The sequence below is a fragment of the Misgurnus anguillicaudatus genome, chromosome 1, assembly GCF_027580225.2.
Source record: "Misgurnus anguillicaudatus chromosome 1, ASM2758022v2, whole genome shotgun sequence".
Taxonomy (NCBI): Eukaryota; Metazoa; Chordata; class Actinopteri; order Cypriniformes; family Cobitidae; genus Misgurnus; species Misgurnus anguillicaudatus.
In genome coordinates, this window is record NC_073337.2 from 13,615,459 (window position 1) to 13,859,251 (window position 243,793).

The 243,793-nt window shown below is 37.0% G+C and overlaps 12 protein-coding genes across 21 annotated transcripts in view; 7 read left to right on the plus strand and 5 right to left on the minus strand.

The window, feature by feature from the left end:
- Window positions 1-7,597, plus strand: part of usp44 (ubiquitin specific peptidase 44) — a 12,770-nt gene extending 5,173 nt beyond the window's left edge. The window contains exons 4-7 of the mRNA XM_055189966.2: window positions 1-186; window positions 2,989-3,097; window positions 4,277-4,482; window positions 6,560-7,597. The exon at window positions 1-186 is cut by the window's left edge and continues 10 nt beyond it. Coding sequence (XP_055045941.2) covers window positions 1-186; window positions 2,989-3,097; window positions 4,277-4,482; window positions 6,560-6,690 — 632 coding nt within the window. The 3' untranslated portion in view covers window positions 6,691-7,597. The remainder of the gene's footprint in view (window positions 187-2,988; window positions 3,098-4,276; window positions 4,483-6,559) is intronic.
- Window positions 7,598-9,939: 2,342 nt separating this feature from the next.
- On the minus strand, window positions 9,940-27,418 carry metap2a (methionyl aminopeptidase 2a). Its single transcript, XM_055189967.2, has 11 exons — window positions 27,203-27,418; window positions 26,284-26,385; window positions 23,788-23,853; window positions 20,785-20,887; window positions 18,914-19,075; window positions 17,585-17,766; window positions 15,453-15,547; window positions 15,272-15,368; window positions 15,081-15,184; window positions 12,791-12,906; window positions 9,940-12,271 (listed from the first exon to the last, which is right to left on the minus strand). Exons 1-11 carry the CDS (start codon window positions 27,342-27,344, stop codon window positions 12,019-12,021), a joined length of 1,422 nt encoding a protein of 473 aa, XP_055045942.2. The 5' UTR covers window positions 27,345-27,418; the 3' UTR covers window positions 9,940-12,018.
- A 4,633-nt stretch (window positions 27,419-32,051) lies between these two features.
- Window positions 32,052-54,894, minus strand: vezt (vezatin, adherens junctions transmembrane protein). 2 transcript variants are annotated; one of them, XM_055189867.2, is made up of 12 exons: window positions 54,734-54,894; window positions 50,609-50,746; window positions 44,212-44,283; window positions 43,343-43,527; window positions 42,800-43,081; window positions 39,682-39,833; window positions 39,274-39,419; window positions 38,853-39,181; window positions 38,543-38,736; window positions 37,595-37,692; window positions 34,822-35,026; window positions 32,052-34,684 (listed from the first exon to the last, which is right to left on the minus strand). In XM_055189867.2, exons 1-12 carry the CDS (start codon window positions 54,767-54,769, stop codon window positions 34,173-34,175), a joined length of 2,349 nt encoding a protein of 782 aa, XP_055045842.2. In that variant the 5' UTR covers window positions 54,770-54,894; the 3' UTR covers window positions 32,052-34,172. The 2 variants fall into 2 exon arrangements, with proteins under 2 accessions (XP_055045842.2, XP_055045843.2); XM_055189868.2 differs by having other exon boundaries at window positions 33,152-34,684; window positions 39,682-39,821.
- Window positions 54,895-55,716: 822 nt separating this feature from the next.
- Window positions 55,717-88,744, plus strand: fgd6 (FYVE, RhoGEF and PH domain containing 6). Of its 2 annotated transcripts, none has more exons than XM_055189863.2 (21): window positions 55,717-56,037; window positions 57,887-59,897; window positions 70,828-70,936; window positions 72,488-72,555; window positions 72,669-72,699; window positions 74,948-75,099; window positions 75,214-75,370; window positions 75,515-75,602; window positions 76,121-76,171; window positions 76,415-76,473; window positions 78,012-78,083; window positions 78,159-78,227; window positions 78,669-78,752; window positions 78,838-78,917; window positions 82,281-82,380; window positions 82,668-82,811; window positions 82,889-82,991; window positions 83,876-83,970; window positions 85,756-85,884; window positions 86,239-86,387; window positions 87,394-88,744. In XM_055189863.2, the coding sequence occupies exons 1-21, from the start codon at window positions 56,028-56,030 to the stop codon at window positions 87,428-87,430; spliced, it is 3,798 nt and encodes a 1,265-aa protein (XP_055045838.2). In that variant the 5' UTR covers window positions 55,717-56,027; the 3' UTR covers window positions 87,431-88,744. The 2 variants fall into 2 exon arrangements, with proteins under 2 accessions (XP_055045838.2, XP_055045839.2); XM_055189864.2 differs by lacking the exon at window positions 55,717-56,037 and adding an exon at window positions 56,080-56,278.
- A 3,287-nt stretch (window positions 88,745-92,031) lies between these two features.
- Window positions 92,032-101,365, plus strand: nr2c1 (nuclear receptor subfamily 2, group C, member 1). 3 transcript variants are annotated; one of them, XM_055191141.2, is made up of 14 exons: window positions 92,032-92,203; window positions 93,161-93,226; window positions 93,369-93,478; window positions 94,674-94,904; window positions 95,211-95,289; window positions 96,627-96,806; window positions 97,052-97,199; window positions 97,286-97,382; window positions 97,982-98,160; window positions 99,322-99,472; window positions 99,562-99,922; window positions 100,083-100,220; window positions 100,307-100,412; window positions 100,545-101,365. In XM_055191141.2, the coding sequence occupies exons 3-14, from the start codon at window positions 93,425-93,427 to the stop codon at window positions 100,717-100,719; spliced, it is 1,899 nt and encodes a 632-aa protein (XP_055047116.2). In that variant the 5' UTR covers window positions 92,032-92,203; window positions 93,161-93,226; window positions 93,369-93,424; the 3' UTR covers window positions 100,720-101,365. The 3 variants fall into 3 exon arrangements, with proteins under 3 accessions (XP_055047116.2, XP_055047115.2, XP_055047118.2); XM_055191143.2 differs by lacking the exon at window positions 93,161-93,226 and having other exon boundaries at window positions 92,046-92,203; window positions 99,562-99,683; window positions 99,783-99,922; XM_055191140.2 differs by lacking the exon at window positions 93,161-93,226 and having other exon boundaries at window positions 92,033-92,203.
- A 365-nt stretch (window positions 101,366-101,730) lies between these two features.
- ndufa12 (NADH:ubiquinone oxidoreductase subunit A12) lies at window positions 101,731-104,090 on the plus strand. 2 transcript variants are annotated; one of them, XM_055190535.2, is made up of 4 exons: window positions 101,731-101,891; window positions 102,499-102,581; window positions 102,670-102,757; window positions 103,808-104,090. In XM_055190535.2, the coding sequence occupies exons 1-4, from the start codon at window positions 101,803-101,805 to the stop codon at window positions 103,986-103,988; spliced, it is 441 nt and encodes a 146-aa protein (XP_055046510.1). In that variant the 5' UTR covers window positions 101,731-101,802; the 3' UTR covers window positions 103,989-104,090. The 2 variants fall into 2 exon arrangements, with proteins under 2 accessions (XP_055046510.1, XP_073722929.1); XM_073866828.1 differs by lacking the exon at window positions 101,731-101,891 and adding an exon at window positions 101,922-101,953.
- A 17,790-nt stretch (window positions 104,091-121,880) lies between these two features.
- On the plus strand, window positions 121,881-143,813 carry tmcc3 (transmembrane and coiled-coil domain family 3). The gene is made up of 4 exons (XM_055190572.2): window positions 121,881-122,129; window positions 138,633-139,591; window positions 141,165-141,300; window positions 141,563-143,813. Exons 1-4 carry the CDS (start codon window positions 122,067-122,069, stop codon window positions 141,863-141,865), a joined length of 1,461 nt encoding a protein of 486 aa, XP_055046547.2. The 5' UTR covers window positions 121,881-122,066; the 3' UTR covers window positions 141,866-143,813.
- A 9,467-nt stretch (window positions 143,814-153,280) lies between these two features.
- LOC129432002 (caspase-3-like) lies at window positions 153,281-164,030 on the plus strand. Its single transcript, XM_055190132.2, has 7 exons — window positions 153,281-153,684; window positions 158,260-158,583; window positions 158,831-158,862; window positions 158,969-159,074; window positions 159,682-160,198; window positions 160,286-160,439; window positions 161,918-164,030. Exons 1-7 carry the CDS (start codon window positions 153,678-153,680, stop codon window positions 161,936-161,938), a joined length of 1,161 nt encoding a protein of 386 aa, XP_055046107.2. The 5' UTR covers window positions 153,281-153,677; the 3' UTR covers window positions 161,939-164,030.
- Window positions 164,031-164,306: 276 nt separating this feature from the next.
- On the minus strand, window positions 164,307-198,922 carry lamb1b (laminin, beta 1b). Its single transcript, XM_073866839.1, has 32 exons — window positions 198,668-198,922; window positions 197,226-197,358; window positions 194,040-194,113; window positions 193,704-193,892; window positions 193,522-193,585; window positions 193,025-193,226; window positions 192,825-192,943; window positions 192,076-192,264; window positions 191,752-191,928; window positions 191,495-191,607; window positions 191,305-191,384; window positions 191,067-191,202; window positions 187,553-187,711; window positions 187,313-187,434; window positions 186,113-186,233; window positions 182,219-182,408; window positions 181,948-182,091; window positions 181,636-181,867; window positions 179,316-179,479; window positions 179,012-179,236; window positions 178,395-178,609; window positions 177,806-177,902; window positions 173,586-173,955; window positions 173,235-173,419; window positions 172,608-172,849; window positions 170,634-170,834; window positions 169,848-169,992; window positions 169,524-169,728; window positions 167,642-167,783; window positions 166,821-166,997; window positions 164,937-165,096; window positions 164,307-164,849 (listed from the first exon to the last, which is right to left on the minus strand). Exons 1-32 carry the CDS (start codon window positions 198,905-198,907, stop codon window positions 164,713-164,715), a joined length of 5,349 nt encoding a protein of 1,782 aa, XP_073722940.1. The 5' UTR covers window positions 198,908-198,922; the 3' UTR covers window positions 164,307-164,712.
- Window positions 198,923-200,324: 1,402 nt separating this feature from the next.
- On the minus strand, window positions 200,325-216,683 carry LOC129432344 (peroxisomal succinyl-coenzyme A thioesterase). The gene is made up of 14 exons (XM_073866910.1): window positions 216,530-216,683; window positions 215,336-215,366; window positions 215,114-215,143; window positions 213,589-213,783; window positions 212,351-212,553; window positions 209,251-209,350; window positions 208,877-209,067; window positions 206,544-206,707; window positions 204,221-204,340; window positions 204,057-204,139; window positions 203,761-203,848; window positions 203,379-203,469; window positions 202,984-203,118; window positions 200,325-201,119 (listed from the first exon to the last, which is right to left on the minus strand). The coding sequence occupies exons 3-14, from the start codon at window positions 215,128-215,130 to the stop codon at window positions 200,989-200,991; spliced, it is 1,518 nt and encodes a 505-aa protein (XP_073723011.1). The 5' UTR covers window positions 215,131-215,143; window positions 215,336-215,366; window positions 216,530-216,683; the 3' UTR covers window positions 200,325-200,988.
- On the plus strand, window positions 206,586-229,221 carry LOC141363708 (uncharacterized). 2 transcript variants are annotated; one of them, XM_073866890.1, is made up of 3 exons: window positions 206,586-206,693; window positions 223,610-223,664; window positions 224,082-229,221. In XM_073866890.1, the coding sequence occupies exon 3, from the start codon at window positions 224,150-224,152 to the stop codon at window positions 225,158-225,160; it is 1,011 nt and encodes a 336-aa protein (XP_073722991.1). In that variant the 5' UTR covers window positions 206,586-206,693; window positions 223,610-223,664; window positions 224,082-224,149; the 3' UTR covers window positions 225,161-229,221. The 2 variants fall into 2 exon arrangements, with proteins under 2 accessions (XP_073722991.1, XP_073722993.1); XM_073866892.1 differs by lacking the exon at window positions 206,586-206,693 and adding an exon at window positions 215,776-216,009.
- LOC129431759 (peroxisomal succinyl-coenzyme A thioesterase-like) lies at window positions 217,549-241,110 on the minus strand. Of its 4 annotated transcripts, XM_073866872.1 has the most exons (14): window positions 240,980-241,108; window positions 240,834-240,897; window positions 238,509-238,703; window positions 237,448-237,650; window positions 234,204-234,303; window positions 233,798-233,988; window positions 230,283-230,446; window positions 222,996-223,071; window positions 221,018-221,061; window positions 220,855-220,937; window positions 220,555-220,648; window positions 220,354-220,434; window positions 219,800-219,938; window positions 217,549-219,404 (listed from the first exon to the last, which is right to left on the minus strand). In XM_073866872.1, the coding sequence occupies exons 2-14, from the start codon at window positions 240,848-240,850 to the stop codon at window positions 219,274-219,276; spliced, it is 1,518 nt and encodes a 505-aa protein (XP_073722973.1). In that variant the 5' UTR covers window positions 240,851-240,897; window positions 240,980-241,108; the 3' UTR covers window positions 217,549-219,273. The 4 variants fall into 4 exon arrangements, with proteins under 4 accessions (XP_073722973.1, XP_073722970.1, XP_073722980.1 ...); XM_073866869.1 differs by lacking the exon at window positions 240,980-241,108 and having other exon boundaries at window positions 240,834-240,973; XM_073866879.1 differs by lacking the exon at window positions 238,509-238,703 and having other exon boundaries at window positions 217,550-219,404; window positions 240,980-241,110.
- Window positions 241,111-243,793: the final 2,683 nt, after the last annotated feature.

The window sequence follows — 243,793 nt, forward strand, 5'->3', positions numbered from 1 at the left end:
TAGCGTGTGATTATCGCTCAAACACAATAGAGCCATTCTGGGATCTTTCTTTGGAGTTTCCAGAGCGTTACCACAGCAACAGTAAGGATGCCGCACAGGTTCCATGTGGGTTGACGGAGATGCTTGCTAAGTTTACAGAGACAGAGGCTTTGGAGGGAGAAATATATGCCTGTGACCACTGCAACAGTGAGTTGAATACCCCACAAACACACAATAAGCCTATAATCATGGTAGGGATGCACCGATATGGACATTTTGGCCGATACCGATAACTGATAACTCTTTATATTTGGGGGCCGATAACCGGTGTATATATATAGGCCGATAAATATTCATATTAATTTCATAATGAAAAAATCCCAGACCGTGGACATCTTGTCTTTGGGCTAGACTAGCATACTCTTCTTAAGCCCACAACATGTGTCATCTTCGTGCCATGTCACAGAAAGCACCAATCAAAACTCCACATGGCCAGCAATGAGCAAGTGAAGTGGTTTAACAAACCAAAATAATCCATCATTTATCGGCCTAATTTTGCTATCAGACCGATAACCGATAATATTAAAAATAAGCAGTTATCGGCTGATATTGATAAGTCGGCCGATATGTCGTGCATCCCTAAATCATGGCCATGTTTTTTGCATAACCAGCAGGATATGTCCTCATGCTGATGTAAGAAAACACTTCCTTTGTCTCTTCTTTCTGAGCTTAATTACTTTAAAGGATTACTCCACTTTCATAAAAAAATCTTGATAAATTACTCACCCACATCATGTCATTCAAGATCTTTGTGTCTTTCTTTGTTCAGTCGAGAAGAAATTAAATTTTTTTTGAGGAATTTTTTTGTATATACTTTAGTGGACCTCAACGCAGCTTTAAAGGCAGGGTATCTCATTTAATCCAGAAACATTTTTAGTTATGCTGGTTAAAAGTCTCCTCACTTCCTGATAGCAATCACTATGTTTAGTTGTTTAAATGTATGTGTAGAAATTTATGTCAACTGTGAAAGGCGTAGGACCAAAACATTTTCAACCAATCATAGATCTCGGGCCAAACGGACGTTGCCTTTTTTGTCCCTCATCCGTAAGCGTAATTTGAATGCCACCGCGCAGCTTGTTCACGCAGACACATACGTCATCGGCGCGTTCACGTGCCCTCAACTACCGTCTGTAAACAAATTGACAACCTGCACTGGAGCCACACAACGAAAGACATCTTTTATAACAACAAGAGCAAAAACTGTCTGGATCAGCAAAGAGCAAAATCCCAAATGAACATCTGTAACTTTACTGCTTTACCACGAGATGCAAACAGCTGCAGGAGGCAAATGGTCTGAAAGGGTCGTTGCACTGTTTATTTTGGTAAGGTAGGTACGCGATATGTTTGTATTGAGATGGATTCAGATATTCTACTTTGATGAAACATTGTGTTGCTTATAATTTGTGTTTGTTTACGGATTAGCGTAACGATATAGTTTTTACGTCTACACAACTGAAAGTGTGCTTTTACTAATTCTGATGTAAACCAGTTGTTTATGTTGGCTATTTTGGTAATGTTATTCACTTTGTACTGCAAAAATCTGTCACTGGTGAATGAGACATGAGATGTGACCGTCTGATCTGTGCTTGTTCATGTTTTGAAAGAGGCGTGACTTTGGATGGCGGCTAGTCGGCTACCGTTAGCATTTTTCAAAATGTGATAACCTACCAAAAAATAAGTACTTTTAGACCACAACTTTTCATCTTGCACCAGCCATTTGATGTGCAGCGCGACCTTACGTATTATGTAATAACGTTACATATGTGAAACGCACACTAGCGACACAAAGACATTAATTAGTATCATTTCACATATAAAAACATCAGAACGTCACTCTTTCTCCACACTTTGTAAACACTGCATACGTCATGCGTGACCTTTCAACGTGGTTACATAATACATAAGGTCACGCTGGTGCATCACAAGGGTCTTATCTAGCAAATCGATCATCATTTTCGGAAAAAAGTGCTTTTTAACAACTTGACAACTTCTCGTCTTGTAGCTGTGTGATGCGCCAACGTGACCTTATGTATTATGTAATTACGCCGAAAGCTGCCGCATCACACAGCTAGTGCAAGACGAAAAGTTGTTAAAAAGCACTTTTTTTTATTGATGATGGTTTTGCTAGATAAGACCCTTATGCCTCGGTTGGGATCGTTTACAGCCATTTGAAGCTGCACTGAAACTGCAATTTTATACTGCATTGAAACTGCAAATCGTTGAGGTGCACTACGTGGAGAAAAATTCTGGAATGTTTTCCTCAAAAAACTTAATTTCTTCTTGATTGAAGAAAGTAAGACATAAAAATCTTGGATGAGTCGGAGCCGATGGTGTAGTGGACGGTGCTCCGACACATGGTGCAGATGCACTTCTGGCGACCCGAGTTCGAATCCCGGCTCGAGGTCCTTTGCCAATCCCATACCCCTCTCTCCACCCTATACTTTCCTGTAATCTCCTTAATCACTGTCTATCTAATAAAGGCAAAATGGCCCAAAAATATAACTTAAAAAAAAAAAAAACTTGGATGATATGGGAATTAATAATTAGGATTTTTTATGAAAGTGAAGTAATCCTTTAAAAGACAAAACAACTCAAATTAAACAAACCCTTAAAGGGATACTTCACCGATTTAGCATTCAGCTTTGTATCTGTAGAAACCCGGCAGTATTACTGAATGACCATGTTTCCCTCCATCATTTCCCCCTGAGAGGAGAGATATCTGCATTTTGGTTCTGCAAAAAAGTCCTCCGATGATGCAAAAATCGTCATATTACATCATCGGAGGACTTTTTTGCAGAACCAAAATGCAGATATCTCTCCTCTCAGGGGGAAATGAGGGAGGGAAACATGGTCATTCAGTAATACTGCCGGGTTTCTACAGATACAAAGCTGAATGCTAAATCGGTGAAGTATCCCTTTAAATGAAATCTTTCTCTCTGTCTCTTTAAGGCAAGCGGCGACGATTTTGTTCAAAGCAGGTGGTCTTAACTGAAGCACAGAAACAGCTCATGGTCCACAAACTGCCTCAGGTTCTCCGACTGCACCTCAAACGCTTCAGGTACTTATCATAGATTTACATTTCATATTTACATACACGTACATTTAAAAACATGAGCAGGAATTGTTGAGTTTGTCATTGATATCTTAAAGGGATAGTTCAGCAAACAATAAAAATTACCCCATGATTTACGTCCTCAATGTATATGATTATCTTTTTTCAGACGAACACAATCAGATTTATATTAGAAAATGTCCTGGCTGTTTTAAGCTTTATAATGGTAGTAAATGGTGCTTCTGATTTGAAGCCCAAAAAATGTCCAACAGAAGTAATCCACACGGCCTTTATTAACCCACTGGAGCCGTGTGGATGAACTTTTTTGGGCTTCAAATCAGAAGCACCATTTACTACCATTAAAATTTTTCTAATGGTGCTTTTCCATTGCATAATACCCCAAGGTTTGGTTTGGTTTGGGTCAGCTCACCTCACTTTAGCTTGGTTAGCATTCCCATCTTTTAAGTTGCACTTTAGCATATGTGAACGTGCGCATCGTGAAAATGCCGCCACAAAGTGCAAGTCGGGAAAAATCTGTGCATGTTTTTCATTGCTAAAAGAGAGTTTGGGAACTTGCAGCAAAGCACAGAAAACAGGTTTACTCGAGACAGCGCACGCACAAGGTAAAGCTAATCTTGCGTTTAGCATGAAGCTCGTCACGATTCTCTCGGACCAATCGGTGATCTACAGTGTTTTCACGTCACATTTTAGTATCAGCTCAGATCATTTGGAGCCCCAACCGAGGTGGTACTAAAAAAAGTATCAGGTACTACTACATACAATGAAAAAGTGTTCTTTAAAGGTATACAATGAAAATTACCCCTTGATTTATGTCCCCAATGTACATGATTATCATTTTTCAGACAAAAACAATCAGAGTTATATTAGAAAATTTCCTGGCTGTTTTAAGCTTTATAGTGGCAGTAAATGGTGCTTCTGATTTGAAGCCCAAAAATGTCCATCCATACTTCACAGAAATAATCCACAAGGCCCACTGGAGCCAATGTGGATGGACTCTTTTGGGCTTCAAATCAGAAGCACCAATTATTACCATCAAAAATGTTTTAGTATAAATCTGTGTTCGTCTAAATAAAGATAACCAGATGGCTTGAGGGAATAAATAATGGGGTAATTTTCATTGTTGACTAAACTATTATTTTAATAAAACAATTTGCGTATGTTCAGGTGGTCTGGGCGAAACCACAGGGAGAAGATCGGCGTTCACGTTCAGTTCGAGCAGGAGCTAAACATGGAACCGTACTGTTGCAAGGACTCCAGCAATTCGCCCCACCCTCAACACTTTCTCTACCAGCTCTCTGCTGTGGTGATGCATCATGGGAAGGGATTTGGCTCTGGCCATTACACTGCCTTTTGTTATAATACAGAAGGAGGTAAAACACTGTTCATCTATAATTCAAATTACTGTATGGGTGATTCTCACGAAAACTTGGTTTTAAAAATGTCAAGAATGAAAATGTAAAAATAGCTTAAAAAATTTTTTCCCACCAGACATTGAAAAACAAAGTCTGGAGTAAATGGGAACATTCATTTAAAAACTTTTACTTATCATTTAACACTTTTTGTAACATAATTAAAAAAATTAGTCCTAAAAAATCTCATTACCGCAACAGTCAGAAAACATCAACACTGACATATTTTCAAAATGACATGACGAACCTGAAAGAACATAATTTGGAGATTCTGCACATGCATTTAAAATCAAAGTATTATGCTTCTATTAATTAAATTAACATTTAATAAGCATCTGTTGCGGTAATGATAATCAAAATGTCGTGTAAGCATTCTGACAAGACAATATTTCAAATTAACTGTAAAAAAAATTATCTTACCTGGTAGCCATCTTGAAGTAACTGGTCCATGTGCTTGGTCACTCAAAATCAAACTTTATTAAAATTCTGTATGTGTGCTTAAACTGTTCTCAAGAAGTGTTGCGGAGGATGAGAACATCAGGCATGGACACATCATTTTCCTTTTTTTTTTTTCATTATTATTATACATGAATATTCAGTAAATATATGAAGAGTTTGGTTCCAAAACGCAATAAACGCCATTTTTAAAAAAAATGAGTTACTGCCAGAATCAGTATTATATCAGGTCAGTATTATAAAGTAAATTCTTAATTTTATGCAAAATCCAATTTCCGCAGTGTTATTCTGTCATCTTTTCTCCCTTTTTTCCCAAAATGCAATAAACGCCACTCCCCCTTTTCTACAGAATGCCATAAATCCACTCCTCCACAGATTACAGCGCACCTCGCGCAATGTAAACAAAGAATGGCGGCGCGTTGAGTACACGGAATCCTAGTTTTCCTCATCTACTATGTACTTCGTGATCACCAAACAAACAAAAACAAAATAATACTTTGATAGCATTGATAAACCTGTGATGGTTTTCTGTGACGTGAAAGAAACGTAAGCCATCAACATCTAATAATTTACGCAGAGGAACTCGGGAGACCGGTGCTTGTTTGGCCGGGCCGACAGCATCAAGTTACTGTCATGATAACACATTGACCCCAGGGGATCTTATGAAAAACTTTCATAATTTTACTCAAAGTCAACGAAAATCGAGCAGGACCAAAACATTTTACAGCTGATCGCTTTGAAAAACGTTAAGCGACGACGTCAAGTTTAACCGATGACTTCTTAATATCACAAAGTAAGTGTTTTGATTAATGACATTAATGTTTTAGTTAGTGTGTACAACTAGTCAACTAAATGAATATAACATGGCAAAGATGAATGCACATTTATATAGGCGATTGATTCAATAGATTTATAGCATTTTTAATAAAAACTTGTCATGGATTCATTGCATTTTGTGGAAAAAATAATCCGTTTTTATAATAAATCTTTGAAAATCAAGTTATGGATTTGAATTTTTTATGTTTTTATAACCTAGAGATGCTATGTGAAAGTTTGTAACAGAAAATAGTGGTTTTCATCTTGTCACTTTCTCGGTATAGAAAACACGTTTTTACCGAAATTTGTCAAAATGGATTTATTGCGTTTTGGAACCAAACTCTTCATTTTTTCTGTCATCTAAAGTAGTCTAGCAAAACATCCATTTATTTTTTTTCTGAATATTTTTGTGTTAATTTGATTAAATTACAACATAACGCATGTTCAAACACAGCCGGACACATTGCGGTAATGAGAATTTCAGCAGAAAATGAGATAAAATTTACAATTATAAATTCTTATGTTGAAATCACACATTGTGCAAGGTAGAACACAGTATTGTGTTAATTCTGATGCTTTTTAATGTTACTATATTACACATTTTAAAGCTAAAATCATTAGTGCCGTGGTGTTTCAATGGTTTCGTGAGAATCACCCGTATATGCTATCAATAAGTTATTTATAGGTTTTAAATTGAATCTGTGCCTGCAAAACTACTATACCAACATCACACTCATTAAATGCATCTTACCCTCTTTCTCTTCAGGGTTTTGGGTCCACTGTAATGACTCTAAACTGAGCGTGTGTGCCGTGGAGGAAGTTTGTAAGGCCCAGGCCTACATTCTTTTCTATACACAACGAAACTCTCAGGACAAAAACAAAGCCAGTGACCTCTGACCCCTGCTGAGCAGCCCGTCAGCCCCAGAAACTGTATTTGTTTTGTACATTCTGTTGATATAGATTTTGAGATGGTTAGCACAGGTCTCCTTTTCATTCTAGTGTACAGCGGTTGTAAAGTGTGCTTTTGTCATACAAACACTCATGCCTTAAAATTATACAACTGACAGAGTTTGGTAGGCAGCGTTTTTTTGTCTGTGTATGTATGAAGAAAGTGATATCGGTCCAAGCCACAAGCATTATTGCATCTCTCCTCTGTCTCTCTCTCTCTCTCTCTCTCTCTCTCTCTCTCTCTCTCTCTCTGTGTGTGTGTTTGTGTGTGTGTAAATGCTGAATGTTGTCCATGAATCAAACTTGAGAGTTTTATACGTGTACAGAGCCTTAAAATATCAGTATGAACGATGAGTCAGAAACAGATAAGTAGGGAATCTATCTTCATATCACAGTAACTATGTTTCGATTGTCAGATCTGTATTTGTCTTTGTTTTTTTAAAGCGCCCTGCCATGTCAACCCAATTTTAAATAAGATTTTTAACAATGCAGGATTTTTTCTGTCAACTTATCCAAATGTAGTTTTTTACCTGGTATTAAGGTACATGCTTTTTCTATTTTACAGGAAAATGTCAAATGTGTTTTCACCAGCAGAAGACATAAAGTGTACACTGTATACTTTCCCCATTTTGGTGCGTGTGCTGTTAGTTGTTTATTTTTGTTGAAGGCATGTGTTTCTGTGACACACACACACACACACCTGCTCGCATCTTACAAAGTTTAAACTTATGTTCGTTTATCTTGTTGTTCCAATCCATTTTCGAGGACGTATACACGTACAACTATGCAAACTGATACCTCAATTCATAGAGAAATTTACCTCAATAAAAGAATATTTTTGCATTTTTTTAAACAACTTGTTGGCTGTTTCCTTTAAAGGTGCATTGTGTAACTTCTAGAATGATATCTTGACAGAAATGCAATATCATATTCATAACTATATTATTGGTGTCGTATAAAGACCTTACCAAATGAACTGTATTGTTTTTATTACCTTAAAATGAACCGATTTTTGTCGTTAAAAATCTACACACTGGATCTACACACTGGACTTAATATTTCAAAGATTGTATTCATACTCTGTCTGGACGGGTAAATTATATATATTAACATAAATCTGATATAAAGCCAAACAGGGTTATTTTTAATAGTTAATTTACAAGAAATTAAAAAATCAGGCCTAATTTTTTTATTCAATCAGCACAAATTTATTGTTTTAAAGGTGCAATGTGTAACTTTTGAAGGATCTCTTGACAGTAATGCAATATAATATGTATTGTGAGCTGTATTGTTTTTATTACCTTAGAATAAGCCGTTTTTATCTACATATATTGCGGGTCTCGTTACATGAAAGTCGTGGTCATGTTTCTACAGTAGCCCTTAACGGACAAACCATTTTATGGAGCACTTTTTGTCATTACATTGTCTCAGACGATGACTTGTTTGTACTGTGGCAGCTACCGTAGCTTCAATATGCATTTCAAAATGTAGGGGTGAGCTATGGACTTAGCCGTTGGTTGCAATTCACATTCTCACAGCTAGACGTCGCTAAAAATCTACACACTGGACCTTTAATGTTTCAAAGATTGTATTCATACTCCATCTGGACAGGTGAAATGTATACATTAATACAAATCTGACAAACACAGGATTATTTTTAATAGTTAATTTACGAGAAATTTAAAAAATCAAACCTAATTTTTTATTCAATCAGCACAAATTCATTGTATTAAAGGCAATGTGTAACTTTAGAGGAATCTGTAAACAGTAATGCATGATGATATACATAACTATATTGTCGGTGTTGTATAAAGACCTTACAAATAGAACTGTATTGTTTTTATTACCTTAGAATGAGCCATTTTTATCTACATGGATAATTCTCACGAAAACTTGGTTTTAAACATGTCAAGCATGAAAATGTAAAAATTGCTTAAATTTACTTTTTTCACACCAGACATTGAAAAACAAAGTCTGGAGTAAATGGGAACATTAATTTAAAAACTTTTACTTATCATTTAACACTTTTTGTAACATAATTTAAAAAATTAGTCCTAAAAAATCTCATTACCGCAACAGTCAGAAAACATCAACACTGACATATTTTCAAAATGACATGACAAACTTGAAAAAACATAATTTGGAGATTCTGCACATGCATTTAAAATCAAAGTATTATGCTTCTATTAATTAAATTAACATTTAATGAGCATCTGTTGCGGTAATGATAATCAAAATGTCGTGTAAGCATTCTGACAAGACAATATTTCAATTTAACTGTAAAAAAATGATCTTACCTGGTAGCCATCTTGAAGTAACTGGTCCATGTGCTTGGTCACTCAAAATCAAACTTTATTAAAATTCTGTATGTGTGCTTAAACTGTTCTCAAAAAGTGTTGCGGAGGATGAGAACATCAGGCATGGACACATCATTTTCCTAATTTTTCTTCATTATTATTATACATGAATATTCAGTAAATATTTTTTCTGCCATCTAAAGTAGTCTAGCAAAACATCCATTTTTTTTTTTGCTTAATATTTTTGTGTTAATTTGATTAAATTACAACATAACGCATGTTCAAACACAGCCGGACACATTGCGGTAATGAGAATTTCAGCAGAAAATGAAAATTCTTATGTTAAAATCACACATTGTGCAAGGTAGAACACAGTATTGTGTTAATTCTGATGCTTTTTAATGTTACTATATTACACATTTTAAAGCTAAAATCATTAGTGCCGTGGTGTTTCAATGGTTTCGTGAGAATCACCCTCATACACGGCGGGTCTCGTTACATGGAAGTCACTGTCATGTTTCTAATGTAGCCCTAAATGGACTACAATGTTGCATTTTGTTTCTTCGTTGTCTCAGATGAAAAAAAATTTTGTCCTGTGGCAGCTACCATAAAAAGATAGCTTTTCATTGTGTTTCGTAACCAAGTATTGGTATTATATTGGTTGCAATATAGCAATCTTGCCACTGGATGCCACTAAAAAAAACAAACTGTACTTTTAAAACTACCAGAACAATTTTTTTAATTTTATAAAGGCACTTTTAAATTGTTTAAACACATTCCACCATACACTCCCAGTTCCATGGAATATGAACTTGTTATTCCAAGCAGGAATTTCCTTATTGATGTCACAACAATGATGATAGATTTAGCCTGTACGTAAATATGAATCACACAAAAACAATATGGTGCATTTTAAATACGTTTTATTAAAAAACCTCAAAGTTCAAAATGTAATACAGGTACTAGATGAAATAGCTCATTTGATATGATACAAATATCAAAGCTGTGCGTATTATCAGTTATTTCCTGACGGGTTTCTTTTCTTGCAAAAGCCCTTTAGCAATGTGTAAAGCCAAGCACCCATACTCTCATTCACTGCACAGAGTACAAATGAGTATAAAGTCTTAATCTCTTTACTTTGAAAATAGATGTTTCATTTGGGCACTGGCTTGTACCTACAGTATGCATAGTATTTCATGCTGAATATATGCTGTGCGGTTACATTCCCTTAAAATAACGGTTCACCCAAAAATGCTGCTCCAAAACCACATGTTCCTCTGTCATTGAAGAAATAATGTTGAGCTAATTTTTTAAGGTGCTCTTTTGCATAAAATGAAAGCGAATGGTGACTATGGACAGTGGTCCATATGATATTTGAACAGTATCTCAATTTATGTGAAATTTGAGGGGACAGGGGGGCATTGCCCCCCCAAGACCAGAGCCAAATATGATTTTGTCTAAGCTATTAATAGAAACATGAGATTTCATATTTTATTTTTCTAATTTTAATATTTTAATAGGTAGACTGAGTGACAAAAGGCTAAAATACGTTTAATTTATTCAAACCATATAAAAAACCATGAAGCAGCACTCTCTCGCTAATCTCTAAGTATAATGCTGCATTCAGACCAGCCCCGGTAGAGGCGTCAAGCGCGAGTGATTTCAATGTTAAGTCAATGTAAAGACGCGTTGATGCGCGTCTGAAGGGTCTCGCGGTGCGAATGACCGTGGGTTCACACCAAATGCGAGTTCAACGATTTGCGCGAGCAGATTACATACAAAGTCAATGCAAAGACGTGACCAGACGCGTCCCCGCGTGGGGCACGCGAATGAAGCGACACGGGCTGCGCGTTTGCCGCGAAAACGCGCCATTCGCCTCAAACGCGTCCTCGCCCAATTTGAAAATATTCAACTCAAGCGAAAAATTTGCATGATACGAAGTTAAATCCCGTGAGTAATCTAGAGCGAGCAATGCTATGTACACACCAAACGCAGGGCATCGCGTTACTCGCTCTAGATTACTCGCGGGAATATTTTCAACTTGGGCGAAGATGCGTTTGAGGCAAATAGCGCGTGTTTTCGCACTACCACTGATCTAGAGTGAGTAATGCTACGTACACACCAAACGCAGGGCATCACGTTACTCGCTCTAGATTACTCGCGGGAATATTTTCAACTTGGGCGAAGACGCGTTTGAGGCAAATAGAGCGTGTTTTCACGGCAAACGCACTGCCCATATCGCGGCAAACGCATCGCCCCACGCGAGGGCGCGTCCGATCACGTCTTTGCATTGACTTTGTATTTAATCTACTTGCGCAAATCGTTGAACTCGCGTCTGGTGTAAATGCGATGCCCCGTGTTGTGTGTGTACATAGCATGAGACGTTTAGCGCTACAAACATGATTCCGCCTCTTTCATGCGAATGGTGCGAATTAAACTTTGCCACAGCAAATGCGCGAGTTGAAAAATTTTAACTTTGGCGGAATCAGGAGCTTGTTTGCCGGTAAGTACCCCCAGTCGCCGGGATTTCACAAAGAAAGGTGATCCTGTATCAAACATTTTTTTGTTGGTCCTGTATCAACTTTTTAATCAAAGAAACCCCAAATTACCCTTAACTCAAACCCTAAAAAATTTTTACCCCTCTAATTACTCTGAAATAATAGTTTGAGTAGGATGTTTTAGAGCCCCTTAATCTGACATACACCCGAATCCTGCAATCTGATTGGTTAATAAAAATGATGATCCAAAATCACAACCTACTTGGTGAAATCACTTTCACAAATGCAAAACTGCCTATGATGCAGACTGCAATGATATCCAAAACATCCATCTCTACACATTGACAGGGAAAACTTAATTTTTGGGCAAACTATTATTTTAACAACGGTTCAGTTCTACATTATACACTTTATTATATTCAAATGTCTGTGTATGTTTTTTGCGCAAAACTGGAGTGTGACTGTGTATGCACGTGTGCATTTCAGTAATCGTCTCCGCGGCTCACAACTTCCTTGCACGTGGGCCTGAGCAGTATGGTATGTTCGAACTGCGCTGTGTATGAGCCCTTGGTGTCACACAGAGGGGGATAGGGGTCGATGATGCCCAGGTCACACAGGTTTTTCAGGGCCATCAGGTACTTGCTTTCTCCCAATCGGTCGAGCCAGCGTCGACAGAACGCCAAAGTCCCGAAGTTCTCATTCACCACGTTGAGCAAGTGCTTTGCTCTGGGCAGCCTACAGAGAGGTTACAAAATGTTTTTTTTTCATATTTTATCAATCATCTTCTGCCTTAAACTATTTTTAATAAAGTATTCTGAACTTGGGTTCTGATAACACATTTAGATAAAGCGTATAGCTTGAATGCATAGTTTGGATATAAACATCGGTCAAATGTGTAAATGAAATGTTTAGCAAAACGTCACTCATATTTGCTATAAAGTAATTGGGTCTGTGGCTGTTCAGCAGTCTCAAAGCCATATGATATCATGCTGAGCCTGAAACTGAAATCGAAGTTGTTACAAACTGAAATATTGGAATTTTAATATATTTTGGGATACGGTTTGACGCCTTGGTATTTGACACAAAGGCATCCCTTATTTTCAGACTATAAAATATAGTGGTACTTTCAGGTTTTTTTGCCCTTAATTTTAGAAGCAAAACATTTTTTGTCATTCTTTAGAAATGAGTAACTGGAGCTAAATTGAATAAAGGGTTCGATAAAGCTTTTATTGACTGAGTAAAAAACTCCCTCACCTGATTGGCACATGTCCAACATCAAAGTTCTTCATGTAATGCGAGCAGTCCATGTCATCGTGCACCGCACCCTTACCAGTGCTGCCAAATGTTTCAATGGCGTACACCTCCCCCTCCTGGACATTCATTAAATAAGTTAAAATATGGTACTGTCCACAAATAGGCTAGTGCTGTTTTTACATAATGTTTTGTTATGAGAAGCATAAGATAATATTTTAGATAAAGTATTTATCTTATTTAAACCAAACCCAATTCCTACAACCTCCAATTTTGTTAAGTTTTACATGAATCGAACAATTAAAATTATATCTAATTGTAATATTATATGTGACCCTGAACCATAGATATGTATAAAGGCTAGATGTCTTGGCCGCGCTGCTTGCCAATTGAGTGGAACGTCCGCATTTGGCGGCCATATTACCACAGGCAGCCCGCTCACTAACAGCACCGAGCTCAATGGTGCAGGCACCCTTAAATGACCACAACTTGCTTAATTTTCTACCGATTTTCAAACGGTTTGGTTTGTTATAAACGTCAATGATGTACCTATAACACTGCATACTTATACTAAAAAAAAAAATAATCATGAAACATGTTAAAGCATCCAGAATTATAGCCACATTAACAATGTTCTTAAGAAACCAAACCGTTTGAAAATTGGTAGAAAATTGAGCAAGTTATGGTCATTTAAAAGTACCTGCACCATTAAACTCAATGCTATGAGTGAGCGAGCTGCCTGTGGTAAGATGGCCGCCAAGTGATGACGTTAGAGACTCTGCCGTAACACATCTAGCCTTTATACATATCTATGACCCTGAACCACGAAAGTCATAAGGGTGTGAATAAATAAGCTTTCTCATTGTATGGTGAGGATAAAATATCTAAATATTGAGAGACTCGCCTTTAAAGTTGTTCAAATGAAGTCTTTAGCAACACATATTACTAATGATAAATATATTTTTTAATAAACATACAGTTGTTTAAATAAATACATTATATTTACGGTAAGAACATGATCTTTACTTAATATCCTAATGTTTTTTGGCATAAAAAATTTATAATTTTGCCCTATACAATGTATTGTTGGCTATTGTTACAAATATACAGTACTGTGCAAAAGTCTTAGGCCACCATGCCAGAATTAGATTTGTTGTTTTTGCAATTGTATAGTGATCATCATATATAATTATTTATCAGTCTATTTATTAGAATTCATCCAGAAAATACAGGAAATGTGTATTAAGTATTACAAACTGTAAAAAATGTAAACTGATGTGTCCAGTTTTTAGGGTAAACTCCCCTTCTAGTTCAGCAAAAGCAGGAAACTGCAGGATCTCTTAAACCTAAATAAAATTAAATCCTCATTTCTAATTTTAAAGAAATTAGTCTTTTTACTTTTGCTTAAAAACGCTTAAGATGTGTTTAGTGCCAAGAGAGGTCACACTAAACACAGACGATGCCTAAAGAAGACATTTAGTCCTGAAAATTTAATTTATTTTGTTTGTACATATTTCCTGTATTTTCTGTTTGTATCTTAATAAAAAAGATTGAAAATAAATATGGATGGACATTAAAACTTCTAAAACAACAAGTCTGGTGGTACATTTGCACAGTACTGTACCTGTGCGGCTTTTAATTGGTTTTGTGGTGCAGGGTCACATGTAATATTAATAATTCTCATTTTATTTAGTACTGTATTGGTCTAACTTTAGTCCTGACTGTATTGGTCCCGCTTAGCCCTATTATCACATTTACTGCATGAAACACAAAATAAACAAAAAAAAGAAATGAATTACTTGATGGTAACTATAAGTTAATTACTAACTAGCTTATATATCATTATAATGAATAACTCCAATAGCTTATCTTCCCTCAAACTTACATAAATGATTAAATGAAAATTAGATAACATTAACAACATTTAAATAAATACTAGGGCTGGGCATAGATTAATCTAGATTAATCTTATTCAAAATAAAAGTCATTTTTTGCATAATATATAAGTTTGTGTTGTGTGTAAATATTATGTATATTTAAACACACACACGCACACACACGCACACACGTTTTATATTGTTTTTTTATTTATATATAATATAGAATATATAAAAATATAAATAAATATATATACATATATAAATGTTTCTTAAATACATACATGAATGTGTGTGCATTTATATATACATAATAATTATACACATCACAAACTCATATGTTATGCATAAAAATACTTTTATTTTGTATGAGATTAATCTGGCTTAATCTATGCCCAGCACTAATAAATACACACCTCCATCCTGGTGGCTTCTCCTCCCTTCACTATGGGCACCGTCTTACCCGCATGTATCCGATACTGACCAATAGAGTGTCCGTTCAGATTCCTAATAGGTTTGACTGTGAGGAAACACACAAAATATACAATAAAAATGCAACTAAGTTGGAAAATTGTCTCAAACACCAACAAGGTTTTTTGTTTGTTACCTTGGTATGTTTTCCCATCTATTTCAACCTCGTACGACTCCATAACTTCCTGTATCGATTCTCCGACATCACAAAGACGGACATCTATACCTGCACACTGTGGAAAGAGACTTTTTACTTCTGCACATGACAACATCACAACTTTGGCATGCAAGTCTTGGAAGTTCATACGATGGCTCACCTTGATGCCCGTGTTGGTAGCATCTCTCACAGCCTCAAGCAAGCGATCAAACTTTGGGTTGAAGGTTACGGTAAAGGCACAGTCAATAATCCTGCCTGAACATACACATACAGTAGTTATTATGGTTTTGAATTTAGTTTTACAACTTATTTCATACAATTGTTCAATTAGCCTTCAGTTTTTATTGAGGTCCTTACATTTTAGGGCTGCCAGAGTTAATGCTTGCCCAGAAAGAGACTATAAACTACTGCAAAATGTTTATCAGCTTTTAAGTAATAAAATGAAAAAGCAGACAGGATGTGTTGAGACCAATCTTCACATTATGCATATTCTTAAGCCGTTTGTTGCAGTATGAAATTAAATGCGTGTACTCGAAATGTCCACATGTAAGGTTTCAGACACCACTACATAATTGCTAATAGTTGATATATATATAGTGCACACTATATATATATATAAGTTGAAAGAAAAAGTATGTGAACCCTTTGGGCTTACTTGGATTTCTTCATAAATTGGTCATAAAATGTGTTCTGATCTTCATCTAAGTCACAACAATAGAGAAACACAGTCTGCTTAAACTAATACCGCACAAACATTATACGTTTTCATGTTTTTATTGAACACAACATGTAAACATTCATAGTGCAGGGTGGAAAAAGTATGTGAAACCTAGGCTAATGACTTCTCCAAGAGCTAATTGGAGCCAGCTGTCAGCCAACCTGGATGTGTTGATTAAAGCTGCCCTGTCCAATAAAAAACACACACCAGTTTTGAGTTTGCTGTTCTGAAAAAGCATTGTCTGATGTGAACCACAAAAGAGCTCTCAGAAGACCTACGATCAAGAATTGTTGACTTACATAAGCTGGAAAGGGCTACAAAAGTATATCTAAAAGCCTTGATGTCCATGTGTCCACGGTAAGACAGATTGTCTACAAATGGAGAAGGTTCAGCACTGTTGCTACACTCCCTAGGCGTGGTCGTCCTGTAAAGATGACTGCAAGAGCACAGCGCAGAATGCTCAATGAGGTGAAGAAGAATCCTAGAGTGTCAGCTAAAGACTTACAGAAATCTCTGGCACATGCTAACATTTTTGTTGACAAATCTACAATAAGGAAAACATTAAACAAGAATGGACTTCATGAGATGACACCACGGAGGAAGCCACTGCTGTCCAAAAAAAACATTGCTGCACGTTTGAAGTTTGCAAAAGAGCACCTGGATGTTCCACAGCACTACTGGCAAAACATTCTGTGGACAGATGAAACCAAAATTGAATTGTTTGGAAAGAACACACAACGCTATGTGTGGATAACAAAAGGCACACCAACATCAAAACCTCATCCCAACTGTGAAATATGGTGGAGGGGGCATCATGGTTTGGGGCTGCTTTGCTGCCTCAGGCCCTGGACGGATTACTGTCATCGATGGAAAAATTAATTCCAAAGTTTATCAAAACATATTGCAGGAAAACTTAAGACCATCTGTCTGCCAACTGAAGCTTAACAGAGGATGGACGATGCAACAGGACAATGACCCAAAGCATATAAGTAAATCAACAACAGAATGGCTTCAACAGAAGAAAATACGCCTTCTGGAGTGGCCCAGTCAGAGTCCTGACCTCAACCAGATTGAGATGCTGTGGCATGACCTCAAGAAAGCGATTCACACCAGACATCCCAAGAATATTGCTGAACTGAAACACTTTTGTAAAGAGGAATGGTCCAAAATTTCTCCTGACCGTTGTGCAGGTCTGATCTGCAACTATAGGAAACATTTGGTTGAGGTTATTGCTGCCAAAGGAGGGTCAACCAGTTATTAAACCCAAAGGTTCACATACTTTTTCCTCCCTGCACTATGAATGTTTACATATTGTGTTCAATAAAAACATGAAAACGTATAATGCTTCTGCAGTATTAGTTTAAGCAGACTGTGTTTCTCTATTGTTGTGACTTAGATGAAGATCAGAACACATTTTATGACCAATTTATCAAAAAAATCCAAGTAAGCCCAAAGGGTTCACATACTTTTTCTTTCATATATATATATACATCAACTAATATTGGGCAATTTTGGATACAGCCTTTAAGGGTGAGAGTGGGCACAAACTAAATTTTATTGTTTATGTGTCATACCGTTAATGTGTGTGCCAAAATCGATCTTGCATACGTCGTCATACTGAAGGACAGTAGGGTCTCCTGCGTTTGGTGTGTAGTGAGCAGCACAGTTATTCAGCGAGCAGCCGGTAGGGAATGCCAGCCCTGCGTTCAAACCGTTCTCTTGGATCAACTTTCTACTGCAGTCCTCCAAACGCTCACTGATAATAAGAACGAGATGAGCTGTCTTTTAATGACAATAGTATTATTTTCACATTTTATATCAACAAAAATCATAAAAAGTAATACCACAATACTCTTAAAGGTGTTAACGGTATTTCATGCATTTTGACTTTTTAGCACAGTTTAAGAGTTGGATTTTTCATGTTAAATATAGGCAAAGTGTCAAAAAAGCACTTGGACGTGTTACGGAGTATTTCTGTGCCGAATGCACTTCGCCAGGGTTTCATGCAAAAAAAGCATTTTGGTATGAATCAACATTCGCATACAGAAGATATAGGCTAAGCATTTAAAGCGAACAGTTTAGCACGTGTGCTTAAAAGGCTAGAATTTTTATCCTACACTACACAGGAAAATATATAGATTTTTTTTAGAAAATGTCTCGCATAAAATAGATTCAAGCTCTTTCAATGACCTGTATCTATGTATGTATATTTTCAAAAACTTCCCAGGGCCTTGAATTTTCCCCCCAAGATTCACAAACTTTCAATGATTTCAAGGACCCGTGGGAACCCTAGATAATATGATGTCATATTCTAAACGATTTGCGCAGAGCTGAATGAAGTCAAACACGTGCGGAAACCAAGGATAACCCAGACATGACACCATTGACAAACGACCCTATGAACAGGGGCAATTTCTCTCGAACATGGTTGAAAACATCCGGGAAGGGATAATGAAAGGACATATGTGAACAAATATATAACACTGGGCTAGTTAATTGGATATTGTAAAAATCTTACATATTGTGCCAACCACAAATCGCAAATAGTACATTCCCAAAATGTGATATTAGGTTTATTAATGAATTAAAATATAATTATAGCAATATAATAATAATAGTGAGATCAAATGTTAAGCAAGAGTTACATAGTCAATTAATGGCTTCCTTACACTGTTGCTGTATAAATTACATTTACACATTTGGCAGATGCAACTTATGGTGCATCAAAGTTCATTTTCATCACATGCATTATTGTCAGTGTATGTGTGTAAGTTCCTTGGGAATCAAACCCTTGACCTTTGTGTGGTAACACAATGCTCTACCAATTGAGCCTCATGAAAACTGGAAATGTTTGAACATAAAACGCTTCACTTTTAAAGATGATTTAAAAATCATTCACTCACCATATGTCAATCATGGCCATTCCAGGTTTGATCCAACTTTTCACATATTTGCGCACCTGCCGATGAGCCTCCGCTGCTTGCCGGAAATCATTCCACAGCTCCTCGTTCGCTTTATCCAACGCTTGCTTCTCTTTGTTGGTCGTTCTCCAAGCAGCACTACTCCTAAAAGTGAATACAGATATGCTACATAAATTGTTACCTAAGGGGCCAGTCACACCAAAAGCGCTTTAAACGCTTGCAAACGCAAGGCGCGACGCACTGCCTTTTTAAAAAAAGAGCAGTGCGACGCAGCTTAACATATTGCTAAGCAACCACCGAGTCAGCTGTCTTGTCAATCAAATATTGAAGCGTGAGCGCTCTTTTGCTGTTAACTTGTCACATTAGCAGAAACTTTAAAAAGAGGGCGCTTGCACTTAACTTGTTTGAGGGTGAGAGGTGCACAAACACGCAGGAGAGAGTGAGCGAGTGGAGTCCGGTTCTTCAAAGCAACTGTAAACTTCCCTCACCACAACGTAAGGCCCGCCTCTCCCCTCATAAGATTGGACAATGGAAAGAGGCGAATGACGTCGGGTGCTTCTACGCTCTCAGCGCTCCTTCAAAAACGCGTGCGGGGCAGGCGGCAAAAATCCCCAAGGCTCGGCGCGGGCTGGTTATACTCGCGCTTTGGTCCGCAACGCAAGCCTCCGCGGATCGCGCGCGGCGTCTCACCAAACGGACGAGGCGTTTATAGTTAACGCGCTCGCCGTTGCACTATTTTTTTTAACCACCAGGCGGCGACGCGAGCAATAAAGTCAAAAACACAAAGAAGAGGATAGAAGAAGTCGTCCGCTGGAACAACCCTACTGCTTTTAACATTAGAGTTTGATATATATAAATATGAGAACATGAATAAAACAACAATCTTTTAAATATGTCTTTATTAAACATTATCATTTCATTAACGTTTTTTACTAAACAAACAGTACAGACATCTTAAGGTTTATATTTTATTCCTCATCCAGTGGTTCATTCAATACAAATATAAGCCAAACATTCTGAATCATGTAAAATAATTCGTGTTTTAAACTGCAAAGTTTCCATACTTTACTTCCAGAGTGTTCAGATAAATATATACATTTGATTTATCAAAGAGATACGTCACAGGCTTGCCTGCTCGGACAGAATCGCCTCGAGTTCGGTCATTTTCGGATGCGGAGCCGCCCGGAAAGTTTCAAAAAATGCCGTGCACAGCGCCACGCGAAATGGGGTCTCGCGCACCCAACGCGTGCGACCGCCCACTCCGCGTTGACGTCATTTTTGCCGCGCGCACCAACGCGCTCTTGCGGACGCGGCGACCATAAACTAGGCTTAAACAGCGCGCAAACGCGCCCTGCCCATAGAATATCATTCAAAAAAGGCGCCTGCAACTGCCATAAACGCTTTTGGTGTGGACTGGCCCCTAAATGTGCCATAAAGATATGGAGCACTCTGGACATCTGAATAATGTTTTACGTTTATGCATTTTAGGTTAGCCTACAAACTGTTTACTAATACTTTCTCCGTGCATATTAAATTGGGGAATAAGGTGCTTTAGCATCCATTCGGAGAAATGACAACTATGACTCTACTAGGACTTGTTGCAGCTTTACAGCTAATGTGCCGAAATATAGGTTTATGAACTGGCCCTCGCACACACACCATGTTCTCAACTATTTATGGAGAGAGTACTTAAGGCGCGAGGGAACGCGAGTGACCTCTATGTCAGTAGTCTCGGCGATATAATATTACACACAGCACAGGGTAATACGAGGTAGAGCGGCCCGTAGAAAGTACAAGGTGACCTGAGGGACTTGAAGAGCGCATTCACATTGAGAAGAGGACAGCTGTCTTACCCATCTTGCGATAAAGGGTATTCACACTCCTCACCCACAGGAAACACGCCATTGGGGTACAAATCACAAATGGGGAGGGATGGAGGGTCGGTTTGGGTTTTGGCTAGAAAAGAGAAAGATTATTAACAAAATCTGGAACTTAAAATCCAGACTAGAGTCTCTCTTATAATATAACTATGAGATTGATTTTATTGTAATTGTAATCTTTGACATGGCTTTATTCAGTCAATATGAAATATATCAAGGTTACATTATGTACATTATGTAGGATTATTTAATGTAGAAAACTGGAAATCACAGAAAATTGCTAGGCTTTTGCAAGTTTATAAAAGGAAAATTAACTACAAAATTGACATTGCTCCAAACAGTGTGTAACTGCTTAAAATGGCACCCCTATTCATTTTGAGCAGTGTTTTTCAAACTTTTTGGCGTCCCCCTCCCCTTAAAGGGACACCACTTTTAGCATAGCTTAGCATAATCCATTGTATTTGATTAGACCATTAGCATCACGCAAAAAAATTACCGAAAAGCTTCAATATTATTCCTATTTAAAACTTGACTCTTCTGTTGTTACATCGTGTACTTAGACAGACGGAAAAATAAAAGTTGCGATTATCTAGACACATATGGCTAGGAACTATACTCTCATTCTGGCGTAATGATCAAGGACTTTGCTGCGGTAACATGGCTGCAGGAGGCGCAATAATATTAGATTGCCGAAAATAGTCCCCTGCTATTGACAGTTACTAAAGGGACTATTTTTGGCTGCTGCGTAATATCATTGCAGAATAGAGATAGTTCAAACAAAAACTTTGTCTTTGGGTGCATCCCAATTCAGGGTCTGCGTCCTTCAAAGGCCGTATTTAAAGGCCAATGACATCACCGGGTAGCGACGAAGGCTCTCCCAATTCGAAGGCATCTTAACATGCAGCCTCCAAATGCGGCCTTTGTTTCCTCGGAAACCAAGTATTCATATGGATCCTTCATAGCCTTGGCTATCCCAAGATTCAATGGGACGTCAAGGTATTTTGAAATAAACAGTCAGAATTGTAGTTAAATAAAAGTGTATATTTGGCAACTTAAAGGTCCTTGTCATGGTTTTATTGTTATAAATTATGTTTAAATGATGTGAATTAATATTATTGCAGCAATATGTTGCGTTGTACTTTTGTGTATTTCTAAGGTTGGTAAATTTTTCATACTGTTGGGTAATTTAACCTGCATCAATGTGTCCAATAAAAGAAAAAAACGTCTGATAGGACTTTGGGAATTGGGATGCAGCCATTATTCATTCATCTTCATTTCGTTTGAACCACCAATGTCTTTGTTCTTCAGAACCCAAAGTGTTAAAGTGTTGTTTTGGGTTTTCTGGTTACTGTGGGAGTGGATGGTGACCTAGGTAGTGACCCTTTAGGCTTCAAAAGGACCTAATAGTGTTAAATAAGTGTCTTGAAGACATTTACTCCTCTACTTTCTTGATATCGCCATTGATTCAATGCGCACTGAAAAAAAAAACAGGTCAAGACTTTCATCAAATAATGGTTTTTATTTTAGTTTCTTTTCACTAGACCCTTTTCTGTGATTCAGGAAACTTAAAAAAAGACACGAGGTGAGTATAGTTATGTGTTAGATGGAGTAGGTCACCATCCACTCCCATAGAAACTAGAAAAACCAAAACAAAATCTGCGTCTGGGTTTTGAAAAACAAAGAAAGACATGGGAGGATCAAACGACTTTAGGGGTAAGTAAATAATGACAAAGTTTTTGTTTTTGGGTGAACTATCCCTTTAATGCTGCCTTTGAGTGAACAAGTATTTATTTTAAATTCTGCTTTGCATGCACGTCATTTACTAATTTCACTGAAAAAAAAATTATTCATTCAACTTACACATTTTTTTTAAGGTAGGAATCGCAATCAATTTATTTAAGATACATTTAAACAAAAGTTTTTTGTTTTGTTTTTCCTAATTTTTTTTTGTTGTTGTTTAAATGTAGCTTAAATAAATTGATTGCGACCACTTACCTTAAAAAAATTGAGTAAATCGTATGAATCATTTTTTTCAGTGTTGGCAGACACTTTAATCCAAAGCGACTCACGGTGCATTTAAGCTAAACATTTCTTATCAATAATTGAACCCACAACCTTGCAGTGCTAACACAATGTACTACCAATTGAGCAACAGGAACACCATGCATGTTAAGTCTTTTAATATCTATTGTACGTATATAGCTATAATTTTGGTTATACTTTATTTCAATAGTCCACTTTAGACATTATGTAACTTTGCAATTACCTGTCATTACATGAACTCTCATTCATTTCCAGCTACATGTCATAGAAATCTAATTGGAGTATAAATAGACTGTTGGTGTAGGGTTAGTACAATAAGTTGATATGTAGTTACTTGGTAGATTGTCTGGTGAGGATTTATCAAAATAAAAAAGTAGCAAATATTAACCAGATAGTGTACTAATACTGTAATAACAGGCAGTTGACAAGAAGTTGCAAAGTTGTGTGGAAAAATGAAACAGATAACATCGTAAACATAAACAGTCTTTTATGTTGATGACTTAAACGTTTTTGGTTACAACTGATAAATATCTGCTAAATAATGACAAAGTGTTCGTTGGCACCTAGGACCCGCTTTAAATCCTGTGCTGAAATTTACTCTGCACTGCAGGATTTTCCCAAAGGGACAGCGATCTGGCTGTTCGCCAGTCCGCTGCATCGGCAGCCAAACCCGCTCCCTACCCCCATCAACACCAGCACACATACACATATTTTCAGCTGTGCTAATCGTACCGCTGTCCTCGTATTGTCAGTTTGAGAGAGTGCAGCTTAAAGGTGCTGCACTGACGTGGTCCCGTTCTCACAGATAATTGATTACTACACTATCTAACATCTCATCCACTCAGCAAAGAGCAAAGGCACTTTGGGAACCAATGAGAAGAACTGAACTGACTCTGCAGAGAACAAAATGTACCAGATGGAAGAGATACATACGTCCTTTCTTTTTCTTGGTCTTCTTTTTCTTCTTTTTCCCAGAGACGTTATCACATTCCTCTCCATCTGTGATGTAACAAAATTGACACAATAAGGGGACTTGCAGTTAAATTAGCACTAACAGTGTTGGAATACTAGAGCATAGTATGCCTACTTTTTAACAAAAAGTTTAAGACCACATAAAAACTCATTCAAAATCTTATTCAGATAAAAATATTCTGTTTTATGACATTAAAGGAAGACACCACAGTTTTTCAATATTTTACTATGTTCTTACCTCAAATTAGACAAATTAATACATACCTATATTTTTTCAATGCGTGCACTTAATCTTTGTATAGGGTGTCATAAATGTGTTAGCATTTAGCCTAGCCCCATTCATTCCTTAGGATCCAAACACTTAGTTTGCAGTACCTCGACCTTGGGCACAGTAATATTGACGGAGGTTTAAGCGAGAGGGGGAGCAGTCAGGAGTGATGATGTTACTGCGCTGAGGTCAAAATGCTGCAAACTTAGTGCTTTTCCACCATACAATAAAGTTCTCATTATCAGCTTAAAAAAAGCCACGTTTTATTTTGTGCCACCATACTTACTTGTGTAACTACTCTCTTTAAGTCTTTAAATAGGGAAAACATGGAAGTGTTCAGTGGCTTCTAAATTCATCCCTGTTTGGATCCTAAGGAATGAATGGGGCGAGGCTAAATGCTAACACATTCACAATGCGCTGTACAAAGATTAAGTGCACGCATTGTAAAAAGATAGGTATGTATTAATTCATCAAGTTGAGGTAAGAACATAGTAAAATGTTGAAAAACTGTTGGGTGTTTTCCTTTAAAAGAGAAAAAATATATAATAACCTTCTTTTTTCTAGGTTATTTACTAAAAATGCTAATTTGCAACGTTTGACATGTTAAAGGTGCAGTGTGTAAATTTTATCAGCATCTAGTGGTGAGGTTGCGAATTGCAACCAACGGCTCAGTCTACTGCTCACACCTTACTTTTGAAACCCATAGAGAAGCTACGGTAGCCGCTACTGGAAAAACATGTCATCATGGAGACAACTCAGTGAAAAAGTTTGTCCGTTAAGGGCTTCTAAAGAAACATGGCGTCACAAAATGGCGACTTCCATGTAAGGGGACCCTCTGTGTATGTAGATAAAACGTAATAAAAACATAATGGTTCATTATAAAAAGGTCATTATGCACGCATGATAATATAGTTTTGTATATTATTATGCATTTCTGTCAAGAGATCCTTCTAAAAATTACACACTGCACCTTTAACTGCTTTGCATGAGCTTACGTTTTTCTTGTTTTTAGGCACACAAAAGCTTTTCTGGGATTACATGGATCATCAGGTTTTGCAAAAATGCATAAAGGTCCATGCCAAAAAATAAATAAATAAAAAAATAGTGACAAATCAAATATTAAGAGCTCATCTATATAATTTCTATATGATTTTAAACTTTTAAAAGTCTGTATAAAATGAAAAACATGCTAAATCAAATATTTTTAATAATGGTCACAAGCTACATTTTTGCATAGAAATATTTTACACTGTCTACGTGTTAATGTTTAATTTAAGGAGTGATGTTTAGTTATTTTGAAAATGTATGAAACTATATTTTGCATGTAAAATATACATTTTAAATTCATGCAGTATCTTTTAAGTTATTGCCTCCAGCTAATTCATCACAATGGAAATGAGAGGTCAAGTCGGGTACATTGCATCGTGGGATATACTGTAACCAGTGTTCTTTGCTGTACACTGCATATCTCAGCAAATGTAGCAGGTCATGCTATGCATACTGAGAAGCATACAGCATGCATAGGGGATAGCAGGGCTTAAAGTAATGCTTTTTTTGCTTTAGCTCTATCATTCAAAAAATATTAAAGTTAGAATAGATTCATCATTTTTTTACACAATCAACACACACATCTCTGCTACAAATGAACACTTAAAGTTTGTTTGCAGGACCGTTATTTGTATAATTACACTGAAAGTGACAGGAGTGCAAACATTTCAACTTACACCATAGGTGGGGTTAATTGTAACAAACAAAGGGTTTGTTGTAATGCCTGCTAGAAAATTGTGTTTAAACACAAATAATTCAATCAAATTCTGTCTATATACTAAAGGTGGAAATTGTTCATATATCTGCCTATAATAGATAGATTTCCACACATTCATCCATCCATGAGCTGTCATCGAACCATCTTTGTATTATGCATAAATGCTGCACTATTAAGACAAAAAAATCATAATTGTCATTTATTTCCTTTGATGAATAGTATTTACATTCTTTTTTATCAGTTACTGACATGTTTCAAAATGCTGTTATGTTTTAGGTAACAAGGACCGTGATTAAAATAATATAAGGTTGGATTTGGTGACTTACACACCGTACTCAAAAATCAATGAAGAAATTTACTTCCATGCCTCCAACTCTTTTTTTATGTGGAAAATACACAGTTATGGGGTTTGACGGCGAAATACCTTCTTCTCCATCTTCTTCTCTGTGATTCTCCTCCATGTTCTGCTGTTCTGTCGGTTTTCTCCCATCCATCTCACCGTCCTCCCCCTGTTCACCGTGTCCTACTGCAAAGTCACACACACAGGTGATTCAGCCCATAAGCAAAGTAAGTCCTAAGTGTGCCAGATGCATCAGAAACGGCAATCTCAACACAATGTGCCTGTATGACAGGTGGTAAGTAACGGCTGTCAGTTTGGAAGCTGTCCACACAACTTTATCTCATATGCTGGATCCATATGAAAGCAAACTTGGCACCGCGCAAGCCACAAAAGAAATCCGCATTATCATATAACCTTGGTACAGTAGGTCAACACATTAGACCTGATGCAAGTGCACAGAAGTGGAGGCATGCATGCAGAAAGTAGTTTGCAGAGACTTCAGTCACGAATCAGATTGAATTTATTCATTTAGGAGCTATTTAAAAAAAACTAACTTTTGTGTGCCCACAAACTCATTGAGTGCTGATTGTATAACTGCAAATACCTAGACTGCATTTAAATGGGCATATCAGCCTCAAACTCTGGTAAACAGCATCTTTTAAGAAAGCGGAAGTAGAACAGCAACGAAGTTTTTGAGACAGTCTCAAATGTAATCTATTTTTAATATACTATATTAACTTTTTAAAAATCTATACTTTGATATCTTTTAATGAAAATATAAGACATAAATATAACATATAGCCTATTTTATGTTATAACATCTAAAAATAGTTTATATAACACTGTAAGTATAAACGAATAATAAATTAAAAGAATAAGAGGATTTGACACAAAGTGACACATGGCACAGATCAAGTTTTAATCCGAGACTTCAAACAGAGTTCACAGCTGAGTATTTAAAGCAGGTGTGTGAGTTCCAAACGTGCCTTACTATCACACTCACCGGGAACCGCTATCTTGCTTCTCTTCTTTTTCTTCTTCTTCTTCTTAGCCGGATCTGATTCTTGTTCCGCCGGGCCCCCGTTAACGATCAACGCGTCCATACCTGGCTTTACCGGCAGCAGCTCGGTCCCGTTCGCCTCCATGATCGCGAGTGGAGAAAGACCGGTACACGCGACCAGCGGAGAAATGCTGCCAGAATCAGCTGAGTGCCAGTACGCGCGTCATTACAAGCGTTCTACTACGGTGAAGGCGTAGATTTATGAATATTCATGAATGCTTAATGAATATTAATTAGATTATGCTAACACTGCGCTTTAGATCGGCCTGTACTGTGAGCTGATTCATAGAGACAGAGCGCAGCGCGTCACAACCTGAAAACCACGCCCACCGGGGGGGAAAGCAATCCAACAGTCTCCATTGACTTTGTATTGCAAAAGGCCGCCTCCTTGTCATTTCTGGCTTATAACAAAAAACAGAATAACGCCTAAAAGCTGCTTTGGGACAATATGTACAGCTAACAAGCCAAAGAACACAGAAATAAGTTTTTATAAGCTGTCGAGCCGTACAACCCAGTGTTTAAGGAGAATAAAGTGGATCGCCGACTAACGTTTACCCCTATTGGACGCAGTTTTACTAATAGGAGTACTATGAAAAGTTGCCTGTATCCATTTCTGTGTCTAAACGCTCGTTTTTTGAAGTCGACAGCTTATAAAAACGTATTTATTTATTTTTTTGGCGTGTTAGATGTACACCTTGTCACACAGCAGCTTTTAGGGATTATTATGTTTTTAAGTTTAATCTGTAAATAAGTTTTTATAAGCTGTCGACCCCAAAAAACGAGCGTTTAAAGACACAGAAATGGATACAGGCAACTTTTCATAGTACTTCTATTAGTAGAACTGCGTCCAATAGGGGGAAACGTAGTCGGCAATCCACTTTATTCTCCTTAAAATCTGGGTTTTACGGCTCGACAGCTTATAAAAACTTATTTCTGGGTTCTTTGGCTTGTTAGCTGTACATATTGTCACACAGCAGCTCTCTAAACTCTCAGGCAGAGCACGGTTTGAAATAAATAAACTCATTGCAACTCATTTAAATTAAACAATGTAAGTTAACCTATAAGGCATACATCTATACACAACACACTACTTAGTTAAATCACTTCAGGAGCAAAAATAAGGAAACGAGTTAAACAACAGCCTACCTTTGTTGTTTTCATTCTACAAAACAAGATGCAAGCGCCTGGGTTTAATGTTGAAAACAGAAATGATCTCATTATATTCCAAAGAGTCACAGAGTTTTTTCTCAAAAAAACAAAAGGCGCGGGTTTTTGAGGCGGAGTAATCGAGTCATGGATTCAAATTGGGTTGTGAGGGTGGTTTATCAATTGCCATTAGATCGGCGGGTAAACCTGTGTCAGGCTGACGGGAGAGAGCACTGGAACTGCCGCCAGGGAGCAAGCGGCAACCGGCGCCACCAGCGCCTGACTAGCCTTCTTGTGGGTTAATGAGTCTGAAGAACTGCGCTGGTAGTACTCGGCAGATCAGGGCCGGCCCGAGGCATAAGCGAACCAAGCGGCTGCTTAGGGCCCCGCTGGCCACCAGGGGGCCCCCGCCCCAATCGTTTTTAATTTTTATTTTTTATACAATTAAATAACTTAAACAGGTAGTATAAATGGATGAATGAATGAATACGAATTTATAAATTGAATAATTAAAGACAAGAAATTTTTGATTTGCAGACAACTATGTGTCTGCAGTGCTAGCGTTTTAGTCAGGCGCAAACATAGACACCTGCGCCACCTGCGCGTCAGCGCGCAAGTGCACGACGTCTGTCACTCACTGTAAAAACATGATGAGCCATTTGACATGTCACAAAAAAGGATATATCCCTCTGGGGCCGAAAAGAGAACAAAGAAAAAGGACCGAGGGATGAGGAAAAAAAGAGCAAGATAAAGGTATGTTTGCATGATTATATACAGTAACGTTATGTTTAATTTGTGTTAGTGGTGTGACAGATCGACGACGTTAATCCGTGACCGTGATCGACCCACGGTTCGGCTCGCATGCGCTCAAATAGCGAAAGTTTATCATTTGCACGTGTTTCAAAGGCTTGCAAAAGTTAACATTTCAAGTGATTTTAAACAATTTATCCCGCAAAAAGGCGCTAAAGTGAGCAGTATTCTGCATGCCCATGCGGTTTAAATTGTCCAGCCCAGCTCCCTTCAGAGATCAGAACACTAACAGAGAGAGTTACGCTATTTTGTGTCATACTGTAGTCCATTAGCATACATTTGAGGAATAGAGCACTGAAAATAACATAACGTTTTTATGCTCCGCCGTCTGTATTTCCGTCTGTGTGAGCGCGCCGCGTATAAGTGCACTTAGTAGGGCACACATGGAGAGACGAACATAAAATCTTTCTGTTCTTGACAGGGCACATACAAACAAAGTGATCTCCACAGTACTCATTTCAAATAAAAACATTTGTTTATGTCTTTGGGCGGTTTTATGTATAGATTAGGCAGAAACCAGGTCCGTGCTTCTCTTAAAGAGACAGTAACCATAATTAACCTACTTAAATCTGTCATTAATGTTAATCAAACCTTCCAAGACAAAGAGAAAATCACTTCTGTAGCTCTAAAAAATAATAATTATATTTTAATTCATACAATAAAGTGTTATGATTCATTTGATTTGATTTCTGTACCTAATGCTAATTTTTGCCCTTATTTAATGTGCAACTTTGTTTCTTTTTATAAATGTTTGTAAGTAATTTCCTCATTTTTTATTAGTTTTTCCAACCCCTTATTCTGCTGATCCGAAAAATGATCAGATCTGTGCCTCAAAAACCCATAATGTGATCCGAACCGTGAGTTTTGTGATCCATCACACCCCTAGCTAGCATTGCTGTATGTGTTGAAGTGAACGTTCCAACATCGGTAACGTTCCAGCTTCATAGTCAAAAGCACATGCGCTCTCTGTCTAAGATCTTTGGTAAGAGATGGTATTGGACTTTATGAGAATATATACCAATACCATGTTGGGTAGGAAGATTTCTGTGATGAAAATAGACTTCAATCTTATTTATATGGTGGGTAGTGATGTAACAGTGCTATCCTCATATTTATTTATTTATTGCTTGTTGTGTAAGTAATGAAAAATTAGCAAATAAACTCATTCTGCTCGATCAACTATGCACTTATCCAACGCTATTTTTTTTCAGGAACACTGTTGAAGTACTTTGGAGCACAACCAACTCTACCCGCCCCTGATGTTTCATCAAGTGTCAGTGCCTCACAGCTGATGATGCAGCAGATGAGGTTTTTCTTGCTGGCCAATGTTAACATTCCATAGCCTGTTAATATGACATGACACATTGAAGAATAAAGTATTTTATTTAAGTATAGATTTTTTTCATTATTTAACCCTCACTGTATTCATTTATAATGTAACATTAGAGCGTGACATTTGTGTCCGCGGGGGTGGGAGGGGGGCCCCCAAACACATTCTGCTTAGGGCCCCCAAGAGGCTCAGGCCGGCACTGCGGCAGATGGAGGCAGTGGCGTATTGTCTTCCTCAACACTTGCGTTTTTAAATAACACATTAAAGAAACTTTAGCCATTATTGTGGCAATGTTAATAATATTAGCTAAAAAACGCAGTTAGCCAAGTTTGCTGGCTGGCTGCCTAAGCCCGCCGCTTCCCACAGAGTCTACATGTCAGAAGAACCCCTAGCAACCAAGCAAACCAATTACGTTCCGGCGGCTTCCTACAACTTGCTTCAACAATTCCATTTTATTTAGAAAGCAAATTAAACACACACCAGTCAAAGATAAATCAGGTTTATATTAATATATTTTCTTAAATACATTTGAATAATAAAAATAAACTAAAAGTGTATTTGATGAAACTTGCCTGGGCGGGCCAGGGAGTTAAGTGGGCGGGCCAGTTGCCGCCCTGGCCCATTACTGGCTACGCCCCTGCTCTCTATGAAATCCACCCTAAAGTCTTATAATCGGTTTATGAGATTAGAAGCACAAAGTTTGACTTCAGTTTGATTTAACATTGATTTCAATCTTTGATATGACCTTACTCAGTCAATATTAAAGGGGACATACCATGAAAATTGAAATTTGAACCTTGGGTGTGCATTATTTTCTAATAATTCAACGGTGATAATTCAATATTATATATATATATATATTTTATATATCTCCCAAGGGTTTTTTCCCTCCTAGTACTTTTTTTAATTCCCTGGCTAAAAAGTCTGGGTTTTTTTCTCCTAGGGGGGTTTTCAACCCGGAGAGGCAGCCTTCTTGGGCTTAACTTAGCACCCTCTTCTTTACGTTACATTAGTAATACGCACGCTTATAATGTTGATTCATAGCCGCAGCAAATTTAGCTGCTTCTGCTATCGTGTTATTATGTTGTGCTATCTGTCGATTTTTTTGTGCTTTCCACTGCTTCTATTAATGTAAAGCTGCTTTGAAACAATCACCAATTGTGAAAAGCGCTATATAAATAAAATTGAATTGAATTACAAAAAACTGTGTGGTGCGTAAATATAGTCTTGAAAAAAAAGTACTGGTCAATATTTATAGATGATCAACAGATTTCTCCAATAGATGGCAGCATTTCTCTGACTGTAGGAAATCCTATGTGGGTCACACTACAGACTACTTTAAACTTCTTTAATGGCATGTGTTTGATATGTATTGGTTCAATTTTATGATGTTTTAGGCATGGGTTTTTATTGTAACCTCACAAAAGACGCATATGTACCTATACTTTATTTCACAAATAAAAAGAAATAATGAAATAATTAAAATGGTGTTGAGTGAAGACAAACGCAAAAGTCATCCATATTTATGGAGGGAAAGAGTGGTAAACAATACACATACAATATGCACACAAATGTTGACTCATATGATCAAACGTTATATATAAACATTCTCTACTCCAATTACTGTAATTCTAGTGCAATGATACCTTAAGGGAGAAGTGTTTAAGGCAAATTAATGTGCAAGTTGGATTTCCACAGTGCTTAAAGTTTAAAATAAAGTCTAAACTGGTAAAGATAAAGTCTAAACTGGGACAATATGAAAAGCAGCCTTGATACATTTATGACAGTCTTTAAACTAGGGATGCACGATATATCGGCCGACATATCGTTATCGGCCGATAACTGCTTATTTTTAATATTATCGGTTATCGGTCTGATAGCAAAATTAGGCCGATAAATGAAAGCCGATAAATTATGGATAATTTTGGTTTGTTGAACCACTTCACTTGCTCATTGCTGGCCATGTGGAGTTTTGATTGGTGCTTTCTGTGACATAGCACGAAGATGACACGTGTTGCGGGCTTAAGAAGAGTATGCTAGTCTAGCGCAAAGACAAGATGTCCGCCGTCTGCGAGTTTTTCATTGTGAAAATAATATGAATATTTATCGGCCTATAGATATCGGTTATCCCCACCCAAATTTAAAGAGTTATCGGCCAAAATTTCCATATCGGTGCATCCCTACTTTAAACCAGCACTGGATACTTTATTTAATAAGGGCCTGGTAAAAGACTGATTTTATCTGAAAATAAGATGCAACAGATGGATATAAAAAACAATATACATCTAAATAAGTAATATACATCTTTGGGGACGAGACGAAATAAAATGTAAGATAAAATAAAGATTTGAAAGGGTTTTAAAACTGCTTTAACAAATATATCTAAAAAGTTAAACATCCTTATGAACAAAAGCAATAACCTTGTGATGGTCACAGTGGAAACCCAGATGCATCTGAACAGTTTGATGCAGAATAAAATCAGGGCACCTATATTTATTTCTATAAAGAATGACACATACAAAGATACAAATAGAAGGCTTTCGCCCAAAGTCACCCAAAAAACACTGAAGTACAGTATAGGACATGATACACTACACTACATGATACGGTAGCACTACAATAAGGTTGTATTAGCAAACATTAGTAAATGCATTAACTAGCATAAACAAACAATGAACAATATAGTTTTTGTCTTGTTCATGTTAGTTAAAGTCAATAGTTATTCATGTTAGTTCATGTTGCATTACCTAATGTTAACAGCTGCACCACTTGATAAAAAAAATGCTTTAGTAAATGCTGAAATTAACATGAACTAAGATTAATAAATGCTGTAGATGTTTTGGTCATTTAAAGTCTTTAATAGCTATTGCATGAACTAATTGTTAACAAATCCAACCTTATTGTAAAGTGTTACCATCTTCTATTTGTTAGATTGTGGATTTAAATAAGGGGGAATCTCACAAAGAGGAATGTCGGGGCCATAATTTCATCCCAAAGCCAAAAGAATAAAAGTTTTGGATAATATAAAAAAAATACATAATGTGGTACTATGATATAAAACAATATCAATCTTGTTTGGATTCACCTATTTTATTTAATAAACATCAGCATAAATTAGGGGCCATGAGGCACAAGTACTTCACAAACTGTATTATGGTAATAAAATGATTATTCTTTAATTTATTAATAAAACAAACAAAGTAAATATATAACGGGAGTGAAAATGTGCTACAAAATTCCTGAAAAATATTGTAATGCAAAAATAATGATATAATTTAGTTTCTAATTTTCTTTTGAAAATGGTGAAATATGACCTGGACATGTTCATGTGATACACCCAATTAATTATTTGGGAATTGAAGGAATTTTATTTGTACCATTAACCTTCATGAAAGTATGTAAAAGTGGGAAATGTCCAAGGGCAAGTATGTGGAGTAAATTTAGTGTACCAGTTTGCACCTGAGGCCTGTCATAATGATAATGGACATAGAAATTCACACGACACATAAAGCCCTCAAACACAAACTTATTCACACACACCAGCTACATACAATGCTGTCAGCGACCTGAAATCAAGCTTAATAAATTAAACTAAGAGATGTAATAAATATCCTGCAGTATTATGTTTCAGTCTTCTTCAGCTTCCTCATCCTCCTCAGAGTCCCCATAGGTACATTCCTGCATGTGTGTGAACGTATGCGAACGCGCCGCTACCTGGGCAGCCAGAGCGGAGCTAAAACTTAGCGTTTCTGAGCCATGCATTTCCGTCAGTCTGTCAATCACAGAGAGGGTGGGAACTCTGGGTGTAAGTGGGTGTGTCCCATCCTCAATAAGCCCATCGGATTGAAAGAGTTGCGTTTCCTCCGCAGTCTCCGCCCCACAGTTATCTTCAGTTGCCCCAGTTACCTCCGAATCACCGCAGCAAAATTCAGTCACTAAATATTTCTCAGCGTCCACCTCACTTATAATTTCATTCTGGTTCTCAGTATCATTCTCCTCTTCTTCTGTTTTCAGCTGCCCTTGTGATTGTTGGGAAATGTGATTGTCTGCGATAGATGTAGGTTCTGCCGAAACACACGGCTGTATAGAGTTTGTATCCGTTTCTTCGGCTGTATCCTTGGAGAGCGGAGCAAGAGCAGCTAGGAAAAAAATACTGTAAGTTCATTAACTACAGCTTGGATACATAACTCAATAATGATCTCTCAATATTATTACAAAATGGCCCCGATGTAAACAGGGGGGTTATACAGTATGTACAGTATAGTAGTAGTAGTACCCTGTTCATTGAAGAGCAGACGTTTGCGTTTGTCTCTCTCTCCATCCGAGGTTCGGATTCCCAGGACAGATTTCAGCTCAAGTAAAACGCGTTTCGACTCTTCTCGTTCCTGTCGTTGACGCTCCAGTTCCCATGGCGACAGCATGTCGGTCGTTCCTCTCCATTCTGTCTCCGAGTCAGAATCCGAGACATAAGCCTCAAGTTCCTGGCCAAGAAAAACAGCTATTTATCCTAACAAAGCTTATTAAAACAAACATAATTGTTCATTTTTTGCATATCCGCTAATAAAAATTGAATCCTGTTAGCTGGTTTTGCCTCATTCTAGTCTGTAAAAGTCTTGTGTCCAGTAATGGAGAAATATTCATAATAAATGACTATAATTCCAATCTAAAGAAGAATATTGAGTTTTGCGGTACAAACACTTTTATTAGTAGTTTTAAAATGCTGGATTATTTGAATCAAAAAGGGACAAACCCAGCCTTTTGGGTTGTACTTAAACCTATGCTGGATTGTTTCAACCCAAAATGCTGGATTTTTAACCCATTGTTGGGTCAAATATAATCATTTTCTGGAATAATTTAATCCAACTGATGGGTTTGTCCCTTTCTAACCCAACGCTGGTTTGAAAACAACACAGCATTTTTAGTGTGTATAATTAATACATTTTAATAACCAATAAATTTAAGCACAATTTTTTTTAGCTAAAATTGCTTAAAATTCCATGTGATACCAACCAATAAATGTAAGCATTGCAAACAAAAATTTTTAGCTGAAATAGCTTAAAATTCCATGTGAAACTTGCTTAAAAAGAGACGCACTTTATTTTTTAGTAAATTCAGCATATTTTTTTTACAGTGTAGCATTACTATTCATACTATGTTAAATTATATATTAGAAGTATACTTTTATTAGTAGTCATTTTTATTTTATTAGAAGTAAATTATTATGCAATTAACTTACATCTGTATTGCATAATCGGCAAGGTAATGCTATGCAACTGTTAATGAGATCTAAGTGGTTTTTTAAAGGAACACAACACAGTTTTTTTATATTTGACTATGTTCTTACCTCAACTTAGAGGAATTAATACATACCTATCTTTTTTCAATGCGTGGCACTTAAAGGGAATAGTCTACATCATTTTCAATATTAAAATATGTTATTACCTTAACTAAGAATTGTTGATACATCCCTCTATCATCTGTGTGCGTGCACGTAAGCGCTGGAGCGCGCTGCGACGCTTCGATAGCATTTAGCTTAGCCCCATTCATGCAATGGTACCATTTAGAGATAAAGTTAGAAGTGACCAAACACATCAATGTTTTTCCTATTTAAGACGAGTAGTTATACGAGCAAGTTTGGTGGTACAAAATAAAACGTAGCGCTTTTCTAAGCGGATTTAAAAGAGGAACTATATTTTATGGCGTAATAGCACTTTTGGGAGTCACTTCTAACTTTATCTCTGATTGGTACCATTGAATGAATGTGGGCTAAGCTAAATGCTATCGAAGTGTCGCAGCGCGCTCCAGCGCTTACGTGCACGCACACAGATGATAGAAGAGGGATGTATCAACAATTCTTAGTTAAGGTAATAACATATTTTAATATTGAAAATGAGTAGACTATTCCTTTAATCTTTGTACAGCACGTCTTGAATGTGTTAGCATTTAGCCTAGCCCCATTCATTCCTTAGGATCCAAACCGGGATGAATTTAGAAGCCACCAAACACTTCCATGTTTTCCCTAATTAAAGACTGTTACATGAGTAGTTACACAAGTACACAAAATAAAACGTGGTGATTTTTTAAACAATTTTTAAAAAATGAGAACTATATTGTATGGCGAAATAGCACTTAGTTTGCAGCAACTTCAACCTCTGCGTGCAGTAACCATAGGCTGTAAAAAAAAAGATGGACGACGCAACGTCACCTCCCTCCATTGTAATGAATTGAAGCCAAAAATGTCCCACAAGGTTGACGCCATGTTACGTAAAAACGTCGGTTTGGAGCCAAGACATGCGTAGAAGGAATCGTCCGTGAAGCCAGAGGCGGAGCCGCGGTATCAAACTTCCGCCCAAACGCTCGCGCAACCAATTCAACCACGCCAATCTTAACGACACGCCCCGTTTCTATAGCATCAAATTACTAGCTAATATTAAACTTAATCACAAAAATGAACACTTGAAGATATATCAGCATGATAACAACTACTTTAAAGGACCAAAACCATCTTTCGAAAACTTTTATTGGAAGTGTAAATAATGTTTTTTATTTAAAGCAGAGTCCCATTCGTTTGAATGGAGAGGGCGGGGTTATGACTTGTACTGCAGCCAGCCACCAGGGGGCGATCAAAGAGCCAGAGGCTTCACTTTTCAAGACTTAAGCGGCACACCCGGCAGTAACATCTTCACTCCTGACTCCTCCCCCTCTCGCTCAAACTTCCGTCATACAATATAGTTCTCATTTTATCCGCTAAAAAAATCGCCACGTTTTATTTTGTGCCACCATACTTACTTATGGTGCTAGGCTAAATGCTAACACATTCACAACGCGCTGTACAAAATATTAAGTGCACGCATTGAAAAAAGATCAATATGTATTAATTCATTAATACATTAATGTATTAAAGTTGAGGTAAAATATTGAAAAAACGGTGGTGTTTTCCTTTAACATGTTATGTGATATATGGGTGTACTGATGAATGAAGGCATTATGAATATTTTTTGTGCATTGTTATGCAGCTGTGCATTACACAGACACAAACTGTACTGTACCTGTTCCTCAGGAATGGGGTCTCTGTCTTGTATATGTGCAATGGGGGCAGTAGGAGGGGGTTCTGGGGCAGCTGTTACCTCTTGTTGTTCTGAACTTTCTGGAATATCAAAATGCACAGTATGACTTCTTCTACAGTCTTCTTCTAACACAAAATATTTACAAAACAAATTTATCTATTTATATTACTTACACAGTAAATCTTAAAGAAAACATCTCATTCACATGCTTTTGTTATTGTGCATTTTAGTATTTTAATTGTTTATTTTACTTTAAAAAATGTTAATAAAATTTGTTATGATAATGTGTATACATTAAAAACCATGTTTTCTTTTAACACACTCACACCTCTTATATCAGCCAAATCTAGGTTTGTATTCACACAAGTTGCGGCTCCAAATAAAATAACCAAACAAAATCAAGTTACTCTCCAAATTCAATTTCTCAGCCTGGAGAGTATATTTGGACACTGTGTACTTTAAAACACGCCTCAAAGTAATTAAGTTATTACTCTCAAAATAGCTGCAGTTGTCCAGCACTCATGTAGACCAACCGCTGCGCAGCTGACCTTTTCCCCTGCTACACACAGGAAATTCATCATGTGAAGCTGGACATCACGTAACCATTGACTTCACTCGCTCGTGCATTATGGGCTAATTCTGTATTTCTCTTTCCTTTAAAACCCTCCTACTTCCCCTGCGCTTCCTAAAATAACTACAGGGAGGAAAATCAATCAATTGAGGAACTCTTAAAAAACAATACGTGGACTGAAGCACATTACCAGTGATTACATCATTACGAGAGAATATGCACGCCGAAAAACATAAAATGGTGACCCCCAAAAAAGGTTAAACTATATTTGGGGCCACTATACAAACTTTTGGTCACATTAGATGTTTAACAAAAAAAACCATGGTGCTGTAATTGGATGACCTGGGATGACCTCTGACCTGGGCGGTTGGAGACTCTGCGCAGCATGCGGTCGACCTGGGCGAGCGTGTCGTCCCAGCAGCAGGTGCTGGCCTGCATGTGTGGTTGCAACAGCTGTAAACGTTCCTTCAGCTTTTGATATCCCGCACATGTCACCTCTTCGGTTTCTTTAGCAACCATGAACTTCTCCAAGTCATCCTCCAGAATTATGACCCTATGAGAAACAATCAATCGATGCCATAAACATATAAAATTACATGAAATATGAATACATGTATTGTATTAGTTCACCTTATATGATCAAAGAAACAATAATTAAGAGGTACATACTCATTTAAGAGTGTTTTCAGGTGAAGTTGTAAACTACGGATGGAGGTGTGCAGAGAATTTAGCTCTCTACATTTCTGTTGGGCACGGCCGTTACTTCCTGAGCCTTTCGGTTGGTGCTGCGTCTCAAAGTAGCGATGGAAGTCGTAGCTACGCTGAAGGTCACCAAGGCACTTGGCCAGGGTTTTATGGAGAGAGTCAGTAATCAAAGGGACGCTGTTATATGTCAAAGGGGTGGACCTGGAGTCAAGCTCCTCCCTCCCAGGAGATAACAGCAGAGCTAATCGCCGGAAAAACTCGGAACTCTGCCCCATCCACAACTGGAACAACATCTGCAAATCAATGATACAGTATGTGTGTGATTGATAAGACATGTTTAAGGGGGCGTTCACCCTGGCAGTTTAATTGGAAATATTTTTTTAACCTTGAGGGCAGGGAGACTGTAATCATTGGTCAGTTCTTGTGCTTGCTCATCCGAAAGATGCTCCACGCCCAGACCGAGACCCAGTTCTCTGACTGGCACGGTGGACACATAGTTGGTGACATTGTCGATTTCTGAGTTTAGCGGAAATGTAAAGTAAAGTCAAGGATTTATAAGTGCCAGAGCATCATATACAAGTAAACGGGTAATTCCCACAAGGTTATATTTACTACAGTATTGTGAATTAGGGGGAATGTGCTTCATTCGCTATGAAAATAATGTCAAAATGCAACTAACCCTTAATGGACCTAAATACTTTTATTTTTATGAATATTACACCCATATTATAGATAATTGTTTATCGTTTAATTTCTGAGCAAAATACAATAAAGACATGTTGAATTGAAGGATATGACTTGAGCATGACGCATGTGGCGAGACGGGAGGCTCGGAACGCACAACGAAGACTCTGATAGGTCGCCTTACGTAGACCAATTAGCTGCTGGCTCCGAAGCTGCCCCGCCCTGTTAAAGGGACAGGCGCCACTCACCCTGTCGAGTAAACTTGACAAGTGAAGTGTTGTGATCCAACTGTGCAGACGTCCGAGAACCATCAGTGCAGACATACATCACATACAATACAACAACTACATAATACTAACACAAAAATAAAGCAAATAGCTAGAGATGCACCGATATACAAAAAATTACCAATACCAATAGCTGAATATTTAGACAGATATCTGTCGATACCGATAATTTGGTGTTTATATTAACTAGCACTAACTAAATTCTAAAGATTACATTTTCTGAATGTTATTCATTCATTCATATAGTGACCATTAATATTGAACATTAAACTAATGATGTCGCATTTTCTATACACAAAGCTCAAATTTATTGCATTTTCCTGTTCTCTTTTGATTGACAGGATATATATCGGCCATGACTATGGGTTGTTTTAACTTATCTTAAAAATTTACTTAAAAATCGCTTTTATTACTGGCCGCTATATCGGTGCATCTCTACAAATAACTAAGCTCAGACTATGAAAAATTACACTTTAGAGCAGTGTTTTTTAAAATGGGGGGGTGGGAGACAGGGACAGGAGTCTCAAGTTTTTTAATAAATATATTTTATAAAATACACTAATACATCATAAATTATGTAAATAAGGCTACCAACCAGCAGCACTACATTGTATTATTTAATTCAATATCTAAGTTTCAGATTGTTTTATGTCATGAACTTTTTGGGGAGGAGGGGGCCACAAAGGGATGCACCCTATACAAATGGGGGCGCATGCCGAAAAGTTTGAGAACCACTGCTTTAGAGATACATAACACATGAAAAGAAAGAAAAGACATAAGAAATGACAGAACATGCAAACCCCAAACAAGATCACACAAATGCACAAACAGCAGAAATATATGGTTGTTAAATTGTTACGCTTTTATGGAGAACATGAGTACATGCCAATATGACTTAAAGTAGAGCTGTCAAAATTAACGCGTTAATAACGCGTTATCGCAAATTCATTTTACTGCCACTAATGTTATTAACGTGCTATTAACGCAATGCACAATTTCTGTTACCATAGATTAGTAAATGGAAATGCAGACAAAAAATGTGACCCGTGCTGTCTAAATGAGTCGGAGGTTTTTATAAAAATAAGAACATAAGCTTTCGTCTAGCGAATCCAATGCTTTAAATGGTCGTTGAACATCTTTATTTGTATGTTTTCTGACAGATGTACCATCCTAAATGCTTAACTAATACACAAAGGATGGTTGTCCATCCTCTTGCGTGTATGACATTTTGGTTTCGGTTTTAAAACTTGCAGGAATTAGAAAATGAAGTGCAGGACTTGCTTAATGTTAAAATAATTATTAAGAGAGATAAAGTTCGGGACCTGAGAGCGACAAGACTCAAAAACGATCTTCCTCGCGCTGACAGACACATCTGAAGCGTGTGCCAGATGTACACACATATACAAAGAAATACAGTTTTAAAATATTTGTTTTGATCAAAATTCACACAGATATACCGGTAATCTGTTACGTCTTAAGTGAATGTTTGATTAAGTGTTGGGGAAAAATATCAGATGTGTGTAACATTATAGTAGATCCTAGCATAACAGTAGATCTTAATGTGTCTCAATGTCAATAAAACAATAAAAAAAAGAATAAACATACATTGATATTGTTTTTGACTGTGTGTGCCAAATCTCTTAGTTTTACCAATTTTAAGGTATGGATGTGGTAATTTTTGTGGTAAACTTGGATTTTTCTCTAAAATTAACTTTGCTCACTCTGTCAACTTCAAACAGGTGTAGTTTTGTCAAATTCCAACAAATCATGCATTGTTTTGAAGTTTTTTAATAGAAAATGTTAAAATATAAGATTTAAATTGCCAGCACGCGTCACAAATGATGCAGCAGCAAATAGAAATGGAGAAAGAAAATGATTTTCTAAAAGGAAAATTCATATACAAAACAATGGCTGATAGTTCTGTCGAAAATGTAAACAAGCTGGTGTAAACATACATTTGCATAAAGCATCTAGATTTGTCCACACCCATGTTGATTAAAGTATTAAAGTAAGGTAAATTTAAAACAGATAATGTGCGATTAATTTGCGATTAATCAAGATTTCATGAGTCGATTAATCGATTGACAGCCCTAATTTAAAGTAGTTTTAGGATTAGTGTAGAAAGCAGAAAAAGTTTTTTTTTGCAGGAAATGATTAAAGGATAACACGCAAGCACAGTTAAAATCAAGGCAGCTAAATCATTTTCTTTATCCAAGAAAATCACAAAACAAGAAACTTTACAGTACAGAAGTACAATTTTATATGTAAAGAAATACATGCAAAACGCAAATGATGTTTGGGCTGCAAGATATATAGAAATATCACAAATGTGCAAATCACAATGGTTTGCAATAACAGAATAATTGTAATACTTTAAACAGTTATGTATAGTCAAAGCATTAGGTCGATGTAGATAGCAGACTGACTCATTTTCCAAGAGAGAATGCTATCATAATTTTTTTCTTATATTTGACCCTGGACCACAAAACTTAAGAAGCGCATGTAAATTTTTAGCATTTTGACAAATATAACTGCAAGTATTTGTCAAAACTTTTATTTTTACGAGTGGATGTAGTGCTAAGGATTTCATTGGGCGTCCTCAGATTCCAGATTTTCAAATAGTTGTATCCCGGCCAAATATTGTCCTATCCTAACAAATAACACATCAATGAAAAGCAGCTTTCAGATGATGTATAAATCTCGATTTTAAATAAGTTGACTCTTATTGGTGAGACTGGTTTTGTTGTCCAGTGTCAAACATAAATGTAATACTTTATTATACTTAAATTGATTTTACAAACTTGAAGGATTATTGTATCCCATATTGCATTATTAAGCCAGTTATATCATTTTTAATCAATATCGTGCAGCCCTAGACGACAGTAAATCCATACATCACACACAATCACTAAAAATGGAAGTGAGTATTGGGACACCTACAGGGTGAAGCCTCGTGAAATGACCTCTGTTTCCTGTATGAGACGCAGTGATTTGCGGGACAGGCTGGTCAGCGCTCTGCTGTTATTCACCAGACCCTCTAGCTGGACGGCGAGTGATTGGACATGACGCTGTAGACTTGCCTTGCGCCACAGAGAGAAACCACGACACATGCACACCGCACACACAAGGGCAACAGACGCCCACAGGGCCTGCGCACGAACAGGGTACGAACAGCAGACACTGAACAGGACGGATAGCATCCCAACCAACACTGAGACCTCCCTGCAAATATAAAATTTAAAAAACAGCACATTACATTTCAAATGAAAACATTTTGTCATTCAAACTCATATGTTTTAATAATGGAGAATGACAGTGTAGCGTAGGGTACAGATTGAAATGTATGTTATATAGATAAATTGTGTTTAACTTTGTTTTTTCATTTTTCACAGAAAAGGACTAAATAAAATAATAATCATATAATTGTATTTTTTTATTAACAATTCTATAAAGTTGGCATTGACAGATGTGTACAGTGTGTACCATATAGAGGGAGGTGCGAGGTAGCGTGGTGCTGGTACAGCATTGCTGGCACTGGGGCAGATGGTATCTGTTGAGCCCAGAGAGAGGATGCTCGGATCCAAAAGCTCAATCAGCTCCACATCTTCCTGCAACAGCACGTCCTGAGATAACAGACAGCGCAGGGAATACTGGCGGAAAGCAGCGTTCTGCAGGGAAACAAACACAACACAATCTCCCTGTGGCTGTGAATCAATAATCTAATCATCTAATCTACTGCCTGCATTCGGTCACAATGTTCTTCATGTCTACTGAATAGTGCAGAGACACAACATGACCATTATCTAGCCAATACAATTTAGCTAAAAATCATACCAGACTAACAAGTGTCCTTACTTAGAGGTTTATCTATTATTATTATTATTATTATTATTATTATTATACACTGTATGTTTCTATACTGAACACTGAACACTATAACTGAACCCTGCAATAGACATAACTACACAAAGGTAGGCTTAAAGCCAAAGTATTGTCCATTTTTAATGCGTACACAAGGGTCCGCGTGTAGTGTGTGTGATGCAATTTTCATCATAAGAAGAGTGCGCGTGTACTGTACGCGCACCGCCAAATTTTTAAAACCTCTCGTACATTGTACACGTACTGTAGGTCGCGCATTTGCGTACATGAGTACGTAGTATGTAGGCCACGAGAGGTATTGCAATTTCTCGCAATGCGCATGCGTCGAACGTCAAATGAACTATGCTTTGCAAGGCTGTGTGTTCGACTGTGCACGTATATGCGTAAAAAACAGACTATACCCAGGTCTTCAGCGCTCTTACTGTGTGACATCATTGAGAAAAAGATAGATGCATTTTTAGTGTGATTCTCACCAGCTGCTGCTCCTTCCATTGGGTGGCGCTATCTCGATGCAGTGTTTCAACCAGCCTCCAAACACCACCCTTCTGCAAACAACAAACACGGCAGATACACTACTTATATAACAGCATAACTTTGACATATTTTATTTAAATGTGATGATGTCGTGACTGCCAGGCCACCACTATTGACCAGCTAAAGTGTTCAAAGCAATATTAGCATTTTGCTATGTGATTTCCAGAATGTTTCGGGTGAAAGAAGTTCACCATAAATCTCTGCAACTTTGGTCTCTCATGTTTCCTCCATCTATCTACATGGGTGATTCTCACGAAACCATTGAAACACCACGGCACTAATGATTTTAGCTTTAAAATGTGTAATATAGTAACATTAAAAAGCATCAGAATTAACACAATACTGTGTTCTACCTTGCACAATGTCTGATTTCAACATAAGAATTTATAATTGGAAATTTTATCTCATTTTCTGCTGAAATTCTCATTACCGCAATGTGTCCGGCTGTGTTTGAACATGCGTTATGTTGTAATTTAATCAAATTAAAACAAAAATATTAAGAAAAAAAATTAATGGATGTTTTGCTAGACTACTTTAGATGACAGAAAAAATATTTACTAAATATTCATGTATAATAATAATGAAGAAAAATTAGGAAAATGATGTGTCCATGGCTGATGTTCTCATCCTCCGCAACACTTTTTGAGAACAGTTTAAGCACACATACAGAATTTTAATAAAGTTTGATTTTGAGTGACCAAGCACATGGACCAGTTACTTCAAGATGGCTACCAGGTAAGATCATTTTTTACAGTTAATTTGAAATATTGTCTTGTCAGAATGCTTACACGACATTTTGATTATCATTACCGCAACAGATGCTTATTAAATATTAATTTAACTAATAGAAGCATAATACTTTGATTGTAAATGCATGTGCAGAATCTCCAAATTATGTTCTTTCAGGTTTGTCATGTCATTTTGAAAATATGTCAGTGTTGATGTTTTCTGACTGTTGCGGTAATGAGATTTTTTAGGACTATTTTTTTTAATTATGTTACAAAAAGTGTTAAATGATAAGTAAAAGTTTTTAAATTAATGTTCCCATTTACTCCAGACTTTGTTTTTCAATGTCTGGTGGGGAAAAATGTAAATTTAAGCAATTTTTACATTTTCATGCTTGACATTTTTAAAACCAAGTTTTCGTGAGAATCACCCACATACTGTTAAAATCTATGCTGAATATCTTGTTATGCACTGTAAGTCGCTTTGGATAAAAGCGTCTGCCAAATGCATAACTAAATAAAAATAAAAATCTATCATCCTTCTCTCAATTTCTTAATTTTTTCCAACTGAAATGTTAGTTAACATTACTTGTAGTAATATTCTTATTACTATTTTCCACCATCTCGCAGACCTTTGTGATGCTACTGTACCTTTAAAGAGCCACACAGATCCAAAATTGAAAATGACCTGTATTGCAGTGTGTCATGTAGCTGTCCATCAATTTAAACAAAGTAGTTGAACCAAAAAGTGCACAATTAATAAAGTTATTGGCTTCTAAAGTAGTGAGTCGACTCTGAATCACTGCAATAAGTCGTCATATGAAATGAATCTCCTGCCTGTCTTTATCCACGTAATACCAACACTTTGCATAATAATCTCCGCCTACAGCCTTGCCCGTAGAAACGAAAACTATGTCCTGCCCACAGAAACTTTAGCTTGTTAGTGTGTAAACACCATATCACGCTGTGTTTTAAGTTTGTGTTGTTTTTTCTAACAAAGGATAAAGATATGAGTGGTTAAAATTACTTTTTCAAGGAGAAAAGTTACCCATATGTTTCAGTACCCACTGTATTTAGAAAAACATGTGTCTCCTAACCATAACCTATCAGTTACATACTTGCTGAAAGGAGTGTAAAATGTTAGTTTCTGTCGTCGTTTTTATTGCTTGGATTAATGATGAATGATGTGTATTGATGTCGATAATGTCTTCTCGGTAAATCATGTTAGCACTAGGTCAATACATGTTGCACTTTTGTTGGTCTGTGCCACTGATCTGTGGTCTGTGCGAAGACTCTGTCAGTTGACAAATCAGAGCAGAGTAGGCCACTGAAAGGTGAGGTTTAGGCAGACTGAGTTGTTGAACGGCTTCACACGTATCGTTTGGGGATCTCTGAGAAATGGGGTAATTTTAAATTTATATTTTGAGAAAATCACAGTGTTTTTTCATCTTGCATGCATTTAAACCTGTTGTCCGGGACTTATAAACAGTATTAGAACGCTTAAAATTTCCATCTTACTGGCTCTTTAAGGGATCCAGGGAGAAAGCTTTGCGATGCACAAACACAAACAGAAGACACAGTATAGTGGTACAGCAGCAGTGATACAGACAGATTATTGAATCCAATCTGGGTCACAATCAACAGACACAACAAACCCACTATGTGGTTGTTCACCCACAAATTCAAGCAGAAGAACACAAGTTTTGTGTTATAAATATTTAAAGTCATAGAATAGCTTTGGTTGAAAAACACTACTGTAATTTAGTGATAACATTGTAGTAGGTTTTATGCAAGTCTATTAGATTTTGTGAACTGGATCAACCAAAACACTGAAAAGATCTGAATCATTTGTTATGAATCTATCATTGCTGTTACATTTATTAATACAATGCACATGCCAAGGAGAAACATATGAGTAATCTTCATGGTGCTTTTTATCATCTTGGAGCTAAGCATCCTGCATTCACCGTTATTATATAAAAATGCCCGAAAATAAATTATGTATGGAGCAATATAAACGGCAAAGAAATCATTTTCTACACTATTCCTGAAACTACATACAAAAGTTTTAAACTTGTTGGTAATACATTTTTCTTGCCTATAAATTTAGATTTGTCTTTGTGTTAAATTCAAAAACAAGCATCACTTTGAGAAACTTGTGGCACACTGAGGTTTTGTCTGTTTTTGTTTGCGCTTCTTTCTTCATGTCCTTAGTATTCTGCTGCTGTACGACTCACGCATTCTTGATGCTTTGAGTCTGTGTCAGACAACTGAAGAAAAGAAACTGACCAGAGACTTTGTGTGTGTGTGTGTGAGAGAGAGAGAGTGAGAGAGCAAGAGCGAGAGAGAGACAGCAAGAGAGAGAAAGAGAGAGAGAGAGAGAGAGGGAGAGAGAGAGACAGCGAGAGAGAGAGAGACAGAGAGAGAGAGAGAGAGAGAGAGAGAGAAACATTATACAGGGGTTCAGTGTCAGTGTGGTTCTGACTATTGGACAACATGAACTGATGATTTTCTTTGGAAAATTTATTATTTATTAAACATGATTGAGTTGCTATAAATGATAAAAATAGAGTTAAATTAGCTTAAGTTATTTCAACTTTATTTTTATAGTTTATAGCAACTCCCCACTAGTCAAGAAATTCGAAATAAATTGTAACTTCAAATTGATTAAACTTAAAGGCGCTCTATGCATTTTCAGCGTTTTGTCAAACAGCGACCCCTAGAGTCGCTGGAGAATACTTGCAACTGTCGTAATTTCCCACTCCCACTCTAGTACACCTCCAAAGATAATGACCAGGTAATGTTTCACAATTTCATACAAATATTAGGCTACTGTATAGTCTACTAAACTACAGATGTTGGTAATAGGATAATAATAAGTTTATTCCAAGTGTAGAGTGCATATAATAATAAAGTAGCCTACCGCGTTTGCTGGCTTATAACGTTTTTACAGGATTGCAGCTAAATCACAAGTAAACAATCTATAGTCTATGTCTACTCTATCATTTCATTTGTGTTCTTTTATTTTAATGTAAACATTACATGACAAAGTTAATTGTGTACGTTGCATTATTTCATAACATTGGTCGTTATAATGTCACTATACATGATTATTGCTATTTATCATTATAGTTTGCAAATTGTGCATGTTTACGTTACACTATTTACAACCTCTAGGCTTATTTATGTCCTGATAATTATGTGAGATTTTGACAACTGTTGTCATGATAATCGCATGACATACTACAAGCAAACGCAACAACATACAACATAGACCGCAAACACGTTTACAAATAAGAGATTTACTTACTAGTCCATCAACAAGATCGCCAGATCAGCATCCCATCCAGTGCTGTCTTTTAGCTCACTCCAACGAGTAAAAACCTGACCGAGTGGGACTCTTGTCCGGTTCCTAACGCGGTCAGATTCTCATTTCCTTTTCCTACTCTCTACCGAACGCGCTCTCTTAACGTTTAAATCGTTTAACCTCACGTCTCAAATTCGCGCATGCAGTTGTTGTTATAGGCTTGATCGACTTCATGCGGCGCTGCAAGAACCGACAGCCAGATCATTCTCGCGGTACTTTGACGTCATCCGGCGGTCGATTCTTGCAGCCCGCATTAAGTAGAACAAGCCTAATGTGTGTGACGTCGTTGCCGTAAAGCAAGTCGTGATTCTCGCGAGAGTTTAGTTTTCCCAAGATGGCGCCCGCATGGATATGTGATCCAGACGTGAACGGTAAGTGTTTATTTTTAATAAACTGCCTGTACACTTGCAAAGTTCTCAATGCTTCGGTTTACATATAGAGACCCTCATTGTGCTACAGTGTAAGTGTGGGGTTATTTTGAGCATTATTAGTAGTATAGACATAGCGATTTCGTTTTTAATCCACTGATGCCCCGAAGGCTACCATAACATGCTAATTTGCGTTTAGCAATAACACTGGTCACGTTAGACTAACATGAAAACAAACTTCAGTGAACGGTCGAACTCGGTACACGTTTGTTATTAACCCTAGGATCATTTCAAGGCGGAATTTCCCTTTAAATAGGAAAAACGTTGATGTGTTTGGTCACTTCTAACTTTATCTCTAAATGGTACCATTGAATGAATGGGGCTAAGCTAAATGCTATCGAAGCGTCGCAGCGCGCTCCAGCGCTTACATGCACACACACAGATGATAGAGGGATGTATCAACTCTTCTTAGTTAAGGTAATAACATAGTAATAACATATTAAAAATGAGTAGACTATTCCTTTAGGGTAAAATAACTGCATAGTGTGTCTTTAAAAATGTAAGTTTGCAACAAGGAATCTTTACAGTGTAGTCACTGTTAAATGGATGGTAAGATATTGCCAAGTTGTTGCTTTTTGGCTACATGACATCAATATAACTTATTTTTATGTGTTAAATTGTGTTACTTAAGTTTGAATGGATAAGGAACGCATAGACATCTCTCAGGTATCTGAACAAAATAAGATCTAAGCAAGAAAAACAGTAACAGTGATGCTTTAATAGCAAACCCCATTAAAAAGCAGAGTGCATATGTGCGCACACATCAAATATTTTATTCTGGTAAAGAAAAGAGCTCCATTTACCATCACTGAGTGCAAATGCAGCACATTTCCAAACAATCCCTCACACAATCATTTCCTGTTACTGAGGTGAACGGGACGCCAGCCTTTACTGTTTCATTACACTAAAGAAACCCCAAGTGCATTGTTTAAGACAAGTTGTGTAGGACAATAACTTTACTACCATTTATTTTTTATAGTGGTTATTTCTTAATGTCATTCCAGCTACATCAATGGCTAGAACAATACACACAATACACAAGCTGGGGAAGAACAATTTGGCATCTCCAATTCACCTAACCAGCATTGTAAGAGGAAACCTGAGTACCCATGCTGACACAGGGATGAACACATGCAAACTCCACACAGACAGACCTACTGACCCAGCTCAGGCTCAAACCAGTGGCCATCTGGTGATAGGTGTGTTTTACAATTTTTGTCTGGCAAACATTTAAACAAGTAGCAATCCTAAAGCCAACCACATAATAACATACTGAAAGAGTTCAGGACACCCTAGAAACCACATACTGTATCAATATTCTGGCAACTCGGGTTTTAATATTTATGCATTGGTGGTAGATGCTTTTAGCAACTTGCAGTGCATTACATTTTATCAGTATGTTATGTATGTTCCCTGAAGATTGAACCCATGACCTCTGTGCTTGCTAATGCAATATATCAGGAGTATTGCACCACATTCTGAATATAATGTAAATATCTATTTAGTTATTGGGCCTTAAAGTAATTTCATTAGAATTGTATAAGTTTGAAATATATAGTGTACATATTTCTATAATTACCAATCTTTTCATGATTCAGATTTGTCTAATCCAATATGATGTGTGTTTAAAAACTTGTTAGTTATTAAACAGAATTCAGATTAACATCGAATCCTCTCCATTTTTAGCTTTGAAAATCATGAACATAAAAATCCCAGTTCTGTCACTTTACTCTGCTTGTTGGTCTTGAGAGGTTTTAGTATAGTAGTCATACAGTTAGTGTATAAAAAAGGTAAAACAAGGAAAGTTGGCACTCACTTTGGGAGACTGGAGGATATCCTGTGGAAATGGCCTCTCTTCTCCACCAGCGCTCAACTCCTCCTCCTGAGAAACCGGTGAACATGCTTCAAAATCCGTGTGTCCTAAATCTTGCAAATACTGGAAGAGCGGCGAGTTCTGGAGAGATCACAAACATAAACACGAAGCAATGACTACGTAGTGTGAAATACATATTGAAATTAGGGCTGTGACGAGACATGAGACACTTAATCCACGAGACGAGACACGAGATTGGGTTAGGAGAACAAGATGCGATTTTTACATTTAAGAAATCCTAAATGATAAAATAAATGAATGGGAAAATGAAATCAAATTATTTTGAAATGTTTAAACTAATCTAGGACTGTCCCAAACAATTATTTTGCTAATTGATAATGAAGTAATTTGATATTTTTGGTAATAAAAATATACCCAAGTGAGCAATAATCTTTAAAATTACATACTGTAATAATGACGATACAATAATAATTTAATCAAATAAAGCATCAAAACAAGTACCGGTAAAGACATGTAGATTTTGTAACAAAAACCAGCATGGCCTCAAATGGCCTCGGGGGGGCTAATGGACCCGCTTGTTACTTTCACTTTGGATGCTTGCTTTTAGCCAAACAATGTTTAAATACATTTAAATCAAATGTTGGTCCAATTCAATAGCAATGATACAGCCACTTTTACATAAGATAAAATCATCGTAAACTGAGGGTTTAATCTGCTGAGACACTTCATATCTGACACTGATCAACAGACAATCACAACGCGTCTCAGATGAAACCCAAAACATAAAAGCACATGCAGTAACAGGGCTCCAGACTAACATTTTTCAATAGGAGCAGAGTGGCCCCCAACTGAAAATTTTAGGGGCGCAACCAGAAAATTTAGGGGCACACACTGGAAATCAACTTGCTAACCAAATATTCACATTTCTACTAATTTCCACTGTATTACTAATAAATACTTTAATGATAGATGCAGAAAGTACAATGTGCTATTTCAAATTCAGTGTCACATCACAAAAGAAGGTCAAATTTACAGGTCGTACATGTGCGACTGGATGTAAAATTCAGTGGCAAACTCTCAAATTTTTGTGGCAAAATGCTACCATTTGGTGGCAGTCTGGAGCCCCGAGTAAAAGACTGAATATAATCTATACACATTGCTCCGGAGTAGGGCTGCACGATAAATCGCATGTGTTTGTCACGCGCATCTCGTCAGTAATGCCGGTTCCTTGATTAGTATTAAATCGCCATCAGCTGTTTTCAGATGGAGCAGCTTTAACTACACAGAGCCGTAGTTCACTGACAATCGGGGCAATTTCGCATTAATTATCGTGGACGTATCACATGCGATATGGCCCAGCTTGTCAGGGAACTACGGCTCTGTGCAGTTAATGTCACGCCATCTGAAAGCAGCTGTTGGCGATTTAATACTAATCAAGGAACCGGCATTACTGACGTGATGCGCGTGGTATCGCATGCGATTTATCGTGCAGCCCTACTCCGGAGGTTGCATAAGCAGGCTGCATATGTCATCAAGGTTGGTTTATTATTTCAGTTAACTGAGCATTACATTCACAAATTATAAGCATATTACAACAATTTATGATTAACTAAATATAATAGTAAACTTTATAATTGTTAATATTTTTTATGTATGCAGTCTACAAATGTGACCTCCAAAGGATGCAGCGTTTTGTTGAAGAAACAGCCAGCATTTCACCTCCATGAGAAATCTCGTGACATAATTAATTTCGCGATACATATTTAATCTCGTGAGATCTCGTCACACCCCTAATTGAAATGCTACAGTTGAAATGCAATAAGAAGATACATTTTGATTTTATACAGTTTGGAAAACAACTGAATAAAAATATTTAAATTAAATTTAAAATAAATTTAAGTACCGCACTTTCTGGACTATAAGACGCACTGGAGTACAAGACGCATCCGTCAAAAATGCGTCATTAAAACGAAAAACATATATAAAAGTCACAGTGGACTATACGTCGCGTTTATTTAGAAAATTATTTCACAAAATCCAAGCCGAAGAACAGACATTTAATCTGGAAAGGCAAGTTATTCAACTAAACAATAGCAGACAGGACAGCAGGCTGAAAAGATGTCAGTATGTTAACGTAATATTTTCAGTTATTTAAACGATAAACAATAGCATACAGAACTTACCTTGAAGGTTGAATAGGCTAAATTAACCGAACAAGCCAACTAGCGTGAAGTTCGCAGACTCGTCATTACACATTACTGAATCCATTGAATTACATAGAAGCAGTATATGGCGGACTCTCACAGCTGTAGACGGTAATGTTGTCTCTTGCCTCATAAATGTCAAAATTAATTCATTCTAATGAAGGCACCCCTGACTATAAGACGCAGCACCAGCCAAGATATGAAAAAAATGCAGCTTATAGACCGAAAAATACAGTAGTGTAAAAGTAAAAAGGAAACAACATAATATTTTCCTTACACCTAGAATGCAATGCACAACATGAATTTCATTAAACCGTTTATGATTGGCAACTATCCGAAGAGGTATTTTCCTCTTATAATTTGCTTGGATAAACTCCATCACTCCATCAATCACTACACAAGTTAAGCATAGATGGATAGATCATTACATTCTTGGGGTAATAACATAGTGAACAAATCTTGTCACATCCAAAAAAAGTCACTATACATCCTGTCTTTTTTTCTCCCTTACCTCCGTCTCATCCCTCACTCTTGTCTCAGATAGTTTCAGATGCGTCATCGCTCAAAGTACAGCACATAAACCAGATGTTCTTGCAGGTCCCAACCAGAGATTCAGAATCATTGGTTTATTTTCACCATTGACACTGCAAGATTACCATATATCCTCTGGATTTGAGTTGCTAAAGAGTTTTATAATTCTCGCATTCCTGTTTCAACGGAATTCTGTGCCGGGGTAACCTGCCTCGTGTCATGAACTTTGGATTTTACGCTCTTAAGCTCAGCGAGAGGAATTAGTTGGTGTGTGTTTATTGATGCAAAAGAGCAGATCAACCGGCCTGAGGCGACATCAGACCTGACATGAGGACAACAAATGAGAGAATACTGAATCTGAGTACACTTTTTTTGGAAGTTTGAATTGTACCCATACACGACAGATGCGAACAACTGGCAACATATAAATAAAACAACACAAATATAAAAACACACTTTACTAATATGGACCCAAAAATTGTATAAGATTCACAACACTCGCCTTGCATATGGTTTTTGCAGACTATATAGTATGGAAGTAGGTGATTTTGGTCGCAGCTGCAGAAGTGCATGGGGACTTTAATTATTTCACAAACAAAAATATGCAGTGACAAATACAGTTTTATGGGGTTTGTCAGAGTAAAGTGAACGTAAAAGACAATACACGCTTTAATGCAGAATACTGTTCACACAATTTAATAGGAATAAAATAAAGCAGACCACAGCAACAGTTCTGTCCATTTAACAAAATCTAGTGTGCTTCTGTTTGTATTGTATTTTTGGGCAATATGGGCCAGATTTTAAAACTACAATGTCCAAACAAGATCTATGTAGGAATCTCACTATGTTTTAAGATCAAGATAAGTTGTTAAAAAATGCTGTCCAGCTTGGCAGTCCAGCTTGATTCCTGTATCCCTTGACTGTGTAAGAAAATTCTGGATAAAAGCATCTACCAAATGCATATACGTAACTGTATACCCCACAATACTTTTTCAGGCAAGCAGTTTACCAGACTTTGATAATGTATTGCCCAAAATCATGTCTAGTAGGCAGTTCACTATAGGTTTTGAGCTGCCCAGAATCTTGCCTAGGCAAGGCAGCTCACTGTGGTTTTGAAACACTACCTGTGACTGACTCTGACCATATCAGATGTCCCCAACAACATACTTTATTATAAACAGAAGTCAAACGTATAATGTGAAGCGGTTTCTATTTTATTACACCCACTGATTCATATAAACAGCCCTAGGAGATGCACATGGAGGGAGGGGTGTGGTGTTATCATCAGTGGCTAAGCGCCGGATGCTAACAGTACATTGATGTGTACTTGATCAGCTGCTGTCTCTATGCATGTGTTTGGATAAACACTCACCTCGAACACAACTTCTTCATCGAAACCCTCAGACATAGCTTTCCGCCATAGGTGTCCATACGTTGCGCATGCTTGGATTGTAGTCGATACGGATCTCTAGTACAGCTTCGGAACAGATAGCAGAATCACGCTACGGCTTAAACTACAATTCCCAGAATTCCTTCTTCTTCTTCGTTTATTTCATAGCTGGTTTCAAAATACGTCAATGCCGCCACCTAGCGAGTTGTTAAGACTTTTAATTTTTAGTAAATGCACTTGGCAGGTAGTCGTGAGTAGGTTAACTGGGTTACTTTATGATAATTAAAAAAAGCAAATATACAACATTAATGATTTGCCATTGTTAATAGAGAAATATTTTTTTGTGTGATGTAGAAACCTATACTAAGTAAAATTCTGTGTAATTTCTTTTCTTTATATTTTTTATATGTGTTTACAATTTTGTATTGAATGCATGCATGGTTTGTCTTATCAGTATAAACCTACTGAAATTAATTATTTTACATTCCGGTCATAAAAGATAATGCACCATTAGAAATAATTATGAATTCTCTCTGTCACCTCTTAATAAAATACTTTACATTTATTTTTTTGTCAAGTGGGCAAAGTGTAGTGGTGACCAATAAATCTTTCTTTTGAATCGGTTCCATTAAATTAATGAATTCGGTCGTAAAAGTAAATCAATACGAATGAATATGCAGAGCATGTTAAAAAAGGTTGTAGGTTGAACAAAAAACACAGGCCCTTTTTATGTGTCTGTACGTTTAGTGTCTGTTGCCTAATGTTTTTTTTTTTTTTTTGAGAATTGTGTATTATACTTTTTTGTTTTATTTTATTTAACTTATCTATTTTGTTAACTGTGTTACTGTGCTTTTTATCCAAGGAAAAATCCTCGTGTGCATCGCATACTTGGCCAAAAATCTCATTCAGAAATCGCTGAATCAGTGTGCTTAAATGATTCATTTGGACGAACGTTTCACCACAACGGTTCAGTGAGGTTTTCGGTTATTCGGCCGGGCAGCGGTAGCGCCTCTATCGGCTCATTTGAGAAGTTTTTATTGGGAAAACTGCATTCAGTGGACTTCGCCGTTTACAAAAGCGGTGGCAAACTAAGGAAAGCATGGATCTGTTTCCATACTTTTAGGAATACAGAGATTTTGGATGATCGAATCAAGACAGCGAGTTGTCTTTGTTTTAACAGAGTTGCAATGGCTCTAGCTAGAAGAAAAAAGCCGAATCTGAAGGAACTGTGCTGAATGTAGCTCATTCATGGAGTAAAGAGAGTCGTTTGGGGATCATGAGTACAGGTTAGTTTCCTGAATGAATAAACATCAGCAACTTCTTTGAACAAGCGGTCCAGAGATGGACGTCATATATTAAGTGCATTTCGTGGTAAAATGTTGCAATATCAACCGGTTTCATTAGAGGTCTTCAAAGTTTGGCAACTTTATAGCAGCAGCCTCAGTGTTTCTCTCTCTAGAAGCTAATTTGTGCTAACGGGACGAATTTCCCAAAACAAACGCGACGAGAGATTTCTGGATGAAGAAGGTAAAGAAAGATGTTGTACATGTTTTCGTATTGAATGTGTTGTTTCACTGTATGTAACTCGAAAACTTAAATCTGGAAGAATTCAGCAGCGTTATCAAGGTATTTTCCCAGGGTTAAATAGAGCGCACGGGACGTTTGGATTCGATTTCATCCTTTTGTTTAAACTTTGCTTTATTTCCCTTTCCCGTTCTTTCGCTTTTCACGCATCGATGACTATTTTGGCACGACTTTACGTTTTCTTTATGCTCTTTGGTCAGTTTGGACATTGTGAAAGAAGGCAGCTGAGGGAATAAAGAAAAGTCCCGTGATTTTCTTTCCACGACTGTAAGGAACTGTATCGCTACACATCCGCCTGATGACTCCGTCTCGCGTGCCGCTCGCGCAAACCGATGTAAACTCGGGGATTTCTGCGCGAGAATAGCGAGCTCTGTTCGGTTAAACAGGCCCGAGAAGAACTTAAACTGCACGAGCTCCGAGTCAGAGGAAAGTGGAACCACTCGGTCCGGTACGGGTGGTGGAGGAGGGAGAATCCCGGATTAGCCTTGGATTGCTTCCCTGGAATGGGAAGCCCACATTTCCTTTAGAGAGCATCAGCAGACGTTGTTATGCCAAACTTGCTATCTCAATAAATTGTATACATAATTATCTATTCCGCTTTGATAAATGCAAATTTTTCCTCCTAATGTCTTTTCTTCTTACAACCGTGTTCTGCTATTACAGTATAACAAAATACATAGGTCACAATGTTGTTAACTATGATTTATGCCATTTTTACCAATGTATAAATATAATATGGACATAAACATGGATGTAAATATCTTAAAACAAATCTACAGTTAAAACTTTATGAAAATTATGATGTTACTTTCTCTACCTATCCACAAATCACAATTTAGTGTTGAAACATTAAAGGGATAGTTCACCCAAAAATAAAAATTCTGTCATCATTTTCTCACTCTCTGTATAAATTTCTTTGTTCTGATGAAGACAAATGAGGATGTTTTGGGAGGTGTTTGTGGACAGACCAATCATGAACCCAATTGACTTTCTTCTATCCTACTGTGGAAGTCAATGGGGCTCATGATTTGTTTGGTTGCAGGCATTCCTCGAAGTGTCTTACTTTGTCTTCATCAGAACAACATTTTTTTACAGGTTTGTAAGCACATAAGAGTGAGTAAATGATGACATGACAGAATTGTCATTTTTAGGTGAACTATCCCTTTAAGACATTAAAACATATGTATGTTTAATAGATTCATCCAAAATCGTTCTTTGGAACAAAGACAATTATTTTTGTGCTTTCTGAATCGTTTTGTGCAATGTCCCACAGATTTGCATGATCCTATAATTGTGAAGTGAATCAAACCAGTTATGATGTTCAAATATATCCTTGGTTCAATGGCCAGTGTATGTCATATGAGCTATATTATCATTTCAGTAAAATATTCTTCATTCAGAACAATGGTGCTACATAAGACACGTTGGGTTAATAAGCTCAATTTCAGTTTCGACCTTCTGAATGACTCAAAACTGCGTATTCAGTATGCATGTGGTATGTCTGTTCACGAAATTCATCTAGTTCTTCTTTTTCTGTGTGAACTTGTGTAGGAATGAAGAAACCACCGGTTGCCCCCAAACCCAAGCTGGTTCATCCGCAAAAACCATCTCCTCCTCCCATTGCCCCCAAACCCGACATCCTCCAGCCTTCTCCCTCACCGACTGTGCTCAAGAGAGGAAAACCTGCAGTTGCTCCCAAACCATGCTTGCCCAAAGTCAACCCCCTTGTTCCTCAAAAATCACCCCAGTTAAAGACAAATCAATGCAAGACTCTGAATCCCCCTGTCTCCAAAAACGGGGGTCCTGCTCTACTTCCATCACACCTATCACCTTACATTATTCCTCCCTGCCCTCAGGGTCATCTCCTAGGCGACAGCGAATTAGAGGGTTCTGAGGATATAAGTGCAACACCAGAACTAGGTGTTTTCAAGGAGGGTGAAACCCCAAAAGAACAGCTGTGTCATGACATGCGAGAACAGGCTGACCCATCCAAGCAAGAACAAATCCAAGCTTCCACAGACTTATTCTACACTCCCACAGAGACACATGAGGAAACACACACTCCCACACTACTGAATAATCTGGCCGGTACACAAAAACAAGCTTCTATCCCGGTCCCAAAACACAGCCATGCACATGCATCTCTACAGGAAAAGGATGAGTCTTTAGAGTCGAAACAGGCCAGGAATTCTGTTGTTGACTCTCGCACGAATGAAAGTGTTGATGTTTGTGTTCCGGCACCACCCAGTAAACCACTCCCCATACCCCACCCACGGCGTCCCCGGAGAGTTTTACATCGGCAAAATGTTGTAGAGATTGGACACTTGGATACTCAAACAGCAGAAACTTTTGAACACGTTCGGTCAAACACAATATTGGACAATACAGAAAGCACTTCAACAACCTGTCACTCCCACACGGACACACCCCTAAATTCCCGTTTGTCTGAAGAAAACACTGACGACTTAACCTGCACTGATCTTTTGCACAAAATAGACTCTTCCCATAGTGCGCAGACTGAAGACACGCCTCAAATCGACTCCAGTCACTATGCTGCTCCAACAAATGGTGCAGCTCTATCTTCTGTAAACACATCTGCCGAGGAGGGTTCCCAACCTCCAGCCCCGCCCCCTCGGCAGAAGTCCCTCCCCCAAACGGTTGATTCCTCACATAGGACCTCATCGTCGGTGGATAATCTGCTTTTGGACTGTCACACTGACCCTCAAAGTGTTGAGGAGGTGGAAAACAGTGACGAAGATGATGAAGCATATGGAGATTTTGCTCGATACCCAGTTACCCGAAGCCTTCCTAAACAGGCCAAGCTTAGCTGTGGACAACAGGTTTCAGTGGCAATAACCAAGACATCTTTCAGTGGAGAGGAGAGGTCACCGAAGGTCATGCCCAAAAAGCCTCAGAGAAACAGCCTTCCCGCATCTGTTATGTTACGGAAACAAAACACGCCTCCGCAAACAGACACCCCTCCTCCGCTTCCGAACTCCAGCCCACCCATATTCAGGGAACTACCTGCACCTCCTCAGGAGAAACAATCGTGGCGAGTTGCCCTGCCTAGCATCCCACTCTTCAACAGGAGCCAACCGTCTCGCAGTAACAGCCAACCACAGACTGAAGGGGCAGGACCTGTATTAATCAAACAAAGGGCAAAGTCCTTTTCCTCCGCAGATCTTCAGCGGGTAGATCCGAATGGATCCGAATCCAGCGGACAGCTGGTGCGTTCCGAACAAGGGCGTCGTAGCCTGCGAAAACTTCTGGAGCTACGTGTTTGTGCACGCTTGCTTCCAAAGTTACTTCGCAGTGGACAGTCCCTAGATTGCACTCGTGGTGATGCGGATTACGAGGACCAAAAGGACACGCCCATTAACCAGGTCATCCCTGGAGATGATGAAGCTGCTCAGGGTGATAGTGAGAGTGATTGTGGGGTTGAATATGAGAACGTTCCTTTATACGAAGAGATTCCAGAGTACATGAACCTGCCCTGGGTCTATTCCAACCAGGATGCCGACACAGGTGTATACGAGGTGCAGGAACCATGTGACATCAGCAGGTCAGTGCATGTGTATATTCATTCATCCATAATGAACCGAAACTGTCCGGGCGCTTTTACTTCAGTCTATTAAATTTGATCAGTTTTGTAAACTGATTGATGTCACGGTGGTAACAGAATCAGATTAAAATTGTTTTCATTTCAGTTTTCTATCCAATCTTACATTAAAATATTTACCTTCTCAGACTTCAAAGGGTGGCTTTTCGTAATGCCTGATCAAAAATCCTTCCGTGTTTTTAAAGGAATACTTCACTTAAAACGGGAAATGATCTGTTTATTTACTCACCCTCAAGTCATTCAAGATGTGTGACATTTTTGTAGTAGAACAGTAAACAAGATAGCTTAAAGCACGGTCCTTGGTGATTCATATAATGCAATTCCATAGATGCCAAGACTGTCCAATTCCAAAAAGCAGTTACAGGAATCACAAAATGAATATTTGCCACTCCTGACAATATATTGAGGTCTATACTGGTTAATGATATATTAACTAACCTACAACAAGATATATACAGTAGATCACAAGAAATGCTGGATTTTTGCCAGTTGTGCATTTGTTTATCATTATTAGAGGTTATGATTTAGTAGCACAGTAGTGTTGTGCGATATGCCCCATAGTGAGATCGTCCTGTCGCCAGCCTGTGATATTGACGATACACAATAGTATCGGGTCGGGGCAATAGTTTACTCAATTATTTATATGTTAATTTATGACAAGCCACTGGATTGGTGGACAAGAATGAAGCTGGGATACACTGCACAATTTTTCCCTATCCATGGCGAAAGATTGCCATCGTGAAACAATCGTTGTGATTTCTGTGATTGTGGTTCTTAATCTGTGTTCAATTCAATTTTATTTATAGTGCTTTTCACAATTGGTTATTTTTCCAATATCGTACAGTGAGAGGGGTTCAAAGACGGACATTTTCCCAGTCTTGCGTCCAAAGATGGCCTACTTAGTTTTCTGACAGTGTTAGAAATTTACCATGATCAATGCACAGTGTGTTTTGTGCTACGACCTGCCTACCGTATTTATTTACCAATAGCGCATGCTGTTGACATTGCGCTGACATGTGTTGCAGCTGTCACAGCCTACAATTCAATAGGTGTCATCATCGTAGAGTCTACATGCTTGTCACACCCAAGTTTAAACAATCCATGTCGCACAGTGTGATGAGGTTTTCAGTGTATCTTGGGCTTAAGGGCAGCTGGCAACACTGTCATGACTGCAACCCTTCTCTAACCTGATGCTATTAATCCGAGCGTGTCATTGATGCTTAGACGCTATAAAATTGAAACCAGACATGCATTTGCAGCTTACTTGAAAATAACCCTTAAAGAAAGAGTAAATTATATAAAAACAGATGTGTAACATACAGTTACATACTGCTGAAGGTTGTCATGTCTTGCCTGCATCCCTTTCAGACTTATTCACAAGCACTAGCCTTGAATACCTTATTGCTTTTATAATACAAATGTTTAAGCAACAAATATGTAGCAATGCCACTTTCATGAAGTAAAATTACTACAAGTATTCCTTCCGCAGGAAAAAATAGCCCCTGACATACTGTGAAGAGAAACTGATTGTTTCACGTAGACTGTTTACATTGCTAAGGGTGCTGTGCAGTGATACACCAAATTGTTGGGTGCAGCGGTCATAGCTGTGTTTTATCACCATGAATAAAACACAGTTATTGACCAATCAGAATCAAGGACTAATCATTTTATAAAATGTATAGTATTGCATAATGAAATTATAAGTGAAAATGTGTAGTCTTTAGAATGTAGATATTAAAAGAATCTACAAAACCCTGAGGTAAGCTAAGCAGTCTCCTATTAAGCAAGCCAACAAGGCAACAGTGGCAAGGAACCAAAACTCCATTGATGTGTAAATGGAGAAAAACCCTTGTTTAGAAACCACCAGGCTCAGACGGGAGGGCCAGTTCTCCTCTGACACTTGACTGCTGCTATCCATAACTTTTTGGTTACAAAGGGAGTCCTAAAGAGCACCTATGGTCCGATTCACGATTTTGCATTTCCTTTGGTGTGTAAGTGTGTATTAGTACATGTTAACGATAGGAAAAAAGTGCAAATCTCAAAGTAAACGATTACGGGAGTTATCGCCTACAACTTAAATCTCTTTTCTTGGACTACAACAACAAACAAACAAATGGATTGTAGGCAACAGTTTACTTCCTCGGCCTGTTGACGTGGACCTGACGATCATTATCATAATTCTGCCTGCTTCTGACTTACAGCCTATAAGTAGTTTATGTTTTCATATTTAAATAATTTACTATTGACTAAACCATGATTCAAATGCAAGTTTTGTGCAGTGCGGAGTAGTGCTTGTTGTTTGTCGTTTGTTTCTATGATCACAAATGCAGACATAGTTTTAATATTTTTTAGTATCGTTACCTTACCAATCTGTTTTGTCCTGCTTAAGCCGCGCTGGTGAAGTTGATTGATTTGCTTGCTCACCTGCATTTTCTGTATCAGATTCGGCTTGATAAGGTAGCAAAGATGATATTAACCTCTGTCAGTATTGCATTGGAAACTAATCTTCAAAATACGGTAAGGAGCGTCACATTTCCGTCTGACGTCAGAGGTATTCAGGCCAATTACAATGTATTGGTTAGCTGGACACTGCACTTTTCAGATCCATGAGATTTGTACAAAATCTATGCGTTGGAGGAAGGGAGGTAGGGTTTCCTGCAGAAAATTTGTTAGTTAAGGTGGTAGGGTTGGGCGTGGCAATCAAAGGGGCGGGGCGTACGCGTCATTAAAATATTGTTATTTAAAACACCCCAATAAAACTTAATATTGAAGAAACTATGACACATACTAGATTATGAATTAATTACATTTTTTAACAGATACCTCTAATGGGAATAGCTGCGTGAAGAAGTGAAACTAAAGGGTTAATAAACACAAAATAAAGCAGATGTTGTAGAACGTATGGCGAACGATGATAATTGTAAAAACTGATTATTTCACACTATTAATTACATTATCTTAAAGAAGTGTAACTACTGTAGCATGTAAATAGTGCAAATAAATAACGTGAGCAAGAGCGCTCGACAATTATATCTAATCAACAGGCACATGAAACCTAGCTAGCAGGTTGCTCAACAACAAAATAACCAGCTAACTTACTTTAAAATTAAATTTGCAAGAACTATAGACTAATAAAATAACAGGCTTAAATAAACCCAAAACATAAATCCACTTACAGTTCTCACAAACACGTGTTTTATCAACTGGCTAGTATCCTCCAGACAGTGACGATCCGGACCACGTCTTTCTCATTTCAGCCATGTGGCGCGCGTGCCCGCTCGGGGTGTGAAGCGTATCCGCACTATTCTCCGAGATGCACTTGATGGCCTTTTGTGCGGCGGATTTTTTTTTTTTTTTGGACCACCTTGTTAAGGCCGTAGGGTTTCCCAGCTTCCGTACTGCGGGAAACCCTTGCAAGGATTTATTGAGCAACAATAATGTATGGTATGTTGAAAATAATGTGTTTTTTGAAGCATAAACCATGCAAACACATTGTACTATACCAGATACACAAAATAACGTTGTTTTTAGCAATGTAATAGGGGTTCTTTAAAGTTTTGTAATGGGTTAAAACAGTTGGGTTTTAATGAAAATTTTATGAAAATATCAAGCAACTAAGTAATGTGATACTGCAGAGATGGCGATACTGCAGCTATAACATCTAACAATTGTTGTAGAGAATAAATACTGCGTAGTATTAAAGGAGTAGTAGATAAATCCTGTTCTGTTTCTGAACCGCAGCTGAGATTAATTTTAGGCTGAACCTGTCGTTTACAGGTGTCCTCTGTACGGGCATCATTTTTCCACAGTCTCTGTAAGAGGTTGGCTTCCAAATTGGATCTGACATAATCTCTAGTTGCCCTTGTGATGGGCATCCCGAGGTGGAGGGGCAGATAGAGAGACAGAATTAGCGTAGCTGCTGTTCATATCTTTTTTGCAGGTGATAACAATTTGCATTCTTGCAATGCAATTTTACAGGATGTATTATGTGAATGCTTGGCTAAAGATGTGTCTAATCTAGATTTAAACTGAAAGAGAGTGTGATGAGTACTAGTGAATAGTGTCAGGAAGACTATTACAGAGTTTAGGTGCTGTATAAAAAAGAGGTTAATTTTGTTAACCTAGGTATTTTGTGATTGGATTCTGTCATCAGTATGAAATATGTATCGTATACAGAGGATTTGAAGTGTGTGATTTTGACATTTTGCATGATCCTAAAAGAGTATAGTAGCTCTGTAAACACCCCTGCTAATCCATCATTTGTGTTATCTGTGTGTAATATCTATTATTTACAAACACAGCAGTGTGTTACGTCCAGTGCCAGTGGCCGAACTTGTAGTTATGTGTGGGATCAAACGTCAATTATAAGTTTTGGTAGTTTGGTCTGTGTGGTCGTGTAAGGGTGTGTGTGAGTGTTACAGTCCAGTCTTTGAGTCCAGGTTGGGCTGCTTTCCTGTGCGTTATTTTCAGTGGCCAGAGCAGGAAATGTCTAAAGAGAAGAGAGCTGAGCCACTGGAAAATAACCTCTCTCTCTCTCTCTCTCTCTCTCTTTCTCTCTCTTGGTTTCTCCCACACACTCATTCTCAAAATTTGAACCTTCTGCCTCACAGTCATGCTTTGTCAGTATAACATTTCCAACACAGTAGCAAAAAAACCATGTCAGTATAACATGATTCATCTCATTCTGATGTAAATATACCGAATGCTGACTGTTAAACTTCATTATGAAATATCATAGCCCATGATGTTGAACTTTTGTCAGCAGTGTGTGGTTTTCATTGCGTGTTAAACATCCATATTGCCTTATATGTATACTACATCTACTAAAATTACATTATTGCATCATTAGTAGTGTTTACTCAGAGACTAGCATCACTATTGCTCATACTTCCTACTTCCAGCCATGATAGGAACAGGACCTGTAATAATACAGATTGTTAGGAAGAGGTGTCCGGTTTTCCAAAGACTTCATTTTTGCTTGCCAGGTGATAAAATAAAAAAAAAAACGCTGAATGTATGGCAACCTTTCACAACAGTGCAGTATTATGATGGAGAGTTTTGCACCGACAGGCACTATTTACATTTTTTAAGAAATCATAATTAAAGTTTGGGCTCTTTCTTTATTAGTACATATTCACACATCTTTGAATAACCTTAATGTAATAATTATGAAATAAGTTATGTAGTGCTAACCAACTCGTATTAAGATCTGCAATAGCATCTTGCCAACCTGACCTTATGGGAAAACCACTATTTTATAAGGTGCCGATTTCGTAGCTTGTACAATGAGTTTAGGAGTAGTGCTTTATTCTTGCTTTTATCTAAACCTTAATAGGTTGAAAGCAGATCATTCAGATAAATACAAATTTGCAACCTTGGTAAAATAGTTTATGAAATGCATTCTGGATGCTATTGAACAGTACAGGGGTTCCCAAATTATCTGAAGATACAGATACATTTTACGTACGGTTGATTTTTCTTCACTGTCTAATCCAACGTAACGAATTGTAATTTTTATATTTGAGTTCCAGAGATAAGTTACAGTATGTTTTAGGCATTTAAGTATGACCCTTTGAGTAAGTGTTTTTAAGACTATGAAAACATACATTTAGTCTGGCATACACTCACCTAAAGGATTATTAGGAACACCATACTAATACTGTGTTTGACCCCCTTTCGCCTTCAGAACTGCCTTAATTCTACATGGCATTGATTCAACGAAGTGCTGAAAGCATTCTTTAGAAATGTTGGCTCATATTGATAGCATAGCATCTTGCAGTTGATGGAGATTGGTAGGATGCACATCTAGGGCACGAAGCTCCAGTTCCACCACATCCCAAAGATGCTCTATTGGGTTGAGATCTGGTGACTGTGGGGGCCATTTTAATACAGTGAACTCATTGTCATGTTCAAGAAACCAATTTGAAATGATTCGAGCTTTGTGACATGGTGCGTTATCCTGCTGGAAGTAGCCATCAGAGGATGAGTACATGGTGGTTATAAAGGGATGGACATTGTCAGAAACAAAGCTCAGGTAGGCCGTGGCATTTAAACGATGCCCAATTGGCACTAAGGGGCCTAAAGTGTGCCAAAAAAACATCCCCCACACCATTACACCACCAACACCAGCCTGCACAGTGGTAACAAGGCATGATGGATCCATGTTCTCATTCTGTTTATGCCAAATTCTGACTCTACCATCTGAATGTCTCAACAGAAATCGAGACTCATCAGACCAGGCAACAATTTTCAAGTCTTCAACTGTCCAATTTTGGTGAGCTCGTGCAAATTGTAGCAACTGCCATGTGATTGTTTGTTTAGATAAATGCATTGAGAAATGTAACAGGTGTTCCTAATAATCCTTTAGGTGAGTGTATATATTAAGCATTTGAATAGTGTTGTATACTAGACTAGTCTTGTTGCAGTAGCCAGTGTCCTACACAGTGGTCAGCCTCTCACCGAAAGTGCCATTGTGGCGATGCTCATGCCCCTCGAGGGAGGGACGGACATGGCACGCACTGGTTCACTTCAAGCACTTTATTCAAACAAGTGCATCACCGCTAATTCACAAGTGAAAGTAAAATGCGCACGGCTAGACAGGCAGTCATAATGAATTTAAACCACCCCACCCTGTGATACCAGATGTATATCATATTTGTGGCTGTTTGTTAGGAATGAGTTGACGGCAACATGTTACCACCAGCAAACATAGTTTACATTTCCTCTTTGATCGCGCAGTACACAGACATAAAACTTAAGGTTTATTGATTATTAATGACTCGTCTTATGTGACTGTATGCATGGAATACCTGAATGACATTTGGGAAAATGTGGAGTATAAAATGGAAGTAATTACAGCCACAAACTTTTTTAAATCTTTTTCTTGACTTATTGTTTGATCTGATTACTGAGAGTTAAACCCACATGAAAAATGAATGTATTGTCATATAAACTGTAGGGCAGGAATCGGCACGATACATATTATGATACATGGGTTGCAATACAATATGTTATGATAAACTGAGATACTGTAAAGCGAAATGATATATTGGGATATTTCCTAATTTTGGAATGTAATAGGATATAGTTTTAGAAAAGCTGTTATTGAAAAGACACCATCATGCTAACCTTAACAACACATTTTTTATGGTAGTACTTTCTGTCACTGTTTAAGAAGAATGCTATCTAGTGGTCAGGATGTAAACTCCAAACGAAATAACTGCCATGAATCTCGTATGATTTTTATTTAAGAAATATTGATATTTTTGAGAATCTGTAAGGTAATGCCAAACAAAATATCATGATTCTCAGATTAAACAATATTACACCCCTAGTAAACTGTAGTAAAATTTCTAGATATTACAGAGTTTGTGAACCTTACCATAGTAATATTATTATAACCAAGCCTTGGCTGGGTCGGTAGGCCTTTCTGAGTTTTTTTCCAGTGTTAGGTTTACTTCGCGTACTCCGTTTTCTCCCACAGTCCAAAGTAATGCAGGTTAAATTAATTGGAGATGCAAAATTCTCCTTTCTAAACGTGTGTGTAGATAGATTTGCTTGTGTGTAGATTAACCGGTTCTTGCCATGAATATAGTTATAGTTGCTGAAATAAATAAATACTATATGATATTGCGGTATATTGTACACTACTACAATACACTCTACTATAGCAAATCCTGAAGTACACTTCTAAGTATGTAAGTAAGGGTCAATACTTGGATCAAACTTTTATCATTACATAAACTGTTTTTATTATTGTAATATTGACATCACACTTTCAAAAAAAGGAGCTGTATGTTACATAGTGGTTGAACTTGGTACCGCAGTCATATTCAAAATATTTTAAGTTTTTTGTTGCCTGCAAATTACAAAGCTGCTCATGTGGATTTTAATAACTCAATCTGCGGCTCATTTTGGAGATTGCGTTTATGGACCATTGCGGTCCTTATTTAAGCAACTGTAATAAGTGGCAATCAAGCTGTCAAAATATACCATTGGGTAAATTGGCAGTGGGTGGGATTACAAAGACTAAAACAAAAACAAACATTTTGACACGGAAGGTGCATTTTAAATAAGAATAACTTGCTACAGCATTGTTTTTCAGAGAATGTGAACTTAGCATGTTTCATAAATATCTATGAATACATTATAGTATTGTTTTATTTAGTACAGTCAAAAACCTACATACACCTCCTCCTTTAATCATGCATGTTGTGGTCATGTGACAAAAGATATTAGTCATTAGTTGACACTGACAGCGTTGCACAATGCCATTTGAAGACTATTTGAACGGTTTCAAAATGTATAGTTGCATGATGCGTACTGTTTCACATACTAAAATTAAATGGTTTTCTGTAGGTGAGCATGACTAAAAAAGTCATGGGTTGATTCCCGGAAAACACAAAAAGAGACAAAGAGACATAAAACATGTGTATACAATATATGCTGTGGAGACAAACCTAAGAAATGTCTCTTTGGGGAGGTTCTCATTAAAAAAAAGATAATTGGTGAACAAAAGACTAGCATGTTTTTATCAATAACTTAATTCAAATTAGAATAAAAAATCTCGAATGCAAAATGTAAAAGTATTCATATAAGTTTTCATTTAGTGATAGCTTTAAGATTTTGTCTATATTAAAGGTATAGTTCGCCCAAAAATACAGCTGAGGGTACTTACTGACTTTCATAATTGGAATAAACAAATACTATGGAATTAAATGGGTACCATCAACTGTGGGCTTATCATCATTTATCAAAATATCTTCTTTTGCATTCAACAGAATGAAGAAACTCACTCATAAGGGTGATTAAATAATAACAGAATTTTCATTTTTGGGTGAACTATCCCTTTAACCCTCACCATGGTTAAAATCAGTTATGTACTAGTGAGATTTCAGCATCTGCCAGCACCTAAATTCTGAGTGTCCTAAATGGTGTGAATTAAACTCCTGTTTTAAATAGCACTCGCAATTAATTGCCTGGCATGATAGAAACTCCATGTCTGCATATCTGTGTATTTGAGCAAGAGATTGTGCTCTCAAGGGTTTGTGTATGGATGTGTGTGTGTGTGGCAGAGTGAGTTTATATAAGCTGTAAACAAGAGCAGCTCTGTCCTCATGCTGCAGGAGAAAGAATGAGAGCGAGGGAACCAGAGGAGAGGGCAGACAGAGTGTGAATGCATGAGAGTTTGCTTTTAACTCATTAAGAACGAACAACCCTATGCTATTTGGTACTATATTTTTGGGATTTCCAAAGTTTTCATTTCCCAACCCACATAAATGTAAAGCCGCTTTGAAACAATTACTAATTGTGAAAAGCCCTATATAAATAAAATTAAATTGAAAAATTGAATTTAAAGGGTATAATCTATCCCGTGACCCACCAATATATTTTAAATAGAAATATGAGGAAGCAGCACACACTTTTTTTCTTTTAAAATTGAGTAGTTTTATTTTTTTTTACTTTATTAAAGGGACACTCCACTTTTTTGAAAATAGGCTCATTTTCCAGCTCCCCTAGAGTTAAACATTTGATTTTTACAGTTTTGGAATCCATTCAGCCGATCTCCGGTTCTGGCGCTTCCACTTTTAGCATAGCTAATCTGATTAGACCATTAGCATCGCGCTTAAAAATAACCAAAAAGAGTTTCGATATTTTTCCTATTTAAAATTGGACTCTTCTGTAGTGACATCGTGTACTAAGAGGGCTGGGAAACGATTAATCGCGACTAATCATTTGCAGAATAAAAGTTTTTGTTTACATCATATATATCTGTGTACTGTGTATAATAATTATGTATATATAAATACACACACACAGATGCAAGTATAATTTTAAGGAAAAGAAACTATTTATATATTAAGTATTCATAATTATATAAAATATAAATTATATTTCAATATAAAAATGTATATACACATGTAAATATTTCTTAAATATATACTTGCATCTTTGTGTATTTATATATACATAATTATTATACACAGTACACAGATATATATGATGTAAACAAAAACTTTTATTCTGCAAACAATTAGTCACGATTAATCGTTTCCCAGCCCTAAATGACAGCAAATTAAAAGTTGCCGAAAAGTTGCAGATATGGCTAGGACTATACTCTCATTCTGGCGTAATAATCAAGGACTTTGCTGCTGTAACATGGATGCAGGAGGCGCAATGATATTACACAACGCCTGAAAATAGTCTCCTGCTATTGAAAATTACTAAGGGGAATATTTTTAGCTGCTGCGTTGAATCATTGCGGGATAGGGATAGTTCAACCAAAACAAAAACTTTTTCTTTGGGTGCTTCCCAATTCAGGGTCTGCGTCCTCTAAAGGCCAATGACATCACCGGGCAGCGACAAAGGCTGTCCCAATTCGAAGGGGACTATTTTTCAGCTGCTGCGTAATATCATTGAATGATAAATTTGCCCATGGCTTGTCTTAAAACATATTCAAAACACCACATAGACATATAAACAACAACAAAAACCTGATTTTTGCCACAAGGTGTCATTCGCAAATATAAGTCCTCTTAAATGCAGCAGTGTGCATTAGTGCATTTCTTGCCACTTAAACCCAAGACACCCCAGTGTATCAGAATTTTGGGTGGGCCTTACCATTCCAGTTATTACTGAAGAGGCTCCCATTTAAAAAAGAAAATTTGCAAAAGAGAAAAATGTATCTTGTAAAATAAATTCACAACTTTTAGGATAATATTAGATTATTAAGCAAATCAGTTTGAACGAGTGAGTAGTTAATAATAATAAACCAGTAAGGGTTATAATGACTTTTCAAGTGACTCCTCCGTTTCAAGAAAATATGTTTTGATTGCATGAATGTTAAATTGAACGCTGTTGATTTGTTTGACAGGTGTTCAGTGAGCGGCGATCTCTCAGATGATGGATTGAGCTCCAATGATGAAGATGATAACAGCTCCGCCTCCAGCAAGGAAGACATGAGCCAATCAAAAGACAAAGAGGTACAGTGCTTTTACACAGACGCACAAATATAACAATACAACACTATAGTTGGTAAATGTCAATGTCATAATAATATGCCAATAATAAATGTTGTTAGAAAATAAAAACAAAAATGTAGATATATAAAGAGTATCTTATTTAAATTTCTTAACTTTTTTCCCGCCAACATTTTTTAAAAAGTTGCCAGCTAGTGCCAGCATTTTTTATGATTTTCACAAAAGTTTAATGCCTTCCAGAAAATGTTCTTCTTTAAATATCAAATGAAAGAACAGACCCTCTGCTTAAAAAAAAAACAATTTCATCCTATCTTCATTTGTTTTCTTTTAATTATATCTCAAATATGGGTAGGTTTCTTTAAAAATACAAAAGTAAGAGCAAAAAGCTAAGATAATTTTTATACAGAATTTTTATATCTTTTGATAGAGATCAGATTCAGAGCGATGATCAAAACATACACCGAGTTTTTACTGTTTGGCCTTCGTGGAGCGCCACCTGGTGGATAATAGCTAAAATATGGATTGCCATAAAAACTCGTCATTGGCAGTGAAGGGTTTTCTCTTAATTTATCAATGGCGGGGAAAGAGTTAATCTATATATATCCTGATTTTAAACGGTTTAAAAAGCATTACACTTCATGCAGATAAGAAGCGGCAAGCTGTAATGACAATCAATGGGAGTCAATATACAGTAAATGTGCTTTAACTATCTGACACAGCAGTTATATAAGAGCTCATGCAGTTGACGTCACGCAGCCTAAACTCCGCCCTTTTGGCAGGCAATCGTTGAGCGCTTGAGAGCTGTAGTATTTGCATCAACAGTAGCTGAAGAATAATTTTAAACCAGACTGTTATACTTTACAAACCTTACTATTTCAGCGTGTTGTATAAGAGTTTTATGTTTAATAGTAACCCTAAAAAAAGTTTGTAATGTGGAAAATAACATGGTTGATACACATTGAAAGGAATCTGTTGTGTTTCATCTATTAAGTTTTGGATGTACATATCAATATCTTTTGAATAAAGTGCTCATTGAATTCATTTCATATTATGGCTGTCCTTGCCTACCAGTATGGTGGCGTAAACAGAATTGGTCACGTGACGTCCGGACCTTTATAGAGAATGCATTGCATTACTTTATTTTGAGGTTTCAACGTTAACATAATCACATCCATGTTTTCCTTTCAAGACCATGTGTCCAAGCATATATATTTGGATATAGGCGTGTCTAGCAGACTTTTTGTCAAGAGATAATCCTGGGAGACCCCCACACCAACCATGCTAGAAAACAGGGGGTCCTTTCACTCAAATGTCGTCCTTGTGTTGAGACAAACCCCTGATCCAAATAAAGCCCACAGCCTCTCACCAGCCCACAACAACCATCACACACAAACACAGTGAGACATGGAAGAGATGTTTTGATATGATATTTCTATGTTGTCAATAGTCATGGTTGGATGCAACAACTGTGTAAGTTATTGTTACTATATAATACCATTGATTCAAATGTAGTTCATAGTAAATCATAACAGCATTTCACTTGTGTCTTTGAAGGAGATAGAGAGATCAAAGAGGAATAAGGTGGTCCACATCGCAATGGAGATCATGAGCTCAGAAAAAGTGTAAGTTCAAACCGTGACATCAGTAACTTAATTGATTGTGCTTTTCAGTACATCCACTAATGTACAGTTGAAACATGTATTTGTGTGTTTAAGTTTTGATATTTATTTTGCAGATTTGTGGACGTTCTGAAGCTACTTCACATCGTAAGTGGCGTTTCACACTCGCACCAGATTTAAATTAGGAGCAAAAATGATGTTAGCTGTTGGTGTGTTTGATAATTTCTCATGAATGTGTCGAGGTGCAGTATTTGATTATTGCGGTCTTAATGTAGAATCTCAAATGGAAAGTCATATTCACGGACATCTGTTTGGTTATTTCTAGACTTTAATGAGTAGCTATGTGTTGAATGCAAGTGTTAAACAGGATCAGAATGTTTCATTCTATCAACTAGTCAGGGTAATAAGAATAACTATTTGGATTTAAAGATAATAGTTAATAATTAGACTGGCTTAAGGTCAGCCACCTGTCGATTGTGTTTTCAGCTACACACACACACACACACACACACACACACACACACACACACACACACACACACACACACACCCACACACACACACACAGGATAAGGATGAATTTGTAGATACAGTGGTGGGCATCATAAGGAGATTTAGGTATTTTCCTAAATGGTCCCCTCAAAGTTTGCTATGCCAGAGAGAAATGTGCTGCTAAAGGTTAAAAGTGGATACAAACAGTACGACTCAGTTTACCTGATATTCGTTTTGCTAAGAGCAGCCATCATTATGAAAAAAAAACATGTTTTAAAAGGCCAAAAAAGTTCAATATTTTTAGATCTTTCAGACGTTGTAATATTTTTTGCCACCATTGGAGCTAATAAGTAGCTTGTTAGACAACTAGTGGACTATGCCGATCCATTCTTGTATCATCAAGACTAGAGAGATGTACAGAGAGGTTAAAACGAGAGGAAAGATGACAGAGGAAAAACAAGAGGAAGACAGTTTCCGGAGAGACTGCGGTGAGCTCTGAGGACAGAGAGAGTTTTTGGAAAGAAATTGCTCCCACCCCCTTTAACCCACTTGTTTGGCCGTGACCTCGAACAGCTGTCCTAAAGACATGTGTGTGTGTGCGCGTGTGTGTGTGTGTGTGTGTGTGTGTGTGTGTGTGAGAGAGAGAGAGAGAATGTTCTCTTTACTTCCTGTTAAGTCTGTTGATGGGCTGCGCTGTCAATTTATGTGCTTCAGTTTGACAGTTTGTTATTAGATGTTTATTTTAGTTTTTTGAGTGCTTGTTCTTGGCATGTAGCAGTTTTAATATTTCGTTTAATTGCACTTAAACTTGAATTGGTATAAAGTAATTACAAAGGTACTATTATTGGCACATTTTTTATCCAAGTTCTTTCACTTAAAACTTTGTATGAAGTTTTATGCTGCGTTCACACCAGCCGTGGTAGAGGTGTCAAACGCGAGTGATTTCAATGTTAAGTCAATGTGAAGACGCGTTGACGCACGTCTGGAGGTCTCGCGGCTTAATGAGCCGTTTAGGACGCCACGGCAAACGCGTGAGTTGAAAAATTTGAGCTTTGGCGGAAAAACGCCCCACATTAACCAATCAGGAGCTTGCTCTAGTAGTAACTTGATTACAGGAAGCGAGCTGAGTCGCAGAAGCTCCTCCCATGACGCGAATTTCCGCGTGAATGTCTCGATGACTAGAATTTCATGTGTGAAGGAAGCATTAAACTAAAAATGTTCAAGCGACAAAAGACGGGGTAGGTGCGAATTTGACGCCTCAAACGTGGCTGGTGAGAACCCACGCCGGTTAAAGTTAAACGATTAGTCCACTTTCTTAAAAAAATTCTGATAATTTACATGTCATCCAAAATGTTAATTTCTTCTCGACTGAACGAAGAAAGACATCAAGTTTTTTAAGGAAAACATTCCAGGATTTTTCTCAATTTAAAGGGCTTGATTGGACCCCAACAGTTTCAATGCAGCTTCAACAGGCTCTAAACATTCCCAGCCGAGGCATAAGGGTCTTATCTAGCGAAACGATTGTCATTTTTGGCAAGAGAAATAAACAAATATGTACTTTTAAACCACAACTTCTCATCTTGCACCAGCCTTGTGACACGCTTGTGCGACCTCACGTAATTGCGTCAGCACATCGAAAGGAAGGTCACGCATTACATATGTGAAACGCACATTTGTGGACCATTTTAACCAATAAACTGACAAAAAGATATTAATTAGTATCATTCCACATACAACAACATCAAAACGTCACTCTTTCTCTACACTTGTAAACACTGCATACGTCACGTGTGACCTTTTGACGTGATTGCACTTAATAAGTTAAGCATTTTCATTACATTTTTTATTGAATCTTGTATAGTTGATTATGTGTCTGAAATTTTGATGTTTTTGCCTGTATAAGGATTTTCGGGATGCGGTTGCCAAAGCGACTCGTGCTAGCGGGAAACCTTTGGTGGAGGAGAAAGTGTTAAATCAGATCTTGTACTATCTGCCCCAACTCTACGAACTGAATAAAGACCTACTGAAAGAGCTGGAGGAGAGAGTAGCCCACTGGTACTATACACACACACACACACACACACACACACACACACACATATATATATTTAAAGTTAGTATCTACATCACTTGCTCAGTACTGAACACTTTTTTTGGTGACTCATGCAGGTCTGAACATCAGAGACTGGCTGATATTTTTGTTCAGAAAGGTCCATACTTGAAGATGTATTCCACCTACATACGAGAGTTCGACCGTAATGTGGCTCTGCTGGATGAACAGTGTCGCAAAAATCCTCCTTTTGCCAGCGTTGTGCGTCAGTTTGAGGTGTGTGTGAACTTGACAAATAATACCAAACAAAACATGTTAACATTATTTAACATTAATTATTATTTAACATATTTATAACATTAACAGCTTTAAATTATTACAGCAAAGATTCAATAAGTTTTTTCACTTATTTTTCCTCAGACGAGTCCTCGCTGTGCTAGTCTAGCTTTGAAGCATTACCTGCTGAAACCCGTCCAGCGGATACCTCAGTATCAACTCCTGCTTACAGGTAAACTCCAACACACCGTAGAGCTCACTACACTCGGTAACCAATATTGTGTTTGCTCGACATGGTTAGCACAATGTATATCTTTTAAAGAGCAACTATGGTCTGAGTTGCGATTTTACTTTTTTTTTCATAAACCATGTGAACACATTGTATTATACCAAATACACAAAATAACATGTTTTTTTAGCAATGAAATGGGTGCACTTTAATAAAAGCGTCTAACAAATGTGTAAATGTAGTCAAAAGGCACATTGAATTTCTTTTTAGATTTGTCAAGCAATTGTGTGAAATATTTGTTTAGAAGTAAAAAAAAGTAAATCAGTGACTTTTGGATTATAGATTTGTAGCATCTGTCTTTGTGATTTTAATATCAGTGGTTTGGTTTTAAATGATACTGGCTTCGTATGTTCCCTAGGTTGATTTTATATAATCCAGGAAAGCTAACAGTCAATATAATTCAGGAAGGCTAATATGTCTTTAGTCATTTTTGTAATTCTGTTGTTTTCAATTCATTTCAGATTATTTAAAGAACCTTCCTGAGGATTCGTCCGACTACAAAGATACACAAAGTGAGAACAGATTTGTTTTCTTTGACATAAAATGTGCACACTAGGATGGTACTGATACATACAGTATATACAGCTATACATACTGTGTACAGTGTATATATAGATAAATCTATATATTTCAGTTTTGTTGCATTGATACTTTTCATTCTATTATCAGTGTCAAAATGCATTTCATGAAGCCAGTAATTCCTGAGCACAAATGAAATGACATGTTTTAATTTAGGTTTTGTTTGGTTTATCTAGCTGCTCTCAGCGTGGTGAAAGAAGTGGCAAATCATGCGAACGACATCATGAAACAAGGGGTATGACCAATACATAGCCACACCCCCTTATTAAAGGGATAGTTCGGCCAAAAATTATATTAGACCCATGATTTACTCACCCCGAAGCGGTCCAAGATGCATATGTCCATCATTTTTAGACAAACACATTTTCAGTTATTTTAGAAACTGTCTTATATAGGGATGCATATCAATTAATCGCGATTAATCTATAGCAGAATAAAAGTTTTTGTTTACATCATATATGTGTGTACTGTGTATAATAACTTTGTATAGTTACATGCACACACATGCATGTATATATTTAAGCAATGTTTACATGTGTATATACATTTGTATATTTATGTATAATTTATATTATATATAAATATAAATACTTAATATATAAATATATTTTTTTCTTAAAATTATACATGCATGTGTGCATATTTATATATACATAATTATTATACACAGTTCACACACATATATGATGTAAACTAAAACTTTTATTCTGCTATAGATTAATCGCGATTAATTGATATGCATCCCTAGTCTTATATCTTATATCTGAAAGTAATCTCTGCTGTGTTGTTGTAGAAATATCCATATATAAAACTTTATAAACGAAAATAACTAGCTTCCGATAACGCCGCCATCTGCTGCGTTCACATCAGCCGTGGTAGAGGCGTCAAGCGCGAGTGATCACAATGTTAAGTCAATGTGAAGACGCGTTGACGCGCGTCTGGAGGTCTCGCTGTGCGAATGAGACATTTAGTCTTGCGCTGTAGATGTGATTCTGCCTCATTCGCGCGTTTAGTTTGCACGAATTGAGTGAATTAAGCGTTGCTGCTGCAAACGCGCAAGTTGAAAAATTTAACTTTGGCGGAAAAACACACCACGCTAACCAATCATGAGCTTGCTCTAGTAGTGACGTGATTACAGGAAGCGAGCGGAGTCGCAGAAGCCTATGGAAGGCCCTCCCATGACACGGATTTGCACGTGAATGTCTCGATGACTAGAATTTCACGCAGGGCTTTCGCGAATGAAGCGAGTAAACTCAAAATGTTCAAGCGGCAAACTAGACGCGATTTTGACGCCTCAAACGCGGCTGGTGTGAACCCACGGTTAGACTCCTCTTGCACAGAGCAGCAACAGAGAAATCTGTTGTACGCTTTTCATAAACTTTCATCTTGAATGCGGATGCGATTAAGGTGGCGGCGTTACCGAAAGCTAGTTATTTTCATTTATAAAGTTTTAAATGTGGATATTTCTTCAACAAAATGGCGTAGATTACCCTCAGAAGGCCTTTGTTTATCCCTCTGGAGCCGTTTGGATTTATTTTAGGAAGGATGGTTGCAAATTTTTTGTACGTGGACCCCGTACATTTGATTAACTGAAAGATATAAAACATTTTCTAAAATAAGTGAAAATGTGTTGATCTGAAAAATTATGGACAAATGCATCTCGGACGGCTTCGGGGTGAGTAAATCATAGGTTTAATATCATTTTTGGCCAAACTATTTCTTTAACATCTCAAAAATATGAATGACTTCTAACATTTTATTGCATTTATTCAGGATAACTTTCAGAAGCTCATGCAGGTTCAGTACAGTCTCAACGGCCATCATGAAATCGTGCAGCCTGGAAGGGTAAGAAAGTCCAGATTACCCATAATTCATTGTGTCTGAACAGCAGTTTTACAGGCTTCTGTGTTTTATATGCAGGTTTTCTTAAAAGAGGGCACCCTGATGAAACTCTCCAGAAAAGTTATGCAACCCAGAATGTTCTTCCTGGTAAGAAACTGTTTATGTGTGGTTAAATATGTTACAGTTTAATGATTTTATAGTGTTTAATATAAAACGTTTAGTTGACACTTTTTAAATCTGATTGGATGTACCACATTGTAAAATGCGGATAGGTGCACAGCACAACAACTGAAATCAATATTAATGTACCACAATATAAACAGTTAATAGTTTACTTGGCATAACAACTGTTTGTTCAGATTATTATTGATAATAACAAAAATTCTAACATTATTAATGTGTTTTATCATCCACGTTTTATATGCTTGTATATGAACTTGGCGATTTAATAAAGACCCAATGAATTGAAAACACCCAATCCAAAACCTGGTCATTTACTATTCAGGATATTGCTGCATATGACAGGAAATGTGGGTGGTGTTCCACTTTGCTGTGGTCAGTCAGTTAATTTCACCTTTCTCTCAACAGTTTAATGACATTCTGCTGTACACAACACCAGTTCAGTCTGGCCAGTATAAAGTCAACAGCATGCTCTCTCTGGCTGGAATGAAGGTCAGATATCCATCTTCACTTTCTCTTATTCACACACATAGAGAGAGAGGATGAAGTTAATGTTGTTGTTTAATCCTAATAATAGGTCAGCAAGCCCAGTCAAGAGGCCTATCAGAATGAGCTAAACATTGAGAGTGTGGAACGTTCCTTCATACTATCTGCCAAGTAAGAAACACACAGACACCTGCATATGACTTCTCACCTAATATGAGAAATTCACTTTTATGTGTTGTTTATAAGTGTGTGTCACTGTGTGTGTACATGTAATGACAAAAATCTGACCACTACTTTTTTTTAATCTCCTTAAAGGTGCTATAGAATGTAAAACTGTATACTTAGGCATAGATGAATAATAAGAGTTCTGTACATGAGCCACAAAGACTTTTGTTCCCTCCTCCTTATGTAAACCTTGTGCATGCAAAAGACTGCTGGAGAACAGGCCAATCTCAACACTGTGATGTTACAGTCAAGTACGCCCCAACATTAAATTACACATTACGTTAAGTACAGTGTTGTTACAATGCTAAAAACAAAGTTGTGACTTCCAAGTTAGCGCTATAGACGGTTTCAGCAGTAACAACATAAACAAGCGGCTTGCGTGGAAAATAGCAACTTCTGGTTAACTCCGCTAAGAATAAATAACAACAAAATCTGTTTAAAGTAATTTATTTATATAACAAGCAAAATAAACAACACGTAGATTACCTTGGAAACCAAAACATTTGTTATTTTCGACGAGGTATTTGTTTAAGAGTTCAGTTCCATTAAACAAACAGAAACCGTAAATAAAGTTCGGACCAGACGGGTAATCACGTCACCGCACGTGCGTCCGATGAAACCATCTATATGCTAGTTAATGCTTTATGCTAGCGTTTAGGCTTAAGTTCTTCTGTTGATGTTAAAGTTACGTTTTGCAGGTTCATACTGAAAAAACAGAAACGTACTACTCAGAAATGTCCATTATCAAACGGCAAAAAAAATGTCAAGAAAAAAAATCTTAGTATTTTTGTCTTGTTTTCAGTAAAAATATCAAAAAATTCTTAAAATAAGATGCTTTTGCTTGACAAGCAAAATGACCCAAGAAAATAAGTCTAATTTTTAGACCAAAAATATCAAATTTAAGTGATTTTGTGCATAAAACAAGCAAAAAAATCTGCCAATGGGGTAAGCTAATTTTTCTTGAATTTAGTGTTTAAGAATAATGTTCAAGATTTTTTTGCTTACCCCATTGGCAGAATTTTTTGCTTGTTTTACGCACAAAATCACTTAAATTTGATATTTTTAGTCTAAAAACTAGAATTATTTTCTAGAAAAAGCATCTTAATTTAAGAGTTTTTATATATTTTTTCTGGAAAACAAGACAAAAATACCAAGAATTTTTTTCTTGAAAATCTTTTTTTGCAGTGCAATCTCTGAACAATTGATTATTCCTCAAATTCTGTATTCGACTGATACAGGCTCAAACATCGGGTCTGTTTGTACTGAAATGAGCCGCTCTGAGAAACAGCCAATCAGAGCAGAGCTCAACATTATTTTTCATGACCCTTTCAAGTAAGGTAATAATAGACCATTTCATTCTGGGGACAAATCCTAGGGTTGTAAATGGACATATAAAACCGTCTTTGGATCATTTTTGCACTTAATTAAGCATCAGAGAACAATGTAACATATTATATCAATTCATTCTTTGGCACCTTTAAAATCTTAACAGTGTCATGCAACAAGCTGTTGGTGTTTTCTGAGTAAACTGACATCACTTAGCGCAGGTCCCATCCCCACAACAGTCCAAACACCACAGTTAGATCATCATTTCTATAATAAATCTTCTTTACATATTTCCTTACCGCACGTTCATTATGAACAATGAAGTAAGATTGTCTCATTAAAAACAGTGTATGTTTTCAGTATAGATAACAGTAAACGGGGAGGGAAGCAGTGGCTCATTTGATACACAAAACAGCACTTTTTTTCAACATTGTATAATAAATGATCTATAGGGTATTTGGAACTGAAACTTAAAGGAGTATTTCACCTGTGGAAACATTCATCTTTATTAAAAGTGGATCATATTTGTAGTTGAAATGTAACATAAATTTAGAATTTGGTGCCTATTTGACTGAGAAAAAGAGTGTTTGTAGTCTCACCCCCTCTACAAAGATATTGGACTTCCTTCTTTCAATGATGCAAAATGATGATTTTTACATCATTGAAAGAAGGAAGTGCAACACTGAAATCCATATTTCTCCCATGTGAGGGGAAACAGAGGGAATGATGCATGAACATTCAAAAACATGACTGGGTTTCTAACTATACAAAGCTTAATTCAAATGGGTGAAGTGTCCCTTTAACAGGCACATTCTGGGGACACCTGAGACTAATAGTACATTTTAAAAAAATAGCCATATTAGGTGACCTTTAAAGTGTTTATATTCAAATTTAAAGACCCTGTAAGATGCCAATTTTAAGCATCCTATCACTGTTTATAAGTCCCGGACAACAGGTTTAAATGCATGCAAGGTCGAAAAACACTGTATTTTTCTCCAAATATCAATTTATAATTACCCCATTTCTCAGGGATCCCCAAAGATTCGTGTGAAGCCATTCAATGACTCAGTCTGCCTAAACCCCACCTTTCAGTGGCCTACTCTGCTCTGATTGGTCAACTGACAGAGTTTCCGCACAGACCACAGTGGCACACAGACCAACAATAGTGCAACATGTATTGACCTAGTGCTAACATGATTTACTGAGAAGACTTTATCAACATCAATACACATCATTAATCTAAGCAATAAAAACAACGATAGAAACTAACATTTTACACTCATTTAAGCATTTATGTAAGCTAACCGGGTCATACCAAAACCGTAAGTGAACATGCGTTAGCTGCTTGCTAACATGATTCTCTGACAGTTTATTAAGAGTTTAAAAAACAACATCAATACACATCATTCATCATTAGTCCAGGTTATAAAAATGACGACAGACATTAACATTTTTATACTCATTTAAACAAGTATGTAGCTATAATCATAGTTACAGGTTGTGGTTAGTAGACGCATGTTGTTCCAAATAAAGTGGGTACTGAACCATGTCTAGTAAAACCCTCCGTAAAAAAGTAATTTTAACCACTGATTCTTCATATATCTTCATCCTTTGGTAGTGAAAACAACACAAACTGAAAACACAGTGTGATATGATGTTTACACACTAACTAGCTGTGGGCAGGTCATAGTATTAATTTCTCCCGAAGAAATTAAGTTGGTATATTAAAAGACATTATCATTTATTAGCTGAATGAATTGTTATAGTTGAAAATAACAATTATATATAATATGAAGTTTCGTTGCAAAACGAGATAACAGCTAAGTAGTACCATAAAACAAAATAATAACATGATAACATAATAATAAACATGTTTTCACAAAAATGTTAAAAACTGAGGTATCTAATTTTGCAACGAAACTCTTCATATATATATCAATTGTTTGAATTAATTTAATTTAAATTAATGGTTATGGTTTGCAGTTCAGCCACAGAGAGAGACGAGTGGTTGGAAGCCATCGCTACAGCAATAGACGACTACACCAAGAAGAAGATTTCTTTCTTCTCCAGTCGAAGCCAAGAGGTTTGTGTCTGAGTGCCGTGTTTTCCTTACAAGTGTTTTTGGTATATTAAGTATAAAGTGTGTTTTTAAGTTTAATGTGCATAATATGCATAAGATAAACCTACAGATAAATTTAACACCCGTCAAAAAAGTCATTACCTGAAATGTTTGGTATTTGTGGACTTAAAGGGCTGGTCTCCCTGATGGGGGTTAAGGCTCAAAAAAGTGTATCCATTCTTCACTTCTTGACTTGATGTGAATTGACGTCTAAGTGTGCGTCTCTGTCTGTGTTTTTTTTCTTTCTGTAGTTTGAGGTATTCTCCGATGATGGTCCACCACTGGGTTCTAAAGCTCCTATCTGGATACCAGATTTACGGACCACCATGTGTATGATCTGCACGTGTGAGTTCACGCTCACCTGGAGACGCCACCATTGCCGTGCCTGTGGAAGGGTCAGAAAACCTAAAGTCCCAAGCTTTGTTTTATTGTCATCCAAATGCATAAGTCTGATGAAATGTTTTTGCAATAGGTTGTGTGCCAGGCATGTTCGTCTAATAAGTTTTATCTGGAATACCTGAAGAATCAGTTAGCACGAGTGTGCGATCACTGCTACATTAAACTACAGCACAAAGGTATGAGATCTTTGCTATTGTCCTACCTGTCCATCACTTCCTTCTGCGCTCCCCATTCTTATCCATTCAAGATACACATGTCCATCATCTTTCAGACGAACACATTTGGAGTTATTTTAGTAAATGTCCTTAATTTTCCAAGCTTTATAACGGTAGAAGACAGGGATCAGGAAACAACTTTAGACTTTAAACCCCAAAAAAGTGCATTCATCTTTCATAGAAGTCATCCACACGGCTCCAAGGGGTTCATACCAGTCTTCTACCAGTCGGTGCGATAGTGTAAGAAAAATATACATATTTCAAACTTTATAAACCGTAATAACTAGCTTCTGGTAACGACGCCATCTTGGTCTCAAGTGATTTTCTTACAAAATGGCGCAGAGGACCTTTATTAACCCCTTGGAGCCATGTGGATTACTTATGTGAAGGATGAATGCACTTTTTGGGGGTTTAAAGAAGTTGTTCCCTGATCCTGTTTTCTACTATTATAAAGCTTTGAAAAGCAAGGACATTTACTAAAATAACTCCAAATGTGTTTGTCCTAAAGATGATTGTGAGTAATTTGAATATTTGGCTTAAGTATACCTTAAATATTTAAATTAAGGGATTTGAGAAAAATCAAAATTATGGCTGGATAAAACCCTACGAATCTTAGCACAGCTCTGAATGTGACAAAAGTCAAACGTAAGTGTAAATATTTTTGGTTTGGTTTAACCCAGAAGTGAAATACTTTACCTTTTAAAACAGAGTATCTGTAATTTCGTCTGCTCACAAATAAAGTACTTTTCAAAAATCTTAAGTAGGTTCTCACTTGCAGAAGAACAGAATTTAATATTGTTACTTATTGGACATGTTAACCTTGCTGTTTTGATTTTGTCTTATAGGTGACCAATCCAATGTGACCGTTTCCCCAAGTGGGCGGGGTTCATCGTTCGCTTTTTCTAGAAAACAGAAAAGGATTCCTTCAGCCCTCAAAGAGGTGACTCCTACTACATTACCCATAATGCAGTTTCCACTTTTAAAGTGAAGTTTGTGAAATCTCATAATTACGAGTTTTGAGCACATGAAAGTTGTATTTACGAGAGGAAAAGTCAAAATTTAAGGTGACGCACAATTTGCTGAGTTGTGATGTTGTATAGGATTTGTTGATTTCTAGAATAATAGAAAGAAGGCTTGTTGGCAATGTTAAATAAAGCTTTTGCAAAGTTATTACATGCTTTATTGCAATTATTTTTAAGGTGCATTGTGTAAAGGATCTCTTGAGAGAAATGCAATATTTTTTTTATTATTTATAATAGGACCATGCACAATTTTTAACATAAAATTTCCATTTCATGTATTGTATCGGATTTAGCAAAGGGCAAATTTTTATCCGTAGTCCCCCAGGCAGGTCAACGCTAACGTAACATTATACAGACAGTAACATTATACAGACATGCATAACTATATTATCAGTGGTGTATAAAGACCTTACATAATGAACTGTATTGTTTTTATTGTCTTAGAATGAGCTGTTTTTATCTACATACACCGCGGGTCTCCTTACATGGATGTCACCGTCATGTTTCATCAGTAGCCCTGAACGGATAAAGTGTTCAATAGAGTGCGTTTTGTCACTACGTTGTCTCAGACAATGACGTGTTTGTCTCGTCTTTCTGGACTGAGCAATGGGTTGCATTTCACAGTCTCCACTAGCTGGCGCTAAAAATTTACACACTTTTAAATGTGCGACGTATTAAACACCTTGGCTGTGTCCAAAATCTAAGGCAGCATAAAGGCAGCTTTGGGAAATGCATTCAGACAGCCTTCATAGGCAGCTTAAAGGAATTTAGTTTCAAATATAAACAGAGAGCGCCTTTGTGCTAACTAATCCCATATTAGAATACAACAATACAAATTTTTTCGCTAGAAATGCAATCAAAAGGTGTAAAAAGTGAAAATATAACCTTATTTGCACTAAATTTGTGCTCCAGCGGCTTTCTTGGCACCCATTTTATTTTTTCGAACTCGACCAGGCTCGACCAATCACATTACCCGCACATGCCCATGCATAGAATTGTGGGACAAGACACAAGCCGATGAAGGTTTCTCACGAGAGAGGAAGTAAACCAAACATTCGATTCGGTCGTGCCTTTATGCCTCCGAAAACAGAATTAAAGAGATTTCGGATACAGCCCTTATGAAAACTAAATCTTTTTTGTATGATTCCAAGAAATACGTAATGAAAGAAGGAATACTAAAATTACTAGGATTCCCATTACTTTTGTCTGGGCATTTTATAGGTGTAAATTGTTTTGGCATAAATGAATAATGCCATAAATGTTAAATGTAAATTAATGCACTGTGCATAGTTTTTTTAGAATTATGCTATTTCCTGTGTTAATTTCTGACTTGAAAGCTTTACATGTTATAATGCATGTAACAAATAACGCCCGACTCTGATTGTATACGTTTCCCTGGCGATTTTGAAGGCAGCATTAGCTGTGCCTGGTGGTCTTATTTCTGCTGGATGTCTCAAACTATACAGCGCTCAGTTCCCTGTTTCTATATTAGGAAACCAAAATTTACAACCACCTTAAGATCACATACCACGTTTTAATACACGTGTCACATCATATGTTTGCCAATGTTTTATTGTCATCTTATGTAGGACCTTATAATCTCAATGCATTTCATTTGACACATGAACCACTGATTTTTGCTGTAGTAACTAAAATGTGTCATATATTAATTTCTTACTATTAAAATGACATCTCACTCTCAGGTGTCTGCCAACACTGAAAATTCATCAATGAGCGGATACCTGCAGAGATCCAAAGGCCACAAGAAACCGTGGAAGAGACTGTGGTTTGTCATTAAGAACAAAGTCCTCTACACTTACGCCGCTAGTGAAGTAAGCACACCATATACGTACGTACAGTATAAATAATCCTGTGTTGGGGAACCTATTTTAAGCTACAATAATTTAACATAATGTAGTTAAACAATCAAGCTATCTGTTTGATAAAGTAGTTTTTAATGCTATAAACTTATCACAAGTATTTTTAAGAGGGCAATATCTTAAGTTGAATACATATTAAAGGTTCATTGGATTGTGTAAAGCAGTGTTTCTCGACTCTAGTCCTTGTCCCCTTATAATTGTATTCAATTACTGCCTAGCACTGCTTTTAATTTTTTATTCATAAGACGTACAAGTGTATGTGATGTAATAAAAGTCATGTGATGATGATATTGTGTGTGTTGTCAGGATGTTGCGGCATTGGAGAGTCAGCCACTGCTAGGCTTTTTTCTCAGAGAGGAGAAGACGGGACCGGCTCAAAAACTGCAGTTCAAACTCTACCATAAAAATACACTTTACTACATCTTCAGAGCAGAGGATATCCCCACCGCTCAGAGGTACGCATGCACATAAGTGGGTCCAGCCTTAAAAGGACATTCCACTTTTTTGAAAATATGCAAATTTTACAGCTCTACCAGACTTAAACATTTGATTCTTACCGTTTTGGAATCCATTCAGCTGATCTCTGGGTCTGGCGCTACCACTTTTAGCATAGCTTAGCATAATCCATTAAATCTGATTAGACCATTAGCATTGCGCTAAAAATAACCAAAGTGTTTCGATATTTTTCCTGTTTGAAACTTGACTCTCCTGTAGTTACATCGTTTACTAAAACTGACGGAAAATTAAAAGTTGTGATTTTCTAGGCAGACATGGCTAGGAACTATACTCTCATTCTTGCGTAATAATTAAGGACTTTGCTGCCGTAACTTTGTTGCCGTAACAATGATATTACGCAGCAGCCGAAAATAGTACTCTTAGTATCTTTCAATAGCAGGGGACTATTTTCGGGCCGTGCGTAATATCATTGCGCCTCCTGCAGCCATGTTATGGCAGCAAAGTCCTTGATTATTACGCCAGAATGAGAGTAAAGTTCCTGGACATATCTGCCTATAAAATCGCAACTTTTAATTTTCCGTCAGTCTTAGTACACGATGTAACTACAGAAGAGTCCAGTTTTAAATAGGAAAAAATATCGAAACTCTTTAAGTATTTTTTGCGCAATGCTAATGGTCTAATCAGATTCAATGGATTATGCTAAGCTATTCTAAAAGTGCTTGCGGCAGACCCGGAGATCAGCTGAATGGATTCCAAAACAGTACGAATCAAATGTTTAACTTCAGGGGAGCTGGAAAATGAGCATATATTTTAAAAAAAGTGGTGTGTCCCTTTAATACAAGGCCCAGGACAACATTCCCGGATGGCCCTACTTGGAATACAATGTTTGTGTTATAAATGCCAAAATATAATCTGCATTTACATATTTGTTTAGTGGACCAAACATGCTTACACACAGCTAATGAAGGTTTTTATGCTTAACATATTATGTGCTTTTCTTTCCAGATGGATCGAGGCATTTCAAGAGGCCATGATACTTTGACATGGATTGAATTAAGGATGATACAAAAATGTTGCTCATCTGGGTTTACCTCTGGCCTTCCACTTTGGACTGAGGATGCACAAATTAAAACCCAGTTCGAAGCAATGGATGCTGGTAGATGAAGTTGATGTATTAATTAATCCTAAGCAACCAGACTAGATGAATGTGAGGTATTAATCTATAATAATTTCGTTCTTAATGAAATTTTTAAAAAACTGCCTCACTGTGCTTTTTTTTGGTGCTTCACATTATCAAGAAACCAGCCCACAGAGCATTCAGCGTCTCAAAGCTTAGAAACTGACTGTTGTTGTGAAAACACCAGCCAAAGGCTCTAGAAATTGAAGTTATCGTTGACTCGTGACTCATTGGGTTTACTTATGAACTACATTTTATACTGAATCCATGTTCTTGCCCACTTTTAGATACTTTGTAAGGCTCTGTTTTGACATAATACGGATGCAATTTGAATCTCAATAATTGCAGTATCGTATGTCACCTGAGGAAGGTTGTTTAAACGATTTGGTTACAAGTGTGATTCATAGTTAAGTCTGAATGTGTATGAGGAAGTATGACACAAGGAATGTCTGAAGACAGGTCACACCTTCGGCACTGTCATGTGACGCTGTCCGTGCAGTCTGGCATGGTGCATTATGGGAGATTTTGGATTCAACTGTGAAGGCTTGGGGAAAAGAAGGCTTAAAAATATTTGGACCTTCATGAAACACAAGCAGAGGAATTTCTGTGTTAATCGTGCATTAAATCATTCTTGCATATATTGCATATATTTTTTTTTTATAAAAATTGTTTTTATGATTTAGGCATTGAATGCAGCATTTTATATAGTTTTTTTTTTCAAAATTTGCATGCAATTATTCAAGAATGATTTTACTCGTGAAGGACTCCGAAATTCATTGTGTTCATGTTTTATGAATACGGCCCATTGATTTTATAACGTTCTTCTGTTAGCCTTTATGAAAAATATTTTTTAATAATCTTTTTAAAATTATTTTGTACAAAATAGGCCTTTTGACTGATGTTAAAAACGTTATACTGGACATAACTGGACAAAACTGTGTACATATTCTGTAAATGGTAATATAATGCAGGTGTATTTAAAATAGTTCAGGATGTTTAGTTTCCTCATTGAATTATGGGTAGTAAAGAAGACACAGTGCCAGGCTGGCTGACTAAGCACTGTTTTAACAATCTATATAACACATTATAGCACACCGGCTGTGAATACAGAAAGAAGAAATCGGGCTCTTATCAGGGAGACATAACACACGTTCACATTAAAATCTCTAATGCACCTTGTTCAGGATCATAACTCTTTGACCAACAGGAGTAAACAGATGATGGTTTTCTCAAACTGATCAAACCACTGATCTCTGACTGTTTAAAATGCAACATGTATAATGGCCCTTATTCGTTTGCCTTAACTTCCATATTGATCACTTTGTGTGTTGGATGTTTGTTTACATTTTTTTTTATTGTTAAGGGTGTTTTGATTTTGGGAAACATAAGATACGCCACTGTTCTGTCAAATGAGTTATGCTTGTTTACTAAGTGTCCCACTTTAAATATCTTTCACTCCTCAACTTTTCGATTATGAGGCACTGGTTGTTTACTTTTGCATCCCAAAGTTCAGGAGGTCTCAGAATGTTTTACATTCTAAACACTTTTTTTTTTTTTTTAATAACCTGAGGATTACAAGGGAGTAGGCTATGCCCAAACATAAATGTAAAGTTAAAAAAACTTTTAATAAATAATGTAAGGTAATGAAATAATGTATTCTCACTTGTATTCATTATGTGTGTGGTTAAATTGATGTTTCATGAACCCTCTCTATGACGATCAGAAAAACAGTACTGATAATTACATAATAATTATCTAAAGTAAAATAAATGTTATATATGTTGGGATGTCGGCATTATACCTGAAGAAAGACTTCAGTCAGAGTTAACAGTAATAGCTGACAGTTTTACAATTTAATTTGACAAGATTATTAACCATGAGGTGCTTCTTGGAAGAATACTTTAATGCTAATACAAATATCAGTAATTTAAAGGGATAGTTCACCCAAAAATGAAAATTCTGTCATTATTTACTTACTCTCATGTTGTTACAAACCTGTATAAATTCCTTTGTTCTGATGAACACGAATGAAGATATTTTAAGAAATGAATGTAACTAAACAGATCAGAAGCCCCTTTGACTTCCCTAGTAGGAAAGAAAAATAGCATGGAAGTCAATGGGGCCTCGGTTTGGTTACAAACATTACTCAAAATGTCTTCCTTTGTGCTCATCAGAACACGGAAATCATGACAGGTTTGTAACGACATGATAGTGACAGAATTTTCCTTTTTGGATGAACTATACCTTTTAAGAAAATTATGGTAATGAATGTAAAATAAAAATCCCTTATGGTACCTTTACACGTGGCGAAAGCATTAACGCTTGACGGAAGGCTTGTCTGAAGTGTGTTCAACAGCCAATCACAGTCTTGCTTAAACGTAATTGGCTGGCTCAGGCTCGCACTAGGTTATTTACATAAGGTGATCTGATTGGCTGACGCACACATTGGCGCTTAAAAAGTTGAGAATTATTCAACTTCTGCCACGAGCAGTGGCATTGACGTGACGGATCCACAATGAATTTCAGCAACGCATGACGTCACCCATTAAAAGTAAATGAGAAGTGTTAACGCTTATGCTCATGTAAATATACCATTAAAGTCCCACTGAAGTGCTTTAGAATGTGCAGCATTTTTTTGATGTGGTGACGTCAGTTTAACTGAAACAAAGGAAATATCAAAAAGACCCTCCCTCTTTTTTAGAATAACCAATAGCATTTAATTTATAGCACAGTCCAGCAAAGTAGTGATGGTCGTTTTCGAAGCACTGCTTCATGAGGCTTCGAAACATTTACGAATCTTTTGTTTCGAATCAGTGGTTCGGAGCTTGTTTCAAACTGGCCCAAGTCACGTGATTTTAGCAAACATGGCTTCATTATGTCATAATTGTTTCGAAACGTTTCGAAAATCTGATGGTTCCCCACTAGGGGGAGTTGATCACATGACCAGTGTCTAATATGTTTAGGTGAACTCGGGTCAGTTTTATTATGAAAGTTCATAAAACATTTATCCTTCTGACTAATAACACTGCCATAGACAGATGTAATGACAAAAATGTGCATAATTAAAAGGGTAGTTAGTTTTAATGATTTATTTGCCCTAAATAAAACTAAAAACACATAATAGACTTTTAACTATGTCTTAATTAAGTTAAAAATGTTTTAACATATTTTAATACAAATCTTGCTATTATTTTGTAAAAAAGTGTCAAATGTTTGGACACATCTGCTTTTACACATTTTGACCAGCAGGGGTCGCCAGCGTGTGTGGTGTTTCGAACTGCTTCGAAAAACTGAATCAATTTTCGAAGCAATTGGTTCAATTGATTCAAAGCTCCGAAAAGCTTCATTTCTCCCATCACTACAGCAAAGATGTACTGTAAGGGGGTGTGCACACCAAAGCTTTAAAACGCGGCTGAAAGAGCCAGGCGGACACCGACTGACAGCTTTTTTCAGCAGAGCGCTTTGATTGCAATGATACTTCTGCTTCGTTTATTAGTCGTTGAACAATGCACCGATTGTTTGTTGAGATATTTGTTCCGCCCCTCCTCCACTGTGATTGGATGGCCAAATGAGAGTGACATTGACCAGCTGAGCTTTTCACCCAAAGTTGAATATTTTTTAACTCTCGGCGGTCAGTGCTGAGCGCGAAAAAAAACGCCGGCATTCAGGGTGGGAAAAAAATGACAGCTGCTGGCTTTCATTGGAAACAATTGCATAAACGCTATGTGTGCACGGCACGCCCGCTAAAAAAACTGTAGAGCGGGATGATTCGGCATCTAAAAGGCATTTGATTGGAGAGGAAATTTGATAAATTAAAGTTTAGGATGATGCATAAAAATTCTAGGCTTTAAAGCGCATGTGACAAACTGTAGGTTTTGAATGCTTATATCTTCTGTATGGGAATTTTTTGGTGTTTTGGACCATACCATAGTTTATATTTATTCTATAACATATTTATACTAAAAGGTTTAATTTTATTTTCATGGGGCTTTAAATAAAAGCATTACAATATGCAAGTTTGTGATAGTTTTTTTGAATATTTAATAACTTTTTGAAAGGATAATGGGATATGTTATTCATTGCATAAAAGTTAGTTAAAATGGGAAATTTGGTAACTTAAAATAAACCCTGAGGAAACTTTTTAATAATACAATGTTCAGAAGCAATTGGGGAAAAAACAGGTATCGTATGTTATCCTTGTGACAAAAGAACAGTTTTCATTTTATTTAAAGTACTGTTACACGCATGTAAGGATGAAAGTACCCCCCAAAAGCATCTTACCACGTGGACTTCATAATTTCTCCAGAAACGTCAAATGTTCTTGGACCTACTAGCGCTTCAAATACTAAGTAACGTTACAATCAAATGTATACTTTTTGTCTACTACTTGTGCACACCGACGAAGAAACGTAACATCTACTTAATCATACTGTTTATGATGGTAAACTAAACTCTCTCCTAGAGTAAAATATCTCAACTGAACATTGCTGATTGCATGGGTTCTGTGCGCATGCGCAGAAATGTGTGTCTCCTCGGAGCGGGTCGCGAACTCTGACCTCCTGTAGCTGCGCCGAGCCGTAGGATTACGATTATTTACTAAAACACCTTAGTATTTGGATCATTCTACACCATATTAGGGTAAGAATCACTGCGTTTTACGTTGTCAAATATCAGGGTATGCTCGATTATTATTTAGGATACATAATTTAGCAGATTATAAGCGATGTTGTTAGCCGGCCTGCTAACAGGAGTTAGCATGCTACCGGTTAGCATCGAGGAAGATTTCTGCGATCGAATGGATTATTACAAACAACCTTCTGATAATAAACTGACCAAATGAACTTTCAACGTTGTTTAAAAGCACATTACACATAATAAGACATCTAACTAACGTAAAGGTTGTTTTCGATGTTGATACGATGCATGCTAACGCTACCGCTATGTGTGTTCCGTACTCTAACGAGCACAGCAGACATACATGACAAAAAACAACAATTTATCGGACCTGTTAATATACCCCTCGATAAATTAAATCTGTTAAAATGTAAGAGTTGTCCTGTAATCCATGCGTGCAGAGCAGCTGTAGCGAAGACTCTTGTTTGTGTACGACTGTGTAGCACTTTAACCCTTCAATCATGACCTTTAACCCACAGGAACAAATCTTCGTTTATCTTCCCGGATCACACACTCACCCCATATGAATAACTGACCCTACAGCTGTCAATTACACTCGATCACACGTATTCATTACCATTAAGCCAACTGGTTATTAGAATAATACAAAAACATAACTCGCTATGCTGGCTAGTATGCTAATGTAGCTACTGCTAGTCAGATTGAGATTTTAGTGTTTGTCATATCAGAATGAATCCGATCTGCACTAATACGACAACATATAATCATCTGTACAATATATACGTCTATATAATATTAATATGTATAATGTTAGATAGATCATCACTTTTATAATGGTGATGATGACCCAATGTAAGCAAAAATGTATTGGCCAGTTTATTTTTATTGCTAATTGGAGTTTTAAACAAAAAAGTATTAAACCTATGACTGTCAACTTGTTCCACTCGGTTTGTTTTACAGAGTGATGTCTTGCATTATGTGACTTTTATCTAGATCATATCAGGAGCCCAGTATATCCAGCAAGACGTAACAATGCCCTTACAAACACACAAAACATTTAAACCGCTGGGAACCACCCTAGCATTATGTTTTGGGAAACTAAATGTCACTTTAGGGATCCTTATTGAAAGGATGTGCAGGTTTTGTGAGTTGTTTGATGTTTTCACAGGGGATAGTGTTGCTGATGGGGCATTAGATCTGAAACACCCTTCGAAATTTGGTATCATGGATGGGGAAAGTCCCAGAATTCAACTGGTGTCTGCGGATGGAGGCCTACAGGTGACTTAATGATTTGCACTCTCTCGTGTTCCTGTAGCTCAAAAGGTAGAGCACTCTTTAAAAGCCATGGGTTTGATTCCCAGCGAACACACTTTAAAAAATGTCTAGACTGAAAGTCTTGCATTGAATAAACGTGTAAGCCAAAATGCTTAAAGGATTAGTCCATTTTCTTAAGGAAAAGTCCAGATAATTTTCTCACCACCATGTCATCCTGAATGTTGATGTCTTTCTTTGTTCAGTCGAGAAGAAGTTGTGTTTTTTGAGGAAAGCATTCCAGGATTTTTCTCATTTTATTGGACTTTAATGAGACCCGGCACTTGACACTTAACAGTTTTTTCAACAGAGTTTCAGAGGACTCTAAACGATCCCAAACAAGGCATAAGGGTCTTATCTAGCGAAACGATTGTTATTTTTGACAAGTAAATAAAAAAAATATGCACTTTTAAACCATAACTTCTCGTCTGTCTCCGGTCCTGTGAAGCGCCAGTGCGACGTCACGTAATTGCATATATGAAACGCACATTTGAGGACCATTTTAAACAATAAACTGACACAAAGACATTTATTAGTATCATTCCACATACAACAACGTCGGAACGGTCCTCAGATTCGTCATCCGTGACCTCTTAATGTGATGACGTATTGCATGAGGTCGTGCTGGCGCATCACAGGACCGGAGATAGACGAGAAGTTGTGGGTTAAAGTGCATATTTTTTATTTTTCTTGTCAAAAATGACAATCGTTTCGCTAGATAAGACCTTATGCCTCGCCCTTTGAAACCTTATAAAACATGTTTAAAAAAATGTTAAGTGTTGAGTTAAGTGTTAAGTGTTGGGGTCCATTGAAGTCCATTAAAATCCTGGAATGTTTTCCTCACAAACATAATTTCTTCTCGACTGAACAAAGAAAGACAACATTTTGGATGACGTGGTGGTGATTAAATTATCTGGATTTTTTTAAGAAAATGGACTAATCCTTTAAGTGTAATGTAATGCATGTGCAGTTATTGTTATAGACAATAATATACACTTTATGAAAAACTGGCAATAATACCATGATGCCTTTAGTCCATGTGTTAAAATGTCTTTTTTGAAACGCAGCTGTGCAACAATGAAATTATTAAGTATCACAATGTTAAAAGTGCTATTAGAAATAAAATTGAATTGAACTTGATCATCTCTGTTGTGTGTCTCAGATTGTGACGGATCAACATTTGCCTCAGAAGTTGCAAATAGTCACAGCTATTGATCAGGCTGGAGTTGGCAAACAGCAGTTTATATTAGCTAACCTGGATTATCCTAACCAGGAGAAGCTATTCATTAAACAGGAGAACCCTCCTGCCAAAGTCATCTTAACCTCTGCAGATGGATCATCTGTCAATCAACTGCTTTTTGCATCACCTGACCTGACCGGACAGCAGATTCAGGTAAACAGGCATACAGACTGTAATAATAAAGCATGTCCAATAATGTAATGTTATATGAAATTTTGGATGCTTATCTGTGTTTTAATCTTTGGCTTAGTTTAGCTCCATTTTATTTAGCAATGTGATGTCTCGTAATACTATGTATTTTAAAATATTCAAGTTTATTTTAGTCTTAAAGGTAGTTGAATGCTGTTCCTTAGTTACTAATCATGTTTGTCTTGTTGTTGTTGTTGTTGTTTTCGAACCATGGAAGTACCTTTGTGGTCTTCGAAGTATCTCAGATTACTGTTGTGTTTCATTTTTCAGTTTGTGACAGATGGTTCAGAGCAGGGACTCACAAAGGCTGCTGTGGAGTATTGTGTTGTTTGTGGAGACAGGGCCTCAGGTAAGACAACACCCATATTAGAAACATATCCCCATCTCACCAGTTAGACAAAACATCTGATTTACTAGTCATATCTAACCAGCAACCTGATATAATAATAGACAAAAATAAGAGAGCAGAATTTGATTAAACAGAATTGTTAAGAATTTGATTAAACAGAATTGTTAAGGTATTACCAACATAAAGCATACAGACAATATTTACAATGTAGCATTGTATCCTTATTGTCCTCTTACAGTGGTTCCTACATTATTTGTAAAACATTTTCTTGAAGTTTTCACTTAAATGAAATAAAATAGTTTCTGAAATGAAAGCTAAGATTTTAATTTTGCTCATGTGCAGTAATAAACACAGTGGTAAACAATAAATAAACTATTGTAAACAATGCTTTTCTTTTCGTTTGTGTTACTGTTTGTGCATTTTAAAGGGGACATTTCACAATACTTTTTTTAAGATTCTAGCTCAAAATACCATATAGATAATTTATTATAACATTTTAAAATTGCCACTTTGTAGGTGTGAGGCTGTGAGCAAAAATGTGCCATTTTTGGGTGTGTCCTTTAAAATGCAAATGAGCCGTGCACCTACGCAGGCTCTTTTCTGATGACAAAATTGCTTCATGCGCAAAAAATTGACTAAACTTCGGCATTGAGACACTGTGTTGACAGTCAGGATTCAGGATCTACTCATGTTATAATTTTAATAATATGCAATGTATTGATTTTCTATAAAAACTTTTATATGATATTAATATCATAAAAAAATAAATAATTCTAGTAGGGCTGTCACAATGATTAAATAATTGTCTCATCGCGATTGTTTGACCTCATCGCAATGATTTCAGATCACCGGAATGATTGCACATCTCTCTAAAAAACACAAGAGGGAGCTGCAGCGCATGTATAAACGAGACTGTATCAGATGGCGGTCCTTAACTGACAGTGCAACGTGATGCATTGCAAAGCCATTAAATACATGTGTACTAATTGTATGACCTTTGTAGGATTGGCTACTATTTAATGACTGTTCAGGTATAGTCAGTTTATTTTGATAGCATTTTTATTTTCAGTGTTTTTTTCAGACACGTTATTGTGTGTGTTTTTCTTATGAAGACTTTTCAGATTTTTAAACATATATATGTGTGAAAAACAAGCAAAAAATGTATAAAAGTAAATGTCAAAGCAATAAAACAGACAAATAATCGTCATAATCGGCAAAGTCCTAAAACAGGCAATTAATCGTCGTAATCGTCCGAATTTATTAAACAATTAACCGTCAGCCAAATTAATGGTTTATATAAAGTAATGTATGTAATAGACGTGTCTGTGTTTGTTCAGGCCGTCACTATGGAGCAGTGAGCTGTGAGGGCTGTAAGGGTTTCTTCAAACGCAGCATCAGGAAAAATTTGGTGTACTCGTGTCGAGGGACCGGAGAGTGCGTCATTAACAAACACCATCGGAACCGATGTCAGTACTGTAGACTGCAACGCTGCATGGCCCTTGGCATGAGACAAGATTGTGAGTACTTTACCAACACTCAAAACACACGTAAAATGAACAAATCACTTGCTTTCAGGATTAAAATCACATGACATAAGCACACAAATTTGATTATTTTAATACTTAAAATCTGTGCTTCACCCACACTTTCCAAACATTACTATATGCCCAAATTTTTGCCCCGAATGTGATTGCATGCTGTCTGTTGCCTGCTGCTGTGTATTGCTTGCGTGTAAATGAACAATGTTGAAATGTCCCAACAGCTGTTCAGTGTGAGAGGAAGCCAATGGAAGTGTCAAGAGAAAAGCCGGCCAACTGCGCGCCCTCCATTGAAAAGATCTACATTCGCAAAAACCTCTGCAGCCCTCTTGCCGCCATGCCAACGTTTGTAAGCAACAAAGAGACCCCAAAGTATGTGGGAGTTTATGGGTCATAAATTCAATTTTGCCTCCGTTTTTGGTTGTTTTTGTGATTTTTAATTCTGTGTTTATTCGTAGATCCACCAATATATTGGACTCCAACATGCTCTTGAATATCCAGCAGTCCATTTCTAAACTTGACAATAGCATTTTAATTCCTTCGTCACCAGATCAGGTAAGAAACACTTAAATATAAATCATTAGGTAATTATAATTTTTTTAAAGCATTTAATGTCAAATATTTTGCACACTAAAGTGATGACCATTTGTTATAGTACAAATAAATTTGTAGGAGTTTGTATACTATTCATAAAAATACACTTAATTTTAAGCAGTGGTTCTCAAACTTTTCCCTTGTGTAGGGTGCATCCCTTTGTGCCCCCCCCCTTCCAAAAAAAGGGAAATGACGTAAAGCAATCTCAAACTTATAATTTGAATTAAACAAAACATATTAAATGATACAATGTAGTGCTGTTGATTAGTAGCTGAGGTTTAATTACACAACATTTATGGTAAATTAATGCATTTTATAAAATGCCATAAAACTGCCACCCCCCCCCCCCCCAGTTTGAGAACCACTGGTTTTAAGTTTGTTTCAGACTTTTAAGTTAGAATGTGCTTCAATGGGTTGAGCATCACAAATGTCATGGGTTCGAATCCCAAAAAGACACATTTAAATGCACTGTAGGTTGCTTTGGTGTCTGCAAATTGTGTTAACGTAAAGTTATTGTGTATGACATCTAATTTAGTTTTTTTTTATGATGTTTACCCAAGAATGATTCCAGTCAGGGTGATCTGGGTACACTGGCCAACGTGGTCACGTCTCTAGGTCACCTCAGCAAAAGTCGTGAGATGATGGACAGCAGTACAGACCTGTCAGGAATTGAGACCATGAGCAACGATGACAGCGCCATGACAGACGTTCAGCGAGAAGAGCAGAGCGACGTCACGCGGTACAAAAGAAAACTTGTCTAGTTCTGATACCGCAGACATATGGGTGATTCTCTCGAAATCCAGACTTAAAGGTGTCCAGCATCAGATTTTTAAAAAAAGCCATTGAAGCACATATAAGATTAAAGTCTGAACTTACTATAACCATTATTTTTAGAGGATTAAAAAAATATTTCCTATACAATTAGCTACTTTTTTTAGATTATCATTATCAAAAATTATCATTACCACAACATGATATTACATTAAAATATATGCATTTACAACTCATGTTTCGGTAATGAGAACTAAAAAGTTGTCTAGGTACTATGACAAACAAAATGTAAACTTTTATCTGGAGAGAAAAATAAGAACTGCTTACCTGGTAGCCATCTTGAGTGTCACAGTCAATTATTTCCCTTCAAACTTTTTTTTTTTTCGGATAATGTTAGTTCCTTGAGGGCTTAAACAATGATTGAAAATTGTTGCGGAGGATGAGAACATATTTCTTGGACACATTTATATTCCTTATTATTGTCTCTATATTTACCAATGATCACCAAATACAACATGTTTCTTTTCTGTAAATGTTTATAGTATAACATGCACTAAAGCTTTTTATTTTTTATAATTTTTAATTATAAATATTTCTATGTCAAAGAACCCAAATCCAGTCATGGACAAGTTGCGGAAATGAAAAATTTCCTCTTAAATGTGAAAAAACAACAAAATTGGTTTGTATGATGTTATTTGAAATCATGTGCAAAATAGTACATGAAGAGATTTTCGTAACTGTATGCTTCTTATTTTGATACTCTTACTTTGCATTTACTTTTTTATCAATATGTTTCATGACACCTCATAAGTCTAATTTCGAGAGAATCACCCAGTATACAGTATGTGGCTGTCTTTATATGAAGTTTATTTTACTAAGTTCAAGAGGAGCATGCTAATGTGATCCAACAAAATCACCACAATGAGGTGCCTATAAATAGCCGTCTCCCTCCTCCACCCCATCACCTCACTCTCAGCTAGTTTTATGTATCCCAGTTAAAGAGGGGTTCAGACTAAAATTGCAAGCTCAGAGCCCTGCCCTCGGACGTCGCGTCAAATATGCTTTATCTCATTCCCTATCGATTACATGTTAATGCGAACTCATGAAATGTTTGTGTATTTGTATCCAGGGCTTTTGACACACTCGCAAAAGTGCTTCAGCCAGAGAGCTGTGGGGACGAGGAGGCTGAAGAGATTGTTGCAGTAAGAGTTGATGACCAAACCAACACCCTGCTGGAACTGGAAGGACCGCTACTCTCAGATATGCACGTGCCCTTTAAGGTTAGTAGTCGGTGATTTATAAAAATAGGGTAGTTGCATTGTATCCTAATTTAAAGATTATTCAAATGTGTTTTTAACATTGTGTCTAGCTCATGATGCCAGTGCCCATCCCAGACTTCCTGAATCTGAATTACATCTGTGAATCAGCATCTCGTCTGCTTTTCCTCTCGATGCATTGGGCACGCTCTATTCCTGCTTTCCAGGCCCTTGGGTATGTTGATGTTTCCTACATTGTTGATGTCTCCTGTCATGTCAAATACAATTATAGGTTATATATTCTCATTTCATGCGTTGCATACTTGTTTTCTAGCTCAGACAACAGCATCACACTGATGAAGGCCTGCTGGAATGAATTGTTTGCTTTGGGTCTGGCTCAGTGTTCACATATAATGAATGTAGAGACAATCCTCACAGCCATAATCAACCACTTACAGACCAGCCTGGATGAAGGTAGGGTCACTATTTGTGTAGTTGCTGCCTATTTAGGGTGTCCGAATTATTTACCTATGAGTTTCAATTTTACCATCTTAAATGGTAGCTGGCTGCCTGTATGGCTGCTTGCACTTATATTTTTTATTACTTATGGTTGATAAATGTGTGTGTTTATTAGAAAAACTGTCTCAAGAGAGGGCAAAGCAAGTCATGGAGCACATCTGGCGTATGCAGGAGTTTTGCAACAGTATGAGCCGCATGAGTCCTGATGCCTATGAGTATGCATACCTCAAAGCTGTGGTTCTTTTCAGCCCGGGTAAGAAACTGAGGTTATTTTAAATGAATTTTTAAGGAAAGTGAGAAAATAAACCATAATGTTTGCTTATGTGTGTTCATTTGCAGATCACTCTGGAGTGGACAACACTCCTCAGATTGAACGCTTTCAGCAGAAAGCTTACATGGAACTGCAGGACTACGTAAGCAAAATTTATCCAGAGGATACGTATCGGTGAGCAACTCTGAATCTATGGCTATACACTCAACCATTGATATGTTAATGTTGATACTGAGGTTATGATTTATGGACTAACAATGTAATTATTGCTTTTAAATGTATTTAAATATATTGTTTCTTTTTTAGTCTGTCGAAACTGTTAGTACGTCTTCCTGCTCTTCGGTTAATGAGCGCAGCGGTGACAGAAGAGCTATTTTTCACCGGCCTCATCGGGAATGTTCAGATCGACAGCATCATTCCCTACATTCTCAAAATGGAGTCCACGGACTACAACAGCCAATCAGCCAGCACCACCGAGTGACTGAAATTTTACCCACAGCCATACAAATCAGCTTTAACTTGACATTGCCTCAAAAACTGAACCATTATGTCCTTTTACTCACTGGACCCACGGGGCCAAATCAGCAGCCTGTATGATATAATCATATGAATCATTTTGAATGCGGACATTATTTTGTTAAGGACTTTGCCATTTCATTTTGTCAGTGTATGGATTGTGTCTATGGGTTTTTTAAGTATGGATACAGTGGATTACAGTTACTTTTGCAGTCTAATGGTTTTGGCTTTAATTGTATTGTATACTTATGTTTTGAAAAGTGTCTATAAGACACAGAAGGTGCAAGGAACTTGTTCTGAAGAACTTCCAAAATGGACTTTGACCCCCCCAAGCACTGAGTTTGTATGTATATGAATCGTGTATATAGGATAAATAAATGTCAAATTAAAGGAAGCAATGTCAGTATTTTGTTATTTGTTTGCATGTAAACCAATGATTTGTTATGACAAATTTAATGTTATAAACAGGGTTCCCATGGGCATGCAAATATTCAGGAATTCATCAAATGTGTAAATTAATAAAAAGTCAAAAAATGTATGTATGAATTGTTTTTTATTTAATTTATCTGTAATTGTTAATTTGTTTTTATTAAACAGGATTCCAACCTCGAGTCATCTGATAAATATTTATATGCATAATTACAAGAGCATTTCAGATTTTGCATGAATATACACCATATTCCTTCAATTAGTTTTTGTTATAGTACAAAAAAATGTTATGGTGTGTAAGAGTAGTGTGTAAAACATTTTTTAGCTCCAAAAAGAAACGAGTTTGTATTTTATTGCGCAGATGTTATTGGAACTGAACAGAAGGGTTCGTGTTTAGCCGGCCCGGAATATACACCATATTTCTTCAATTCGTTTTTTATAGTACAAAAATGTTATAGTTTATAAGAGTAGTGTGTAAAACATTTTTTAGCTGCGAAAAGAAACGAGTTTGTAATTTATTGCGCAAATGTTAGCGGAACTGAACAGAAGAGTTCGTGTTTAGCTGGAACATTAAAAGTGTGGGACGGTCCGTCAGTGTTTAGAGTCCGTCGGTGGTGTGATGGCGGAGTACGCGAATCTAGTACGGCGGGCCGTGGGTCAGATCACCGGTCACGGCGGAATCAAAGGCCTTTTTCTGCAATTTTTCAGGTGATTCAAACGAGTAATGAAGAGTTTAAAAGCCACACGGGGAAGATGTTAAATGAAGGACGGTGTGTAAAGGAGACTGAATTCAAAGCAATGACCTCTCAATGTGAAATAACTGGCAACAACAGGCTAAAGAGTACATTCGTATGTCAATTTAGCATTAATTCAGCAAAAATGCAAGTTGCTGTTACACAATGCAAGGATCGAGTAAGAGTAACGTTTAACGTTACGTTAAAACACAAATAAGATAAAACTACATTGAAATACACAGTTGTTACAAGGGTTGTACCAAATCGAAGAGTTTTTCTGTATTTTTTTTCCTTTTAAAGCATGCTTTGCTTCTACTTACTACTACTACTAATATATTATTTAATTTTAAGCCAATCTTAGAAGACTCAGGAATTGGTAATTACAAAATGGAATTAAAATTAATTTGCTAAAACCCTAATGGATAAATTACGATTCTGATGAAATACAACTGAAAAAGTGTAATTTTTATTATTTCTTACTCACCTGGGTGTTTATAGGCATATAATGCTTTAGTGTTTTACCTCGGTTTGAATTGCATGTGTATTTTGTTTTGTCAAAACAATGATTTTTTGTTTTTCAGAGCGAACGATATCAAGACTGGAGCCTTAGTGGGGATTGACAAATATGGCAACAAATATTTTGAGGACAACAGATACTTTTTTGGTATGTACTTGAACAACAAAACAAACATCATGTATAAATTTGTAATTTCTTTAATTTGACTGAATTCTGTTCAATTAATGACCTCCAGGCCGTCACCGATGGGTCATTTACACCACAGAAATGAATGGCAAGAGGACAATATGGGATGTTGATGGCAGCATGGTCCCTGCTGAATGGTAATGCATTAATATGAAGCATGTTCATACTTTTAACAGACTTAGTTTATTCCTTTAGCCCTCTCAAACGTTTTTTTTATGAAGATTTTGCATTACAAGAATTGTTTTACATTTATAAGGCTCTTAATCTTATTAAATCTTGTTAAATATTAAAGTATTTCACCATTATTTTGACCTATAGGGTTATTTTGGTTCAAAAGTATTTAATTCTTGTACAATGTGGTAATCAATTGACGACTATAGAGACTAATAATATTAGAGGCACCCATTATGACGAAGCACACCGTTTTGCATCATCTTACAGAGAAATAGAAAACAAAGGTAACACTTTTTATTTTACTGTAAATTTGTTAAACATGTTACATGTACTTATTATAGTAATAACAGTAAATTATTAGGGCTGTTTAGGGATTGATTGCGATTGGTCGAATACAAAATGAAAGTTTTTTTGCATAATTATGTGTGTGCACTGTGTATAATTATTTTATATATATATATATATATATATATATATATATATATATAAATACACACACATTAATGTTTGTATTTAAGAACCATTTACATATATGTTTATAATTTTCTATATATTTTTATATTATAAATAAAAATACACCTAAATAGCATTTTTCTTAAATTCATACACGTATGTGTGAATTTATATATACATATATTATACACACTCACACACATGTATATTATGCAAACTTTTATTTTGTATGTGATTAATTGCGATCTTAATCTTTTAACAGCCCTATAAATTATGCATAATTACATGCACCTAACCCCCATGTTGTAATTATTATTCTGTACTTAAATATTTTATTACACTGGAACAGTGGCACCTTAAAATCCTTTATTGCTACAGGGACTTCATGTATTGTATATCAATTGTGTTTAACTTTCTCAATATAAGGATGAATGTACTCTTGGTTTACCAGTTTTTAAGAGTAATTCTTCACACCCTAACCCTAAATTGTTAGACACAGGCTTTATTTGGCCAGGAATATTGAACCCTTCCTTCCTTTTCTTCCTTAATGGTTTTCTCAGGCATCGTTGGCTTCACTCAATTACAGATGACCCACCCACCACTCACCCTCCAGAACCCAAGAAGTTTCTGGCTCAGGTTCATCAGATTAACCTCAGTGGCACATCTAACTGCTATGTTCCCTATTCTACCACCCGCAAGAAGATCCATGAATGGGTGCCACCAAAGGCCGGAGAGCAATAACTCTCCACATTAAATCTGTCCCCCCGCCACCACTGTTCTGCGCTGTGGGACGTTATGTACATTGTAGCTGAGATTTATAATTAAATAAACTAAAATGAAAATTATCTTTGTCTGGCTGTTTGTGTTTCTGGTTCTAGCATTTTTAATATTGACCAATGGAAGTAAAATGAAGAAGAAAGATATGTATAAAGTCGACAGGGAAAGCCAATAAAAATGTAGGTTAGGTGGTTGTGGAACAGGGAAGTAGATTTTAGTAGAAATTGGGTTTTGGAGACAGATTAGAAATGTGTATTAGTATAACTAAAAGGGTTATTTTTATGGTTTGTGTATATAACTGTATGTTGGTTAAGACAACTATACTCTGTAACTGTGTTCTTGTAGCTCAGCTAGTAGAATATTGTGTTGCCAGTGCAAAATGTCAATGAGGAATACTTAAAAATGTATACCTTCTAATGCACTAAGTTTCTTTGGATAAATGTGTAAGCTTAGAGTTGCCCTGTGTGACCTCATGCACAAGTTGCTTCATTTTCTGTTTGTCTCAATGTTGGACAGATCAGTAAAAAAGTGAAATGTGAAGTTTTTTCTATAACAGAGCAGTGCAAGTATGTGGTGATAATGTACAGTATCATGATGATGTGTGAAAGTTAGTTTGAACTAAATCAGTGTAACATAACATTGTTTTCACCATTAACATTGTTTTATTTTTACTTCAATGATGTGCCTTATATATCTGGACAAAATCCACAAAAATGAGGTATAGTAGTAATAAATTACCTCTCAAATCAAAACATGTCTTTCCAATGAGCTGTTGTCAAATGAGGACATCAAGTGACTGTATGTTTAGAGTAACTCAAAGGTTGACCAACAGAGGGAGATGTTTACTTTCTTTTATTCCGAATTTGCTAACTTTGGACTTTTGAGAAGGAATTGTTGAACTGAAACTGGGCACACTTGGGTGTTCACTTAAAAATTGAAACCATCATTACACATCAATACTATACAGATCATGGTATCATGGATGCACCCCTTATGAAAATTAACCATGGTTTTATTGTGGTAACAGTGTAGTAGTAACCATGTTTTTTGGTGTATTGATTACTATCAGTAAAACCATGATTTTACTACACTAACCATGTTTTAACTATGGTTTTTGAAAACCAAGGTTGTCAAAAGCATGGTTATTTTGTGGTTACCATGATTTTACTACAGTAAACATGTTTTTTTTTTGTTTTTTTTAACTGTAGTAAAACCATGGCTAATTTTGGTAAGGGACTCTCTGAAATAAAGGTACATGAAGGTACAAAAGTTATCCCTGTGGCAGTAAATGTTTTTGTTTCTAAAAGCTACATTTTGGTACCTTGAAGGTTCACACTCATTTTTTAGATGTAGGCTACATAGGCTACTGCACTGGTACCACAAAAGTACCTATTTGTACCTAAATAGTACATATTAAGACCTTTTTAAAAGCTACCATCCCAGTGACAAAAAGGTACAACTTTTGTATCTGAGAGTGTGGTTTTACATGCATTTGGAAGATGCCTTTGATCAAAGTGACTTAACAGCGCATGCAAGTTTTTATCAAACATTTTATCAGGATGTGGGGTTTTGGGAATCAAACCCAGAACCTTGCCTACTGAAAAATCCAGCTGAGACCAGCATAAGCAATGTCAGTAGCTGGTTTAAGTTGGTCCTCCTAGCCTGGCAATATCCAGGTTTCTACACCAGCAAAACGAGCTAAAACCAAGCTGGGAGACCAGCTAAAACCAGCTCACCAGCTTATGCTGATCTTAGTTGGATTTTTCAGTAGGGTTTGCATTGCATTATATACTGCCAAGGAAATATTCCATGAAGTATTGAAGTACCAAGTAAATACCAAGGTACATAAATAAAGTACCATATCATAAAGTGATCATTTGAAGGGGATATATCATGAAAATCTGACTTTTATATTTAAGTGCTATAATTGTGTCCCCAGTGCTTCTATCAACCTAAAAAATGTGTAAAAAAACAACCAAGTAACTTAGTTTTGGTAAACAATTCTCTGCAAGCATGCGAAAATATAGGTCATTGAAATTTGTCTCCCCTGTGATGTCAGATAATACCACCCCTTAATCTGCACTATCCAACCACGACACTGCCATTAAGTGCAGAGATCAGCTCATTTGCATTTTAAAGGACAAATTTTTGCTCAAACTTGCATAGTGGCAATTTTAACATGCTATAATTATGATATTTTGAGCTTAAACTTTACATACGTACTCTGGGGACACCAAAGATTTATTTTAAATATTAAAAAAGTTTTGTGAAATGTCCACTTTAATATTTTAAGGAAGGTGAAGGGTAGGGGAAATGTTATTTTCAATATGATGCATCCTTCAATATAGCCTTACAGTACAAAAGGGAAGTGCAATGTGTAAATGACACCAACAGTTTATGGTTAACACATTAAAAGATCAGAGATATTTGTAACTCATCTGTGTTAAAAAGAGAGACTGCTACACTATTTTACTACTAATTTAGTACTAGCCTAACCCTTTCTCACACACTGTTCACTGCAAAAAGCTTTAAGCTGATTAATTATACATAACCACATTAGCAAAGTGTCATTTTACACCACCAAGTAGTTTAAATTTTCATACCTCTTTTGAATACGTGTGTATTCATGTCAGATAAACGTCAGACATCTCAGTTACAGTCCATTGTGGTTTCCGTATGCTACTTTGGTGTCTTTTTAACTTGCCATTTTTCTTTACTATCAGGGACTAAAACCATTCACCAGAATATAGTACAGACCCAATATGGAAACAAATAGTAATGACCAACACAGGTGCAGCAGATGGCACAAGTAAATGCATCACAGTGCCTGCCAACCACTCATGTCCCATAAGAAAGAGAAATCATATGGGTCATTCTACAGAAAAGGTGGAATTTGGGTGATGAAAATTTGCCTAAATGATCTTCTTTCAACATACCCAAAACTTCTTTAATATCATTAATTAACTTGTCAATCTATGAATCCGCAAAACGGGGAGCTTAATCTATTTTTAACTTTTTAATACATTTTAATTAATAATCCATGAGTCATTTATTTGTCATTGGTGTTACCTGTGATTTAAACAAAATTAATGTTGATATTAAATATTTTTTCTAATTACAGCTTGTGTATTTAGTTAAAGGTTGAGTAGAGGAATGATAACAGCAAGAAAAATAATTGATTATTAATATTTGTTTAATTAAATTCTTCATCTTTACCCAACATTGTATGAAATTATTTGATTCTCAGTTTGACTTTGTTCTTTAAAACCAACAAAAACAAAAATATTCAACCCAAAAGGCTTTGATGCAAAGACTGAAATATCAACAATGTCTTACATCCCATATCAACAACAAAATATTACTAGAAAGTACAAGGAAATACATTCATAACACCAAAACTTGGTTTAACACCAATGACACAATGTAACACCAATGACAAAATAAGAATATAATAATAGATAATGAATATGATAAAAATTATAAACTTTCATAAAATTTCCATCTTGTTTTGTTTTTATGCTTTATGTTGGTCAGTTAAAAGAATAGTGCTTAGGAAGTACTCATTAGAGAAGACAGTAACACCAATGATGGTAACACCAATGACAATGTACAGAAAAAAACTAATATTTTAACAAAATGGCTGCCATTCGCCATGTGCTATTTCATCAGAGATGTAACAATCACATACTTATTCAGTATAATGTATTTTTATGTAAAGATCTTGACACTCCCAGCTATAAAAAAGAGTAACACTAATGACATCCAAAAAATCTTATCTCAAAATTCTTAGATATATTATGATATTTTAGACAAATAAGGTAAGACATCTAAAAAACGCTTTGCCTTCCTCCACTGCACTTCTTTCACTGACCTCTTGCCCCAAGAAAAACTTCAAAGAGCTGATTTATTGTTTCAAAATAAAAGTGCTTTGGGTAGGGTAACACCAATGACATAAATTTGGGGGACAAATATTTATTTGATATTATTCATATTAATAATGTATTTTTTACCATTTCAGTGTTGTAGTAAATTCATACAGGGTTAAAGGTAAATGTAAATTAGATTTGTTTTATAAAAAAACATGGTTTTAAATAATAAGTACACAATTCAACTTCCATGTATGATCAAAGGGCGATTTTCAGGAACAGACATTTAAAAAAAAGCTTTAAAAAAGGAAAAAAAACGAAAATTAAATAAATAAACTCTCTCATCATTTTAAGGACAGTCTATTTTTATTAAATATATATCATTATGTGATAATTGGGTCAAATTAAATGATTAAGGGGTCTGCAAAAGCAAGGGACAAGCATTTCCACCTTTTTTGTAGAATGAGCCATATATGAGATCTCCTTAACATCTCAGTATTGTTTCATAGATATCAAGGAGTGCAACTTTTGCTTAAGTCTTATGTGTCTCATATTTCTCCCGAGAAAAAGACCCAGAAACCAAACGTCCCCATTGGAGTTTCAGGAGAGATCTTAATATCACAAACTGAGCTCAGAGCTCAGTATTATTGAAGATTTCAACTCAAATAATTTGAACTCAAATAATTTTAATTTTATTTACCCAAATTCAGTTTAAAGCATACAATTTAAGCAATTTTGGGGAAACATCTAAGACTACAGTAAGCTGACTGAGCTACAACAAATCTCTTGAGCTCTTCTGTCAAAAAACTGGTCAAAAATCATCCCAAGCTGTCACCGGGGTAGTACCCATAAGGTCATAATCTTATACTGTAATCTCTAACATTTAGTGACAGTGACATTGACATCGTGGCCAATGTATTGTGACCCATAAAGTGATGAACACACACAACAAGTCGTGCACACACACATCCGGAGCATTAGGCAGCTATCACTGTATTGCCCAGGGAACAATTGTGGGAAAGATGTTTTGCTTAAGGGCCTCTTAGTCACTACCGGACGGTCTTAAAAATCTAACCACGACCCTCGGGTTACAAACCCTACTCTGTAACCACTAGGCTACTTATATGTGTTCTTTTTTGAACAGGTATTGCCACACTGACAGCTTGTGATCATTTTTTGAATTTTTGTATATAAGAGTATAGGATTTTCCTATAATCTCATAACTTCAACACCACAGTTAATGTGTTGTATCATATTTGACAACGATCATGTCTTTACAGTTTCAGTATGACCTTATTTTAAGGCACTTAATGTGGTAAATTTAGCACTGGCCCAGAAAGTAGTTAACTGCACATGCTTTACTTCACCTCTAATATGGTGGGAGTAAAGGGAGGAAGACACTAGGAGCAGGAAGAGGTCCAAAACAAACTGTTTATCCAACTCGACCACTCCCTGTTAAGAGGATGGACAACACATAGGGTGCTTAACACTCTTTGAACAATAGTATTTGATTTGCGTGCATGTGTGCGGTTTTATATTACAAGTCGGATCTGATATAGACTATTGTTTCTGCTGTAGGTCTATTCTGACATCTGAAATATTGCAGTTCTTTGCACATTCCCACCCAGTCACAGGAAGTGTATGGAACAAAGTATGACGTCTGTGTGTGTATGAACTGTTTAGAGTAGACTATAACTCATGTGACTGTACATTGTGTACTTAAATCAATGTTCCACATTTACTACAAGTTAAGATCTATGGATAGCAGCAGTGGTATGCGGTTGACAGGGCTACACATTTGAATACACACAGTTTTAAAACTAAAGTAAAGGAATATAGTATTAGTATAGGGTATTAATATTAGGAATTATTTAATATAACCTATATGTTTAAATTAGAATATTGTTGTAATATTATTTACTTAACACAGTTTTGTCTTTTGTATACATGAGGTTTGGTGAGACAGGCTCAAACTGTGATTTTAAAGGTCACGTTCTTCCTGATACTATTTTTTAAACCCTAGTTAGTGTGTAATGTTGCTATAATAGCATAAATGATACTTGTAAAATGATAAAGCTCAAAGTTCACTGCCAGGCAATATATTTTCTTTAACAGAATTCCCCTTTTAAAGCCTACAGCGAACGGTCAGTTTGGACTACAGTCCTCTACTTCCTGCTTTAATGACGTCAGTAAAACAGTTCGTAGACTAAACTCCGCCCACAGGAATACATCAGTCGCCAGCTAAGCTAACGGCAAGCTAAGCTGCTATTGAATCACAACACACTAAACAAGCTACACAATCAGAACTCGATACAGGGCCGCCGTCAAGGGGGGGCATTCGCGGGCAGTGCCCCCCCAAACAGGTTGTTGTGCCACCTACAAAGTTTTTTATTAATTTAATATATATCAAGAATAATGAAAATAAATTAAACATTGAATGTTTCATGACTTGTAATGTAATCAAATGAGGAAAATATAGTTGATATGTTTTCTTTAATTAAAATAGACCAGTTTCTCTGATTGGATGTATTGCCGCGGAATTTACAAATCTACAGGACACTGTTTTAAGGAAGTTTAATGTTCGTACACGCCGCCTTCAGCTATTTTAAAGGTAAGTTAGCGTTGTTTTAAATTACGTAAGCTTAAATGTGAAGTGTGGCTATAGACCATTAATAGCATTACGACGTGATTATGGTATAGCGGCTTTTTTCAAGCTGACGCGGTGTGCGCTGCGCTATGAAACCCATTCATTTCAATGGCTTGCGCCGCGCGAGGGCGGTTTGTTGTTGCTCTGACTCGATACGTATTTCTGAAGGAGGGACTTCATAGAACAAGGAAGACATCAGACTGTTTTTAGAAAACAGCGTTGATAAGTCAATTGTGTGAAAAATATCGCGTTTTTTTTACATGTGAAACATGAACACATGTTATATTGCACACTGTGAACACAATCAAAGCTTCAAAAATACAGAAAGAACAGGACATATTTTTGATACATGTACAGTAGGAAATATCTTTGGGGAACATGATCTTTATTTAAAATGATTTTTGGCATAAAAAATCAGTAATTTTGAACCATACAATGTATTGTTGGCTATTGCTACGTGTGACTTATGATTGGTTTTGTAGTCCAGGGTCACATCATGGTAAAAATATTGCAACTCACACCATTCTGTCAACCTGCAATAAACATATAAATGGTTGTCCAGTAGTTCTGGTCCTAGTTACAGACCTGGAAAATTAAATTTCTTGGATGAGACAGGAGTTATATTTAGACTCAAGTCTTTGGTCATTTCGCACACAGAGACTGGATTCATCAATAATTCACTTCTGAATGACAGGAAGATGAATCATTAATAATGTGACAGCAAGACTGCCATCAAAATCTCCTTTAAAGACTGTGTGATGTAAATGTTAGTGTGTCATATTTATTGAGCAAATGCTTGTGTGACATGTCAGGTTTTTTATGAATGCTCTTGATCTTCAAAACAACAGAAAGCAGCAGTCAGGTTGCGAAAGTGAAAATATCATTTTCTCAATAGAGAGATTTTTTGAGCATTTTAAACATTTTACAGTTTAAAAACCCATAATCTTTTCAGGACAAATCTGCCATGAGCCTACACCATAAAAATAAAGGTCCTTAAAAGGTACTTCACAGTGATGCCATACAGAAGAACCCTTATTTGGTTCCTCAAAGGCAAAGAACCATGTCCTTCATAGCTATATAATCCAAAAAACATTTTTCACTATACGTTTTTTGAAGCAGAAACTAGATGTAACTTTGGAGGTTAAAGTCGGAACCATTCAGTCAAAAATGGTTTGGTTTGGCAGAAAATCATCTTTATTCTTAAAGGGGACATATCATAAAAAATCTGACTTTTTTCATGTTTAATTGCTGGGTCCACAGTGCTTTTATTAACATAAAAATGTGAAAAAGATCAACCAAGTAACTTAGTTTTGGTAAATCATTCTCTGCAAGTATGTGAAAAAATAGGTAATTGAAATTTGGCTCCCCTTGTGATGTCAGAAGGGGATCTTATGATAATAATACCGCCCCTTAATCTGCACTATCCAAACATAGCACTGCCATTTAGTGCAGAGATCAGCTCATTTGCATTTTAAAGGACACACCCAAAAGCGGCACATTTTTGCTCACACCTACAATTTTAACGTCATTCACATACGTACTCTGAGGACACCAAAGATTTATTTTACATTGCCATTTTTGCATGTGTCCTTTAAAATGCAAATGAGCTGATCTATGAACTTAATGGCAGCTGTGGTTGGATAGTGCAGATTAAGGGTATTATCCCCTTCTGACATCACAGGGGAGCCAAATTTCAATGACCTATTTTTTTTACATGCTTGCAGAGAATGGTTTACCAAAACTAAGTTACTGGGTTGTCTTTATTAGATTTTCTAGGTTGATAGAAGCACTGGGGACCCAGTTATAGCACTTAAACAGGGAAAAAGTCAGATTTTCATGATATGTCCCCTTTAAGAGTGTAGGTTGTTATGGAATGATACCATCAGTCAGTGTGATAAAGAACTACACAACCCATAATCAACCAATAAAAAAATCCACGAGTCAGGGAAGTTTGTTACCATGACAACAAACAGCGCTCAACTGTGACGCACCCACTCCCATTAAGCACTGTGAAAGACATAACTGAGTCAATCTGGGGTCTAAAAGTGCATGCATTAGTTTTGTTTATTTGCATTGCTTAATGGAATTATAGTTCACATTTTAGTAAGAGGATTTTTTTATACCTATGAAAAAAATAAATGAATTATTAGTAACTTAGTAACTTTACACTGTTAGAAAAAGGTACAAAAACTGATTTTCTGTCGCTGGGGTGGTACCCTCAAAGGTTGTTTTGTACCTTTATGGGTATACAACCCATTGAATTGTTGTATCTTTTGGGGCACAATGTTATGACAATGTCTCTATAAGGACCTATTGTGTACCTTAAGGAACATTTTTGTACCAGTTAAACTGTACCCTTTAAAGGTACACCATAGGGTAACCAAAAAGTACAACCTTTACAGGTACAAAAAAAAGGGGATTTTAAGATTTGTTTTTTGTGTAAGAGAATTTTTCCTCTGACCTTGACCGCATATCTGGCTTGTATCATGAAAGAAAAACCAGCCATTGGCTGAGATAAAAGGAAGACCAACCGATGCATTTCTGTGTGCACGTCTACCTTTTCATCTCTCCCTTTAGAAGATCAAAACTCCAGGGCAGTGATGTCATGTCCTGCGGCAGGGATGAGTGAACTGAAAGGGTGAAAGTCATTTTTCTTTCTTTTATCTTTCAGTGCTCTGTCTATTTGTTTCTCTCCGTCTCCTTTTTTTGTGGTTCACACAGCATTAATTCACTTACAAGACAATGGAAAGTGGGCGTGTAAAGGACTAATAAACAGACTGCGAAGTAACTGAAGCAGTAAGAATGGTGCAAACTGGAGACTGAATAAAGTAAACGATAAAGAAAGAAAGCAAGCAGTATGAATGATTAAACATAACAGTGGTGATTCAGGGCAGAGGGCAACTAACAAGCTCAGAGACTTGTTTTTATCCTGCTTGACCTGTTGTTAAAGGGATATTTGGCAATTCTATTGTTGTTGTAACCATATGACTATCCTTGTTCTGTGGAGCCCAAAAGGAAATATTTTGAAAATGTTGTGGTATTATTCTTTCTTTCTTATATACAGTAAAAGTGAACCGGGTCTTTAAAATAACAATAAATACTTATTTTAAAAATCTATAGGACTCAGGTCTGTAAAAATGTATGTTTTTTGTGAAGAACAGAACATTTATATCTTGTATTCAAAAACATTATGGACTAATAAACTCATCAAAGCTGTGAAATAACACAAATGTAACTATAGGAATTATGTTGGCAAAAAGGGTGACTACTACACTTAATAGTTTATTTATTTTTGGTTGCTTTTACACTGTAAAAAAATGACAAACTTATCAAAACAAGTTGAAATTGTTTCACTTAATTTAAAGTAAGATAAAAAATATGTCAATTTGACAAAAATGCTGCATTTTTTTATAAAATGCAGAATGAAGTTAAAACTACTTGGTTTGCAAGTCAATTCAACATACAATTTTAAGTTTTGACCTGTGATAAGTGTACACAACAAGTTGAAATGGTCTAACTTATTTATTCATGTTACTTTAACTTAACAAATTATGTTGATTTAACAAAAAGCTGCATATTTTATACTGCAAGTCATTTAAAGGTGGAGTGCACAATGTTTGAAAAACGCTTTGGAAAAGGGAGTTGGGCCGACAACCAAAACACACTTGTAGCCAATCAGCAGGAAGGAGCGTGTCTACTAACCGACATCCTTGCCGGGGTTGCATATGTGTGGGGCGGGTCTATCAAAAGAAGGTCCAGATTCTATTGGGGTATGGGTCTGTATGTTTAGGTGATTTCAAATGTCAACATTGGCTTTCAAACATTGTGCACTCCGCCTTTAATAACTTTAGATCCAAAAAGAAAGAAAACACAAGGATCAAGGTTTGGAATGACATACATTAAGGACAAGTTAATGATGAGAGGATTTTTATTTCTGAATGAATTGTTAATCCTGGAAAATGTGCACATGGATCTGTTTTAATTAGCTTTTGTTTATGGACCCTGCAAAATGGATCTTGTATTTTCCATTTTAGCTCGTCCCAAAACCTCATTTCACCCATGTTGTGCATTTGAATTTCGTGTGGTTTCTGAGTAAACAGCACTAGTCGATCTTTTAGGCACTGTTTTAGCTTTTATCAGAAAGCTTTTAGTTATATAACATTCTGTAGGCATTGTAATGGATTAGGTTTTCCACTAATTGTTTAAAATAGACATCACAGCCTTTACAACTATTCTTACACTTCTTTGAAGAGTTTCGCTGCAAAACGAGATAAATCCATTTTTTAACATTTTTGTCAAAACATGTTTATTATTATGTTATCATGTTATTATTTAGTTTTATGGTGCTACTTAGCTGTATTTTTTAAGTTATGAAGGTTTAAATCAAAACAAACCAACTGCAGTTGCATTGAAATTAATTGGAATGCACAACCAAAAAACGTTTTGTGAACAATTAAAAAAACGGTGGTTATCTTGTTTTGCAACGAAACTTTTCACTTGTTCTTACAAAGCTGTTTGTTTGTGTGTTTGTGTATGTTAGAAATATTTAGAAACATAAATTCCTTTGGATTTTAAAAAACAATATTGATAAACACTATAAACTATATGCATACACTAAAGAAAAAAGTTGGCTCAACTTTAAAGAAATTAAGTTACTTGGCTGCCTTAAACGTTTTAGTTAATTTAACTTAAAAATAGTAAAATGTAAAATTTTTACACACTTTTTTGAGTTACAAATTTTTAAGGTAAATTAGCTCAAAAGTTTAAGGCAACCGAGGGCGCAAATTCAAAATAAGTGTTCGAGGGTCATGTGTCTTGCTCGTATTTTCAAAATATGTGTTTGTTGCGTCATGTTAACCATGTGCATCACGCGTTTTGTCAAAATTAAGTGCCTGCTGCATATGCGTCAAAACTGTTTAGGATTTAAGAGACGCTCACGTTCACAAAAACCACACAAGACACTCCCTTAACAGTAAACTCTGATTACACATGAGATTATGTGAGTATCTGGTAAACGTGAGCGTCTCTTTTATCACAAACCCCCTAGACGCATCTGCAGCAGGCATCCACCTTGACAAGACACGTGATGCACGTAAGATCACTTGACGTGCAGAACACATATTTTTAAATTATGAACCACACACATGACGGGCTACATACATATTGTAATGAACTTCGCATCGTGCGCTTTCGAAAAAAGAAGTCATCGGCCGCCACTGACAATAATGTAAACTTTTACAGTACGCTACTTATTTTTTTATATGAAGTCTATATCAATCATGTAAATAGTTAAAAATGCATGAAGTAAGTTAAAACCACTTGGTTTTGCAAGTCAATTCAACTTACTATTTTAAGTTTTAACCTGTGAATAGTTGACATAACTTATAAAAACTAGTTAAAAGAACAGTATGTAAGAAATGTATATCAATTAATCATAAAATGTCCCTGATATGTTACTAGACATTAAGAAATCATTTTCATTTCAAATACTTATATCACTGACAACAGTGGTCTGGCCAGGATATTGTCATTTAAAAAGTGGAGTTGCAGCCCTCAATTGATGTTTATGTTGTCATGTTGTGTATTGGCCACCAGTAGTGTGATTGCAGTACCAGTTTTAGCCACAAGTTTTGTGATTGCAGTACCAGTTTGGCCACAATCCTACATACTGTTCCTTTAAAGTTGTATAATTTTTTTAAGTTAAAAATATATGTTGATTCGACAAAAGTGCTGCACTTTTTTTTACAGTATAGGTAAATGTCTTTCAGTGTTTATAATTGTAAAATGCTGTACATTTAAGATGTAAAAGTAAGTCCTGAAACCTCTCAACTCAGAAGCAGTTGTGTGTTTATGTGAGAGCAGATGATTCATTCATTTAATTATGTTTGGCAGCTGCCGCCTGTATAGGTCACTGAAACAGATTTATTCCCATCTGTCTGTTTAGGAGGAGATTGAGGTCATGATATTAAAATGCAGCTCTGCTTTAGTAAACTGCAGAGAGACGCAGCGCTTATCTCCTCATTAAGAAACAGTGGTCAGAGTCTGTTGGCCATACAAAATAATCACCTATTTTAGCATCCATGATATTGCTTAAAAAAGTAGTAGCACATTTTTGTTGTGAGATGGTTGCAAAGTTTAAAGGAGCGGTGAATCAAAAACTCAATTTTAACTTGATAATTTGTTATGTAAGAGGTCATCATACTTAAATGAACATCCTGCAAGTTTCAGAACTGAAAACGTCCATGCTACTGAAATATAACCGTTTTTGGCACCAAGCCAGCTAAACACTCCAGTGAAAAATTCGGAAATCTATGACGTCAAAGTAGAATTGAAACACCTCCCCATAACCAAAAGGACAAGTCTACTTTTGTAGCCCCGCCCACAGCTTCGCGTGACACACGTGTGTCTTAACGAGTAAACATGTCTTTAAAGATTGACAAATGTAACCAAAATGACTTTTAAATACATTTTTTCTGAGAGACTTTTATTTTGACGCGGTGATCTGTTATGATACCATGGAAACGCATTTTCGGTTGTGGAAGAACCGCGTGGGAACAACACAGAAGCAGTGTTGCCAGGTTTGCGGTTTTCCCGCACAATTGGGCTATTTTGAAAATACAGTTGCGGGAAAAAATTCGGAGCTGCGGGTTGCGGTTTTTTGGGCTAGTTTTATAATGTGCCGCGGCCACGAAAATGTTTATCTGTAGACTTATAAAATGAACGTTCTTTATTTTCCTAATGTGCATTAATGCCATAAGCAATACATGTCAACCCAAGGACATCTGCAGCGTCAGGAAGTCAGTGGAAAAGTGAGTGGAGGGGCGCTTTTTGCTCTTAATATCACGTCAGGAACAAGAAATTACCTTACGTAAGGAGATACGTCTATACTGAGAGGATATTTACAGACCACGTGAACCCATCTTTGTATGATCTTTTCAAGTTAAATAGAACATTTTAAATATGTAGATAGTATGTTAAAAGGGCAGAGTTCATACTGTCTCAATATAGCACGGTTGGGTACACTAAGATGTACTTAAGATAATCTTAAGAAGTACTAAAGTAGATTTTTTTGTGAAAATAGAGCACCGTAAGTGCATTAAGAAAATTTTCTTCTGCATGTAAAGTACATTAAAAGCAATAGTAAGAGTTTATTTTAGAGCCTTTGTTGTTATCCCGGAGGTTTCAACTGTGATTGGACAAATGTAAAAATTGGGCTAGTTTTCATTTCTTTTGGGCGGGTTTTAAGTTGTCATTGGGCTGGAAATTTTTCTTGGACCTGGCAACCCTGCACAGAAGCTAAATACTTCAATTTGGAGGCTTGAAACATAACATTAGCAATATGCGTGGATAAAGTTTGCTTTTGAAGAAGTTCCAGCTCGTGTGGGGAGTGTTGTTAACGTTGTGTACAAGGATTCATTTGTAAAGAAGTCGATGCTGGACTTGCAGAGAGACTCAGAAGCACCACTTATATTGGATCTGACAACAATGACACAGCAGTATAATTCACAGTAAGACATTTTACTTTATTTAAGTTACTGCGTTTCACTATTGCTTTGTTAAAAGAGAATGCTTGATATGTCCTGTTGTAACATCCGTGTCTAAATACGTTTGTTTGACTGTTTTAATTTACTAAAAACATTAAACAATTAATAAAGGTACAACACTTAACAATACGACTGTAATTTAAAGGTAGAAATATACAAAGTTAGTTATAAGGAAGGATTTATCAGCCGCAGTTTAGATTCTGATGCCCGTTTACTGTGTTGAATACGGTAATTTAGGCAAGTTGCGTTTGAAAGGTAAAACATTCAACAAAGCTTATTTTTTATCATATAACTGTGGTATTTAACATTACGTGAATGTAAAAGCAACCTCACAAGCACAATAGAAATATACAAAGTTATTGATAAGGATTTATTAGCCGCAGTTTAGATTCGGATGCACGCTTACTGTGTTTTATATGGTCATTTAGTCACGTCGAGTTTTGTTTCTACTTTAATATACGTATTGTCATTTATGTGTATCATGTTTAGCACCCAGAATCTTTTGTGTCTCAAACATATTTGTGTTCGGCTGCTATTTTTATCACATTAATGTTTTTAAAACATTTCCCTACATGTAATGACGGGGAACGAAGCTGTCCAATCATAGCAGTGGGTGTTTACGTTCAGGTCTTCAATGCGGCCCGCCCCTTCAAACGAACCATTTCTCAAGACAGCCACTAATCCATGTTACAAAATAGCATATTACTTATTGCTTTTGATGTTTTTGAATGTAAAAACCATGCGAACATCATAAGTAGACATCAGACAACAGTATAAAACAATAAAATCGACAAATTCACCGCCCCTTTAAAATAATTGGAGATTCTCATAAAAAAATCACAGGTGAAATCTCTTAACATTCACATTGCTGCCAAACATCTGAATAATCTCCTTACATGTGTGTGCACACAGACAACATGTCATTTTAGAGATCGGCTGAGCATAACACCAGACATGATCTGCTCTGATCTGAATGTATCTGCAAGCTCTCACAGGCAGAATGAGTGCTGGTATGATTGTGTAAGATGCTTGTGTATGAGATTATGCTGTGTGTGTGCCTTTCTCTCTCTGTTTATTTAACTTGCTGTATGTGAGATCTAATTACATTCTCTGTTCAGTCCAATGCACATCAAGTTAAATGGAGTATCATCCTCAATGTGTGTATGTGTGTTTGTTATTGCTGGCAGGGCTATTTCATGCACTTCAAGCAAAGTAGGCCCTTGAGAAGAGTATATTTTCAGCTCCTGAATATTTTACGCTTTACATTTGTTACGAAATCAGGAGGGGATTAGATGTCCTAGAACGAGTTGTAGTCAAGCAAAGTGTTGAAGTATTTTTAATCTAAAAGTTCTTCTACAAGATCTTTGTGCTCCTGTATAGCTCATTGGTAAAGTAATGCATTAGCAGCGCAAAAGTCCAGAATCAAATCCAGAAAAAACACACATGCTGATAAAAAAGCATACCTGGTGGTTTGGATAAAAGTGTCTGTTGGATCAATAAATGTAAACCTGTTTTAAAGAAAAATGTAGGCTTGCCTTTTAAAATACGTTATGCCATATTTAGGAGTTTTGGTACATTTTTTGCAAATAAGCCATTTCATGCGTTTTCTGTTTATTCTGTGTTTTTATTTACATGCTTAAACAATAATAATACAATTTTGGATCTAGCACCCCCAATCTCCTTCTATGTTAACCCTGCAGTAACCCTTGCCAACCATATCTCTATGATTGGATTTGATGTGACAGCTCAGAGTGAGGGATTTGTTTGTATGAAAATGAGATTATTAAGCATTAGGGCAGGATTGATAGTACTAATATTAACACTTGCCTAGGAATCACATCAAACCACTGTATCATTGTGCATTGCATTGCATTGGTGCTTACAAGAGCAGGCTTTATTATTGCTATCACTTATATTAATATTTAGGATTTAAACACATCATTGTAAACACACAGCAGAGAGGTTTGTAAAGCTTGACACACCCTAAGTTAACACCCTAAGTGTTAAGTTTGGCCTTAACACTTTCAATCCAGCAGATGTTTAAACATTCAGCATTTATTTGAAAAGGTTTCTCTTCTGAAAGTTTAATTCTGTTACATATAATGGTTATTTATGGTAAGGGACCATCTTGTGACATGATTTCCGAATTGCAGCAGGTCAGATAAATAATTGCTTGCGTAAAAGCCGTTGAAACTTTTTTTGACCTTTTTTTATCATTCACTATTCACTTGCTTTGTTAGTCGCTTGTAGTTGTTTGAGGAAGAAAGAAAATGCATGATACAGGGTTGCGTATAAATGAGAATTATCATCACTGTGTCTGATGCAAGTGACAGTTACAGAAACCTGTTGTTTAATCAGTCTTCTTAAAGAGATAGTTCACCCAAAAAATGAAAATTGTGTCATCATTTACTCGCCCTCATGTTGTTAGAAACATGTATACATTTCTTTGTTCTGATGATCACAAAGGAAGATATTTTGAGGAATGCTTGTAACCAAACCGATTCAGAGCCCCATTCACTTACATAGTATTCTTTTTCCTACTAGGGCTCATGATCCCTTTAAGCAAGGGGCCAGGGTCAACTGGGGTCCTTGACAAATTCCCAAAGGGCTCAGAATGACTTTAAAGGATTACTCCACTTTCAAAAAACATTTTTTTCACATAATTTACTTACCCCCAAGTCATCCAAAATGTTTATGACTTTCTTTGATCAGTCGAGAAGAAATTAAGTTATTTGAGTTTTCTCAATTTAATAGACTTTATTGGACCCCAACACTTTACAGTTTCAATACAGTTTAAAATTGCTGTTTCAAAACAGTTTCAAAGGGCTCTAAACGATCCCAAACGAGGCATAAGGGTCTTATCTAGCAGAACGATTGTCATTTTCAACAAGGAATATAAAAAATATACATAATAATAATAATAATGTCTTTGTGTCAGTTTATTTTTTTAAATGGTCCGCAAATGTGCGTGTCATATTTGTAGCACGTGACCTTTCGGCGTGCTTATGCAATTACGTGAGGTTGCGCTGGCACGATACACGTCCGGTGGAGGACAAGAACTTGTGGTTTAAAGGTTCTTTTTTTTTCTTGTGGTTTAAAGGTGATTTTTTTTCTGGCTTATTTGAAAAACTCAGAGCTTTCATTGGAAAGAATTGAAAACATACGCCGGCCGCGGGCATAAAAGTTTTGGTGTGCACGCCTCCTTTCCTCAAATAACTTAAATTCTTCTCGACTGAACAAAGAAAGACATCAACATTTTGGTTGACATGGGGGTGAATACATTTTTAGGATTCTTTTTTAAGAAAATGGAGTAGCCTAATCCTTTAACATATTACAAAATAAGCATTTACATAATTGAAACAAGTAAAAATTAATATACTTTGTGTTTGGCTATATGTTAAAGAAATAGGCCTAAATATTGTTCTGTACAATTGTAGCTCAAAGTCAAAATGGTTAAGAACTAAAATTATTAAATAAACTGATGTTAGTGGTGTTAAAAAATATATTTTTTTACATTTTATATTTGGGGTTTATATCACTTTAATATAATATGAAAAAATGTCTTATACATTCAACAATTTTAATGTGAACTTACAATAATATAATCACAATGATTTTTCTTGTATGTGCTTATTTCACATATATTTCAGATTTTAACAGAAATTTAAGATATTTAAAATTTTGCCACCTGTTGTAGGCTAGGCCTACCTCCGCCTAACTGACGATCACGCCATAACGGGGTAAAGTCCCGCCCCTTTCTCCTTCCCTCTCTCTCTCTCTCTCTCTCTCTCTCTCTCTCTCTCTCGCTCGTAAAAGTGAACGCTAGGGAGTGTGTGTGCGTGTCTCGAAAAGATTACAAAGAAGTAGAATCTACAGACAGAGCGGGCGCGCGGCGCTTTGCAAACGCTACGCGATGTAGCGAATCACCACCGTACCGCCACGCGACAGTCCAGTTTTACAGGACCGGACTAGACTGCATTGAGCTATGCCCAGCGCCGACAGAACTCCAGCCGAACTCGAGAGGAACTCTTTCATTCACGGAGACATGGTAACGTTAGTTATACTCGAGTCTGTTTTAATCCACGCGACGTCTTATCTAAGCCGTGAGATGCATGTCTGTGGTCCAATGTGTTTGTGCTCTGTTTAGTCAATCATTGAGCTGCATATATGTTTACGAGCCTTCAGTCTCGCGGAAAATCATCATGATTTTACCTTTTGTGCATTCCTCAAGAATGTACTATGGTTTAGTATATTAACTGTAAGTATTTTTTGGTATTATGTGTAGTAGAATCGTAGTAACGTTAACCATTTACTACGGTCTCGCTCACCATATTTACAAAGATATTCGTTGTTTAACTATGGGAATGCAAACGATAATCAACCTGACCCAATACATTTCACTGAAGCCATAGTTAATTTTCCGAAAAGATGGTTTTGATTAACGTAAGAAACGTTTACTATGGTTTACGTGGTCTACTATCATTGTATGTGTTACTTTACTATGGTTTTGGTACAAAGACATCCATAGTTAAACTTTGGTTACTGAAGTAACAAGGTTAATTTTCGTAAACGTCTCAAGTTCATCGCTACTTTAAACTTCGTCACACCTTATAAGTTCTCATATTGAACTCATTGCACTAACAACGAGCAACATATTTTTTACATCATTTATTAGTATGCTAGTCAATGCAGTTGTTCATTCATGTTAGTTTGTTGTCCATAAACTAATATTAACAAATACAACATGTGATTTTCAAATTTCTATTGGCAAATAGTAAAAAATTTAAATAAAATGATTCCGTGTAGACGTTTTCTCTATTGCTAGTTTATGTCAACTAATGTATTTAACTACTATTTAACTTTATTGTTTAGTGTTACCAAAACATAAATTTATGTCTGTTTTAAGTTTTATTAGTGTCGATAAAATTTTTCAGACCTTGGGACTCAAACAGTCTAATAATATTTTGTGTTAAAGCATGAAATTCTCATTTTTTTTTAAATTTATCATTATTCTTTATTCTTCGATTGACTAAAACACATCCTAAAAATATTGAGTACTAAACTACATCATTACTACTCATATTACTATTGTGAATGTGTTTACAAACTATATTGCTTTCAGCAGGCGTGTTTAAAGGCAACCAGATCAGACAATAGTGATCCTTGGATCCAGTTAGACCGGTTACACGGGTGTTTCCCCTTAAATGAGTTAATTGTGATAGTTAAAAGTCAGGAAAATTAAAATCCCGAGTATCTGTTACACATACGCCTATGCGCGTTTGAAACACTGGGGTGATGGGTGGCGTGCCAGGGCATGTGTTGGTCTGTTGTAAGCTGAACAAATGCTCCAGTGTATTGTGTATGTACCCTCGACCCCTGGCACTAAGACTGTGTGTGTGCCAGACCGAATCTGCACCCACCATACTGCATCAATGCTTGTTTTCAAAGTCTTTGAGCACCTTGTAGTAAGATGTGTGGACATGGGATGCATGTTCGTTCACCCCTGTTGTTTTCATCTTAATACCAGGTGTAAGCAGGGCCTTAGAGAGTTTGTCTTTTTAAACATGTGGGCTGCCTGAGTCTATTAACAACACTGTTACCTTAAATGAGGCTCTGAAACACATTTGCACTTTTACATTTAAGTGAGTGAATTGAGCTAATAGGATTAATTGATTGTGTCGAGCAGTTCATGCATTATTAATTTTAGGGTTAATGGAGAGGAAGAGCAAAACGCATTCAATTAGTCTCACGTAATTGCATTGCTTCATGTGTACATCTAAATGCATTGTGTCTGTCTGTCTGTATGGATTTCCATGTTGGATGAAGCAGCGGAGCATTGATTAAATGACAGGTCAAGCTAAAGCATACATTTAGGTCATGTGATCAATACTTGCAATGCTCAATCGTAGTGAAACACTGTGTAAAGATAAAGCCTGTGAACGTCTGACAATCTTTTTAGTTGTATAGATAAGAGCTCGCTCGCACGCACATTATGTATGTGTCTAAATGATGACATCATTTACGCATTTTACAGACACTTTTATCCAAAGTGACTTATGATGCATTTAATTTACACGTATTACATTTTATATGTTGTTCCCTGGTATCGAATTCACAACCTTTGCACTGCTGGCAAAATACTCTACCAATTCAATTACAGTAACACTACATACCGCTATTATTGTTTTAAACAATAAGTAAACTGATGGTATTAGATCATTGCTCATGCATTTGTCTTGCATACCAATCTAAGTGTTTACAATGTTTTACATGCCATTGTAAATGCATGCAATGATTTGGAAAGACGAAATGAGCGGTTACTTTTTCAAGCAATCACACTTGGGTGATTCTTCTGAAATTAGACTTATGAGGTGTCATGAAATATTTTGATAAAGTAAATGCAAAGAAAGAGTATCCAAATAAGAAGTTTACAGTTACAAACATCTCTTCATGTACTATTTTGCACATGATTTCAAATGACATCATACAAACCACTTTTGTTGTTTTTTCCACATTTAAGGGGAAAATTTTCATTACCGCAACGTGTCCATTACTGGATTTAGGTTCTTTGACTTGGAAATATTAATTATAAAAAAATCTAAAAAATAAAAAGCTTCATGCATGTTATTCTATAAACATTTACAGTAAAGAAACGTGTGGTATTTGGTGATCATTGCTAAATGTAGAGACAATAATAAGGAATATAGATGTGTCTAAGACCAATTTTCTCATCCTCCGCAACAATTTTCAATCATTGTTTAAGCCCTCAAGGAACTAACATTTTCAAAAAAAAAAAAAAAAAAAAGTTGGAGGAGACATAATTGACTATGACACTCAAGATACAAGTTGAAATTTTGTTTGTACCTAGACAACTTTTTAGTTCTCATTACCGAAACATGAGTTTGTAAATGCATGTATTTAATGTAATATCATGTTGCGGTAATGATAATTTTTGATAATGAAAATCTAAAAAATGTAAATAATTCTATAGGAAATATTTTTTAAATCCTCTAAAAAATAATTGTTATAGTAAGTTCAGACCTTAAAATTGGTTTCAAGGGCTTTTTAAAAAATCTGATGCTGGACACCTTCTAAGTCTTAATTTCGTGAGAATCACCAACTTGCGAGTCTTTTAAGGGCATTAAGCAACCACCCAAAATACTAGCAACCTGAAAAGCAACCGAAAAGATCATAATACTATAAAAATGTTATAATCACTGCTCAGTTTTTAGTAAGTCATATCATGTTTTTCTAAGAACGTTATATACATTACATCAACTCATAACTAAACTTTATTAAAGTTATAAACTCAAGAGTAGGTTGACTTGCTAACTTCTCTGGATAGTTTTGTACTCAACATATAGCTATGTATGCCTATACTGTACAAACACATGTCTAGGAACACAGCTGTTCTCCTGAGGACATTGGACATGGGTGTACAACATTCCTGTTGTTTCCTGTGTAACTTGTGTAATACTGATATAGACAACACAGCACTACATGTTGTGCACTTGCAGTCTCAATCTCTGTGTCACTGTGAATTATTAGCATTGTGGTGACATTGTGTCTTATAAGAACATAACTTATAGTTAGTGTGTAATAAATAAGACTGGGGAACTGGCTGTGCCCCAGAAAGCCCTTTGAGACGACAGCAGAAGGTTTGTGGATAAGGGTGGTTCTTCTCTCTATTGAAACAGGGAGGGTCTCGCATTTGAAAATATTTGGGTTCAAAAAGCATTTGTGATGTTTACGTTAGCCCTCAGATTGTAAAAATTAAACTGTCCACAATGGACTGTTTGCATGGATCCAAATCTGTCCACAGGAATGATATTAATAATGCATAACCAGACATTCATCTGTTAAGTATAATTACGCTTGTATAATAAGAAAATGTCCCCAGTTTCATTGCAAGTGCATCACTGTAATTTGTTTTTCGCAAAATACAAAACTTACAGATTACTCAAAATTATTATGTTGTAATTGACAGCTTGCCACAGATGTTTTGAACACACAACTGTCCTTTTAATCTTACATGTGGTGTAATAACAATAGTTTAAATTGCTAATGTGCATGTATAGACATGTTTCAGTACGTAAGTATAGAAATAAAGTACAGGAAGTTGATTTGTGTTAATTATCATCATCATCATCATCATCATCATCTCTGATAACTTTAAGTATTTCCTGATATGGTCAGCATGATACACGTGTACATGTTTTTTAAAGATTGTTGACTGCGATTTTGCATCTACAGTGGCTTTTGTAGTGCACGTACACAAACTCTACATTTCATTGCCCTGCGGCTCTTGAGTTTCTGTGAACCTAGTCATGTGATGGAGCAAGTTTCTGCATGACCCACAAGCTGGTCACACCCGACTGTTAAAGTGTGTCTGTGTGCAGATACGGTCCGTGTGTTAGAAGTAACAACAGCGTGATAACGAATTGCTTGTGGCTTATTTGTGTTTACAGGAAGACGAGCACAGTTATGTTGCCAGAATGCTTTAGTTTGTCATAATTACAGCTGATCCATCATGTTTTGGCACTTTTACTTGGTGACTGACTGTATCTATAAAGTTCAAAGCAGGTTAAATAATACTTTGTTTATGAAGATGTTGTTCATTTGTGGGTTTTGTACCTGATCTTGATACGAGATTAACAGGCCACATTAACTGTTATGCCATGTCACAACACTGGCGATAATGAGATAGCATCATGCATTTACACATTTTATTTTGTTTTTTATTTATTCATACGTGTACACAGCCGTCAACGCATGCACATTGTGACAAAATGCAATGCATCTCGTGGGCTACATAATACATTGTCCTGTACCCGCATCCGCAACCTACACATTAAAAGTATGCGCGGTTAAGGTGTGTGCTATTCTGATGATACAATTTTTGGCATGCGGATACTTGCGTATGCATAAAAGGCGAACTATCACATTAGGGATGCACTGAAAAGAAGTCGAATAAAATAAAACACTCCGAACAACCAAACTTGTTTTTTTTTTTTTTTCAAATTGTTAATTATTTTACCTATTTTTTCACCATTGCACAAGTTGCATTTTCAGATGGTCTTTTTTACTATATTTATTTCACATTATTTAACAATGATTTTTTTTACATTCCAGCAGTCATCATAAAGCCTTTTTACACCTGGTCACTTCTCTCATCAGATAGCTATCTGACTTGTTAAAACACTTCCTTTTACATTAGACCACATAAATGAGTCTTGGCTAAACTGATAATAATCTGACTTTCTATATTTCCGCACAAAATGCAAATAACCTATACGTTACTCTGTTCTCCGTGCTTGTGCATTCAGCAGACAAATACCCAGGATTGATGCCGTGTCAGCGTTCTTATACGCTGCATGGTGTTCAGGATGTCTTGATTTTAAATAATAAATGAAACTTGTAGTGCGCTATGTTTTTCGCGTCTTTCGCAGACACTTTAAAATGCTTTCACCAACATATTTGCGTGGCTCTCAATCTGCGCTGGTTGCTATTCGATCACGTCATCAAAGACTTCATTGTTCGGTAAAATTTATTCAGTTATTTCATACTGCTATTTTCGTCCGAATTATTTTGCAGGACATTCGATGCATCCCAAGTAAACATGCTTTTATTAAATGTGCTGGAAGAACTTGTAACTCTATGTATTTATAAATGTTCAAGTGTAACATAATGGAAAGTTATTAAAGTAAGTGGTTATATTAATAATATATACAATGATCACTATTTTAAATTTGATGTACTATATAAAGAACATATTGTACATTTCAGAGCCGAAAACTCGGTCTAAAAATACTGTATTGAAACTAAGCTGCAAAGGCAACTAGTTCTGAAACTGGAGAAACGTAACTCATTTACATCAGAAACTTGGCCTTTTTCTAGACAGTTTCTTAAAAATGAGGAACTAGGATAGATACTGTTATTTCTAAATGCAATTTCCAGAAAATTATGCAGCCATTCCGTTCCCATCTGCATTCAATTAAGTGTGAGATATGGGAAAAGTTCATAATACGATGTGCCGTTCCTTGCTTCCGGTGTTTAGTACTCACTGACTAACATTTATCAAGGACACAATGTGATGCACGCTGGGTTTGCAAAAAAGCCTGTTATTGAAGAATGAGAAAGTGTTTTAATAGCAAACCCTGAGTAAGCATATTATACCTATTTCACAAGCAGAGAGTAAGGATAAAGGGTTATTACAGTGAATCAGAGTATCATACGGCCCATGTAAATGAATGTAGCTGTACTGCATGGAAACTGTCCTTTGTGATATAAAAGTCAGCTGTTTACTTTCCTGCACTTAAAAGTGAACTTCCAAAGCACAGCGTTTGTTTTTTTGTAGCTTCCTCATTAGAAGTGTTTCCTGCGGGACATTCCAGATTAAAAAGACGAGGCAAGGTTAAGATATGACAAAGACCTTTTGTGTTTGACACTTTGTAATACTTTGATTCAAGCAGATATCTCAAGGTTTGGGTCTTTTAGTTTAAATAGGATTTGAGGTGTTTGTCTGTGTGGGCTTGATGTTGCTTTATTCCATTACACTCTTGTCACTGTGACAGTACCCTTTCAAAAAGGTACACCTTTCTACCCAAAAAGTGCATATTAGTACTTCAAAGGTACGTGTTGGCAGTTTAAAGATACATATTTGTACCTAAATGGCACATATTAAAACCTTTTTTAAATGGTACTGCCCCAGTGACAGATTTGTACCTTTTATTTCTGACAGTGTACCTCTGACATAAGGCTTTTCTTGACTGGATTATTAAACTTAATTTTACAAATACAATGCTGTCAGCACATGACAGTCTTGTGTCAGTCTGACTAGTGTGTAACTAGTTCCCAGTGAAGTTTTAAGATTCAAAGATATATGTTTCATTAGTTTGCAAGCTCCTTTGAATTCGAACCTATGACCTTGGTGTGGTTAGCACCATACTCTATTAGTTGAACAGTTACTGTACAATGGTGTAGCCTATGTTTCCTGTATTACTAAATATACAACGTCTGGCCAATAGAAACCATATTTTACACAATATGTGAGTTTTTAGAGTGAATTTAATGATGAGACAACAAAATGATTAGGTACTGTAAATGAATTAACAAAAAAACTGTATGTATTTCTTTGTGTTGTATTTGCTAACTTAAACAGATGACAATTACCGTTATCGTTTTATAGTCTTTGGCTTTACATCTAAGTGTCTTTTTATTACAAACAACAAATTTAAGTAACAGAAAAATTTACGATATATATGTAAGGAATATTTGACAACGGGCCGTTGAATTATAAGAAAATAATGCACACCCAAGGGGTCACGGAGTGGCGTTACACTGCGGGTGTGCATTATTTTCAAATAACTCAAAGGACCGGATTCAATCATTCCTCTTATACCACGGTTACCACAAACATTGCTCTGGTGCTTATTTTTAATAAATTTGACAAGTTAGGTGTGCGGTTATCAGAAATTAATGCATACTAGGGATGCACGATAGGATTTTTTTGGGGGGTCGATATAAACAGACAACTTCTGGCCGATACCGATATTAAACACTTGTATACAATACTATACAGTTGGTCTATTAGCTAGTTTATTTCTGCATTAAATAATTTTTACTGAACATGGATTGGATCTAATTAACATTCAACTGACCAACATAATAAGAGAGGCACAAATTAAGCTAAAACAAATATAATAAGACAGCATGACAACCTTCAAAGGTGGTTTTTGCTATTCAGCATTTATTTTATTAACAACATTAACATTTTTTTTTACATATAATGGATTTCTTTATGCAGTTAATTAATAAACAATTGGTATCGGCCTTTCACGTGCTATTGCAGATATGCCGATGGTTTCAAATTAATCAAAAATCGGCCGATAAATATCCGCGGCCGATACATCGGTGCATCACTAATGCATACCCTCGGAACATTTCTCAGCCAATCAGAATACAGCATTCAACAGACCCGTGGTGTATATATCGGCCTTAGGGGTGTCACGATTCTCCAAATCCTTGATTTGATTAAATTTTCAATTCTAAGGTCAATTCTATGCCATTTTTAGACTAGACTTTTATGAAATATAATACCTGACCTTGAACCCGGAGATGCCCTGCCATGTTAAGGGCTTGTTATAGTTGTGCGTAGGTCCTACGGCGTAGCCGCAGGATCTGCGTCGGTTTTCATTTATACTTTTGCGTCGTTGTCCACGTCGACATGCAAACACGTGTGCAGACCGCTGGTAGGCAGTATTCATGTGTGTAACCACAGTAGCAGGGCGACCGTCAAAGAAGAAGAAGCTTGGCAAGTTAACCCACAAACGAAGAAGAAACAGCAACTTGTTGTGTATGATTTGAGAAAACCAGCAATGATGAAAGTAAATAAACAGCCACTTTTGTTGCGGTTGGAGTTAAATCACTCCTCAACTTGCCCATTCTTTGTTTTCACCGTCGCAAACGGAAATACCTATGACGCAATTTAAAAAAAATTTTTTTGCGAGGTGCACGTCAGGCTATGCAAAGCTACGCACAGGCTACGGATACCCTTAGCCGTAGCTATGGCGAAGAACTTGCGCACGACTATAAATCAGGCTTTAGTCGTGCTGCCAGTGGAAAAATATGGTACACGCACATACCTGATAAAAGGAAACTTCCTGTCAGAGGAACATTTCTGTCAATACTTAAAAACGCACTTTTATTATTGTCAGACGAGATTGTGAGACTATTCCCCAATAAGTCATGTTTAAATGCTGTTTTTATAACTCTTAAGCAACTGAAATAAGTGCTCGGTTCTGATAGAGTTCAGCTGAAGGCGGGAGGCGCTTGCTGTTTTTTTTGTTTCCCATTTAAATAGCAGCTCGCGTGTCTCCTGCATCTGGCATGCCATCTTTTAACTGGCTGTAGCTAGCTAAGTTACAGGAGGTTGACTCGCAGCACTCAACACGTGTTTTTTTTCCCACTTGGCTAGCTGACCGGATGTGACATGGGGGCATTGCAGCATCAACGATTCCATTTTTTTAATTCGAAGTTCCAGGTTTTTACTTAATTTCGATCGATTTCGATTTTCGGCCTATCACTATTCATTACCTCAATAAAGATCTTTTGCAGTTAAGCTAGGGCCACACAATATATATATTCTTTAATAACACCCACTGCACTTTAAAAAAAGTAATTTTTCAGCTCCTCTATTTTAATTTTTTTGTTATTATATAATTATTATTAGGGCTGGGCAAAAAAAAAAAGATTTTTCTATTAATCGTTTTTTAAAACATGGACGATTAAAAATCGATTCTCAAAGAGCAGAATCAATTTTTTTTCATATTCTTTCCACAAACATTGAACGGAGGTATGGAAGCATTTTAGATTTCGCAAGCAAGACATGTTGTGGCTTTTCATTTCTTTTTATTAATTACACTTGTAAACTGCTGTTCACTGTCTTTTTTATTAATATAGTATTTGTATTAAATCTATATTCATTGAGTTGAAACGAGAATCGAGTATAAAAACCTACCCGAGAACCGGAATCGAAAATTTAATTGAGAATCAAAATCGAATCGATTTGATAGCTTGTGACTCGAAATCGAATCGATCTGGAACATCTGAATTGATACCCAGCCCTAATTATTATTCGTTATTTTACTTCATTACTTCCGCTTAAGAAGAGTTTTGCACTTTTTATTTTAATATATATCTTTACATCAATACTTATTTGTACTTAAAAGCTATACGATAATAATGACGATAATAAAAGCGCGTTTTTAAGGTGCAAAGTATTGACAGAAATGTTCCTCTGACAGGAAGTTTCGTTAAGATGTTTTATATCTTTTTAGATTTTCAAAATATAAGACCACAAACATGATCTACGTTTTACTTATAATGTGTGGAGTGCCGCTATGTGGTCATCACAGCACAGCACACCACACATCTTCAAATTCATTTATTTCCGATTTGCGATCGGAGCACCTCCGACGTGCTTCCGGGCAAATTCAGACACTCTTCGCACACTGTGCACCACAGGGAAATCTGATAAGATAATCAGTTCAACCACGAACACGATTAGGACTTTACCTAGGATTGTCGTAAGGGGTAAAATCGGCCCAAATTCAGCACGATTATCTTTTGGTTTGTGCTGATCTCCTCACAGCGAAACCTAAGTTCCGTTTGAAATACTGTCAAGTATGCATAGTCACAACCCATGTGTGCAGTTTATCTTAGGAAACACATTGCCAATAGCCTGTGTAACCTGTTTCACTACGGCATAGCCCGTAGTCTAGGGTTAGTTTATTTAGGGTTTATTGTATGTGTGCGAAGTGAGAAGTGTGTATGCATCTGTTCTGAAATGGCTGTCACACTGCTGTTTCAAACTCTTACATCAAACTGCTATTTCAGCTGTTTGCTAGTCTGTTTTTTTTCTACTGTCGTCTTTCATTTCCTTATTCTCTTAATCTGGCCCAGATACACTTCTCATTTGAATGCGAACTGTGCTTGCATTGTGCTTTCACAGTTTGACTTCTTTGTTAATGACGTTAACCTCAGAAAACGTTTATGTAAATAGGTTTCATTTCTATAGCTGTTGTTTGCAGCGCTCTGTGTTATGTAAAGCACATGAAAAAAAGAATTCAAACACACACAAGGGCTTTATAAGTCCAAGGTGTGTGTGTGTGTGTTTGTTTGTGTGTTTGTGTTTAGTTATGTTCTGTACTTTGTGGCCACTCCTAATCTTTTTGTCTTTACCCTGTCGAGTAATAATCCCACTGACTAGATTATAATCTCAGTACCAACATTCCTTGTTTAACTTGTTAGGTTGAAACCTTAGACATTGTGAGGCCTTCATTGTACAAAACCGTTTGTCTTGCAGTGTTATTAGGGAAACACACTGTTATGGAGTGCCTATCATTGTGTGTATGCAAGCCCATTAATAAAGTTGGCATGTTTGCATGAATTTATGAAAGACATGTCCTGTCCATGTTTCACCCTTAAAAAAAAATCACATAAATGTATGTTGGCAGTGTGTGTACCAAGGTTATTATAGTTTTGCTTTTTTAAATTAGTTTTTATTTTAGTATCGTTTTCAATTTTGCTTTAAATTTAAGTTTAGTTTTAGTTAGTTTCATGAATGGTTTTGTTAGTTTTAGTTTAGTTTTTATTTTGCAAACACATTTCTATTTAGTTTTTATTTTATTTAGTTTCAGTTATAGTTTTAGTAATTATAGTTGAGCAGCTAACAGCAGCTAGACTGTCTGACATATTTATCAGTTAACTGAGGTTGCTGTCAGCCTCAGCTAATCTCACATGCATAAAGCACCATCTACAAGTAAAGACTCCTTAAAAGTTTGTAAACATTGCAACGTCTCCGGGTGGGCGGGGATTAGTTGGAGGCAAAAAGAGGCGCGGACGCAATGCTGACAAGCGTAAGCTAGGACATTTTAGAAGGGATTTATTAAACGCAGAAGAAGGTTCGGAACTGTCTGAATATGTTACTGACTCTGCGTGACAGCTTTTTTTGTAAATTAACGCTGTAACAATTAGTTCTTGTATCTTGTTCTCATTGGAAACATTTTAACCAGGTTTTGGATATTTCCTACATATGAAGAATTTTCGGCTGGTTTGGGGAATTTTGTCAAGGCTTATTGTCTAATGTAACCTATTGCAGGGCTAACTATGATTAGCAATAAGGATTATTTTTAGAGATCTTTCAAAGGATGGCACACACATCTATCGCTGTATGTTTGTTTAACATTTAAGCTAGCTAGTGCACTGACGGTTGACTTATCATCACCTATAAAACAGAAACTTTCTGATTTGTAATAGATAAGACCAACACAGATGCATAGATTAATTTACCTGATATGAACTGTGCACTGCAAACACGAGCATTATTTGCGATCGTCTCCGTCCATTCAACCACAATTGTCCTTTTCATTTCTGTGAAGGAATGTCTGCCGGGACCCGGTTAAACTTTTGCTTTGAACCAAAAGTGCTGGTCCTTCTATTTTGGTTGCCAAAAACACAACAAGACGACATTTTAAAGTGAAAACCTCAACTTTTAGCGCTCCCGTTATGAGTTCTTCCTTATGTTTTGCCTCCAGCTAGAGCGGTGACGTCACAGTGACGTCGGCGATTAAGGGGTCTATTATAAAGCCTGTTCAGATTTTCGCCATGGGATGAGAGCTTATTTATTACGAAAACGAATATTTATTTTTGATAATTATTATTTTATTTCAGTTAGTTTTTCAATAACATTTGCTCGTTTCGTTTAGTTTTAGTTTTTCATTTCTTATGAATTTTTAATTTTATTTCAGTTAACGAAAATGTTTTTTAGCTGATAGTTTTAGTCTTAGTTTCAGTTTTCGTTTACGAAAATAACCTTGTGTGTACACATTACAACCACCCTACAATGAAAAATCCACCTGTTCTTTTTTTAAATCCCCATTAAACCAGAACAGTCTCATTAGACATGTTGTTTTAATTCTCTTATTAATGTGATGTCACACTAACAAAGCCCTGCCCACAGCCACTGACTGACTGGTTAACTTTACCCAAAAGCTTTTCTAAATGTGTGTCTTATCACGTTGTTGCAGTAATGCGGCTAAAGATATTATTGTCCCAGACTGTATTCACAGGAATCTGATCTATTTTTATCCGAAAGCAGTAGCTTGTTTGTATTTAAAGGTACACGCATGAAAACAACCCTTTTTGCTCCCGCCCAAATAGGGGCATTTTGGACATGCTGTACCAAATGATCTATTGGAAACTTCAGGCACGTACTAGGCAACCATGAGATTGTAAAAATGTGCATATTATTGACCCAATAATATAAAACTTTCCAATTTAAATGTGTGCATTTATATATACAACTTTAATATATCTGATGATGTAAGTCGGACACCAGATGTGTGTACGTCAAAGGAAGGGGAACGTTAGAAAGGTTAGATGAGACAGACTGTTGCATGTGTGATTTAACTAACCTAGTTCTCAAGGAGACCGTTTCTGCCCTGAAGACATCAATATAGTCTGGTCAAAGGTGCTTCAATGACACTTAAACACACATCATTAGAAAAAAAATTATCATTCAACCTATTCAACAAACCACGGTGGATTATGTATTTGAGAAATTATGTTACTGTATGAAATTTTGCTTGTTGTTGGATAAAATTACGATATGATCCATGGCAGGCTAGGAGCATCAAAGTTTGATTTTTAGTCATGGATTTCACATTGATTTCAGTCTTTGACATGGCTTTACTCTGTGAATATGAAAAATAACAAGGTTATGTTTTCACCGAATGGTTTTTACATTATGTAAACTTATTACACGGCTATCTGAAATGCTTGATTCTGATTGGCCAGTCACAACATTCCAAGGGTCGTTCTTTTCAGATAACTACAGCTCAAAACTAATAACACATGGTAACCTGGATATTGCAAAATATTTTGACAGGTACAGTTTAATATTACACAAAATACATATATGTCTTTAACCCTTGTGCATCAATTAAAAAAAGTTACACATAGGTTCACAGGGGACAAAAATGTCCATGTCCAAAAAGTGTAATAAAATATTATAGATTAATATTTTTTTCCACTTTCACTGATGCCATTTTTTTAACCAACATCAGCTCTAATCACAATGACCAAACATTCATTAATTTTCAGAATTTTAACCCTTTAAATGCTGGTTTGTTTACACAATGCCACTGTTGTTTTTATGAAAAAAACGACACCTCCTTTGCAACGGTTGTAGTCTTGTGATTTCCAGTACAATATATTTTTTTTCATTCAAACTGCTCACACACACATGCACATTCTGGTTTCCATGTTTTGTGGAGACATTTCATAGACGTAATGCATTTTATACCATACAAACTGTATATTCTATTCCATTACCTACCCCATTCTCTAACCCCAACCATCACAGAAATCTTTCTACTACTTCACATTTTCAAGAAACATCATTCTGTTTGATTTATAAGCTTGTTTTCTCATGGGGACCTCAAAATGTCCCCACAAGGTCACAAAAACTCTGGTATTCCTATCTTTGTGGGGACAATTGGTCACCACAACGTGATAATTACCAGGTACACACACAGACACACATAAAATTTTCGGTACACACATACAAACCACACTCTGAAATCCATACCAACACACCCACACAATTATAGCCTCATAATATATCTAATTGGCTCTATAATATGCATAAGCAGAAAACAACAATAAAGCGATAATTTGCTTTATATGCCAAACCTAAAAAAAATGGCACCATCTGGTAAAAAATAGTAAAAATTTAAATTTTGAAGCCTTGCCAACAGAATGAAAGCCTGTTAACAAAGATTGCATCCTTTTATAGTTGAATGGCACCGCGATTAAAAATTGCAGTTTTAATGGGTTTCAATGGGGACATTTTTGTCCAAAAGGTCCTGAGAGGAAGTATTTTGTGTACCTAGTAGAAAATAGATTTTTTTAAAGGAAATGAAGGTGAAATATTAAAATTCCAATAAAAATGCACATCTGTGGCAAATTTTATGCAGTTAGCATTAACACAGGCAAAGTTATCAAAAAAACAAAACTGAAAAGGACAAAAATGTCCTCAAGGATGGACAAGGGTTAATAACACCCACTGCACTTTTTAAAAAGTCATTTTCCAGCTCCCCTTACACATTTGTTAAACATTTGATTTTTACCGTTTTGGAATCCATTCAGCCAATCTCTGGGTCTGGCTGTGCCACTTTTAGCATAGCATAGCACAATCCATTGAATCTGATTAGACCATTAGCATCGCGCTTAAAATAATTCAATATTTTTCCTATTTAAAACTTGACTCTTCTGTAGTTACATACATCGTGTAAGACCGACGGAAAATTAAAAGTTGCGATTTTCTAGGCCGATATGGCTATGAACTATACTCTCATTTAACAATTATATTACCCAATGCCCGAAAATAGTCCCTTGGTAGCTTTCAATAGCAGAGAACTATTTTTGGAAAATCGCAACTTTTTCTGTCAGTCTTTCAAGTTTTTAATAGGAAAAATATCAAAACTCTTTGGTTATTTTTGAGCGCGATGCTAATGGTCTAATCAGATTCAATGGATTATGCTAAGCTATGCTAAAAGTGGTAACGCCGGACCTGGAGATCGGCTGGATGGATTCCAAAACGGTAAAACTCAAATGTTTAACTCTCTACAGGTTGCCTAGTCCTCGTGCAACAGAGAGCTGAGTCTCTAGGTTAATTTTAGTCTATAGAAGAGTGTTAGTGTTTGTCGACTCGCAGCGGAGTGGGGCGGGGCGGGGGCGTGGCATCACGATGGTGTCTCTCCATCGGCACAACCCTGGTGTACATTTAAACTAAAATGTGTGTTTGTGACTTTTGAATGTGTTGTTTTATTTAAAAAACGAAAGTAAACCGTTTCCTCGCAGAAGGTCAAATAAAATATTTCAAATCAATATTTAATGTTTCTTACCATACTTATGAAGTAAAGAGTCGCGTAATAAGTGGGATAATGTACAGTCAGCAGGTTGTAATGGCGAAATAAGCCTGATCGCACTGTCAGGGCTTATTTCTGCGATAACAACCTGCTTCTACATTATCCCTTACTTTCATATAGTAAACAGTTAATCACATGATTCTCATATGGGCACAAACAAGTGAGACATGCAGTAACCATGGCCACTCTTCACTATCAGTACTTCCTTTGACCTAAAATCATGTTTTGTCTAAATGACCTCAAATGGTGAATTATTGTATGTAATTTATATAGCAATATTTGTTCATGAACAGTGCAGATAATTTGGCTGTGTGGCTCTCTCCCGGTGATCTGTATTTGTTTGTCTGCTTTCTCTAGTTGAATCATAAAGGCTTGTGTCCCTGATCTCTAAAGACCTGTTACTGCTTGATAACAGGTCACCATGGTAACAGACAAATATGATTTCTTTGCAATTTTCTGACATTTGGAAGTTTTGTACAAGCATAATGCAACCCTAAGAATTGACATTAATAAGTGTCAGCGAAAACAGCTTTGTGTCGGCTCATTACCGATAATGAATATAATAATGAAATTGTATTTTTCATCTCTGTTTTGTCTTGGGTGCTGAATGTAGCTTTTGTTACGGCCAGTGTTGGAAACGTGACAGTCTGACAATAACATCTGCAGACAGAGTCTGGTAGGAAAGGAAAGTAATAGCTTCCCCTAAAATAATAATTCTGTCATCATTTAGTCAAAATGTCAATTCAGTTTCAATTTAAAACTTTCAGATCCGGTTTAACTTGTTTGATCTCAAGCTATAAACTAAAACGACTTTCTTTATTAAGTTCAGTTCTGGGAAGTGCCATCATGTGATTTTGTGACTTTGGAGAAAAGTTGGCTCTCTGTCTTATGTCCTGCTCCATTAAAATTATTGCACATATTCTGGAGTTGGCAACTTTGTGGCTGTGTTTTATGGATATTGTCTCAGAATTTATAATCATAATAGTTTTGGACAGTCTTCAGACTATTTTTGGTAGCTGTTTACATTTGTTTATTCATTTGACTTTGTGTTGTTTCAGGCAGAGAGGGTTGGCGACTTGAACACCCTCAGTGTGCCGATGCTCATGCGTAGAGGTGGCTCAGAGACATGTCTAGACCTGGACACGACGGACCTGACGGGACGAGAAGTCTCACGATCGCGCTCCGGCCTGGGCAGCTTGGAGCAGAAAATCCTAAAGGTGAAAGAGCAGCTGCGAATCGAACAAAATTTACAGGATGAAAACGTCGCAGAGTACCTCAAACTCATAAGCAGCGCCGACAAGCAGCAGAGCGGCCGTATCAAACAAGTGTTCGAGAAAAAGAACCAGAAAACGGCGCACAACATCGTCCAACTCCAAAAGAAGCTGGAGCAGTATCAGCGCAAGATGAAGGAGAGCGACGTCTTGAACGGGACCAAACACACGCCACCACACTCCAGCAGAGACCATCACGAACTGCCTAAAGACAACCTCAAAGAAACCATCGTCACAGGAAGTGGCCGGCACCCGCATTTAGACAAGGTCAAGACTATCGGCCCGGGTGTCTCGCTTTCGCCGCCGTTCTTCTTCAGCAAGTCCCGCGGCATAGCGAACCTCATCCGCAACAAGTTCGGCAGCGCGGACAACATCGCGCACATGAAGAGCTCTTTGGAGACGGGTAGCAGCCTGCATGCGGAAGGGGGAGGCCGAGCTCTGAGCGGCAGTGCGACCCTAACCTCCAAACCCAAATACCCCAGCGATGATGAGTGCTCCACTGAGACTTCATTATCGGTAGAAAGCAATGGTCATGTGACTGGATCAGGTGTGACGGGACAGAACAGCGGGTCGGGGAAGGAAGGAGGCCACTTGGAGAATGGCGGCCGCATGGTGGTGGCCTACGAGGAGGTCAGGGAGTTGAGGGAGACTCAACATCTGTTAGCCGAAGACATCGAGACACTCAAGACCCAGTTTAAATGTGAATTCGACAATATAACACAAACACTACAAGAGGAGCGATACAGGTTAATATACTATTTCCATAATCAATTTAATTCAAATGTTTACCTTGAACCATTATGTTTTATATGCTACTGCTCTTTATAAAGCAATTACTAAACTAGCGAATATTTCCATGCTGTTCCAGCCGTGCTTGTACCGATTATGGCTGACTTGACCAATATGGTTACAGTTAGAGTTCGTTCTCATTCACACTTTCAAACCTAGCACCTTACAATTGATATCTGTGACCCTGTCTGTGAAGTCCAGCGTGAAGACTCGTAATCTGATTATGAGATTTGGAGCATCAACGTTTGATTTGAATCATTGATAACATAATGATTTTAATCTATGTTCTTACTCAGTCAATATTAAAGATATCAAGGTTATTTTTCGCAGAATGTTCTTTATCTTTGTAGGATGATTTTCTGTTTAAAACCATAAATTACCAAAAATTACTTTCACATTCTTATGATTGATCACGTTGTGTGGGACTGGGGACACCAGCATCCCAAACACAACATGGTGGCCCTATCTGTAATAACGTTATGCTGTCTTTTTCTTGCACGCACACACACTAAGGGGCTGATAAAACCTGGTATTAAAGGCAAGGTGCACAATTTTTAAAAAAGGTTTAGAAAAGTGAGTCGGGCTGAATACCAAAACACACTTGTAGCCAATCAGCAGTTAGGGGCATGTCTACTAATGACACGGAGGATAGAACGCTCCATTCTAATAAACCTCTAAGGGGTTTATTACTTGGTACATCACACATTAAGGCCCAATCCCAATTCTATTTTATACCCCTCCCCCTTGCCCCTACCCCTTCCCCTTGCCCCTTGAAACAGAGTGTCAAGGGGTAGGGCTGAAAATATTCCCCTAAGAAATGGGACACCACTACTAGACCGTTACACGTCATCATAAGTCGTTGCTAGCTCCTACGTCATAGATGCTCCGATGTAATAATACAATAAAAATTTTATATTACAAGAAATTATTAAAATAATATATGTTGTGGAACTATCACAAAGTCAATAACATTAGCAAAATTTTTTCATGGCGATTTTTACAAATCTTTTTTCTGAGAACATACCGTATACATGAACACAAGATTTAAGGCAACATAAAACAAGTGATTATTTGTTATTAAAATACTTTTTAATGTCCAAAAATACTTAAATTTATGGGCCATATTGGAAATTTATCATACCCCTTCATCTGAAGTGTGGTCCTGAAAAATCTTTGTTTGAAGGGCTATCTGGTCCTTACCCCTACCCCTTCCCCTTCAGCCAAAAGAGAATTGAGACACCCCTACCCCTTCACGTGAACGCGCGAAACAAAGGGGAAGGGGAAGGGGTAAGGGGTAGAAATGGGATTGGGCCTAAATCAATAGGCGGAATGTAAGCGGTCTTTTGAAGTAATCCGGTCAAATGCGTTTTCAACTACCTCTCTGAATGTGGTCGAAAGTGGACGAGCTCAAAACGTTTCACACCCCGTTTACACGCGTCTTTAGCATCATCCACTTGTGATCCCATCGATCATGATGTGTCTTAATATGAGGTGTACACATGCTATAACACTGAATGTTTCCTATGTAAGGTGTGAACGTTTGGAGGACCAGCTGAACGATCTCACAGAGCTCCATCAGAACGAAACCGCTAACCTCAAGCAGGAGCTAGCTAGCATCGAAGAGAAGATGGCCTATCAAGCTTACGAACGTGCTCGAGATATACAGGTACGGATATACAGTTATTCTAAGATACGGACACATTGTGTAAGTGTTTTTTCAATATTTAATGACAAAAATCCTGCATATTGTGGCTTTAAATGTTGCTGCCATTTTGGTTATAGTAAGCTTTCACAAAATTTAGTTTTGGCATAAATACAATGCAGACGTCTGTGTTATGATTTGCCTCTGTGGACTAAAAGTAATTGATGTATCTGGTAAGATTTCACAATCATATTGTGTAATATAATTGTGTGTTTTCTGTCTGCAGGACGCTCTGGAGGTCTGTCAGACGCGAGTCAGTAAATTAGAGTTACAGCAACAGCAGCAGCAGGTCTTGCAGTTGGAAAGTGCCGATGCCAAAGTGTTGCTGGGAAAATGCATCAACATCATGCTGGCCATTGTCACTGTGATCTTAGTGTGCGTGTCCACGGCTGCTAAGTTCTCCGCACCGCTCCTAAAGAGTCGTCTACACATATTTGGGACTTTCGTATGCGTGTGTCTGCTGGCGTTCGGATGGAGCAACTGGGAACATTTGCAGTTTACCATAGAGCGACTGCTCATACCCAGATGAATCCGTTTTAAAGCGATAGTTCACCTAAAACTATCCCTTTAAGTGATATTCTCACTGGAACTGCACCTCCAGGGATCTACCCTTCACAATGTGACTGTCCCAGGACAATTTCTTTAACAAACACTTTGTTTTTACTGCGTGTTTGTGTATGAGAGGGAGCGTTCATGACGTACTGTAGCAGAAATGGGTCCATCTCTCTAACTGTATTGTATTAATTGGATTTATTAACATGTTTCCATTTGTCTTCTGTGTCTTAAGAGGTTCAGCTTTTAACAACTTTTATTTTAGGACTTGATAGTAAGTTGTAAAGAACCGTTTGTTGGAATCTCACGAAAGCATGATGGGTCATATTTTATCCCACAATCAAAGGAAAAATTGCATTAAGGGATAGTTCACCCAAAAATGTTTTGTCATCATTTATAGTCTTTAGTCCCAGAAAATTTCCGTAAAATTGGAAGAGAGGCTTCTGTGTGAACACAAACACGTCCCGTAAATGTTCTGGGATCACTCCCATAAAGAGGACCTAATAACAATGTCGTAACATTCACGAAAAACATTCTGTGCGAACAAGAGACAGAAGCGATGCCGTAAGGGCCGTGTCATCGCAACCAAAATTTATGGTTCAGCTCTTTAAAACGAGAGATTTATCTGCAGCAGCATAAAAGAATAGCGTGTGCTCATTTAAAATCTTATCATAAACAAAAATGCACACACATGGTTTCTCAAAAGAGAGAAATCACGAATAATAAGCAAACTTCAGATGCTGGATCTTTACGGCATGTGTGTGAATGCACTCACAGATTCCGAATTGACAGTATGAATGAACCAAAATCAAACGATCCCAGACAAATCCCGGATGCATTTTCCATGTATTTTCCGTAATGTCTGTGTTAAAAGGACTATTGTTTTAAGCCTGTATATACATTTCTTTGTTCTGATGAATATATTTTGAAGAATGTTTGTACTTAAGCACCATTGACTTCCATAGTAGGATAAAACATTACTAAAATATCTTTGTGTTCGGCAGAACAAAGAAATTTATACAGGTTTGAAACAACTTGAGGGTGAATAAATGACATTTTTAAGAAATACAAATGTTGGTAACGTTTACATTTGCAATTTGCTTTTTATTTATTTTAGTTTTATTTTCATTGTAACGTATTTATAAAAAATGAACAACCCTCTTTCTCTGTGTATTTATGAAAAAATTTGGCAAATTTTTATAAATATGATTTAAAAAACTTTTAAAACAGGATCAATTTCTTGGAAATATGTTTTTCTTTTCATTTTGGGATTGAAATATGACTCTTCTGTGTACTAATATAATGCATTATTTGTACTACTAAAATGGCCTGAAGATCTTTTTACCGGCACTTTAAACACATGTTTGTGAAATGTTTTACATGTGGTTGATATTTTCTTATTCTGTACTAAAAGACAGAAACACTCATTGTTTTATAATAGAAATGCCTCTTGGTCATTGAAACGTAACAAAGACATCAGCTTCCTTTTCATTTTCAGGTTTACGTGACACAATTAGCTCTGTTATCTGTGGTACTTAGAATTAATATTTTTTTCTACGTTATGAATGGTTTTGGTTAATCTGTGATTAATGACTACCACAATGCAAACTCATTACACCTGTATTACTACTGTCCATGTGAACATTTGCCTGTCTCTGTGGTTTGACTGAAGATTGTATAAGCACCCACATCTGAATTCACACACGTCCTACTATACTACTACTGTTTAGTTTAGAGATGATTCAAGAATTTTAAAAGCCTTTTTTATGATAAACAAAAAAGACTTTTGTGTGAAATTTTCTGTGAATGTTGTCTTAATAATATGATCTAACAATTGGATTGGAGTTTTCCTGATTTTCATTGTTTATCTGATAGAAAGCTGACGTACTACCTTAAACTGAAATAAATGGCCTCATTTTTCTTTATTTGTTCACTGTTATGCTTTTTTGGGGTGGTTTCCCAGACAGGGATTAACTCAAACGTGGACTAGGCCTTATTTTAATAAGGAAATATAACTAGTTTTAACAAACATGCCTTACTAAAAACTTTACTGGCATGCATTTTGAGGCAAAACAAAGGGAACTGATGTATTTTAAGATATGTAAGTGTTTTCAGTTTGGACAGCTCTTACATTTATTTTAGTCTAGGACTAGTCTAATCCTTGTCCGTGAAACCACCCTGTAGAGTTCAATTGAGCTGTGTTGATAAGTCATTGTTTACTTACACAAAACTAAATATTTTTTTATATTTGTATCACCCTGTTTATGCTAGGATGCTTGCAACAGGTTAAAGCAGGTTTGGAGAATAGATTGATGATCATGACTTTCCTGATATTTGTTATATTGTCTAGCTGTTAGTGGTACCATTAACCATTGACTTCCATAGTAGGAATAAAAAATACAATGGAATTCAGGGGTTTTATCACCTATGTGCTTATCATCATTAATTAAAATAGATTTTTCATTATTTATCACAATACTTCCAAAATATTTTTTTTCTTACTATGGAATTCAATGGTTACAGTCAGCTTGGTGCTTACCATCATTTCTCAAAATATCTTCTTTTGTGACCATCAAAATAAAAAACTCAAACAGGTTTAGAACAACATGAAGGTAAGTAATGTTGACAGAATTTTTATTTTTGGGTGAACTATCCCTTTAAAGTGTGTATCAGATTTTATAACACGTCAGACTCATCAACTGTTGCAATGCTTATCCGTGACATTAGATGGTTGTCGCCCTCTTGTGTTTGATTTAATGAAGATCCGAAAATCTTACACATTCTTATTACTGAATACAAAAGTGTTATGGTGTCTTGTTGCTTTAATGAAAATAAAAACGTCTCTGTTTAAGTTTTAATTAGTAAATACATCACTCATAATTTAAGATGAAGCTACCCAAGGCTTAAAAGATGTAGGGAAAATGCTTCATGTAACCTCTTAACATCTCAATCAGTTGATCCAGTATTATTTAGTAAAAGTGTAGTAACCATGTTTGTTCAGTGTATTGTTTTACTATACAGACCCGTCACAAAGGGGGGCATTAGGGGACAGTGTCTCCCCAGATGATATAGCATGCCCCCTAATCGAATTGTGATTAGGCAAATCCAGTGGTGCATGGAGAAGTGGGTATACTCTTAATTCATGCCCCCATTTTTTAAAGTAGAAGTGGGTATACCCCATGCCATCTAATAAAGAAGTGGGTATAGTATTTCGTATACCTGCGTATACCCTGCACTACACCACTGGGCAAATCTATTTAAGACAAAATATGTGTTATGTGAACTTGCACTTTTTAATACCAATTTTACAGGCTCTCTTTAGCCGTATTTACATTTGGCATTTAGCAGACACTTTTATCCAAAGTGCAAAACAAAAAATAGGTCACAGAAACTAATTATTTCTACAATGGTAACTTTAAATAATGCATCTTTCCAATATAAATCAAATAATTTAACACATTATTACACAAAACGTAATATAAAACATAAACAATTATATTTATAAATGATTAATAAAAACATCCCCCAAACATCCCTAAATATTTTCACAGACTCACCACATTATTTATTTCAATACAACATGCAATGACAAGTTGCCAGGAGCTTACCTTTCAATATATTTTAAGTATTGATCACATCACCATTTTTTTGTTGTAAAGGTGCTATTAACATGCAATTTTCACCAGATGTTTGTAACAACCATGCAATCAACACATGCAAAGAAATCAAATCATATGTCCATAAATTAAGTTGTGTGTAAATGACACAGGAAAAAAAATGGACCCCTGAAGAAAAAGAGGTGCAAAAAGGCATGGAAAGCCAAAACAGTCAGTAATAAAAAAGCAATCCTGCCTCTTGTCAGTGCAAATAATAACAGCTGGTTCATTCCCAACTTTCTTTCTTACTTTCTTTATTCTTCATGCCATTCCAGCATCTATGGCTGTATTTAGGGCTGGGCGATTTGACCTAAAATCAAAACCTCGGTTAATCTAACATTTGACATCGGTTACGATTAATAAACGATTATTTTTTTGCCTCATAGTTCACTGACAAGGTTGGACAGTTTAGGGCACACCTTAAATCAGCCTGCAATGCAATTATTCACATTTTTCCCAAAATAACTGCATTACTGAAAAATATTAAATAGACTTAACTCTATGCAGATGTTGCATGTCATTATGTACAATTGATGAAACTTTCAGAATGGGAAGTTATGAACCAAAGAATCATACAACCCCCAGCCCCATGACTAATTATAGACATCAGATACATACATAATAAGTTGTATCCAGATAGCATATTGTAATGAGATGAGTAGGGCAAAATACATACTTGGACTGTATCCTTTACACGTTTCTTGTATTCGATCCATTTTTTCTTAACTGGGCACTGATGTCTAAGACATTTATTCTCATCTGTTATGCTTTTGGTGTTAATGTAGACTAGAAGTTCTCCCGTTCTCTCTCTCCGTCATCTCTGAAGTGTCTAATTAAACTCACGCGGGCGCGTCTTTTCGCGGTTTTGAGTGAGTGAGATGTGATGACATTACCCGGGCTGCTTAGAGACCCATCGGTAGATTAAACTGAGCGCGTGTGCGGTAAAAACCCGATCGCGCATTCCGTATTTTTGTCACAGGTGCCTGCACATTCGCGAGTACTTCTTAAAAAAAAGTACTGTGCTTCTTTTGGGCACTAGATGATCCTGCTGCTCAGTTAAATACGGAGCCCGTAAGGGGTCACTTTGGTGTATTTTTTTAGACCACACTATTGCGTTCCCACGCAATACTTTTGCGTTCCCACGCAATACTTTTGCGTTCCCACGCAATACTTTTGCGTTCCCACGCAAGACTTTTGCGTTCCCTCGCAATACTTTTTGCGTTCCCTCGCAATACTTTTGCGTTCCCTCGCAATACTTTTTGCGTTCCCTCGCAAAACTTTTGCGTTACCCCGAGAAACCTTTTGCGTTCGCTTGCAAAAAGAGAATACTGTTTTCTCGAGAAAGCACAGCGCTTCACAGCGTCACCTGAGGCAGTTCATTAGGCAATGGCATCATTGATGCCCACTGTTTGAAGATATGATATAACTACTGTTATTAAAGAATTATACAGTATTTCTTTGTATTTAAGTCCAAGTTCAAATGAACAGTGGCATGTAAGACTAGTCCCGCACACCTAGTTCACTCCAAAATGGTCTAGTATTGTCACTTAACTTATGCTGCTTGACTTCTCAGCATAAAGATCATTATTAAATTCATATTAAATATTTCAAATTTAGAAATAGGCTACCCCATGCCATCTAATAAAGAAGTGGGTACTCCGTGTGTGCCGTGTACCCAGCACTACACCATATGGCATCATTGATGTCCGCTGTTAATAGATATATAACTACTGTTATTAAATAATTATATTGTATTTCTTTGTACTTAAGTCCAAGTTCAAAATAAAACTCTATAAACCTCTCCATTGTGAAATGGTTTATATACATTTACAATGGAGCGGTTTATAGAGTTTTATTTTGAACTTGGACATAAATACAAAAAATACAATATAATTATTTAATAACAAAGTTATATATCTAACAGCGTACATCAATGATGCCATATGGCCCGGCGTTGCATTGCCCCTCGGATCTGATTTGTACCCCCTCTGTTTCATTTTTGTATTCATGGTTAAAATGTTCAACCTTTTGATTTAAATAATAATTTAACCCTATCCCCATATGGGATTTAAAATGTTCAGTGACATTACTGTCAGATTCAAACGTCTTTCGCGCTGAGCCAGACGGACGAGCTCAGCGCTGTCATATAGCAACATGCAGTGTTTTCAAGCTCATAATGTTTATTTTAGATTTCAGACATTTAAATACACATAAGAACTGGTAAAACAATAGCCTACATTTAGTTTGTAAAATACACACTGATGTCTGTGGAAGCAGCAATACAAATCTATTCAAATAAGATAGTAATTTGCAAATAATAAATAAATATTATTTTCAAATAATAATAACAATTTGCCGACGTATCAGACAGTGGAAGTATAAAGTTTACTTTATTGTTATAAAGGCTATAATGAAAAGACGGGGATGCGCTTCTCCCTTGCGAAAAATAAGCGTGCTTAAATGTAATTTTATAAAGTGTACTTATTACATAAATATAATATACTTTAATACAGTTAAGTGTGAATTAAATGCAATCTTTTCGGCGCACTGAATGCACATTAAATGTAATTAATTTCAAATATATCATATATTAAGTTGAAATAAACTGTAATAAGTTGCCATTAAGAGTTAACTTAATTGTTACTTTATTACAACTTTATATCTACTTTCATAATTGCTTCTAGTGTTTTTACAATATAGGCTACTTAAAGTGCACTACACAATATAATGACATGAAATTAATGTGACTTAAAATACACTTTAATGTCGGTTAACAATAAACTTAAGTGTGGATTAAATCCGATGTTTTCAGCAAAATGAATACAAATTAAGTGTAATTAATTTCAAATGTATCACATATTAAGTTGAAAATAAAACCAATAAGTTGCCCATTAAGAGTGCTTTTTTGCAACAACTTATGTGGGTCTTTAATACAACTTTATATTTACTTTCATAATTGCTTCTAGTGTTTTTAAAATATAGTTAAAGTGCACTATTCAATCTGCTGTCAAGCAATTAATGTGAAATTAAAAATAAGTTAAAGTATATAACAGTACATTTAATTATTAATAAAATGTAATGTTTCAAATACAAATTTGCCAAATAAATTCAAAAATATAAAATTAAATTCAATCAGTTGAACTGTGATTTCAGTGCAGTAAAGCGATTTCAATGCATCTTTCTACAGTATGTACTTTAACTACTTGTATGTACTTCTCAAAATACTGAAAAACAAATCTAGTTAATTAAATACGTATTCATTTCAGTTTAATGCATTACAAACAAACAAAAACCACAATGCTTACACTGACAATAAAACAGGGCTGGGTTTCCCGATAACGATTGAACTTAGCACTTAAGAGCGCTTTCTACGAGCTACTTAACAAACATTCGTTGTTCATTTACGTGCGTTTCCCAAAGATGCACGTGAAACGATCGCTCGCAGCTGGGTTTTAAGTGCTACTTACGAGTCGCTATCCATTTGTCAAGTGCTGAAATGTCACCAATAGAATGACTCGAATTCGTAGCAGAAGTTTGTTTAGGCTAATGATCTTTAGCCGATGTGCACTAATATTTTTAATAATATATTTTCATTATTGTTCAATGACTTTTTAAATGTTTTAATAATTTATTAAATATTCTTTTCCGTATTTAGTTAGGACTCGTCCCACTGCGAAATGCCTTCTGCGTTTTAGATTATTAATATTATTTGCTGTTTATTATCTATGTTTATTTATTATTATGGATTATTGCATTGTACCGTAAATATTTATTTGGTTTCTTTAATTAGATGCAATTTCCCTTCAAAACAATGTTTAGATGAATTATAGCAGCAATCGGTATGAACCATTTATCAATTTGGTATACCAACTTTATACAAAATACGTTTTCCTTCTTTATTAATTTATGTTTAGTCATTTAAATTTGATTTCTCATTTGAATTTTAAATATATTATATTATATATTTAATATTAAATAAACAAAGAAGAACCCAATAAATAAATAAACATTTAAAACATTACATTATCGTCATTGCAGGAGTGCAATTTGCTGGTTGTCCTGTAGGTGACATTGTAACTCTGTTGTCTTACGATGCACTTATTAGTGAACGATTACTCCAGAGCACTCGTAGATCTACGATGATTTTCAAGTGCAACTTAAGTTACGAAGCTTTTGGGAAACAGCCCGTAATTCTAAGATGATTCGTACGATCGTTTTTACGATCTACTTAGCCTTACGATGCTTTTGGGAAACCCGGCCCAGTTTGGTAGTCAAATAATTATGAATCGAATTTTTTGTTTTGCAAAAGTACATTTAATAAATGAATAATGAGTTGTATATGTCCAAACAAATACAAAAAATAAAAAAAAATAAAAAAAACTCTTAGTTTAATATTGTAAAATTAGAATCAAACAAGTATCAATATTGAATAATTGCATCCCTTAGAAAAAACAAACAAACTCAAAGTTATTGTTTTTTAACATTTTAACAGACAACAAAAAAGAACTGCATGAACTTTAAATTAACAAATCCTTTGGTAGGTCACTTCAGTCTAATTATCATTTATTAAATGTGTTTAGAAATATTGTCATGATAGTGTACTTTCTTTAAGTTAAACTTAAGAAAAGTGCACTTAAGTGTGTTAATAAATAGTGTCATTAAAGTGTATTCCATTTAAGTACATTAAGTGGTCTTTAATTTTAATTATATTATATTATCAGCAAGTGCACTTCTCAAAAAGTATACTCTTATTGTTTTAAGCACACAAAAGTACGCTTTCAATACACTTAAGCACGCTAATTTTTCACAAGGGCTGTCAAGCAGCTATTACATAACAGAGCGAGGCCGACGAACGTGCTCTTAAACAGGAAATAATATATGGAATTATTTGTGCATCTTTAAATAATTGTAAGAATACATTTCCTTTAAATATAATTTTTGTCATATAAAGTTTTAAGAGATAATAATGTCTTTTCCACTTTTATTGCTTAGACTTGTTAACGTGTTTTGCGCATTTACGAGTTTATTTCAGTAATATTGCTGTGTTTAAGGTAATAATAATACAATTTACATGTCAAGCTTCCTTATCCGTTTATTAATTTCATCAGGCTGTTGTGTTAAGTTATATGTAGATATTTATTGCCATATGAGACGTTCATTGCCGTTATATGAATACTCTCGTCTATTATTCAAATCGCAAAATAATGTGTGCATCTTTGAATAACTGTAAGAATACAGTTCCTTTGAATTTTTTTTTTAATATAAATAAAAACAAAATAAAGTTTTGATCAATAATAATGTTGTGAGGATATTGCCATTGCCGTGAATACTCTCGTCTACAATATGGATTATTACGCTGTTTAAATTTTGCTAGTGAGTTTCTGGTTACCTGTGCAGTTGCATATGGAGTGTTTTATGGAGCGCTTCATATAAAAAATATGTCGTTCCAAAGCGAGATCTCAATGTGTATTATTCATTGATGGTATAAATTAAGCCCCCAACAATTTCAAATGCCCCCTCAGTCATTTCATCCTGCAGCCGGGCCTATAGGCACCTTATTACATTTTATTTCAACTTAATATGTTTGAAATTAGTTGCATTTGGTGTGCGTTCGGTGCGCCGAGGATGTTGTATTTGGTTCACATTTAAGTGTATTTGGGTTTGTTATATTTGTGTAAAAGGTGCACTTTATGGAAGTACAGATTTGGGCACGCTTGTTTTTCGCGGGGGGGGTGCGCATCCCCGTCTTTCAAACATGTATCATTATAACCTTTAAAACCATAAAGTAAACTTTATACTTCCACTGTGTTTGTCTGATACGTCGGCAAATTATTATTATTTGAAAATAATATTTATTTATTATTTGCAAATTCTTATTTGAATAGATTTGTATTGCTGCTTCCACAGACATCAGTGTGTATTTTACAAACTAAATGTAGGCTATTGTTTTACAGGTGCTTATGTGTATTTAAATGTCTGATATCTAAAATAAACATTATGAGGTTGAAAACAGTGCATAGTGTTGCTATATGATAGCGCTGAGCTCGTCCGTCTGGCTCAGCGCGAAAGACGTTTGAATCTGACAGTAATGTCACTGAACATTTTAAATCCCATATGGGGATAGGGTTAAATTATTATTTAAATCAAAAGGTTGAACATTTTAACCATGAATACAAAAATGCACAAACCAGATCTGAGGGGGCAATGCAACGCCGGGCCATATGGCATCCTTGATGTCCGCTGTTAGTAGATATATAACTTTGTTATTAAATAATTATATTGTATTTTTTGTATTTATGTCCAAGTTCAAAATAAAACTCTATAAACCGCTCCATTGTGAATGAATAAACCATTTCAGAATGGAGAGGTTTATAGAGTTTTATTTTGAACTTGGACTTAAATACAAAGAAATACAATATAATTATTTAATAACAGTAGTTATATATCTACTAACAGCGGACATCAATGATGCCATATGGTGTAGTGCTGGGTACACGGCACGCACGGAGTACCCACTTCTTTATTAGATGGCATGGGGTAGCCTATTTCTAAATTTGAAATAATATTTTATATTAATTTAATAATGATCTTTATGCTGAGAAGTCAAGCAGCATAAGTTAAGTGACAATACTAGACCATTTTGGAGTGAATTAAATATGCAAGACTAGTCTTGCATGCCGCTGTTCATTTGAACTTGGACTTAAATACAAAGAAATACTGTATAATTCTTTAATAACAGTAGTTATATATCATATCTTCAAACAGTGGGCATCAATGATGCCAATGCCTAATGAACTGCCTCATGTGACGCTGTGAAGCGCGGTGCTTTCTCGCGAAAACAGTATTCTCTTTTTGCGAGCGAACGCAAAAGGTTTCTCGGGGGAACGCAAAAGTTTTGCGAGGGAACGCAAAAAGTATTGCGAGGGAACGCAAAAGTATTGCGAGGGAACGCAAAAAGTATTGCGAGGGAACGCAAAAAGTATTGCGTGGGAACGCAAAAGTATTGCGTGGGAACGCAAAAGTATTGCGTGGGAACGCAATAGTGTGGTCTAAAAATATTCACCAAAGTGTCCCCTTACGGGCTCCGTAGTTAAACAGTGTTTGAGTTCTCCTCCATGTTTCGCTGTGCCACTGACAGGACGGGGCGGAGTTACGCAACATCACACGCAGCAGTTTGTTTTTAAAGGAAAAGTATTAACAGGATTCAAAACCGAAATAACCGACATGATAAAATAATGTCGGTTAGAGGTTCTGAATTTCGGTTTCGGTTATTTTTCGATTAATCGCCCAGCCCTAGCTGTATTCATGGTGAGAACTAGTTAATCCATATAAATTGATCTACACAAGTTAATCCATACACAGGTTAGGAGAGGGTCAATTTGGTATCTCCAATTTACCAAATTGTTTTTGACCTGTGGAAGGAAACATGAGTGGAAATACTTAAATTACCAGCTGTTTAAATTATATAAGATGGTTAAGCATTATTGTGGGTTTATATCATCAGTGATTCCTTTTGCACAGATGCATATGCGGTCTTAAAATAAAATTTGGGTGGTTTTGTCATCATCAGCTCAAGCTTAAGAGAAAACTCACGCAAAAGTCTATGAAATAAAGTTCAAAGGGGATTTCACTCTGGGACCTGCAGCCATTAGCTATTTTAATGGCGAGTTCAGACATGCTACAATACTGCAAAAACAGTTTACTATATCAAGCTTTTATATTCCTGTTGTAATTTTTTTGTCCAACATTCCCAAATTTTCTGTGCATGTCCTTAAATTCATTGTTTATAATGCCAACTTGAACTTAAAATATTTTTAACAGAAAATTACATTGTGTCTTCCATATTTTTTTTTTCACAAAAAAGGATTTGATAATACTCTAGTGATTGTATGTTATACAGTGTTGTTAATGTTACCATTCAAGTTGGATTTCAGCTTTAATGTACTTTTTATAAACAAAGTAGCTAATATTGTCATAGCAGCAGCAGGAACTTAAGACCCACCTACAGTAGCCTTCATACCTGAAGTATTACTGTCAATTCCACACTGTTGATTTGGGAAGGACTGGATAGGCGAGACTACACAACAGCTCTTCTTTAAAGCATAAAAATTGAATTTGGTTTGCATCAGAAGAATGGCAGGTAAGCGTTTGTATGTCTGTGTGTGCGAGTAGTAAAAGTTATTTGAAATGGATATGTAAAAAGTAAAGACGGAAGTTAAATTCAATCTGGTGTCCGCGTGGTTTAATCCGAAACTAGATAATTTAAGAAATGTTATAACATTGGCGACGACGATGTTAATATAAGGACTAACTCGTTAGTTAAATCTGAAAGTGAGTTAAATTCGCGTCACACGTTTTTTTTTTTTTTGAAAAGTTTAACGGAGATAGACTGCGTGCGTAAAAGATGGATGGTACCGTCCCCAAGTTCGAGTCTAAAAGCGATCCAGCCACGTTGGTCCCACGGTGGACAAGATGGCTAAATGCTTTTGAACTCTTTGCCGATGGAAAGGGTTTGATCCTGACTAAAAAGCGATGCTACAAAACAAAGAAGGAGGGCTTTGCTTTTACAACATGCTGGGACAGATGTGCAGGATATTTTCTCCCGACACGGAAGGGGGCAACAAGAATTCGCGCGAGCAGAATCATGCATAGCCTACTTTTTGTGCCTCAGGTAAACACGGCATTCGCAAGACTAAAGCAGAAAATAGGACAGACTGCACAGCAAGGCAGCATTTGAGAGCTTTTGGATGCAGCCAATAGCCGTTTCTCAATGTCAAGGATACTTCCTTGGCAGGACTAGTCCTTACAAGTCACTTCCTTCTATGGAAGCATATGGGTAGCAAAATTCAATTTAGAATGTAATATGCAATATGACAATGCAATATGTAAAATGACAATGCATTTCTGTATTTAAGTTTACATTTTCCATGCATGTATGTGCAATCCTTGGTGCAAAATAGAAATGAAAATGTAATACTTTAATTTGGATGGTACCGTCCCCAAGTTCGAGTCTAAAAGCGATCCAGCCACGTTGGTCCCACGGTGGACAAGATGGCTAAATGCTTTTGAACTCTTTGCCGATGGAAAGGGATGGATGGTACCGTCCCCAAGTTCGAGTCTAAAAGCGATCCAGCCACGTTGGTCCCACGGTGGACAAGATGGCTAAATGCTTTTGAACTCTTTGCCGATGGAAAGGGTTTGATCCTGACTAAAAAGCGATGCTACAAAACAAAGAAGGAGGGCTTTGCTTTTACAACATGCTGGGACAGATGTGCAGGATATTTTCTCCCGACACGGAAGGGGGCAACAAGAATTCGCGCGAGCAGAATCATGCATAGCCTACTTTTTGTGCCTCAGGTAAACACGGCATTCGCAAGACTAAAGCAGAAAATAGGACAGACTGCACAGCAAGGCAGCATTTGAGAGCTTTTGGATGCAGCCAATAGCCGTTTCTCAATGTCAAGGATACTTCCTTGGCAGGACTAGTCCTTACAAGTCACTTCCTTCTATGGAAGCATATGGGTAGCAAAATTCAATTTAGAATGTAATATGCAATATGACAATGCAATATGTAAAATGACAATGCATTTCTGTATTTAAGTTTACATTTTCCATGCATGTATGTGCAATCCTTGGTGCAAAATAGAAATGAAAATGTAATACTTTAATTTACATTTTCCATTTTCTACAGCCCTGTTTTAAATACATATTTTAATGCTTTAGAAGTTGCAAAATTAAAATGGAAATGTATTACCCGAACTGATATAATGTGATTCACATTGTCAAGCAAAAACTGTAGCAAAATTATCATTTAAATGTAAATTTCCCTAAATGCATTTACATTTACGGATGGGAAACTTGGGATTGCATTTTCATTTACACAGCGTGCAATGGATATAGCAAAATTAAATTGGAAATGTATTAGCTGGTTTGATAAGATGTGCTTTACATAGTCAAGCAAAAACTGCAGCAAAATGATCGCCCAAATGAAATTTTCCCCAAACGCATCCACATCCACGGGTGGGAAACCTGGGATTGCATTTTCATTTACATAGCGCGCAACGGATGTAGCAAAATTCAATTGAAAATGCATTCCGAGTTGACCACGCCCCCGCCCTGTGAATCACTGCGTCAAGGCGGGGCCAGTAACAACTTCCATTGCCTGGCCTCTCACGTGGGAAACATGGCGGCAGCAGGGCTGATTGAGAGTGTTATTCGCTGACCGAAGCATAAACAGAGAAATATTAGTATTTATGGAGATTATTACGTGTCTGGTGACAGAACTACAGCGTTGTTTGATCCTCTCACCGAATTGTCTGCATTATCAGACGCCAGTTCACCTCGCACGGTCCTGTGGCTGCCTTTCGTGCCTTCGCATTCAAGTAGCGTGGCAATCGGGATAGTCGGGACTTTTCCCGGTGGACTGGCAGTGTTTTGAGGCTGCGAACGCCGGTCTGATAGTAGTTATACATTGCGAGTTAGCAACACAATCTGGCAGCCTGATGTGCGTCCGATTCCCGCTGGTCAAACTCTGCAGCCTTTTTGCTCAACACAGTATATGAAAAAAAAGTGCTTAACCCGTTCGGCAGGTCCATAGGATTTACAAAAATACAGGGATCAGTGAGCGACCCCTCATCAAATGGTATAACGTTAGTCTGTTGGCCTTTGATGTGTTTATTGCAGTATGTATGCGGTTAGATTTGTCAAGCAGCCGCTTTGTGCTTTCACAATCCGTTTGCGCGCTGCAGCTGCTGACCGCTGCTTTTGACTATAAAAAATATCGTGTGATTGACAAAAGCGCAAAAACAATATAACAAATCATCTTTTTTTTCACAAAACAATATACTTTAGATATTATTTGATAGACTAGTAAGTGTGGATTAATGATGTTTAAAATAGCCTGGTGGTCAGGAAATTAATGGATCAAATCAGCAAATTTGCAAAAGTTTTTTTTTCGCCACGTATCATAAATAAAAATGAGCAGTGTAACTTTAAAGTATACCACATTATATTTCCTACGTATATATAATTTCCACATTATAGACGAGAGTATTCAACGGCAATAAACGTCTCATATGGCCATTAATATTTTCACAACATTATTATTTCTAAAACGTTTACAAAATTATTTTCAAAGGAACTGTATTCTTACAGTTATTCAAAGATGCACACATTATTCCGCATATGACTTGATATTGACTTAACATAACAGCATCATTAAATGAATAAACAGAGAAGGAAGCAGGATTGATGTAAATTGTATTATTATAAAACAGCAATATTACTGAAATAAACCCTTGAGGTCAAACACGCTTAAAACCACACTAACAGGTCAAAATAAACAATATAACAGTGGAAAAAACATTATGATCTCTCAACACTTTATATGACAAACAATATATTTAATGGAAATATTCCTACAGTATTCAAATATGCACACATAATTCCATTTATTACTTCCTGTTTATGAGCATGTTTGTCTGCGCTCTGTTAGGTGCGCATCCCTGTCTTCCAAACAGGTATCATTTTGTATAGTTCCTTATAATTAGCCATGATTTTATTATTGTGAAAATTGTTTTTTTGGCAGATTTTACGGTTTGTATTACTCTGTTTTTTTTTTTTTGACCACCGAGGGCCTACAGATGTTTCCCCCGTGAACACCTCATCACAGTTCAAACAAACCCCGACTGTTACATGCATGCACTTATAAAAACATTGAAAACATTGTTCAAATCTTTTTTAATTATTTTAAAATACAGAAAACGGCGCCAAAACCCCTCAAAAAAGTAGACAGACTGAACTTCGACATAAATACCTTCTAAGTTTGAAATGTTTTGTGAAGAAGAAGAACCATTATCTGTTCCGGTAAAATTCACCTGAAAAGTCCGCTCCCCTTCTCACTCTCATAATGGGAGAGGGAGGGTGTTGCTGCGCCGAGTCGAAGTACTCACAAAAGTGCTATTACGCCATAAAATATAGTTACTCTTTTAAATCCGCTTAGAAAAACGCTACGTTTTATTTTGTACCACCAAACTTGCTCGTATAACTACTCGTCTTAAATAGGAAAAACGTTGATGTGTTTGGTCACTTCTAACTTTATCTCTAAATGGTACAATTGAATGAATGGGGTTAAGCTAAATGCCATCGAAGCGTCGCAGCGCACTCCAGCACTTACGTGCACGCACACAGATGATAGAGGGATGTATCAACAATTCTTAGTTAAGGTAATAATATATTTTAATATTGAAAATGAGTAGACTATTCCTTTAAGTGTACGCATTGAAAAAAGATAGGTATGCATTAATTTGTCTAAGTTGAGGTTAGAACATAGTAAAATATTGAAAAACTGTGGTGTTTTCCTTTAAAAGTACATTTATTTTACTCAAGTAAATTAACAAAGTAAATCCTTGGTTCCTACCACCTCTCCTAGACAGGATCCTGACAACTATATTGCAATAAATTAAGTTCTAAGTTTTATTTTGTGTTCTTATGTTATGAGGCGGTTTTCCAGACAGGGCTTTGATATATCTTAACATATAGGCCTATTAGAGAAACAGTTTTGTCTCAAGATACACACCGGTAATTGTTTTTTTGTAACGTTTCTTTGTAAAAACTACTGAAACATCCTAATATAATTTTTCAGTAGTAACATTATATTACATCACATTATATTATATTGATGACAATAATTATTTAACTTTATTCAATATTCTAGATCAAACATTGAAAAACCTTCGAGTTGAATTGGTGCAGTGTATGACCGAGGCAGTCATCAAGGATTTGGTGGATGATCTTGTTGGTTGTAAAGTATTGAGCAGTAGCGAGACTGAAGAAATACTGCTACCGACCAAACCCCGATCTGATCATGCTCGCGGCCTGATTGACAGTGTGAAAGTGAAGGGAAAGATCGCGAGTGAAAAGATGTTACGCCTTTTGGAAACCCGCGACAAAGCTCTTTACGACAACCTGAACATTAGCAGCCTTTTGGAAGCTCTGAATAGTGGAGAAGCGACCTCTAGTGGCCGGAATGTGACGTCAGGTCAGAAGACTAAAAAAGATGATTATTAACAACATTTACAAATGACAGCAATTGTTTTTAAATGAAATTGTTTTGTTATGAAAACAGCTGTATTTTTAAGAACTATGCCTAAGAACTGTTAATAGATTTCTCTGTAATTCTCAAACAGTATGATCTTCGATAACTAACGCATAATAATAATAAAGATCTAAGACTAAGTGAAATGGTGGAGTGGATTATTTAATATTTTTATTAACCTTTTTTTCAGGTGAACGAAAATCTTCTAGGGAAGCTGAGCAGGTTAATGAAAGACCTTATCATGTTTACACTTTTAATTCTTACACATTTACTACAAACATTTAACAGCTTATAATTTGAAAGTATATTTGCTGTTTTTTTCTAAAAGGGTGAGTACAAAATGGACAGTACTCCACGTGGACTTTGTGTTATTATTAACAATAAGAACTTCAAAACCCCTAAAAAGGACCGTGTTGGATCCGAATGTGATGTTGGTAGGTAGTCTAGAGTAAACCATAATAGGCTAACATTAGAGTTTTAATGGTCATTTACATGTATTTATTTAGCAGTATTTATTTACTTAAAGGCGGAGTCCATGATGTTTGAAAGCCAATGTTGATATTTGAAATCACCTAAACAAACACGCCCCTACCCCAATAGAATCTGGACCTTCTGTTGATAGACCCGCCCCACACATACGCAACCCGGCATTTGATTTGATTTGATTGGCTATAAGTGTGTTTTGGTAGTCGGCCCGTCTCCTTTTCCAAACCGTTTTTCAAACATCGTGGACTCCGCCTTTAATACCTACAAAACATATCAGTATTTCAAAAACATTTTTATATGATCCTTTATATTCATATTTTTATGCACATTTATTGGAATGGGGTCATTTGTATCAATTCATTTTAAGCTTTTTTTAAATATAATTTCAATTTTAAATGCATTTATTATTTATTAATAAGCATGTATGGATATTGAAGCATATTTTGAACATTTGTTACATTTTAAGTGCAAATTCAAACACTATGGCAGGTCATTGTAAAAAATGCTGGGAAAGAATCCAGTGTTGTAAAAATGAAACTCCTCTGTCATTTTCAGACTCTCTGCAGGATGCGTTTAAATTTTTGGGCTTTACGGTGAAGACACACCAAAATCTGAGTGCAGATGAAATGAAAACACTTATGACACAATACAGTAAGGATGACCGTCATGGAGACTGCTTTGTCTGCTGTGTGTCAAGTCATGGAAACCAATGTGGTATCATTGGTATAGATGAGAAAACTTGTCCTCTGAAGGACATCACATCACCATTTAATGGAGTCAACTGTTCCTCACTTATTGGCAAGCCAAAAGTGTTCTTCATTCAGGCATGCAGAGGTAAGGAGATGCAGAGGAAAGTTCAGGTTGAAGCAGATGATATGGGTGGTGAAGCAGATGATATGGGTGGTGAACCAGACCAGGAATTCGATAATGTACCGGATGAATACATTGCCAGTGATTCAGATTTTCTGATTGTCATGTCTACTGTGGAGGGATATTTTTCACTGAGAAATAAAGTGTATGGCTCATGGTTCATAGAGTCCCTTTGCAGGCATTTAAAGGATGGAAGCAAACGGTAGGCGCACAAATTATATAAGTTACGTTGGGAAGGGAGGCTAACCTGTTCATCTTTTAAAAAGCTGTTGTTTTGTCTTTTTTATAGGGGCCAGGACATCTTAAAGATCCTCACTACTGTCAATAATGATGTAAGCAGCAGAGAGGGCACCATTAAGATTAATAAGAAGAGAATTGATGCCAAGATGGTTCCGGAGCCCCATTTCACTTTGAGGAAAACTCTTATTTTCAGAGTTCCTGAGGTTAGACTCATTATTTATTTTTTTATTATTCAAGGCAATATGGAAGCTATTTTTGGTCTTTTTTAAATTAATTAATTAAATAAAAAAAAATTAAATCGCAAAATATGTCCCAAATTTGAAAATTAAATGCTAAATTAAAATTAAAACATTAAATTAAATTTGTTTGTTCCTCCTTTGAAATGTAAACAATGTACGTGAATCTCGCACGCGTCAGCTCGTACAGTCTAAATGTTGCTCGCTGCCCAGATCCATGCACAGAGGGTAGACGCACATTTCACCGGGACAACTACACCCAGGACTCGTGGGCCAGTACAATCGACACAGTAGCCTATCTGGACAGATGTGAAGCTAAGATCCAAACAGTCGCTAAGTTTGGCTAAGTGGGTCTAAAAGTCTCTAGATGTAGCAATAAGGCCGCTAAGTTGGCAACACAGTCGCTGAGTTGGCAACACTGCTTCAGCCAATCCCCTTTTTTTAAGTAAGCCCCACCCACTGATTAACATTGAATTTGCATACAAGTTGAAAATAAAAAATGAACACGAAAATGAAAACCAAAAAAACTGAACATAAAATTAAAACTAAACTTTACATTTTAATTTTGTCCCTATTATTGCTTGGGCATGAATAAAAAGCCTTTTAAAAATGTTTTTTTACAGATTCCTTTTCAAGTTTGGCTTTTTATTTTAATATTGGCTGTCTTGCCTCAAGATAAAATGGAAAATGAAATGTCAAATAATCAATTTTATTTTATTTTTCAATTTGGCCAGAATGATGCTTCATCAAGTTGAAAATGAAAAAAAAATGTAATTTAATGTATTAATTTTTATTTTAGCATTCAATATTCAAATTTGGGACATATTTTGCAATTACATTTTTTATTTTAATTAATTAAAAAAATACCAAAAATACCTTCCATAGGGGGCAACAGCCTTGGTATGATTTTGTTATCCTTACTCTGCATTCACACCAACCGCGGAAGAGGCGGCAAGCGCGGATGATTTACATGGTAAGTCCATGCAAACACGCGAGTAGCCATCCTGCGGCGCGGGGCGTTCCGCACGAATTGAGCGTTGCCGCGGGAAACGCGCGAGTTCAAAAATCTGAACTTTGGCGGAATTCCGCGCCGCGTTAACCAATCAGGAGCTTGCTGTAGTAGTGACGTGATTACAGGAAGCGAGCGGAGTGGTGTAGTCTCCGGGGAGTCGCAGAAGCCCCTCCCTTGACGCGGATTTCCGCGTGAAGTTCTCGAATGACTAGAATTTCACCCGCGGCTTTCACGCGAGAATGACGCGAGTGAACTCAAATATTCAAGCGGCCAACTACGCGCGAATAGTGCGTTTTTGCCGCCTCTTCCGCGGTTGGTGCGAACCCACAGTAAGGGTTTTGTGTTGTGAAAATATTTTTCAATTCAATCTATAGAAATACAAATATTTCTCCCCACATTCTTTAATCTCACACATGAAAAATTACCATTGCAGGGTCAGTCTACTCAAGAATGATACGCACCTCCATCTGTTACCTTCACTTAAAGAAGTCTTCACCCAAAACAAAGAATAACTTCACATTTGTGTCTGTTGTTATTATTGTGTTGTTGGTGGAAAAGAAGACTCATGTGTACACACTGTATAGGCAAAAGTGTTTTGTTTTGTTGTAGTTGTAGGCTTGACAGCATTGTGTTTTAGAGTTCTGTTGTAATATGTAACTTGGTCTACTTCAAATACAGTTTTTAATGTTTAGGTGAATGCCTGTTCCTTACATTTAAAAAAGTGTGCCCTCATGAAAACGAAATGCCCCCCATCTGTTTTGGCGACAGCCCTATTAGCATACTGTTACTAAAAACCTACTAGTTGTCCTCAGGATGTGATCCCCACTATTTTTCTTAAGCAAGTTTTTACGACTATTGGCCCGGATTTGTTGACTGTCATTAACAAATGTCTTTCCGTACCTGACTGCCTTAAACGTGGCTCTGTTTTACCTCTTCTGAAAAAATCTAATTTGAATCCTACAATTTTTAGTAATTTTTGTCCAATTTCTAATTTACCTTTCATTTCAAAAAACTTTTCGCCTTAAAAAACTTTTGCCTTTTTTAAATGATAACAATATACATGAGAAATTTCAATCTGGTTTTAAAGCTCACCACAGCACAGAATCGGCTCTCTTAAGAGTTATGAATGACATTTTGCTCTCCACTGACACTGGGCAGTCTGTAGCTTTGGTCTTGCTAGACCTCATCTCAGCATTTGACCTGGTTGATCATAACATTTTATTAACACGTATTGAAGCATGTGTGGGTTTTCGGGGTATGTACTCCAGTGGTTTCGCTCTTATTTATCAAATAGGAGTCTGCCTTGGGCACCATTCTTCTTCTGTTAAAAAGTTAAGTTCTGGTGTCCCTCAGGGATCTATTCTTGGCCCGGTACTGTTCAATCTCTATATGTTACCTTTGGGTTCTATTCTATGGATTATCTTTTCATTTATATGCTGATGACACACAAATCTATTTGCCTATAAAGCATGACGACAAACTTGCCTTTAAGTCTATATTAGAGTGTTTAGATGAACTGAAACTTTGGCTTGCTAGTAATTTCTTATGTCGTAATGAGAGCAAGTCTGAAATTATTTTGTTTGGTCCAAATGATCACAGCTCTCCTGATGTTGAACTTGACACTCTGTTACCTCGTAAAGCCAGTTGTTTTATTGCTTGATAAAAGCCTTAAGCTTGATAAGCAGATAGGTGCTGTGGTTAAGTCTTGTTGTTTTTATCAACTGCGCCTTATAGCAAAAGTTAAACCCTTTTTGTCTGATAAGAATCTTGAAACTGCATGCATTTATATCGTCCCTTCTTGATTATTGCAACTCTTTGTACATTGGTGCCTCTCAGTCTTGCATTTCACGACTACAGCTAGTTCAAAATGCTGCCGCCCGGCTCACGGTTCTACTTTCGCTTCATTAGTTACCTGTCAAGTACAGGATTGATTTTAAAGTTTTGCTATTTGTTTTTAAGTCTTTGCGGAATCAGGCACCATAGAACCTATCAGAACTTCTGCACCTGCCGTCTCAGTCTAGAGCTCTTAGATCTGGACATTCTGATTTATTGTTTGTACCTAGAACTAGACTCAAAAACAGGGAATGTCTCCCGGGCTACATAAAAACTGCCCAAACTCTTTCTATTTTTAAATCTGCCCTGAAAACTTACTTTTTTCTCATTGGCCTTTAATTTAATTTGATTCTCACTGTTATTTTTATTTCATATTTTTTATGTTAAATTGTTTTATCTATTTTGTTTCTCGTCCTTTACCATTGTAAAGCACTTTGGTCAATTTCTAATTGTTTTTAAATGTGCTATACAAATAAACTTGTATATTGTATACAAATGTCATGGGTAAAGGGTTTTATAATGACTCTTAGATCATGTGGTACCTTTGTCTTACAGCTTCGCTTTTTATTTTGAATTCAAATGAATTAAGTTCACATATCTATCATAAAGGACAGAAACTCCGTGTCTTTGGCAATTTCATTGATTTAATTATTGCTGTGATACAAGCTTTATCATATCTGGGAAAAGGTAAAAATGTTATTAGTAATGTATAAGTTCGGTATTTTACACTTAAAGCCCTGTTTTCAAGGTACGCCTCACACCCGTACATTCTTTCGTTGAGAGCTTGAATAATAGACACTCCAGGCCAGTTGGTGGCGATAACCCGCCTTTGCCAATTGCAAGAATACAAACAAAGTTCCCGGCGGCGGAGTAATACAGTACCTCACAGCACATCTAATACAGTCAATGGAGTTGGACAAAACTACGATAAAACCTGTTGGAATGTGTCTTTTGCAGCAATTTTTGTGTGAGCATATCAGTGAACACCCCTGACCACTCGCTGAGTTTCACGTCTTTGTAAACGAAAGTTTAATGCATTTTAGGAAGGATTGTTCCAGTGCACCTATATACCCATTGTAGAGGTTGGACGTGAAACAACAAACACCCAAAAATTCTGGGGACAGCATCATATGTCCAAATTTCAGTTAAAACCGTTCTATTTCATCATAAACAATCTGAAAACAGGGCTTTAAGTGTAAAATACCAAACTTGTCCTTTAATAAAGACATTGTTTTCCAAGATAACTAATTTGGGGAGTAAATGCACTGCACAAGAGCAGTAAGTAGCTTATCTTAGACATTACAAAGATGTATTTGACCACAGGTTTTGCAGCTGATCCTTGATCAGCGATTATAGTGTGATATTATAACATTGATTAACTTTTGGTAAATACTGTTAAGCACAGTTACTGTAGAGGGCAGTCTTCTGACTGAGATCCTTCAGTAGTTCTTTGGCTTCAATCTCCAGTCCATCAAGTTCCCCAGCTTTTACCACGAGAGTGTGCTGATTTTCTTCAAATGATCTCTCTAGCTCTGGATCACAGCAAAAAACATGAATGTAAGAAAAGAAATCAACCATAATAAACAAAAATAGGAATAACATCATGGTATTTAACTTGCCTCGTAGTCTTTGTAGTTTCTTGGTGGCATCTATTAATAGATCTTTTGCCTCCTGTCGGAGTTCCTCTGCCTTTTGACGGGCGTGTAAAACACTCGCACCATTTTGATCTATCAGAAGACTGACCCGTGCATAGTTACCCTGCACAAGTGACTCAAATTCCTAAAGAGTACGCAATACATAAATACAGGATTATTGTGATGCTAAATCCACTGTTCACATATAGGACATTTATAATAGTAATAATAAATAATATCATGTACTTAAGTTTGCATTTCATCCCAAAAATTATATTTTGTCACCATTTGCTCATCCTTATGTCATTCCCAATCCCAAATTACTTTCATAGTAGTTCATACAACATGAGTGTCCACTTAAAGAGTAACTAAACCCTAAACCAACTTTTTTTAATTAATGATCTGTAAGAATGATGCTTTATTAGTGCTGTTCATTGATTTTAGTAAGTTTTTTGACATTTGGATATAAAGTGTTTCAATACTACAATATATGGTGTAAAAACGTCTGAGTGCTGCCCTCTTCAGGTTGAACGGTGGCTACTGCAGTTGAATTTCCTATTGGATGTTGGGTCCAAAAAATACCTCGTGACGTAAGCAGGTTCAAACTCACCACGCCCTTGTTACGATCTCACCACACACTTTGTACGAGCTTAGTTCCTCCCCTCTATCTCCGTTGGGATCTGCCCACTTTTCTCGCATTTTTCAAATATTGCCAGTGGGTGGAGTCAGGCTCTGAACAGGGGTTTAGTTACGCTTTAATAAATGTGTTTGTTGGCACATTGTAGTGCTAATGTGGCTATCTATACCATTGTTTTACGGTGCGTGCACATCGTAAACGAATGTAACAATTTGCACGAGTAGTTTATACACAAAGCCTATGCAAAGATCAGGGTTCCGACACCTTAGTTAACTTCAAATTCAAGGACCATTCAAGGACTTTCCAGGTCCAATACCCTCAAATTCAAGGACTAAATGTGGGGACACAGTTCAAGTGAGAGCAAGGTTACATTGTGTTACCTTTTAAGATACATTGTTACAGTTCCCTTTAGAGGTGACACTTCGGGAATGTGTCAGAATGTGTATATCAAATTCAAGCAACGGTGAGGCATAACGACAAAGACAGGGTGACGTGGGCGCCAGGAAGTATATCGCTATCTGAAATATTGCCAAAGACGGCGTTACAGGGACGCAGGAAGTATGGCAAGGGAGACGCAACGTCTCGTTTCCTTCTCAGGGAACAACAGTTACATACGTAACCCAAGACGTTTTTATGTGTCACAACTATGCAAAAAAGCATTTTGGTATGAATCAACATTCGCATATAGAAGATATAAGCATTTAAAGTGAACAGTTTCACGTGTGCTTAAAAAGTCTAGAATTTCTATGATTTTATCCTACACTACACAGGGAATAATAATAATAAACTTCTTGCATAAAATGATTCAAGCACTTTCAATGACCTGTATCTATGTAGTTTATTTTTAAAAACTTCCCAGGACCTTGAGTTTTTTCCCCCAGATTCACAAACTTTCACGGATTTCAATGACCCGTGGGAACCCTAAAAGATGTAAATGATGCGAAATGGGCGGAGCAAATGCTGCAAACATGCGCTATTCGCCTCAAATGCATTTGAAAAATATTCAAGCAGAAAATTTTGAGTAGATCGAGATCAAGGGACGTGATGCTTCACATTTGGTGTTTAAGCAGCATCATATTTTAAACAAAAATTGTATGTATAAATTATGAACAGCTAGATTGGTAAAAAAGCAGGGAGTAGTCAAACAGTGACATTTCGGACATGCTATAATAAATGATTTTGGAAAAATTGGCATAATAGGTCCCCTTTAAAAAGCAGGCAGGAGTAGTTACCCGTTCAGTGTTGTCAACATCTTCTTTGACATATTCAGATTGTTTGTGAACATCCTCCACACTGTTAGACATTTCTAGAGTTTTCTGATGAAGTTCATTCACTTCTCTTTCGAGATCCAAAAATGTCTGTGTGCTGGTGCTCAGATTGAACTCAGTGGCTTCGGTTATAGATTGTACCTGCAAACAAACAAACAAATATGGGTTAGACATCAGAGAAGTATCTTACTCTTTTAAAATAAACGTTTTAATATATCTAATATCATCTTGATTATGATATCAACAGTAGCACAATAATATAAATGCTCAGATATCAACAACTGTTAAGTATTTAGCAACTTGAGAGGTTATGAGAGGTCATTTACGTATAGGAAACAGAAAGGTACATTAGCAAAAATAGCTTGTTTACTTCTAATATCAAAGAGTAGGTTAAGAAATTGTCATAAAAATATTATTTGCCTTATTCATCAAAATGAAGCCTGCATCACATTAAACCCAAAAATATACTTTACCTGTACAGACACAGACATGAATGCTTAGCCATTAAACTGCATGTGCTATTATTCAGGTTACTAACTGTACATTTTTTAGTGTTGACATAATAGTAGTTAAACTGACAAGAAAAGGTGACTGTATAAGACCGCAGATGGCATTAACACCACTTTTGGCAACATACAGCAAGAGTGAAGGTCATGCTTTATGAATGATATTTTTGCATGCAGTGATGTGTAAAATGAAGATTTAATAGCTTGAGAAAAATTTGAGTTCATGTAGTTGAGTTGTGTTGGCTAAAAAAGACTTAAATGTCATGTATACACACTTACGTCATAGATTTTTTGTCTTGTGACATTCATATCATCCTCAACTTCCTTCAGTGTTTCATTGGCTGCTGTCTGAGCACGCTCTGTATCTTCTAGAGTTTTCTTTATTTCATCAGCGTTCAGTTTCAGAGCTGTGGCTTTCACACTGTAAAATATACAACAACAACAACAAGTGTTTGTTCACATTAACATGTAATCGATTGGAAATGAGATATTTGATGTGCTGTCCGAGGAGAGGGCTTCAAGCTCAAAATTTTAGCTCGAACCGAGAGTACTCCCCCCTCTTTAACTGGGATAAATAAAACTAGATGAGAATGAGGTGATGGGGTGGAGACAGAGGTGAGGTGAACTGCTGTTTAAAGGCACATCTTTGCGCTGATTGGTTGGATCACATGACCATGCTCCTCCCGAACTTAGTTAAATAAACTTCATTAAATGTCTGTGTATAGGAAGGTGTATGGACTTAGATTTTTTTAGACTATGAAAGTCACATTAAGGGCCCTATTTTAACGATCTAAGCGCATTGTCTAAAGCAGTGTTTCCCAACCCTGTTCCTCGGGCACCCCCCTCCAGAAAGCCCCAGATGTCTCCCCATTCAACACACCCGATTTAACTCATCAGCTTGTTAGGGACACATGTTTACCATTTTGGAAGGAGGCTGATGAGTCGAATCAGGTGTGACAAATAAGGAGACATCCAAAACCCTCCGGGAGGGGGCGCCCGAGGACCAGGACTGGGAAACACTGGTCTAAAGCGCACAGCGCAACGTCTAAATGGGTGTGTCCGAATCCACTTTTGCTAATTCAACGACGGGAAAAATGGTTTGAGCGCTGAGCACATGGTCAAAAAGTGTTGGTCCTATTTTTTATGAGGAATGGGAGTTTTTGGGCGTAACGTGCAATAAATCAATGAGATTCTCAGCTCTCATACCCTTTAAAAGCCAATTGCGCTGGTGCAATGTCTAATTCCTATTTAGATGACGGACTTTGTAAACTGAAAAACTAAGCGGAGGAAGAAGATCCCCAGTTTAAGAATAATGTTAAATAATTGTGTGGTTTTTACTTGTATTGAAATTGTTTTTTTTTTTAATTAAAACCTTCAAAGCCCGTTTTCTTTTAGTCATGGAAGTAAAAAAGCAGGCTTTTAATTGCTTTAAATGTATGGCTAGCCAATATCATCAAAAATTATGTAAGAAAAGGTTTGTACTCTAAAATAGTTTATTTGTAACAAACAGGAGATAAAGAATTTACAAAAGGCGTCGTGCATTGCGCTGCATTGTGCCGGGTGTAAAATAGAGCCCTAAGAGTGGATTTTTAAGTTATATTTCAAAAAAGGAATATGTAGGACTATATCATTTCTACAAATGACTAAAAGATTTTATTTTAGCCCAATCTTAAACAATAAAAAATAATCATAACAATATTGTATTATTTTAAACCAAAACAAATGTTTGGGCGCCAGTACTCACCATTAACTAATTATTAAAGAAATCACCTCAAAGCAACACTATGTCGTTTCCATGTAAAAATGACTTACAGCTCCCCCATGTGGTTGAAAAGTGCAACAGTGCCTGGTATCAGACACTCTTCTGCAGGCAGGGGGAGGGGCGGGGCTGTGTTTCCTACCCACCACCACCACTTTCAGAGTGTGCTTGTAGCAGCTAGGAGGCTGCTCAGGTTGCAGCAACAGTACAATTTGTGCAGTTAAAAGTTGTTCTATCACTGAAATAATTTTAGAGACATTATTTAAAGGTAAAAAAAAACTACATAGTGTTGCTTTAAAATGAAAATTATCCCATATTTTATTCACCCTTAAGCCATTAGGTGTATATGACTTTCTTCTTCCAAGATAGTTTGTATCTCTGTCTGTATGTATGTTCGTTCACCTGGCGGCCTGTGCTTGTTTCAATAGATTCTCTGCAGTCCGTGCCTGCTCTGCAGTTTCGGTCAGGATATCATCCACACCGGTCAGTCTAGCCACATGATGGCGAATCTCTGTGGTCAAATTTCTCAGTGCTCCGGATGACACTGGCAAACTCAGTTTCAGCACCTCATCAGCTACTTCCTCTATACGCTTCGAATCTGTTTCATCTTCACACACACGTTATATTATTATACATTATATTACATGTTATATTTTTAATCTATGTATGTTTGCATTTACTACAGTACGGTTGCATATTTATTACAATACATGTGACAAACCATACTTGTTAGGAAGTCTCGTATTTGCTGAATGAGGTCTCTGAGCTCGTCATTGGTCTGTTCCACTCGTGCTTTACTCTGATTGGCTCTCAGTATCACATCCTGAGCGCTGAGCTTGGCCTCATCCGCACGATCCCGAGCATCTGCCACCTGTAAAATAATCATTGGTTTGCTTACATGAAAGCTTACTTATCCCAGTCTTTTAACTATCACAAAGAAATGAATAGCACATGCACTGTATGGATATTCCTTAAATATTCTTAATCTTTCTTTAACTGTGTGTTAAAGATAATAATTTCTGCCCAATATTATCTGTTTACACACTTCAATCCTAAATTTACATTTATGCATTTGGCAGATGCTGTTATTCAAAGTGACGGTGCATAACAAGGTATACATTTTTATCAGTCATGGTATCAGTGGTATCGAAAGCATGACTTTGTTCGCAGCTAACAAATTTCCAGGAACACAAATTTCTTAAAAAAAAAAGTTTTAATAACCCTGTTTGTCATTGACAGTGATGAGATCATAACATTTGCATACTGATTTCTGACTGATCTTCGATTATACATTAATTTTCAGTTATACTAAAGGCATACTGAATACTAGATTATGATTGGTCGTTCTTACTACAGTGGCACATAGGTTTATTCTCCTACACAGGTGTCTAAAATCTATTTCAAACCAAAAGCTTTCCTACATTTTTTAAAAATTTTTATTGTTACTAATTAAACAAGAAAAGGAAAGCAACATTTGATATAAAAAAGCAGGTAAAAGTACTGAGTACCTACCATCTTGTTTAGCTTGTCGACTTCTCTTAAAGTGTGTAGGATCTCTTGGTCAGTGTTTTTGGCTCTGTTCAAAGCATCAATGGATTGGGTCACTAATGTCTCACAACCTTCTCCTCCACACAGGGACACCCCATCCTCATTCACACAGCCCAGACCACCACAGGCACTGCAACCGTCAGGACCTTGTGCACCTCCACACACCTAAACACACACACACACATAAACAAAATGAAGTTGAAAACTATATAAAAACAACTTCAAAACAAACATGTTTCCCGTGTTTAGATTAATCAAGGACTAAGACTTTTAGGACATTTAAGTAGTTTTTATTAAAATACGTTACAAAAACGTTACTGGTGTGCATTTTGAGACAAAACAATGGCACTGATATATTTTAAGTAATTGTCAGCGCAAGTTGTTTTCATTTACGATAAGTTCAAATATGCATTTTAGTCTGGGACTTAACTCAAGCCCTGCCCAGGAAACTGCCCAAAAACTTTTAAATGACTTAATGAAAATAACTAAATGAAATAAATAAAATAAAACTGACCACAAATTAGTTCTAAACTTCATAAAAATATATTATAATAATGTAAAAAATGATGGCAATATGTCTACAGAGATGCCCTAACGCTTTAGCCCAGAGTATAGTTTGTTTTTTTACATGTGTGTAAATGTATGCGCATGGCTGAATGCACAGACGTTCGATGCATGTGCGCATTTTTGTGACAAAATGCAATGCATCTCCTGAGCTACATACTACTTTCTTCTGTACGTGCATGCACGACCTGCGCGTATTCACGGTTACAAAAATCTGGAAGTGCGCACTGTACATGTAGCATCACGTATGCGTAACACCTGAACTATACTTCTAGCTTTAACACTAAAAAATAAACAAAACGAAAATTGAAACTCAAATGCAAAAATAAATGAATAATTAAAAATACAATTGCAAATAAAAATTAAATGAAAATCTTTAGTATTAGTATATAAGTATAATAACTCTACATAATTGAACATTATGTAAGAACTAATTGATGACGGGCCACTGAATTATTCGAAAATAATGCGCGCCCAAGGTGGTAATGCGGCACAACATAAAGCAAATGCATTATTTTCAAATAATTCAAAGGACCGGAGTCAATTATTGCGCTTATACCACGGTTACCACAGCCACTGCTTTGATGGTTATTTTAAGACATTTGACAGGTCAGGTGTGCGTTTATTGAAAGATAATGCATACCCGTGGTTTCTCAACCAATTAGAATAAAGCATTCAACAGCCTCGTGGTATAATTGAAAAATAAAATTGCAAATAAAAATAAAATGGAAAAAAGTCTAATCTTTAATAGTATTAGTATATGGACGGTTTCATCGAACGCATGTGCGGTGACGGGTTACGCTTCTGGTCCGAACTTCCGGTTTCAGTTTTTAATGGTATGACTAGTTGCTAAACTGAACTCTTAAACAAATACTTCGTCGAAAATAACAAATGTTTTGGTTTCCTAGGTAATCTACATGTTGTGTATTTCGCTTGTTATATAAATAAACTATGTTTAAAGTACTTTGTTGTTATTTATTCTTAGCAGAGTTTACCAGAAGTTACGTGTTGACTACGAAAGCCACTTGTTTATGTTGTTACTGCTGAAACCGTCTATAAGTATAATAACTCTTTATAATTGAACATTATACGAGATTAAACAATCAGTACATGATCAGCACATTCAAGATCTTTTTAATGACGGTGTAAATTAAATTTTGACTAAATATTAGATGTTGCACAAGCTTCAAACCAGTAACCCCCCTCCATGTGTGTCCCCCAAAAATATTTTTTTAGAGCTTTATGTGCACCTCTTAATATATTTCATGCTACACTTGAAATGTTTTATTATGCACCATGCAAAAGTAACAGACCCAGTCAATCAAACTCAAACACATCAACTTTTAAAAAATATAATAAAATCTGTTGATTCACCTGCTGGCTTAGCTCTGAAAGATCTTTGGAGTCCAGCTCAGACGTCATTTTCTCCAACCTCTGTACATGCAGCTGATGATTCAGGAGAAATTCTTTTTCCGTTGCGTCTAGTTTGGCCTTTGCCGCACCCCGTAGCTGGGCAGACGTTTTCACTGGACTTTCTGGGTCAGTTGTGGCTTGTTTGGCTTGATCATTTGCCTCTGAAGACTTCCTATAATATTCTAAGATGCTGTCCATCGCACCTACAGGAGATCAGGAAAGTCCTCACACTCTAAGGCCAAAATTGCAATTTAAGTCATCCAAGACCAAACTTGCATAAGGGTCATATTTTTGAGCCCCAGAGACATATTTGTACAATCGATTGCTCCGGCTATTGCACATGCACACAGTTTGGCAAAGTACTTCAAAACACTGTGTGCAAAGCCCCTCCTCCTGAGAATCATTTGTCTTTACTGATTGGCTCTTTATACTGGAAGGCGGGACTTGTTGTTAGAGCGGCTGTATGGGGGTAGCACTTTTCTCTATTTATATTAACAGGACTACAGCATCTTGTTAATGTCTATAGTCTTTGATATACCCTAATATACAGCCGTAAACATGTATTTGTATGCGTATGTGTGTGCTCACCTTCGGGGTCTGAATGTTTAATGTTCAGAACCTGGAGCTGTTTTTCTTCGGCGATCTCCTGTACATTTTGGGCCTCCTCTGTAAGACTGTTCAGATTATTTAATGCCTTCTGATGATCAGCAGATATCTTTTTCAGATCTGATTCAGATCGCTTTACAGACCGCTGCAAAAGTGGCATTGTCTCGCTAACATACGAAGAAAAAACATGTTGTTTATATTAAAAATGAAAAGCAACGTGTATAGAGTAAATACTGTGAAATCAAGTACAATCTAAGTAAATGATCAATTAAATTGGGAAGGAACAGTGTAAGGAAAAGTGTTATTTGTGTAGTGTGGATGTTTAATACATACTTAGCTTGCTGACGCAAATTCTGTGTGTGTTTCAGAGTTTGATGAATCTTATCATCATCCAGTATCTCTCTGAGCTGTTTGACCCCATCATCCAGACTTGTTATGGTATCCCGATAAGGCGACGCCGCGCCTGTGTCTTTCATCTCCTCTACTGTGTCCAGCAGCCTCTGTGTTTGATTGGCCAGCTCTCCCACATTTCTATCCCAATCACGGAAACACCCATGACACGGCTCACACTTGGGAAAGGTCCCCACGTAGCCACGCCCACAGGAGTCGCACCTTCGCCCGGCCTTACCCTCCATGCACACGCACTCACCGGACACCTTATTACACTGTTGGGTGGCAGTGCCTCTTGGGTCACAGTCACATGCTGATACAGAAACACAAATCCAGATAAACAAAGACACATAAATGTCAAAATTCTTTAAATGAAAAGTCAAAGTCTTGTGAATGTACAGTACAGGCCAAAAGTTTGGACACACTCACTCGTTCTTTATTTATACATTATTCCATATTCATTAATAATAATAAAATGATAATAATAATAATTTATTAATAATAAAATATAACATCATAATAATAAACTCATCCAAACTATGGCATAACACAAATGCAATTTTGGAAATTATGTTGGTGACTAAAAGCATCCAAAATAAACCAAAACTCTGTTATATTTTATTATTTGAAGTACAGTCACCCTTTGCCTAAATCGTTGAACTGTATGCGTGTAATTTTTTAAGAAGCTTCTTAAATTTTCAATTTAGGATGAATTTTAAAGAGTATAGGAGTTCATATTTAATCTAGGCTCTTATTGGCTGCTTTTCCTTTAATATTTAGTCTAAGTCATATATTTCAAAATTAATATTTTAAAATAAAATTTTAGTTTTCTAATAACGGAAATTAATGTGTTTGGCACAGGTATATTTTTGTCTACAAAAGTAATTTTAAGCATTTAACCATACACCTTCAGCTTAAATGATTTTTAAGATCATCGTTAACATTTTAGTCAAGTGTGTCCAAACTTTTGGCCTGTACTGTACATGAAGAAACAGCAAATTCCTGAATGTTTGTGTGTATGCGTGCTTGTTAATTTATCTTTTTTTATATTTTAAATGAAGGAACTGGGAAAAAATGGGTGTATGGGTGAATATCTTGAATTTCAATATAATTTTTCACACCAAAATTAAAAGATTTTTTAGGGCTGTCAAAAGATTAATCGCGATTAATCGCATCCAAAATAAAAGTGTGTACTGTGTATAAATATTATTTATGTATAAAAACACACCAAATGATGTATATATTTATATATAAAATATTTATATTTATATAATATAAATTATATAAATGTATATACAGTATTTAAAGGCAAATATTTCTAAAATATATACATGAATGTGTCTGTATTTATAATATTTACACACAGTACAGACACATGTTATGTAAACAAACTTTTATTTTGGATGAGATTAATTGCGATTAATCTTTTGACAGCCCTAATTTTTTAGTATGTGTGTGTGTGTGTGTGTGTGTGTGTGTGTGTGTGTGTGTGCGTGCATGCTTTTGTGTTATCATCTTTGGCTCTCATATTTGTCTCTGTAGCAGTTCAGTTCCAGATATGCTTTGGAATTTAGTGGCATTAAAATTAACGTAGAAAATTTCTAAAATTACCAATTTTTGCTTTTTAGCATTATTAGTTTGTCTGTATCTCTACAGGAAGTTTAGTTAATGCCATACTTGTACATTTATGCATTTGGCAGACATTTATTTACAGTGCATTCAAGCAATACTGTATTTTTATCAGTATGTCTATTCCCTGAGATCGAACTCGTGACCTTTTGTGCTACAGGAACGGTATACTACATACATTGCTATGTCACTCTGAGTGTGCTGTTTTATGTAAAACTAAAACAGATGTTTGCACAAGGCCATAACAAACATCTAAGCGTGTTGTATATTACCAGTTTATGACCTCTCCTGAAAGAAGCAGTTTACTTGACTGAAAAAAGTCTCATGAAAGTTGTTTTGCATGAGTGCTTACTTAGGTCTGCCAGAAAGATAAGACAGGAAATGAGAAATAGATATTTTCTGCTTGGTTATATTCTACTTGAACACTCTCGCACGCTTATGCTTAAGTTGCTACAGACTCTTTTTTTAAATAAACACTGCGTCTCAATGACTCTGTTTTGTAGAATATTTAAAAAAGCTAATTTCTCACGAAGACATCGGTAAACATTTATACACATACTTTGTAACCAGAGCAGTCATTCAAAAAGTTTATTTACTGTGATCAAGCATTTGTTTGTAGCAGCCCAGTTTCACAAGGAAAACACAGCAAGCCACAAAAATCTCACCCAAGGAGCCCCTTTTTTCCGTTTCATGATTTTACATTTCTTTTGGTGTCTTAGGGGCCAATCACAGTAAACGCTATACAAATGTACAAGCAGAGTTCTGACCTTGTTTACAAACACGCAGAAGACAGTGAGTGCAAACAACGCATAGAAAACCATTCTAAAAAGGTGCCTGCCACTGCCATAAATGCGTTCTGGGTCATCGGTCCCTAAGTGTGTTAGTAAAGCAATAAGCCCCAAGAAGCAGTGGGTTACCAGTGCATTTTATAACAGGGGCGTTGTTAGGCACGACACAAAGCGGAGTGCCTAAAACCCCCTTAGCTGTTATAAAATGCACTGTAACCCCACTGCTTTGCGGGGCTTATTGCTTTTATAAAATGGTTAGTTCATATGCATAACGTTAGCAGGATTTCATATAATAAAACACAAATAAGCTGTTAGTATATTAGTACAAATATTACTCTTTCGCCAAACAAAGTAGTTCCTCAGAATCAAGTGTGGCTGCAACAGAGCGCAGTTCCCAACCAACACAGACGCAGCAAAGACACAATAAAAATATGATTAAAGACTGTGGTGTTTATTTTTATAAATCAACATTCATCTAATTTATACATTAACATTTATATCATGCAACTGTTAAAGTGATAATAATCAAATAAACGTGGAAGCATGCTTAACTTTAACTCTAGATAGTGTTGGCCAATCACAATGCACTGCATAGCTGGCCAATCGGATTACACAGCGCTTTTGATGAGCTTTGTACAAATCGACGAGTTTAAGAATGGCGGGCGTTGAGGAGTATGTAGAAAATAATGTGTTTTAAACCATGAACCACGCGAACATTGCATTACACAAAAAGCACAAACTAAAGTAATTTTTTTCAGCAACGTAATGTCACAATTTGTCACTTTAGAATAAGTAAGGGATAATGTAGAGGCACTGAAGGGGCTTATTTCCCAATAACTACCGGCTGCCTCTACATTATCCCGCTTATTACACGGCTACTTGCCACATAAGAAAAAAAACTGGACATGAATATGAATTTGAAACATTTTATTGGCATATTTGTTTTAAATTAACATTTTTATCCTTCCGCGAAACTTTGCACAGATGCATAAAATGATCGTAATACCTTATTAAGATCCTCTGCTTCATACTTGTCTGTCTCCATTTTTTTCTCTTTTAGCCAGTCTTTGAGAAGTTTTAATGCTCATTCTGTTTTTTTTTTTGGTGTTGGCTTCGTAGCTGTCATGCTCTATTTTGTCAAGTTCAGTCTCAGTAAGCTCTCTGTGTCTTGTCGGTGTTCGTTCTTCTATCCACTGTTTAAATGTTTTGTTTTTTCCATACATGTTAAAATTAATGTCAAAATGTTCCATTCTTAATTGTGGTTGTCCAGTGTTTGTCACAAAATGGCGCCAAACAGTAATCTTTGTTGGGGCAGAGGGATTTTAAACATACAAGTAGTCCGGCTATGCGTAATTACTTTGGAGCGGTTATTATTTGAAAAGAACGAACCTGCAAATGTCTCAACTGACCAATCAGAATCAAGCATTCCAGAGCCGTGTAATATACTTCAATAATAAAAGAGGTATTTCCCTCCAGATAATGTAGTTACAACTACAAGCTAACCACCCGAATCCATATTCATTGTTTACAGTAATACCTAAAAGGTCTAACATAAAATACAAGCAAATAACTAAAACAAACGAGCATTAAGGTCAGTGATGCCTTTACCTCTATTGGTAAAGAGGTCCAAGTCAGAATAAGCAATGCTTTACAAAAGCTTCCCTAACAATGAGCTGACATTTCCTTGTAAGTATACTTTGTACCTACATGTGTTTGTTTGTAGCTCATGTGTCATGTTAGACTCACCGTAGCATTTGACCTCAGGATCGCCCCAGAATAGGTCTCTACACTCATTGCAAGTCCTGCCTCCAAAACCGGCCTTGCAAGCACACTGACCAGACAGCTTAAAAAAACAAACGTAAAAGGAAAATCTTCTGTGACCACACATGAGTGAATTGTCAGGGAAGACTCTTATTGACTTTGTTATTACATACGTTATTCATTTTAATGTTGATAAGGCACCAAAACATTGACCCACTGTTGCATTCAAATGTCCCTCATGTGATCTGTCTCACTGCATGTCGATATCAGACAAACCAAACTTGTTTTTGCCACGTGTGCATTATTATTATTATTATTTTTTTAAATTGTACTGTTGTTTTCTTTAAACAAAAAAATAGAGTCCTAGCACCAAGGTGCTCTGGCCTTAAAAAACTTATTTTAACTCAATACAAGATTAAAAGGGATTTCGTATCAGGATGTATTCTGTTCTATTACACCACAAATTCTTTTCCGACTGCCTCATAATGTGGTCTGACATGTTTTGGACCCTGTTTACATGCTATAAAATGTTATAAACAGTTGTCAGTGGAGTCTTATGTGAATGTGTTCATACCAGGTCACAGGATGAACCGTAGGAGTGTTCAGGGTGGCAGTTGCAAGGTTGGCATCCGTTTCCACTGTTGATGTTCCATGTGTTGGGCACACAGCGGTCACACTGCCGACCCTCTACCCCAGGTAGGCAATGGCACTGTCCACTAGCCCTGTTACAATCGCACAGACCGTCGGCACAGCTGTGTCTAGAAGTGCCCACGGGATGGCACATACACTTGATTGTAAGATTACACAAAAAATAGATCAAATCATTAAAAAACGTTAAATGTCCACACACTGAAATAAGAGCTCCAAAGAAATGTAAAGACTGAACAGATCAAAAAACTATATATACAGTACAATCCACATTCAGCAGTGGGATATGCATTGCAAATACACTTTTTTCATTTTGTTCGTTACTACGTGCTTGAAAGAACATATATATATATATATATATATATATATATATATATATATATATATATATATATATATATATATATATATATATATATATATATATATATTTTTTTTTTTTTTTTTTTAAATTATAAACATTTACTATTATATCTCATATACATTATAACCATCATATCATATATACACATGCAAGCACCTGACAGCATGTATCATACTCACTGATGCAATTCTGTGTAAGGGCATCTCCATAGTAACCACGACTACAATACTGGCAAGCATCCCCATCGGTGTGAAACAGGCATTTGAGACAGACACCAGTGCGGGCATCGCAGGAATTAGGGTCCTGCGTGTTAATATTTCTGTTACACTGACACGGACTGCACCGCCCGCCCGGCACCTGAGGGTTACCATGATAACCAGAAGCGCATTCATCACACCTAGATCCTAGAGAGGAAAACAGATGTGGGATTTTTTATGTCAATTTATAAAAAAAGTATTTGCCCACTTGATTCATTTACTGTACCTTTGTAGCCCGAGTTACAGACGCAGACCAAGTGATCAGAGTTCGGATTTTGGTAACAGCTGTCAGCAAACTGCCTGCTACTTCCCGGTCCGTCAGGGCACATACAGGGACGACATGGCTCAGAAGAGCCCAGCAAAGCATTGCCATGGTAACCACTCGCACAGCTGAGGAGAGTTTCGGCACATAAAGAGTTAAAGGGTTATACTACATAATGTAAAGACTTCTATAGTAGGAAAACAAATATTTTGGAAGTATTGTGATAAATTATAAAGAAGATATTTTGATGGTAAATCTAAAAGGCGCAATGATATTACGCAGTGCCTGAAAATAGACCCCTTGCACGTGACGTCACGCTCTACGCGCGCGAATTATGGACGCCATGATGGACGGCGGAAGTGCTATGTTGTAGACGGACGGCAAGCCGAACAAGTACGTGTTTGTGTTCGTTAGGGTCATTAAATGGTTATTTCGTGTTGCTATGATGCACCTACCATTACAGAAAAGTGGCATAAATACATTATTTTTACATGAATGTTATTGTTTAATGCTGCAGTGACACCATAAATTTCATAGCTGCAAACTCTTACGCATTCACCGTGAGACCCACGCAATTGACCCCATTCTCACGCCACACATCCATTTTCACGATGTAAGTAGCTAAACCAGTGCTCGCAGTACTGACACTTTTATATTTTAGCGTACCTTCACTGTCTTTTGCGTGCCACCTTCTCATGTTGCTGGTACTTTGCTGCAAAGAGTCAAAGAGCATTTCACTTTATGTGGCGCTGCGCAGGAAGTTCGGCAGAGAGGACATCAGAGTACCGCGAGAGCAAGTCGAAATGTTACAAAAGGGTCCGCCTTTACCTTTGCTCTCGCGTTACTCTGATGTCATACGCCGATCAGTCAGCTCCGCACCAGTCGAACACACAAAGCTTCAAGGTCTGGATGAAAAGCAGAGACCTGCCCGGATTCCACGCACGCAGCAGATACCCTCAGAAAACAGCTATTTTAATCAACCATCACTCGCGTGTGCATGTTTGCAAGCAGTACAAGCCTGCGTGATGTTTGCGGTGACAGGTTTTAATAAAAGAGAAAAAAGTCAATTGATATTTGACATCTATAAACAATAATATATACGAAATATAATTATATGGTCTTGGCATACACATTATCTGTTGCTTAAGTTTAATATAAACTACTCATTTGGTTTATTTGATTGTGACAGTCCCTCTATCACCAATCACAAATCATCACTTTACGCTTCTCTTTCTCAGTGGATAAACTGAATCAAAGCTGCTGTTATCTGCAGTTATACATTTTACAGAGACCAATAGCCTATTCATTAGATTTTAACTGAACTTTTTTGGCACTTTTATCAGAAGGAAAGCATAATAGAAGTGTATAAAATAATAGTAAAGACTCTAATCTCAGGCATTTAAACTCAGTAAAAGCTTTTATTTCAATTTAATTTCTAAAATAAAAAATCTCACTCCAAGCTGAACTCAGAATTTGGCAGCTCTGCAGACTTTTGAAAGCCTTAAGATCAGCACCAGTGTATGGGGATATCCCGTTTACCACATAGTGGTACAAATCATGCGGGGTGAAGTCGGGCAGACTCGGCGTTTAATGAGGTCCGTGAAAATTGAAGGAGGAAGAAGGTAAGGGTCGGTATCCAGTCCCGCTATCGCTAACTTCTCTAAATAGCGCTTCTTGTGAGGACCTACCAAATGCCCTACCTCGACCGATAACGGCACAACAACTTCCTTAATATAAGAAGCCATGTATTTTAGTGTAATATATATTTAAACTGTTTAAAACTAATCAAAAATCCCGCTCGTCTATTACTAATCAACCTAGTGCGTCAGTGATTTTGCCGTCCAGCATGGCGTCGTCACGTGGTCTAGGTCACGTGTTTGCAAAGGGTCTATAGTCCCCTGCTATTGAAAGTTACCAAGGAGACTACTTTCAGGCTCTGCATAATATCATTGCGCCTCCTAGAAAATCGCAACTTTTAATTTTCTGTCGGTCTTAGTACATGATGTAACTACAGAAGAGTCAAGTTTTAAATAGGAAAAGTATTGACACGCTTTGGTTATTTTTCAGCGCGATGCTAATGGTCCAATCAGATTCAATGGATTATGCTAAGATATGCTAAAAGTGGTACCGCCAGACCCGGAGATCGGCTGAATGGATTCCAAAATGGTAAAAATCAAATGTTCAACTCTAGGGGAGCTGGAAAATGAGCATATTTTCAAAAAAAGTGGAGTGTCCCTTAAATCATATATATCAAACATTTAAAACCTGTGTTATCCTTTCTCACCTCTCACACTGGTGGCCTGTGGTGTAGCCCCTGCAGTCCAGGCACACGCCCGTACGTGGGTGACAATGTTCGCTGTGCCCATTACAGAAGCAGGGTTTGCACTGAGGAAAACCCCAGTGGTTGGGTTTACAGTTGGCACACTGGCGCCCATATGCCCCTGGCACACACATACACTGCCCCGTGGTGGCATGGCAGAAAGGGTTCTGAGAGCCCACCGGGTCACAGTCACACGCTGGGGAGGAATAACTAGACATTAAAAGGTTTGCATGAAAAACATTTCAGTGTATGTGTGTATATGTAAAGCTCACTAACATCTGCATCCTGAGGGTCCAAACAGATAGGTTGCGGGAGCACAGGTGTCACAATTCCTGCCTGAAACATTGGGTCGACACTCGCACTGGCCACCGTTAGAGTCGCAAACAGAGCTCAGAGAGCCTCGCGGGTCACATTTACATTCTGTCGGTGAAAATGATTGAGAGACAATGGATATAAAAGATGAGAAGAAACAAAAAATGTGCTTTACTAGTTTTTTAGCAAATAAGTATTACTACATTTGGATTAACCAATCATCGGATTCCCTTACCAAGAGCTCCGTTGTGCATTAGCGCAGATATGCTGAAAATGTAGTCTCTGCAAATGTCCGTCATTGGGGTTTTAATAACACTCATGCTGCGTTCCATACAGCGGTACTTCTGAAACATATCCCAGTCCTCCTGTTGCTTCAACTCCCCAGAAAACACCTCCAGATCTCGCACAGCTGGCAGCAGCACTATCTATAGAGATCATGGACTTGTGTGAATATTAAAGGCAATCACTGTGTTTGAGTCATGAATCATCATGTTTGTATTTGTGGGAGTGAGCTGGTCCTCATAAGGAAGCCATTACTTTATTACTTTTTTTATAGCGACATAAACAGTTCAGACACAAAGTTAGGTTTACACATGTACAGCTATACTTTGGGGACAAAGTTATAAAAGTGAGTTAAATCTAATAAAAAACTTAAAGATACCAGGAGCATTCTCAACTGGAAAACAATTTATAAATAAAACAAAAACTGAAGAATTTTGTATAATGTATTAAGAGTAATTAAATAGTTTTTTGTTTTGTTTAACCAATAATAGAAGTCTGTGCACGTTGTGAATGTGTGTGGAGATTTACTTACAGGTATTTATACTTTTAAAGGAAAATTGTCCTTTTAAGTTAACCAATAATGACCTTTTATTGATTCATTATGCAAAAGGTTTTCTTTAGAGTTAGTGTTCATTTGAAGAATTCAGATGCAAAAGCCACTAAACGCCATCAAAATGAGATCATTATATTACCAAATGTTTTCAACATGTACTATACAGGGCTGCCATTCCTGATAATGATTGAACTTAGCACGCTTTCTACGAGCATATTTACGAACGTTCGTTGTTCATGTACGTGCGTTTTCCAAAAATACACATAAAACGATCACAGCTACAATTCAAGTGCTGAAATGTAACCTATAGAATGACTCGTAATTGTAGCAAACGCTTGTTTTTCAAATGTTTGGCCTAATGTGAATGTACTAATATTGTTAATAATATTGTTTAATGATTAATTTAATAATTTGTGCATCATGAAATTGTCATAGGTTGCGTCCAAAAGCTCTAAAATTCAGAGGCAGGAAGGTATCAAGGCACGTCCGATTTCACAGTTTGGTTTACTTCCTGACTACTGAGATACCTTCATCGTCTTATCCACAATTCTATGCGTGGACGTGCGCAGGGAATGTGATTGGTTGAGCCTGGATGAGTTCGAAAAATTAAAAGGTGGCCAAGAAAGGGCTGCAGAACAAATTTAGTGTAAATAAGGTACCTTTTAATTGCATTTCTCTCGAGAAATTAGTATTGTCGTTTTCATATATGTGATTAGTTATCACAAATGCGCTCTCTGTTTATATTTAAAACTTAATTACATTACGCTTCCTATTAAGGCTGTACGAATGCGTTTCACTGAACTGCCTTCATGCAGCCAAAGTCATTGCCTCATGAGGCAGCGAGGCAAAGCTTTCGGACGCAGCCACAGTCTTTCCCGTGTCTTCTCCTTCACCTGTTCCCCATTTGTTCTGATTATTATCCTCACCTGTTTCTTGTTTAATTATCATTAGTCTTGTATATATAACCTTGCCTTTGTTCAGTCGTTGTCTGGTCTCGTTCATGTTGTTTATTTCCTGCCAGTCTGCCTGTTTGTTTTCTTATATAATGTTTATAAACCGTATAAAGTTTATAGTTTATTCCTACTTTTCATCTCCATCGTCCTTCCCAGACACATAGCGTGACAGAAATATTTTTTCCCATATTTAGTTAGGACTCGTCCCACTGTGCAATGCCTTCTGCAGTTTATATTATATTTTAGATGATTATATAGTTTTTATTATCTATGTTTATTTATTATTATGGCTTGCTGTGTAAAATTTTTACTTTACCAACAATTTATATGTATACCATACATATTTAATCTGAGCACAACCTTATGGTCATTATGAACTTCACAATCAGAGAATAAATTAAGGTTTAGAGCTAAGTTTCTACAAATCGGGTATTTAGTTTCTTCAAGTATTGCCTTCTGAATTTAGTGTAATAGATGAAATGCAGTGTGTGATGTGTGTACATTATAAAAGCCTAAAACTTTATGGGGCGGTTTCCCGGACAGGGATTAGACTAGTCCTAGACTTAAACACTTTTAAGAGCTCTCCAAACTGAAAACAAAGTGCACTAACATATCTTAAAATACATCAGTGCCCTTTGTTTTACCTCAAAATGCACACAGGTAATGTTTTTAGTAAGGCATGTTGTTTAAAACTAGTTATATTTCCTAATTAAACTAAGGCCTAGTCCTGGATTAAGCTAATCCTGGTCCAGGAAACTGCCCCTATATGTGTGGTTTCTTTAATCAGATGCTATTACCATCAAAACTGTATTTTTCTATTGTTGATGAAATGTAGCAGTAATTGAGTAAAAACATTCATCCATTTGTTCGTTTTAACTTTGTACTAGAATTGTACTAAATATATTTTCCTTCTTTATTAATTTATGTTCAGTCATTTTGATTTCTTTTTTGAATGTTTATATTACATTAATTTAAACAAATAAAAAAGAAGAACCTAATTTTTTAATATACATTTAAAAACGTTACATTACAAGAGTAAATGTGCAGTTTGCAGATTGTCCTGCAGGTGCCCTTGTAACTATCACATTATTATGCATTTATCGATTAACCATTACTTCCTTGTAGATCTACGACCTCTTTCAAGTACTACTTAAAGGAATAGTCAATTTTCTTAAAAGAAAAATCCAGATAATTTACTCACCACCATGTCATCCAAAATGTTGATGTCTTTCTTTGTTCAGTCGAGAAGAAATTATGTCTTTTGAGGAAAACATTGCAGGATTTTCCTCATTTTAATGGACTTTAATAGACACCAATAATTAACACTTAACTCAACACGTAACAGTTTTTTCAACGGAGTTTCAAAGGACTATAAACGATCCCAAACGAGGCATAAGTGTCTTATCTAGCAAAACGTTTGTCATTTTTGACAAGAAAAATAACAAATACACACTTTTAAAGCACAACTTTTCGTCTAGATCTGGTCGTGATGCGCCAGGTGACCCCACGCAATACGTCAAGAGGTCACAGAAGACGAACGCGAAACTCCACCCCAGTGTTGAAAGAGGACCGTTCCTACGTTGTTGTATGTCAACTGATACTAGTTAATGTCTTTTTGTCAGTTTATTGTTTACAATGGTCCCCAAATGTGCGTTTTATATATGTAACACGTGACCTCCCTACGTCACTACGCATTTACGTTAGGTCGCGCTGGACCGGACCTAGACAAGAAGTTGTGGTTTAAAAGAGCATATTTTTTTATTTTTCCTGTCAAAAATGACAATCGTTTCACTAGATAAGACCCTTATGCCTCATTTGGGATCGTTTATAGTCCTTTGAAACACCGTTGAAAAAAACTGTTACATGTTGAGTTAAGTGTTAATTGTTGGTGTCTATTAAAGTCCATCAAAATGATAAAAATCCCGCAATGTTCTCCCCAAAAAACACAATTTCCTCTCGACCGAACAAAGAAAGACACCAACATTTTGGATGACATGGTGGTGAGTAAATTATCTGGATTTTTCTTTTAAGAAAATTGAATATTCCTTTAAGTTACAATGCTTTTGGGAAACAGCCCGAGAGTCTAAGATGATTCGTACTATCGTGTTTAGGCTTACAATGCTTTTTATGAAATGCAACCCAGTACGTTTCTCAAATACTTTCACTTCAAATCTGCTTAATGCCGCCCTCGGGCCGTTCAGAAATATCGTTTTATTTTTGTACAATCCATTCATAAAAATCTGAAAAAAAATGCTCCCAAAAAAAAAATAGAAATCATGCCAGACTCACTTAGCAGGTTTTGCATCCGAGCTCCTTGATTTGTATTATGATGTCTACTTACTGAATCAACAAGTGTGTGTGGAGCAGAGTGGTAGCTGTATGAAGAGTACAGTGGAAAGTCAATTTTCACTGTGTAGTTTTGACCCTTTTCCAAACACAATGGATCAGGAACAACCACATATCTGAAACATACACCCAAAACAAACAAACACACTATAAATATACAATAGGTGACAATGATTGACTTTCATCGACAAATCTTGAACAACTAAACTAAAACATGATTTGCTTCTAGCTGTTTGGTTGCAGGTGAAAGTAGATGAAGTCATTCTTATTTTAAATAGCTTCTGAATCTAAAAAAAAATGTATTGGACAGGATAACCAACAATATTATGAGTCTGACTCCCGGTAAATACATTTTCTAAAAGTGACTGTCTGCAATCACAATTTATGATTACTACTTGCATATACATGCGTATTGGATAATCTAGTCACAACAAAATTCCCATAGTTACATTTGCGCTATTTCAAAGTTTCGATGAGTTCACTATTGAAGAGTTCAGAAAACGCTGCTAAACGCCACATCTGTCAAAAAATTAAATAACGGCATTAACCGAATGCTCTTGACATGTACTATGGTCATCAAATAATTCCGCAAAAACTTTCGCAACAAATTTGCTTAATTCCGTCCTCAGGTCACTCAGAAATATAGTTTTTAGGCTGAATCCAAATGCTAATTACCAAGAAATCATGCCAGACGGAGCTCTTCTATTCTATTATTCCAAAAGGTGCTGGGTGTAAATTGTAGCGGCATCTAGCAGTGAGATTGCGAATTGCAACCAATGGCTTAGTCCAAAGCTCATTCCTCTCTTTCGAAGCACATAGAGAAGCTACAGTAGCTGCCACAGGACAAACATGTCATCGTCTAAGACAACGTAGTGACAAAACACGCTCTATAGAGCAGCTTGTCTGTTTAGGGCTACTGTAGAAACATGGCGGTGCAAAATGGTGACTTCCATGTAAGGAGGTGAATGTAGATAAAAACGGCTCATATAAGGTAATAAAAACAATACAGTTTAATATGAAACATAATAAAACCACACTATTATATTGCATTATATATTTTTACACAATGCACCTTTAAAAGTGGGAAGACGAATAATTAATAAGTAATTAACTCTAAAACATTAAACCGTAGTGTACATCTGCACATCCATACTCTACACTGAACGCTGCATTAAACCCTCCATGCATAACTCACCTGGATCCAGGATGCAGTGAAACGCTTTGTTCATCATTATCTGTAGAAGTGCAGTGGCCTGATGGGTAACCAGCGGTGGGTCGCTCCAAAAACACATCGACTTGCTCCCATTCATCAGGCAACTACAATAAAGAAAACAAATATGTATGGTCCTATAAATATGTGTGTAATTGTATGTCACCTACAACAGATACTGTAGGTAGCAGATACTGTATGTTAAAATTTGTGTGTGTACATTACCTGTGGTTCATAGCGGATCATTAAATTGTATTCCATAGACCGCGGGAAATTGTAAATGTAGAAGCGCAGTGTTTCACGCTCTGGTACATTCACAAATCCTCTACCTGTCCAAGTGGGTTTACGATCCAGAGGGAATTGTCTTTCGATTATTTTCACTGCCTGTGTACAATCAATACACATAGTGAATACACTTATATGAATGTTTGTCGTCTTATTGGAATCTCATTCAAATTAAGTTAAACTATATGGACAGCATCTATGAAGAAATGCCACATGTAGGAATACTTAGGATGTCTTATAAAAGGAGGTTAAAACAGCCTAAACTCACAAGAATTTATATATATTTTATGAGTTGGCTAATTCGTATGAATTCATACAAAGTTAATTGTGCAAAAACGTATGATTACCATACAAAACAATAATGAAAACCCACCCCTAAACCCAACATCACAGAAGTCAAAACAAATCGTACAAAAATGTAAGCATGTGGTCATCCGAATTAACACAAATTAGCGACCTTGTAAAATACGTACGAATTGCCATGAGATAGCGTTGGTTAAAAGCATAAAAAACATACGATTATCATAAAAACAATAATGAAACCCCACCCCTAACCCCAACGTCACAGGGGTCAAGACAAATCGTACAAAAATTTACGCATGTGGTCACCGAATTAATACAAATTAGTGACCTCGTAAAATATGTACGAATTGCAATGAGATAGTGTTGGTTAAAATCATTAAAAAGGTACGATTATCATAAAAACATAATGAAACCCCACCCATAACCCCAACATCACAGGGGTCAAGACAAATCGTACAAAAACGTACGCATGTGGTCATACAAATTAATACAAATTAGCTACCTCGTAAAATACGTACGAATTGCCATGAGATAGTGTTAGTTAAAAGCATTAAAAAACATACGATTATCATAAAAAACAATAATGAAACCTCACCCCTAAACCCAACATCACAGGGGTCAAAACAAATCGTACAAAAATGTACGCATGTGGTCATACGAATTAACACAAATTAGCCACCTCGTAAAATACGTACGAATTGCCTTGAGATAGTGTTGGTTAAAATCATTAAAAACGTACGATTATCATAAAAACCTATTGAAACCCCACCCCTAACCCCAACGTCACAGGGGTCAAAACAAATCATACAAAAATGTATGCATGTGGTCATACAAATTAATACAAATTAGCGACCTCGTAAAATACGTACAAATTGCCTTGAGATAGCGTTAGTTAAAATCATTAAAAAAAACGTACGATTATCATAAAAAACATAATAAAACCCCACCCCTAACCCCAACGTCACAGGGGTCAAAACAAATCGTACAAAAACGTACGCATGTGGTCATACGAATTAATACAAATTAGCCACCTTGTAAAATACGTTTGAATTGCCTTGAGATAGTGTTGGTTAAAAGCATTAAAAACGTACGATTATCATAAAAAACATAATGAAACCCCACCCATAACCCCAACGTCACGGGTCAAAACAAATCGTACAAAAATGTATGCATGTGGTCATAAGAATTAATACAAATTAGCCACATCGTAAAATACCTACGAATTGCCATGAGATAGCGTTGGTTAAAAGCATTAAAAAAGTATGATTATCATAAAAAACAATAATGAAACCCCACCCCTAAACCCAACATCACAGAAGTCAAAACAAATCGTACAAAAATGTAAGCATGTGGTCATCCGAATTAATACAAATTAGCGACCTCGTAAAATACGTACGAATTGCCATGAGATAGCGTTGGTTAAAAGCATAAAAAACATACGATTATCATAAAAACATAATGAAACCCCACCCATAACCCCAACATCACAGGGGTCAAGACAAATCGTACAAAAACGTACGCATGTGGTCATAAAAATTAATACAAATTAGCCACATCGTAAAATACCTACGAATTGCCATGAGATAGCGTTGGTTAAAAGCATTAAAAAAGTATGATTATCATAAAAACATAATGAAACCCCATCCCTAACCCCAACGTCACAGGGGTCAAGACAAATCGTACAAAAACGTACGCATGTGGTCATACGAATTAACACAAATTAGTGACCTCGTAAAATACGTACGAATTGCAATGAGATAGTGTTGGTTAAAATCATTAAAAAGGTACGATTATCATAAAAACATAATGAAACCCCACCCATAACCCCAACATCACAGGGGTCAAGACAAATCGTACAAAAACGTACGCATGTGGTCATACAAATTAATACAAATTAGCGACCTCGTAAAATACGTACGAATTGCCATGAGATAGTGTTGGTTAAAAGCATTAAAAACATACGATTATCATAAAAAACAATAATCAAATCCCGCCCCTAACCCCAACATCACAGGGCCAAAAGCAAATCATACAAAAATGTACGAATGTGGTCACACAAATTAATACAAATTAGCCACCTCGTAAAATACGTATGAATTGCCTTGAGATAGTGTTGGTTAAAATCATTAAAAACGTACGATTATCATAAAAACCTATTGAAACCCCACCCCTAACCCCAACGTCACAGGGGTCAAAACAAATCATACAAAAATGTACGCATGTGGTCATACAAATTAATACAAATTAGCGACCTCGTAAAATACGTACAAATTGCCTTGAGATAGCGTTGGTTAAAATCATTAAAAAAACATACGATTATCATAAAAAACATAATAAAACCCCACCCCTAACCCCAACGTCACAGGGGTCAAAACAAATCGTACAAAAATGTACGCATGTGGTCATACAAATTAATACAAATTAGCCACCTCGTAAAATACGTATGAATTGCCTTGAGATAGTGTTGGTTAAAAGCATTAAAAAAACATACGATTACCATACAAAACAATAATGAAACCCCACCCCTAACCCCAACGTCACAGGGGTCAAAACAAATCGTACAAAAATGTATGCATGTGGTCATAAGAATTAATACAAATTAGCCACATCGTAAAATACCTACGAATTGCCATGAGATAGCGTTGGTTAAAAGCATTAAAAAAGTATGATTATCATAAAACAATAATGAAACCCCACCCCTAACCCCAACGCCACAGGGGTCAAAACAAATCGTACAAAAATGTACGCATGTGGTCATACGAATTAATACAAATTAGCCACCTCGTAAAATACGTTCGAATAACCATGAAATTGCGTTGGTTAAAAGCATTAAAAAAACATACGATTACCATACAAAACAATAATGAAACCCCACCCCTAACCCCAACGTCACAGGGGTCAAAACAAATCGAACAAAAATGTACGCATGTGGTCATACGAATTAACACAAATTAGCCACCTCGTAAAATACGTACGAATTGCCATGAGATAGCCTTGGTTCAAAGCGTTAAAGGTAATTCAGCTGTAGTTTTCTGGTATTTGCAGTAACACAATTTTGCTTTGTTTTTCTATACTTTTACTAACTGAGAGATAATGGCTTAACTATACTAAACTCAGGATATTGCTTTAAAAGTATGCAGAGCTCAAATACCGGCCCAAAAGAAGCGTCCTCTGCTTCAAACGTGTAGAAGTCAATTCCTGCGAAGTAGTACCCAGACTGCACCTGGTCACAACGTCTGCCAAACATGTGCTCCTTACATACGCACTGTCCTGTCTCTTGAGAACAACTAGAAATTGGAGAAATTGTATATATCCGTGAAAATTTTAAATTCTATTCATATATACATTATTAAAAAGACTGTATGGGTCTATGGCTGATTGGTTCTTACTTATTATTCAAAGCCCCGCCAATGTCACAGTCACATGGTCTGCAGCCGTCCATATCATGATTGAGACCCCAGTGCTCAGGCTGAAAGTAAAAACATAAGTTAAAGGATGGCATTTCTGCAATAATACAGTATGTATACAATATGTAGTATTCCCATTGTCATCCAAGTGTATTGTTATGCGCGCTCTCACCAAACACCGGTTACAGTTTTGTCCAGTGACAAGACGTTTGCAATAACAGTTTCCTGTCTGTATATCACAGGGAGACCCTGCTGAGAGCGTGCCTAGAGGGTTACAGCTGCATGCTGTGTCCATTAAACACACATAAAAGAAAAAAAAAGACAAATACAATCATAAACGCTATTAATAGACAAAAAGGAAATGCTTCAAAGTTCAAAGCTGTGAAAGAATGTACAAAAAAGCAGATCTGTGTGTGTGCATTTACTGACGCAGACATCCTAGTGGGTCATCACTAAGGCCGTAATATCCGTTTTTACAGTGGTCACAGCGTTGTCCTTTAACATTAGGTTTGCAACGACACTGTCCGGCAATCGTATCTCTCAGTGCATCTGTAGCGCTGTCACATAAGCCTCCATTTAGGGAGCCCAGGGGGTCACAGTCACAAGCTAAACACAAATGTGGACAGTAGTAAAGCATTTTTTCTCTACTTAAGTACATTTTTCTTCAAAAGTACAAAACTTTTACTCGATTACATTCCAAAGCATAATATGGAAATTATTACTCGACTACATTTCATAATGCATTTCACTTACGTTGACAGATGTTGGGGTCTCTGATGTCTCTCTTAGGGTGCTTGTAATAGAAGGGTTTGCAGCTCTCGCACCATTGACCTTGTGTGTTGTGCTGACAATCATCACAAACACCACCACTCACGTTCCCAGATGAATGATACACTGCTATGTCAAAGTGACAGGAATCTGCGTGACGGTTACACTCGCATTCTGAGAAAAAAAGAAAAAGTTAAAATGGTCAGTTTTTATTTAATGTTCCCTTACTGATGAATTAGTTAACTATAGCTGTGTCCGAAGTCAAATTCCATAATTCCATACTATACGGTATTACGTAGCAGCCAAAAATAGTCCCCTCTGGTTATTTTTAGCGCAATGCTAATGGTCTAATCAGATTCAATGGATTATGCTAAGCTATGCTAAAAGTGGTAGCGCCAGACCCGGAGATCCGCTGAATGTTTAACTCTAGGGGAGCTGGAAAATTAGCATGTTTTCAAAAAAGTGGAGTGGCCCTTTAAGATATATCTATGTTTGTCATATAAACATTGATTAAAAGCAAACTGGGTTTATATTAAATCTTATGTAATGTACCGTATTGTAATGTAATGCAATGTAATACGTTATTACATCTTAACAAATGTTATTCGATTTAGGTTTGATTATCAGGAAATACACACACTGATAAAAGTATACCTTAATTAAATACACGTTCAATCACTTTAGATAAAAATGTAATGTAAATGTAATTCATTAAGCATCTGTAGTTTTCATACTCTTGCATGCATTTGTGTTGCGACCCTCCGCTGGTTTCCACGGCAGATCTTGGTAAAAGTCCTCACACTCCTCACAGTTCAGTCCAGTCGTGTGGTGATTACACATGCAATGACCATGAACCATGCACACACACACACACACTCAATATGTATCATCCCGGAAGAATCTGGTTGAGAAATGTTTGTTTTTGTGTTTACTCACCATGCCCTCATCTCTTGGCTCATTGCCGACTGGCGCACATTCAGACGCATGGCCGTAACAGAAACAGTTGCCACGGACGACCATGTCGTAAAGAGCGTAATAATATTTCTGTCGCACCTCCTCTCGATCATCAAACAGATTGTCACCAAGAGTGTGTAGCTTCAACATTCGTACGCGTAGGTTTGTGATCTTTAAAAGACCTACATTCACAAACACACAAAAACAAACACAATCAGTAACCAAACCAAATATAACAAAAACTCAAAAAGGTTATAAAACTATATGGAAGATGGTAAGGGTCATATGGTCAAGCTTTCATTATGCATATGGGTTTTCCAAATTCCATTTGTGTCCCATAATGTCACAATATTTTGTAAAATAGATAAAATTGTATTATGCATCACCACCACATGCAATGGTTTTGCATGAGCACCTCAAACATAAAAAATACATATAACACAGAAGCGTTACTGTACTGACACGATAATAACTTACTCTGAATTCGTGGGCTGTAAGGGTCAGGGATCTCAAATGCAGGATCAAGTGCCCTAAAAATAACCTAAACAAAAGCACACAATAACGGTAAATGGAGGATTATGTACAATTTTTATTAGTATTTTAATATTAACATGAACACATTAAAGAGTAATTTATTCTGGCCTATATGTACTACACACCTCTCCTTCTGATGACGGCTCAATGTCAGAGTAACGGCTGTCACAAATGACATCATCCACTTTTCTGATTGGCCCTTTTGGGACGTGTGGAAACGAGTCTTCGCAGATGTAGGCATAGTAACGGTACACCTGCCAGGTCTGGCCAAAATCTGCCGAACGCTCAATTACCATGGCGGCAGGCCGAAACGTCTGTGCATCAGTAAAAAATGTACACATCGGGTTCAGATTTAGTAAGGTGCCGGACTTTAAGAAGCACTTCAAACAGGACTACATGCATGTTCTACATTCCTCAAGAGAGTGTCCTGGTTCAGTGCATATTTAGTTTGTCTGTCTCACCTTAAACGTCATGATGAGGTGTGTGAAGTGGAATTCAGCTTCAAAATCCACCTGAATGGTCACGTTTTCAAGTCCTGATGAAAATAAATAATTGAGGTCAGGAAAACAGGGATTAGGTTTATGAAACATAAATGTAGTACAGAGTTTTAGCGACAAGAACATAAACAAATGGCTTTTGTGGCCCAAAGTTAACTACCGGTAGACTTTCACATATAATCAATAACATGGTCCTTATAAGGTCGATTATTTTTTATAACAAGCAAACATACATATATTACATACAGTACAAATTTATACAAGATTGTAACAAAATGAGATTGTTTTCACGCTGCCAAAAGACGATCTCCCGCAAACTATTGGAAATGTATAATGTTTTTCTATAGAGTTATTGATGAAAGAGTGTTTAGGTGGCATGTAAGTAATTTTTTTATCATATGTTTTTTGGGTTTCTGAGTTGGGTGTGTAAGATACCAAAACCAATGTTATGTTATCTTAATCAGTGTCTTGCTGACTAAAACATTGCATCATTTTGAAATATGTCTGCAGCTCTTAGCAACTTTTTTGGTAGGTTTGAAAATATTTTCACCCAGCGGGGTTAATTGTTACGCTGTGTTACAACTAACCCCTCAGCAGTTACGATATGAAAACAGCTAACGTTTGCGTAATTCTTGCTGTTGTTTTAAATAGGCATACTAATGATTGCTGGCTGCCAACAAAATAAATGTGCCTGTGTTATCAAAAATTTTGTCAAAATGTATTTTTGTTCATATCTTTAATATTGATTGAATAAGGTCAAGTCAAAGACTGAAATCATAATGAAATGAATGGCTAAAATCAGACTTTGATACTCATTATCTCAGAATTTGATTTTGACACTTTAGTATGTTTTTTACTGACTATAGGTCTCATATAAAAAAAAATTTTGTCATATTGTGCTGCTTTTTCTCACATATTTAGACATTTGAATCCATTTATAATTGAACTATGTTTAGATGAAGGATTAGAGATACCTGTCTATTATAGACAGATAATTTGTAACATTTGCACTTCTGTCATGTTTGGTGTAATTGTCCAAGAATGGTAAGTAATAGAAACAAACTTAAAAGGTTCATTTGTAGCAGAGATGTGTGTGTTGCTTGTGTAAAAATATAATTAATCACTAATAACTTAAATATTTTTTGAATGATTGAGCCATAACCAAAAAGCTTTTTGCCCGATCTCTCCTAAATGATAGAATTTTTAATTTTAAGTGAACTATCCCTTTAAATGAGACCGCAATGGTCAATACAATCCAGATGAGTAGGTTTTGTAATTTAAAGACAACAAAAAGTATTGCAAACATAAAATGAACAGATAATCTTATGTTTTCCATCGTCAGTTGCGCTCCTGTATGTGTTTGGCAACCCGAGAGGGGAAAAGGAATTTTTTTTTCAATATTTTAAATTTAGACTGCGGTTCCCAAGTTCAACCACTTGAAGTCAATGTTACATAAAGCTCCTTTAACTCTGGGCCAGGCGCATAACCATGGCAACACGCGTGCATCTAACGAAATCCTCTATAACTCCTCTATAAGGGCTGTCACAATGATTAAATAATCATCTCATTGTGATTGTTTGACATCATCGCCATCATTTCAGATCACCGCAATGATTGCACATCTCTTTAAAAAACACAAGGGGGAGCTGTAGCGCCTGTATAAGATGGTTCTCCTTAACAGACATGTGGTCCAGTACTAATATTTCATAAGTAGGATTGGCTGCTGTTAAAGGCCTGTTCTGGTATAGTCAGTTTAGTTTTATTGCATTTTTATTTTTAGTTATTTTTCACACACTTTATTGGGTTTATTTCTTATGAAGAATTTTTCGGTTTTGAAAGAAATTTTCATTAAATAATTACTTTGAAATATTTGTTACGTGTATTAATATTTACTGCCAGGTGAACCTTGCCAAAGATTAAAACAGACAATTAATCGTCAAAATTTATTAGGCAATTAACCATCAGCCAAATTTTTATCTCTAATAACACAGTCTTTAATTTTATTTTATAAAATATGTATTGTAGACTGGTATAAACCTTAGATCCTTTTATAAAAGCAGGTATTTAAAATTTGAACATATTGGTTCAAACTGTCCAAAAGAGCTCATTGTACCAAGTAAATATACTTTAACTTATAGAAGTTGAAACTTTCTTCCCAGTTCACATTTTCTTTACATTTAAAACAATGCAGATTTTTAAAACAAAGATATGAAAATATAAGATATGAGAAAAACCTGTACAATATGTTTTAAGGTCTGGATAATGTTTTAAGTTAAGTGAAGTTAATATGTCTTAAAGAAGTTTAATACTACAGCAAATATGTACAAAAATCCTATTTTGTAACACAACTTTTGCACATTCTTCTGAAAACCACCATGGGTTGGTATATCTGGTTTACGGGGACATGAATAGTGTATTATGACATGTTTATTATGCTATAACCGTGGTTTACGGGGACACAGAGTGTGTGTGTGCATGTGCGTGTGTGTGTGTGTGTGTGTGTGCGTGTGTGTGTGTGTGTGTATGCATTGTAGGTTCTCACAATCAGCTGGAATTAACATCAATAAATGTTGTTTTTCTTTCCAAAATATGCTAACTTTGACATTTTGATATAAACACTGCATTTCCAAATAAAAGCATATTCCTTATGAGTTGCACATTTCATGCAAATACATTTACTTTTCAATTCAGATTGAGAGGGTGTGATGCAAGTGAAATCCAATGCCAAATAAAGCATCCAAGTCATAAATTCCCAGAATTGGTAATGGTATGCTACACCCATGATTTCAGTACATTCGCATGACTGCTATAGAGGCTGGTCACTAGGGAGACAGCCAGCTGTTTTCCCACGCCCAGCAGCTGCACTCAACTCTCATTTGTTCCCAATACTTCCTGTTAGCTTTCTCATAAATAACCAATATATATCTCTTACTTATTTTCTTTCAATTCAAGCTTCTTTCGTGTCTAATGTTCATCCAGTGAAATTACTTCTGGATGGATGACATGAGAAAAATTGCAATTGTGTTTTACAGGTTTCAGAATATTTGTGATTTAAAATAAATGCTTGGGAGACTATTATGATTTATTTAAATAAATACTGGCGTATGTTTTTCATGTTGTGTGTATTGGATGGATACAAACATACTGTACCGTTCTCAGACTGCCACCAGGTTTTAAGGCGGTTAGGAGTAAAGCCTGTCACCACATTTTCAATAGTATGGCTGTTGGGACTTGTAAACTCATTGTATATCCGTCTGGAATCGCATTTAAAACATTCATCTTCCTGAGGATAAACAGATCGAGAAATGCAGATGTTAGATAAATCTGTGAGAAGCATATAATCTATTGGGGATTGGCAAAGTACATTCATGCAGCAGGAATCCAGATGTTTTGGAAATGCACCTGTTTTTTTCCCACCCTCCAACTGCAGATTTTCTCCCTTACATGAACACATTTACATTTTATCTAAACCAACTTACAAATGAGAGCATTAAACACACAGATGAAACTCATAGATGAAATGTACAGCAATTCAAATACATGAACTTGCCAATAAAAGTGTCTTTGGGAAAACAATCACTGAAATAATGTCTGCGTTCAAAGAAAAGCGGTCCACTAAAGAAGGATGGTCAAAAGTTTAATAGCACTGGGATGAGCTGTTTATTAGTGCATTATATTCCCAGTCAAATCTATAGGGATATATACAGTATAAGGATATATAGTAGACCACACATTAATTTTCACATTTGCATTAGCTTGGGCTTCCTACCAGTAGTGTTCAATATATCATGCAGATAAATCAAAGGATGTGCAACAGATAGTTTAATGGTGGCCTGGGGGATCTGAGTTGTTCCTATAAGAGGGATCCTTATTCAACCTCCCTCCCACCACACATTCACATTTTTCCAAACAGAGATATGATTGTTTTTTAGACAGTGACTGTTAACGTGGGCGATCAAAGAGAACATTGTTTAATCCCATCCAACACCATTTTTTATCTACGATCAAAAAGTGATGTCTTCAGTTTGCATGCATTATATTTAAGATGCGATTAAAAAGTATATTTATATTAAACAAAATCTAACAAAAAACATGTCTGAGTCACATATCACTCCAAAATCATAACCCATAACTCTCTATGGGTCGGTTTCCCGGACAGGACATCCTAGTCCCAAATTAAAATGCATGTTTGAGCTGCCTTAATTTACAAACACCTTGCACTGACATATCCTAACATATATCAGTGCCATTGTTTTGTCTCAAGATGCACACCAGTATTGTTTCTTGTAAGGTGTGTTTGTGAAAACTACTTAAATGTCCACATATAACTAAGGCCTAGTCCTGGATTAATCTAAACCCTGTCCGGAAAACTGCCCCTGTTGGGATAATAAGGGACAAGCCAAGTGGTTACAAATAACCCAAAGTTTTTTATATTTGACCTGGCAATGAGTTAAAATAACCCAGCATTTTGGGTTGAAACAACCCATTATGGGTTAGTCCCTTTTTTACCCAATGCTGGGTTGAAAATAACCCAGCAATTTTTAGATATTCATTCATTCTTAATACAAAGTCTGGCTTTTGTGGTACAAAACCTTTTTTTCGTCATGTGTTTTTAACTGGCCCACGACGCAGAACGACTCTTCCCCATTCAGTCCACAGGTAGAAGAGGCTTTAAGTCGATGTGCTCTCCCAATCAGCAGATCACCCGTAGCGGGGTAGCAACTCCCCTCAGTACACATATCATTGTGATCAGGATCTTGTGCCAGGGCGTGCAAACCAATAACTACAAGAGACAATATAAAATACTGGTCTGAAATCTTGATTTTACCCATTAGATTGTGGACTTAAAAGTAAATTGTTTCTAATTCAGTCACATTATGTTAACTGTAGTTCAAAGATTTATAGATTATATACAAACTGCACCTTATACATTTCACCTCCATTTAATTGTGTTAAGTGTTATAGTTGAAACAATGTGTATGCTGTGCCTAAATGGTTTGGATATTGCTTACAGTAGTCTGTTGTCAATTACTGAAATGAATATCATATGGGAACACTTATTAACTAATGTTAATTTAGTGTGGCAAACAACACCAAACGTCAATAGATATATACATCATATTTTACAGGGATCCTAGTTTTGGATCACATTGCATAGACATCTAGTAGTAAACATCTCTTTATAGTAAACATCTTTCCTTCATGGAAAACCCAGCTACAGCCAAAAAACATTATGTAAAGTAACATATGGTTTAAATAGTCAATGAAAATAGTTGGTAAACAGAAAGTGGAGAATGTGTAAAGTAAAAAGAGAAATGTTTCAGTAAAAACCGTATGATACGTTATAAAAACATTAAAACCAGTAACTTTTCAAGTTTGAGTACAAATATTTATAAACATAACTTACATATCGTAAGAGCTGCAATCCTGAATATCCACATTATTGCTGTTTTCCCAGCGTATTTTTCCAGAGCTGGATTATTGTGTGTAGATTGTGGGAGAAGCAGAGCTCCCGCCCATGATATTAAACAACACTGGTGGTGATAACTAGTCTCGTGTAGCTGTAACTCTCTGAATTCAGGGTGTGTCCTAAAACTTTGTGAGCTACCTAACTAGCTAGCATTTCTGGGCATCGAAAAAGAAGGAGTCTGTGCAGACTCGTTAAGCTAAGACGTCCTCCTTATGACGAATGTGTACACAACCCCAACATAACGGAAAAAGCTAACTGAAGGAACGCCTGCTGTTACCAAAATGCTGTCTATTTAGACATGTTTCATAAATTTTGTTTAACAGATTTAACGTGGTGTAAAACAGTTTGAACTTTTAAAAACGCGTTATATGTTGCGTTTTTCCGTGCGTCACCGCTGCGTTTTACAAACGCCCCTCTGAACTGTAGATAACGTTAGATAGATAGATAGATAGATAGATAGATAGATAGATAGATAGATAGATAGATAGATAGATAGATAGATAGATAGATAGATAGATAGATAGATAGATAACACCTTTCATATTTCTTATTGCTTGAGTAAAAATGACATTAGTCTACAAATTAAATCTTCATTTTTGTTTTAATTTATAATTGTAATTATTACATTGGCACCATATGTTTCAAAAATACATATAAAGGGATTTTGTGTGTTAAGGCACCTGTCCGAGCTTTGTACAGCATTTTCATATTATATATAATAATGTACTTAGATAAAATAAACTAATGCATACAATAATAATAATAACAACAGCAACAACAACTATTATATACTGTAATATACATACAATGGCAGCAAAGTAGAAAACAATAATACAGACACAGTGCATGTCTCAAACAAGTAACATGGTCATTATAAACACTGACTTTCACTATACAAATAATGCAAATTACTTTGATAAACTTGTGTTAAATGTTTGAGATCTACTACTGACATACGCCATTGTGTGTGCATGTATGTGTATGTTTGTGTATGCACGATGCAGCTCCAATCAATTCCGGTTAGCTCAAAAATGATAGATGAAATGCATTGACAGCTGTAAATGAAGTAAATTTGCTTTGTGCATTGATGAGTTAATATTGGACAGCGGTAGTGATAACATATTTTAATTAAAATCATAGTGCTCAAAATCTTAAATAACATTACTGTCCATATGGAGATACGGTATTTATCACTGTTGTAATGAAACATGTAGTGGGAGTTTCCCAGACAGGGTTTAGATTAATCCAGGACTAGACCTTAGTTATATTAGGACATTTACATAGGTTTTACAAACAAAAAATATTACTGGTGTGTATCTTGAAACAAAACAATGACACTGATATATGTTAAGATATGTCAGTGCAACATGTTTTTAAATTAAGGCAGCTCAAACATGCATTTTAGTCTGGGACTAGGATAAGCCCTGTCCTGGAAACTGCCCACTAAAGTCTGGCTTTAACTGCACCATTTGAACTTAAATAGAGGTGCTTCTGCAGAAATGCCAAAATCTTTTTCCAAGCATCCTCTTGTGCGTTAGCATGCGGTTTTGTCTGTCCACCCCATACCATGAGAACTGCAACAACACACAAAGAAATGTAAGCTCAGACGGGTTCACAATTAAACAGATAAGGAGGTCTAAACAGATAATCTGCCACTATAGAAAACAAACACTGATAATGCATACATATAGTATAAAGAGGATTACAACAATGTGCTTATTATTATGATTATGAATTATCATTAAATAGCAACAAATTGATCAAATCAAAGGAAGATGAAATAAAAGATGAAGAAAAACAACATCGGGAAATTTTACAAGAAATCAATAAAAGATATAATTATAAAAATACATTTTGTCTCAACATAATGCTTATGTTGTGTTCTAAATAATATGCTGTATGGTTTGTTATACACTCAGCGCTAGACAACACATTTAATGCTATGATAATAATAATAATACTGTAAGACAATTTCCTGAATAAATATAGCACCTCCCCAAAGGACACTGCATGGGGGCAAAGTGAGTGCTCGGGAAAGCAACTCTCTACGATTCACAGTGGACTTCCCACTGAGAAACATTTGGGTTTCAAAGACACACCTTTAGGGTGCCATACATTTGTATTCTTATTGTCTCAAAGCAAACTGTATATGAAATGCTACATGCACAAAGAATCTAAAATATGTATCTTATTTGTTTTTCATTGAAATATCTCATTGCAAGTGGTTACAATGGTCTCACCCATATAACAACAGAATACAATGTTAAAGTATATGTGAAACTTCATTCAATGTTAATAGACACCTCCCATTCCAAGCATAAACCAATCACCCACTGTATACAGATTAAGGACAGCCCTTAGTTCTACAACAACCAATCAGTACCAAATTCCTATATGCTTTGTTCTCTGGTTATTTAAGGAGATGTGTAGAAGATTTAGGGGTGACTTTCAATATCTAGAAATGCACCCCATGATGCTGTATCTTTGATATAGCATCATGTATTTTATTTTATTTTGAGGAATCTGTAACCAGATCTTCATCTCCTCACCAGGTATGCAATGGTTTTTCGTTTGTTTCGTATTTGAATTGGAATGTAAATTGGCTTCTGAATTATGTTTTTCCTTACCTGGTTAATAAATTTTTATGTTTGATTTTATTCTGTGTTGCTCGGTAAATGTTGACACTGCAAGTAATACCGTTGTATCCGTAGTTACCGTTAGGACAGAAATCAGGCTAGGATCGGCCCAAATCCCAGTTAGATAGTGAATAATACATCAGCTGAGGATTTGCGAGATACGACTAGCAAATTGGCGTTAGTTTAAGTGTACTTAGAAGCGTGGAGGCTGTGTTTCCGTTTAGAGTAACATCTCTGATTACTCTAAATAGGGTAAGTCTCAACCTCTGTTTATTTCAATATTATTCTATTCATTCATTGTGATTAGAAATAATTATTGTAATAATTAAGTGTCACCTCTAAGGGGACTAAATAAAGTATGTTTAAAGTTGAGCACGCAGAGAGCGGCCGCTTAAGCGTATAGTCCAACCTCTGGCAGCGACCAACACTGATTCGCTTATGACCGTTGACCAGTATATTAATTATGAGGCCCGTACTAGGATCATGTGCGACTATGAGAACCGAATGAATGAGTGTAATACCAGAGCTTTATCAGAATAAATAAACAAACATCCATCTAAATTCTGTAAGTTTTAAAAGTAATAATCAATCCAATTTGTAATATAATATAAACTAAATCTTTATCTTTGGAGTCAGATAAGAGATAATAATACAAAATTACATAAATGCCAAAACGTCACCTGCAAGCGCCGGAAAAGACCGAACGCGCTATTACCCTTCGTTTGGATTCCGTCGTTGGGCCAAACGGACGGATGGGGTCATATTTGGACCCCTTACAATACAAAGATGGATACAGGCATACCTTTGTCACCGCCTTGAAAGATGAAGTTGCTTGCATGGATGTGAGGTGTATAAGGAGGTTCAATCAGATGACCCGCACCAGGATAGGTCACGACTTCCAACAAGTGAAGATTTCCTGCATTCTTCATAATCTCTTTCATCTTAGTTTTTGGATCATGGATGAGAACACACAATAATTAAGATCAACCCCCAGCTGTACTTTGTTGTTAGTAATACAATGTTGTGTTATATTTTTACATCAGTATTAGTAATATGCCTGAGTTTCACACAGTTTTTGTTATTATATTGTTATTATATTGTTCGTGTGCACATATCCAAATATAACAGCAGAAGCATAAAGACACAATTGGTGTGTACAGAATAAATATATATTATGTAAATAAATATAGTTATGACTCATATCTTCAGCAGATTCAACGGAAGGACAGTTTTTATCATCACCACCATTCACCAACAGAAGGGGACACTTTATTTTCCCAACGTCCACATTGTAGCAAAGAAAAAATACTTAAAAGACATCTTCAAAGCAGCCTTTGCACCCTAAATTTGAAATGGATCCTGTAACCTTAAAGATATTTTTGTTACTTTATTGTTTTGTCTTTAAAATTCCTAGGTGCTTCGAAAGGCAGTCAAGAGGTGCATTTGTCATTTGCATAGTTGTTTTGGCCCTTTGTTTTACGCACACACACGCACTGCAGAACCATAAACTACATTATTTTCAAATATTTATCAAGAATTCCTTACATATTAAACCCATGTTGACATTACTCACGTCCACTTTGAGAGTCAGGTCTGAGGGAATCGACGGGATAAAGTTGATGTTGATGAACTGGTTATCCCCATTCACACGCATTTCATGCACATTTCTGCAATTAACATTTTTCATTAGGAAAAAACATTCAATTTCTAAAAGTGGTGTGAAATTTAAGCTCTGAAGAAAATACTGAATTTACAGAAAATCAATTGTACAGATTTAGCCAATATCATGGATGTTTATTAGTGTTAATATAATGTTTTAAAATAATTTAGTGTTGCTTATATGTAAATATATAAAGGAATTAAATACGCACTCACCTTTTCATCTCCTCAAATATTTCAAAGAGAGATTTCTCAAAAGGAATGAAATGACTCGAACTAATGCACACACAGCACTGGGGCTACAAAAGAAATAACAACATAAGACTACCAAAAAGCTCCATCTGTAGATAAGTGTGGTTGTTTGTATAAGCCAAAAAAACCTTGACGATTTTGGAGTAGGCCACCAAGTTGAGTGCAACTGAGCCTCCAAAACATAATCCAAGCATAGCCAGTCGATCCTTTTGTACCTTTGGGTGATTCTGGAGGATCTTATATGCTTCCTAAACAATTTGTGCACACAAATACTGTCAGTGTTGGGGAGTGACTAGTTAAATGTAACTAAATAATTTAAATACAAAATAAATGTAATCAGTTACAGTTACTAAGAATTTTTTTTATAAAAATGCAAATGATTCCAAAAGAGATTACATCCAAATATTTTCTGTAAAAAGTTAGGATATGCTTAATTATATAAATATGTCGCTTTAAATACAGATTTAATTGATTTCTTTCCCAAATTGCTCTAACTGCTTTAAAATATGAAACAACAGTTTCAAGAATTTAAGACAATAGGAAACATGCTTATTCGATAACTGTTTTATTTCCTATTTGGGTTTATGTACTTTATTTTTTAAGATTACAGATTAAAACCTGAATTAAATCTTAGTGAAAAAATAGGTGCTAAATGTCTGATGATTATGTTGTAGCTGTGCTTTAATACTGAATTATAATCCTAATTCAAGTGACGAGAAAGTATAACATTACTTGGGTAATGTAACTGTTTAATAGTGTAACTTGTACTCCGTAAATCCTTTCCAAGACTGGTTATCCGTCATTGTCATCGTCTACAGGTGCTGGACGTATAATTAGAATATCATGAAGAAGTTGATTTATTTCACTAATTCCATTCAAAAAGTGAAACTTGTATATTATATTCATTCATTAGACACAAACTGAGATATTTCAAATGTTTATTTCCTTTAATTTTGATAATTATAGCTGACCACCAAGAAAAATCCCAAATTCAGCATCTCAGAAAATTAGAATATTATTTAAGACCAATACGAAGAAAGGATTTTTAGAAATCTTGGCCAACTGAAAAGTATGAACATGAAAAGTATGAGCATGTACAGAACTCAATACTTAGTTGGGGCTCCTTTTGCCTGAATAACTTCAGCAATGCGGCGTGGCATGGAGTCGATCAGTCTGTGACACTGCTCAGGTGTTATGAAAGCCCAGGTTGTTCTGATTGTGGCCTTCAGCTCTTCTGCATTGTTGGGTCTGGCATATTGCAACTTCCTCTTCACAATACCCCATAGATTTTCTATGGGGTTAAGGTCAGGTTTGGTGGCCAATTAAGAACAGGGATACCATTGTCCTTAAACCAGGTACTGGTAGTTTGGCACTGTGTGCAGGTGCCAAGTCCTTTTGGAAAATGAAATCTCCATCTCCATAAAGTTGGTCAGCAGCAGGAAGCATGAAGCGCTTTAAAACTTCCTGGTATATGGCTGCGTTGACCTTGGACCTCAGAAAATACAGTGGATCAACACCAGCAGATGCCATGGCACTCCAAACCATCACTGACTGTGGAAACTTTACACTGGACATTAAGCAACGTGGATTATGTGCCTCTCCTCCTCCAGACTCTGGGACCCTGATTTCCAAAGGAAATGCAAAATTTACTTTCACCAAAGAACATAACTTTGGACCACCCAGCAGCAGTTCAGAAGCGAGATGCTTCTGATGTTGTCTGTTGTTCAAGAGTGTCTTGACACAAGGAATGCTGCACCTGAAACCCATGTCTTGCATATGTCTGTGCATAGTGGTTCTTGAAGCACTGACTACAGCTGCAGTCCACTCTTTGTGAATCACCCCCACATTTCTGAAAGGGTTTTTGAATATTTGAACCCTCATTTTTTAATCTTCTCCAGGGTGTGTTATCCCTATTGCTTGTACACTTTTTTTCTACCACATCTTTTCCTTACCTTCGCCTCTCTATTAATGTGCTTGGACACAGAGCTCTGTGAACAGCCAGCCTCTTTTGCAATGACCTTTTGTGTCTTGTCCTCTTGTCAATGGTCATCTTTTGGACAACTGTCAAGTCAGCAGTCTACCCCATGATTGTGTGGCCTACAGAACTAGACTGAGAGACCATTTGAAGGCCTTTGCAGGTGTTTTGAGTTAGATGATTAGAGTGTGGCACCAGGGGTCTTTAATATTGAACCTTTTTACAATATTCACATTTTCTGAGATACAGAATTTGGGATTTTCCTAAATTGTCAGTTATAATCATCAAAATTAAAAGAAATGAACATTTGAAATATATCAGTCTGTGTGTAATGAATGAATACAAGTTTCACTTTTTTGAATGGAATTGGTGAAATAAATCAACATTTTGATGATATTCTAATTATATAACTAGCACCTGTATATTCAAAGATGTCACATCTTGCATGCTAGAAGATTGCTGGAGATCTGAATTACCTTAAAGTAAGAGGCATCAATATCTGTTGTTTTCTGCTCATTAGGATTCATGTACTCTAGTGCCATTGAGGCAAAACCATGAGATGCAAGCAGGGCTGAGCGATACTCGACTAAACCACCACCTCCTCCCCACAAGTCCATCACTCCTGGGTAAGGTCCTGGGCCTGAGACAGACAAAAACACAAGTTAGCTAGGTAAATGGCAACATCGCCATCTTGGCAGCACGTCACAGTTATGAGAAAAAAATCACCCCCTCACAGATGTCATGAAGGGCAAATTTAGCTATATAGATCAAAAACACTTTTTGTACCAGGCTGTAAACATTATTATTTCTGCTGTAAAGTTGGGCATTTTAACATTGGGGTCCATGAGGATTGACTCCCTTTTGAAAACAGCATCTAGAAATCTCTTTTCTTGGACTACAACAAACACATGGATTGTAGGCAACCATTTACTTCCTGGGATTGGTGATGTAGTCAAGACCGACATTATCATAAGTCCTCCCACTTCGGACTCACAGCCTGTAAGTTAGCTCCTGTTAGCATTGCATTGTGAGCGAATCTTTCAAACATGGTAAGGAGCGTCACATTTCCGGCTGAAGTCAGAAGTATTCAGGCCAATCACAACGTACGGATTAGCTGACCAATCAGGGACACGGAGCTTTTCAAATCCGTGCGTTTCAGGAAGAGAGTGAAATCTGGAGCTGGAAATGTACGGTATGTCGAAGAAAAGGTGTTCTTTTAACCATAAACCACGCAAACACATTGTATTATACCAAATACACAAAATAATGAAGTTTTTTAGCAATGATATAGGTGCTCTTTAAAGGCAGAATAGGCAGGAATTATCCAAAAAAACCCTTTTACAAATTCGTTCAAACTGACCCTATATACCAATACACAAGTAAAATGTAAGTACTCCGAAAAAGAGAGTACAAAAATCGAGTGTCTGTATACCCCTCAGCACTGCTTCAAACACAGCTAACTTTTCCATTCACTCCACCCCCTCCCTTCTGGGTTTCTTCTTAAGCCACGCCCCCAAAACACATGAACGCGCGAATTACCTCAGACAAGCGGAGAGGAAGGAGCGCGGTGCATGTAATAACATCAAGTCACAATCACATGTAATAATACACCTAACTTTATCACTAGGAATATAAACAGATGGCTTTTATAAACGGATGGCTTTTATAAACGGATGGCTTTTAGTACTCACTCAGCCAGTGTTTTGCATGGAAGAGTTTCTGTGATGAAAGCATTGTTGACTCTGACGAGGACTACACTCCGCAGACAATACCGCATCATCGACTCGAGGAAAAGCCACGCGATATTTCCTCTCGTTTGATTGCTTCATTTATTCCTTTTTTGCCTTCGCTGACTGGATATGCAGGTACTGTAAGATGTGAATGCAGTTTCTGTGAGTTGTTAGTGCTATTTCTCTGCTGTACTATTGCTCTGCCTATTGCCTCGTGCACGTTCAAATCAATCGGGTGTGCGCATGTCTGGGCAGATCCCATAGCAACGGGTGGAGCCATGGTCGCGAGAGAGAGTGATATTTGAGCAAGCTAATCATATGTTTCGTCCCGGATGGAAATAATTAACTGTGTTTAACACAGTCGTGAGAGGTCTACAGACACTCGAGTTTTATACTCTCTTTTTTAGAGTACTTACATTTTAATTATGCATTTGTATATAAAGACAGTTTAGACAAACTTGTAAAAAAGTTTTTTAGATAATTCCTGCCTACCCTGCCTTTAAAACATTCACATCGTATGCCAATGCTGTATCTTTGCTGCTGACACTTAAAGAAGCACAACTATTAATTTCCAATAGAAATCCTTAAACGTAGTGCAGTAGTGTAGGCGATATAGAGACAAAAGTTACAGATTACAGCATTAAAGGGGTCATATAATGACTTTTTCCATGTTTAAGTGCTATAATTGGGTCCCCAGTGCTTCTATCAACCTAGAAAGTTCAGATATTGCCTGTTTTGTGACGTAGGTAGCTAGTCTTATTACAATAATACCACCCCTTAATCTGCACTATACAACCATGGCACTGCCATTTAATGCTGAGAGAGACTTATTTTTCATCAAAATGGTCATCAAGAGCCACTGAGATATCTTGTATTTTGATGCCCACAGAAATTCCACCTGATGACTTTCATTGTTTGAATCGCCAATGACCAGAGTTTTTAGATAAAATTCAATTTTTTGTTTCACTAAATAAACAATATCACCACCATCTTGGATGGCCTTGGGTAAAGTAACAGTTTTAACAATTGCTTGAACCGGCATTGTTTTGATAAAATGTATCATTTATAGGTGTGTTTACCTGGAGGAAGAAACAATGTTCCTCGAACTCCTTTTTCTCTAACATCCACCCTCTGCACACCTGGTGCTATGTACCAGCGTTCTGTGACACTGGTTGCCAAAGCTGTTTGCTGTCTGAAACCTTCAGATAGATGACCACTGTATAAGGAAATGTGAACCACCATTGGAGAAAGCACATCCTTCTTGCGCAACCTTGAACAAAGAGATTGGATTTTTTTAGGGAATTGATAACGCAGGAAATTTGCAGAATAAATGACAGATTATTTGAAAAGATCCTACAGAATTCATATTTATGGTTTGTTTCTGAAAGAATAAAATAAAAGCCAGATTTTAACAGTTTAAAACTGCAGTCTTCTGCCATCAGATTATGCTTACCTGAGTCCACTTCGACTTCCTGGTACAGGCCTCATGCTCCACAGCAACCCCATCGGCTCTGTCCCTTCATAAGTGCCTCCCAAACTTTCATCTTTGGACACTGTTGAATTTCATTGAACAGGATATTATACACATAATGACATTCAGAGTAACTGTAACAGTGTTTTATTAGATGTCTGCTTGTATCATTGTCTACTTGTAAAATTGACTTTTGTAAAGCTTACAGTACTTTACTACATACTTTACTATTACAGTCTTTTCTACAAATGAACGGCTGGTTTAAGCACATCGAGCTTCTTCCCGGATTAGTGACATCATGAACCCCAAAATTTACACAAACCATGCCTTCAGGAACATGTAATTTAGGGGGTGATGTTGGGCTGCTTTTTTATGTTGTAGCAAGGATGTAAACAAGGGTAACCATACGTCCCATTCTTCCCAAACGCGTCTTTGCCAGGACTTCAGGTGCGTGTTCCGGAAGTCATATTTGTCGACCACATCCGTCAATGAAGTTTATTGTTTCAGGTTATATTTCAGAAAAGCAACAGTTACATTTTAAGGTAAGAATAAAACTACGATTGTATGTTTTATGTTTTTAAAGGTCACGTTCTTTCTGATCCCATTTTTAAACCCTAATTAGTGTGTAATGTTGCTATATTATACAACAGTTCTTTCTGGTTCTCGAATCTGATTGGCTAAGAGCTATGCGATATTGTGCTGATAACGGCACTGTAACCGCTTCACCTTTCGTATCATTCCGCCACCTAGTGAATGGAGGTCCTAAGCAGGCTCATCTCTGAATGGAAAAACACAGACGCCCTGTTTTTAAACACTCTCCGTGTGTCTCATTAGTTCACTAGCTCATAAATCAGTCTGTGAATCCCCAATCGGAAGTTATTATTCCGTCAAAGATCAGTGCTCTTGGATGTTACGTTAAACTTAATGGGAGAAATGTCTTGTCACATCGTGTGGACGATTAACACTTGGAAAGAGGAATATAAACACTCGTTTTTTTCTGGAGCTTTATCTCTCATCAGAACGCGAAAACACCGTGGAACTGCAGGTAAGCACCGCAGCTTTTAAATGTGGACATTGATCATTTACTTTATCGTGACGTGACTATTAAAACATGTTATGAGATATCGCCACTGATATATTTATAAGCAGCATGCAAAAAAAATCTCTCTGACACTTATAAAAAAACGTTTTATATAGTACTGACAAGAACAAAGTTTAATAATAATAATCGAGTGCTCGTATCGCGTTAAGAATAAATGAGAAAGCAATAGTAACGTTATACAAGTATAGTTTTATTAACTTTTACCTCGCGCCAAAACAATAACAACACAAAAGACACTAAATATGAATAAAAAAAACAAGTAATAGTTTGATCATGACACCAAATACTGCTGATTTGATCTCATTTTGACGATCATAAACAAACAAGGCCAACATGAGAGCCAGGGAATCCCTGTCAGAGATGTAGCCCACAGAGGGCGGTGGTCAGCGGGGCGAGTGAACACTGACGTCCGCTCATGCTTTGGTTCTCATTCGTACCGAATCTCACTAAGCAAACGTTCAAACAGGCGCTATCTTTACTAATCGACTGCAGATTTAAATATAATGCATATACATTCTCAACTGAACTAATCTTAAAACTACACTTTGTGACCAAGAAACGGTAATATAAAGTAACAGCTTTTCCGTCCATTGAGTTGTTATGAGCTTCAAAGCAGCCGAAAGTTTTACCTGTCATTCTGGCGCCCTCAAATCAGTGGCGGAAGAAGTAGTTCTCAAACAAAGAGGCTTTTAAAATAACTCCGTTGTTGTTTTCTAGTTTTCGTTTTTCAAACGTGTGCCGTCGAACTGTTGTATAAAAGCAATATCGCTCTCGGAGTCGTGTGATATAGCTCTATATAATCACGGCTGTGATTGCCTCCGGCACTCGGCCTACGGCCTCGTGCCTCTGGCCTAATCACAGCCGTGATGATATAGAGCTATATCACACTCCTACTCGAGCGATATTGCTTAAATATCATATATAATACCTGTAAAATGATAAAACTCAAAGTTCAGGTGATATATTTTCTTTAACACAATTCGCCTTTCAAAGCCTACAGCGAACGGTCAGTTTGGACTACAGCCCTCTACTTCCTGCTTTAATGACGTGACTAGAACAGTTTTTTGACTAAACTCCGCCCACAGGAATACTAACGGCAAGCTAAGCTGCTATCGAATCACGACACACGAAACAAGCTACACAATCAAAACTCGTTACGTATTTCTGAAGGAGGGACTTCATAGAACAAGGAAGACATCTGCCCGTTTTGAGGACAGTGAAAACAGCGCTATACAGATACATAAACTGTGTGAAAAATACCATGTTTTTTTTTACACGTGAACATGATATATTGCGCACTGTAAATACAATCAAAGCTTCAAAAACATAGAAAGAACGGGACCTTTAACTGAAATGTAAGAACATTGATCATGTGTGCGGTCGACAAATACAACCTCCGGAAGACGCACCCGAAATCCCGGCCAGGGAAGAATGGCACGTATGCTCACCCTAATGTAAACAAAGAGCAACGCTGTTTGGCTCAGTTAGCCAGTTAGCTAAATGCTAATTTACTCTTATCTGACAAATGCCTATAAAAACATGCAAACTTCTATTTAATCCCACCAACTTTGAATGTCGGTGTTTGTTGGCATTTGTGTGATCAGTTTAAATGATTCTTTTTATAGATTTTATATAGCAATGGTGATGCCATTGTTTACAATACACCAGAGCTCATGCAAGTACCTGTAATGGTAAGGGGCGTGACTTTTCCTAAGAACGTGCAGTAGGTGATTAGCTAATCGCAACACACTGGGGCAGTTAACCAATATGAGCATTTGCATATTTCTGAGAGAGGGGGTTCATAGAAACAGGAACTCAACTGCCTGTTTGTAGGAGAATGGAAACAAGAAATAAGGTCAAATATTTGAAAAATAATGTTTTTTTAACGCACCATGAACACACGTTACAGTGCACCCAATAAACACAATCAAACCTTCATATATAGCTGGTTTACCACCCTTTTTTGGAAATAAAACACACCTGTCACTGTTCCATGTTCATCACTGATGTAGTGTCCAAATGCCTCCCAGAAATCCTTATCTTCTGACTGATGTAAAGAGTGCAGCGTCACCTCCTGATTTGGCAATAAATTCATTATGACAATCCGAAACATCTCGTCCACCAGACCTCGACTGGGCTGAACAGACAGTATTGGACTTTTCCCCATCTCAGTGCTCATAGACCTATGGAGTTTTCATAAGAGATTGAAAAGTAATTTTCACTAATTAAACATTTTCAAAATAACCATTTCATTTTCATTACTATTTTATGTATTGTATTTAAGTGGTCAGGGTGGATTTGGGCGAAAATGTAGGTTTATGTTATAAACCTTGCATATTCATATTGTTTATGTAAGCATGACAGATCTCTTAGGTTGATAATCACATGCTGCTGTTAAAGTCACCAGTTGTGTTTAAAAGCAGAATTCCAGAACTACACTACCCATGATCCTTAAGAAAAAAATACCTCACGAAAATGTGGACTCGGGGAAAGCCCACAAAGTCTTAGGGTGATAGTGAGACAGAACCAACAGTACCCTGTAGTGTATTGTATTGAAAGCTTACTTCTACAAACCATTGTAAATAATGGTTGATCTCCCTACATCAGTAGCCTAGCCACGAGGGGGCCCACCCTTACGGAAATTACCCATTGTTCTAATACAAATAACAAGCAAAACCATAACCATAAGGTCATCAGAGTTTAGTCATTGTTTTTGTAGTAAAACTATGGGTCTACAAATGTTAGATGGTGTAACGGTACACAAAAGTCATGGTTCGGTGCGTACCTCCGTTTAGGGGTCAGGGTTCAGTACAAAAGAAAATAGCATCAAATACATCAAATGTATAGCTGAAATTTAGAAATTTTAACTATGTGGGGCCTGTGATTCACTATTATAAAATAAACAAAAAAATATGAAAATATATTCTGTGTATAACTGCGTTTTCATCTAATGCCACATCAACAGTATGTTTTTAATAAAAAAAAATGTTTTCAAATTAACATAATATGACCAAACATTTGAAGAATGCTTCATGGATGTTAAAGAACTCGAGATGAATAAGATAAATGGATAGGAAAACGTATATTCCCGCATCACAATATATAAACTGTTTTTATATTAAAGTACAAATGGATAGGAAAACGTATATTCCCGCATCACATTATATAAACTGTTTTTATATTAAAGTACTACATTTATCAGTTAATGCACTACACACCTTGCACTCTGATGTTTGCTCTTATCTGCGCTGTGGTTGTTGAACTGGAATGAACTTGATAAAGGCGCTAAATAACGCAGAGCGGAGCTGAAACCCGACGTCGTTTTCATATGATGTGGCGCTGAGGGTAATGATTGAGATGCAGTTCGACCAATGTTTGCATAGGTCCGAACATGGAGTGCAAAAAGGCGGGACCTAAAGAGAAAGGTCAAAGCAATGCAAAAACATACAATGAATGGCGACTGTAGAAAAATCTGAATCCAGGACATTTTGGGTGATTTAGAAATCTTGGCCAGGCGCATTTTTTAAAATCTAAAAAGAGGACATGTACGGAATAAAGAGGACGTATGATCACCCTGAACAGTACTTGGACTGCCACTGATTACGTTTTACAAACAAGAACACAGCTACATACAAGAACGCATAGTGAGAACAGTACGTACTGTATTAGATAAAGTACATACTCATCGACCTTTAAAACAGTATATGTACTATATAGTATGAATATGGGTAGTGTGAATGAAATTCGAACGTACTACATTTGCACTGTTGATACGTCACATGACACACGTCGTCATAACAACAGGTGACCCGTTAAGTTATCTGGGTACTTTTCACCTAGTTTTTTGGAACACCTGGGCAGAGCATACATGAAAATCATGAGTTTCCTGTTTCACATTAAATTGCTATTGACGCTCCTTGGATCACACGGAAATTGTTGTCAGAATGCAGAGTCGTTCCCTTCCTATAAACAGTTACGCAAGCTGCGTAGGGCCCCAAACCACTATGGGGCCCCCTTGCTCTTAACTTCATGCCACGCTGCACAGACCGATTGGCATGTGACATTACCCAGCCCAAAGAAATATTTTTATTTACTTAGTGTCATATTTGTTGATTATTGATTTAAACGTTTAAGGGGCCGATTTAAACGTTTACATGTTGCGCTCCCGTGGTGTCTTCCGTTGCTATGCAACCATGAGCCATGCTCTCCATGAGGATAACGGAATTTGTGATCGCATGAATCATATTACTGTCACCATGTGATCAGTTAATCTGTTCGGGACTAGTGGCGGGGTTAGTTCACGTAAAGTCACAGCATCAAGTGGTGACACCTCAAAAGGAGGAAGAGCGGAGGACGTAATGCAACATTTATTGAGAAAAAGAGCCATCAGGTGGCCAGGTTAGGAAACAAGAAAAGATGAGGAGAAAATTGCAAAAGATAAAAGTATGTATTCAGGTATGTCACTAATCTCCAAATGATTATAATATGTTTAATGAAGTAAGCCTATATCTAATGCACTTACAGTACACATAGGCCTGGTTTCACAGACAAGAATTAGCTAAAGCATCTATTATAAACATGCCTTAAAAAGGATGTTACTGGTGTGTATCTTGAGACAAATATTTTAAAATATGTCAGTGCAAGTTATTTTCAGTTGAGACAGCTCAAACGTGTTTTAGTCTATGACTAGCCTTAAGTCTTGTCTGTGAAATCAGGGCATAGAGCATAGAGAAATATCCCTACCTTGCAGGATTCCACATGATTAACTCCGATCAGGGGCCCGTACCATGAAAATGGTTAAACAAACTCAGGGTAACAGGATTAGTTTCAGGTTGACAAAACCAAGCCAATGTGCAGGCCTTGTTGGTAAAAGCTATTTTCATGGTACCCAAAACCCAGGATTTGCACAAACTAATCCTAAACAAAGCTGGCTAACCAACTAAACCAGCTTCATGGTATAGGCCCCAGATCAATTCAGATGTTTATCCTGGAGGCGCTTGAAGAAAAAAAATTATGGTAAACTATCTTAATTGCAAAAATCATTATGTTACAGTAGAAAAGTCCTGCATGAATAACCAGGTGAGGCCCTAAGCAAAGTCCAGTGACATGGGGCCCCCACGCTCTACGATTGTCTATGATTTTCCTTTGAATTACACAACATTCAGGTACATAAACCAGATTTATTTTACTTTGAACTGCACGACAGAACACAAAATTGTTACAGTTTGGTGTAAGATAAGCATTATTTAAAAAATATATAAAGAGTTTAGTTCCAAAACAAGATTTTAAAAAAAAATTTCAATAATCTCGCATTCAATTAATATCAATCCAACTGCAATTGGTTTGTTTGCATTTATGCCTTCATAACTTTTTTTTGACAAAAATAAAAATGGAGTTATCTCGTTTAGGAACCAAACTCTATCCAACTCTAATTCTATATGCTGTTACACATGTATTTTTTTCTTAACTGTTTACATTTAGGCTACTGAAAGACACAATTATGACGAGCAGCTTATGAGGATAATTTTTGCGTGCTGTCTGAACCATTTTCATACAGGCGCTGTGTACGCTCTCTACACAAATAGCATCTTTCGAGGCGCGCGCTTGGATGTACACAGGCAAAACTTAGCAAACAGCACGTGAGTACCGCATTTACATCGTTTTCGCGTCTTTTTAATTTAAATTTTTGATTGTATATTTGTCAAGCCCAGTCTTAGTTTTACCTTAAGCAAGAGTCTTCTTTTTGTCCCTAGACTGCTTGATTTTTTGTATATGGGTCGCATGTTAATAAATAATGTCAACAGAAATCATTAAAGAAGTTAACCGCTTGTGGCCAGCAGGGGCCCCCCAAGCCCGCGGAGTAAAAACGCTACTGTGAATAATAAACATAGTCGGCGTTTGTTAGCCTACTAAACCTAGGCTTAAATCTAACTCACCAACTAGTTTAACATGTGGATGAAAGACGAAAGCATTCCAAATATCCGTTAAAAACAATGCAAATATAATGGGGAATGCTAACGTTATACCTTACACAGACATAAGGGTGCATGTTTGTAAAGGCTCCAAAGGTCGTTTAAACCCCCCCTTTAGACACATTCCAGTTACTTTTGTAGACAACGTTTAAGGCATGCCACATAAGTTATGCATTCTTCTACATACGTGAACATATGGGCAGTTTCATAAGTACTACGTCTTTCAAATCGTTTACTCGTGCTCCATTCAAGTTTCTGTATGTCCGCATATGAGCCGCGGAAGTGGAAAAATAGCGAAATCCGCGAACCTCCAAGTGTGTGTATATGTGTGTGCGCCTGCGCGCGAGAGAGAGAGAGCCAAAGAAATTGCGCAAGAGAGAAGGCTGCGTCCAAATACCCACTCTTGTGGTCTTTTCTTGTTTTGACCACTTGACTACACTCAGAGGCTGTTTACACTTGGTATTAAGATGTGTTTTCATCGATCGGATCACAAGTGGACGAGAGAGACACATTACGTTTACACCTGGTATTTAAATCCGTCTCTTTTGTCCACTTTCGACCGCTTCTGTGCTGAATACTATGAGGGGGTGGTCTGTGAGACGGTGGGCGAGTCTCTCTGCTGTCATTCAAATACGAGCGAGAGTAATTATGAGTTTATATGGACGCAAACTAATATTATGTGAGAGTGCACTGCTTGTTTAGCAAGTGAACATACTGCACAGTGTTTTGTACATGAGTATGTAAGAGCTTTCTTTGAATTTTCAGCGCAATTGATGAAATAGGATCGCGCAACTTTCACACGCTTTCAAAACGAAACTACGGAGATCCGCCGCTTAGTTTTATCAATGAAAGGCTAAAAATAGCGCTGTTCACCGAATGTTCACGCCAGAAGTAAAAAATAGACGTAAAACTTGTGTTTAATACCTCAGATTAGATAAATGGGCGGAGAGAAGGCGGTCGCGTGTGGCTGTTCGAACGCATTCAACCACATGCGCGTTCCGCAGCTCCAAAGCGATCCGATCGAAAGTGGTTTCGACCACCTCTGGATGTGGTTGAAAGTGGTCGAAAGTGGACGAGCTCAAAACGTTTTGAACACCGTTTACACCTGGCATTAACGTCGTCAACTTGTGATCCGATCGATGAAAACACATGTTAATGCCAAGTGTAAACAGCCTCTTACATGACGCATTTCCTGTATTTGGTCCAAGTGTTCTCTAGTCTAGTGGACGTGCCGATCCCAAGCGTGACCCAATGAGACAAACTTAGCAAGTGTAAAAATGTCAATCCAGGTAATGGCAGCAATCTCCATTTGTGGAAAATGGCTCTTACTGGGTTCAATGGAGACCCAAAGCCTTAAAACTGTCTTTGTAACCCTTTCCATACTGATACATGTCAATTACTTTGAGGGGGCAAAAACTTTTTTACAGCACTGTATATTATTAGATATAATAATGTACTCAGATATAATAATCTAATACATGTAATATAATCATTATTATTATTATCATTAAAATTATTACATTATACATACAAAGTAGAAAACAATAATACAGACACTGCATTTTTGAAACAAGTCACATGGTCATTGTAAACAACACTGACTTTCACCATACAAATAATGCAGATTGCTTTTGTTAAACATTCTGTCTACACTGTAGGTTTGATTATAAATAAATCATCATCATATGGCATCCTTTACTATTTACTAAGAAATGTGATAAAGTATGATATACATAAGTGGTTCTCAAACTGGGTGTCTCGAGATGGTGCCGGGGACCCCAGTTTTATGACATACACTTGTGTGCATGTATGTGTGTGCGCACGATGCAGCCCCAATTAATTTAGGTTATGCATATGTGTTCATATTGAACGGCACTAATAATAACAGATTTTGCTCAAAATTATAGTGCCTGAAATCACAATTAACATTACTGTTCATTTGGAGATATTTATCACTGTTGTAATGAAACATCTAAAAGTCTGGCTTTAACTGCACCACTTGAACTTAAGGTGTAAAATAGTTTAAACTTTTAAAAACGCCTTATCTGTTGCGTTTTTCCATGCGTCAGTGCATATTGCATATTGTTATTTCCTAAAACTGGACTGTTATTTCTGGATAGATAGATAACACCTCTATTTAAAATAAAGCATTCAGATTGCTTATTGCTTGGGCAAAATAAAAATGATTCGTATAAAAAGTAAATCTTAATTTTTGTTTTATTTGGTATAATTTATAACAGATTTTATTTATTACATCATGTTTCAAAAATACCTGCATCTTTATAAAGGGATTTTTTGTGTCATGATATATTATTAGATATTGTAAACACTAACTTTCAGTATACAGATAATGCAAATTACTTTAATAAACTTCTGTTAAATGTTTGAGATCTACTACTGACATAAGCCATTGTTTGTGCATGTATGTGCGCGCGCGCGCGTGTGTGTGTGTGTGTGTGTGTGTGTGTGTGTGTGTGTGTGTGTTTGCACGATGCAGCTCCATTCAATTCCGGTTAGCTCAAAAATTATAGATGAAATGCATTGACAGCTGTAAATGAAGTAAATTTGCTTTGTGCATTGATGAGTTAATATTGGACAGCGGTAGTGATAACATATTTTAATTTAAATCATAGTGCTCAAAATCATAACCATTACTGTCCATATGGAGATATTAATCACTGTTGTAATGAAACATTTAGTGGGAGATTCCCAGACAGGGTTTAGATTAATCCAGGACTAGACCTTAGTTATATTAGAACATTTAAGTAAGTTTTACAAACATTACAAAAAATATTACTGGTGTGCATCTTGAAACAAAACAATGGCACCGATATATGTTAAGGTGTCAGTGCAACATGTTTTTAAATGAAGGCAGCTCAAACATGCATTTTAGTCTGGGACTAGGATAAGCCCTGTCCTGGAAACTGCCCACTAAAGTCTGGCTTTAACTGCACCATTTGAACTTAAATAGAGGTGCTTCTGCAGAAATGCCAAAATCTTTTTCCAAGCATCCTCTTGTGCATAAGCGTGCAATTTGGTCTGTCCACCCCATAGCATCACACCTGCAACAACACACAAAGAAAGAAATGTTAGCACAATTAAAAAGATAAGGAGGTATAAACATAATCTGCCACTAAAGAAAACACACACTGATAATGCATACATTATATATACTATAAAGAGAATCACAATGTGCTTATTATTACAATTTAAATGGCAACAAATTGATCAAATCAAAGGATGATTAAATAAAAGATGAAGAAAAACAACATTGGGATATTTGACAATAAATCAATAAAAAATAAAATTCTAAAAATAGTTTTCCCCTTTTGTTTCTAATCTCAACATAATGCTTATTTTCAGTTCTAAATAATATGATGTACGGTTTGTTATACACTTAGTGCTATATTACACATTCAATGCTATATTAATAAAATAAAGTTGAATGAATGCTTACGTTTGTCACCACCTCGAAAGATGAAGTTACTTGCATGGATGTGAGGTGTATAAGGAGGTTCAATCAGATGACCCGCACCAGGATAGGTCACGACTTCCAACAAGTGAAGATTTCCTGCATTCTTCATAATCTCTTTCATCTTAGTTTTTGGATCATGGATGAGAACACACAAGTTAATAATTAAGATCAACCCCAGCTGTACTTTGTTGTTAGTAATTCAATGTTGTGTTATATTTTAACATTAGTATTAGTAATATGCCTTGACTGAGCATTGAGCTGCACAAAAACATGTTTCAGTTCAATTACTTAGCAGAAACTTTTATCTAAAGTCACTTTCAAACGACAAACACTGCAAGCAATGTGTTCAGGGTGAGGGTATACATTTAATTAGGATGTGTTTTTCTTGGGATTGAACCCCCAATGTCTTGTGCTGCACAATGCTCAACCAACTAAGCTTTTTGGTAAATAAAGGCAGAAGCATAAAGACACTATTGGTGCGTAGACTGCGTACAGAATAAATATATATTCTGTGAATAAATATAGTTATGACTCACATTTTCCGCAGATTTAACAGAAGGACAGTTATCATCATCATCACCGTTCACTAACAGAAGCGGACACTTTATTTTTCCAACCTGTGCACATTGTAAGAAACAAAAATACATACAAACAACTCCAAACAACCTTTGCTCCCTGAATTTAAAATGGATACTGTAACATTAAAGTTACTTAATTAAAAGTAACATTCTACTCACATCCACTTTGAGAGTCAGGTCTGAGGGAATTGACGGGATAAAGTTTATGTTGATGAACTGGTTATCTCCATGCACACGCATCTTATACACATTTCTGCAATTAACATTTTTCATTAGGAAATAACATTCAATTTCTAAGTGGTGTAAAATTTAAGCTCTGAAGCAAACACTGAATTTACAGAAAATAAATGTACAGATTTAGCCAATATTATGGTTGTTTATTAATGTTAATATAGTGTTTTAAAATAATTTAATGTTGCTTAGGATGTAAATATATAAAGGAATTACATATCCACTCACTTTAACATATCCTCAAATGCTTTTATGATAGATTTCTCAAGAGAAACCACATGACTCGAACTAATGCACACACAGCACTGGGGCTACAAGAGAAATAACAACATAAGACTACCAAAAAGCTACATATGTAGATAAGTGTGGTTGTTTGTATAAGCCAAAAAACCTTGACGATTTTGGAGTAGGCCGCCAAGCTGAGTGCAACTGAGCCTCCAAATCAGGGGCGCCGTTAGGGGGGGTTCAGAGTATGCCAGGCATATGGGCCCATAAGTACGCTAGGGGGCCCCACCGTCATCACTTTTCCGTTTTTTTCTATTGTACACGTAAATAATAACACTGTAGTTAAAAGTAAATTAATATAAAACTAATGTGAAAGACGTTGTGTTAAGTAAAAGTGAGACACTTTTAAAAAACAGCGTGCAAGCATGACGATGCAATTACATTTGGCGGTTCTGGTGGCTTTTAATTTGAGTGTGCGGGTATGGATATGGATGAGTAGGCAACATTTTGGTTTGGGATCAGTTTGGTGGGTTTGCTATGCAAAGTTACCACACACAGTCGACAGCCCTAAAGTTTGACATTTCAAGGTAAGATCTCACATGCCACTAAAAAGCGTTCATGCTGATCCCAAACTGTATGTTTCATGAAAAATGAAAAATATTTGTGTTAATACAATATTAGCATAGCGACTGCTGACAACTAATGCATTTTTAAGACATACAATAACTTAATAGGCGTAGTTAAAAATAGTATTTTCTAAATAAACATGAAATAGGAGAATTGTCTATGCCATAATTGAGTTCAATTTTAAATGACTAAAAGCTGGTTTTAATGCGACAGCGCAGCATTTTCAAAGTGACAGTGATTCATCTTTCTTCAGGGTTGCAACGGAGGTTTTTCCCAAAATAGTAAGTGCAGCTATTATAAACGCTATATCAGATTGTTTTTAACATGTATATTAATAGAGAATGTCGGTTTTATATTTATGTTTGAGTATTGTTGTGTTTAAATATTGTTGTAATGTTGTTAATGTTTTGTTTTAATTTAATTCGATTATTAAGACTCTAATTTTAAACGCAATTGGGCGTTGTAATGGATTGAAGGCTAATATGACGCTACAAATGGGGTTAAAAGACATAATTTTAAGTTTAAATTAACTTTTGTTTGCTTCAAATGTTTGCTTCAAATGAATTTCGTTTAATATAATTTGTCTCTTAATTTTAATCAATGTTTTGTTGATAAGTGTTGTGAATATTAAAGAAAAAGAACATTAAAAAGAACACCGTGCATCTCATTACGTAACAAATATAAACTACTGCAATATACTACGAAATGCCAAAACATGCAGTATTATCTTTAATTGCTTTTCAAAAAACAGCCTTCAGTGCACAAAAATTAAATTTGCATGCCCATCAGCAACACATTTGATTGCGGCATGCTTTTGACTTTTAAAAATCAACGTCATATTTAAAACTTGTGCTTTTTGCAATTTCTGTGTCACAGGCAAAGGGCGTGCGCCTGCGAAGCGCATACTCTTAAAGATCAACGTAATATTAATTTTAATTTTGCCGGCCACGCTTTTTTGTCATGAGCGGAGGACGGAATACCACACATAGCCTACATACAGAGAACAGCAACTTAAAGAGAATTTAAGTTATTTTGTGTTTTTCTGACGAATACGGTCAGTTCGTAAGAACATTTTTAAATTGACTATATAAGATCATCAATACGAACTCTGAAGAATGAACTATTATAGGCTAAACTTAATTGTACACATTTAGCTTCTAAAACCGCGCAGAAAACTCGACTGCCGCGAATTTCAAAGCACCTTCCATAGATTTCCATAAATTCAGAAATGCCTCTCCATTCATTATTCTTCTTTTAGTGATCTATTTAAAATCACGTGAGTGTTTTCTGCCTTTCCAGATTAAAATGGTATTCGTTTTTCGAATAAATCTTTTTTTTTTTTGCTTCATTCATTTATCTTTAGTTGCAAATGCGACCTGTAAAATTAAATAAACGCACTCAACTGAGTAATTTTATATAGCTACACATTATGGTATAAAAATCAAACATTCATCTAAAGGAAGGGGCCCAAAATTCTGTCTTGCATACCCCCATTGAAACTGTTCATTGCGCCCCTGCTCCAAATGATAACCCAAGCATAGCCAGTCGATCCTTTTGTACCTTCGGGTGACTCTGGAGGATCTTATATGCTTCCTAAAAAATGCATACACACAAATACCGTCAGTGTTTAATAAATGTAATTACAGTTACTAAGAAAAAATGTTATAAAAATCTAAATGATTACAAAAGAGATTACATCCAAATATTTTCTGTAAAAAGTTAGGATATGCTTAATTAAATTAATACGTTCCTTTGAAAACAGATTTTATTGATTTCTTTCACAAATTGCACTAACTGCTCTAAAATATGATGCAACAGTTTCAAGATTTTAAGACAGAATAGGAAACATACTTATTCGATAACTGTTTTATTTTCTATTTGGGTTTATGTTTTTAATTTTTTAAGATTAACTAACTTTACTTTTTTCCAAGGCATTGCATTGTTACTAAAGATTTGTTCCCTGTTATAGCTACCTAAAGATTTGATAAAAAAAACTATTTCTTGTTATGATTTTGAACCTGTAGTTAACCTTGAAAAATAGGTGCTAAATGTCTGATGATTATGTTGTAGCTGTGCTTTAATACTGAATTATAATCTTAAAGTTATAGCGGGTTCGATTTTCTTTTTCCAGGTGGATCAAGATTATTGGTCATCCCAGTTGGCAATCATTCTGGTGATATGTTGACGTAAGGCTGTCGTACGTGCTCGCCCCTAGGTTTGCTTTCTGCACATGTGCACTTTCAGATGGGCAGAGAGAGAGACGCAAGAGAGAGACGCAAGAGAGAGACGCAAGAGAGTGGCAACACTGTTATCGGAGCTCCGTCGAGTTCATCATCCAAATCCTATTTTCTTACTATCTTGTTACTATCTATATAATATAACTTACTAGTTCATCTTAGGAATACTTTAGCCTGACGATTATTCAACAGTATTTATAACTAAATCGATTTATCACTGGTAAACACTTAGTGTTAGCATATAGCCCGCTAGCATCAACAAGCGTGCCGGCTGAAGTTTGTTTACCGTTTCCTCGCTGTTTGTTTACTGTAAATCTGCCTTCCTCTTCGGTCAAATGGCGGACTCATCCGATGTATGCTTTTCAGACCTTTCCTCACCAGAGCGGGGCGCTGTGGAGGAGTTGTGTCCCGGCATTCGCACCAGGCGGTACAGCATGCCTCACATCACCCTGGCTCCTGACACCCGGACACGACCGAGGCAGGCAGCGAGCGAGCACCGGTCTCGATGCAGCTTCACGGACCGCGTTCAGGCGAACAGAGACGCCATCGCCCAGCATGAAAACGGTAAGACTCCGCTTGTCATTGTAACCTGCACTGCTTGCCACATGTACAGTTTAGCGTCTTCTGTTAGCACAGAGCGGTTTACATGTGTTAAGTGTATTGAAGTAGTAAGACTGACGGAGAAGGTTGCAGAACTAGAAGCGCACATTCGAACGCTCGTTGAGGACAGTAAGACCGCTAATGCTAACGTTAATGTTTCAAACACTGTTTCGGGTGCGCCTACGGTAACGCGTAGTACACATAGCTCGGTTCCGGCAACTGAGTTAACACGGCCGACTAACTGGGTGACTGTCAGGCGGCGTAATCATATTCGATGCCCATCGAAGTCCCCCCTAGTAATTTCTAACAGATTCGACATTCTAAGCAATACACCGGCTGAGACATCTGTTAAAGGTGCCCTTGTTATTGGAGACTCGATACTTAAGAACGTGAACATTGAGGCACCAGCCACCATAGTTGACTGTATACCGGGAGCCCGATCGTCAGACATTAGATCCAAACTTAAAGTGCTGGCTAATGCTAAGCATAAGTTTTCTAAAATTGTTATTCATGCCGGCGCAAATGACACCAGACTCCGCCAGTCAGAGATCACCAAAGATACTATTAAAGAGGTGTGTGAAATTGCAAAAACAATGTCAGATAATGTAATATGCTCTGGTCCCCTCCCCGCTTACCGGGGTGATGAAACTTATAGCAGATTAGTGTCTCTTCACCACTGGATGTCAAAATGGTGCCCTCAGCATAACATAGGGTTTATAGACAATTGGAAACACTTCAGGGGGAGACCTGACCTGCTAAAGAGAGATGGCCTTCATCCATCATCGGAAGGAAATGCTATACTCTCTAGAAATCTGACCAATACTCTAAATTCTAATACAGTCTGACTAACCAGGGCCCAGGTCAGGAAACAGATAGATCGGCCTACCCGTCCATCTGTTAGTTGCTCTGACATGTCAAGATCACATATATCCCAGAACTTAGAGTCTATCTTACCAGAGTATCAACACATTTCAACTGTGTGCGTTCCTCGAACAAACGAATACAGAGCACCGTTTACCTCGTCTCGTACAAATCTTACTAACATAAAATTAGAAAACAATACGTTTACAGATGAACCTCGAATGTTAAAATTCTGCCTTCTTAACATTAGATCGCTCAACAATAAAGAACCCATTGTCAATGAAATAATTACTGACCAAAACTTAGATGCACTCTCTTTAACAGAAATCTGGCTTAAAGCAGACGATTACATTAGTTTAAACGAATCCACCCCACAAGACTACTATTATAAACATGAACCGCGTTTAAAGGGGAGAGGGGGTGGTGTAGCTACAATATACAAATTTTTTTTTAAAGTAAACCATAAATCCTAACTAAAATTTAATTCATTTGAAATAATGCTATTAAATATGGAAATAACTGATCGTAACCATAAACAGCTCTCTTTTGTCCTTGCTACAATCTATAGACCTCCGGGCCACCATGTAGATTTTCTTAAAGAAATAGCAAATTTCCTGTCTGACCTCGCAGTCACTGTAGATAAAGCTCTTATCGTTGGTGACTTTAATATACACGTTGATAACCCAACAGATACATTAGGATTAGCGTTTATGGATATTCTAAATTCTCTCGATATTAGACAAAACGTGACAGGGCCCACGCATACTCGTAAGCATACATTAGACTTAATTCTGTCACTCGGGCTCAATATTAATGAAATCGAGATATCCTCTCAGAGCGATGCAGTTTCAGACCATTGCCTTGTCTCATACACGGTACTTCTAGATAGGATCACTCGATCCACAATACGCTACCGACTAGCCAGAACAATAATTTCCACCACTAAAGATAACTTTATTAGCACACTTCCAGACCTGTCCCAAATGAAACATGTAGCAGATAACCCTGAAGATCTAGATATTGTAATAGAAAACCTGAACAGTATTTGTTCTAACACATTGGATGCCGTAGCTCCAATTCGAAAAAAGAGAACAAAACAAAAAACGCCAGCTCCATGGTACGACCATCATACCGCTGCCCTAAAAAAGGCTGCTAGAAAAATGGAAAGAAATTATAGAAGCACAAAGTTAGAGGTATGGCGTGCAGCGTGGAAAGAGAGTGTAAAACACTACAGACAGGCTATAAAAATCGCCAGATCTACGTATCTCAGCAATCTTATTAAAGAAAATCATAATAACCCTCGCTTCCTCTTTAGCACAGTTGCGAAACTGACTAGAAATAAAGAACAAACGGAACCCACTAATAAACTCCCACACAATAGTAACGACTTCATGAACTTCTTTACTAAGAAAATTATGATTATTAGGGAAAACATTGTAGGTACCCAAGCAGCCACCACTCTACCCAGTAATATATTTAACGCTTGCCTACCATACGAACATCTTGAGTCATTTAAACCTGCTACAATAGAAGAGCTATCTAAATTAGTAGCGTCATCCAAATCATCGTCCTGTATATTGGACCCTGTTCCCACAAAATTATTCAAAGAGGTATTCCCTATAGTGTCTAACCCAGTACTAAATGTCTTTAACTCATCACTAGAATTAGGCTACGTTCCAACAGCTTTCAAACTAGCAGTTATTAAACCGCTGATTAAAAAACCACAGCTTGATCAGGGAGATCTAAATAACTTTAGAACAATCTCAAATCTCCCTTTTCTTTCCAAAATATTAGAAAAGGTAGTGGCAAGCCAGCTACGCACATTCTTAGCAAATAATAGTACGTATGAAAAGTTCCAATCAGGATTCAGGCCCCACCATAGCACAGAGACAGCGCTGCTTAGAGTTACAAATGACCTTCTCCTAACATCCGACCGTGGCGAAATATCACTCCTTATATTATTAGACCTTAGTGCAGCCTTTGACACAATAGATCACACAATCTTACTTAATAGGCTAGAAAACTATGTTGGCATCAGTGGCCAGGCGCTAGCTTGGTTCAGATCGTATCTAACCAATCGCTATCACTTTGTTTATGTAAATGAGGAAGAGTCATATCACTCCCTGGTTAAATACGGCGTACCGCAGGGATCAGTTTTAGGTCCTATCCTGTTCTCGTTATATATGTTACCTCTGGGAGATATTATCAGGAATCATAACATACAGTTTCACTGCTATGCAGATGACACACAGCTTTACATCTCCTCACATCCTAGCGAAACACAAAATTTTTCTAAGCTATCAGACTGCATCAGCGATATAAGTGACTGGATGTCACATAATTTTCTTATGCTAAACTACAATAAGACAGAGATACTTGTTATCGAACCGAATCGCTACAAATATAATATGACAGATTACAAGTTGCCCATAGATGGCTGCACTGTGGTGCCAACCTCCACGGTTAAGAATTTAGGTGTGATGTTCGACAGCAGTTTATCCTTCGACAGCCATATCTCCAATGTCTGCCGCACAGCATTCTTCCACCTTAGAAATATCTCAAAAATACGCCATATGTTATCTGCATCAGATGCAGAGAACCTTATCCACGCTTTTATGACCTCTAGAATAGACTATTGTAACTCGTTACTCAGAGGATGCCATGCAAATCAGGTCAACAAGCTTCAGCTAGTTCAAAACGCTTCTGCAAGAGTTCTTACTCGATCTAAGAAGTATGACCGCATAAGCCCAATTCTGGCATCTTTACACTGGCTACCAGTTAAATATCGTATACAATTTAAAATATTACTAATCACCTACAAAGCCTTAAATGGCCTAGCACCCTCATATCTTAGAGAATTATTATCAGAATACAATCCATCGCGTGCATTGCGGTCACAAAATTCTGGCCTCTTAATTATCCCTAAAATATCAAATGTGTCTAAAGGTGGCAGATCCTTTTCCTACTTAGCCCCTAAGCTATGGAATGATTTACCAACCGATGTCCGAAAATCAGAGACAGTAGATGACTTTAAATCTAGACTTAAAACTTTTCTCTTTAACAATGCATTCACAAAGTTGTTTTAACAATGGTACTTATCTCCTAATAGCTAGCTTGTACAACCTAATAAATAAATAAATTAATGAATAAATTAAAACATTTTTTTCGTCAACACTCCAAAGCATGGTAAATGTCATTAATACTCTTTAGTAATATGCTGAAACTTTGAATTGGTTGTCGATTGAGTCTTAACTGCCAAATATGGTCGGTTTGCGATTTTGGCCTTTTCCCATGACCTTAAAAATAGTATGTCATACAGAACCGTTTGCCACTGTACGTTAGCATTAACGACGGCAGTGGGGCCTCTGGCCTTAGTCAAACGAGTTCTGTTTCCGTTTCTAAAATCATCAACTATATGTAATACACTTAACCAGAAATAGTTGGCCTGTCCGGAACCGAGCTGACTAAAACCACATTACTGTGTGACACTTGTTTTCTATGTGAACGGCCCCTACGCTAATAAGATTTTGTTTCTCTCTCCCTGTCTCGTCCTTGATCCCGAGGACGAGACAAACAGACCCAGTTCCGGTTCATGTGAAAGTCGACACACCACTGATCTACTAGCTGTTCTTCAACGTGATGTCCAGCTGATGCCTGACCAAAGACCACCGGCAGAACCCGCTTAATCTCCGCTTATTCTCCTTCCGTTTTAATGTGTATATATATATATCTCCCAAGGGTTTTTTCCTCCTATGACTTTTTTTACTTCCCCGGCTAAAATTCCGGGGTTTTTTTCTCCTAGGGGGTTTTTCAACCCAGGGAGGCAGCCTTTTTGGGCTTAACTTCTATACGTTACATTAGTAATACGTTTGCTTATAATGTTGATTTATAGCCGCAGCAAATTTAACTGCTTGTGCTATCGTTTATTATGTTGTGCTATCTGTCGATTTTCTGTGCTTTTCACTGCATCTATTATGTAAAGCTGCTTTGATACAATAACCAAATTGTGAAAAGCGCTATATAAATAAAATTGAATTGAATTGAATTGAATATGTGTGATGAGCTACGGTTTCAGCCATTCATTGAAGCTCGCATTCTCACCGTGTTTTTTTTTAAAGGAACAGTATGTAGGATTGTGGTCAAAACTGGTATTGCAATCACAAAACTTGTGGCTAAAACTGGTACTGCAATCACATAACTGGTAGCCAATACACAAAATGACAACATAGACATCAGTTGAGGGCTGCAACTCCACTTTTTAAATGACAATATCCTGGCCAGACCACTGTTGTCAGTGATATAAGTATTTGAAATGAAAATTATTTCTTAATGTCTAGTGACTTATCAGGGCCATTTTATGATTAATTGATATAAATTTCTTACATACTGTTCCTTTAAATGTCTGAGGTTCGCAAGAGAAAACGTGTCTACGAACTGTATGACAAGAAGAGAAAGGCCTAGGAAGAAAGAAACAAGACCAGAGTGTTTTTGGGAGAATATTTCACACGTTGGCGTGCGCTAAAAGCACAGGTTGGGCTTCCCACGCGAAGTTTCTACTCGACAGGTAAAGTTTGTCATGCGATTGGGAAAATCCATTTAAAATCACTGCTAGTGGAAGTTGATGTAAGCTAGGATTAGCGATGCTAGCCCTGGCACAAGTCACGAACCATGCAGACACGGTAAACATGCCGGCAGCAACTTGTAAACAGAGCGAAGAAAAGAACTAGGCATACACACTCTCTCTCTCTCTCTCTCTCTCTCTCTCTCGTGCACACGTTTAATAGGCATTCCCTCTCTGGAGCAGGTAGAGTGTTGCGCATGTGCATTGTTTTTTAAGTGGAGGGGCAGTTATTTTCTAAAATTTAAGAAAATCTTCCGCTATACCTTTAATTCAAGTGATGAGAAAGAAATCAAATGTAATCTGTAACATTACTTCAGTAATGTACTGTAACTGTTTTCATTAAGTAATTAATTACATTTTAAAAAGTGTAACTTGAAATCTGTAAATCCTTCACAACACTGTAAATCTGGCATTGTCATCATCTATATTTAAATATGTCACATCTTGGTGCATGCTAGAAGAAGATTGCTGGAGATCTGAATTACTTCAAAGTAAGAGGCATCAATATCTGCTGTTTTCTGATCCTTAGGATTCATGTACTCTAGTGCCATTGAGGCAAAACCATGAGATGCAAGCAGGGCTGAGCGATACTCGACTAAACCACCACCTCCTCCCCACAGGTCCATCACTCCTGGGTAAGGTCCTGGGCCTGAGACCAAACACAAACACAAGTTAGCTAGCTAAATGACAACATACCACACAAATGTGTGCCCTGCCAGTGAAAACCATAGACTGTTATATGTACGTAGTGTCCATGACATCACCCGTAGGTTTGTGAATAGCATTTTTGAAGCCCAGAGTAGGCAGAGCCTGCCGTCGCCATCTTGGCAGTGCATCACTCGCGGATAACTAAGGCCAAGTCCACACGGACACGGGTATATTTATAACCGGAGTTTTCCCTAAAAAAAATCCCGTCCACACGTGCTCGGTTTAAATTAAATATTCATCCACACGATAAGGCAAAAGCACGCTATCAAGCGCTGTCAAGAGCATGCCACACCAGCAGGAGGGGATATAATCCAAATCGTGTTCCGCAATATAGTGAGATAACTGAGCATCTATCTGTATACATGTTAGAAGCCCTGTTGGCACAGTTATTATTAGCAAGATACGTCTGCCATTGCACAGAATCATCAACAAAGCAGTCAGCGGCGCACAATCTTGACGTCAAACACAGTGGACAACGGCGCACACTCTGACGTTGCAAGGCAAAACCCCCGGTTTTACTCTCTACACGACACCACTGTAACCGGGGTTTCTTAAAAAGCTCACCCTGGCCGGGGTTTTCAAATATGCTGGGTTTCAGTGCCCTGATACTGCGGTTTCGTGTGGACGAACGGCTGAACCGCGTGAAAAAACTCACGGTTATAAAATACCCGTGTCCGTGTGGACTACGCCTAAAAATCTACAAAAGGGGTGGGGGGGACGTGGATGGACTGGTTGCTGAAACCATGCCCGCCTAGATCGACAGTAGTGTGATTTGATCAATCACACACACAAACACACGCCCACACAAAAACACACGAAGGTATGACTGCCACAGAGAGCATTTTTATAGAATTTGGCAAAAAACAGCCACAGAGGCAAAACAAAGATATAAATTGGTGGGCTCTTATGCTCACACACACACACGCGCACACACACACACACACACACACACACACACACACACACACACACACACACACACACACACACACACACACACACACACACACACACACAGACTCACGCACACAAAGTCACAGTAAAACTTACACACTCATAAAGACGCAGACACACACATAAAGACACAAACAAACATGCATGTGCACACACACATAAACACACTTACATTTAGTGGGCTCTGCTAAGGGAAAACGTGGAGGATTTTAACCCCACAAACTATAAACGTATAGGAACCCCTCTTAGGGGACACAGTGTGGGCGCCTAGCTTAACACAGGTTTACAGAGAATACATCTAGTGAGAGGCTGATAGCCGATGTTCGGCGGTGGAGGAGTAAAAAAACTGTTTTGAGACGTGCCCTACAAATGTCTGTTAGCGACATGTATGCTTGCCCCTCGAACGCAAAGCGGAGAAATTACATGTTGCGGGAGAGAATCGGTATGTGATACCTTTAGGTTGATGTATGCGAACCAATTGTTTGGACTAATGCATAGAAATATGCGTTTGGGCGTCAGCATTTTGAACAGCATTCTGTGAAGTGCACGGTTCAACGTACGCAGGTCCAAGATCGGTCACAAGCCGCCGCTTTTCTTGGGTACAATAAAGGCTGTAAAACCCTGACCTCATCTCGGCTGAAGGGACCGGCTTGATCGCGTCCTTAGCCAGTAGGACAGCGATCTCCGCACAAAGTATGTGCGCATCCATAGCTCTCACCGCAGTGAAACGAACACCGGAGAATTTGGGGGGGTGCCGGAAAACCTATATCGCATAGGCGAGACGCACGACCGGTGTACCCGTGGTGAGCTGAGCGGAGGTGATTGCCGGTGTGGGCATTTCGGCCACATCGACAGCAGTGTTATGTAAAGTAACACTCATCTGAGTCCGCTGAGGGGAGGCTGAGCAGTTGAGACTTTGTAGTAATCCCAAACCGCTCGAGGCACTTGCTGGCAATGGAGGAGGGGGAGGATGATGAATAATGAGCCTGTACGTAGCTCCACAACTCCTCTGGAGAGCTGGAGATGGAGGATGGGTTATGAGCTTGGTTGTGTCTACAGCACTCCTGTGAAGAGCTGGAGGAAGAGGAAGAGTTATGAGCCCGTTTGAATCTCCAGAACTCTCCTAAAGACCTGGGGATGAAGGAGGAATTCCCTCTGTTCGTGGGTACTGGCTGAAAGCCAGCGGAACAGGAAAACCAATGGTGGCCCACCTGGCCCTCCTCTGGGGCGAGTGGTGCCTTCACCAGCTCTTGAAGAGCGATCCCCTACAACTCCGGGTCACTCGACTCAGGGCAGCTTGGTCTATGTTTTCCACCTTGGGAAGCGGGCTGAACAGGCGGGGTGGGCTGCTTACAGTGGTTTCCTATAAGCTGCCTGAACGAAGGAATGATGGTAGCCGCAGCAGGGCGCCCTCGGCGAGGAGCAGGCTGAGGCACCGACGTAGCGGAAAGGGGCAGCTGGGTTCCAACGGAGCAAGATGGCCTCAGTCTGCTTTTGGGCAGCCGAGAACTGTTGAATGCTCTCGGCAGCATCACCGAAAAGGCCGGTCTGGGAAATTGAAACATACAGGAGACAAATCTTGTCATCTAGTTGGGCTTTTTTTTAGTTGTAGCAAGGATGTAATCAAAAAGCAATGCTGTTTGGCTCAGTTAGCCAGTTAGCTAAATGCTTATTCACACTTATCTGACAAACGCCTACAAAAACCTGCAAAGTTCTTTTTAATTCCACCAACTTTGAATGTTGGGTTTGTTTGTTGGGGGAGGTTGAGTCCACACCAAGCCGACCGCCACCACCGCCCGAGCAAGCATGCCCACCATCTCGGGGGCGAACACGGGCTACGCAACCCTACCCCCAGGAGGGAGCAGATCCAAGTCGGCGTCCGAAATAGACGCCCCCCCCTCCGGTGCTGCGACAGACACAGAATCCTCATGAGGACTGATAGAGGAGGAGAGGGTTGTAGAGCTGAGAGCCACTGGACAAACCAATAGACCGATTTAGCACCGTTATACGGAGAACAACTTTTCGAAGTTTCGCAACCGCACCTTTAATGAGGCTCCACAACAAAAAGGGGGGAAGCGGAACACAAGCCCTCCACGAATGCTGCATTAGCGTGGGGCGGCGCCGGCAGATGCAAATACCTCCATGCCAAGTTCATTAGCGTTTTGTTAGTTTCTCAAAGTAGATTGGTCTCCGCAAGGTGTTTAATATAATTTATTTGATATGTCTTAAAATATGTGTCTCTTTATCTTACCCTGATTCACAATATTAGCTTATAATAATCAGTTATAAGTTAAGCTTTCAGGTGAAAATAAAACATATTATTTATAGGCTTGTTTACCTGGAGGAAAAAATATTGTTCCTCGAGCTCCCTTCTCTCTAACATCCACCTTCCGCACACCTGGTGCTATGTACCAGCGTTCTGTGACACTGGTCGCCAAAGCTGTTTGCTGTCTGAAACCTTCAGATAGATGACCACTGTATAAGGAAATGTGAACCACCATTGGTGAGAGCACATCCTTCTTGCGCAACCTTGAACAAAGAGATTGGAAGGTAAGCTTATGTGAGGAAATGTTTTTTAGAGGATAGATAACCCATGAAATTTGCAGAATAAATCACAGATTATTTTAAAAGATTCTACAGGTATCATATTTATGGGTTGTTTCTGAAAGAATAAAATAAAAGACAGATTTTATCAGTTTAAAACTGCAATCTTCATGCCATCAGATTGTGCTAGTCTGGGTTACCTGAGTCCACTTCGACTTCCTGGTACAGGCCTCATGCTCCATAGCAACCCCATCGGCTCTGTCCCTTCATAAGTGCCTCCCAAACTTTCATCTTTGGACACTGTTAAATTTCATTGAACAGGATATTACGCACATAATGACAATCAGAGTAACTGTAACAGTGTTTCATTAGATGTCTGCTTGTATAATTGTCTGCTTGTAAAATAGACTTTTGTGGAGCTTACAGGACTTAATGCAAATTAAGTGACTGTACAGTTAAGTGTTCTTTTGGAAAATTCTGCTAAAATATACTCTTATTGTGTAAAAAAACAAAAGTTAAGCGTTCTTTTCCATGACATCAACCAGTTCTGTATTTGTGCTGTATTTCCAATGATCAACTAAAACAAAACTTTACCCCCCCAAACAATTCATCATGGACACAATACAGAAACAGAAATAAGTAGCAAAATTGGCATTAGCAATTGTCACAGGTCGGAGCGGACCACAGGTGTCGTGTGTCACGCCCCTTCCTAGTTTTCACCTCGAGGAGGTCCCAAAATCACCCCAATGACCAGACACACAGAGAGCGTAAGTTTAATTAAAACAAACTTTATTAATTTACTTAAAAATATAGGGGAGGGGAAAAGGGAAGCTAAAATCCAAGTCCAGCTGGAAAGGCACAGTCTCGAGTCTCCATGACTCAGTCGCAGGCAAGTCTCAGGTGGGTCCTTCCTTGTTTCTTTTCCTGACTTTGCGATGTTAAACAGTTCACTCACTGGCTTCTTTGTGTTCTGGTTACTGGATGCCGATCCGGAACTCTCTCCTTTTCCTGGGCGTAAGGAGAACAGAGGGTGAGTATTTGAGGGATAGGGTATCGATACCTGAATCCGTACGTGTTCAACTCTACGTTGGTCCAGCAGGGGTGTTCCTTCTCGTCCTACGGCCAGCGGAACAGTGCTCCTGCTGCCGGGCTTGACTCCGCCCGTCAGGTGAAAATGCAAGAGGTCACGGAGGTGAGTGCTCCACAGGTTCCCTAGGTGGAGGCACAGGTAAGTACTGCGGGAGAGAGATCACTCGATCTGCGGTGGAAACACAGGTAAGTACTTTACAGGTGACTGGGGCTTTACTTTTACTTTGGCAGCGTACAACACAATCTGGTAGCTCTTAGCTATGGGCAGAAGGTAAGTACTTCACAGGTGACTGGGACTTTACTTTCACTTTAATGGTGTACAACACAATCTGGTAGCTCTTAGCTATGGGCAGAAGGTAAGTACTCCAAAGGTGACGGGGGCTTCACTTTCTCTTTAACGGCGTACAACACAATCTGGTAGCTCTTAGCTATGGGCAGAAGGTAAGTACTTCACAGGTGACTGGGGCTTTACTCTTCAATAACAGGTGAGGACTCACTTAGCATAATTTCACCCTGGGCGGCGGACTTATAATGGGTAAGACTGCGGAACAGTAAATCAACAGAATTTTCAGACTTTAAGCGATGGAGAGCGTCCTGGCATTGGCCTGCTCTGAGGCTCCAATAGGAAGCTGTTAAAGCTGGGGGCTGCTGCGGTGAGTTGAACACTTCCCTCTCCTCTCTTCCGACTGACGGGACCAGAGATCTAGACAGGGGCGAACCTTTGAAGGGGCTCCACAACAGACGATATTATTCACACAGCTAATTTCCTCCTTCAGCAGTCAAACTTTCTCCTTGTATATATTTTCCACTTCACTCACACAAGTCTTACTTGCCTTGTTAGTTCACCACCGCCTCCGTAGGGCCAGGAAGTTCCAAGATGTCAATACAGAATGTCGATACAGGCCGTCATTACAGAATATCAATACAGGGGGTCATGAATGGCATATAGATAGAGATGTTACTTCACCAATCACAACGTCCACTTACTTCCCCAAGACTCACTTCAGCCTAAAGGTGGTCACTAACGACACAGACACAGCATAACACTGCAAATCTTTCAAGTGTACACACTCACGGCAAGGACACGGACTCACCCACTGCACTCCACACACTTTAGTGAAATAGGGTCACAACCACTGCTGACTGGGGTTTGTCCTGGGATTCACTGGCCGCTGATTACGATGGAGGGTCGAGATACAGCCATCGCCATCTTGACACCCCTGTCTCTTCCTCTACTTGTGTTGCCATGGAGGAGAAGGAAGTGACTGGTGTTTGGAGATTTCGGTCCGGGCGGAACCAATCTCCATCACTTTAGTTCCGCCCTACAAAGTCACTCTGTGACACAATTCTATACTTAAAGCTTCCTACATTTAAAAAACATCTCAAATTAAAGGGGTCCTCGATTATGATTTCACCTTTTTACTTAAGTTAGTTTAATTTTGCTGTTTGAGTATAAACAACATCTGCAAAGTTAAAACGCCCAAAGTTCAATACAACCGGAGAAATTTTCTTTACTAGAAATCGCTTTTCTAAAAACAAATGGCTGGTTGGACTATAGTGAGCTTCTTCCCGGATTATTGACATCATAAACCCAAAATTTATACAAACCATGGTTGAAGCCACAAACAATCGTTTGTTTTCGTAATGGGCTAATAGTTGACACGTGATGCACATAGTGTCACTTGACACACAGAACACATTTTAAAATTACGAACCACACACGTGACGAGCTACATACATGTTGTGACGAGCTTCGCATCGAGCGCCCTTGAAAAAAGAAGTCACTGGCCGCCACTGTGCTATACATTCAATAGCGTTCACTGTAGATCCGCAGTCTGTCGAATAGTCAAATAATACCTACGAATAACACAGTATCTACAAAGTATTAGACAACAACAAACAAAAAACATATCATTCTGAAATGTCCTGTAAGATCTGTGCTTGTACGGGTTCTGCTCTATCCTCTTTCGTTAATATTTCCTGGGGATGATTCAGGCTCAAATTGATAAGGCAAAAAACAATGGTGATGCCATTGTTTACAATACACCGGAGCTCATCCAAGTACCTGTGCTAAGGGGCGTGATGTTTCTGGACATGATGGACTATTCGCAACACACTGGGGCAGTTAACCAATCTAAGCATTTGAGCATATTTCTGACGAGGAGGGTTCATAGAAGCAGGAACTGAACTGCCCGTTTTTCGGGGAATGGAAACAAGATAAAAGGTCAAATATGTGAAAAATAATGTTTTTTTTTTTGCAGAATGAACACATAACAGTGCACCCAATACACACAATCAAACCTTCATATACAGCTGGTTTATCATCCCCTTCATTCATAAGACAGTAAAACATACCTGTCACTGTTCCATGTTCATCACTGATGTAGTGTCCAAATGCCTCCCAGAAATCCTTATCTTCTGACTGATGTAAAGAGTGCAGCGTCACCTCCTGATTTGGCAATAAATTCATTATGACAATCTGAAACATCTCATCCACCAGACCTCGACTGGGCTGTACAGACAGTATTGGACTTTTCCCCATCTCAGTGCTCAAAGACCTACAGAGATGCATGAAAAAGTTCATGTTGTTTATTCCACGATACATTTTGGAATTGGCTCTCCTGATTTTGCCAAGTGGTTGATGTCCTCAGGGCAACATCATGTTGATCCTGGGACGACATTTTAATCAACCAATCAGATTTCAGAAATAAGTTTACAGTTTGTTTTAAGTTTAAGCTTACAATCAGGATTAGCTGTTTCTAGACCATTGTTTTTCATTTATCATGTCCCTCTGATTTTAGGGTTTGGTTATATTTAGGGTTGGGGTTTGGGGTGGGTTTAGGTTTTATTTATAAAAATGTTGTCCCTGGGTCAACACAATATGTTGCCCTGAGGACATCAACCACTTGGCAAAATCAGTTCGAGCTTTGGAATTAGAATTAGGGGTGACCATATTTTAGTTTTTAAAATAGAGGACAATGGAGGGAGACGGACACACCACAATGGGTTTAACAGCATCTTCTGTTTACCTGGTCTCACAAAATAATAGGTTAATTTTCAGTTTGCATTTCTGTTTTCAGGTACAAACCTGAATGTAATCATACTACTGGAAATACTGAACAATGGACTCAACTATGTGTAGGCTGTGATTCACAATTATAAAATAAAAAAGAAAATATATTCTGTGTATAGTTTTCATCTAATGCCACATCCACAGTATGTTTTCAATAAAAAATAATTTTCAAATTAACATAATATGACCAAACATTTGAAGAATGCTTTATGGATGTTAAAGAACTCGAGATAAATAAGATAAATAAGTGGATGGGAAAACGTCTGTATTGTGCCTGCATCACATTATGTTTTCATATTAAAGTTCTTCACAGATGTCATCCATCAGTTAATGCACTACACACCTTGCACTCTGATGTTTGCTTTTATCTGCACTGCGGCTGTTGAACTGAAATGAACTTGATAAAGGTGCTAAATAACGCAGGGTGGAGCTGAAACCTGCCGCCATTTTAATATGCCGTGGTGCTGAGGGTAATGATTGAGATGCAGTTCGACCAATGTTTGCATAGGTCCGAACGTGGAGTGCAAAAAGGCGAGACCTAAAGAGAAAGGTCAAATGCAGAAACACACAATGAATGGCGACTGTAGAAAAATCAGAATCTAGGACATTTTGTGTGAATAAGAAATCCCAGCCAGGAGCACTTTTAAAATCTAAAAAGAGGACATGTGTGGAATAAAGAGGACGTATGATCACCCTGACCAGTAGGCCTACTTGGGCCACTGATTACTTTTTATAGACAAGTACACATATTGAGAAATGCCTTTTCAGTACTGAATTAAATACTTATCGACCGTTAAAACAGTATGTACTATATCTGTGTCTCAATTCAAGGGCTGCGACCTTCTAATGATAACCGATTGCGTCATAGCAGCGAGACTTGAGGCTAGTAAGGCCGTCCAAATTCAAAGGATGCTTAGAATGAAGCCTTAAAATGCATCCTTATTTCTCTTCGCTTTTAAGGATAGAACAAATGGATCTTTAAAAGCCGAGGCTATCCACTGATCTATCCACCTTTTTCTCAAACGCAGAAGTAAGTGATGTGATGTATTTCCTTTCCGATCCGAGACTTCCGTTTCAATAGCCAGCCGGTAGAAAACAGTGTAGTGGGAGCACGCATAAAACATGATTTAAACAGTTAATATTTACTACACCTGCCATGTATGAACCAGTGTGAGGATGGAATTAAGAAGTGGCTTGATATATGAAGATATATTCAATCATTTCGTGTTGTTGATCGGGGGTGACGGATCTTCAATTCGCAAATATAAAAGAGACATATCAGTATCTTTACAATGGGAAAGTCAGTCAAGTGTTTGTACATGGAATTAACCAAGACTTTGTGTTTTTAACTTTTTTAGGGGCTGGTTTAAAATGTCACAACTGTCCCTCTGGTGTGAGGTTTTTTTAAACGGCAAGTTTTAATGGACTTGATTATGGTGACACGTCAAGCTTTACGTGGTCCTTCACTCTGGACGAACACAGAGCAGAGCTAATGCGGGGTTAGTTCACGTCAAGTCACGGAGTCCTGTGGTGACACCACAAAGAGTCGGGACATGGGTGAAGCTGAGATGGCTGGATGCTGAAACTAGCTCGATTCTAGTGACAGCAGTGGCAGTTCACCCGTCACTCAAGTGGTCACGTTCTTAATTATGCAGAAGTTTAAGGCTTAATATAATTTAACCTTATGAGTTACAAAAAATTCACCCCCTCAGAGTTATCATGAAGGGCATAATTAGCTATATAGACCGAAAACACTTTTTGTACCAGGCTGTAGACATATTATTTTCTACTGTTAAGTAGGGCATTTTAACATGGAGGTCTATGGTAATTAACTCCCTTTTGGAGCCAGCCTCAAGCGGGCAGTTATTGAATTGCAGTTTGAGTCACTTCCGTATTGGCTTCATCAGAGAGATTGGAAGGTTGCTCCTCGGTTAAACTGTGATTTTTATGGATCCGGTGGTCTGTCTAAGTCTGTTTTTCCCTATGTTTTTTGTGTAATGTTTCTTATAGCGTTTTCACCACATTATGTTTATTTTTTAGATAAATTAAAAGTTTAAATGGCTTGGCTACTGATATATGTGCATGTATGTAATGTATATGTATTGTTCTTTATTGGTAAATCAATTATTTTTACAGTATGAATCGCTAAAGTACATACATTCTGCCACCATATTGCGCTCACAGCTTGCAGTGATGTAACACTGACGTCAAAAGGTCTATACAACACTTATTGAACTACATACCGTATCAGTATTTTTGTTTTATACTTGCAATAAAAACATAAAAAAAATAAACTTATTGAACTATGAATGAGAAAAAGAGCAGGTGCCCAGGTTAGGAAAAGATGAGAAGAAAAGTGCAAAAGATAAAAGTATGTATTCAGGTATGTCACTAATCTCAAAATGATTATAATAGGTATAATGAAGTAGGCCTATATCTAATGAAGTTACACATAGGCCTGGTTTCACAGACAAGAATTAGCTAAAGCATCTATTAGAAACATGCCTTAAAAAGGATGTTACTGGTGTGTATCTTGATACAAATATTTTAAAATCTGTCAATGCAAGTTATTTATAGTTAAGACAGCTCAAACATGTGTTTTAGTGTATGACTAGCCTTAAGCCTTGTCTATGAAATCGAGGCAAAAAGCATAGAGAAATATCCCTACCTTGCAGGATTCCACATGATTAACTCCAATCAGATCAATTCAGACGTTTATACTGGGGCACTTACTGTATTGAAGAAAAAAATAATGATAAACTATCTCCATTGCAAAATCAGCATGTAACAGTAGAAAAGTCCGGCATGAATTACCAGGTGAAGCGTAACCAGAAAAGAGACTCTGGGTGTGCATCTGAAAATCTGGGTGTGCCACATTTATTGGCATGTTACTGTGCAAAATTATTACCCATAAGCATATAACCACGCTATAACCATGATGTTATGAGTGAGAAGGCAGAGGCAGATCCAAATGCAACAATTTATAAGACAGATAAGTCAGGCAAAGGTCAGTATCGGAATCAGAAATATTCCAACTGCTGTTGCGCGTAATATGCAGTGTTTTCAACCAACCACATAATGTTTATTTTATGTTTCAGACATTTAAATACACATAAGTACTAGTAAAACAATGCATTTGTAGTTTGTAAACTACACAATGATGTCTATGTTTTTTCTGCTTCCCCTCCAATCTATTCAAATGCAATTTGCAGACGTGTTTTATATATATATCAGACACACATAGCGGAACTATAAAGTCTAACAATACTCTATTATTTTCCCAGTTCAACATCCACTTACTTTCATGTATTTTGGGAGAAACTGGGGAATTCAGGTGTTGTAAATCCGGTTGACAGGACCCTTAGAACTGCAGCGCTCATCTCGTTATAGATCAAGATAATTTATAAAGGTTTTTAAACAAAGAATTGGAGTATCAGATAGTTTACATGGTAAGCAAGTTAGTGAATATTTTAATAAAAAAGGAATAACAAAATAAAACGAATAGTGTAGAAAAGGCCCCAAAGTTATGTTAGTGTTGTTATTATTTAGTAAATTGACCATATTGTGCTTTATGTTTCATGTTTACTCCCGTTTATTCAGTGCTTGTAACAGGGTAGAAAAGTGTGTGCTTGTTTGTATATTATATCTGATGTCACGCAGTTAGTATGCAGTACGATAGAGATGACTCACCAGACATAAGGCAGGGAGACTTTGCTGCATTTGAGAAGCTTGCACTCCAGATACAGTCACTGGTGGGGATGCTGAAGACAATAGGCCACAAGGGTGAAATGAAACTACAGTGTGGCTCACATGTTGCTCGTCTGCTGAGCAAGCTGCCACCTGAGCAGAGAGCAGATTCGCCACTGCATGTACCATCAGGGCACGCAATCCCACACCTCAACTACCAGGACCCTGAGAGCATGCAGTTGCAGTTAGTGGAGACATTAGAGGCATGTTCCATCAAGTTCGCCTCCTCCCAGAGGATCGTGCTCTGCTCAGATTTCTTTGGCACGACATCAGTCAAGAAGGACCTCCAGCAGTATTTGAGTGGCAGGGGCTACCATTTGGTACAACATGTGGCCCTTGCTGTGCCACATTTGCCTTACAACACCATGTCTCTGATAACAGCCAGCCAGATGAAGATGTGAGGATATCAGTTCAGAAATGCTTTTATGTAGATAACTGCCTCCAGAGTGTTCCCACAATTGCTGAGGCGAGGGATCTAGTCGACAAACTGCGAGTCCTTCTTGCGTCTGCAGGCTTCAATCTATGTCAGTGGGCCAGCAATGAACCAGGTGTAATAAGTCATCTACCAGAACAAAGTTGCTCTGCTGGTGTTGAGCTATGGCTGGCTCAGAACAAGAAAGATACCCCAGAATCTTCTCTAGGCCTAAGTTGGCTCTTTCACACTGATGTTCTTGGTTATAAGCATTGTTATGTGGAGTACGGTGTCCCCAGGATGCGTAATATTTACAAGGTGCTGGCAAGTCAGTACGACCCTCTGGGCTTCATCCTACCCTACACCACCACTGCTAAGACTAGGGATCGACCGATATGGATTTTTTTTGCCGATGCCGATACCGATTTTTTTCCATCAGCCTTAGCCGATGACCGATACAGGCTGCCGATTTTCTTTAGCCGATATTTGGAGCCGATACTGCTTTTGCTCATTCAGTTTACATCATAAAAATGACACAATGATAAAACCAAATGTTACAACTCTTAATTTAAAAAAGGAACATTTATTGAACTATATTTAACAAATAGTAAAAACAGGTGAGGTAGAACAAGTAAGAAAATTCAGTGCTGCTGAAAATACTAAGCATAAGTAAAATAAGTACACTATTGCACACAGTAGCAGGAACCAAGCAGCATAACAAGGGGAACACTGTACTTTTTCCTTGAAAGTAACCACCTATTTACAACCTATTTAATGCTTAGGTCTAAGTTTTAGTGCACTTAACTTAATCTCTTGTAGAGCAAATGTCTTTCATAAGAAGACAAGGAAAATGTAAACAGCAATACTGATCAAAAAACAACTTTCACAAAGAATTGTGAATAACATGCATTGCCCCACTTCTGTACCTCACACACCCTAGGGTCCTATAATAAATGCGAGGGATAGTTAGTTTGCCTCAGCTCGCTTGAAACGCATAAAACTGAACAAATACATGAGGATTTGTGTTCGGACTTCGGTCAGATAGTAGAGCGCGTGCACGTGAGAGAGGTGCAGTGAGAGAGACATGGATGAGAGACTGCATGTACCTTTGCGCTCTTAATGAACGGAAATGTTGACAAAACTTACAAAATAACACTTCTCGGGTCACATAAAAGTCTTGTGGGAACTGCTCTGAACTGAGTGCTTAGCGTCGAGTTTTTAAAAATTTTTCGCTGATAAAAATTCCGCAAAATTCCGCGTTAACAACCATGAACGTATGCAACCATGAACTGCGCTCTCCACAATGACGAGAAACTATCAGCTATCAAACTATTGATTTTTAGCCTTTTACTACTACATATATTAATGGAGATGAGAATTAAAACCCACCCTGTCCAGCTTTGATTAGCTGTTCGGTTGATCACATGACCTGCGTTCGCTTGCGGCATTATGAGCACCAAACGTCAGAC

What these genes read in the sequence shown, in the direction of transcription:
- metap2a (XM_055189967.2), bottom strand. Translation starts at nt 27,344, where the DNA reads ATGGAGGCGAACGGGACCGAGCTGCTGCCGGTAAAGCCAGGTATGGAC. An exon ending in GACCAAGAAAAAGAAAGGAC is followed by an intron (nt 20,888 to 23,787) that starts GTATGTATCTCT and finishes TCTCTTTTCTAG; the next exon opens with CCAAAACCCAAACCGACCCT. An exon ending in TTTTGGCACACACATTAACG is followed by an intron (nt 15,548 to 17,584) that starts GTATGACACATA and finishes GTGTATGTTCAG; the next exon opens with GCAGGATTATTGACTGTGCC.
- vezt (XM_055189867.2), bottom strand. Translation starts at nt 54,769, where the DNA reads ATGTCTGAGGGTTTCGATGAAGAAGTTGTGTTCGAG. An exon ending in ATGAAGAAGTTGTGTTCGAG is followed by an intron (nt 50,747 to 54,733) that starts GTGAGTGTTTAT and finishes TGATCTCTCCAG; the next exon opens with AACTCGCCGCTCTTCCAGTA. An exon ending in ACAGTCTCCCTGCCCTCAAG is followed by an intron (nt 39,182 to 39,273) that starts GTTAAAAAAATA and finishes ATTGATTTGCAG; the next exon opens with ATGTTGTTCCAGTTGTGGAT.
- fgd6 (XM_055189863.2), top strand. An exon ending in GTATCAACTCCTGCTTACAG is followed by an intron (nt 75,603 to 76,120) that starts GTAAACTCCAAC and finishes AATTCATTTCAG; the next exon opens with ATTATTTAAAGAACCTTCCT. An exon ending in ACGACATCATGAAACAAGGG is followed by an intron (nt 76,474 to 78,011) that starts GTATGACCAATA and finishes GCATTTATTCAG; the next exon opens with GATAACTTTCAGAAGCTCAT.
- nr2c1 (XM_055191141.2), top strand. Translation starts at nt 93,425, where the DNA reads ATGGATGGGGAAAGTCCCAGAATTCAACTGGTGTCTGCGGATGGAGGC. An exon ending in TGACCGGACAGCAGATTCAG is followed by an intron (nt 94,905 to 95,210) that starts GTAAACAGGCAT and finishes TTCATTTTTCAG; the next exon opens with TTTGTGACAGATGGTTCAGA. An exon ending in GAGCAGAGCGACGTCACGCG is followed by an intron (nt 98,161 to 99,321) that starts GTACAAAAGAAA and finishes ATTTGTATCCAG; the next exon opens with GGCTTTTGACACACTCGCAA.
- ndufa12 (XM_055190535.2), top strand. Translation starts at nt 101,803, where the DNA reads ATGGCGGAGTACGCGAATCTAGTACGGCGGGCCGTGGGTCAGATCACC. An exon ending in CTTTTTCTGCAATTTTTCAG is followed by an intron (nt 101,892 to 102,498) that starts GTGATTCAAACG and finishes TTTGTTTTTCAG; the next exon opens with AGCGAACGATATCAAGACTG. An exon ending in GGACAACAGATACTTTTTTG is followed by an intron (nt 102,582 to 102,669) that starts GTATGTACTTGA and finishes AATGACCTCCAG; the next exon opens with GCCGTCACCGATGGGTCATT.
- tmcc3 (XM_055190572.2), top strand. Translation starts at nt 122,067, where the DNA reads ATGCCCAGCGCCGACAGAACTCCAGCCGAACTCGAGAGGAACTCTTTC. An exon ending in CTTTCATTCACGGAGACATG is followed by an intron (nt 122,130 to 138,632) that starts GTAACGTTAGTT and finishes GTGTTGTTTCAG; the next exon opens with GCAGAGAGGGTTGGCGACTT. An exon ending in CTACAAGAGGAGCGATACAG is followed by an intron (nt 139,592 to 141,164) that starts GTTAATATACTA and finishes TTCCTATGTAAG; the next exon opens with GTGTGAACGTTTGGAGGACC.
- LOC129432002 (XM_055190132.2), top strand. An exon ending in TGGATCCGAATGTGATGTTG is followed by an intron (nt 159,075 to 159,681) that starts GTAGGTAGTCTA and finishes TGTCATTTTCAG; the next exon opens with ACTCTCTGCAGGATGCGTTT. An exon ending in TTAAAGGATGGAAGCAAACG is followed by an intron (nt 160,199 to 160,285) that starts GTAGGCGCACAA and finishes TCTTTTTTATAG; the next exon opens with GGGCCAGGACATCTTAAAGA.
- lamb1b (XM_073866839.1), bottom strand. Translation starts at nt 198,907, where the DNA reads ATGGGTAAAATCAAGATTTCAGACCAGTATTTTATATTGTCTCTTGTA. An exon ending in AGCCGTCATCAGAAGGAGAG is followed by an intron (nt 193,586 to 193,703) that starts GTGTGTAGTACA and finishes GCTTTTGTTTAG; the next exon opens with GTTATTTTTAGGGCACTTGA. An exon ending in CCAAGAGATGAGGGCATGGT is followed by an intron (nt 192,944 to 193,024) that starts GAGTAAACACAA and finishes TGTGTGCATGGT; the next exon opens with TCATGGTCATTGCATGTGTA.
- LOC129432344 (XM_073866910.1), bottom strand. An exon ending in GGAAGTCGAAGTGGACTCAG is followed by an intron (nt 209,068 to 209,250) that starts GTAAGCATAATC and finishes TCTTTGTTCAAG; the next exon opens with GTTGCGCAAGAAGGATGTGC. An exon ending in CCTCAGACCTGACTCTCAAA is followed by an intron (nt 203,470 to 203,760) that starts GTGGACGTGAGT and finishes CTTTGCTACAAT; the next exon opens with GTGGACGTTGGGAAAATAAA.
- LOC141363708 (XM_073866890.1), top strand. Translation starts at nt 224,150, where the DNA reads ATGCCTCACATCACCCTGGCTCCTGACACCCGGACACGACCGAGGCAG.
- LOC129431759 (XM_073866872.1), bottom strand. An exon ending in GGAAGTCGAAGTGGACTCAG is followed by an intron (nt 233,989 to 234,203) that starts GTAACCCAGACT and finishes TCTTTGTTCAAG; the next exon opens with GTTGCGCAAGAAGGATGTGC. An exon ending in CCTACTCCAAAATCGTCAAG is followed by an intron (nt 220,938 to 221,017) that starts GTTTTTTGGCTT and finishes TTTCTCTTGTAG; the next exon opens with CCCCAGTGCTGTGTGTGCAT.